General features: G+C 45.2%; 4 protein-coding genes across 6 annotated transcripts; all 4 read right to left on the minus strand.

Moving 5' to 3' along the window:
• Positions 1 to 26,071: 26,071 nt before the first annotated feature.
• LOC138771863 (polycystin-1-like) lies at positions 26,072 to 151,340 on the minus strand. Its single transcript, XM_069951866.1, has 49 exons — positions 151,046 to 151,340; positions 121,841 to 121,949; positions 118,327 to 118,611; positions 91,176 to 91,247; positions 90,996 to 91,067; positions 90,078 to 90,217; positions 84,445 to 84,710; positions 82,013 to 82,388; positions 81,057 to 81,237; positions 80,406 to 80,572; positions 78,331 to 78,443; positions 74,993 to 75,140; positions 69,764 to 70,014; positions 66,733 to 67,488; positions 66,252 to 66,380; positions 63,907 to 64,082; positions 61,668 to 61,792; positions 57,973 to 61,583; positions 57,586 to 57,726; positions 57,356 to 57,493; positions 56,877 to 57,159; positions 55,310 to 55,517; positions 54,782 to 54,938; positions 54,552 to 54,686; positions 54,139 to 54,280; positions 52,362 to 52,922; positions 50,906 to 51,065; positions 50,108 to 50,360; positions 49,519 to 49,708; positions 49,046 to 49,213; positions 47,954 to 48,097; positions 46,649 to 46,859; positions 46,325 to 46,448; positions 46,107 to 46,232; positions 45,936 to 46,000; positions 44,524 to 44,729; positions 42,139 to 42,241; positions 40,577 to 40,776; positions 39,774 to 39,976; positions 38,798 to 38,989; positions 37,648 to 37,802; positions 37,461 to 37,567; positions 37,216 to 37,345; positions 34,611 to 34,706; positions 34,081 to 34,249; positions 29,517 to 29,804; positions 29,292 to 29,426; positions 28,857 to 29,120; positions 26,072 to 27,196 (listed from the first exon to the last, which is right to left on the minus strand). The coding sequence occupies exons 1-49, from the start codon at positions 151,338 to 151,340 to the stop codon at positions 26,561 to 26,563; spliced, it is 13,362 nt and encodes a 4,453-aa protein (XP_069807967.1). The 3' UTR covers positions 26,072 to 26,560.
• Positions 151,341 to 155,958: 4,618 nt separating this feature from the next.
• LOC138771864 (paraneoplastic antigen Ma2 homolog) lies at positions 155,959 to 156,672 on the minus strand. The gene has a single exon (XM_069951867.1). The coding sequence runs from the start codon at positions 156,670 to 156,672 to the stop codon at positions 155,959 to 155,961; it is 714 nt and encodes a 237-aa protein (XP_069807968.1).
• Positions 156,673 to 166,295: 9,623 nt separating this feature from the next.
• Positions 166,296 to 178,755, minus strand: NHERF1 (NHERF family PDZ scaffold protein 1). The gene is made up of 7 exons (XM_069952261.1): positions 178,436 to 178,755; positions 173,378 to 173,413; positions 170,656 to 170,817; positions 168,620 to 168,773; positions 167,884 to 167,924; positions 167,706 to 167,807; positions 166,296 to 167,194 (listed from the first exon to the last, which is right to left on the minus strand). The coding sequence occupies exons 1-7, from the start codon at positions 178,712 to 178,714 to the stop codon at positions 167,021 to 167,023; spliced, it is 948 nt and encodes a 315-aa protein (XP_069808362.1). The 5' UTR covers positions 178,715 to 178,755; the 3' UTR covers positions 166,296 to 167,020.
• Positions 178,756 to 200,270: 21,515 nt separating this feature from the next.
• On the minus strand, positions 200,271 to 231,317 carry RAB37 (RAB37, member RAS oncogene family). 3 transcript variants are annotated; one of them, XM_069953695.1, is made up of 9 exons: positions 231,151 to 231,315; positions 222,400 to 222,510; positions 213,539 to 213,580; positions 212,211 to 212,277; positions 212,083 to 212,135; positions 208,615 to 208,680; positions 203,179 to 203,235; positions 202,429 to 202,505; positions 200,271 to 201,027 (listed from the first exon to the last, which is right to left on the minus strand). In XM_069953695.1, the coding sequence occupies exons 1-9, from the start codon at positions 231,241 to 231,243 to the stop codon at positions 200,925 to 200,927; spliced, it is 669 nt and encodes a 222-aa protein (XP_069809796.1). In that variant the 5' UTR covers positions 231,244 to 231,315; the 3' UTR covers positions 200,271 to 200,924. The 3 variants fall into 3 exon arrangements, with proteins under 3 accessions (XP_069809796.1, XP_069809798.1, XP_069809797.1); XM_069953697.1 differs by lacking the exon at positions 222,400 to 222,510 and having other exon boundaries at positions 231,151 to 231,317; XM_069953696.1 differs by lacking the exon at positions 208,615 to 208,680.
• Positions 231,318 to 288,358: the final 57,041 nt, after the last annotated feature.

Below are 288,358 nucleotides of genomic sequence, written 5' to 3' on the forward strand. Positions count from 1 at the left end.
ATACAGATGGTAAAAATGTGATGTGAACTGGATTATTAGCCCGGACAAATTGGCTGTAATATGAGCACAAAGAAGGTACCTAGATTAACCATATAGGGCAACAATTTTATACTGTATATATTCAGTGATATATGAGCGCAAATACGCAATTATATATGTGTATAGTAATTGTTTTATATGGCGTCCTCTGGTCTGAGGCTGGCATTTTACCATAAAGCTTAAATAGCACGCATGCACTTTTCAATATTAAAACTGGAGCGCTTTGTTTATATGTGTCTGGTTTATTGGGTAAGCCTGCTTCATGAGAGCTGACATTCCCATTCATACAGGCACTTTAAAGGGGAACTACCAACAGGTTAGATTCGTCTAACCTGCTCATAGCCCCCTTTAGCGCAGGGAATGCTGAGGACGAAGATATGCGCATTACCTTTCTCCTCGGCGCCAGTCCTGTGCTGTTAGTCGGGGTAAACTCAGCTCCAGAGCGACGTTAGGAGCACTGCTGCGTCATCCACCCCACCCCTTCCATTGATTATAATTAGAAGTGACAGGACGGATGATGGCAGTGCTTCTTTCGGTGCTCCAGAGCGAAGATTACTCCAACTAACACAGCAGGACCGGCGCTTAGGGGGAAGGTAACACACAAACCTTCCTCCTCAGTGTCCCCAGCCCTATAGGGGGCTATGAGCAGGTTAGAGTCATCTAACCTGCTGAAAGTTCCCCTTTAATAAAGCACTGATATTTTATACACATACTTGTTGGAAATGTCTATTCAGTACATATGAAATTGCAAACACAAAAGTGGCCAGCAATGCTTGCACAATACTGCACCTTTTTTCCAGCCTCCCACACCCAGTCACCTCCACAAGCATCCACCCATAAGGGAGAAGACAGAGCTGGAACAAAAGTTATAGCACAATACACAGTGGATGGGAAAAGCAATTGTTCTATTGAATTATTTCTTGTGGGTAAACCTGAACACCCAGACCTGCTCACATGAAGTCACAAAGTAAAATGAACTAGATCTTCTACCGGATTTTTTGAGTTTCAGGTATATGTGCATATTAGGGGACATCCAATCATGTGGTTATTTTATTCCATTTAAGATACTCCTCGCAAAATACAGAATGGGAACTATGTATATATAAAGCTAAGTGCAAAGAGGAGAAGGTACTTAAAAGGAATTTGTTAGCACCCGGGCCCTACCTGGGGTGCTGACAGTGAGCTGTAGCTGGCAGTCCCCTAGTGAGGATGTTGCCTTTTGGTAATTTGTCCTTGGAGTGGACTAGATGCAATCTTACTGTAATGAAGAGTGATGGATGAGTTGTGGCTCCTCCTTTTTCTTTATGAATAATCTCTCCTGCCCAGCCTCCTGTTCTCTTACACTGTCAGCCAGTGTCCCTGATTGCAGATCGGTCCTCTGTATATAGTCGGTCCTCAGATATAGTTGAATCTCCCAGCCTTAATGTGTTGGAGCTGTAGTCTAGGGGTAAATTGGTTTAGAGACTAACAACAGCTTTTGTTTTTCCTTGGTTCGATTCCTTTGATGGAAAATAAATATAGTTATATATTTTTTATTACTTATTTATCGTATCATTTTTAAAAGTGCAAAGAATTCCCAATCAGATTCAAATTAGTTTTAAAATTCAGTTTTTTATAGAATAATTAAAAAAAATAAATAGCTTTATTTAATTTCCATCAGAGAAATTGAACCAAGGGAAAGAAAACTGTTGTTGGCCTCTACAAAGGTCATTTACCACTAGACAACAGCTCCAATATTAGGAGATTCAACTATATCTGAGTGATTATTTCAGACATAAACTGTCTACAGGAGACTGATCTGCAATCAGAGACACAAACTGACAGAGTGAGTGAGAAGGAGGCTGGGCAGCAGAGAATATTCATGAGGAAGAGAGAGGAGAAGAAAGCAGTGGTGAGGTGTGCCAGAGTGCAGCTCAAATGCTGAACCACAACTACTCTTTGACTCTTCATTATAGTAGGAGACCCAAGATTGAACATAATCCACTCCATGGGCAAATTATCAAAAGGTAACATGCTCACTAAGAGCTGCCAACTACAGCACACTATCAGCACCTTAGGTAGGGCCCGGGTGCTGACAAATTCCCTTTATACAGTCTAGAGCAGGAATGGGGAACCTTCGGCCCTCCAGCTGTTGCAAAACTACAATTCCCATCACTCCTGGACAGGACTGTTCAAGCATGATGGGAATTGTAGTTTTGCAACAGCTGGGGGGCCGAAGGTTCCCCATTCCTGGTCTAGAGCAAAAGAGTTGAAAAGGCTAAAGATTAGCATGCATTGATCCTTTGAGAGAAGAGGAGCCAGCCACACTCCCTATAAAGTAAAGGATGCTCCAGCGGAAAGAGAATTATGGTAGAGAGGAGGCTGGTGCGGAGGACCATGGAATCAAAGAGATCCCTACTAGAGGAAACAAGTAAAATGGCTACAGGGCAGTAAAACCACAGCACCTACCAAATTATTATTTGCAGGGGCGTGGCAAAAGGCTGATGGGCCCTGATGCAAAATTTTAGCTTGGCCCCCCCCCCCCCCCATCCTAACTGATCAGGCGCACTCAGAGGCCAAAGACATTATATCCAATTGCTCTAAGGTGACGCCCCCTTATGTGCCAATGTGTCCTAATGAACTGTCATTGTGTTCCCTCGTGTACCGTGTTACTGCCTCCACCTCTTGTACTGTGCCACTGTCGGTGGTGATAGGACGGTAACCTTCATAATTTCTCCAGCTACTTCTGTGTCTCAACGCACAGGATCTGTCATCTCTTCTCTCAGCACTGACAATTCTACTGGGCAGCTGGCAGCCTCATTTATAGGATCCTAAACTCTCAGACTGCAGCCACTTACTACTACTATGGTCACATCCCAAAGATGTCCCCAGCTTTCCCAATAATATTTTATTACAATATTACAGTATTACTGATGTACAGTAGAACTGTGGAGAGAGGACATGACAGATTGCCAGAGAAGCTGTGAAGTCTGATACTATTTTAATGATGTTTGACAACAACTGTATTGCTTCCCAGTTCAACACTGCTCCCCCTGTGACTGGGGCAGACTGGGGGTGACTGAGGGGGAGCTGGAGGTGACTGAGAGGGACTGGGGCAGCTGAGGGTGACTGAGGGGGAGCTGGGGGTGATTGAGAGGGACTGGGGAAGCTGGAGGTAACTGAGCGGGAGCTGGGGGTGACTGAGGGTGAGTGAGAGGGACTGGGGCAGCTGAGGGTGACTGGGGGGGGCTGGGGGTGACTGAGGGGGACTGAGAGGGACTGGGTCAGCTGGGGGTGACTGAGGGGGAGCTGGAGGTGACTGAGGGGGACTGAGAGGGACTGGGGCAGCTGGGGGTGACTGAGGGGGAGCTGCAGGTGACTGAGAGGGACTGGGGCAGCTGGGGGTTACTGAGGGGGAGCTGGGGGTGACTGAGGGGCACTGAGAGGGACTGGGACAGCTGGGGGTGACTGAGGGGGAGCTGGGGGTGACTGAGGGGGACTGAGAGGGACTGGGGCAGCTGGGGTGACTGAGAGGGACTGGGGGAGCTGGGGGTGACTGAGGGGGAGCTGGGGGTGACTGAGATGTAATGGGGCAGCTGGGGGTGACTGAGGGGGACTGAGAGGGACTGAGAGGTACTGGGGCAGCTGGGGTGACTAAGGGGGAGCTGGGGGGACTGAGAGGGACTGAGGCATGCTGGGAGCAGTAGTTATACACATACAGGCTGGTGGTAGTAGTTATACACATACAGGCTGTCAGGGCATGCTGGGAGTAGTAGTTCTACACAGGCTGTCAGGGCATGCTGGGAGCTTTAGTTCTACACAGGCTGTCAGGGCATGCTGGGAGCTTTAGTTCTACACAGGCTGTCATATAGACAGATATATACCCATACAGACAGACAGACAGACAGTACACAGAAGCACTACCATAGCCCTCCTCTCCTGCCGGGCAGTCTGTGGGCGGAGCTTCCTCCTGCAGGGGGACATGTTGTCCTCTCTCACCGATCTGCGTCCTAGGACCAGTGCAGCAGACTTCCTGTTCCTCCTCTTCCTAGAGCCATGTAATGGGGTTCCGGCTCTTAGCAGATGCTCAGGTAGTTCCGGGAGGAGGAGCGGGCTTCGGGCAGGAAGTAAGGGCTGTCCCCTGCGCTGCCTGATACTTTTTTTTATGCATCAGGCGGCCTCACAGGAACTGACAATCTGGTTAGCACACTTGTCTGCCAGATTGTCAGTCTGGGCAGAGGGGGCTTAGTGCATTTCTCCCAAACTGGCTGTCATTTTCACAGCCCGTTCGAGAGAACTGCATAGTGACAGGCAGTGGTGAGGGGGGGGCAGCGGGCCCCCCTAGCGTAGGGACCCGGTCGCCATGGCGTCCGCTGCGACCCCTATAGCTACGCCACTGATTATTTGTTATAGTGCTTAAAAAAGAGTGTAAACCTTTGCAAGTATTTGATGGCAGTATTTTTGAGCACTGTATGTCAGTATTATATTAACTCTATATGTCAGTTTATATAAGGACTTTATGGTTACATTATTTGTGCAATTATAGTTAATTCATGCATAATTCATGCAAGGATAGCTTGATCATTCCTTACATCAGCCTACAGAGATATGCCTCATTCCCATTTCAACTATTAAAAATTCAATACACATTTATAAATAGTATAAGCACCCATGCCTTAAAACTGCATATCTCTATAGTAAAATTATGACAAAATGTCGGGACCTAATGGCTAACATTTATAATAATACTTACAGAAAATGATCAAAGACTTCTGTTTATAGAGCAAGTAACATGTACCTGTCATTATAATAAAGTCTAAGGTTTGATAGCTTGGGTTCTTGATGTTTACACTTTTACCAATCATTAGAGCTGGGAGAAGGATGCAGCTGAGCGCAAGACAAAGCGACCTGGGGAAAGAGGCACCCAGACACGTACTTCTCCTGCCTATATCTAGAGAATGAAGAGGGTCTGACCAGTTGCATGATCAAATATAACTTTATGACAGAGACACTTGAACCTGTATTATTATGGCTTATAAAATACGTCTGACTGGTTGGGCCACTTATATTAGACTATAATTTAGAAGAAGAAGAAATATAGTTTATGGACATGTAGCACATATGAAGAAATTGTCACATCTATTGTGAGCAATAGTGACACCACCTGGTTACAGAGGGAAATGTAGTTGCAGTCAGCCAAAAACTAGCACTACAGTTTGTCTTCCAATATATTTCATTGAGAAAGGATATGCAGAATAGCTCTCACACCTCTTGAGCTATGAGCTGTCCCTTTAAGTCAAGTCTCACTCAGTCAAGAAGCTTTAGAACATTGACTGGGGATTTTATGCCAAGCCAAACAATCTCTCCAAAAAGAAAGATGTACCATCTGCATACAGCTGTTTTGGGGTTTTGCAGAGCAGCTGGCTAGTGAGAGATCTATCGTCATGGGTCAAAGGGGTAGTGACTCTCCTTAAGGAGAGACCCTCATAAAGACGTGTGGAGACTAACAGACCACTGCTGCTCCACTGAGAATTCTGGGAAGAAAGGATATGCAAAATATCTCTCACACCTCATCAAGGGGTCCATATGCTCGCTGAAACCCTTGTCATATTCCTTGAGGGGTGTAGTTTCCAGAATGGGGTCAGTTTTGGGGGTTTCAACTGTCTTGGCAACCCAGGGGCTTTGTAAATGCAACATGGCATTCACCATCCATTCTAGCCAAATGTCGCTCCTTCCCTTTGGAGGCTTATTCTGCTCCTGCATGGCACTTTATGTCCACATGTGGGGTATTTCCGTACTTGGGGGAAATTACTCTACACATTTTGTTGTTTTTTTTTTATCTTTTAATCTCTTGTTAACCCCTTAATGACTGAGCTAAAAAGGTCTGTATGTCACTTAAAGGGGTAGTGCGGCAGTAAAAAATTATTCACAGAATAACACACATTACAAAGTTATACAACTTTGTAATGTATGTTATGTCTGTGAATGGCCCCCTTCCCCGTGTCCCACCCCCCCACCCGTGTACCCGGAAGCGTAGTGCTTTATACATACCTGATCCGTGCCGACACGCGTCCGCCATCTTGTGCCAAACGTCATTTTCGGCCGGCCCGAACACTTTCGATCTTCCAGAGACGCGTGTTGGCACGGATCAGGTATGTATAATGCACTACGCTTCCGGGTACACGGGTGGGGGTGGTGGGACACGGGGAAGGGGGCCATTCACAGACATAACATACATTACAAAGTTGTATAACTTTGTAATGTGTGTTATTCTGTGAATATTTTTTTACCGCCGAACCACCCCTTTAATGACCGAGGCCCATTTTTCAAACTTGACCTGTGCTAATTTATGTGCCTATAGCTCTGTGATGCTTTAACTTATCCAAGTGATTTTAAGACTGTTTTTTTGTGACACATTGTACTTTAAGTAAGTGGTAAATTTTAGTCAATACATTCAGCATTTTTTGTGAAAAACTTTTTTAAGACATTAGAGGACTTAGAAGTTTAGCAGCAAATTTTTAAATTTTCATGAAATTTACCAAATTGATGTTTTAAAGGGACTAGTTCATATCCAAAGCAAATTTGAGAGGCCTATATGCTACAAACATGAAAAAATTACCCCATTTTAAAAACAGCACCCCTCAAAAAATTCACAACAGGTGTCATGAACTTTGTTAACCCTTTAAATGGTTCACAGTAATTAAGGCAAAGTGGAGGTGAAATTAAAAAAAAAAAAAACTTTTTTGCAAATTTTCAATTTTAATAATTTATTTTATGTAACAAAGTAGGTTTTAACAGAAAAATTCAACTAAATATCTATTACCCCAAATCTGTAGTGTATAGAAATATCCCACACAAGGGCCTGGTGTGCTGCTGGGTATGCACACAGGCCTCAGAAATAAAGGACCACCCTTGGCTTTTGTGGCCTTTTTTAAATTGAGATATTTTGCAGGCACCCTATTGGGTTTGCAAATGGTTAAAACTGCCAGAGTGATATCCCACCCCCATAAGTTATGCCATTATGAAAACTGCACCCCCTAAAGTAATCATTTAAGCCACCAATGTGCAATTTGAGTCCTTACTGTGAAACTGGGATTATTCCAAAGTCAGATAAAAAAATTAAAATCTGCTCTTTTTTTCACAAATGCATCATTTGCGAGACATATTTTCCACTAAACACTTGTAAAATAAAGGAAAAGCACCACAAGTTTTATTATGCTTTTTGTCCTTTATCAGACGGTATCATCACTAATGCCCCTATTCCACGAGTCGTTTGTAGGAGCAAACGAGCGCTATTAGCGCTCGTTTGCTCCTCGTTCCCCGCTCGCTGCCGCCGCTATTCAACGCGGCGTCAGCGAGCGGGTGAGTGCGGGAGGGGTGGCGGGGAGCTGCTGGGGGGGCTGCCCGGGGGATCGCTGATCGTCCGGGCAGCCCATAGGATATAGCAGCATCTGCTGCCGACGGTCCTATTCAACGGAGCGACGGCAGCAGATCGCTGCTATATCAGTCGCTTGTTTTTCAACATGTTGAAAAACAAGTGACTGCAACGATCAGCCGACATGAACGATGTCGGCTGATCGTTGCACTCTATTCCACGGGACGAATATCGTTCGTAGCGGCCGTTATCGGCCGAATACGAACGATATTGCTCCTCTAAACGACCCGTGGAATAGGGCCTTTAGGCTATATCTGGTTGGATGACCTCAAGGCAGGAATCAGAAAGAAAAGAGCATTCACTGGCTTTCACACATCATTTTAGACTACATGACACATTACATTTTTGCAAACGATTGGTGCTGCCCGAATGATACCCCACCCCCAAGTGACCCCATTTTGAGAACTGCACCCCCTGCAGTAATCATTTAGGCCACCAGTAAGCAATCTGAGCCCTTACTGTGAGTTTGGGATTATTCCAAAGTCAGATAAAAAAATTTAAATTAGCTTTTTTATTTTTTTACAAATGAATGATTTGTGGGACATATTTTCCACTGATCACTTGTGAAATGAAGGAAAAGCACCCCAACTTTTATCACACTGTTTGTCCCGTATCAGGAAGTATCCCCACTGAAGCTGGGTTCACACACAGTATATTTCAGGCTGTATTTGGTCCTCAAGTCAGGTCCTCATAGCAACCAAAACCAGGAGTGGATTAAAAACACAGAAAGGATCTGTTCACACAATGTTGAAATTGAGTGGATGGCCGCCATATAACGGTAAATAACTGCCATTATTTCAATATAACAGCCGTTGTTTTAAAATAACAGCAAATATTTGCCATTAAATGACGGCCATCCACTCAATTACAACATTATGTGAACATAGCCTTTCTGTGTTTTCAATCCACTCCTTGTTTTGGTTGCTATACAGCCTCACAAATACAGCCTCAAATATACATAGTGTGAACCCAGCCTATAGGCTGTATCTGATTGCTTGACCTCAAGGCAGGACCCATAAGGAAAGGAGCACCCACTGGCTTTCACACATCTTTTTTGGCTTCGTTACCTGTAGGTACCCTTCTTACAAATGATTGGAGCTGCCAAAACGATACCCCACCGCCACTATGAAAACTAAAGTAATCATTAAGGCCACCAGTGAGCCTGCTAGCCCTAAAATATAATGCTAAGCGGAATACGCAAAAGTTTTAGCGCAGATTCTGCTTGAAATTCCATGCCTATTCCTCAGTGTGAACAAACCCTAGCACTGAAAGGCTTTTTCTAACGCTAAACCTAACTAGGTATTCCTAACTAACTTTCCTCCTAGCTAACAACGTACACCTAACACTGTGTGTTTGGAGGCACAGTCACAGTAAAGTCTTTACAGAGTTAAAGTGTCACTGTCACTTTGAAAAACTTTTGACAGGTCATAGAGACAATTTTGATCTGTCCGGGTCTTGAGTACTCAGACCCGTACCGATCAGAAGAACAAGTGGAAAGAGTGCTGCACTGCAGTGCGTCTGCTCCCCGCTCTGAGTTAGAAAAAAAGAGTTGGGCTCCATAGAGCTCCATTATAAACATTATAAAAAAAAATTCTAACAGAGTGGGGAGATGACACGCTGCAGTGCGGCACTCTCTCCACTTGTTCTCCTGATCAGTACGGGTCTTAACACTTGGACCCGGACTGATTAAAACTTTTGACATGTTGCTATTACATGTCAAAAGTTTTTCAAACTGACAGTGACATTTTTGTGTAAAAACTGTGAGCTCATCAGACTCAGTCTCTATAAGATTGCTTGCTGTGATTGTCAGTGACATCACAATGACTGACACCATCACTGACCAATCACAGCAGTCAATGTTATAATGGCTGAGTCTGATGTGTCTGATGAGCTGTCACAGTGACACAGCTCATCAGATACATCAGACCACTGACTATGACAGATCGGACAGTGACAGTGTTGGTCATTCTGACCTCACTGACCAATCACATCATTCAGGGGCAGGTCTGCGCTTCAACCCTCCTGCCCCACCCCCCCATTTGCTCCCCCTTCAGTGCTCCCGCTGCGCTGTCAAAGCTCACCCCCATCATCTCCCCTTCCCGCCCCCCTGCGGTGCTGGGAAAGCCCTCCCCCCCCCCCCACACACACACAACGATTGGCTCCCCTTCCAGCACCCCCCTCTGCAGCACTGTGAAAGCCTCTCCCAGCGATCGGCTCCACTTCCAGACCCCCCCCCCTGCAGCATTGTGAAAGCCTCTCCCAGCGATCATCTCCCCTTCCAGCCGCTCCCCCCGCACCGCTGTCAAGGTCGTTGTCCCCCCGATCTGCCCCTCAACTTTTCTGCCGCGCTTGCCCCCAGTCTGCTCTGATGCTGTTCCCCATCCCACTCCAGGGTCAGCGGTGACCGCATAGTAATGATCGCTACAGCGATCATTACACCGCTTTGGCCCGTGGATCGCTGACATGGAGACAGAGGTGGGAGGCGGAGCAGCATCAGAGGAGACCTGTGACAACTCCGCTCTCATTGATCCCCGGGTGATGATCAGCAATCACCCCCCGGGGATCAGTATACCCGTCATCAGTTGTTAAGACGTTAAAATAAAAAAATAAAGACAAGATCAATAATTTAGTGTAAAAAATTATTATTTTTTTACATTAACTGTTGGTCTAGCCTAGATTTTTTTCATTTCCACAAGGGGTTAATCTAACAAGGGGTCCAGTGAGCAAATGGATCCCACTGGTGACAGGCACATATGTAGAACATGTGCTGTGGAAATGAAAAATACAATTTTGATCATTTTCATGGCACAAATATGCCCATCACCAAGGCTCCATATCCCCGCTGCCCCCCTTGTTAGATTCCTTAAGGAGTGTAGTTTCCAGGGTCACTTGTGGGGGGTTTCACTGTCTTAGCAGCACAGAATTTGTAACTGCAACATGGCAAGCCTCTAATGGGAATGAACCATGCCTATTTAGCTGGGGAAAAGGGACGATTTTAATTTATTTGGGGGTATTATGCCAATTATTAGTTTATAAGGTTGAAAAGGACAGGTGTCCATCAAATTCAACCTGTGTTGATCAAGAGGTAGGCTAAAAACCCTGATGAGGCAGACGACAGTAGCTTCATCACAGGGAAAAAAAATAGTTCCCGACTCAAAAATGGCAATCAGAATAATCCCTGTGACCCCTGAGATAGGAAAAAGGGAAAGAATTTTGAAAATTTAGAACTCCAATGACGTGTGGCACGCCTTAAAGTGATCCTTTATGCAGAGGCCAGGGTGATCAGGACAGATGTCACACTGGTAAATGGTGTCCTACTTGATCCCCCTTTTGTGGCACACTCTGCACTTCTTCTGGGGTCTCCTGTTTTCAAGTGTGGAGGACTTCACCTGGAAAATGTTGCCCTGATACGACATGGGGTCCTTCATATCCAGAAACGCTGGGGCCTGCTCCGTGGCTGCCAAATATTAAGGCTTTAATTACTGCTTCCTGGAATTCAAGGTATTTCCCCGGGTGGCCGGCAAATCGGTACAGCACAAATGCATTTGCTGTTTGGACCAGATGCACGGCCACCTTTTTGTACCACATTCTGTTTTTTCTTCTGGCGTTATATGGTTTGAGGACTTGATCTGAGAGAACAACTCTTTCCATATAGTAATTGTAATCTAGAACACAATCAGGTTTGTTCACCACGATTCTGGTACCACGGACAGGGAAAGGGATGGTGCTGATGAATTGTGGTAAAAAAAGAACATCATATTTGTCCTTATACTTGACCAACAACATATTTTTACTGGAAAGGCCCCTGCTCTCACCCCTTGGCATCGGTTGTCTTACCGGATGACTTGGGAGGCCTCGTTGATTTTTCCGAATCGTGTCGCAAGCTACAGTAGCTCAGGCAGCAAAGGACGGGAAGAGGGGGTGCTGGTGTAAAACTTATCCACGTACAGGTGATAACCTTTATCCAGCGGTGGGTAGATCAGTTCCCAAACAATCTTCCCACTAACTTCTAGGTTTAGGGGACACTCTGGGGGTTGAATTTGGGTGTCCCTTCCTTCATACAGTCTAAGGCTATGTTCACACAACGTAAGTTCCGATGGAACCCCAGCTGTTGTTACAACGGCCGTGATTCCCACAGAACTCACGTAGTGCTGCCTTCCTAGGGAATCCCAACATTTTCTAATTTCCGCTGCATCAACAGGGGTCCATGCCATGGGCCAAGCAAAAGAAAAGGAGGGGTTCTGGGCTATAAATTGGTGCTCGTGCAAGTTTGTTTGCGCCACCATCGAATTTATAAGGTCATCAAAGAAATAGAGATTGAAAAAGTCTATATCACTGAGGCCTGTGGGGTTAATTTGGATTCCTGCTCGTGCTACAAAGCCAGGAATCTGGGGCTCATAATTTTGGGGGGCTGGGGTCCAGATGAGGTCACCTGTCTGGGGGGTGGGGGGCAGGATGGGGTCGCCTGTCTGGGGAGGCCGGGGGGCGAGATAGGATGACGTGTCTGAGGGGCAGCCCGAGGCATCCTCTTTGGACAACTATGTGGATATTCATCATCACTAAATGGTGATGATGATGATGATGATGAATTGAGGAAAGAAAAATTCCCCCATTCATCCTCACTGGCTGTTTCCGTGTCTGAGGCAATAAGAGCGTATGCGTCCGACACCGAAAACACCCTATGGGCCATTTTTATATGGGGATTAGTATTTGGGGCATGTAAATGTGTATTGTAGTGTAGTGGTGTAGTGTAAAACTTTATTTCAAGTAGTTTAGTGTAATGTAGTCTAGTGTAGTGTCAGGGCTGGTTCCAGGTTTTTGTGAGCCCTTGGGCGACAGAGCCTCAACAGGCCCCTTTGTAGAGAGAATCACGTGTCAGGTATTGGGTGTCAGGAGGAGTAAGACCCAGTGCAATCAGAAACATTTGACATGTTCTATGTCATGTCAAAAGTTTTATTTGGGGTTTTATTTTTTTAACTAAAATTTAAAATTATATATATATATATATATATATATATATATATATATATATATATATTCTATATATATATATCTATATATCTATATATATATACATATATATATATATATATATATATACATGGTGTCCCACTGTGGGTGTTCCTACTTACATACTTACACCCTTCGTAAAAGTCTGCTATAGCTGTTGTGTTCCTAAAGATGACCACTGGATGTCGCTATAGTGTGCAACTAAGGTCTAGAAACTGCCTGGCTGAAGTAAACTAAGGGGTTATTGTTTGTGTATGTACCAGATTCTGTTGTCCAGTAGGATTTCTCCTTTCTTCTGCCCTATTCTCTCTTTTCTATCCTGTTCTCTTATTGCACTCTTTCCACCCAACAACAGCACAGCACACGCGCTGGTTAGGACGTTAGTCGCTTGGTTGAGGGGGAGTCTTAGCTGAGCTTTGGAGGAGAAAGGACGCATAGCTCTGATAGCTCTTCTCAAGTTCTACCTGGGCCCTGGCCCTCTGCCAGGTCCCCTCTGGCAAGTTGGTTCTTAGTCAGTGCCCCGCATGGGTAGGACGCAGAACAGACAGCTCACACAACCTTTCTATAAAAGCACCAAAAACGCTGTATGATGCGCTGCTAAGCCCTTCAGGAGAGAACTAGCCTACAGATAACCTCAACCCACGCTGAGGACTAGGAGTCAGTAAAGTGCAGGACAGTCTCTGCAGAAAAGCCAAAGAGCTAGACACTGATCCGATTAGAGCAAAGTTACTAGAAAGTCGATGAACTCCATCTCGCAACGAGGGTGTACTTAGGAACTCTAACCATTCTGCTCATCCCAGGTAACAAGGTCTGGGGCCTGTGTCACCCATCAGTACGGTTCGGCCAAAGCTAGTGGGCAGAAGGCGGTGTGAAGACTATAGGAAAGGTCAAAACGCAGGCACAGGTTATTTCTTCTTCTTATTCTACAAGTATTCTTCTAAGCACTCTAACCTCCCGGCAGAGCACATTATTAATTGGGTTGAGACTCTCACGGCATCCTCCTCTCTACTACCTCAGTACAACCTTATCAACTTTACTATATCCTACTCCACAACAATCCTAATCCCACAACATTGTCCAGGGGCTCACCCCCCCCCCCACACACACACATATATATATATATATATATATATATATATATATATATATATATATATATATATTAGGGGTGCTTATCCTGCAGCCCTCCAGCTGTTGCACAGAACTTTGATGGATTTTTAGTCACAGGTTGCACTTTGCCAGTGACTTGTGACCACAAATCTGTTAAGGTTAAGATTCTAAGTGACTATTGTGTCACTGTTGCATCATGTGTTATGATGTGTGGTACTATGATGGGGTTAGTAGTCACCATACCTTTGCACACCCCACTTCGTAATCAGTAATGGAGTCCCCGTTGAGTGGGAGACAGATGACACAGTGCATCCCCGGGCCGCAGGCTCGGTTCAGCCTGTACATTGCCCTGCAGCTCTTTCTTCTCCCACACATTAAGCAGCAGCCCCAGATGCCCAGCACAATACTCCCCGGGCAGTTATTGGGTGCAGAAGTTGGCAGCAATAGGTGCCAGAGATGCAGCAACTTCCCACCCGCCAGGTGCCTCTTTTCTCCTTGCCGCCACTGACTGTCACACACAAGAGCCACTCTCCATGTCTCCATGCACTCCTGTTGTCCTGATCGGGGGTGGGTGATGCTACCGGGACCCTGTGCAGTCCCCCTAATGGTGCTGAAAACAGCCCTGATACAGCCACTGCCTGCAGCAACCGAATAAAAATTTTTTGTACCAGACAGGACTGGGCCCGTCGGCACTGTGGACCCCAGCACTTGCCCTGGTAAGCCGGATGCTGGCATAGCCCTGTGTAGTGTAGTGTAATGTAGTGGTTTTAACATGTTTTTTTAACAGTTAAAAAAAAACCTACAACAAAAAAGGAGTTGCTGATAAATGCTGCACTTATGGGCGGTTCATATCAGCAGACAGTGGTGGAAGGATATAGAAAAAAAAAAGGGGAGGAAAAGGGGGAAAAACCCACGCCAAAAAGGAGGAGTTACTGATTAGCAGCGCACTTATCTGTGACGCTGATCAGCACTCAGAGGCGGTAGGGCAGTATATACACTAATTGTGGTCGGTATATAAACTAATTGTGGTATGCCCCCGCGGTGTTATCGGTGTTATGGCAGAGGTACGGCGGGTCACTTGGCAGATGGTGAAGTGTGACGCCAGTTCTAAGGTGGTTGGCCAAGATATAGCCAGGCCCAGTGATGTTATGTTGTGACGCCAGTGCCGATTGGGCACACAGGTATGGTGGCACACTTACTTTTAGGATGAGGGCCGGTTATACCTTGTTCCCCTGTGGTCTGTGACCTGCCGGGCTGTTGGAGTGGAATGATGACCCTCCCGGACTATGGGCACTGCCACCCACAGACAGGGGAGATGACCCAAGGAATGTTCGTGTACTGTGTTGGTGCGGGGTGAGACATCACAGAGTCTCTTTATCATAAATAAGTCTGCTTTACTTGGAGAATGCGTATGTACAGCAGGTCATACAGCTTTACCTCAAACGACACTTTATACTTGATAAGACACTTAATATGTTAGGATCCAGATCTGCAGTGGGCGGAGGAAAAGTAGTACAGTCGTGTGGACTGAGTTGCGTGCTGAGAGTCAGAGGAGTAGAGAGGAGGATGTTGTGAGAGTCCCAACCCAATTAGTACTGTGCACTGCCAGGATGTTAGAGGATGAGGTAGAAATAGAAGAACACTTAGGAGAGAATACTTGTGCCCGTGCATCGACTCTTGTCATAATGAGCCACCTTATGCCCTACTAGTGTCGAGGGACCCGTCCTAGTGGGTGACACAAGCCTCAGTCCTTGTTAATATTGGAGGAGAAGAAGGGAAAATCAGCTCACCCTCAAGCAAGTAGCGATAAATATCTGGCACAGTTCTCAGGAAGAATGGAGCACGTGGATCATGGTGCGGGCCGTCACCCGTGTAGGTAATTCCAAACGATACAAGGTTCCACAGCTCCTTATGGTAGTATGAAAACTTTATTGGTACATACAAAAATAATAAAAACTTTAAAACCACGCCGACGCGTTGCGGAGGAAACCCTCCTTAATCATGGCTAAGGAGGGTTTCCTCCGCAACGCGACGGCGCGGTTTTAAAGTTTTTATTATTTTTGTATGTACCAATAAAGTTTTTCATACTACCATAAGGAGCTGTGGAACCTTGTATCGTTTGGGCTCAGACCTTGTTACCTGGGATAAGCGGAATGCTGAGTGTTCCCTGCTGACACCCGCGCTGCGATGATAGAGTTCATAGGCTTCTAGCAACTTTACTCTTTCCAGATCAGTTCCTAGCCTTCTGCTTTTGTGGACACTGTCCTGTTCTGTGACTCTCCTAGTCCACGGCGTTACTTGTAGGCTTGATCGAACATCGGGAAAAGCTAGGTTTGATCGAACTCGAACCTAGCCGGACCTTCCGCATTTGATTGCTGATGTCTTCACCGTCCGTGCGGAAGGAGGAGACATCCCAGGAACCGCCTAGAATTCCGGGATTCAGCCTAGGTAATATGTTTGTATCCCGGAATTCCAGGCGGTCCCTGGGATGTCTCCTCCTTCCGCACGGACCGTGAAGGCATTAGCAGTTAAATGTGGAAGGTCCGGCTAGGTTCGAGTTCGATTGAACGTTGCTTTTCCCGATGTTCGATCAAGCCTAGTTACTAGAGGAGAAGAGGTTAACTGCATCTTGACTCTACGGAGTCTAGTTACAAAAGACCTCTCTGGGTTGGTTCTCCTGTTCCTGACAGGGGACCTTGCAGAGGGCCAGGGCCCAACTAGCCTTCTATAGAGAGTGTTGTGGCTTGTGTCCTTCTTCTACAGGGACAAGTGACAATAGACCCCTACACTTCCTCTACCCATGTGACTTCCTATCTACAGCTCCCTATAAGGTGTGCTGTGAATGGGTGAAGAGTGCATACAAAAGAAGTAAAGAGAGAAGTGATAGGAATGAGAACACGCTCATTGGTCTAAAGATCCATGTGACATACTGTACCAATAAACAATAACCCTTACAGTTCTACAGCTGTGCATCAACTAAGTATATACATTTTCAACAGCAACATCTTGTGGCAAATCTTTAACACTACTTCATCACCACTTACTTACAATTGGTACAGGCTTTTGCGAAGGATATAACTACGAGCAACACTCATGGTGGGACACCACATAATCAGCCGCTAGGGGGAAGTAGCAAGAACCTTTACAAAGATAGCCGAAGATGGACAGAAACAGCCAAAGTTAGATGATGTGGGACAGCTGAATTTGCTCTCCGGACACCTGGATCAGGTGAGTATGGTGCACCTACACCACACACACACCTGTTCTCCACACCTCAGTTACTTAGCTGAGGTGTGCAGAGCCAGCAATAATATTTATTTTATCATAGCATAGTCCAAAGAGACCCGAATGTCAAGGCACTCACCACAGCTTCTTAATCAAGTTCGCTTGCTTTATTCACATATAACACAGATACATAGATGCAGACAGGTGAACGGGCGACAGCCTGTTTCACGTGCTTCACTCGCACGCTTCCTCATCTATTTTATCATAGATCGCCGCCATTGTCCAGCCAATAACAGCAATTGGGGCAGTGGCACCATGGCCACTTTTACAAAACACATTGGTGCTGTCTCGGACAGCAGAAATCGCCATTGATTTCCGGGTCACCAATGACATGTAATGTTATGGCTGAATGTTGAAATTCTGATAACATTTATTCAATATCCAACCTAAAAAAAAAACTACAGGGAAGATAATTTTATGTTAAAGGTTTGCCAATGTGTTCCGTACCATGGCTGCCACTTCTAAGAAAAGGATAGGGATCCTTTGGCTGTTCAGCTATTGCAAAATTACAATTCCCATCATGCCTGCTATAGCTTTGGCTGTCTAGGCATGATTGGAATTGTAGTTTTGCAACAGCTGGAAGGCCGCAGGTTTGTGTTCTTAAATCCGTGTTAAACAGTGTTTACTAGATAGTGGAAGTGGACTTTATGCCGTACAATACCGTACAATAAGTCTGTTCCACCATTGTTGCTGCCCAGCTGCCAGGGCAGTTTCTAGGTCATTTTGGCAACAGGGCGAATTTTGATAAAAGCGCCCCCCCCCCCCCCCCCACCTCACTCAGTTCCGCTGTGGGGAAGAAAGGGGGGCTTTTATCAAGATTCGGGTTACTAGGAAGAAGCAGTGTGTGTATTGCAGCATAGAGCAGTGCAGCGCTCCTAACAGATAATGTTCTACTCAATACAAATTCATCATACAGTGACTCACAGGTGACGTCTTCTTTGATCTGAGGCGTCACTTTCCCTTTTTCTCTCCATCCGGCTCCGGCCTCCATGACGGTTTCTTGCAGCTACAATTCATCTCTTCTGAACCTGCCAGACAAACATCTCAGGATCCGCACTTCCAGAAACTTCCTTCTCCTTTCCCACCTATAAGGTCCCAAACTGTATGCTGGGAGAGCTGGATGACCTCCATTACACTGACATACAGGATGCTGGGAGAGCTGGATGACCTCCATTACACTGACATACAGGATGCTGGGAGAGCTGGATGACCTCCATTACACTGACATACAGGATAATGGGAAAGCTGGGTGACCTCCATTATACACTGACATACAGGATGCTGGGAGAGCTGGATGACATCCATTACACTGACATAAAGGATGCTGGGAGAGCTGGGTGACCTCCATTATACACTGATATAGTGACATACAGGATTAGGGGTGAGCTGGGTGACTTCCATTATACACTGACATACAGGATTAGGGGAGAGCTGGGTGATCTCCATTATACTGACATACAGGATTAGGGGAGAGCTGGGTGACCTCCATTATACACTGATATACAGGAATAGGGGAGAGCTGGGTGACCTCCATTATACACTGACATACAGGATTAGGGGAGAGCTGGGTGATCTCCATTATACACTGACATACAGGATTAGGGGAGAGCTGGGTGACCTCCATTATACACTGACATACAGGATTAGGGGAGAGCTGGTGACCTCCATTATACTAACATACAGGATTAGGGGAGAGCTGGGTGGCCTCCATTATACACTGACATACAGGATTAGGGGAGAGCTGGGTGACCTTCATTATACACTGACATACAGGATTAGGGGAGAGCTGGGTGACCTCCATTATACACTGACATTCAGGATTAGGGGAGAGCTGGGTGATCTCCATTATACACTGACATACAGGATTAGGGGAGAGCTGGGTGACCTTCATTATACACTGACATACAGGATTAGGGGAGAGCTGGGTGACCTCCATTATACACTGACATTCAGGATTAGGGGAGAGCTGGGTGATCTCCATTATACACTGACATACAGGATTAGGGGAGAGCTGGGTGACCTTCATTATACACTGACATACAGGATTAGGGGAGAGCTGGGTGACCTCCATTATACACTGACATTCAGGATTAGGGGAGAGCTGGGTGATCTCCATTATACACTGACATACAGGATTAGGGGAGAGCTGGGTGACCTCCATTATACTGACATACAGTATTAGGGGAGAGCTGGGTGACCTCCATTATACACTGACATACAGGATTAGGGGAGAGCTGGGTGACCTCCATTATACACTGACATACAGGATTAGGGGAGAGCTGGGTGACCTCCATTATACTGACATACAGGATTAGGGGAGAGCTGGGTGACCTCCATTATACACTGACATACAGGATTAGGGAAGAGCTGGGTGATCTCCATTATACACTGACATACAGGATTAGGGGAGAGCTGGGTGACCTCCATTATACTGACAAACAGGATTAGGGGAGAGCTGGGTGATCTCCATTATACACTGACATACAGGATTAGGGGAGAGCTGGGTGACCTCCATTATACACTGACATACAGGATTAGGGGAGAGCTGGGAGACCTCCATTATACTGACATTCAGGATTAGGGGAGAGCTGGGTGACCTGTCAGCTCTCGCACCGGGGGCAGGGCTTATCGTCGGGGGCGGGGCTTATGGGGGCGTCGGGCTTATCGGGACATATCGGGGCTCCCTCTGTGCAGGATCCCCCACCAGATACTCACCTGTGACCCTGCAGCCTCCAGCTCCTCTTCTTGGTGAGTCCGTCCTCTTCAGACTTCCGGTGCAGGCAGCCACCTGTCATACATAGCCGCCTGCACAGGAAGCTGCTGTCTCTGCCCCGGCTGCTGTTCCCTTTAGCTGTGCGTGCTGTATGCACAGCTAAAGGTCTCTCTGGCCAGGGGATCTGGAACTTAGATTTCAGATCCTCGGGCCAGTCCTAATGATGCGGGCGCTGCAGGCTGGGTACTGTCGGGCGCCGCCTGGCGCCCCCTAGCTTTGGGCGCCCCGTGCAGTGGCCCTGCCAGCTGCTCAGTCTACTGTATAGAAACAGGGACTCCTGCTTTTAAAAGATGTCCCTCCTCCTGTCCATATTTTATTGGTGTTAGAAAACTTGGCTATATTACGTTCCGTATACCAGTGGAGATAGAGAACTGGTTTCAAGAAGTGGATTACTTATCAGCTGCTGTATGCTCTGCAGGAAGTGGTGTATTCTTTCCAGTCTTAGGCTATGTTCACACTTTGTAAGAGACCGGCCGTTCCGTGACCCGGCCGGGTCTTGGAACGGCAGGTCTCTGCTTAGATCATCCCGGACGGTACTTAAGTACCGGCTGGATGATCTTTATGACCGTAGTGTTCTGATGCGGGCACATTAGCGTGCGCCCACATCCAAACTCCCCATAGGACACAATGAAGCAAGCAGTCAGAGCAGCTCGCTTCATTGTGTGAACTGACAGGGTTTCCTACAGCCGCAGTTCACTGAATTGCGGCTGCAGAAAACTGACATGTCAGTCCTTTGCGGCCTGGCATGGGATCCCGGCGGAGCGTATACGATGTGTCTATGCTCCCGCCGGGATCCCGTGGAGGAAAAGGCAATGTTCCACGCTGCATAAAGTACAGCCGTTGTTGCAGATGGCAACAACGGCTGTACTTTTACGTAGTGTGAACAAAGCCTTACACAGTGCTGTCTGCTGCCACCTCTTTCTGTGTCAGGAACTGTCCAGAGCAGCAGAGGTTTTCTGTGGGGATTTGCTACTGCTCTGGATAGTTCCTGAAATGGACAGAGGTGGCAGCAGAGAGCACTGTGTCAGACTGGAGAGAATACACCACTTCCTGCAGGACATACAGCAGCTGATAAGTACTGGAACACTTGAGAATATTTTTTTTAATAGAAGTAATTTAAAAATCTTTTTAATGTTCTGATATAAGTTGCCTTAAAAAAAAAATCTCTGGACTACCCCTTTAGGGTTTCTATGACAAGCACTATCCTAAAAAACATGGTATTTTTCCCTATGGGATGCATGCTTGTTATTGACTGCAACAGAAGGTTTTCTTCAGATGTTTTTCTGCATTCTGCATTATTTTCTTGGATTCATAACCTTCCACATACAGAATGTCCCTAAGTCAAGTTCTAGCTTCAGTCTATTCTATCAGAGATATATCTATATTTTATATATGGGACTAATCAGGGCCGGATTAAGATTGGTGGAGGCCCTGGGCGACAATTTTGTTTGGGGCCTCTCATACCCCCCCCCCCCCCCCCCTCCAAAAAAAAACTATACAGTCATCCATACAATTGGTTGCCTTACTGTAGGGGATTTATAATGTTCATGAACATTATACATGGCTGTGACACCGAGCTCTTCATGTATTGTAGTGAAAATGTTTGTAGATGTAGATTTCTTTCAAATTCAGTGTTGAAAACTGTCAGTTTTCATTTAATTTCATGCGGGGCCCCTCTCTGTGTAGTATCAGTATGATGTGGGATCCCCCCTCTCTGTCTATTATCAGCGTGATGCGGGGTCCCCCCTCTCTGTCTATTATCAAGGTGATGCGGGGTCCCCCCCTCTCTGTCTATTATCAGTGTAATGTGGGGTCCCCACTCTCTGTGTAGTATCAATGTGATGGGGGGCCCCTCCTCTCTGTCTATTATCAGTGTGATGTGGACAGTGCACTGTGCCACTGAAGGGGTAGTGGGTCTCGCCACAAAATGTGGGCAATGTTGTGGAAACTGGGGGGGGGGGGCAAGTGTGTGTGTGTGTGTGTGTAACAGGCAGGTGTGTGTGTAACAGGCAGTGCTGTGTGTGTGTGTGTGTGTGTGTGTGTGTGCGTAACAGGCAGTGCTGTGTGTGTGTGTGTGTGTGTGTGTGTGTGTGAGTGTGTAACAGGCAGTGCTGTGTGTGTGTGTGTGTGTGTGTGTGTGTACATTGAAGGGCTGGTTACCTGCTCATATGGGCATGACCTCCTCTCCATACACATCCCCTCCAACAGCTTGCAGAGTCTGGCTTCTCCTTCATCACATGGGCCTGACATCACCACAGGTCCTTTAGCTCACACTGAGCAGGATATACCGTCCTGCAGCTGCCCTGCTGTAGCCATGGTTAGCAGCAAACAGTGAGGATACACAACACTCTGTGTGAGGTTGTGTATCCTCTACTGTTTGCTTTTTTTTCACAAACCCTACTGTAACACCTGGAGTAGTGGATCCACTGGACCGTCACCAGCGATGGCACTAACCTCACCAGGGAGCGGAGTCTAAGGGGCCGCTGGTTTTCACCAGACTTGCTGCGGCAGGCGACCCCCAGGTCGCTACCCCTGGCTTGGTTGCTAGTGACGGCAGGCGAGGCGTGGCGGGAGCAGTAGGCAGGAGATGGTGCTGGCAGAGGTCTGTAGGCGTAACCGCAGGTGACAGGCTGAACACAGGAGCAATGGTGTAACAGGAGAGCAGGAACCAGGGACAAGGACTAGGGACCAGGTAGCGGATAGGAATCAGGAACAGGGACTAGGGACCAGGTAGCGGATAGGAATCAGGAACAACAGGGAGCTGGGCCAAACGCTATGGGAAGCATGTAGAGGCTCCAACACCTGGAAGGGGGCAGGGCTGGAACTTATAGGGAGTGATTGTGTGCAACACCAATTAGGGGCAGACTGGCCATTTAAATCTGAGACAGCCGGCGCGCGCGCACCCTAGGAGGCGGGGACGCGCGCGCCGGCCGGCACAGACGGAGACAGGAGCGGAGGAGAGGTGAGGCGCCCCCAGGGGCCGAACTAGCAGCAGCGCCGGGTCCCTGCACAAGGACCCTGGCGGCTGCATGGGGCAGGAGGAGGTCGCGGCGGCGGCCCGGAACACGGGACGCCGCCGCGGCCGTGACAGTACCCCCCCCCCTTTGGCCTCCCCCTCTTTCTTGCCTGCAGATGGAGGCATCAGGCAAGTCTTGGTATTCCGCCGGTAGGCCGGACAAAGGCTTGGCGGGCTCGGGTGACAACATAGAGTACTTGGGCTGAGGTGACCTCAGACACTGGTTGGAACAGTCCTGACCCCAACTAAGAATCTTCCCGGTTCTCCAGTCCAGCTTAGGGGCATGTAATTGCAGCCAAGGGAGTCCCAGGAGGATGGTGGAAGAAGAATGGGGCAGGACGTAGAAGGAGATCTTTTCCAGATGTGAAGTGCCCACCTGGAGGACTAGAGGTGCGGTCTGGTAGTGCACATGGTCGGTAAGAATCTCGCCCGTGACCGAGGAGATAGTCAGGGGTCTGGCTAGTGGGGTCACGGGTAGCCGCCATCTCTGGACCAATGTAGCTGCAATAAAATTGCCTGCTGACCCAGAATCGAGAAAGGCAGTAGTCTGGTGAGTTTGTCCTGAGGGTGTCTGGATGGAGACTGGCACAGACAACTTTGGAGAGGTGGCATTCACAGTTAGGGAGACCTCTCCCACCGGACCTAGGTGCTGGCGTTTCCCGGACGCTTGAGGACGTTGGGGACATCTCAGCCGAAAGTGATCCGAACCACCGCAGTAGAGGCAGAGATTCAGCTCCAGACGACGAATTCTTTCATCAGGCGTCAGGTGAGCCCGTTCCACCTGCATAGGAATCTCAGGAGTCGGCTGGGACACCGGAACGTCAGGATTCTGGAAGACCGGCGCCAGCTTGTGATGGCGACGGGACAGGCTTAGTCGCCGTTCATGCCAGACCTCCTCCTCTCTCTCAGAAAAACGAGTATCGACCCTGGTGGCCAGTAGGATGAGTTCGTTCAGGGAGGTAGGTAGGTCTCGTGCGCAAATCACGTCTCTCACCCGACTGGACAGGCCCCTCTTAAAGGTGGCTATTAGAGCGGCCTCATTCCAGTCTAATTCTGCCGCCAGGGTGCGGAACTGGATGGCGTAGTCACCAACAGAAGAGCTCCCTTGAGAGAGGTTGAGGAGAGCAGTTTCAGCTGAAGAGGCACGGGCAGGTTCCTCAAAGACGGAGCGAAACTCGACTAGGAAGGTTCGGAGATTGGCAGCAACAGGATCATCTTGGTCCCACAGCGGCGTGGCCCAGGCCAGAGCTCTACCCTCCAATAGGCTGATGATGAAAGCCACTTTAGAGCGCTCGTTGGAAAACTGACTACTTAAAAGTTCAATATGCATGGTGCACTGAGTCAGGAATCCTCTGCACAACTTGGAGTCACCAGAGTATTTGCTTGGGAGAGCCAGTCAAAGTGTAGAAAAAACAGCAGGAGGTGGTGTGCTCTGGGCTGTAGTATGCTGCTGTAAGGCGGCAGTGAGTTGCTGGATCTGCTGCGACTGTTTCTGGATTTGTTGCGCCTGTAGGGCGACCACTCGGGCTACTTCGTGGATATCAGGCACCTCGCCGGGATCCATGGTTGGAGCCTACTGTAACGCCTGGAGTAGTGGATCCACTGGACCGTCACCAGCGATGGCACTAACCTCACCAGGGTGCGGAGTCTAAGGGGCCGCTGGTTTTCACCAGAGCCCGCCGCAAGGCGGAATGGACTTGCTGCGGCAGGCGACCCCCAAGTCGCTACCCCTGGCTTGGTTGCTAGTGACGGCAGGCGAGGCGTGGCGGGAGCAGTAGGCAGGAGATGGTGCTGGCAGAGGTCTGTAGGCGTAACCGCAGGTGACAGGCTGAACACAGGAGCAATGGTGTAACAGGAGAGCAGGAACCAGGGACAAGGACTAGGGACCAGGTAGCGGATAGGAATCAGGAACAGGGACTAGGGACCAGGTAGCGGATAGGAATCAGGAACAACAGGGAGCTGGGCCAAACGCTATGGAAAGCATGTAGAGGCTCCAACACCTGGAAGGAGGCAGGGCTGGAACTTATAGGGAGTGATTGTGTGCAACACCAATTAGGGGCGGACTGGCCCTTTAAATCTGAGACAGCCGGCGCACGCGCGCCCTAGGAGGCGGGGACGCGCGCGCCGGCCGGCACAGACGGAGACAGGAGCGGAGGAGAGGTGAGGCGCCCCCAGGGGCCGAACTAGCAGCAGCGCCGGGTCCCTGCACAAGGACCCTGGCGGCTGCATGGGGCAGGAGGAGGTCGCGGCGGCGGCCCGGAACACGGGACGCCGCCGCGGCCGTGACACCTACTTCCAGGTTGTGAGCTGGTGGAGGCTCCCTAGTGGTGGAGGCCCTGGGGCATGTGCCCCTGGTGCCCTCCCTTTAATCCGGCCCTGGGACTAATACATGCCTACATATACGAAAGGGCAAAAACATGCAATATTCTGCTATTTCTGATGGAAGATAACTGTGGAGATCTTGCTGAATATATCTGCATGAAATATGGAATAACCGTAAATGTCAGATTTTTCATGAAACAACAAGCTTTATATATATTATGCCATAAAATAGTAATTGCCTTGATTTCTTCTCTATTGGCTCATTCCTCACATTTACATGTTTTAGATCAGGGATGGGAAACCTGTGACCCTCCAGCTGTTGCTCTAGGCATGATGGGAATTGTAGTTTTGCAAAGCTGGAGGGCCACAGGTTACCCTTCCCAGGGCTATCTTAAAGTGAATGTACCATCAGGTACATTCGCTTTAACATGACTCACGGATAGATTGGCGCTGGCGCAGAGAAACCAGTGGGACGCTGGCAAGCCACCACTCGGCTCCAGCGCCTGGTCAGGACGGGTAAGACGTGGGCGGGGCCCAAGCGGTGACCGGGGAGAACAGGCAGGACACTGGCTGGGCCCCCACCTTGCTCCGGCACCTGTGGTGACAGGCCAGAATGTAAGAGCGGAGAACGGGTGGGACACAGGCAGGTCCCCACTTGGCTCCAGCACTGTGGTGACCCATGAGGATGGACGGGACGTGGGCGGGGCCCCAGCGGTGATCGGGGAGAACAGGAACAACGCCAGCGCGGGGGAGGGTTGTTTTTTTAAAAATGCCTTAAAAAAAAAAATCACCAAACACAAAAACATCACGTGGGTATTTCCTAACTGACTCCCGTGTTATGCAGGGCACTGAAGGGACACCGAGCATCCCTCTGCCATAATCCTCCCCAGCAGCCACGGCCTGGGAGTCGGGTCGTGACATCACCACTTTATCCAGGAAGTGAAGCCTTGATGCAGTAGTAAGTGCACAGAAAAAACACTTTATAAGCATTTCCCTTAATAAGTGTATATTGGTGATTTGTATAACTTTTGCTAGTTGCTAGTAAGAATGGAAATTAGGAAAAACACAATAATTACACTTTTCTACTAGTCTTTATTGCTGCCAATGGGATTAAATGTTGTACATTTTCATATACTTTGTTGGAGAAAATTCTGAAATAAATCCCAAACAACAACGAAGGAAAAAGGTCTCTTTTATAAATCTAATATTTTTCAATACGCCAAAAGATTACCTAAAATAAAAAAAAAACTGCATTGTATAAAACACAGAGAGAAGCAGCAGTAGTTTGAGCCTCTGGATTTTTAGACTACCTGATATTCGCTGTGGACACAAAGCTGAAACTAAACAATATAAGAAAGATCACCCTAAGGGACCAACAACCAATAATTTCTTTTCACAGAGGATATATGACTCTCATGCCTACTCCCTTCCAGGAAGTTAACAGGGCTTGTGCCCTCGCTGCTGGTTAAGGTTAGTCACAGTTGGTTAAGGCAGGGAGCAGACTTGTCCTTTGCTTGTGACAGGCAGATCATGGTGGTGGTGATGGTGGCAGCAGGCTGTGTGACTAGTCAGCAGTAGTGTTACTTGTGTGTCACACGCTATCTTCTGGCCTTTCCGAGTCCCAGGCTCTACGTTTCTGCGGCATGGGTCGAATCACAACTTCATGTTTTTTCCGAACACCTGATCTTTCTTCACTGTGAGGTCTTCTCATGGAGAGGAGGGCTTTGTTAAGCAAACCAGCAGACGCAGGGTATACTAGCATACCGGCACTTTCTGGAGTTCCTCTTTGGAACATGAAGTAGTTATCTGCAATAGGTCCCTTGCATTTAAGACGAGTGAGAGCAGACTCTGAAAAAGTACTGTACGTGCGTGGCAGTGGAAGTTGTCTAGTATTATCTTGGGATGACACTACTTCTTTAAGAGGAACTCTATAAGACTGTTGTATTGTTTGCCAGAGTTTCAACTTTTTCTCCAATGTGCACACTTCTCTGAGCACCTTGTTTACTTTATCCATCCTGTCTACTAAGTCAGTGACTGCTGTGGGAAGGCGCTCCACAGCTAGACCAGGCGAATATAAAGGACGGGGGCTAGTTAAGGATAGCACTTCTTCATGCTGGAAATCTGGGATGTCATTTGACAGGGAAGTAGTGGACCTATTACAGAATGGTTCAGTGGAAGATCTTGTTGAACGAGAATCCAAACCTTCAAATTTTACTGAATGGCGATACTAGAAAGGTAAAAAAAATAAAAAATAAAATAGCTGAAACACAAGTAAAAAAAATAACTATTTTGAGACATCTAACTTATTAAATTAAAGGAGAAGTCCAGCGGGGTGACATAGATAATTTTGCTTTGGTTATTCTGTCCCAGAAAGCATATGTGAGAAAAGGTAAAAAGAATTCAAAATTTATGCAACCCCCCTCTAACAGCTACAGACCACAATGGTTAACCATCACCTCTGCTTGCCACTTCTTATGCAAGGAACTTTGTATATATTAACTATGTCTTCTTGTCTACCCTGTTTCCCTGAAAATAAGACATCCCCAGCAAATAAGACCTAGTAGAGGTTTTGCTGAATTGCTAAATATAACTCCTCCCCCGAAAGTAAGACCTAGTGAAGTTTTTGTTTGAAAGCATTCCTGCCGCACAGAACACCAGAGCATGCAGCTGTGATTCTTTTTAGCCTGCTGCCATTGTCCCCTACCTTTACCTTCTGTTGCAGAGCAGCTGCATGCAGGACATGAAGATCGTCACCTGCTGCCAACCCTGATGTTCCCTTCAATGCCTGTCACTTGTAAATGTGCAGGAGAGGCATCAATGGCCCACCGCCATCCCCATTGTCCCCAGGTGTAAAGCTGCACAGTCTTCTGTTATCCTGTCGCCTATGTCCATACTGTGGTCTGTCCCTGCTGTGCTGTACAAGTGTGCCGTGGGGAGCTCCCCCTGGTGGCCGGAAGTCGCCATATTGTGAGCCTTGTCCCTACTGCCCATGTGACGTGAATTTTTCTTCATGGAAAAATGAGAAATCCCCTGAAAATAAGACCTAGCGCATCTTTGGGAGCAAAAATTAATATAAGACACTGTGTCTTTTCCTCGTAGAAACACAGTAAGTACAAATGTACTTAGATTGTCACACAGCCTGCTGTGCAAGATGCACTGCAAACTGTAGACAGTTTTAGTTCCATTTTTGTAGACAGAATGAAGTGCAATATTATAAGATATAATTAGGGATGGTCCGAACCCTCCGAGGTTCGGGTTCGTATGAACCCGAACGCTCGGCATCAGATTATCGCTGTCTGCCCGCTCCGTGGAGTGGGTGGATACAGCGGGAGGACCGCCTGGAAAACTGGGATACAGCCTATGGCTATGGCTGTATCCCAGTTTTCCAGGCGGTCCTCCCGCTGTATCCGCCCGCTCCACGGAGCGGGCAGACAGCGGGAATCATTACGCAGAGTTTGGACCATCCCTAGATATAATACAATGTGCAAAAGATTTGAGGCTGCATTTGAAGCTCTGTCACTAAGGCCATTTGGTCTTTAGTAACGGCTAAAAAGAGACCAAATGCAGGAAGTGATGTCAGTTGGCCCAGTGACTATGAATGCTGATTGGCCAGCAGCCATGTACTGCTGCAGCGGAGTAAAAAACTAACTGATCTCAGGCCCTGCCCATTGGTTTAGAGGAAAATGCGGAAGCAGAAGCAGCACAATGGGGCACTTAACAGACTGATGGAGCTGCCAAATTAAAGTATATATAATGCAAGCATTAACTATATATCTGCTGAGGGGTTATTTTTTATATTACATGACAGACATGAATAGAAAGAAGAAATAAGGATAGAGAGAATATGTGCATAGGTTATGGAAACCATATACTGTATAGTTCCTTACCTCTTTTACTTTGCTTACTCCCAACCATAATTTCAACCTTTTGACAAGAAAATCAATCATCTCATGATCTTGAGGTTCCAAGGTTGGGCAGTAGTTTTCAGCACGAATACTGCGGTGAACACTAAGTATTAAACCACATAAAACCCCTCTACACATCACAAACAGGACTGATCCAAAACATAATCCGACAAAGGGAAAACTCTTTAGTCCAAAACCATGCTGTGTGGTATGAAGAAAGACCGGAAGTCCACCCACATAGGATATCTGAATGAAGATAATAAAGGCAAAAGCAGCATTATGAAAAGTAAAAAAGCATGTAAGCAAAGTGCAGGGAAAATAGCAAACCATATAATAAATAGATGTCCGCCAAAGCATAGCTTATAGAATGACTGCTCATACAGGGGGAATGACTGGAGCAGAAAAACTATTACTTACCACACTTACGCAATGAGTGAGTGCAAGGAATACAATTGTGATAAAAAGAACACATCCCAATAGATCCCGTTTTAACTTTTGAAATGCCTTTCCAAAAATTGACCATCTCCGTACAAAGCGCAGTTGTTGAGAAACCTTGAAAAAAAAATGCTGTTACCTTTACAACCATTTGTATAGTTTTGCTATGACCTAAAATCTCTGTTGCTACAGTATAGAGAGTCTCACCTTTAGCATAATGAGAAAAAGCAGAGAGGCAGACAGTGCTACTTGTATCCTTGACAGCATTGCTATGTTGTACAGGCTGATAAAAGCCCAAGGTTGTGCATGATATTGGGCCATCACATACTTTGCTAGCCAAATCCTTCCGAAATGCACAAATCCAGTGGCTGCGGATGTCAGCCCTATAATAACCTGCGTCCAATCCGGACGGTAAGATGAATTTGCGGTGCAGAGATCTTTTATGGTAGCTAATTCCAGGTATAGGAAACAAATGGCAGCAAGCAGAAAAGATAACTGGTAGAAGATGGAAAGAGACTGGTTAATAACACAGTGACACAGAAGCAATCAGTAAGGCTATGTTCACACATGTTGAAGTTTCATTGCATTACTGTTGCAGTACTGCAGGGTCTTCACAGAAACTGTGCAGAACTGCAATTAAATGAGGCAGTAGCTGAGAAGCTAAGGGTCCAGTTACATGGAGCTAATATCGGCAGAATAGACAAATATCTCCCTGTGTAACAGCAAATGCTCAGGCTGTGTTCACACATTGCATTTTTATTGCGGTACTGCATAATTTAAATGCCGTAATGTGTTATTTCTGTAAAGACACTGCAGTACCGTAGAAGTACTGCAATGAAACTCTAATATTTGAGAATGCAGTCTTATGGTCCTTTTACACGGAATGATTTATCGTTTGAATTTGCACGATAACGATCTAATTCTAACGATAATCGTACGTGTAATCACAGTGAACAATCAAGCGACGAGCGAGAAATTGTTCATTTTGATCTTTCAACATGTTCTCAAATCATCGTTGATCGTTTGCAAAAAATTCGCAGATCGTTCAGTGTAAACATTCTTTCAACGATTTTACATATGTGCGAGATAGGCTTAAGCGATCGCAAATCAATTGCAAAACGATTTTTCCGTACGATGTATCGTTCCGTCTAAACACTGATCGTTATAAAAAAAACATAGTTCATTCAAAATCGTTAATCGTGCGATCGGGCAAATTATCGCTCCGTGTAAAAGTACCATTATTCATCAGCCTGTTTTACCCTGCCTATAAATCATGTGATGAATGTGGCTGATAAACAAATTAAACAAAGGGCTGCACAAACAAATCAGAGACTGTCAAGCTGTGTAATAGAGCCCTAAGTTAAAGGGAATCTGTCAGAACCCAGGCCCTACCTGAAGTGCTGACAGTGTGCTTTAGTTTGCAGTCCCCTAGTGAGCATGTTACCAGGGAGTGTATTATGCGCAATCTCAGGTCTCCTATTGTAATGAAGAGTCAAAGAGGAGTTATGTCTCAGCGTTTGTGCTGCACTCTAGCACACCTTACCACTCCTTTTATCCTCCCTCCTCATCATAATTAATCTTTCCTGCTCAATCATGCTGTCAGCCAGTGCCTATGAGTGTTTATTTCAGACATAACTGGACTGATTAGCAATCAGATATAGTTGAATCTCCAAGCTTGACTGTATTTGGCTGTGGTCTAGGGATAAATCACTTTCCTGGAGACCACTAACAGTTTTTTTTTTACTGGGTTCAATTCCCCTGATGGAAATTAAAGGGGTATTCCCCCCAAGAGCTAAAAAAATGAAATGCTCCCAAACCTAGCTGGCCTTACTCACCAAGTCCCTCTGAGTATTTTGAGACGTCTCCCATCTTTCTAGCTGCTGCCATTCCTGAGTTACAAGTTTTCTAAAAGCCAATCTATATCCAAGATAGGAAACTACATTTCCCATCATGCAATGCTTCTGCCTGATGATGGTGAAGTAGCAGAGCTTAGACAATGAAGGAGATGATGACAGTGTAGCAGAGCTGAGATGGTGGTGTCGGTGTAGCAGAGCTGAGTTGGAAGAGACGTTGTAGCAGAGCTGAGTTGGAAGTGACGTTGTAGCAGAGCTGAGTTGGGGATGACAATGTAGCAGAGCTGAGTTGGGGGGGACGGTGTAGCCGAGCTGAGTTGGGGATGACAGTGTAGCAGAGCTGAGTTGGGGATGACGGTGTAGCAGAGCTGAGTTGGAAGTGACGTTATAGCAGAGCTGAGTTGGGGATGACATTGTAGCAGAGCTGAGTTGGGGGGACGGTGCAGCAGAGCTGAGTTGGGGGGGACGGTGTAGCAGAGCTGAGATGGGGGGACGGTGTAGCAGAGCTGAGTTGGGGGGACGGTGTAGCAGAGCTGAGTTGGGGGGGATGGTGTAGCAGAGCTGAGATGGGGGGACGGTGTAGCAGAGCTGAGTTGGGGGGACGGTGTAGCAGAGCTGAGTTGGGGGGGATGGTGTAGCAGAGCTGAGTTGGGGGGGAAGGTGTAGCAGAGCTGAGTTGGGAAGGGACGGTGTAGCAGAGCTGAGTTGGGGGGACGGTGTAGCAGAGCTGAGTTGGGGGGGATGGTGTAGCAGAGCTGAGATGGGGGGACGGTGTAGCAGAGCTGAGTTGGGGGGACGGTGTAGCAGAGCTGAGTTGGGGGGGATGGTGTAGCAGAGCTGAGTTGGGGGGGAAGGTGTAGCAGAGCTGAGTTGGGAAGGGACGGTGTAGCAGAGCTGAGTTGGGGACGGTGTAGCAGAGCTGAGTTGGGGGGACGGTGTAGCAGAGCTGAGTTGGGGGGGACGGTGTAGCAGAGCTGAGTTGGGGGGACGGTGTAGCAGAGAATGAGTTGGGGGGACGGTGTAGCAGAGCTGAGTTGGGGGGGACAGTGTAGCAGAGCTGAGTTGGGGGGACGGTGTAGCAGAGCTTAGTTGGGGGGGACGGTGTAGCAGATCTGAGTTGGGGGGGACGGTGTAGCAGAGCTGAGTTGGGGGGACGGTGTAGCAGAGCTGAGTTGGGGGGGGGCGGTGTAGCAGAGCTGAGTTGGGGGGGACGGTGTAGCAGAGCTAAGTTGGGGAGACGGTGTAGCAGAGCTGAGTTGGGGGGGACGGTGTAGCAGAGCTGAGTTGGGGGGACGGTGTAGCAGAGCCGCGGACGATTGGGGGGGCAGAGTAATGACATGTCCTATTTTTTAACGGAACGGATCACGGATCCGTGAAATCACGGAACATCTGAATAGCCCAATAGAAAGCAATGGGCTGTAAAATTGTCCGTGCGCACGGATCCGTGAGCTTGGACAACTTCCCGGAACGTGTGAATGCAGCCTAACAGCAGCCATCCCATCAGTGTTCTCAGTCACTTCACTGTGCTGGGACTGAGGACATGTGATGCCGACACGGAGGGTGGGGGCCAGGAGCAGGGAGCGTGTCGGTGTGGACTGAGGTCTGATGATTCTCTGCAATCCATGGAGGTGAATGCATCTAGATAACAACAAAACTGTGCAGAATCCGTAATAACTTTATATTGGAAAGATGGAAAGCTACGGGTGGGCAGCGTATTAATGCAAAAATAATTTTGGGGGGAATACCCCTTTAAATATATACACAAAAAAATTGGATATGCTTTGTACTCTATTCATATGATTATACCATTTGTATCGTGTTTGCAACTGAAGTGTGTAATCAATTACCCCAATTGTGAGATACATATTTATACTAGTGACATTGTAGCTTGCACTTGCACTGACTCATGGTCTTAATGTTAGACCGAAACATCGCATTTTGGGTGAATAAACACAGAGGGGAACATTTATTAAGTTCAGCGATTTTTGTGCTGGGCTTAAAAATGTCCCTGCAGTGCTGAAGCTAGAAATATTGATGTAGAGGTGCAATCCCTCTACATAAATCCTGTGGACAGCCCACCCATGCGGAAAAAAAATAAAATCTACACCATCTAAAGCTGGCATAGGTTTCAATTACATTTTTCCTATGGAAAAATGATAAATGCAGTGCATGCTGAGGCCACGCCCCCTCTGCATGCTAATGCCCCCCCCCCCCCTCGTTATGCCCCCTGACGGCCCCTCTGGCGCAAGAGGCGCAGATGGGCCTGTTGCAAACACAATATTCACAAAAACCCCATTTGAAAATATTTTTAGCTTGCTCAGGCCCATCTGCGCCTAAAAAGGCCTTATAGTCTTTTAATAAATGTCCCCCCGAGGTTGTTTTTTATTTCATCTGTTGTAATGCTGCTGTGTTGTTCTTGGAAATTAAATATAGTTATTTACTTTTTTCATTATTGCATAAAAAACATAATTTTAAAATTAATTTGAACCTGATTGGGAATTCTTTGCCATTTTAAAAATGATACAATGGTGAGGAAAAAAAGGGGAATCAAAGCAAATTAAAAATAAAAACAACTGTTGCTGGTCTCTAGACAGGTGTGTTACCCTGAGACCACAGCTTATCTGATTGCAGATCAGTCCTCTGTTGGCAAATACTGACTGACACTGAGCAAGCAGGGGGCTGGTCAGCATTGATTATTCATGAAGAATAGGGACAAGGGAGGAGTGTTGAGGCGTGTTATAGTGCAGCACAAACACTGAGCCACAACTGCTATTTGACTTTTCATTAGATTGTGCATAATCCACTCCACTGACAAATTACCAAAAGGTACCATGCCCACAAGCGGACTATAACTACAGAAGACTGTCAGCACCTCAGGTAGGGCCTGGCTGCTGACAGATTCCTTTTAAGATACTCACCGCCAGTGCCGTGGGTAAGTTCAGACTATATCTGACCACTGGAAGGTGGAATGGAAGGATGGTCAGTCTAGAAGTCTTGGTGCTATGAGGTGAGAAATTGAGCTGGAGAACAGTGGAGATGTGAAGGCGGACATCCTTATGATACTGGGTTATCTCTACCTCCAGAGAACTAGGGATTGCAAGAAAATTTTTTACAGTCTCAAAAACTTAAGTCAACACAAATAATTTTACAGATTTTTTTAAAGGCCAAGATATCACAATACCACATTTAACTGCAAGCGCCTATGAGGAGGAAACAATATCAACAAGGCTGCTGCCTAGCAATAGACTCCATGTAAGATGATATGGTATAGCAGGAATATTTCTGCTATCTTTAACAGCTGCACCTGCTGTTGAAATGAGTGGACAGTCAGAATACCCCTATTCACCTGCATTGTCAGACGAATTACGGGAATCTTTAACATCATCCTTCCATTAATAATTCTGGAAACATATGGATGGCTCCCAGCAACATTAGTGTCAGCACATACCTTTTAGTAATCCAGCTATTCCTTTTCAGGGTTTGGATGATTTGTTTTGTATTTTGTATTGTGTTGCCAAGTAACTTACATTGTTCCTCCATGCACCTAAAAGGTGGGCAGACATAGTATTAGACGCCTACTTATATATCAAAACAGAAATTTATTTAAATTCTATTTCAGACAGTAAAATCATGTTATATAATATATTATCATGTCTATAATCATACAATTTTAACACCCTGTGAACTAAACATTATCCATTTTGTTAATTACTTGCATATTGCCACAGGATAGCAGTATATAACACAGTACAAATGGCTAGAGCCACAGGGTATGTTGATAATTGCAGCAGTAAATATTCATTGTGCTCTTTATTTACTGTTGTTATTATTAAAAGATGGTCTTATTTTTGCCTTGTAAAAACTTACACAGTGGCGCAGCAGTAGGGATAGGGGTCGCAACAGCATCCGGGCCCCTACCCTCCACCACATGCTGTCACTCTGCAATTCTCCTTGCAGGCTGCTCTCCTCTTATTCAATTGTGTCAGCCTTCTTTACATCACTGATACAGTTAAATAGCCGATTGCTATTAAGAGCAAGGAGGGAGGGCTCTGCTCGCTGTCCTGCCACTTGGCACTTCCTGTGTGATACCAGCAGTGCGATTAACTCTCCCTGCATTACACACCATCCAGACCTGACCAGAAGAGATCAGAGCACCAGAGCAAAGCAGTAGCAAGGACAGGTGAGTATTTCCAAGATGGAAGAATAATATGGGCTGTGGCACCATTCATAAAGTCATGGTGGCACATTAGGGGACGGTAGGTGGACAGTAGCATCATTAAATGATTTGAGGGGGCACGGTGGCACAATTCGTTTCTTCAGTTCACTATCCTCACCTGTTTTATCCCTGCCATGTCCAGTGCTCCCGCCCTCATCCTCCATGCCACCTTTGTTTACTTCCCTGCAAATATTAAATAGCCAGTCACTGGCTTCAGGGATCTTGTGGCATCTACTACTGAGGCCATTGATTGACTGCAGGGTATATAGGCTCATCATCTCTGCAGGGAAGTGAACAAAGGTTATGGTGAGGAGCAAAACAGTAGCACTGGACATGGTGAAGGTAAAATAGGTGAGTATATCATATTTTTTTCTCCTGACTATAACAGACTGAATTTTTTTTTTTCAGACAATCCCTTTAAGGAGTCATGGTGGCATAATTAGTCGGTTCACACGTGTGGCTTTGTGTCGCAACAGTAGGAGATAATATACAGAGTAAGGATCTAAAGACATCTGGGCAATATGGACCGATTGAGGTATTCTTGATGGTCTGTTGTAAACCTGCACCGGGACGGCACCAGGAGGGTTCAGATGTATGAGATAAATAAAGGATATATTTAGCCTCAGACAGTAATTCCAAACTGTTCTCTCTTTTTTTTTGGGGGGGGGGGGGGGGGGGGGGGGTTGGAGGCAATGAGATGTGTAGAGGTGCCTTCGTTCTTGGATTGGTTGGGCAGAGGGAGGGGGGGGGACGCTGGGCATGGGTGCTGTGGGGTGGAGAGCTGGGGGCGTGTCCTGGGGTCGCTCTGGGGGGTGCTTAACCAAGACATATGGTTATTATTTAATAGGAAGAGGTAAGGGTCTTATATGATCTCAATCTTATGTTAAATTTATTATGTTTAGGGAGACATGCCCTCTTTTTCTTTATTGTTTTGTCTTTGTTTGCCTTGACCTGCTCCATCTGTATATTCGAATGCAAGAGTATCTGTAGCTCTGTAGATTTCTTCTGAATGTAGAATGATTCTGTTTTTATTGTTATTATGAAGAGTAAAAATAAAAAAAAGAACTTAAAAAAGACATCTGGGCAGCAACTAGATGAGATGTGACCTGAAGTCATGTTCATGGCAGCCTGGGCCACGAAGTGAAGATTTTAAAATCCATTATCCTCCATCCTTGTTAAAATCCACTAGTGACAAATTGGGTCCATATTTCTGTCCTATGTAAAATGACTGTGCCTTTGTGGTGGCTTATATTAGAGCATTACATTACCTATTACTTTGTGTAAACTATTGGCTGGTCCACTGCAAATTGGATTTAGTATACATAGGTAGAGGTTCTCAGAGATAAAGAGCACAATAGGGAAGTAGTAGTATATGAAACATTAAAGGGGCTGTCCAGCATCACAGAACTTTTTTGCTTTGCTTCTGTATAAGTACACTAGTGTGAACTTTCAAACAGTAATAGAGATCACGACATCATAATTAATCATGATGCTGGGAGCTCCGAGGTCCACTCTGCAGGGGACCGTCCATGCACAGACGTGTGCATTAGCTCTTACCTGTACGATTCCCTGCCCCTGCCATCCAAATGTCAGGTCCCCACTTAGCAGCATGTCCTGGTGATGTCTCGACATGCACAAAGCCAATCACTGCCTGTAAAAGTGACTCACCTTAGGCACTGATTGGCTGAATGGACATTTCCTGTGTGCCAAGACAAAAGCAAGGACTGGACACCATCTGAACAGCAGTGACGAGGAATCAGGCTGATTATATATCACTTCTGTAATTTTTCATGACAAAAACAATTATAGGGCCTTACAGCCCCTTTATCTTGCATACCTTGAAGAACTATGTGAGCCATTTGGTTCTAAAGTAAGATTGCTGCACAGTTCTGCATATTCCCAGCTGGTAGTAGGATATTTTTTTGGAACAACCTTTACAAACTGAGGTGGTAAAGTGGGAAATAACCCTGAAAGATATTATGAAAAGTAAAATGAGAATTAATATTAAAAATAGATATTCATATAACATGATATTTGTATTGATAGATTAAGCAGTGCTTATTCACTGGCAAAAGATCTCACCAGAATTATACTGGCATAGACACGGAGATCCCACCAAGGTCATTCGCGGGTCATTGTAAAGGTGAGCAGGAAATGTACTTTCAAGCCAATACCATAGATCGGAAACACTGCAAATACAATTCATACAGTAAGATTCTTCCTGCTCCTTATGAAACCCTCCTTTATAGTTTATTATAAGTGGTCCTACCTTTGTATTGTAGTAAAGCTGCCTTCAGCACCGTTAGTCCTTCCAATAGATCTATTAAGAGCTGAGTGGAGTAGTCGAATGTTGTTATCATGAAAAGTAGTTTGAAAATTCATCATTAGCACCAGAAGTAGGAAGATGACATAACCTGTACAACTCTGAAGATGAAAGAAACCCTTTATTACTTACAGCCTGTAGACCATATTGGTTAAAATAAACAGGAAGTCAAAAGATGATACTTCTTACACTTCGGGATCCCAAACATATTAGATATGTGTTGGCTGAACCTCACAATTTTTAGGGAAACTGGCTCACTATCTAGCCTACATGGGGGTAGCACTTATTTATTTACTGTAGATAAGCGATTGCAGTTTGGCAATGGTAACAACCCCAAATCAGAAAACATTAACACTTGGCCGATTAATTATAGTTAATTAATTATAGTTAAATTATAATTATGTATTATTATTATTATTATTATTATTATTATTATTATTATATTATATATTATTATTATTATATATTATTTATAATATATATTATAATTAAATATAGTCTTCTATGTTTCTTCTATTTAGTCACAATCTAATGTTTACAGGCAAAAAAACTGAGTAAGCATGTGCCCCCCATGGTGTCGCTTCAATAGTTAAATTTACCAAAAACTTACATTTTCCAGGTCAATTTAAATGGGTCGTTCACCCATTTAAAAAGTGCCAGAGATTTGTAATTTACTTCTATTTAAAAAATCTTACTGTACCTATCAGCTGCTGTATGTCCTGCAGGAAGTGGTTTATTCTTTCCAGTCAGACACATTGCTCTCTGCTGCCATCTCTGTCCATGTTAAAAATTGTTCAGAGAAGGAAAGGTTTTCTGTGGGGATTTGCTACTGAGCTGGAAAGTTCCTGATAAGAACAGAGATGGCAGCAGAGAGCACTGTGTCAGACTGGAAAGAATACACCACTTTTTGCAGGACATACAGCAGCTAATAAGTACTGGAAGACTGGAGATTTTTTTAATAGAAGGACATTACAAATCTGTATATCTTCCTGGCACCAGTTAATTTAAAAGAAAATTGTTTTTGGTGAACTAACCCTTAAAGCACATTTTTTCCTATTTAGCTAGAACTTTCTATATTAGGCTCTGTGATTCTCACCCTGATCATGGTCTTAAGTGCACGCACTCTCCTTGCTTCCTCTTTTGCCTGGAGAAGGCTGAAACCCCCTGGGGCTCGAACTTTATCAAACTGATCCGCTATCTTCTTCACAAGTGGCTCTTCCACCAACCCCAGCCCTTCACTGAGAACAGGGGGGCAATATAGTGCATAGTAAAGTGACAGCAGCACAACCTGTCAATGCAAATATATACAATTATAGAACAAATGCAATCAAACACAAAAAATAGGCCATGGTTGAACAGCAAATTTGGGCTTATAATCCTGATCAGTGCAGAGATGACAGAGCTGCAGACCCAGGGGAAGGCCTCCGAGGACACCGGAGAAGGCCCAAGCACACTAGGGAACATGGTAAGGTGAGTAAATCCTTTATTATTTTATACTACAATCATCAGCCGTCACCCGCACATCACTATTTCGTGTATCGATGTGTGCCCGATGCCGAATGCATTTAGGTCAGGACCTAAAGAAATGATCAGCCGATGATCGTTTCATCGGCTAATTGTTCTCTCTATCACATGGAGCAATAATCGGCCAGATTGTCCTGTTTGGAATGTGAATTGCAGTTGACAGTTCATTTTAACTAAGCAAGCTAATATTTTTTTTAAGAATGCAAAACATTAATTATTCAATCATAGCATAGTTACAAAGCACATAGAAATTATACAGGTAAATACATTAAAAAACTGTGTGGGGTTATAAGCTGGGATTTTTTATTTTTTGCTTACATAGTGCAGCATAGGCTATAGGTTTTGGCTAATGTGGCAGGGATAAGATTTCGGCCATCTTGCTTTGTATTTGCCCTTTGAAGTGATTTTCTTATGCTGCCTACAACTTTTTTTATTTTTTTATTTATGGAAATACAGTAAGTACTAATTTTTCCAGTATGGTCTACATGAGACAAGAGAAAACATTTAACATCTAAACCTATTTTAGAAATTAGAATTTGTCTACTTACTCTAAGAGGCTCCAGAAATATTGCAGATGTAAGCATTGCACATGTGCAAGAAATAAGCCATAGTAAGAATCCATGCTCAGGAAGTGATGCCATGTATAGAACTGTGACCACAGCACACCCAGCTATTATCATGAATGAGACAGAATAAACCACCCAAAGCATCCCAGAAGGGAAGAGCCAACCAAGAGGCTTCCAGCGAATACCTATGTACACAGAGATTCAAAGTAATACATCAAGCAATGGAAATAACAAAAATCTGAATACCACCTTATAGGGGTATTCCACTTAAACATAACTTTTGCTATGTAGCTGCCCATGGTGAGACTAAGAATTCATTCCATACTTGTTATTATCTATTCAGTCTCCTTCACCCAGTTTTATCTGCTCCTTTCTGCTGAAGACACAAACATCTGTGAGCTTTTCTATCTATCTGTCTCCTCCTCCTCCCACCTCCCTTCTGAGACATCTGATGTAAACAAGTCCCTGACTGGCTTTATCTGCAACATTGTAGCTTCCTTGTAATGTTGGGAGGGTTAATCACAGTGAGTTCATCAGCAACCTGACCTCAGAATAACCCTCCCAGCATTACAAAGAAGCTAAAATGTTTCAGATAAAGCCAGCCAGGGACTTGTTTATATGAGCTGTTTCAGAAGGGAAGACCAGGGAGTGAGGACTTTCTGCAGCTTCAGGGTTTGACGACTCTGGATAGAGGTGGCAGCAGAGAGTACCATTTTAGCTTGGAAAGAACACACCACTTCCCTCAAGGCATACAGCAGCTGATACGTACTAATCATTACACTTACCAATGCGTGTATTAAAGGGGGAGGGGGATGCAGATGAGATTTTCCAGCAGTGTTGAAGCTCAGAGTCATTACTGCTATCATTAGAAATGGAGGAGGAAGAAAATGAACCCCTCATGGGTACATACTGGTCATTCACATCCCAGCATCTGGTTAAGTAGCTATGTGTATTCTCAGACATGTGGCTATAACCACTTTCAGTACTGCAGAGACAAAAACTATGATTACAAAAACTCTTGTAATGTAATACAGGAATGACAGTGGCAACAAATGCTTGAAAGTAGCAAATTTCATATATAATGCACAGGAGCTTGTGGAATGCAGTCCACTTTGGGTAGCACCAAAATTCAGTTATTCACAGGATAGGGGTAAGAGATTGCAAGGGTCTGACCTCTGTAATCCACGCTGATCTCTGTACTGGGCCCCGGCTTCTTTGTTATGAATACAGCCGTGGGCACGGCATGTGATTTGGGGCGATGTTCATTCCTATAGAGGTGCCAGAAAGAGCCAAATAAGCACTTCCTGGCTTACTCGGCTCTTTCTGTCGGCTCCATAGGAATGAATAGAGCCACAGGTCATGTGCCGTACCTGTGTCTGTATTCATAACAAAGAGGCCGGGAGCCCGATACAGAAATCGACAGGGGGTACGGAGGTCGGACCCCTGACAATCTTTTACATGTCCCCTATCCTGTGGGCAACCTCTTTGGGATATTTATTATTTTCTATATAGTTGCCAGCATATAAACAGACTTTTTGCCAACCACATAACCCCTTTAAGGTCCCTGGTGCCTTAAGAGGGACCTCAGACTAATGTTAATTTCAAACAGCCCTCCAGAGGGTAACATCCTCACACACCATTCCAGCTAAACAACAGTTGACAGCTCATCTCTATAACATAACTCGTTGGACACAGGCTGAAGGAGGGCCACTACTATTTCTGTCCCTACGTATAGGGGGCTCTTTTCACCCAATCCTTCCTAGCACATTCTAGTTTGAGGCTAAAGTTTCAAATGCATTTTTTATTCCTGATTTGTAGTTATTATGGCTAAAGTTGACGTTTGATCTGGTTATGAATCAGCTTAAGTTAGGTCAAGGGAGAAAAAACTGATAAGAAACCAAGCAGAGAATAGTTTCTCTGATAGTGGGCATTGTAGAAGACAAAGTAAACATTTTTTTTTTAAATAAACACCTCTTTAGAAAGTGTTTTTGTACCAAATAAATTAATGCTTCTCAAACATGACTATAGCCTTTAACTGTCTTGGCTCTATTTGGTGGTGACGTCTCTCACGGCCCCAGAAGACATCCGAGAATTAACCCATCCGCAGATTGACAATGTACTCAGCCTACAACACTTTGGTGACAGCCAGTAAATAACTCTGACAGCTATTATCTTTTATCAGCGGGATGCCAACAGCCAGCACTCACACCAGTCAGCACCCACACTACACAGTGAACAGAGTTTGTCTCCGTTTATGGTGTAGCAGTAGTGACCTGTAACTCCCTTTACTATTTCGACATTAACCAGAAAAACCCCTTTAATTTTTAATAGATGTATATTATATTACCTAGGTGATCTTAGATTTGGACGGGATGAAAATCTGCCACTGTCTGAGTTGCTTGTTTTATTGTCAAGAGTTTCACCAACAATAGACTGAAGCAAATTCTCTTCTGGAAAAAAAAAAAAAAAAAAAAAAGAATTGACAGAAAGACATTACTTCTTCACACAAAGTGGAGACCCTTTCTTTTTGGTTTTATTTTTACAGTATAGGAATAACTTGTATAATAACATAGACCTGCAAGTGACTAGGTCCTAAGGCTGTGGTATGGCGGAGTAGTTCGGGACCACCTATGGCTTCTGGAATAGTAGTACCAGTTAAAGATTAGCTCTGCATAGAAGATCACCTTTACTCGGGCCCTAAAAATAAGTGTTGTGGTCCTCAGTGGGGACCGAGCACTTACCCCTCCCTTCTTATGTTAATGTTTTCAGCTGTACTGCAGCCTCCAGTGACCATTACATGATCACTAGAGGCTGCAGTGCAGAGGAGAACTCAGCAGAGCAGGAGTGATTAGTGGGAATCTGATTGTGAAAGGAAGAAGCTATGTAACAATCAGTATGGCAGGGAGCTCTATTGGGCAGGTTTACTATAGCTTGATATAGCAGTATAATGCCCTAATTAGACAGAACGAGCCAAAACAGATTATTAACGCTTTTAAAGCTTCAAAAGATAAAGAAACTGCAAAATCTAGCTAAAACCTTCAGATATATATTAAAGCGACTCTGTACCCACAATCTGTCTCCCCCAAACCACTTGTACCTTTGGATAGCTGCTTTTAATCCAAGATCTGTCCTGGGGTCCGTTCTGCAGGGGATGCAGTAATTGTCCTAAAAACAACTTTTAATCCTACAGCGCTGTGTCTAACGGCTTGCATTTGTATATGCATTAGGCTGGCACCACCTCTCCATCCTTCCTCCCCACCCTCCTCATCATTAGGAATGATCCAGGAACATTTACTGCTGTTTCAGCTTTGCACAGGTGTATTAACGATCCAGCCCATGTTCATTATACACACAGGTGGGGAATAGGAAGCAATCTGTCTGGAGCATTCCTAATGATGAGGAGGGTGGGGAGGAAGGACAGAGAGGGTGTGCCAGCCTAATGCATATACAAATGTAAGCCCTGGCCGTTAGACACAGCGCTGAAGGATTAAAAGTTGTTTTTATGACAATAACTGCATCCCCTGCCGAATAGACCCCAGAACAGATCTTGGATTAAAAGCAGATATCTGAAGGTACACGTGGTTTGGGGGGGTCAGATTGTGGGTACAGAGTCGCTTTAACAAATATATTTACAAAAATTAGGACTAGGGAAAATGCTTTTTTTTTAAGAAAGTAGCTTTCAAAATAATGATATTTTGGGCATGCTATTAAATCTAGTTTTATTGTTTTTCGAGGGACGATGTTTTAAGGGAACTTGCCTTGAACTTTTTTGTATACATGGGATGATTTGATTTTTTAATTTTAAGTTTTTAAAAAAAAATTCTCCACTTAACTTTCCTTTGGGGACTTCGATTGGCCACTTACTATAGGAACAGGCTGCATACCTGCTGGAGTTTTGAAAGAGTATACTGCCTCAAGGGTGGAATGATACTTACCTTATGACAACAACAGGGGCATAGCTAGGATTCATGGGGCCCCATAGTAAAAAAAACTGTATAGGGCCCCATGAATCCTGTACAGGCCCCATCCCTATACTCACATGACCTGGTGCAGTCCCACGGTGTTGTGTTTTTTCAGATCCCCGGTGCATGAGTTATGTCACTGGCATGGCGGGGAGCTGGGAGAACGGAATGCAGAGGGGCTGCGCTGGATCATGTGAGTATGTTGTGGCAGGGGGGGCTGTTGTGGCAGGAGGTGCAAAGCAAAAAAGAGACTGGCAGGACAGGGAGCCCCCTGCTAGTGGATGCTGTGAGCTGTAGCTATCATGGAGGCAGACCACCCTGCCACATGGGCCCTGCCTCCATGGTAGCTGTGCCACTGAACAACAATCCTCGGATATCTAACCTTCTGATGAACACAAATACACTGAACTATCCAGCGATTAAGTCAAATTAACACTAACTTCTCTTTCAGCTCTTTATGGGCAACTGTATGAGAGGTTTTGCTGAAGTTCAGATAGATGATATCCACGGCATCTTCATTCAGCACTTATTTGACAAAGTCAAAGAAAGCAGTGAGATTATTCTGGCATGATCTGTCCTCAATAAATCCATTCTGGATTGGGTCCATAAGGTTTTCAACAGCTATGTTAATCCATAGATATAATTTAAGACCAAAAATTTTTGGGACATTTTAGGCTGGGGCCATACAGTAACTGCTGTGGGTACATGACAATAAAATTCTTTTAAATTTCCCTTTTCCTTGTAGCAGTGATGGATACATATATAGTTACCTGAAAGTGTGAAATGTGGACTGCAGTTGGACCCCTCTGACAGGGATATAGGATCATCACCAAAGCTACAGGCAGACTGTAAGCCAGACTGATTATTCCGCTTTTTTTCAAACAAGGGTTGTGTGAAGCTAAATCCTGACTCTAATGGAATATCATCCCGAACATCATACAGACTATCACAAGAGGACATCCAGAAGGGCACTGAACTAGTAGGAGAGAAAACACAAATGTTTTTAACTATTTAAAATAAAGGGGTTGGCCACTTTATAGTCAAATAGTTCAGTGTACAGTAATAGTAATTGTACTCGCTGCATATACTTACAGCAGCTCCCTGTGTACCTCATAGAGCTAAAATCAGACTCCCCACCTCCAGGCTGTGCTGCTTACTAGGTGGTGATTCTATCCATAAGATGGCAGACATGGAGGAGCATGTGACCATGCCCTGCCCCCTGTGTCCTCCATAAGCATATACAGGCTCAGGGGTGGATATTGGGGGCGGGGCATGGTCACATGCTCCTCCAGATTGGGTGGGGTTTCAAAGGCCTTACACGGTCACTTATTGGGTAATTTTTTTTTTTTTATGTTTTTTTTTTTTTGGGGGGGGGGGGGGGGGTAGGGGAGGGGGGGTATTGTGCTATTCTACATCCTGCTCTTGAAAAATTAAAGCTAAACTCTGCGCAATAAAAAAGGGTACATTCACATATAATGTATTTGCTGAACATTTGATTCTTAAAGGATCAAATCTGCAGCAAATACAGAGGGGGACATTTATGAAGACTCATACGCGTACGTAGGTCTCTAATAAAGTGATTGGCTGAGCAGCCTGTCACTGAAGAGACGGGCCCTAAGTGCCAGAGGCAGCGGGGAGCAGGAAACGCAAGGTAAATGCTGCAGTACACCAGGGGACCTTGGACACATAAGTATAAATTTTATTGTTTTCTATGTAAAAGCAAGGGCTTCACAGACATCGCTAATGCTATATATATACAGCCCTAGCTCCACAATTGTCAAGTTGTGTAATAGGCTCAGTAAGGGAGCGCCTATCTAGCAGATCGGCGCATGTTTATTTGGCAAATCGGGCCTTGTAATATGACCTTAAATCTTTGTCCCTTATCAGGCAAATTCCTAGCAACACTCTTTGCCAATAATTAGCACATGTATAAGGGCCTAAACTGTTGGCAGTGGTATACTACAGTGGGGCCGTTCACCCATAACACTTTTGAGTACTGTTGATTATAAGAAAGCTAGCTGAATGATTTTAGAGCATATTAATCTAGGACCTATTCACATATACATACAGGATCTGCAGCAGATATGATGACGTTTTAGAAAAGAATGGATTACTGTTAATACATTGACTTTGTTGACAACAGCAACTAACCAGTATTCTACTAAAACAAACCAAAGCTCACCTCTCTAAATGCCAGAATTCATCCATACCAAGGTCAAAGGTAAATTTGCTGCTTGTTACAGACCTCTAAATGGAAAGGTTTATTAAATTAATTATATGAATTTGTACATTATATATACAGCTACATTGTATGTATTAAATATGTGGTCTCTTGTAGTTATGTGTTACTTACGCAGCTTAGAGAACTGATGTCTGCCAAAGAATCTGCTCTTCCAGGAATAGATAATATTGATGATGAATCCATCTGCGCCTCCTCTTCTGTAGCTGAAGAAGAGGTAACTGAATCTTCTACAAATACCTAAAATAAAAGGTTATTTACATATATAATTTACATACAAATCCTGAGAAAACATAAAATCAGGCTATATTATATCTTTATTTCAGGCTTACCAGGCTACGTGTTTCTCTGAAAAAGAATGAGAACAGAAGCTGCGCTGGAAGAACCATCATAGACGTAAGGATCCCAATACAAACACTTTGCCATGTAACCAGAGACTGGAATCCTAGAGGCAAGCTGAAATGTAGGCAAATAATACAAGTTCTATAAATTAAAATTTAGAGGGGTTGTACAAAAGGAAATATTTTTTCAGAAGAAGGACCATTGTGTCTCTATTCGAATGGAAGAGTGGCAATATTTCTCTAGTCATATACATATGTCCTCTCCATAATCACAGTACAATTATATGAATATGTGGTAAATGGTTTAGAACAGACCTTTCTCCATGAACACCAGTAGCGCCATACCACAGGGAGCAGGTTGCCATGTAAAGATGAAAGGTCAGCGCACAGCAAGTTACTCTCTGGGTACGAGTAAAGCGGCTGCGTGCCGGTCTCCACCACACAGACAACCAGAGATGCCAGTCAGTTAAGCCAAGAGCGAGTTGTGCCGGAAAGACTTGGGAAAAACTGGAGAGCTCCTGAGGACCTGAGAAAAAGTAGTAGTTCAACTTTTACGTACAGTATGTTCGTATAGACTGAGCAAGATCTGTTATTGATGAAATGGTTGGAATTATGGGAATACTGAAATCCATCTGTGGGATTAACACAATATTTCCAAAAAAGAAGAATAGTGTAAAGGCATGTTCATACAAGCAGGGTCATAACTAGCAATGTAGCAGCCATAGCGCCTGCTATGGGGCCCATTGCATCAGGCATGCTCCTGTATTACAGTGGGCCCCCTGAGCTGTCATCATTTGGAGCACCAGGTCAGTTATGCAGTTATGACAACACTTGACAGCTTAGTGGTCAGTCAGAAAGAGTTGGGCAATCAAACGTTTGCTATGGGGCCCAACCAAGCATTTAAATGACACTTCAGGTAAAAGCTGAACTTCCCACCCACAAAGTTTGATTGTGGATAGGGCTATGTGATGATTTCCTGCCCCGCTACCAAAAACCACTATGTTGCAATAAAAAAAAAAAAAAAACGACATGGCCTTTTTGTGAGGAAAAAACCAGGGCCAGGTGTTAGCTGTGAGTCAATGGAATTTTCTGAAATGCCATACGTTCTTGGCGTTTTTTTTTTTTTTGTGGGGCATTTTTCTCTCCTCTCTTCTCTCCTCCTTTTTGGCTCTGTGGCAGTTTTTCCAAAACACTGCATAGTAAAGGTTTGGTGTTTTTCTGCAAACTGTGGTATTTGTCTTCCATAGAGTTCTATTTAATTTTTTCTGTTCTTCTCAAAAAACACCAAAGGCAAAAAAAGCCATGCACACCTTATTTCAAAACCGCCAGAAAAAAAAGCCGAAATAATCTTTGGTCTGGGGGCATTCTTACTGGTTTTCATGGTTATTATTACAACCACTTCCCAGGACCTGAATGAGCTCATAGGCCTGAAGGAAGGATGAATATTTCCAAGATGTACTCAGTGCCGATGCAAAACATTCACATTACATTCTACAACTGCTGGGTTGTGCCTCTAAACCATTTATTTCAATGGCCTTAACTTTTAGGATTTTAAAAGAACCAATGAGAAAAGGTAACCACCAGAAGAAGTGAATAATATGACCCCATAGTGGAACTTACATGTGGCTAAAACCTCTTTTTCCACCCTTCCCCCATTCCGTTCATTGTCTACTGAAAGCCAATCATTCACCACGAAGAAATAAAGGAAATCTGTCTGCTTATCCCAAACAGCCACATACTGTAGGAACCAGGAAGGATCCAAGCCTAAAAAGACAACAGTATCATTGAGAGTATATCATGTACATGAAGCTTCCTGTTGCACTTGGCAGATTTATATATTAAGGGGTAACCCTATAGTGGCTATACCGATTTATCAATTCCCTGCAGGAGTTTCTGCTTATTTTCCTTCCTCTTGGTAAGTTTGTCAAAGAGGCTGGAAACCCCGAAACCTGAACGCTTGGCATTTAGCTCTCACTGACTTCAGAAGTTGGATGGAGCCCTAGGCAGTCATGAAAGAGATGGATATAGCCAGAGGCTGTATACATGTTTTCCTGACAGCCCTAGGACTGAATCCCACTTTTCCAGTCAACAGGAGTCAAATGGCATCTGAACCCAAACGTTTGGCACGTTTGCTTATCACTACTGTTGATCCATATTTGCGGCAGATATCTCCTTTCTAATTCACTAATAGAAATTTGTTACTAATATCTGTCAGGTTACAGAAACTCTGGAGCTGTGATACGGCCATGTCTAAAAGCCTGCTAACTTACATTGAAAAGGATATTGTTACTTCCTTGTTGTCCTGCATTTATGTCATGTTAAATCCCCTAGGTAGTAAAGTGTATAATAACATTGCATTAAAGGGGCACTCTGGTGAGATTTTTTTTTCTTTTAATCAGCTGATGTCAGAAAGTTATAAAGATTTGTGATTTACATTTATTTAAAAATCTTGTCTTCCAGTACTAATCAGCTGCTGTATGTCCTGCAGGAAGGAGTCTGACACATTGCTCTCTGCTGCCACCTGTCCGTGGAACTGTCCAGAGCAGTAGCAAACCCCAGTTGATTTGAAAGAATTTTTTTTCTGCTGGAGTTCCCTTTTAAGAAGTTGTAATTATTCCAATCCTCTAATCTATTTTACAATACCACCATTAGACCAATAGAGGAAACATGTAAAGGAAACATATAAAGAACATATTCCCATCAAGGTCTTACCAGTATTATCATGCCACACACGTATTTTCCAAATTTCTCCCAAGTTATAATCAGTTTCAACCTGGAACATGTCCAGACCCCCAGTAGTCAAGCTTCCCCTGCTGTGAAGGTGGCGAGCGCCACTCTTGTTTACTCCATATAGACATATACCCACATGTGCTGTGGTCCCTGGGCAGAAAGTAAATAAAACAAGTTAACAGGACTATTAGTGCTCTAGATGGCGATCATTTTATTCACATCAGCAGTCTTCAACCTATGAAGGATGCCGAAAGAGACTGCAAATCATAAGATACACTATAAGATACACATCAGCTTAATTTTGTTGTTCTACATTATCACACTAGCAGAATAGAGACCAAACAGCGTGCTTCATGAACTATCCCACATCCACTGTACACTATAAAAAAACAAATGCCGTTTACTCAACACCATTGTTTCTATAGAATTATAACCATAATGACTGAAGTACTTACCTGCTCCTCGTCTCCAGCCGGTCTTCACCAGCACCCAGTATCTGTACTGACCTGCTGGACCACACAGTGGAATGGTTCCTACTTGTGATACATCCATATGGTCCAGTTTATGAGAAATAATGGCCAGCAGCAGATAAAGAGAAAAGAGTCCCAAACAACACACCAGGGCAAGAGTCCACTGCCGAGGCGCCTAGGAGGGGAAGCAAACAGCGGGATAATATAAGGAATTGCAAGGGAATTTATCTAATTATTTGCAGGAAACTTGTTTTCAGCACAGAACTACAATAGATATATATGTTTTTTATGGCATACATTTGACTGGTATATTTTAGTCTACTTTTTCTGTACTGAAAAGCATAATACTAGCATAGCTCACTCTGTTTTCTTTTTGTTTGTTTTGTTTTTTCTTGTAAGTCACATACTCTTCTTCAGACCCTTCTCAATCATTGGGGAAGCTAAATACTAAACACCATTTGTTTTAATGACCGAACTGTGTCTTCTCTGCATTCATTAATAAGATATTGTGTGTAAATAGCTGTAGAATATCAAGATAAAAATAAATAATAGAAGAATAAAGAAATATACTTACAGGCGAAAGCAAAATAAGCTGATGTGGTGGCACAAACATACTGGCTCCGAATAGTGTAAGGTGGTTAGTTTGGCAAACAGCCTCATGCGGTAAGCTAGAATTGCTAGATGTCACCCCTTCCGTCCTCCATGTCTGGCTTGGCATATGGAAGTATTGACAGAGGCTTGAAAAGAGGCTTACCGACACTGTGACTGGGCTGATAGAAAGCAGGCTAGTGATATTTACTTGGTACTCAGAATGTGATGTTGGCCAGCTGGAATACAAGATAAGATGGGTGCATGTATTAATATTGGGGAAAGGACATGTTTCTGCCCTAGTCATATCTCTAATAAGCCAATCTAAATGAGCAGATTGGCTTGACCACTTTCTGGCATACAGCACCAGGGGCACAAACCCTACTAGCCCTCCTGACTACACCATTGGATGAATCCTGAATATGAAAGGAAATAGACAATAATTCTATAAAAAAAAAAAAATGATGGATTTGTAGAGAAAGAACACACTGTAAGTACTGATAAAGCTTGTACATATACCTCCATACACTCAGAATACACACTGTAAGTACTGATAAAGCTTGTACATATACCTCCATACACTCAGAATACACACTCTAAGTACTGATAAAGCTTGTACATATACCTCCATACACTCAGAATACACACTCTAAGTGCTGATAAAGCTTGTAGATATACCTCTATACACTCGGAATACACTCTGTAAGTACTGATAAAGCTTGTACATATACCTCCATACACTCAGAATACACTCTGTAAGTACTGATAAAGCTTGTACATATACCTCCATACACTCGGAAGCATAAGACTTAGACTTTGTTCTAATTCGTGTCCAAGGGTTAATGTAAAGTTGTGACTCTTCTGTGTGTCAGATTCATTAGAAGGATAAACAGGTCCGTATGAAATAAGCAACTCCGGAGACTCTTCATGAGACCAATCTGACCCTAAGCAATAAACAATGTCATCTATTAAAGCAATATTATACATGATGCCAAGTAGTTATGGGCCTCTTTACTTCCCGCTGAGACTATAAACGCAGAAGTAACAGCCTGGATTGGCACTTTCTTATTTACAATACCTGTATAGTTTGTGCAGATGATTTACAGGTATTATAGCCATGCTTCTCAAATCTTATCGGCTTAAAGGGAATTTTGCCACAATGAAAGTGCTATCTTATAATAATATTATAGAGCACAAAAAGTTGAACAGATTGATGTGCAGCTTGGTGGGAAAAGATTAAGTATAACTTGATTGTAATTCCTGCTCGTTCTGTTCTAGTAAATTATAGGATCACTCACTGGACTCCTTAGCATGGAAAGATCAGAGATTTTAATCAATAAATGAAAGTTTACAGTGAATCTTTTACCGCAAAGATATATGTCAACCTGCTCAGCACCTTCTGCTCTATAACACTATGTCAATAGATCAGATAGCATTTTAATGGTGACAGGTTCCCTTTAAAGAGGACCTGTCACTTTACTGTTTTTGACACCACAGCCAAAACTGCAAGGTAAAAATGTCAGTATTTTTACATTTAAAAGTAAGTATTGCACAGACTAGGTCCACTTCTGCTCTCTAAACATTCCTACAAGACTTGGCAAATAGGTCTCAGCCATATTATGTCACTCCTCTGTCGTTACTGAACTGTAATATGAAAAAAAAACTGGTGATTGTTTATGACTGTAGCAGTAGCAGAAACTAATGGCACCACTATTAGGGGTGTATGCCTTAGAACAGTCTAATCTTATATGCAGTGTCAGACTGGCCACCAGAGGACGGGAGAATCCTCCAGTGGGCCTCCAGCTTTAGAATCTGCACAAACACTGACTGACCTTTTGTTTCTCACTGGTTCTTTATTGGTGGGCCCCCAGCCCAGTCCGACACTGCTTATATGTCTCAGTAAGGCAATATCATTAAGTAGCGGGTATCCTCAGTTTGGGACATATTTTATTTTTAGCCAAAATGAGTCATATAAAGTCTTAACATTACTGTAGATGCAATCAACACTAACTGGGGTCTGTTCAATGTGGACAGAGTGATGGTGACCTAATATTTCACGACATTCACAGTGTATGAGACAAAGATGTCAGTCATACCATGATACAAAGAAGTTTAGCTTCATAACACTACATAGGCTTGTCATGTAAATAACCTCAATTGTAAGCATGTAAGTGCAAACATATAATCCAGAATTTCAGCTTCTACATTATGAGTTAAGTACCTATGTCTATTTCACTCACCGCTGTTCATTATGGAGACCATAATATACAGATGCACTCCTGCCGAACTATGTGTCCTTTCTTGTAAGGTTACTGCAAGGTTGGCTGAACTTCTTGGCAATAAGAAGACTGATACAGGACTCAGAACAACTTCTTTCTTTACAGCCATTCTCAACTTAATTGTAGCTTCTGCTGGTAGGTCTTTTACTGGTACAGAGTCACCTCTTGGTGATGTGAACTCTAAAGCCACCAATTGGGAAGTTATAGACTTATTTGGAAAAAGTTCACCAGATAAAGGATTACTGTCCAGTTCAATGAACACTTGTACAAGTTCCGGGTGGTCTAGCAAAGTATTTGGTGCTGGAGATTGGAGCTTAGCTATATGACACAAGGACGGTGAAGAAGAGCAAAGAAGTTGCTGGGGGTGAACCATTGTTGCTTGTATTTTAACTCCAGGGACAGTCACTGATAAAGGTTCTCTGTTAGCCATGAGTGATTTACCAAGAGTTATTGCAAAATATCGAGTCAGGTTAAATGCATAAAGAGAAAGAACATCAGAATATGAGGAAGTCATAACACCACCTGAAACACAATCATGAAAAACTAATATTAGAAGAAAGACACAGCTCTTTCAGGTTATCATATGCATCTACAGTAGGTGAATTATTATACGTTCAATCTAATATCTAAGAATTTAACACACAATAAGGATGTTGGAACCAATATACATTTGTCATGCCAAGAGTCAAGACGAGCCAGCTTTATGGACTATGGGGCGGGGGGGGGGGGTAGCATTAGAGACTATTTCACACTTTTTTGTAAAGAGTATTTATCATGAAAAAAAAACTTTTGACATGTCAGTCAAAATGTTTGATTGGTTGTGGTCTGAGTATTCAGACTGTGAACGATCAGGAAAACGAGCTGGCAGGTGACCGTATACCAGACAGCCACAGAATGTAAGGGCCGTATTACACAGCCCAATATTCCGGATAAGTGAATGCCGATTTGCTAGATCAGTGCTCGCTTACATAGCCTATTACATGGTTCCACTATTGTTCAGCAAGGGCTGTATATACTGTATATATAGTTAGCGATGTCAGTGCATCCCTTGCTGTATATAGGAAATACAAAGGTTTCTTACTTACCTCCCCACACTCCCTGGTGACTTTCTAGCTGTCACGAGCCACCGTGGAAGCATCTACACCTATTTTTGCAGTGATAGGCCACTTAGCCAATCACTGACCAAGATGGGAGAGCATTGCGGCCAATGATTGATTGAGCGGCCTGTCACTTCAGAGACCATGTCTGAAGTTCCTGCTGTGGCTGCGGGGAGTGGGCAGAAGCTAGAAAAACACTGGAGAGCATGGACAGGTATGTATAAGGTTTTTTGGGGGGGGTTTTACACATTCATCAGCCATTGCTCTGTGCTGCTCCTCCTCAGGTGTCGAGAAAAGCTTGATCCAGCAATGGGAAACTGAGAGAAATTTCCCAGGACTGGATCCAGCTTTTTCCAACACCTGGGGAGGAGCGGCATGGAGCTGCATTCAGTTAAAGGCAGCAGACTGATGAGCGGATTGCAGAGATAAAAAAGCGCTTTGCTTTATTACTTTAAATTCGCTCATCTCTACATGCAATATATCATATTAACAATACATGTGTATACCTAATGTCTGCTGTGAAATACATGCTCACACGTAACATTATATCTGCTATCTTTTTTTTCTATCATTTTCCAATATAGAGTTTCATTCATTTATATCTTATGACATCATAATGATTACTTAACTATTGCTCCTACCTAGTACATCAAGAATATTTTTCTGAATGTCATTCTCAAATCTTTGGCCTTTGTCACGTTCCAAATTCAGCACATTGATCATTTTCTCAGTAAAGTTCAGGACCTTGAAAAGCACCACTGCATCCAGCTCAGGTAGCGGGTCCTATGGGTGATATCCTTAATTAGCTATATACATATTTAGTGATCTGAGTAATTATTTATATAGGGATTTAGTGATCTGAGTAATTAGTTACATATGTATTTAGTGATGTGCATAATTAGTGATAATTAGTACAAGTAAAACCTATTGTTCTGCAATGCAGTCAGACTAAACCCGTGAATCAACATCCCATCTCTTATTACCACAGTTTATGGGGACAGTGGATACATGAACACAAGATGTCATATTAAGGATCCTCCAGCTATACACATACCAGGCACTGCGTCACAGCTGCACTGAAAGCTGCTACTTCCCATAGGCTGGAGACATTACACGAGGACAAAGTGTCTATAACTTTGTTATATATATGGACACGATACTTGTTCTCCTCTTTTGTCCTATTATTGTTCTGTGTAGAGGTGCAAGGAACATTAGTGAAAAAAAACACATCATAGGTTTCACCTTGTTGTAGTATTTCCATCCAGTGCAGCCATTGTTTCCTACCAGTTTCATTGCTGAGATTATTTGCAGGGCAAGCGGGAGCAATAATGCATTGTCCCCTACAACATGCATGCGCTGTAACATGGATTCACTGTGATCCTTCAACCATTCTGTTTTTGAGGCTCCTTGCGACAAGAGGGGTACTACCACAGACAATGAGCTATATGGATAGGAAAAATAAAATATGTAAGCCAAAATATTAGTAGTGCATTTAGACTGAAACATTATGAAAAGCTGTAGCTGTATGACCAGGATACAGTAAGGGTGGTTTCCTTCACACAAACAATAAAGCTACCATTTAGTGACAGAGAAAAGGCAGCTTTAAAATGGCAAGAAATAGAAAAATATTGCTGATGTACGCCCTGTGCGCCTTATGTGCAGAAAGGCATAAATATAAAATATTTAGATTATTCTTTTTTTTAAATAAAAGGGCAGATTTTCGTCAAACTTTTAATATCATCTTCATTTGACCCATGTTTAATCAGAACAGAGTACAAGTTATGAGAGTGAAAACTGTGCTGCCAATCTTACCGGTTTAACGCCAGTGTCCATGCACCCTGCATGTCTTCCACTTCTATATATATGTGAATATCTTTGCCCTCAACAGTGACAGGAACCCATACACTGTGCGCACTCTTCAAACCTCGATATAAGTAATGTTTCCGACAAGTTGTGATTGAGCAGATGTCTACTGACAAGACGTAAAATAACTGAGCCCCTGTGTCTGGATCTTTCCATCCTGTCAAAAAAAGTATTTATAATTGCATAATCAGGTGAAAATATCCTTGTTGTAGGGATGTGTTATGAAAGTTAGCATATAAATACATAGTTATGTCTTAGGAAGGCCTTGCTTCGTTGCAAAGTGCTCAAGTAAGTGATTGTCCTGGTTCCTTATAGACCTTTTCACTCGACCATAGTACTTAAAGCAACTCTGTACCCAAAATCTGACCCCCAAACTGCTTGCACCTTCAGATAGCTACTTTTAATCCAAGATCTGTCCCGGGGTCCGTTCGGCAGGTGATGCAGTTTTTGTCCTAAAAAACAACTTTTAAACTGGCAGCCTTGTGCCAAGCGGCCTTGGCCTAGATTGTGTATGCATTAGGCTGGCACAACCTCTCTGTCCCTCCTCCCTGCCCTCCTCATCATTAGGAATGCTTCAGGCAGATTGTCTCCTGTTCATCACCTGTGTCAGCACGGCACATGGGCTGCATCATTAAGGCACCTGTGCAATGTTCAGACAGGAGAAAATGTTCCAGTGGCATTCCTAATGATGAAGAGGGTGGGGAGGAGGGACGGAGGGGTGGTGCAAAGTGAGAGCACAGATACTTCAAGCTATGGCTGTTTGACACAGGGCTGCCAGTTTAAAAGTTGTTTTTTTAGGACAATAACTGCATCACCTGCCGAAGGACAGACCCTAGGACAGATCTTGAATTAAAAGCAGCTATCTGAAGGTACAAGTGGTGGTGGGGGACAGATTGTGGGTACAGAGTCTCTTTAATTCGGTAAACAGATCACTGATCTGGAGAGCGCTCAACACAATTAAATCCTAGGTGCATTGGGCCACTTAATATGGTGGTGTTGGTGATCTCCTTACAGGTGCAATCCCTTTGCTAGGTCCATCCCTGAAGGGATATCTAGCTAGTCCCATGTTTGGAAACTCGCAACTGCGGCTCTGCTGACTTTTTTTGCATATTCACGTTTTCCAGGGGGCAATGTATTGAGGATTTCAATGTTCTCAGCGTTTTAACCGGCAGCGTGACAGTGTCTTCTTTAGCTGGTCTGCCTGAGATCAGTGATCTGTTTGCTGTAGTAGTAGCTGCTCCACACTGATGAGGGGCAAAACCTCGAAACAGCTGTCTGTAGATGGATACCTGGCTTTAGTATTTCCCTTGTCATATCATCACACTCGTAATTGAGTTAGATATTGACTGAAAGGGCCACTGAAGATGGTGGTTTTGGTGGTCTCCTTACAGGAGCAATCCCTTTGCTAGTTCTTTCCCTGGAGGGATATCTGGCAAGTCATGTGTTTCAGACTCATAACTGAGGCTCCACTGACTTTTTTTTACATGTACATGTTCTGGAGACAGAGGCAACTGACCTGTGCAATTATATTCCAGATGGGTCTCCTGCCACACTATAGTAGTATGAGGAAGTAGTGAGCATTGGCCTCCAGTAGGTGGATGATTTGGGGTTAGCATAATGGTGGCTTCACCCCATCCTGTTCCCATCTGCTGAATAATGCGAAGACTGAATATATATTCTTGATCATCTCGTAAAGACCCTTTACGAATTATAAGTTCACGCTGTAAGGAGCCAATGGTAGTTGTGTGCTCATCCAGGGCAACAGGATTCTCATTAGAGTCTACAGCATTCCACCTAAACTGTATGGAATATACAATTATACATCAAAGTGTGATTTCATTCGAGTGCTGGATTTCCTCTTCTTTTATATTGTAAGAAATTGTGGATCATTGTAGACTGTGAGCATATAAGCTATGGCTGTTCTATACACTATAGTTTGTAAACTTGTCATTTGAAGATAAAATTGTAGAAAGGATAATAATAGGAATTTCTCACCAGTGTGTCATTTCGACAGCCAACACACTCTCCATGCAGAATCACAGGAAACCTATTGCTGATATAGGTTGAAGATGATAAATCACAGGAGATGCACCGGATATAGACCGGGAACACAGAACCACTGTGGATGAAAACCTTTGTAGGGAGAAGAGGGGATAAATACAGCTGTACAGTACTGTGAGTAGAATAAAGAATAAGGTTGGGTTGGCTTGGGTTGAGTTACTCACTGTCTGCCTGACTGTAGCCGGGGTTCTTCCAGGTTTCCAAACAGTCAGTGTAAAGAGATATGAGATATTGCCACATAGTTCAGACCAAGGAATTGTAATTGTTGGAAGACTGGGCAAAGCGTTTAGAAAGCAGGATTGGTCCTGGTGGGTAAGTGACAGAAAAGAGAAAGCTATAAATATTAGATTCTGTACCATTAAGTTGTGGTGTACTCAGGTTTACTATTTCTATGTGTTTTTAATCCACCTTAACCCACCATAAAATACTGCAGTTCTTTTATACAAGATTTTATATTGGTCACTATATAATTTTACTATATAATTTTATAAAAACATTTACTGTGTCTTTTTTCCTTTTATTCGCCTATTAGATAAACTTGTCCATCTTACCTCAGTGTCCACAGGATGTGAGCTCCATTGGTACTCCATATCAGATTCATCTTGATCAGGATCATAAGATTTTGAGCCATCGAGAGTCAGCTCAGTTTTCGCTGGCCAGATCAGTTTTGATCCTCCATGTATTTGGGCTGCTAAAGAACTATGAATTACTTTAAATATATGTGTGATGGTATTGGATAATGGGGTCCCTTGAAGAGTCACTGTAAAATGTAGACAGTACGTTCCAGTGTCTAGTAAATATCCAGGGATGGTCAGCATAGAGTTGGACATGTCTATCTGCGGAAGGGTTATTGTCTGGTTGTCTAGTTTCCTATACAATTGCCACTGGTATCTCACGTTATATTTGTAGCAGCCTTTTAAATTCACACCAGCCTCAAAATGACAACCATCAGACCGGTGTATAGCTGGTGGGGATTCCACCAACCAGGCAAGTGGCTGCTGACAATCTACCAATCTTACATTTACTCTTTTATGTGCATGAACCATGCTCACTAGGTTAAACACCGTCACATTAGTCACAAATTCTCCTGTGTCATTGTAGCAATATTCTACCGAGCTCTCTACACCTGTGATACACTTATCTGAGATTGTCCAGTGGAAATGTAAGTCCGAGCCATCAGGTACAAGTGCTTTAAATATCACACATTGATGCAAGAAAACCTCTTCACTATTCATCTCTAGTAAAACCCTAGTCACTGGTGCCTGAACTTGAACCAGAGAGCTCACCGAAGAGAAGCAAACGTGGTTGCTGACATTAAGGATAATATGTAGTGCCCCCAGTTCCATCGGAGTGAATTCTATCCTTTGCCTAGTCTTTGTAAGTGTAGGTCTGTCTTCTTGTTGGAAATTCCATTGAAAACTAGAGAGAAAACCAGATTCTACCTCTGCCACTAAATACATTGTCTCCTTAACTGGCCAGGCAGTGGGAAGACCAAGGACCTTGAGACCAGTGATATTCTCCAAGACCTTTATATGTAGGGTATAATGCGCAAGGCTGACCTGGTTAAAAGCATATGACAACACTTCATATATGCCAGGAACAGAGAAACTAAATTGACCACATGTTTTAAAAAGAACTTGAGATAAATTGAGCTTGGGAAAGGTGAGCGTAAAAGTCACATTAGTGCCATACTGAATACTTGGACAAAAAGTAACCTCTTCCCCAGTGCATACACTATTCCTTTCTGTATTGACCTTGAAAGCAGCTACGGCATCCTGCACAAGGAGCATATGGACAACGGAGGCATCGCTAACTGAGTTGTAAACTTTAAGAGACACCATATACTCACCCGGTTGTTTAAAGGTGTGTGATATATTCTGTGTGCTATATGTGACATTTTCATTTAGTCCTGACAACCTCCATTCCCACATTAGCTCTGTGCCACTCCCCACCGAGCCACACAATAAAACAATTTTACCAGAGGGTACTGCTGTAGCATTATATAGCCCATTGACACTGATACTAATATGTGAAATGAATTCTTGTACTATCAACTTTGTTGACGCAGTGGCAGAACTCAAAGCATTGGACACTGTAACAATAATGACCTTCCAACCTGATGTCTGGTAACTTAAAGTCATTGACTTATTTTGGCCAGTATGCAAATAAGCACCCTCCCCAAAATCCCATGTATATTTCATCTCAGTGCCAGACTGCACATAGACAGTTACATTCAAAGGTGACCCAATGGCCACAATGTCAATAGATTTTTGTATGGATACACCACTTATTCTCTCTATGACCTGCACCTGAGTGCATGCATATACTCTTCCTAATGCATTCTCTACCCACACCTCTGCAAACAAGTTCCCCAATTCTGATGGAAGGAAAGTGATAGAGGAGTTTTCACTCTCCAATGGTCCAGGAATCAGTTTCCAATGAAAGGTGAGGTTTGAACCTTCCATCACATGAGCTGTAAGAGTTAACCATTCACTAATACCAGCATACCCATCAGCCTGGGCATTCTTTTGCCATATGCTTGCTCCTTGCACTTGATCTTGAACAGCTATTGTAACAAATGTTTCAGCAGAGCTTACTGTATTTTCAGCCCGAACTCTAACCATGTAGCTACCAGGTAAGAAAAATGTGTGTGACATGTTCCATGTTCCATTTATGTATGGACATGAATCACACATTGACCAGAAGAATTGCACATCATCACCGCTAGACAAAGTTGTGTAGAAGTTGACTGTTTGTCTAGACTTTGCCAACGTGACATTAGGAATCAGTGAAAGGTCTTTGACAGGGGCTTGCACATACACAGAATAAGTGACTTCACGATGGCTTACATCATTTTTTGCATAGACACTAATTGTTAGGTTACCAGACTTCTGGAAAATATGTGTAATATTTTGTCCAAAGCATGCAGGGGAGAAATCCCCAAAATTCCAGGTAAACTGAGCCATCACATCTGGTCTAACCCTAGCAGTGAACATCTTCTCAACACCTTGTGGGACTATAGCTCCACCATCATGTTCCATTGTCAAGGAAACAATTGGTTGCTGCACAGTCACAAAACACCATGCTCGACGTTGGCTCACTTGGTTCCAGACTGTGACTGTTACATTGTAGTGACCTTCAAACATATATGACCAGGTGACCTCCGATGATGAAGTATTTATAGGCAACGTACCCAAACCAAAATCCCATTGATACCAATAATAATGCTGATGGTCTGGACGAGGTTGCACCAGTGCATTAAAAAAGACAAGCTGGGATACATTCACAGCTTTTTGAGATAAATTAATGGTTATATTGATGATTTTATCCTCAACTGTTATCATTTTGCTGTAAAAGTCGCTCTCAGTATCTCCAGACAACATCAACCTAATAGTGTAATTTCCAGCGGAATGATATGTGTGCCACACATCAGCTTTTTGTTCAATGCGGATGGGTGGGCTGCCATCTCCAAAGTCCCAGTGAAATATCTGTAATTTGGATGCCATAGTGAGGTATGCAGTCAGCTGTGTAGATATGAGGCTTGTGGTAATTTCTGGAAGAACATTGGTGACTTGTATTCTGTATATATGAAGATTGAGTGATTCACGGGCAGAGCTCACGGCATTTCTAGCAATGATCGTAACAGTAAAATTACCACTGTGACTGTATTTATGGTTTACCGATGCCTCGGTCTGGTTAAAGGATGTACCATCCCCCATATCAAATGTATAAATAATACTGGCGCCCTGTCTTACAGAGCAGGAGACAGTGATTTCTGTACCCAGCTCAGTAGGGCTATTGCTCCATACTTGGAAGCCATCGATCAGTTGTTCAATTGCAACCATAAGTGTTTCATTAATATGGCTCAGTCCATTACTTGCAGTGACTGTGACCTTGTAGTTACCAGCCAATGTGTAGATGTGTTTTATGTGTTCATAGTGGCTTTGTACAACCCCAGATCCGTCACCGAAATCCCAAGTGAAGGTCACTGCAAATGATGAGGGCAGACATAATGCAGAAAACAGTGCAGCTGTATGCAGTCCTAGAGATGAATGGTCTACATCAAGGGTCAAGGATGCCAGTGGGGAGACAACCTGTAACTGTGCTGTACGTGTGACTTCAGATCCATTCTGACATATTGTCACTTTAAGTTCATAATCCCCTGTAAGAATTAAACACAAGCATTTCTTGAACATATCTAATGACTACATTTAGACACTACTGACCATTTGCCTTTTCCTCTTACCTGGCTGGGTATACATATGCTTTTCTGTTCTGTTCACAGTGGCCAAAGGCTCTTTAAAATTCTGAAGATCATATGGAGGAGAAAAGCTTTGGTTTAGCAGTGGGCTGCCATCTCCAAAGTCCCATCTGTTATTAAAAAAAAATGGATACAACGATTAGTGGAAAGTCTACATAGAAGTGGAAGCATCATAGTGCCATTCAAATGCATTAAATCTGCACCAGTTCCATAGTATGGCTAACTATCACTTCCATATGTGTCTGTTCATAGCATTAGGGTCCTACTACACAGCATAACGCTGTACACCCTACTCTGCAGTGAAGCGCTGATCTCGTATATCTGCACAAAGTTACAGAGCTTTTACATAGCTTGAGTATCTGACGGGGAGGGACACACTAAGGGTCCTATTACACGATGATAAACTGTAAATTTGCTAGATCGGCACTTGTTTACTGAGCAATTACAGTGGCCAAATAATGAGCAGTAAGGGTTGCAGATTATTTAGTGTGAAATAAAATATTAACTCACTATACCACATTCCCTTGTGTCCTCGGGCCTTCCCCATTGTCCTCTGATGCCTTCCCTGGTGTCTGCAGCTCTGCCTACTATTCTGGTCTCTGCACTGACAGGCAGCCGTCCGCTCAGCCAATCACTGTCCGAGACAGGCCCACTGGCCACTCAGCCAAGGTCTGTCTTAGCCAGTGATCATCTGACCAGTCAGCGGTCTGTCTCAGCCAGTGATTGGCTGAGTGGCCGTGGCCTGTGAGTACAAAGAACGGAAAAGAAGGCAGAGCTGTAGACATTGAGGAAAGCCTCCGAGGACACTAGGAAACGTGGTAAGGTGAGTTGATACTTTATTACTTTATACTACAATCACCAGCCGTCGGCCATGCATCACTATTTCATTTATTGATGCGCGCCCAACGCCTAATAATTTTAGGTCAGCCAATGATCGTTTTATCGGCTGATCATTCTCTCTATAACACGGAGTGATAATCGGGCAAATCGACCTGATTTGGCTGATTATTGCTCTGTGTAATAGAGCTCTAACAATCGCTATCTAGTCCTTAGCTGCAGTCAGCCATTGGTCGCACATCCACTATTCCATGGGGAAAATGGTCAAAGCGACCCAATCAGCTGATAAACAAGCTTTTGCTCATTTGTTGGTCTATTTGGCCTGGTGCAATAGGGCCTTTAATCTAGAGAAAGGACCATATTACACAGCCTGAGTTCACAGGTGCTTGTTTAGAGTTTAGAGTCTTTACACGGGTGATTGCTGGATTGTTTGTGAAGCCCTTAGCTACAATCAGAAACAAAGAACAAAAAAAAAGGCAGAGCGCCTCATAGAGTAGTACCTCTGGATTGAAATAATGGTCTAACACATGTAAAAAAATCACTGCTCACCTTTTGGGGTTGTGGAATCAGAGCCACAACACCCAACAGCACATGTAATGGTGTGTCCAACACACCTCCCTGGGATTGGGGGGCAGCAGTCTTCACAACAGGTCTGGACCGGGCTCCTTGTGCAAGGACCCGTGGAGTCAGGTAAAACCAAAAGGTGCCAAAAATGACCTGGAGATTGCGCTCACCACCAAACAACGTAGTAGAAACCGATGTTCACATAAAACACGATTTATTCAGTCCAACAATAACGCGTTTCAGGGCTATGGCGCCCCTTCGTCAGATTTAGGACAAAATCTTGAATCTGTCCTGAATCTGACGAAGGGGCGCCATAGCCCTGAAACGCGTTATTGTTGGACTGAATAAATCGTGTTTTATGTGAACATCGGTCTCTACTACGTTGTTTGGTGGTGAGCGCAATCTCCAGGTCATTTTTTTGTCATTTTTGGCACCTTTTGGTTTTACCTTAGCTACAATCAGTCACCGGCCCCTATTACAAAGAGAAACATGTAGCCATCAGCTAATGATTGTTTTGGGTCAAAACGACCCAATCAGCTCATGAACTAGTGTTTTCTCATTCATTGGCTGATCGCTGGCAATACTACACAGGGTGGTATTAGCCTAATAAATCAGCTAATAATCGTCCCATGTAATAAAGTCTTAAGACTTCAAAACCAAAGCAGCTCTTATGATTTGGTGAATAACTATAGTGCCTAGATAGATAGATAGATAGATAGATAGATAGATAGATAGATAGATAGATAGAAGTCAGAAGTCAAAAGTAGATCTATAAAAAGTAAAGCATTAAGTATTAAAACTCAAACTATTAAAAAGTCAGCACCTTATAGTCACATTAAATGTCTTTTCTAATTGCATCTTTAATAATATTTTGTGAGTCTTAGCCACAGACAGCAAAGTAGAAAACACAAAAAGTTCAGCAGAGATTGGAGGAACAGCCCCATCCACATGAAGCATCATGGACGCCTCCTGAGAACTCACTGGGTTCTCAGCAACAACCTGTAAAAGAGAAAAAAAAGAAAATGTAATACAAACCAGAGAATAAAAAATTATAATATAATACATAAAATAAAAGGAAGAGGCTAGCTAAAGTTGGTGTTTGAATATCCATTATGTAGTGTCCCAGTACAGGTGGTTCCACTAAAGGCCCTATTCCACCAACAGATCTGATGACAGATTATCTTCCAAAGACTTGAAGCAAAACCCAGGAGTGGATTTGAAAAGAGGAGAAATCCAGTCTTTCCTTTATGACCTGTTCTCTGTTTATAGTCTGTTCCTGGGTTTGGCTTCAAATCTTTGGCAGATCTGTCGTCAGATCTGTTGGTGGAATAGGGCCTTAAGTTTTATTCCACCTGAGCAAAGGCTATTGCACAAATGGGATGAAGGAGATGTTAGTTCCTGGTGGGAGGGTCTTTGTTAAGCTTATGAGGAGACAGATCCAGAGAGAGATAGAGACCCTGTTGTAGTGAAGCGGGGCCAGGCCCAGGCCAGGACTCTTGTCAGGGACCACAACAACTTAGAAAATTCATTTATACAAGTAGCCTGCTCCAGTATGCAGTGCTAAACCCTTGGGATGGGTAGCTGTCCTCTGAAGACCTTGTCCATGCCTGGAATCTCTTTTAAACTAAGGGCAGTAACCACCACAGATACAGTAAGTACTGACCCCAGTAGGATGAATAGCGGAAAGCTGACATATCCTATTTTCTGAACGGCTCTTCTGGGAAGTCTTGGAAAGTCTGCTATGCCCTGTTGTAAAGACCTGGGGCTTGTACTACCCAATCTGGCACTCGGTAAACTGGTTAGGGCAGAAGACGTTCAGATAGCACACTATTTAAGGTTACAAACCCACTTGGTGGGTCTGCAGCGAGTCTCCATGCTGCGTTTTTGCAGCGAGACTCGCTGCAGATCCCGGCCCTGTACTTTTAGGTTACAAACCCACTTGGCGGGTCTGCAGCGAGTCTCCATGCTGCGTTTTTGCAGCGAGACTCGCTGCAGATCCCGGCCCTATACTTTTAATGGCAGACAAACACGCAGCAGGGATGTACATCCCTGCTGCGTGTTTGTCTGCAGCCCACCCCATTAACCCCCCGGCCGCCGGAGCTGATACTTCAACTGATCCCGGCTCCGGCGGTTCCCGATGTCTTCAGCAAGCCGGAGCGGGGACCAGGTGAAGTATATGCTCCAGCCAGCCCCCCGCAGCCCCGGCCGCCCGATCGCCCCCCCGCAGCACCGATCGCATGCCCCCCCCCCCCCCCCGCAGCACCGATCGCACGCCCCCCCGATCGAGCGGCCGGGGCTGCAGGGGGGCGTGTAAGCGATCGGTGCTGCGGGGGGGGGGCGTGCGATCGGTGCTGCGGGGGGGCGATCGGGCGGCCGGGGCTGCGGGGGGGGGGCGATCGAGCGGCCGGGGCTGCAGGGGGCGATCGGGCGGCCGGGGCTGCGGGGGGGCGATCGGGCGGCCGGGGCTGCGGGCGGCTGGCTGGAGCATATACTTCACCTGGTCCCCGCTCCGGCTTGCTGAAGACATCGGGAACCGCCGGAGCCGGGATCAGGTGAAGTATCAGCTCCGGCGGCCGGGGGGTTAATGGGGCGGGCTGCAGACAAACTCGCAGCAGGGATGTACATCCCTGCTGCGTGTTTGTCTGCCATTAAAAGTATAGGGCCGGGATCTGCAGCGAGTCTCGCTGCAAAAACGCAGCATGGAGACTCGCTGCAGACCCGCCAAATGGGTTTGTAACCTAAAAGTGAGTACAAATATTCGAGTACACCACTACTTGGACAGGGCTTCCAAGGCACATCCCTACTCTCTTCTCTGTACAACTACTACTAACTGCCTAATACCTACACCTGCTCTTAAAGTTATATTACAACTGTATTGTATTGCACTGAAGATTTAAAGTAAACTGTTAATCTGGTTAAGTGCTGGACTCTGTCCTATTTTTGTTGCACCTACACCTACACTTAGGCTATCCTGTCCTTCAACTGCAGTGTTTGTTTGTCCAGAGGTGGGCACCAACACCACTCCTGGCCACCGTGACAAGTGCCCAAGTGACTCAACACCCACCTAGCTGCCACGACACCTCATAGCTACCTCGGCAAACAGCAATTATACTAATCTTTGTATGTACAGTATATATATTCTGCTGCAACATATATGAAGAAATTTACCTTCAAGTTATAAACCCCCGGTGTTCGGAATGTCACAGTGCAGTATGGACCCTTATATGAAAACTCCTTAATATCCATTGTCCATGTGAATGTAACAGATGAACCATGCAACAGGTCAGCTGTAAACATCTGTAGAGGCAGAAAAGATTGTGCAAAAACTCATTATATTGTTCGAATTTAAGCAATAATCTTTCCGTGTGTATGAAACAGTCGAAAATTTGTTCCTATGTTGTTGATATTTTGAGCTCACCATAAAATCATTGTTAATCGTTCACACATCTTTTTGTGTATGTACTCATCATTCGTAATTATGATAATTTCTATACCAAGTTATACGAACGATCAGATTTGCAATCAAATTACAAAATCACTAATTTGCAGTTGTTTATTGTAATTGGTGAATGGAAATATTGCTTTGTCTAATAGGATCCTAAGTGAAAGGCACACACATAGTAGATGTAGGTACTGTATGCTCTCTTACCTGAGTTTGGTTTAGCTGAATGTGATTTGATCCATCAGTCTGAATCTGAAGCCCCTGGATGGCGTCATGAGCTTGGACTTGCATGGTGACACTTTTAATGCTGACCTCATTTGTCAGCTGGATGGAAAGTAGGGTAATTTGTGGATTGTTAAAGTGTAACAATGTCCAAGAAAATCTCACATCTGCAGAATGTGCAGTGCACATCTGCAAGGTTGATACAATGTCTGAGGGACATTCTGGCTGCATTACGGACTCTGTACTCAGAAGACTTGTTAACCAATGAACATGAACAACACTTGTACTGCGGGCAGTGATGACAACCAGGTTATCCTGATGAGTTAGCAGATGCAGAGTGTCATTCCAAGATGTAGGGTGGACAATCTGCACATCGGTGATAGGATTTACAATATTCACTTCACACATAGCTGTAGCTGAACTAACTTCATTGGTCAGGGCAGCAGTTATAGTATATCTTCCAGCTTCTTGAAAACCCCATAGCAATGGAGAGATCACAAGGCTATGTGATTCTGAGCCATACATTACATGGAAGTCACAAACCACATCATCAACCCAAGTTACGGAATCTATGAGAACAGATTCTTTCATCCATCCTTGATGCATCATCGTAATATAACTTTGCCGCCAGAGTGACTCAGAACTAGAGGTACAATGCAGGAAAGACCCCTTGACACCTGTGTGCTGTACAGAAATGATGTCATCAGGGTGCACGGAGTAAGAAAGGGAAGAAAGAAAGACCTGCAAAAGAGATAGGTCTACGGTTTATTTAATTATACATTATTGCACCAAATAAAACTTACATTCTATATATTCTCATGTAAAAATAATGCACCAAGAATGAGTTGTTGGAATCGAATGAAACTTAATATGTGTGAGTTTAATAGTGTTACATGTAAGTGATTACAATAATGAATGTTAAAAGGAGGATCTAGTACCCTCTAGTCTGGATAGAAGAAGAGACAGTTAGGCATGGAGGACACAGTACATTTGCCCACAGATCTTGCAGCTGGGCCTATAGATCCTGCACACTCATAGATTCCCAAGCTGAAATCCCACTTAGTCTTAGAAATGCTTGATTGCCAATAAATCTGGAGACCAGGCAGGTGACAAAGTGCTGCAATCTGGTGGAGAAATTCCTATGAAACCTATGCTATATGTGGGTGAGCATCATCCTGCTGAAAAATACCAGTTGTAAGCCACAACACGTGGCCGGAGGATGTCCTGTTCATATTACTGAGCTGTTAGTTTCCATCGTATCACTAATGTCAACTGTCATATGCAATGGCTCCCACGCAAAGGTAGGATTGAAGCACTCAACCTGAGTCCTCCATACTAAAATATGACCATCATCAGACCTCAAACAGAAACTGGATATGTTGCTAAAGGTGATGCAGTCCTGGTTCATAGTAGTCCAGGTGTCTCTTTTACCACACCATTGCACCATTCTGCTAAGCGCCTGGAAAGACCAGGTTATGTAATGCTAAGACCAGGTTGTGTAATGAAGGTGCCACCTGTGGGTGGGTGGTGTACAAGGAAACTGTGCATTATTATTGTATGGGGGTATACTGCAGGGGGCATTATTATTGTATAGGGGTATACTGCAGGCGGCATTATTATTGTATAGGGGTATACTGCAGGGGGCATTATTATTGTATAGGGGTATACTGCAGGGGGCATATTATTGTATGGGGGTATACTGCAGGGGACATTATTACTGTATGAGGACAAAGCAGGAGGGTACACAATAGGGGACAATACTACTATGTGGAGGCACAGCAGGGGGCATTATTATTGTATCAGGGGACACAGCAGGAGGCATTATTAGTATATGGGAGCACAGCAGGGGATCCTACATACAGGGGGCAACCCACATTTCTACTTGCTTTACTGCATATAACACCAAACAGCGCAGTTACCACTGTATGGGAGCCTATAGGAGGGAGAAAGGAAAGGAAGTTGCTAGAAATGTGCGGAGCCTGAGATGTTTGTCTCGCAGGTTCTGAAGTGATGAAACGTAGCTGGAAGAAATCATCATGAAGGCCTGGGCCAGATAGAGAGGAAAAGGGAAGGTGACACCTCAGATCAAAGAAGACGTCACCCGTGAGTTACTGTATGACGGTTTTCGTATTTTGTAGAACATTATCTAATAGGGGTGCCCAGAGCTAATTTTTTTTCCAAGGGGTTCCCCCGAGGTTGAAAAGGTTGGGAAGCACTGGTCTAGATGATGGTCAATTCAATGACATGACCGTCCTGCTTTTTTCATGGGTTCAATAAATAAAAAAATAATAATGTTACACTAAATATAATGTTAAGATACATGCATGCTGAACTCCCAAAAGGTGATCTAATCATAATATACTCAAGGCGAATGTACCATCAGGTACATCGCCTTAAGTTTTTTATATGAATAGACTGGGGCTGGGGCCGGGTTTGCTGATGCTGGGGTCCTTTTTTTGAACCGCCCCCAGTTCCTGCACACGGCGCTGGTCTATTCCTGGGCACTAGCCTGGCATGAAGCACTGGAGGCAGGCGCGCTGGCCCCCAGTGTGACAAATCCCCCTCCCCTGTGTGATGCAGCTCCATTACAATCAACTAGAACTGGGCGGCAGTTTAAATAATTGACAACGGAACTGGCATCTCCGCACCAGCATTGGCCTATTCATATAAAAAACTTAAAGCAATGTACCCGATGATACATTCGCTTTAATGTATTTAAGAAAATTCTCATTAAATTCACATAAGCACTGTTTTACATTTTATTAGAAATATAATTTGAAGCTTCTGGTTCTACTCTATTCTACTCTATTTGCTATCAGACCAGAATTGCCTAATAGAGTTCTTGAAAATAAATCTACTAGAAAATAGTTAAAAAGGCAAAAATATCAATTAAAATAGAAAATTTCAAATGTCTATTACATGTCTAATACATTTAAAGTTTAGCTTATCTTTCTGTGCTAGGTGGGACATAAGTTCTTTATGCATATAAAATAAGTAACAGATTATCTATTCTTACTTGGAAATTTTGCCTCTTCGTGCTAGGCGAAAAAAGCAGAGGGATGTCAGCAACAGGTGAGTATAGTGGTGGCTTTCCAACATATCGAGGTGGGTACATGTAGCTCTCAGAGGTATATATACTGCAGGGAGTACCAAGATCCAAACAGGTTTCAGTAAGTGAGCACCATTGTTTGCCACTAGGACAGACTCCAGTAGTGTTACATAGAGAATGATGATGGCAAGTAGCAAAAGGAGACTGAAATGCACAACCTTTAAAAACATGCAAAAAAAACAAAACAAATTACACTACAAAGTTGTGTCAAATAACTTTGAGGATGCTCTTACACTAGTCGTTTTTCCTCCCCTTCCCTGCCCGCCCATCGGGTGAGCAGGGGATACGGGCCAGGGAGAAGGGGCGAATCTGCACCTTCACCCTGGCGTACGCCAGGGGTGCAACATTGATAAATGTCCCCTCCTGTCTATATGCATATTGGTGTTTTTTCTGTAATTTTTTTCCAATTCTTCAATAGAAATCAATCAATCATATAATTTAAGAATAATATGACTTGTAATAAAAAAAAAAATGCCAGGAATAAAATGCCAGAAAAAGGCTGGTGATACACAATGCAGCTCTTTAGAAAATCATCAATGCTCTTTTCGACCAAAATCCATAAGCATATTCAGAAGTAATAGGAAATATATAGAAAAACCTTATACTTCTCCGGCTGGATCCACTTCTGGCTTTGGCTCAAATCAGCTGTTATTGACATTACGCTTAAAAATATACAGGGACTATACACTACTGTTCAAAAGTTTGGGGTCACCCAAACAATTTTGTGTTTTCCATGAAAAGTCACACTTCTTCACCACCATACATTGTGAAATGAATAGAAAATAGAATCTTGACAATAATGATTTGTATTTGAAATAACATTGTTTTTACATCAAACTTTGCTTTCGTCAAAGAATCCTCCTTTTGCAGCAATTACAGCATTGCACACCTTTGGCATTCTAGCTGTTAATCTGTTGAGGTAAGCTGGAGAAATTGCACCCCACGCTTCTAGAAGCAGCGCCCACAAGTTGGATTGGTTGGATGGGCACTTCTGGCGTACCATACGGTCAAGCTGCTCCCACAACAGCTCAATGGGGTTCAGATCTGGTGACTGCGCTGGCCACTCCATTACCGATAGAATACCAGCTGCCTGCTTCTGCTGTAAATAGTTCTTGCACAATTCGGAGGTGTGTTTAGGGTCATTGTCCTGTTGTAGGATGAAATTGGCTCCAATCAAGCGCTGTCCACTGGGTATGGCATGGCGTTGCAAAATTGAGTGATAGCCTTCCTTATTCAGACTCCCTTTTACCCTGTACAAATCTCCCACCTTACCAGCACCAAAGCAACCCCAGACCATCACATTACCTCCACCATGCTTAACAGATGGCGTCAGGCATTCTTCCAGCATCTTTTCATTTGTTCTGCGTCTCACAAACGTTCTTCTTTGTGATCCAAACACCTCAAACTTGGATTCATCCGTCCACAACACTTTTTTCCAGTCTTCTTCTGTCCAATGTCTGTGTTCTTTTGCCCATCTTAATCTTTTTCTTTTATTGTCCAGTCTCAGATATGGCTTTTTCTTTGCCACTCTGCCCTGAAGCCCAAAATCCTGCAGCTGCCTCTTCACTGTAGATGTTGACACTGGTGTTTTGCGGGTACTATATAATGAAGATGCCAGTTGAGGACCTGTGAGGCATCTGTTTCTCAAACTAGAGACTCTAATGTGCTTATCTTCTTGCTTAGTTGTGCAACGCGGCCTCCCACTTCTTTTTCTACTCTGGTTAGAGCCTGTTTGTGCTGTCCTCTAAAGGGAGTAGTACACACCATTGTAGGAAATCTTCAATTTCTTGCCAGAAAAAGGCTGGTGATACACAATGCAGCTCTTTAGAAAATCATCAATGCTCTTTTCGACCAAAATCCATAAGCATATTCAGAAGTAATAGGAAATATATAGAAAAACCTTATACTTCTCCGGCTGGATCCACTTCTGGCTTTGGCTCAAATCAGCTGTTATTGACATTACGCTTAAAAATATACAGGGACTATACACTACTGTTCAAAAGTTTGGGGTCACCCAAACAATTTTGTGTTTTCCATGAAAAGTCACACTTCTTCACCACCATACATTGTGAAATGAATAGAAAATAGAATCTTGACATTGACAAGGTTAGAAATAATGATTTGTATTTGAAATAACATTGTTTTTACATCAAACTTTGCTTTCGTCAAAGAATCCTCCGTTTGCAGCAATTACAGCATTGCACACCTTTGGCATTCTAGCTGTTAATCTGTTGAGGTAAGCTGGAGAAATTGCACCCCACGCTTCTAGAAGCAGCGCCCACAAGTTGGATTGGTTGGATGGGCACTTCTGGCGTACCATACGGTCAAGCTGCTCCCACAACAGCTCAATGGGGTTCAGATCTGGTGACTGCGCTGGCCACTCCATTACCGATAGAATACCAGCTGCCTGCTTCTGCTGTAAATAGTTCTTGCACAATTCGGAGGTGTGTTTAGGGTCATTGTCCTGTTGTAGGATGAAATTGGCTCCAATCAAGCGCTGTCCACTGGGTATGGCATGGCGTTGCAAAATTGAGTGATAGCCTTCCTTATTCAGACTCCCTTTTACCCTGTACAAATCTCCCACCTTACCAGCACCAAAGCAACCCCAAACCATCACATTACCTCCACCATGCTTAACAGATGGCGTCAGGCATTCTTCAAGCATATTTTCATTTGTTCTGCGTCTCACAAACGTTCTTCTTTGTGATCCAAACACCTCAAACTTGGATTCATCCGTCCGCAAAACTTTTTTCCAGTCTTCTTCTGTCCAATGTCTGTGTTCTTTTGCCCATCTTAATCTTTTTCTTTTATTGTCCAGTCTCAGATATGGCTTTTTCTTTGCCACTCTGCCCTGAAGCCCAAAATCCTGCAGCCGCCTCTTCACTGTAGATGTTGACACTGGTGTTTTGCGGGTACTATTTAATGAAGATGCCAGTTGAGGACCTGTGAGGCATCTGTTTCTCAAACTAGAGACTCTAATGTGCTTATCTTCTTGCTTAGTTGTGCAACGCGGCCTCCCACTTCTTTTTCTACTCTGGTTAGAGCCTGTTTGTGCTGTCCTCTAAAGGGAGTAGTACACACCATTGTAGGAAATCTTCAATTTCTTAGCAATTTCTTGCATGGAATAGCCTTCATTTCTAAGAACAAGAATAGACTGTCGAGTTTCAGATGAAAGTTCTCTTTTTCTGGCCATTTTGAGCATTTAATTATCCCCACAAATGTGATGCTCTAGAAACTCAATCTGCTCAAAGGAAGGTCAGTTTTGTAGCTTCTGTAACGAGCTAGACTGTTTTCAGATGTGTGAACATAATTGCACAAGGGTTTTCTAATCATCAATTATCCTTCTGAGCCAATGAGCAAACACATTGTACCATTAGAACACTGGAGTGATAGTTGCTGGAAATAGGCCTCTATACACCTATGTAGATATGGCACCAAAAACCAGACATTTGCAGCTAGAATAGTCATTTACCACATTAGCAATGTATAGAGTGTATTTCTTTAAAGTTAGGACTAGTTTAAAGTTATCTTCATTGAAAAGTACAGTGCTTTTCCTTAAAAAATAAGGACATTTCAATGTGACCCCAAACTTTTGAACGGTAGTGTAGATTCAGAGGGCGAGAGGGGTGATTATAGTGCTCTACAGCCCCAGGACAGTTCGGCCACAGGGACCGCCCCTAGTTCAGCTTGATTTACATACATCATAGGAAACATACACATAGTATACACTCCGGTCGGGATCCCCAGCAGCGGCACATAAAACTGACAAGTCAGTTTTGTGCGGACACTATTCATTGAATAGTGGCCGCACAAGCCTGACAGGTCACACAACGAAAAGTGCAGCTCCGGCTGCACTCTCCATTGTCTGCTATGGTGAATTGGGATGCGGGCGCACACGGATGTGCCCGCATCCCAATTCAGCACAAATGAAGATCATCCGGACGGATAATCTTCACTGACACTAGCCATTGTGTGGCCCGGCTGGGTCACAGAACGACTGGTGTTTCACGTAGTGTTAAGCCGGCCTTATAATGTAAGTTGTTAAAGGGCCACACACTATGTCATACATAATATGCAAGGAACAATGGGAAATATTTTCCTCATAGAAAAATATTTCACTCCTAAATATCATTTGCACATTGCTTTTTATGCATTCTTCACTACCATACTCCACAAATGACCAAGTATTTTAAGTGTTTTGTGAGTATTTTGCTCAGTATTTTTAATCCAAAATCAGGAATGGGCACAACACAAAGAAAAATTTCTACAAGATGTGTATGCTGGCACTGTCCCCAGTTTTAGGAAACCAAGCTTGGACCTCACCGTGACTCTCCCTTGGTTTGTGTAACTCTACCGTAGGTGGTGATCAGCTTGAGAAAACAGTCCAGTAAAGTCTTTGCACAAAAGGATAAGATGAAGTGCGGCAGCTCACCAAGATCGGTTAAAAGATGCTTTATTTGGACATAGAAGGCATCAATAGCAGGTACTATCCGCAAATAAACAGAGCGACGGCCGTTTCACGTATAAAACGCTTCTTCTCGCCTCTCGGTGAGCTGAAAAGAAGCGTTTTGTGAAACGTGAAACGGCCGTCGCTCTGTTTATTTGTGGATAGTACCTGCTATTGATGCCTTCTATGTCCAAATAAAGCATCTTTTAACCGATTTTGGTGAACTGCCGCACTTAATCTTATCCTTTTGTGAAAAGAAAAATTTCCACCTTTTTCTATGATGTGAATCCAGCCCTAGTGTCAGCTAAAAGTACAGACCCAAATACTACATCCAGCCTGATACAGAACATAAGCCAATTCCAGTTATGATAAATAATTAGAGATGAGCGAACCTTGAGCAGGCTCGAGTCCATCCGAACCCGATCGTTCGGCATTTGATTAACGTTGGCTGCTCAAGTTGGATAAAACCCTAAGGTTGTCTGGAAAACATGGATCCAGCCAATGACTATATCCATGTTTTCCACATAGCCTTAGGGCTTTATCCAATTTCAGCAGACACCGCTAATCAAATGCCGAATGATCGGGTTCGGATGGACTCGAGCCTGCTCAAGGTTCAATCATCTCTATTAATAATGCATTTTGTCATTTCAGTTTGCAATTCACCAATACTCCAATTTTGCTAAACCTACCAGGTGGAAGCAAATGTTCTTCTGGACTACAAAATGGCCGCAGGATCTGGACTCGAGCCTGGTATTCATGCTGAAGAGGCTGGATTCCCAATTCAAGAGACAAAAGATTCCCAGAGTGACTAAACCAAAGACCAGGAAATATTATCACCTGCAGAAAATGTGGACAAAAACTACATGTTCAATATATGAGCTACTTATATAGCGACATATATATATGTACACAGTGTGAGGTTTGTACCTTAAAGGGGTCAGTACAAAGTATTAGTAAGTGTGCTCACTGTATATACTGACAGCAGCTTCCTGTGTACCTCATAGAGCTAAAATCAGACTCCCCTCCTCCAGGCTGTGGTGCCCTGCTCTGTTTTGTTTCAGTCCATAAAATGGCCCACATGTGACCATGCCCCGCCCCCCAGTGTCCACCATAGACATATACAGGCTTAGTGGTGGACACTGGGGGGCGGGGCATGGCCACATGCTCCTCCATGTAAGCAATCTTATGGACCAAAACACCACAGAGCAGGGCAGCCCAGCCTGGAGGAGAGGAGTCTGATATTAGCTCTATGAGGTACACAGGGCCCTATTGTCAGTAAGTGCAGTGAGTACACTTACTAATACTGTACACTGAGCAATTTTACTATAAAGTGGCCAACCCCTTTAAAGAAATTCTGACCCCCCTCCCTTACTTGGAAATTGGTATATTTGATTATCACATCATGCCAAGTAGGGAACCTGTTAAATAACATGTATTGTGTGTACTGTAAAACAAGTTTTGCTTAGTTAACCCTCTGTATCATAGCTACATCAGTAAACTATTAAAGGGGTATACAGACATACACAACGGTATATCGAAGGGCCTAACTAGAAATGGCTGGACCCCACAGCAAACTTTTGATTGACCCCCCCCATCCACATACATAAGCCAATTTTTAATGCATAAAAACAATTTATAATTAAATACATTAGTCATTCAGCTACCAAATAAACAGTATATAAAGATCAAATTTTGTGACCATACATGTTGCCGCCATACTGTTACTGACCAAAAGCTGTATACTGAGACCAATAACACCAGAATACAAGGAGCAGATATTACCACCACACAATGACCACTACTATTACCATTATACTGTTATTGACCAAATCCAGCATACTGAGACCAATAATACCAACAGAGAGACAAAAAGACAAATATTACCACAAGATAATTACTAATACTACCACATACTGACTACTACATAATGAACACTACTGAATAAAATCCACTGTACAAAGACCAATATCACCTCATACAATGCAGTTACATCCAGTAACTTATAGGGGATGCTTTCTCTGAGTGACTTACGCCCCCATCTTTTGTGAGTGAATCACAGGGGTCTTCTTCTCTAATTAGAGTCACTCACATTTCCTTTTCTTCTCCATCATGAGGTCTTCTCCCAGTCATGACATTTTAGGCTCCTTACTTATGCACCATCATGATCCTCCACATTTGTATTGCCCCCTCTGTGCCCCCATATAGTGGTTAGGTTCATTTGTCTCCATAGAGTAGCTAGACTCTTCTGTGTTCCCTGAATAGTAGTTAAGCCACTCTGTCTCTCCATATACTAGTTAGGCCTCTCTCTGCCCCCATATAGTAGTTAATCCTCTCTGTGCATAAATAGTACAGTTATGTCTTATGTACAAGTAGGCCCCCATATACAGAAATACCCCACCCCACCCCAGCTATCTCTCTGGTAGATAGCTGTAGGTAACCCCCCAGTATGTAGTACTCCCCATTTGAGAATCTCCCTGATAGTTTGGACTCCCCCACCTCCAGTAGGCCAGTAGGCATCCCGCGTAGTCAAATTCCCTGGTAGTAAGTGCCCTCCCAGGATGTACTATCCCCCAATGCAACAAGCATCCCACTGTAGGAAATTCCCTGTAAGTTAACCCTACTCCCAGTAAATAGCATCTATTAGGCATCTGCCCTAGTACCCTTCCACCAGTAGATAGAATCTCTCGGCCGCTAGGTGCTACAAGTGATTGAGGTTCAGGGGGACCCATCTATTGAAGGAAAAGGCCACTGGGCCCCTGATGCGCTGGGCCTCATAGCAGTGGCGTGGTCTGCCTCCCTTGGCAACTACACCACCATTTTTTTTTTTACAAAGCAAGCATACTAAGGGTATGACGTTTACCCTGCAAACTGTGGCGTTTCTCTCCAATGAAATCCTTCTGTAAGTCTCAAAAACGCAATGCCAAAGGCCAATCACACCTAAAGTCAAAAACGCCCCCCCAATAAAAAAAAACAAAAAACACAGGGGTCTATACTACCTATACTACCATTGGGGCTTCCAAGAGGGTCCTATATTATATTGGGACCTTACTACTATACTGGGGCACAGAGTATACCAAATAATTAAGTGCGGGCACAGGGACACCTTAAAACTATGGGGGCACAGAGGGGTGTAACAGCTATATACGGGTACAGGGGACCTAACTACTGTATGTGCTGGAACCTAAAATGTTTCTCTGTAGAGAAGATTCACAGCCAGGGGAGACTTCAAGGTGGCCCACGCTGGATGGAGAGAGAAAGAAAAGGTGAAGACTCTGATCAGAGAAGACGCCCCCTGTGAGTCACTGGATGTAACTGCACAGTTATAGGGTTGTAGTGATAGGGGTCATGGTGTGGCGGTATTATGTAATGGTATCATTGGTGGTATCTTTCTGTTTTGTTCAGTGCAGTTGTCATGTAATATGTAATCACCTTATGGTGGAAATAGTGTTATAAAAGTGTATGTATTGGGGCCCTTAATACAGTATGGGGGCACTTTCAGGACATTATACTGTGTTTGGAGCACCGATTCTGATAAAGTGGTGGGAGAGCAGGGTGCCGAAAGAGAAGAGGGGGGACCCACTTTTGAGGGCTTTGCACATGGCCCACCAGTATATTAAAATGGGCCTGGACAAAGAGAGCAAATCACTAAACATATGTCAGTACCTTGAGCATCAGTTTGGGTGCTCATCCACTACGAATCTGGCATAGTCACATCCACACTGATCAAACACTGATGACTTGCCTACTCTGATACATTGTAGCAAACCTGTATAGCAGTATAAACCTTTTCTAATTTGCAAGCATTCTCGTTGTTTCCTTTAAAAAGCATTAGTTACCTAGGTTGGGGGCACATTCAGACTCACTCACCCCCTAGGCTAGACCCCTAGCTAGGCCTCTGCTAGAAACCAAAAGTCACATATTATTGAGCAATGAAGCAATTTTGCGAGGAAGATTTGCAACCTTTTAACACGAAAACCCAGGATATACATTGGTATATTTTCCCTTCAGCCATTATTTATAGACTTACTTCAACATTACTTTCAAAGTCTTCATGCAAAGAGGATAGTGTAGCATTTTCAGTGTTAGCCTCATCGAAAACAGGAACTCCAACCAGGTACACTGGGGCATCTGGGAAGTGGACTGAAAATAAATTGCCAAGACAATTTAAAGCGAATGTACCATCAGGAAGAGTGAGATTTTTTTCTTTCACTACTCTGTTGGCACCAACGCAGGGATCCCCGTGGATCGTCGTGGTCCTCTTTTCAACACACCACCCGATTCTCACGAACGGCACTGTTTTTTCTTGCGCACTGGCCCGGGTTTATGCCAGTGTAACGATATCCCCTTACCTTGGTGACGCGCCACCATAGCCTCCAACCTATCAAGATCTGTGTGTAAGGCTGCATTCACACATTCTGTGAAGTTGTCCTTATGCACGGATCCTTGCGCACTGACAAATTTATAGCTCTTTGCTTTGTATTGGGCTATTCACATGTTCAGTGTTTTCCCGGATCTCCAATCCCATTTAAAAGTAGGACATGTCATAACTTGGAACGGAAGCACAGCATGCAGGGCTGTATTAACAGCTGCTGCCGCCCTAGGCACTGAACCTGAAGACGCCCCATCTACCCGCACCTATTGGCGAGACCAGACCTGACCAATACCACCATACCCCCCACCCCCCTGGAAAAGACACCAGATTTACTGGCAAGTCTGAACGGGAGGAGGGAAACTAAAAAAATAACATTTTCTGTCCCTCTGCTCCCTGGTGCTGCCCCCTGCAAGGTGCTGCCCTAGGCACCGGACCACGGGTGCCTAGTGGTAAATACGGCCCTGACAGCATGGATTCCCGATAGAAATCAGTGAGATCTGTGTTTTTCACAGATGTGTCATCCGTGTTCATCCGTAAAAAACATGAATGTGATATAATTTAAAATGCTTGAAACAGATCCGTGAAAAATATGGACAAGGATGCAAAACAGATGTAAACACAGATGGTTTTGCACGGATCACGGAGGATGCTAGCGGACTTCATTCACGGACCAGGGAAAACACTGAACGTTTGAATGCAGCCTAAGGGTTCACACAGTGTATGAAACAGGCCGTTCTGTTAGGGTGCGTTCACACGCACAGAATCTGCAGCAGATTTGATGGCGCAGATTTGAAGCTACAGATTTGCTTTAAATCTGTAACTTCAAATCAGCGCCATCAAATCAGCTGCAGATCCTGTACATGTAAACGCACCCTTATATCGCCGTCTCACAGAACAGCCGGTGTCAGTGAAGTTAATCTCGGCAGCCAGGTACATCATTTCTTTTGATTTAAAATCACCATAGCCAACAATGTAAAGTGCGGCCGGAGACGTACTCTACATTGTCTGCTCTGTCAGTCTTCTGCGGCCGCTATTCAATGAAATTTTTTCTGCAGACGAAAGGAATACCGTGTATACACTTCGGCCAGGATTCCTTTACAATCAATGCAATGTATTTTTTCATTTAATAACGGCCGGTGTTACAACGGCTGTTATTAAATGAAAGAAAATCCTTTGTGTGAACTTAGCCTAACACTGCATTGGCCTTTTTTTGTATTTACTGTTTTACACAATTTTGTATCATCCCTCAGTAAGATCATTAATAAATATATTAAAGAGAGTAGACCCCTGTGGTATCTAACTACTAACAGTAACTCTTTAAATTATGCCCCAGTGGTACCCCTCTGGTAATGGTCAGCCCCTTTTTGTACTGTTAATAATTACTTTCAGTTACTCACCCACTTATTCTCATGCCATGTACAAACATTTTATGTGGCAAATGCTTTGGAAACATCAAGATTTATGACATTCAGCGAGTCCCACCAGTGCAGTCCTGAGCTCACCACCTCATAAAAGCCAATAAGGTTAGTATGATAGGGTCGATCCCTCATAAACCTTTACTGGTATGGACTTTCTGGGATCACTTTTTGACCTTTTGTCACCAGATGCACCAGACCAGAGACATAGCTTCCAATAGGGGGCTATCAGCTGGTTAGATACTTCCCCTTTAAATAACAATGCCCATATAACAACTGTATCCCTATGACTAGTGTGTCCCTGTGGATACGGACCTCCAGCTCTACGTTGACACAAAGATGGGGCCTTCTCCATGCATGAGCTTCTCTGATAGACTTCCCCAGGTATTAATGGCAAACGTATGCACTCATCCTGTATATTCTGCTCATCTGAAGTAGCTGTTCTTACAGACTGTGTCATATTTACCCAAACTGGAGAGTGCCTACAAGACAGACATGTTATCCTGTGTATATAAGATGCAGACAGCAGCTTGGTAATATATATACTTTAAACATTATAGGAAATATATATATATATATATATATATATATATATATATATATATAATATTTTTTTTTTTTTTTTTTGGGGGGGGGGGGGGGGGGGTACTATTGCCCTGGTGGCTATTTCACCCAACACACAGGGGAGGTTTTCTATGAGGATTTGCTTCCATTCTGTACAGTTCCTGTCACAAACAGAGGTGGCAGCAGAGAGCACTGTGTCAGATTGGAAAGCATACACCACTTCCTGCAGGACATACAGTAGCTGTTAAGTACCAAAAGGCTTGAAGGGTTTTTTTTATTTTATTTAATTTTTTTTATAGAAATATTTAAAAATCTGTATAACTCTCAATTAAAAAAATTCCCTCTGGAGTACCCCTTTAATGGCAATCAGTTGCATCTATGACCATTTCCTTTGCTTCTTACCCAGAAAAAGATTCTTGTATAAAAGTTAGTTGATCCAGTGAGCTTATGTATGCAAGACTACCTCCAGGAACTGAAGAACAACGACTTTGGCCAGAAACCAGTGGCTCTCTCATCTGACTTAACCAATAGCAGTTTAGATCATCCAGAAAAATCTTCCCTCCGCGGGGGCACGATGATTCATCTGAAAGAGTACACAGGAAATGGAAAATAGATTTACTCAGTATGAATCACCAAAAAGACCAAACACAGAAACTTCAGCAAATTCAAAAATTACTCTTTGTTGCATATTTAATATAATATAATCGTATTCACATTTATAAGATCCAGAGTAAAACACACAGATGTAATGTACACCCGGGAGGCCGAGTGCTGGTCCATCACTGTATAGTGCAAATTAATTCTGCCTTCCTGAGAAATAGCACAATATTAAACAGCTGTTGTAGCTGAATGGTGCCATCTATTGGAGAAAGAAAAACGTGTAACATAAAAACTTGGTTTAAACAATAAGCTGAGTTTTCAGAACGCATTCCCTTTTACCCTATGTTCACACAACGTCAAAAAAGCTGGGGACCTCCTGACAATTGTAAGGCAGTACAATTACATCACACTCCTCTATCTCCACTGACAGCATTTGTCGGTGGAGATAGAGGTGTCTGATGGAATTGTACTGCCTTACTACTTTGTTCTTAAACATATAAGCCGCAGTCAAAGCAGTCTACCCATAGAGAACACAGGAACTTTTGGCCATGCTCATGCAGATGGATACCCCAGTGATCCCATTGACTTCATTGGAGTCTGTAAGGTCTCCAACTGGCACCCGTTTATTTTGCCAGATTTGAGCAGGAAAATTAAAGCATATCACTTGTTTCTGGTGCAAATATATGTATGTCATTGAATGTTACAGGGATAACCTTGTACTAATCTGTTTCAAAGTGCGTGAACATAATGTTACTTACCAGTCAGATGTTGCCTATCTAGTTGCTGAACCCCATAGACAACTCGCAGATGTGTCCCCTGCCTGACCTGCATCCACACCTCCAGGCTTTGTCCTGTGGGGGTAATGACTGGACACTGCAGATCTACCATGTCTATTGGTATTGTCATAGTGACTAGGAGTTCTTCTGAAGATTCCTGTCCTTCTGCTTTTACCGTCACTTTATATTGCCCAGGAAGACTGTACTTGTGACTGACAACTCCAGAAGCAGTAGTTACAGGTTTACTTCCATCTTTGAATTCCCAGACAAATCGCTGGACAGGGGCAGAAGCCTCTACATGAAAGCCACAAGGTTGAAATACAGAACAGTGAGAAAAGGCAGAAGCGAAGACTGCCACCTGCAGAAAAAAAACAGCAATATTTAGTTATAGTCACAGATAAAAAAAATAATGAAAATTTATATCATGTGACAAGTGGTACATTTTGTATATTTGAGATTAATGTGATCCTGCCATTGTTTTCAAGAGTAATGGCTATTTCAAACAACTCCACTCCATTTAATGGCCTCTGTTAATTCTAACATAGTTCTATCACCTAATTTCCCAAAATGATTTCTCACCCCAAAGAAAAAATGGTAGAGTCTTGGCCACCAGGTGTCTAACTTATCTGAAAACTGCTGTGCATTGCCTGTTGTTAGGGGACCTCCATGCAAGCTGGTCCAACAATGTACCTGAAGGGCTAATCAAGGTTTTTGTCTTATCTTTTACCACCCATAAAGTTTCATGTGGTCTGGATTCTTACTATGTACATGGTGCTGGCTCCTGAATGTAATCTTCTGTCTTTTACCCTTCACCAACAAAAGTTGACTGCAAAGACCAGAGCTAAATGTCTAATTTAACCCCCTTTCTTGCTGTGATTCTCTCTCTTGCTGTTCTTTAGTTCATTATCAGCAGTTAAAGGGGTATTCCACTGAAACATAACTTTTGATATGTTGCTGCACATGGTGAGACTAACAAATCATTCCATACTTCCTTCCCCGGTTCTCAGCTACTGCTTTCTGCTGAAAACACAAAAATCTGTGTGTGAGTCTTTTACTCTGTCTCAACCTCCCCCACCCCCCTCCTTTTTGAGACAGTCGATGTAAACAAGTCCCTGACTGGCTTTATCTACAACATGGTAGCTTCTTATCAAGATTTATCAAGAACAATGTGTCATGCCAGGAAACACCATGGAATAATATCACATAATACCATGGAAAGTCACATAATGCATGCATGTTGGACACTCAGCAGACAATAGTAAACACGTGCCAGTAGGTATAAAAAGTCTACACACCCCTGTTAAATGGTCAGGTTTTGTCATGTGAAAAAAAATCTAGATGTGCCATACTGACTCCTACCCAAAAAAACTAAATGATGTCATGAATTCAAAGAGTACTTCAACACAGTGTGAGGCTATGTTCACACTGTGTAAAAAAAAATGAATGTTGTTTGCACGGACATCAAATTAATGTTCATGACAATTATTTGCAGACATTATTTTTAGTTGTTCACACACTTTTTTTTACCGTCCTTTCGCCGTCTTTACTTCTCAATTCAGTGAACCTTGGAAAAAGAACCACACCCAAAAAGGCCTGAGCTAGAATTACACACAGCCGTCATTGTCATGATGGGCGCTCAAAAAGCGAAATGACGGACGTCATTTTAAGCTAAAGAAAACAGACCGAAAAAACACCACGTGAACATAGCCTATAAGTGTGCTTACTAGAGATGAGCGAACCTCGAGTATGCTTGAGTCCTTCCAAACCCGATCGTTCGGCATTTGATTAGCGGTGGCTGCTGAAGTTGCATAAAGCCCTAAGGCTATCTGAAAAACATGGATGTAGTCATTGTCTGTATCCATGTTTTCCATACAACCTTGGAGCTTTATCCAACTTCAGCAGCCACCGCTAATCAAATGCCGAACGATTGTGCTTGGATGGACTCAAGCATGCTTGAGGTTCACTCATCTCTACTGCTTGCTAATGAAACCAAGTTATTTTACTTCTTTATTTTGATTTTCCACCCTAAAAAATTAGTTTGTTTTTTCACTTGAATTGTACAGATTTAGGTTATGTTTACACAATGTAAAAATGACGGCAAATTTTATTGGGCGGCCGTATTTAACAGCAAAAAATGGCCTTCATTTATACGTAGTGTGAACAAAGCCTCGTAGATGGCCCTGGCAACCAATTTGATTCCACCTTTTATTCCTCACAGATTCTTTGAAAAATTAAAGGTGGAATCTGATTGGTTGCTAGGGGCACTTAAGACAATTCTACTGTACACCAGTTTGATAAATCTCCCCCCTAGTCTCTTAACAGGGGTGTTTAGACATTTGATATCCACTGTACATGGCAGGAAGGCCGGTTAGTCCCCTATTGAGAACTGAGACTTAAAAAAAATCCTTCTTTACCTGGATGGAGTGCAGCTCTTGTATGATAGTTTTATTACACGTGTTGCTATCCCCACTTCTTGAACATAATCCAGCACAGGAACCATTGATTTCTAATACGACAGAGCCACAAAGGCATCGCTGGCTAGCATCTCTACTATAATAGGAGTAACCATGACGAAAGCAAAGAGCAAGGCAGGCCTCGCTGGACAAAGAGGTTGGGGTCACAAGAGAATAATGCAGAGCAGAGTCATGGGAACCGCTCAGACACGACACATATTCATCTGCTGGAAGAAAGAAGCAAAGTCTCACAGAGAAGGAAGTAAAATACAGTGAAACAAGAAACTTCATTTTTTTACTTTAGTCCTTTTTAACTTGGGGTTTACCAGCCTAGAAAATACTAATGGCTGCTCCTAATCCATGGTAAAAAAAACTACTTCAGTTTAACTTATACTGTAATATGCTTTCTAAGGCCGCAGTCACACACAGAAGGTTTCTGCCACTGAAGATTTTGAGGCAAAACTAGAAGTGGATTCAAAAGTAATGAGAACTAAGGAAGTAAGGAAAGCCTTATACTCCTGCTGGATCCACTTCGCAATTTGGCTCAAAAACTGCAGTGACAGTTTTCTATAAAACCACTGTGTGTGACTGCAGCCTAAAGACTATAGGGGAATTTATCAAACATGGTGTAAATATATCAGGCTCATTTGCCCCTAGCAACCAATCAGATTCCACCTTTCATTCCTCACAGACTCTTTGGAAAATGAAAGGTGAGATCTGATTGGTTGCTAGGGGCAACTGAGCCAGTTTCACTTTACAACCAAAACCAGGAGTGGATTGAAAACACAGAAAGGCCATGTTCACACACTGTTAAAATTTAGTGGATGGCGCCGTCATTTAACAGCAAATAACGGCTGTAATTTTAAAGTAATGGTGGTTGTTTTAAAATAACGACAATTATTTGCCCTTAAATGGTGGCCATCCGCTCAATTTCAACAACAGTGTGCGAACATAGCCTTTCTGTGTTTTCAATCCACTTCTGGTTCTGGTTGCAGGGTTTGTTTGTCTTTTTTTTGGGGGGGGGAGGTGGGGCTAAAAAAGGTTAGATGGGAGTCAATAGGGAAATACGTCAACAAAACTCAAAAGAAAATCACATGAAAATATAGACTGCACATAGAAAGATTACTTACTATCTATATAAAAGCCATTGTAAGGATAGGCAGAGAATATTACAAACCATGACACAAACAATATAATCATTATATATAATACAAGCAAGGATACCTTATAACCTTGACCTCCTAGCCACAATATATCTGCAGTGTCCCAGAACAGAGTAGTTATTTGTCACTTTATCTCTGCACCTTTATTATGGCCAGTTCTGTTCTGGAAAGCTATGGTCCACTGCAAACTGTGTGCATTGTGTCACCCCTCTCAGTATTCAGGTCTGCTATTCCATTCATTTTTTGTATGCATATTCAGTTATCAGTGTCTAAGGGTATTATGTCGCCCCCCCCCCCCCCCCAGTGTTCAAGTATGGTACATCTCATGTATATTTAGTCCTATATGCCTAATGGTGTGATGATGCAATGGCTGAATGTTACGTGACTGCCCCTGCTTCCATGGTAACTCCAATGGCCATCAATCTTTGGCTGGGGAATACCATGTGACTTCCTCTCTGCCTGGGCTCTTGTCTCCCACCTTCAGGGGGATAGGTTGTGTGTTGCTGCTGTCCTGTGTCACAAGGCCGCAACCCTGCGGTATCTGCTGCAGCATTACCAGAAGTGTTCTTGGCTGTGTTCTGTTCTCAAGTTCTCAAGATTCTCATCTATTCTTAAGATCTGGGTGCTGTTCTTCAGTCATTCCTCTCATCATCTTCTCTAATCATCAACAGCAAGTATTCATCTCAGTTCCATTCCGCCCAGCATCTTATCCTCAGTATCACTACTACTCCCATCATTCAGTACGCTACCATCACAGCCTATTGCAGCATCACCCATTACTCTGCCTTATTCAAGTTTGCCTTATACCCGGTTGTATCCGGAGAGACTGTTGCTATTGGTTACCACTGTTACAATAAATATACAACTACAGTTGTTTCTGAACCTTGGCATTGGTGTAATTATTGGTGCCCTGACTAAGGACAATGAAGAATCGCATGCCTAGTCTCCGCTCGGTCAGGAGCCCGGTTTCCAGCTGTGATCCCTTGTGCCTAAACCGTGACAACCCTCTAGCTAGCAGCTGCCCCGGTTCCTGCCCGCAACAACATCCTCTCAGCGCAGTGGCCCCTAGGGGCCCGGGCATCGCATATCCACAATAGAATCAAAATCGAACAAAGATAGAAGCATACAAAAGAATACAATAATGCAGAGTCAAAAAACTACGAGGACTATGTAAATAAGTGACCGACCCACACATAAAGTCACTGATAATGGTAAAATACATACTAATGGTCATAGTCAGACCTGGTCAGTGTATGACATATACCTGCTTAAACAATATAATTATAACTTGTATGCCTTAGACCTGTGGTGTTAACTATCTTGTTTACAATTTTATGTAATCTAACATTTTCAAATTGAGATCATTTCAGATTTATTTATATTTTTTACATACATTATCATTAATTTTGGGCACATATTAAAATGTTAATATTATCCTGGGTATTAAATGTTATATTTCTTGAGACAATAGTGACATCTAGTGGGTGTTTCAGATATAGCTGGAACCTTTTTTTTATTGGTTTGTTTTTGACTGTAATTGCACCCTGGAGACACCTAGTGGCCACTTATGGTTATGTATGGGTACACTTTTGTGATAAGGTGATATTATATAAGGTAATATTATATTTCCATATTATTAAGGTTCTTTTAGAATGGCTTTCGTTACATTCACTGAGTATGGTTATTCCCCTGGAGATTACCTGGGGGTTGAGCGCAAGTGCTTAATTATTGGTGGCCATATGTGTAGGAGGGGGATTTATTGATTTATTTTTGGATAATTCTTGCTTTCATACCTGTACTATGTTATGCAGCCAGAAATGGTAAATTAAACAACCGTCCTGGTTCATTTTTATCTGTATCGAACAGCTGCAACTTTTTGCAGTCCGCAATTGGTTATGAACTTTGATTATTACGAATTTATGTTGGCCATTCTTTTGTGTATTATCTGCGCATTTGGAGTAGGCATACTATTATGTATTTCACAATTCAGTTTGAATTTACTCATGCAAATTTATAACATGATAAAGATAGATTGGTATGTCTTTATACTTTCTACATACATTGAATATTAAAGTTGCCAATTAGAGAGAAGCAACTTTACAGTAATAGCGAAGCGAATCCGCTCATCAGCCTGATTCCATTTAACTTATTGCCACTTAGTGCAGCTCCTCCCTGGGTGATAGTGAAAGCTGGATCCAGTTCTGGGAAACTAAGAGAAGTTTTCCAGGACTGGATCCAGCTTTTCCCAGCACCCGGGAAGAAGTGGCACAGAGCTGCAGTCCGTTAAATGGAAGCAGGCTGATGAGCGGATTTCACAGATAATGATAATAATTTGCTTTATTACTGTAAATTCACTCCTCTCTATTGCCAATCTTTAATCATATTGATTAATGTTTTGCAGCATTTGGAAAATTTAAACTAGATATTCATATTTTGTGTAATTTTCCATTTTTAAATAGTCCTCTATCCCTTCACTGTACTCAGATGTCCTCGTTTGATATGAAATATGCATTATGTTAAGCAGCCTGGAATTATGCACTTTATGATAGCCTACATTATAATTATTCTATAGCTGAATCCTATGGCAGCCATACTTGTGGAGCCTGCAATTAGGGATTTTATCTGAGAGATCATGAATTATAGAGCGGCCACTTTTCTTTGGAACATCTGTTGCACACACATAATACATTCCGGTGATAAAGGGGCACTCTGGTGAAAAATGTTCCTTTTTTAAATCACCTGGTATCAGAAAGTTATATAGATTTGTAAATTACTTCTATTTAAAAATCTCAAGTTTCCAGTACTTATCAGCTGCTGTATCACAGTGCTCTCTGGTGCCGCCTCTGTCCATGTCAGGAACTGTCCAGAGCATTAGCAAATCCCACCTCTCCAGCTCTGGACAGTTCCTGTCTCAGACAGAGGTGGCAGCAGAGAGCACTGTGTCAGACTGGAAAGAATACACCACTTTCGGCAGGACATACAGCAGCTGATAAGTACTGGAAAACATGAGACTTTTAAATAGAAGTAATTTACATATCGGTATAAGACCAGCTGATTTGAAAAAGATCATTTGAAAAAGTATCCCTTTAAGGAACATCTATTCATTATAGGTATCTGATAATATAACTTATCTGTGCATCTTTTGCTTATTACACATAGCTTGTAATATTCTATGCCTAATATTATTACATGTGTATTCTTTACTAAAGTAATCTTTTGATGTGCAGCCTATGACTAAGTACACACTACGGAATTTTTCGACGGCCTTCAAAAAGACGCCCAGTATTTGCTATCATGATCATTATAGACATACGTCATTAACAAATATTAGACGCCTTTTTGGCGGCCATCGGCAATGTCTGCCAAAAGATCCTGTTGTATGAACATAGCCTATATTTGCATGTGGTTTCTTTTGTGTTTTGTGGTCATGGTGTTTTCATGCAAGGAATTTTGCACTCAAAATTTACTAGGCCCCGTACACACAGAGCAAGAGCGGTGGAATTATGATACGGTGACTGGCGGAATTCCACGGCAGTATTGTCCGCCACAGAATGCCGCCAGCCTCCGTGTCATAATGACACTGTATGGGAGGCATGTGCGCTGCATCTCTCGGCGCTGAAGAATGAACATGTTGATTCTTCAGCGCGAGGAGAGGAGCTGCGGGAGCCTCCCATAGACTGTCATTATGACACGGAGGCTGGCAGCATTCTGTGGCGGACAATACTGCAGTGGAATTCCGCCGCTCTTGCCCTGTGTGCACGGGACCTTAGTGGTGCTTTCCTCTACTGAAACACCAACATGGCATTTTGTTTTTAGTTTTCTTCACACTTTATTGGCAGGTTTCAGCATAGGGTTTTTTTCCTTTTTTTTTCTCAAAAAATAATGGTGTTTTTCTTCCCATAGACTCCTAAAAGTGTGGGGGGGAGGGATGCCCAAAAAAATTAGAAATTCTTCAATACAGTTTAGTAGAAATCCTTAAAATGATGCTGTCAGCCCTCCCCCCTTACTCTCGCTTTATTTAATTGGTAGGCAGTGTCACCTAGGCGGGGCTATCATGGAGCCCCGCCTTGCTGACACTGTCCACAGATGAAATTAAGGAATTTTAGGGCAGAAAGAAGACACAGACAAGTGTTATACAGGCATATCAGGAATGTACAGCATCCAAGCATGTGGAAGGTGTGGAGAACTGCACATAGAATAAGGGCTGTGACAATATCACTTTAGGCCATATAATAAAAGAATAAAAGAATCACACAACTTCTAATGAAAAAAAAACACCAAATAGAAACCACCTATACTAATACACAGTAAATTGTCTATATGAAGCTTAATATAGACTGTCCCACAGCATTCATAGCGCTTTCCTGGTTATGCTTTTTTTAAAACTGGTACATAGATTAGCACCTTAATGGTACTTTACATGTATCTTACCACAGGGAAGCAAATGTAAACTGGTGTCCTGGATGCAACTTTCTGTCTCTGGGTCCATAAGTAATTTCACTCCTGCTGCTAAATGGGAAATGAAACGGTGTAGGGGACAACCACATGGTATACGGTTGCCAGATAGGTCTCTGCAACAGAGCAAAGAAAGCTGTAAACTCTGAGACAGAAGTGACAAGTGACTTTAAGTAGCCTATATGTCATTATTCTGGCTTCCTACCATTGGACACCCATTGGCCTGGGTGGGACTTCTATCATTTTTTATGTATTTGAAGAGATTTTTCACACTGTTTTGTCGGTCGAGATTTTGTCTGGATACATTTCTGGAGTGTAATTATATGACATGTTGTAGTCACTAGATTCTGGAGAAGATCCAGGGATTTCATTGATCCAGGGATTTATTCTTCTTGCTAGATTCGAAGTCAGTGAGGATTCCTTTGACTGATTCTATTGACGTATTTCTTATTGCGATGGATTGCAATTGGATTTCAGGGTATAACTTTTAAATGGTGCAATGCACCACAATAGCAAATACACCTATGGAATCAGCATTAAAGGGGTTATTGAATGATACCAGCAGGTTGGTGTGACTGGACCTGCTAACAGACTCCCTTTAGGTAGGTCCAAATTTCTTCATAATATATTTATTTTATAATATATCTTCATGGTGAATAGACCTCTACTTCTCTAATAGAAAGCTCTAACCCCTCGCTTTCTTTCAAGCAGCTATATAATTCTAGGAGAAAATAGCAGATGCCTACAGTGAACACTAGGCGGCGCTCACAACTAACAGATTAGGACATGTCAGGGCTGGAAAGCATCCAGGCTCACCTTATCTGCAACTGCAACCATAATAATGTTCGATAAATAGGGAGGGATGATCAATGATTTATATGCGGTAATACTCACATTGTCTGTAGCTCAGGCAGGAATACCTTCCATAATTCATCAATTAACCAAATTTGGTTGTGACTTAGATTTCTGCACAGAAGTAAGAGATAAATAGAAGAGATACACATGTGATAAATTCACAGGACCAGTTTCATCTACCAGCCTGACATTTCTCCCAACAATCAATTGCATACTCACAAGTTTCTTATGTTGTTGAGTCCAATGAAGTCTTTTGAGTGAAACAAAGTCAGTTTGTTTTCCGATAGGTCCCTGGATCAATATAAGATGTTTGGGTTTAAGTACTAGATCCTAATAGATACAGATCAACTGATTTAGTTTTCACTCATGATACAGAAATTCATTGAATAGTTATCTGACCCTTTCAAGCACAAGTCTCAATGAAAATTGAGTTAAAATGTTCTGTCAACCGGGCTGTACTGTTTTCAACTATACGTAGAATCTACTGCATATACCTCTAGCTATGCAGCCATTCACTTAGCTTTCCCTACAACCTAGTTGCATAGGAATCATTACCTTTAAATCCTTCTCTTCTGAAGCCTTCTCTAACACAAAACTGCCGATGTGGATTATTTTATATTCAGAAACTTTAAACTGCAGTTTCCATTGTTTTGACCACTAATTCAGTAGAGCTAGAACATTTTCCATCTAGGAATTTGTTAACCCCATTGCACACTATTGTGTAATCAGCAAACAAGGAAACTTTCTCTACCAAATCTTCTTTTGCAGTATGTCACTTACAAACACATTGAAGATTGAAGATGAGACACAGAATTCTCAAAATACAGGGCATTAAACCTCCACAAAAACATGGCCACTTTTCTCTAGGGTCAGCACCACTCTTGTCTTCAGTTTGGGTGGGCTTTTGTAACCCTGTTCCATTAAGGTTAGTGGAGCTTAATTGCAGATCACACCTGAGAGGTGCTGTCTCTGGAGAAAAGTGGCCATCTTTCTGTAGCGCTGGATAACCTCTTTAAAGGGGAAATATCAGCGGGTTAGACAAACCTGCTGATAGCTCCCTATTGGGCATGAGGCGCTGTTCCCGTGCTGTTAGCAGTTTAATCATTGGTCTGGAGCACCATTAGGAGCACTGACCAGCAGCCATAGCAGCATTATTTTCAGTGGGTTTTCATTGTGCTCCGTTTACCAGAGTTGCGCTCAGTTTTCATCATATCTGTCAGTGTTCCATTGTTCTGTGGAGATGAATCGTGGTTGGGAGATAAGGGCCCAGGCCAGTTACTGGCTGTAGCTGCACTGTAATCACTTATATGGTGTGCAGAGCATGTGTACCGCTGGATCTACCTCTATATGGTCAGTGTGTGAGGTGATATTGATCGATCATCTACCATCTGCCATTACATGTACTGTTTTTGGAACTGTTTAAGCTATGTTCTGAAAACCATTAACCCCTTGCCTCTAAAGCCTGTTTTGGCCTTAATGACAAGGCTCATTTTTCAAAATCTGACCTGTCTCACTTTATGCGCTTATATCTCAGTGATGCTTTAACGTATGCTAGCGATTCTGAGATAGTTTTTTCGTCACATATGGCACTTTATATTAGTGGCAAAATTTGGTCACTACTTTGTGTGTTTTTTGTGAAAAACATCAAAATATCATGAAAAATTTGAAAATTTAGCATTTTATGAACTTCTGAAATTCTCTGATTTTAAAAGAGGAAATCATAGCACATAAATTAGTTACTAAATCACATTACCAATATGTCTTCTTTATTCTGGCATAATTTGGTAAACATATTTTACTTTTTTTTAGGGTGTTATGGGGCTTAGAAATGTATCAGCAAATTATCAAATTTTCATGAAATTTCCCAAACTACTTTTTTTTAGGGACCAGTTCTTTTTTTAAATGGATTCAGAAGGCTTGTATCTTGGAAACCCCCATAAGTGACCCCATTTTGGAAACTACACACCTTAAAGAATTAATCTAGGGGTATATTGAGCATTTTAACCCTACAGGGGCTGGAGGAAAGTATTCACAATTAGGCTGTAAAAAAAATTTTAATTTTCCAATAATATATACGTTTAGATTAAAATTTCTCATTTTCAAAAGGAACATGAGAGAAAAAGCACCCCAAAATTTGTAACGCAGGTTCTCTTGAGTACAACGGTACCCCATATGTGGGCGTAAACCACTGTATGGGCACACGGCCGGGCTCAGAAGGAAGGGAGCGCAAATTAGCTTTTTTAATGCAGATTTTGCTGAAGAAGTTTCTGAGCACCAGGTGCGTTTGCAGAGCCCCTGTAGTGTCAGCAGAGAGAATATCCCCCATAAGTCACCCCATTTTGGAAAGTGCACCCCTCAGAGAATTCATCTTGGGCTGAGGTGAGCATTTTGACCCCACATGCATTAGAGGAAAGTATTCAAAAGAAGACAGTAAAAATGAAAAACCTGAATTTTTCCAATAATATGTTTGTTTAGTTTGAAATTTCTCAATTTCACGAGGAACAAGAGAAAAAGAGTACAGCAAAATTTGTAACGCAGGTTCTCCTGAATACAACTGTACCCCATATGTGGGCATTAACCACTATATGGGCACACAGCCGGGCTAAGAAGGGAAGGAGCGCCAATTAGAAACTTCTTCAGCAAAATCTGCATTAAAAAAGCTAATTGGCACTCCTTCCCTTCTGAGCCCGGATGTGTGCCCATATAGTGGTTAATGCCCACATATGGGGTACAGTTGTATTCAGGAGAACCTGCGTTACAAATTTTGCTGTACTTTTTTTCTCTTGTTCCTCGTGAAATTGAGAAATTTCAAACTAAACAAACATATTATTGGAAAAATTCGAGTTTTTCATTTTTACTGTCTTCTTTTGAATACTTTCCTCTAATGCATGTGGGGTCAAAATGCTCACCTCAGCCCAAGATGAATTCTCTGAGGGGTGCACTTTCCAAAATGGGGTGACTTTTGGGGGGATTCTCTTCTGCGGACACTACAGGGGCACTGCAAACGCACCTGGCACTCAGAAACTTCTTCAGCAAAATCTGCATTAAAAAAGCTGAGCGCCAGGTGCGTTTGCAGTGCCCCTGTAGTGTCCGCAGAAGAGAATCCCCCCAAAAGTCACCCCATTTTGGAAAGTACACCCCTCAAAGAATTCATCTTGGGGTGTGGTGACCATTTTGACCCCACAGGTATTAGAGGAAAGTATTTAAAATTAGACAGTAAAAATGAAAAACTCGAATTTTTCCAATAATATGTTCGTTTAGTTTGAAATTTCTCAATTTCATGAGGAACATGAGAGAATCCACACCCCAAAATATGTAGCGCAGGTTCTTCTGAGTAGAACGGTACCCCATATGTGGGCATAAACCACTGTATGGGCACACAGCCGGGCTCAGAAAGGAAGGGAGCGCCAATTAGCATTTTCAGTGCAGATTTTTCTGAAGAAGTTTCTGAGCGCCAGGTGCGTTTGCAGCGCCCCTGTAGTGTCCGCAGAAGTAAACTCCCCCAAAAGTCACCCCATTTTTGAAAGTACACCCCTCAAAGAATTCATCTTGGGGTGCGGTGAACATTTTGACCCCACAGGTATTAGAGGAAAGTATTCAAAATAAGACAGTAAAATTGAAAAACTAGAATTTTTCCAATAATATGTTCGTTTAGTTTAAAATTTCTCAATTTGACTAGGAACAGGGGAGAAGCTGCATGCCAAAATCTGTAACGCAGGTTCTCCTGAGTAGAACGGTACCCCATATGTGGGCATAATTCACTGTATGGGCACACAGCGGGGCTCAGAAGGGAAGGAGCGCCAATTAGCATTTTCAGTGCAGATTTTTCAAAAGAAGTTTCTGAGCAGCAGGTGCGTTTGCAGTGCCCCTGCAGTGTCCGCAGAAGAGAACCCCCCCAAAAGTCACCCCATTTAGGAAAGTTCACCCCTCAAAGAATTCATCTTGCGGTGTGGTAAGCATTTTGACCCCACAGATATTGGAGGAAAGTATTCAAAAGAAGACAGTAAAATTGAAAAATTTTTCCAATAATATGTTCGTTTAGTTTAAAATTTCTAAATATTACAAGGAACAGGAGAAAAAATGTACCCTAAAATCTGTAACGCAGGTTCTCCTGAGTAGAACGGTACCCCATATGTGGGCATAAACCACTGTATGGGCACACAGCAGAGCTCAGAAGGGAAGGAGCGCCAATTTGCTTGAGCAAAACCGCAGCTAGTAATAGTTATTAGAATAGCGCAGTTACTAAAATACAATAAAAAAATGAGATTACAGGTAATGTGGGGGGGGGTTACGGACAGTCTGGGGTGGTTACGGGCAACCTGGGGTGGTTACGGGCAACCTGGGGTGGTTACAGACAATCTGGGGTGGTAACAGGCATCGTGGGGTGGTAACAGGCAACGTGGGGTGGTAAAGGGCAACGTGGGGTGGTAACGGGCAACGTGGGGTGGTAACGGGCAACGTGGGGTGGTAACGGATAAACTGAAGTGCTTATAGGTAATCTGGGATGGGTACATGTAATTTAAGGTGGTTACAGCCAATCTGGAGAGGGTCACTGGCAATTTGGGGTGGTTACAGACAATCTGGGGTGGTAACAGGCAATGTGGGGTGGTAACAGGCAACGTGGGGTGGTAAAGGGCAACGTGGGGTGGTAACGGGCAACGTGGGGTGGTAACGGGCAACGTGGGGTGGTAACGGATAAACTGAAGTGCTTATAGGTAATCTGGGATGGGTACATGTAATTTGGGGTGGTTACAGCCAATCTGGAGAGGGTCACTGGCAATTTGGGGTGGTTACGGGCAACGTGCGGTGGTCAGAGGCAACGTGCGGTGGTCAGAGGCAACGAGCGGTGGTCAGAGGCAACGTGCGGTGGTCAGAGGCAACCTGCGGTGGTCAGAGGCAACCTGCGGTGGTCAGAGGCAACGTGCGGTGGTTAGAGGCAACGTGCGGGGGTTAGAGACAACGTGCGGTGGTTACAGGCAACGTGCGGTGGTCAGAGGCGACGTGCGGTGGTTACAGGCGACGTGCGGTGGTCAAAGGCGACGTGCGGTGGTCAGAGGCAACCTGCGGTGGTCAGAGGCAACCTGCGGTGGTCAGAGGCAACCTGCGGTGGTCAGAGGTAACGAGCGGTGGTCAGAGGCAACGTGCGGTGGTCAGAGGCAACTTACGGTGGTTACAGGCAACGTGCAGTGGTCAGAGGCAACGTGCGGTGGTTAGAGGCAACGTGCGGGGGTTAGAGGCAACGTGCAGTGATTACAGGCAACGTGCGGTGGTCACAGGCGACGTGCGGTGGTCAAAGGCGACGTGCGGTGGTTACAGGCGATGTGCGGTGGTCAAAGGCGACGTGCGGTACAGAGGCAACGTGCGGTGGTCAGAGGCGACGTACGGTGGTCAGAGGCGACGTACGGTGGTCAGAGGCGACGTACGGTGGTCAGAGGCGACGTGCGGTGGTCAGAGGCGACGTGCGGTGGTCAGAGGCGACGTGCGGTGGTCAGAGGCAGCGCGCGGTGGTCAGAGGCAGCGCGCAGTAGTTACGGACAATCTGGAGGGGGTCATTGGCAATTTGGGGTGGTTATGGTCAAGGTGCGTTGGTTATAGGCAACGTGCGGTGGTTACATGTAATCTGGCGTGATTACGGGCAACCTGCGGCGGTTACGGGCAAACTGGGGTGATTACGGACAATCTGCAGGGGGTCACTGGAAATTTGGGGTGGTTACGGTCAACGTGCGGTGGTTACGTGCAACCTGGGGCGAATACGGGGAACCTGCGGGGGTTACGGGTAATCTGGGAGTTTTTTCACTTTTTCACATTTACACTTTTTCACTTTTTCACATATTTCACATATTTTCACATATTTTCTATCACAGTAATCATAGTGTAATGACAGAGACCAAATTGGTCTCTGTCACTTTAAATTTTCAGAGCTAACTGCTTCTGACGCGCATGCGCACATCAGAAGCAGTCAGGACGTTGAGGAGGACGGAGCTCCAGGATCAGGTAACGTATATGGGGAAGGGCGGGTGACTGGGGGACGGGAGTGACAGGGGGGGTGGGGGGGCGACTTGGGGGGGGGGGGGGACACTGAGACTTTTTATCCCCTGTCACCAATGATTTATGGTGACAGGGGATAAAAAGTGCCAGGCAGCACTGGGAACAGGCGATCAGCGGTATATAGTATATACCGCCGATCGCCTGCTCTGGGACCCCCCAGGGGGGTCCCCGATAACTGCCCCATGCTCTCCGCTACCTCCGGTGGTGGAGAGCATGGGGTTTTCATTCATTTTTTTATTTCCATCGCTGCGAACAAACATCGTTTGTTCGCAGCGATGGGGGCGGCCATCTTGGATGTGATGGCCGCCCGGGGAGGGAGGTTAGTGATCGGCCACTAGAGGGGGGGCTGATCTGGGGTCTGATTTACACTTATTTCATCTCCCCCCACCGTGGATTCACGGTAGGGGGAGATGAAATGCAGCGGCGGCGGCGGTAATGGCCGGTACCGGCGGATCGCCGCTATAACGGTAATAGCGGCAATCCGCCGGCACCGGAGGGGGCACGGAAGGGCCAGGGGGGGGATCAGCAGTGGCGGCGGGAGGAGGCAACATGCCACAGCCTCCCCCCGCCGCCCGATCGACGACCTTCTTTTAAAACTCCCCATAGACGCTGCGGTCGCATTGACCGCGGCGTTTATGGGGTTAACTGCCCGCTGGGAGCGCGGCTCCCCTCCGGGCAGAGGCAGCAGGAGGATGCTGTGTGACACAGCTTCCTCCTGCTGCCCGATCTCACTTAGGGACAGTGGGGGGAGGCAGGGAAACCATGACGTTTGGGAAACGTCATGTTGCGGGAACTACCTGCTTTACATGACGTTTCCCAAACGTCATTTTGCGGCAAGGGGTTAAAGTTACCCATTCTGCTGCAACACGCTTGAGTGTCAGTTTTCTGGATCCTTCTGTATTACTACCTCCATCTACCACCAGCCAGGATATCATTAACCAGAAAATGCCTCGAAGATAAACAATAATAAATAAATAAATAATAATAAACAATCTAATATGCATACCCTCTACTTTACACTTGGGGCGAAACTGTGTACCCCAGCCACTATGACATGTCATCTAATGAATGGGGAAGATTTCACATGTCAGTCAACACCACCTTACCAGCGTGTCCACCACAGAGCACTATATATATATATATATATATATATATATATATATATATATATATATCCTCCTATTGTTTAAAAAGACATATTATACAGTTCTGGACCCTTCTGCAGTCTCTTGTTATTCTGTAGAGCTTTTGTGCCTATCAGGCTGCACCCTCCATTGAAATGCATGAAACTGATTTTGCATTGTTGGCTCCTGTGCAGTTCTCTATTCTGCATTGATAGATTTACTGTAGATTACAACTTGTACAACACAAAGGGCAAAATCCTCTGTAAACCATTATGAAATCTGTATACAAAGCTCTGTTTACAAGTGAGTGGTTTCTGTTTATAATGAAACAGGGGTGGGACAATGGGTTAATAATGAAATAAACCAGTCTCCATAATCAAACCATAGCTGGCTATAAAAATTTGTACTGCTGTATGTGACACTAAAGATTTCAGTGTAATGGCCCTATTCCACGGGCCGTCTAGAGGAGCAAACGAGCGCTCTCAGCGCTCGTTTGCTCCTCGTTCCCTGCTCGCTGCCGCCGCTATTCAACTAGGCAGCAGCGAACGGGTGAGTGCGGGAGGGGCGGCGGGAAGGTGCGGGGGGGCTGCCCGGGTGATCGCTGATCGTCCGGGCAGCCCATAGGATACAGCAGTGTCTGCTGCTGATGCTCCTATTCAACGGAGTGACGGCAGCAGATCGTTGCTTTATCACATGTAAACAAGCGACTGCAACGATCAGCCGACATGAAAGATGTCGGCTGATCCTTGCACTCTATTCCACGGGACGATTATCGTCCGTAGCAGCCGATATCGGCCGAATACGAACAATAATCGTTCCGTGGAATAGGGCCTTAACCTGGACAATGGTAAGCCTATTTGGTGGGCTATTGTTTTCTGAATTAGAATAGTTGCAGGCATCAGATAAGATGCCTTTAGAGGCAGAATGAACATTTAGGGACAAACGTTTCATTCTTTTTGTGCCATTATTTTGTTTTTGTATGTTTTGTATGTTTTTGCACACAGCATACTTTTTTTTTTTTTGCAGCATTTATCTAGCTACTTGCGATATTTTTGAGCAGTTTTTCACGTTTACGCAATATCTATCAAGGCTGTACTTGTAATGATCATTTTTGCGCATTGACTGCACGTGAAAAGTGTGCTAATGATACATCCCTCCCTCCCTTAACCTGAGTAATGCGAAAGTATTAACTGCTTCTTTTTACTGCTTCTTTTACTTCTTCATTCAGTCTAGGCTATATTGTTCTGATTGCTTTCACATAGGCTGTCATGAAGACATCCTACAACAAGGATGGGGAACCTTCGGCTCTCCAGCTGTTGCAAGACTACAATCCCCATCATGATGTAAATTGTACTTTTTCAACAGCTGGAGGGCCGAAGGTTCCTCCATCGATGTCCTACAACTACATCTTGACTATGCAGTGTGTGCTGCCTAATTGTTTTTGGCTCCTCACTTTTCTAGCTCATCCTCAGTAGCAGGTGAGAATGTTGCACTAGAGATGAGTGAATCACGAGAACACTCCGGATCGTCTGAGCCCGATTCAATCATCTTTAGTGACAACACTTTGAGCAAGTACTAAGAATGAGGATAAGCCATATCCATGTCTTCAAGAACTCCCTAGGGCTGCATCCAACTGTCAGCCACCGGTTCTCAAATGCAGAGCAATCCAACTCGAACATGCGCGAGTCGTGCTCTTCTCTAGTAATGAATAATTTATCACTCCCTCCTTAAGAGTCAGGGCCATATAGGGCTAAGTAAGAGGGCCAACTACGGGATAAGGGCGGCCAAACCGCTGTGTAAGACAGAGTTCATTCGAATAGCGCCATATAAGGGCTAGATATTTACCCGCCACTGAGAATCAACACATATTTGTCCTCTTATTTTAGACACATATAGAGTGCCATATTGTATTCCATGCAATTTTAGGCCATGTTCACATGCTGTAAGAGACTGGCTGGTCTCTGAATAGATCATCAAAGATAATCTTTTCGGCCGCAGTGTTCTGATGCGGGCACATCCGTGCGTGCCCGCATCAGAACTCCCCACAGCACATTATGGAGCGAGCGGCAGCAAAAAATGACATGTCAGTTGTTTGCGGCGCCGCGAGAGATCCCGGCCGGAGCATATTCCATGTGTATACGCTCCGGCCGAGATTCCTAGGCAGCATGTATGTATACATGGATGGCACGGATGTATATTTCCGTATAAATCGGCCGTGGTTTTACAAAAATATAGTGTGTGAACATAGCCTTAGTGTGTACACCTGGGTGCTAATTCTTAATATTTCATTAAAGGTTATATTTTAATTGTACTTTTGTTAACATTATTATTTTCCTATTGGAAAATCTTGCTCTTGATCCAATATGGTCACTTTTTAAGATGACATCTATTCTCCAGACATAGCCTAAAAGATATGCCTCCTCACCATTATTTGCTGGGTATACAGATATGTAATTTGTCCTTTTGTTACTGAAATAAAAGGGTGTCCTGAGACTTTTGAAGTTAAAGGAGAAGTCCTGTGAAATCAAAAGAAGGCAGGGGGGTGCGGGAACATAATAAAGAAAGTATATTTACCATTTGCCGTGCCCCCATAGCGTCGCTTTTGGGTCTTTTTGAGAGCCGCCAGATGTCATTTTTATCTAGCATCAAGGTATGTCACGTACTCAGCTCCTCCAGCTGCAGCGTCACAGCCCGGCTGATGCATTGCCCACTCAGCCAGTCAGTGATTGCAGCAGTGTCCCGCCCCAGTCACTGATTGGCTGAGCAGGCAAGGCAGGAGGCCACCGGCTGATGGATATCTTAAGGCAGCACTCAAAGGGGGGGTTGGGCAGTGGCGTAGCGACCGCGGTCGCAGGGGTCGCCGCCGCGACCGGGCCGCTACCAAGGGGGGGCCCACGAGGCCCCCCCTTACCACTGCACTGCCCGCCTCCCACTCCCTCTTGTGACCGCAAGCAATGTTTTGCTTGCGATCACAAGAGGCAGGGGCCCCCGCTGTCTTGCGGCCTCCAGGGAGCTGTGTGTGCGGCGGGGGGGGGGAAGTACTTCCAGCGCAGGGAGCATCGCGTTAAGAAAAAAACAGATCCCGCGAAGCTCCGCCCCCTCTGCGCTAAGCCCCGCCTCCCGCCGGGGGAAGCCCGCCAGCGCGTGTGACCTGGGGGCTACAGAAATCATGCAGGTGAGTATAGATTTTTTTGTTTTTAAGGGGATGATGGGGGTGTAGTGGTATGATGATGGAACAAGAGGATGATGGGGTGTGTAGTGGTATGATGATGGAACAAGAGGATGATGGGGGTGTAGTGGTATGATGATGATGGAACAAGAGGATGATGGGGGTTTAGTGGTATGATGATGGAACAAGAGGATGATGAGGGGTGTAGTGGTATGATGATGATGGAACAAGAGGATGATGGGGGTGTAGTGGTATGATGATTATGGAACAAGAGGATGATGGGGGTGTAGTGGTATGATGATGATGGAACAAGAGGATGATGGGGGGGTGTAGTGGTATGATGATGATGGAACAAGAGGATGATGGGGGTGTAGTGGTATGATGATTATGGAACAAGAGGATGATGGGAATGTAGTGGTATGATGATGATGGAACAAGAGGAGAATGAGGGGTGTAGTGGTATGATGATGGAACAAGAGGATGATGGGGGTGTAGTGGTATGATGATGATGGAACGAGGATGATGGGGATGTAGTGGTATGATGATGAAGGAACAAGAGGATGATGGGGGTGTAGTAGTATGATGATGATGATGGAACAAGAGGAAGATGAGGGGTGTAGTGGTATGATGATGATGATGGAACAAGAGGAAGATGAGGGGTGTAGTGGTATGATGATGATGATGATGATGATGATGATGATGAAGGAACAAGAGGATGATGGGGTGTAGTGGTATGATGATGATGATGATGATGGAACAAGAGGATGATGAGGGGTGTAGTGGTATGATGATGATGATGGAACAAGAGGATGATGAGGGGTGTAGTGGTATGATGATGGAACAAGAGGATGATGGGGGTGTAGTGGTATGATGATGGAACAAGAGGATGATGAGGGGTGTAGTGGTATGATGATGATGGAACTAGGATGATGGGGATGTAGTGGTATGATGATGATGGAACAAGAGGATGATGAGGGGTGTAGTGGTATGATGATGATGGAACAAGAGGATGATGGGGGTGTAGTGGTATGATGATGGAACAAGAGGATGATGAGGGGTGTAGTGGTATGATGATGATGGAACAAGAGGATGATGGGGGTGTAGTGGTATGATGATGAAGGAACAAGAGGATGATGGGGGTGTAGTAGTATGATGATGATGATGATGGAACAAGAGGAAGATGAGGGGTGTAGTGGTATGATGATGATGATGGAACAAGAGGAAGATGAGGGGTGTAGTGGTATGATGATGATTATGATGATGAAGAAGGAACAAGAGGATGATGGGGTGTAGTGGTATGATGATGATGATGATGGAACAAGAGGATGATGAGGGGTGTAGTGGTATGATGATGATGATGATGATGATGGAACAAGAGGATGATGAGGGGTGTAGTGGTATGATGATGGAACAAGAGGATGATGGGGGTGTAGTGGTATGATGATGGAACAAGAGGATGATGAGGGGTGTAGTGGTATGATGATGATGGAATGAGGATGATGGGGATGTAGTGGTATGATGATGGAACAAGAGGATGATGAGGGGTGTAGTGGTATGATGATGATGGAACAAGAGGATGATGGGAATGTAGTGGTATGATGATGATGGAACAAGAGGATGATGGGGGTGTAGTGGTATGATGATTATGGAACAAGAGGATGATGGGGGTGTAGTGGTATGATGATGGAACAAGAGGATGATGGGGGGGTGTAGTGGTATGATGATGATGGAACAAGAGGATGATGGGGGTGTAGTGGTATGATGATTATGGAACAAGAGGATGATGGGAATGTAGTGGTATGATGATGATGGAACAAGAGGAGAATGAGGGGTGTAGTGGTATGATCAGGCCCGCTCCTGCCATGAGGCAGACTGAGGCTTCTGCCTCAGGCGGCAGCTCCTGTGTTCCTCCAGGGGGCGGCAGAATCTCCCCTGACACTGTCATTTTAGTGAAGTGTAACTTCACTAAAATGACAGCAGCCCCCCGATCTCCTAACACTGCTCAGTCCCTGGCCGCCCCCTGCCGCCCTCCCCAGGAACTGCCGGGCTACGTCTCTGTTACGTGTGACGTCACCCGGCAGTCTTCCTGAGGATTGGGTACATGCCTGGACGGACGGCCACAGCGGCTCCACATTTAGTCCCTCCTCTGCTCCACTGCTAGTGAGTATTGTAAACAGGGCTGAGGGGGAGGCTGGTGGCTGAGGCTGCTGATTGTCTGTAGGTCAGGGCTGGGGGGTGGGTTGACTGTCGGGAGGGAGGGGGATCAGGTCTCAGAGCCGGGGAGGGAGCCAGCCAGGTATTAGCCAGAGTTGTGCTTCATGTGGGTGAGGGAGCTCAGTCAGAGCCCGTACAGACAGGGCAGTGTGCAGATAGGAGTGTGTGCACACCGGAGAGAGGACACATCATCCGTCTTTGTGACAGCTCCTGACCCCAGCTGATGTGCAGACTGATAACAGCAGCAGAGGCTCCTCCAGCACCAGAGCAGCCTTGTATCCTATCAGTGTGCTGCTGCTCCTCCTCCTCCTGCCTGTGCTGGACTCCAGTCTTTTCCTCCTCTACTATGCTCAGTGTATACCCCAGTCTGAGGCATAGTGGTGGGGGTGGTATATATGGCAGCACATGTGGATATATATGTACACTAGGGCATAGTGGTGGGGGTGGTATATATGGCAGCACATGTGGATATATATGTACACTGGGGCATAGTGGTGGGGGTGGTATATATGGCAGCACATGTGGATATATATGTACACTGGGGCATAGTGGTGGGGGTGGTATATATGGCAGCACATGTGGATATATATGTACACTGGGGCATAGTGGTGGGGGTGGTATATATGGCAGCACATGTGGATATATATGTACACTGGGGCATAGTGGTGGGGGTGGTATATATGGCAGCACATGTGGATATATATGTACACTAGGGCATAGTGGTGGGGGTGGTATATATGGCAGCACATGTGGATATATATGTACACTAGGGCATAGTGGTGGGGGTGGTATATAGCAGCAAATGTGGATATATATGTACACTGGGGCCCCCAGTGTACATATATATCCACATGTGCTACTATATACCACCCCCTCCACTAATATACTACAGCGTACATATGCATCCACATGTACTGCCATATATACCACCCCAACCACTATGCCCCAGTGTACATATATATCCACATGTGCTGCCATATATACCCTATACTGCCATATACCACACTATACTGTTAAATAGCGTGGAGCAGCAGGCTGCCATTCTGTGCAGACTAGTTATTAGTGAAGCACACAGCTTGTCTGGATTCAGCCCTCAGCCTCTCTGCGATGGAACTTGTAGTACAACAATTTCAGGTTACATATTATGCCTGGTTTTTTATAAAGTAAGAGTCTTATGAGGTTCTGCAGCAGCTGAGGTGTAGTATGAGGTTCTGCAGCAGCTGAGGTGTAGGATGAGGTTCTGCAGCAGCTGAGGTGTATGATGAGGTTCTGCAGCAGCTGAGGTGTATTATGAGGTTCTGCAGCAGCTGAGGTGTAGGATGAGGTTCTGCAGCAGCTGAGGTGTATGATGAGGTTCTGCAGCAGCTGAGGTGTATGATGAGGTTCTGCAGCAGCTGAGGTGTAGTATGAGGTTCTGCAGCAGCTGAGGTGTATGATGAGGTTCTGCAGCAGCTGAGGTGTAGTATGAGGTTCTAGCATCATAGCAGCATAGCATCATAATACACATGAAAAAATAATACGTTTACTGATAGCTGCGGTATTCACATGGGGATAGTTGATAAACAATTGATTCTAGGATTGGGGGGTGGGGGGCGCCATTTAAATTTTTGCCTCAGGCAGCACAAAAGCTAGAATCGGCCCTGGGTATGATGATGGAACAAGAGGATGATGGGGGTGTAGTGGTATGATGATGGAACAAGAGGAGAATGAGGGGTGTAGTGGTATGATGATGGAACAAGAGGAGAATGAGGGGTGTAGTGGTATGATGATGGAACAAGAGGATGATGGGGGTGTAGTGGTATGATGATGATGGAACGAGGATGATGGGGATGTAGTGGTATGATGATGAAGGAACAAGAGGATGATGGGGGTGTAGTAGTATGATGATGATGATGGAACAAGAGGAAGATGAGGGGTGTAGTGGTATGATGATGATGATGGAACAAGAGGAAGATGAGGGGTGTAGTGGTATGATGATGATGATGATGATGAAGGAACAAGAGGATGATGGGGTGTAGTGGTATGATGATGATGATGATGATGGAACAAGAGGATGATGAGGGGTGTAGTGGTATGATGATGATGATGGAACAAGAGGATGATGAGGGGTGTAGTGGTATGATGATGGAACAAGAGGATGATGGGGGTGTAGTGGTATGATGATGGAACAAGAGGATGATGAGGGGTGTAGTGGTATGATGATGATGGAACTAGGATGATGGGGATGTAGTGGTATGATGATGATGGAACAAGAGGATGATGAGGGGTGTAGTGGTATGATGATGATGGAACAAGAGGATGATGGGGGTGTAGTGGTATGATGATGGAACAAGAGGATGATGAGGGGTGTAGTGGTATGATGATGATGGAACAAGAGGATGATGGGGGTGTAGTGGTATGATGATGAAGGAACAAGAGGATGATGGGGGTGTAGTAGTATGATGATGATGATGGAACAAGAGGAAGATGAGGGGTGTAGTGGTATGATGATGATGATGGAACAAGAGGAAGATGAGGGGTGTAGTGGTATGATGATGATTATGATGATGAAGAAGGAACAAGAGGATGATGGGGTGTAGTGGTATGATGATGATGGAACAAGAGGATGATGAGGGATGTAGTGGTATGATGATGATGATGATGATGATGGAACAAGAGGATGATGAGGGGTGTAGTGGTATGATGATGGAACAAGAGGATGATGGGGGTGTAGTGGTATGATGATGGAACAAGAGGATGATGAGGGGTGTAGTGGTATGATGATGATGGAATGAGGATGATGGGGATGTAGTGGTATGATGATGGAACAAGAGGATGATGAGGGGTGTAGTGGTATGATGATGATGGAACAAGAGGATGATGGGAATGTAGTGGTATGATGATGATGGAACAAGAGGAGGATGAGGGGTGTAGTGGTATTATGATGGAACAAGAGGATGATGGGGGTGTAGTGGTATGATGATGATGGAACAAGAGGATGATGAGACGTGTAGTGGTATGATGGAACAAGAAGATGATGAGGGGTGTAGTGGTATGATGATGGAACAAGAAGATGATGAGGATGTAGTGGTATGATGATGATGGAACAAGAGGATGATGGGGGGTGTAGTGGCATGATGATGGAACAAGAGGATGATGAGGGGTGTAGTGGTATGATGATGAAGGAACAAGAGGATGATGAGGATGTAGTGGTATGATGATGATGGAACAAGAGGATGATGGGGGGTGTAGTGGTATGATGATGAAGGAACAAGAGGATTATGAAGGAACAAGAGGATGATGAGGATGTAGTGGTATGATGATGATGGAACAAGAGGATGATGAGGATGTAGTGGTATGATGATGATGGAACAAGAGGATGATGAGGGGTGAAGTGGTATGATGATGAAAGGGCAGGAGGATGAAGGGTTAGTAGTATTATGGTGGAGGTGGTTGTAGTATGATGATGGAGGGGCAGGAGGATGAAAGGGGTAGTAGTATGATGATGGAGGGGAAGGAGGAGGGGACAACATGGGGGGCATCTGTAAGGGGGATAAAATGGGGGGCATCTATATGGTTGATAACATGGGGGCAATCTATATGGGGGATAACATGGGGGGCATCTATAATAGGGACAACACAGGGGGCCATCTATAAGGGGGAAACATTGGGGGGCCATCTATAAGGTGGACTACACAGGGGGTGTATACAATAGGGGGATATGTACTATAAGGGAGTCATATAGAGTCAGGCTACCCACTAAATGAGGGTGTAAAAGGGCCAATACAGATGTGCAGTTTGTAGAGAGATGAGGATGGTGTCAGTGTGAGGAGCCTAATATGTTTGACTGGCAGATTCTGTGGATTCGTGGCTCCAAAAAGTTCTCATAATGGCCCTGGGCAGATGGAGAAGATGAAAAGGGAAGAACTCCGATCAGAGAAGACGTCCCCTGTGAGTCACCTGATATATTTGCACTGTAATGTATATGGTGTATAGAGCCTGTGTAGAGCTGGGGCCACCTCTATATGACTGGATGAGGTGATATTGGTCTATGTACAGAGGATTTTATTCAGTAGCAGCGGTTGTGTTAGTCAGTATGTGGTAAGGGGGGGGGGCAAGTTGACCTCTTGCACCAGGGCCCAAGAGACATTAGCTACGCCCCTGGGGTTGGGGGTTGGTAGGTAAGTATACTTTCTTTAATATGTTTACCCACCATCTGCCTGCGATTTTTTTTTTATTATTTTCACCCACCCCCCCTGCTTGCTTGTGATTTTTTTTTTTATTTGTAAATGGGTTTAACTCCTTGATACCATCTGCCAGTTATGAGAAATCTTCAGGTTAAGAATATAATGCTTACAAAACCTTTATCTAGTAAGGATGTTAATTGATTGCTCCATCTGAACAACAAAATACCAGTGGTGGGGCAGTGTCTTCACACACACTGAGCAAACACAATTCTTCTCTGTAATGTTTAGATCGTGATTATAAAGGCACAATGGAAGGGGAGAAGCTCATTACTGGATAGAAATTGTTACTACGACACATATTGTAAACGTGTCCACACATGACGTGTAACAAATTTTCCTCCATGATGTAGACAATAGTCTGCCTTCTGCCTAGTAACTACTGTATATGGGTATTTTGCAGCTATTGCTCACCAAATTACTAACTGGATTTTATAAAGCTTTAGTATGGATTCTTTTCAGCCAACTTCCTACCACACTGTGTTGCATTTCTAGTAGGGATGAGCGAACCGAACCGTTACGAACCAGATTCGTTACGAACTTTCAAAAAATTTGTTACGAAGTTTGTTAAAATCGCAACGGCGTCGCAAAACTGTATTGTTTTCACAGAATGGAAGAGGATATAAGGAATTATTACTCCTATAATCCTTTTTATTTTGTTTTTATTTGAATATCAAGGTGTGTGACGTCACTACAGGAACAGGAAGTGCCTGAGCGTCCATGCTCTTTCTCATTGTGTGTCTAGACTGCAGAGAGAGAGGAGCTCTGTGCTAGTTAGGGAGGGAAAGCACATAGATAGATAGGCAAACAAGTAGATAGCTACAGGGAGGTAGACAGAGGGAGAGATAGGCAGAGATAGGAAGTAAAAAACTTGTGATATCCAGGCAGAGATAGGGAGAAAAAAAAAAGACAGGGAAAAGTGAGAATAGTCAGAAACAGCTACCGTTCTGTGACTGAGAGGAGACGCTAGTTGTTGCTGCTGTGGTGGGTACCATCAACCCCGTATAGCTGCAACCAAAAAAGTTCATTAAAAAAAACAAAACTTAAAATAAAAACCTAAAAAAAAAAACAACAAAAAAAGTTTGTTTGCTTGTGATACCCTGTACATTGCTGCTTTGCTGGGTGCTGTCAACCCCGTATAGCTGCAACCCACAAAGTTAGTTGTTAAAAAAAAAACTAAAAAAGTAAAAAAAAAGTATTTTTGTTTGTTCGTTTGTGATAACCTGTACATTGCTTCTTTGCTGGGTGCTGTCAACCCCGTATAGCTGCAACCCAAAAAGTTGTAAAAAAAAAAAAAAACCTAAAAAACTTTAAAAAAAAGGTTGTTTGTTTGTTCGTTTGTGATAACCTGTACATTGCTGCTTTGCTGGGTGCTGTCAACCGCCTATAGCTGCAACCCAAAAAGTTGTTAAAAAAACCCTAAAAAAGTTAAAAAAAAAAAAAGGTTGTTTGTTCGTTTATGATAACCTGTACATTGCTGCTTTGCTGGGTGCTGTCAACCCCGGGTTTTTTTTTTTAACGTTGACTGTCCTGTGCTGAACTCTACATCAGCATGTTGTCATGTTTAAAGAATGATTTTTACAAACGTGCATATCCTTAGCTTCAAAATTCAGTTGTCTGTACTAGGTCCTTCTGGGTCCAAAAGAATACTACTCCTACTAATTCCCCCACCGTCAATTGTCTATTTGGAAACATACTGAGTGGAATCAAGAGCTGCGGAAGCTGCAAACTCAAATTGTCTGTTTTTAACAATACTGGCCTGAGAGCCATCAACTGCTGCCTTCTTCTGCTCCTCAACTGGTCTGTTTTTAATAATACTGACATTGAATCAATCAACTGCTGCCTTCTCCTTCTCCTCAAGTAGCCTCTCCTCGTTAATACTGGCCTGGAATCGATCAACTGCTGCCTCCTCCTCTTCAAGTAGCCTCTCCTCGATAATACTGGCCTGGAAGCAATCAATTGCTGCCTCCTCCTGCTCTTCAAGTAGTCTATTTTTAATTATACTGGCCTGGAATCGATCCACTGCTGCCTCATCCTCCTCAATTAGCCTCTCCTCCATAATACTGGCCTGGAATCGATCAACTGCTGCCTCCTCCTCAAGTAGCCTCTCCTCAATAATACTGGCCTGGAATCAATCAACTGCTGCCTCCTCCTCAAGTCGAATCTCCTCAATAATACTGGCCTGGAATCGATCAACTGCTGCCTCCTCCTGCTCCTCAAGTAGTCTATTTTTAATAATACTGGCCTAGAATCAATCAACTGCTCTGCTGGCAGAGAAACTGGAGATTTGGCCTCAACTGACAGAGTTTTCCTTGGCTCTGCTGTCCTGCCCAGCTAGTAGTGTGGCGTCAGAGAGGGTAATCAGTGCAGCGGGTAACATTGTAACACCGCACAGTGTTGAGATGCTGAATCGTGCCTGAATTAATAATACTGGCCTGGAATCAATCAACTGCTGCCTCCTCCTCCTCCTCCCCCTCAAGTAGCCTCTCCTCAATAATACTGGCCTGGAATCGATAAACTGCTGCCTCCTCCTCCTCAAATAGCCTCTCCTCTATAATACTGGCCTGGAATCGATCAACTGCTGCCTCCTCCTCCTCAAGTAGCTTCTCCTCGATAATACTGGCATAGAATCGATCAACTGCTGCCTCTTCCTGCTCTTCAAGTAGTCTGTTTTTAATTATACTGGCCTGGAATCTATCAACTGCTGCAGCTTCCGCCTTCTCCTCAAGTAGCCTCTCCTCAATAATACTGGCCTGGAATCGATCAACTGCTGCCTCCTCCTTCTCCTCAAGTAGCCTCTCCTCAATAATACTGGCCTGGAATCAATCAATTGCTGCTGCCTCCTCCTCCTCCTCAATAATTCTGGCCTGGAATTGATCAACTGCTGCCTCCTCCTGCTCTTCAAGTAGGCTGTTTTTAATTATACTGGCCTGGAATCAATCAACTGCTACCTCCTCCTACTGCTGCTTAAGTAGTCTGTTTTTAATTATACTGGCCTGGAATCAATCAACTGCTGCCTCCTCCTCAAGTAGCCTCTCCTCAATAATACTGGCCTGGAATCGATCCAATGCTGCCTCCTCCTCCTCAAGTAGCCTCTCCTCGATAATACTAGCCTGGAATCGATCAACTGCTGCCTCCTCCTCAAGTAGCCTCTCCTCAATAATACTGGATTGGAATCAATCAACTGCTGCCTCCTCCTGCAGATCAACTTGTCTCTTCTCAACAATACTGGCCTGAGAGGCGAGCAATCTTTTCGCTAGGTGATATCTCAGAGCGGTGATGGCTTTGTCATGTGGAATGCAGGTATACAATGCGGTCACATCCAGAGAGAGCCAGGAGCTGGAAAGATCACAAGGTAGGTTATTTATCTCAGCAAGTACCACTCTGAGATATCACCTAGCGAAATATAGCAACTATGGTGAGTCCCTGAAAGAATACATCATCCTCATTACAGAGTTTTTATTATCACACAATTTTTCAAGTTTGGGGACAGGTTTTATTTACAGCTAGTCGGTTGTCCTATGGGTGCCAAGTTCTCCCCTTCACTAGCAAATCTCTACATGGCATATTGGGAGGAGATCATCATGTACAACTCTTCTAACCCCTACCAGAACCACATTTTATGGTATGGGAGGTACATTGATGATCTCCTCCTAATATGGACGGGGGGTCCGGACCTGGCCAGAGAGTTTGTAGACTATGTGAATAATAATAGCCTCAACATTAAGTTTACATACCAATTCGAACCGTCACAAATTTCTTTTTTGGATATCTCTTTATGTTTCCAACATGACAGAATTGAGACTGGTCTATATAGGAAACTGTCCGCTGGTAATGGACTGCTACATGCACGTAGTCACCATCCGTCACACGTCATTCGCAATCTCCCTATTGGTGAGTTCATTAGAGTTAGAAGGGCCTGCTCAAATGCAACCACATATGAACTCGCATGCACTGACCTAATCGCACGTTTATCCTCTAGGGGTTACCCCATGCACACCATCCAAAGGGCAAAAAGGATAGCGGAAAGCAAGAACAGAACCTATCATCTCAGAGACCGAAATACCTCAAGTACGTCTCCATCACCGGTAACCCCTGCTACCCTAACCTTTTCCACACCCTATAGCTCACAGTTCAGACAAATAGAGCATACACTACGTAAATACATTCCCCTATTATTTCAGGATGGAAAAAGTGAAGCCATTCTATCTGCAGGGGTTCGATGTGTGGCCAGGAGGGGCAGGACAATAGGGAACATTCTTTCACCCACAGTTGTCCATGAACACGAAGTACGAAAGGAAAACTGGTTGACTGTTCGAGGATCCCATAAGTGCTCCATGCCCAAATGCAGATTGTGCGGTCATATCCAGAAAAGTCTCACGTTCCAGTCGGTAAGCACAGGCCAAGTTTTCAACATATCTTCTTTTCTCAACTGCAACACCTTTTATGTTGTTTATCTTGCCTGGTGCTCTGATTGCAACATACAATATGTTGGCAGCACAAAAAGGAAACTAAAACAAAGGATTGCTGAACATATTTCTGATGCATCAGCCGCATCACGTTCTAACTCCCGCAAAGCCATGTCAGGGTTAACTTGACACTTTTTTGATGTCCACCAGGGGGAGTGCTGCTCTCTTCGAGTCATCCCTATAGAACGAGTGTTTAAACCAAAACGAGGAGGAGATTAGGTCCGTCTCCTACGCAAGCGAGAGGCTTTTTGAATTCTCCGCTTAGAAACCAGGACACCCAAAGGTTTAAACTTTAAAACGGACCTATCATATCTATACTGATGATTTTTTTTTTTTTAAACGTGTTTTTTTTTTTGTTTGTTTTTTCATGTTTCTCTCATCTGTCTGATATGCATTGTGCACATTAGTAGTCATGTGTTATGTCCAGCATTTAGCAATTGTGTCTAATCACATACGTAACCACACCCACCCACGGGGCATTCCCTTCCCCACTGCATCTAAATGTTTGGCATATATACCTGTGATTCTGTGAAAGTCTGTACTGCCGTGATCAAGGGGGGGTGTTTCCCCGAAACATGTAGGCCTACGTTTTTATCTTTTGTAACTTTTTATATGCCTCACAATAAAGACAACAAAACTTTTTTTGGACGCTGTGGATCTTCTGCTCCTTCTTCTCAACAATACTGGCCTGAGAGGCGAGCAATCAACTGCTGCCTCCTTCTGCTGCTCAACTTGTCTCTTCTCAACAATACTGGCCTGAGAGGCAAGCAATCTACTGCTGCCTCCTCCTGTTCCTCGACTTGTCTCTTCTCAACAATACTGGCCTGAGAGGCGAGCAATCAACTGCTGCATCCTCCTGCTGCTCAACTTGTCTCTTCTCAACAATACTGGCCTGGGTGCAATCAAGTGCTGCCGCATCCTCCTTGTAAACTTTTTTTTTCCAATATTTTTTGTCACTATTTTGGCACTTTTATTCACTATATTTTATTAATATTATTCCTATTATTATTATTTTTTTTTCATTATTTTTGCACTTTTTTCATTGTAATATTAACTGCAACTAAACAAAACTATACCCTATCACACTCCCACTATTGTAGCTGCAATTATTCAGCCGTTAGAGCAAGGTTAGTTTTCGGTTCGGACCACTCCGAACTTCACGAAAGTTCGCCAGATCGAACCGAACCGAACTTTTCAAAAGTTCGCTCATCCCTAATTTCTAGCATGTATTTTGGGGGGGGGGGGGGGGGGGGACTTGGGAGGCATGGGAGTTGATCGAAAAACACACAACAGACATATACCCTGCCCTACTAAGTTGTGGTCATCTACTACAGCTGGATTGCATTTTTTTGATTGCATAAAATATAAATAGACTTGCAACACTGACACAATAACTGGAATGGTCTGTAAATTTTCTGAAACGATAACAAATTTTGTCATATTGTTAGAATATGATTAGTGGCTAATTGCTTCGTGCTATTCTAGACACAGACTGCAGAGGGCCCTTGTACAAAGAATATACCTGAACCTCCTATAACCTAAACATGCCTCACCTCTTCTCCCATATAAGCGATCACAGTGCAGTTACATCCAGTGACTTACTTAAGTCTTACTTTTTCTCAGAGTTATTTACTTATTATTTTCTCCTCTAACTGGCCTCAGCCACCATAAAGATATCTCCCAGCAATGGATCCTTCTTACTGAGTTTGCGAGACAAACATTTTATGCTCCTCACTCCAGTACCCTCCTCACCTCTATACAAACTCTGTATTACACCACACAGTAATAGTGCCCACTTTGTGCCCCCATACAATAAATCCAATCTGTGTCCAATATTGTGTTAGACCCCCTCTGTACGCTCATATAATATTAGCCCCCCCCTGTACCCCTAAATAATATACAGGCCCTCTCTGTGCCCCCATATAACAGAACACACCCCACTGTTCCCCCAGATGCTCTTCACTATTCTATCCACAACATAGGGGCCTCCACAAGCCTGAACCCGGTAGCAGGGTTTGTGGTAGAAAAGCAAACAGTAGAAGATGCACAACATCACTTACACTGTGTGATGTGCACCCTCCACTGTCTGCTGCTGTCCCTGAGGTTGCCCTGGCTGTTGGGTCCGGGGGATGGGGAGGAGAGGACACGCAGCACAAGCCATAAGGAAGGCCCCTGCAGAGCTGCCTCCACTGCCTGACTACGGCTGTCCTTATCATGGGGTCCTGACCCTACACAGCCAGGATGTCTGCCATTGAGACCAGTACCAAGAAGGTTAGTGTATAACTGAGCATGTGTATGCACATGTGTGTGTGAGTGAGTATTTATCTATGTATGTATGAGTGAGTAAATGAGGGTGCATGTATGTATGTACGTGTGAGTGAGTGAGGGTGCATGTGTGTATATATGTGTGTATGTATATGTAATGTATGTATGAGTGAGGGTGCATGTATGTATGAGTGAGGGTGCATGTATGTATGTATGCTTGAGTGAGGGTGCATGTATGTATGTGTGTATGAGTAAGTGAGGGTGTGTGTGTGTGTGTGTATGTATATACAGATGTAGCCTCTAATTGTCTTAACACAGCTGCCTGACACAATTGTTGCGTCAGGGATCATGTTAACCCTGGCTACATCTGTATGTATGTGTGAGTGAAGGTGCAAGTATGTGTGTGTGTGTGTGTGTGTGTGTGTGTGTGAGGGTGCATGTATGTATGCGTGAGTGAGGCTGCATGTATGTATATATGTATGTATGAGTAAGTGAGAGTGTATGTATGTATGTGTGAGTGAGGGTGCATGTATGTATGTGTGAGTAAGGGTGCATGTATGTATGTGTGTGTATGAGTAAGTGAGGGTGAATGTATGTATGTGTAAGGGTGCATGTATGTATGTATGTATGTATGTGTGAGTAAGGGGGGCATGTATGTGTGTAAGGGTGCATGCATGTATGTATGAATGTATGTATGTATGTATGTATGAGTGAGGGAGGGAGCATGTATGCATGTGTGATTGAGGGTGCATGTATGTATGTATTTATGTGTGTGTGAGGGTGCATGTACGTATGTAGGAGTGAGTGAGAGTGTATGTATGTATGTATGTATGTATGTATGTGTGTGAGGGTGCAACTTAAGTAAAGTTTAATTTTTTTCCTCCATACTCAATCTTCTGCCACTGGTCTTACAGCTCTTCTGTGTTGGAAACGTATCCTGAATTATTAGACCTTCTGGATTATCAAATGACATACTAAGGAAACTCCAGTATAGTTATGATGTTATGTTATGACTCCTGTACTGGACATCTGATGCACACTTGCCTAGTTGCCTGGTTCCACAGGACTACAGATTTGTGTATTTTACTGTCTTGCTAAAAGGGTTGTTAGTGAAATAAGGTTTTATGATGGATACTAGAGTCAAAGGGACATTGACCACAGCGCTGAACACTTTGTCTACAATCCAAAAACATTGCCATGGAGATAGACTGAGTAATATAAGGCAGGACATTCTTGTTCTTTCTCAAGAGCTGCCCAGATACCCATAGCTATGTATTCCTTATGGGTAACTCACGGATAGTGAACAAATAGTGTCTGAGAGAATCTCATACAGCATGTGGACAATATGTACTGTAAGAAGGGATTACCCATGGTGGATCTGGTGCAGATTGTTAGAATGCATTATCCTTGCACAGTTCCCGCCACAGCCAAATCTGCGAATAATTTTTATCTTGTGTTTTATCATCTCAGCTGTACAAGCCTACAATTTACTAACCCATAATGAATAAAATACAATACAAAATGTAAAACAAAGGAATTGACATTATGCGTGGGTCTGAAATTATTATTATTATTATTATTATTATTATGCAATATTCTTGTGTCACCCTTGAAGAAAAGCAATGTTGACAGATAGACAGATATTTAAAGGGATTATGTCGCCAGGCAGATTCCTTTGTCCTAGCTTGTGTGTACACATAACCTGGCATTATATTGTATTTCTGCAGTTTTCCAAAACGCAGGCGAGAAAAACAGGCTTTTGGGACTGATGAGCTTTTTACGCTTCATACTCCTGCTCAGCTGCAGCAAAAAGGTGTTTGTCATGGTCCAACTGTATCAAAACACATTACACAGTACAGCCAACAGCTGATTCAATATACGCTACAATTATCAACACAAACACAATTACCATAAAACTTTACTGTATAAAAGCAGGAGCAACTTAGAATCCACTGCTGGTGTGGAACAGTTTCTAAAAGAAGTGTTATTACTCTTATCACTCATAAAACACAATAGTCGGAACTTTCCCCACCTGATATGCCTTATACTGACAGCTTAACCCACTGGTGGGTTAAAGGGTATACCAGCAAAAAAAAAAAAAAAAAAAACTATTTTAGATCAGCTGGTGCCAGAGAATTGTAATTTACTTCTATTAAAAAATCTTCAGGCTTCCAGTACTTATCAGCTGTATGTTTTGTAGGAACCTGCTCTCTGAATACAACACTTCCTGCAGGACATACAGCAGCTCACAGGTACTCGAAGGCAGTAGATTCTTTAAGTAAATTACAAGTCTCTGGCACTTTCTGACACCAGTTGATTTAAAAGAAAAAAAATCACTGGAGTGTAAGGGGTGTGGGCAGATTTAGCCAACTGGTGCAATAAGATAGTGGGCTGGTGTGTCTTATCAAGTGGTAGATGAACGCACTCAACTTAAACGATATGAACTCTCCTGCAGGCGTATGATGTCACTGGGACAGAAACCGCAGATGTCCCTCAGGTTGTGACCACCAGCAGTGTATGTAGATATGCAGTAGTGTGTCCCAAGAAGGGTCACAGGAACCAAAGGAACCCCCTTGGGAGGGCCAGCACATTGATCTGACTCAATGTTCTGTTTATTATGCAATGTGTTTTGGTCCGTCTATTAGGTCACAAACCTTTATCAAGCCTAAGGGAGTGTACACATCAATGGCTTTTTAAAGGTAATGCCAGATTATAAGAAGGTGCAAATGACAAACAACTCATTTGCACCTTCCTATAATCCGGCATTACCTTTAAAAGGTCATTGATGTGTGCACTCCCTTAGGCTTGATAAAGGTTTGTGACCTAATAGACGGACCAAAACGCATTGCATAATAAACAGAACATTGAGTCACATCACTGTGCGATGCTCGAATCCTAATTGTGCCAATTCCCTGGACGTTTACCTGCGCTGACCCTCCCACTGGGTTTTCTTTGGTTCCTGTGACCCTTCTTGGGACACACCACTCCTGCAAAAGTTTTTCATTATGACAGGTACACTTTAAAGCGAATGTACCATCAGGTACATTGTTTGTTTGTTTTTTTGTGTTTTTTTTTACAATATCCAATCGGCACCAGTGTGTGGATCCTGGGGGTTCAAAAAAAGGACCACGCCACCAGGATCCCTGGTGCAGGTGCTGATCGTCTATTCTGAAAAAAAATTAGTACATTCGCTTTAACTATGTCATCTACATCCCTTTATGTAATTGTAGGTATAAGTGCTTAACATACATCCCGCTGTAAATGATAAGAATATCATAAGCCAATGAAGAGCTCTATGGCCATACAAGGGAAATGCACTGTATGGCCTTCAAGAAAACAGTATTGTGTAAACCAAGCCCTACTTTATAGGCCCTAACTGCTGTAGAAATGCTGTTAGAAAAAATAAAATAAAATAAAATGTGCTTCATTTCCGTCAGTGATTCATTGGCATAAAGTTTTCAGTTCTATATTGAGAGCTATTGTGAGGTTCTGCAAAACCCCAGTGTCAGACACATTTACACATACAGAAAACACTAATGAGAACTGATAGGTTGGTAACACAGTTTCTGAAGCTCTCAGAGGTTTTCCACAAAGCTTGGCACCCTTACTGGCAGCATTGCAGAATGGCATTCTTGAATTCGGTCTGTGCTGCTAGTTCCCACACAGTGTGAGGGAGGGAAGGGAGGTGGTACGGCCAAAAAGGGAGAGACTTACAAAGGATGAATGGAAACAAATTCAGCTTACCACGGTTTATCCTATATCCATAAAATACAGCTCAAACAGTACAATATACAAATAATGTAACTGAGGTTAAAGTAGCCATCAATAACTATAGGCAAGCATTAAGCTATTACTTACATGGAGATAGTCTCCGGTGGAAAGTCCTTGACCAAAGGAATGGTCCATAGTTCTGCACCAGAACAATCGACATAAGTTGCTGTACATCTGCACTGTAGAGGACATTGTATCGGTGTCTGTAGACTTGATCTCTGCTCTTGGTCGGGGGAACAGTCATCTTCGTTTTCAACACCAATGGTGTCTAAAGGGGTTTCTTCACTTTCAGTACTCACCGGGTATGATAACCTACATCCCAAACTGCTCTCTGTTTTTGGAGATGACTTTTCCTCCAATGATAACTCTGTACTTAGCAGAGATGCATAGAGAAGGGTAGTATACAAACAATACATCAGTACTGACTGTCCACCTATCCAGCCCCTGAACATTATAGATGACCATGGAAGGTGCCTTGAGGCAGGTCAATGGAACCCACATAGAAATATATATTATCAAGTGTAAAGAGATGAGACCTGGTTATTATTTCCTGCCATCAATGCTGTCTATTAGACCAGACTAGTTTTCCAGCAGAATGACCTTTGGCGTAATCCCAATCTGAATAATTCCCCCTGTGGCCATTCTCTCTTCTGTCCCTGCTATATATATTGCAGAGCTCCAATGTTGCTCATGTTATTGTGGACAGTGGTACCCCCTGTACATTCAGCCCTGCTCCTCTCCTTTCCTCAGTAGTCTGTGTCCCTCAGAGGGTTGAATCTCTCGTAACAAGGTCTCAGCCACCCCCATAAATTCTCACTAGAGCATTCTTAACCTGCAGCTCTTGGGAACTATGTTGTGTATCTCAGTGGGTGGGTTTTAAAGAGGGGCATTCACTAAACTCTGCAAAGCACCTGCCATAGCCTTTCATTCTGAAGAGGCAGTAAAACCTCAATGATGCCCATATAAATGCAAATGGTACTGGACAATTTTCGAGAACTGTCCATGCAATATGAGCTATATAAAATGTATTAAACGATGACCCTAATGACATACGAAGAGGCATTAAGTAACAGATGTCACCATACTTGAGGGGCATGCCAACTATTTGGACTATTTTTGACATTTCTAATACATTTTACATAAAGCACATTGTTGTGTCATACTATTCTGATTTTTGCTTCTGAAGCACGGCTTTTAGTGGTAGTAGACATTTTGAGGACTTCAGCTGTAAAAAGTTGTCAACTGTATACTATAGCACAAAAGGTCCATTGTTGGATAGAATCATTCAGTTATACAATGGAAAGCCTAAAAAGGGCAATGGGGATCATTCATCACTGCTCCTGGGAGTTGTACTACAAATGCAAATGTATGTAATAAATACTGCACCCTAGGACCTATTGATATAGACAGTTCTATTCATTTGGATCATACGAGGTATCACAGTTTGCTGTGCAGTTTCTGGCCTGGTAAAATGTAACAGTCAATTCATGTTACAGGTTCTTTGATTCTTATGGAATGTCAGATAAATGGCACTGTATAGTTTACAAAAAAATACAAGGAAAATTAAGGATATTTATTTTATGATGCAGGCTACTGTTAGTTAACAATCACTAGTTAACAATCACTAGCAGTTAGCAGAAAAATGAGTCTCCAAATAACTATATACAAATATACAAAGAGACAGTACCTGTTGTCGGTTATCTGTTTGTGTCTCAGTCAACCAGTCTGTATGAATACAGTTCGTCTCTGTTATAAAGTCCCCAATAAACTGTCATTAGAGATGAGCGAACCGGGTTCGGGTTCGAGTCCATCCGAACCCGAACGGTCGGCATTTGATTAGCGGGGGCTGCTGAACTTGGATAAAGCTCTAAGGTTGTCTGGGAAACATGGATACAGCCAATGACTTTATCCATGTTTTCCACATAGCCTTAGGGCTTTTTCCAAGTTCAGCAGCCACCGCTAATCAAATGTCGAAAGTTCGGGTTCGGATCGACTCAAGCATGCTCGAGGTTCGCTCATCTTTAACTGTCATGTAACTGATACCAAGTGATCTTTGTTAGAAAATGACAACAATAGTCACAAGTCCAAGGTAAGCAAATTTTGACCCCTGTCGGTCACAAAAACCTGTGCAGCTAAGATCACATACAAGCACTGGAGGCGGGCCGACCCACCTCCAGTGGGAAGAAACCCTAGCCCCTCCATGACGTGACTCCATTAGAATCAATGGAACCCTATGATAGAGGGGCTAGGGTTTCCTCCCACTAAGGGTGGGTCGGCCCGCCTCCAGTGCTTCAGCCTGGGCCTGGTGGTACAATCACTTTAAACTGACATGTTATCTATGTTCCTCAAGTCAGTACATTTACAACGATAACAGTTTATATAGCTTTTATTTTATTTAACTACTTTCAGAAAATTTTAACTTAAAAAAAAATGTGTTTAAAATTGCTCTATTGTGATCCTTTGGAGCTGAATTTTTGGAGATCACAAGATGGCAGCACTGATTATAAAACAAAACTATATAAAATACACAGACAGAGTCTAATTAAACACAATAGTGGTTCTATGGAACCATTGCTATTATCTTGCTCATGTGACTATATTATACAGCACTGCACAGTTCCAGACCACGTTACATATTCAATTACCATGTTTTCTTAGTATGCTGTGTTAGATTTCCTTTTCTGTGCTTTCCTCTCTACTATAACATTAGTGAGCTGTCCTCCAAGATTCCTCTCACCTGTGTCTACTGTTTGAGCTGGTGTAACTATGCTATCTCTAACAATAAAAAAGGAGAAAATCCATTTACAGTGGTACCTTGGTTCTCGAACTTAATTGGTTCCAGAAGGCAGTTTGAGAACCGAGCAGTTTGAGAACCGAGCAGTGTCTTCCCATAGGAAATAATGTAAGTGTGTTTAACTGGTTACAGCACCCACCAATAATTACCTACAGTACCCATATATTACATTGAAAAGTGCCCAGTTTAGACTCTACAGTACATTAAAGAACAGCTCTATATACTGTAAGTACCAAAAAATATTCAACAAAACCAGCAATTATAGTACAGTAGTCACCAACTCCTTACTCATCCTTTACTGTATAGAGTCCCCCCCCCATCCCAGCACTGTAACGGATGGGAGATGGTGGTGCACTGACTGTACTACTACTATACTGTATATGCACTCTAGCAATCTTATACAGCACTGTACTGTATGTGAAGCCTCACCAGTGCTAAACTCACCAGGTACAACCCACCATCCACGCTCGCAAAAACAATCAGATACCGAGTACCCGGTGCACAAAAGTGTTTGAGAACCTAGCAAGAGTTTGAGAACCAAAGCAAACTTTCCTTAAAAATACAGTTTGAGTTCCAAGCAGTTTGAGAACAGAGGTACCACTGTAATAGATTTAAGTTGCAGCTAAATGGAAGGAAATTTCTAATGAAATCTATTAAGAAAGTTGTTTCATTTAGCATTCATAAAACAAGCCAGTCAGGCAAAGGCGTCCATAGCCTTTAATTCCTGTCAACATTTGGTTAGGGTACATAGAGGAGAAACTCTTGCCCAAAGCCCTCTTTTATGAGCCAGAATAGAGAGTTACTAACAATACGCCAGAAGTAGATCTACATTCTCCATGTAGTTGCAGCTGTAGGGAAAATGAGCTACCGATGGCTTTCTCCAGCAATATCGGCTGTTGACTGAGGATCTCAGAAACTGGTGATGCAACAACATATTTACCAGTCTATAAAAATCTAACAATTATAACCCAATTGATCCTGGGGATATATGATATTTGGAGGTTTTCTGTACTAAAACATCCCTCCTGTCCACAGCCATAAAGCATTCAGTACCTATATCATGTCTTCAAAATGTTTAAAAAATCTTGGCTACGAAAATTATGGCTGACCGGCTTGCTTTATTTCTCCCTAAGTTGATTAGTAGCCACCAAGTTGGCTTTATAAAGGGCCGCTCAGCGATAACTCATATTAGGACAGTTCTAACTGTACAGGAAGTAGTACGACGAAGGGAAAATCCAAACCATTCACCAGGACTGCTTGCCTTAGACGCTGAAAAGGCATTTGATAATCTTAACTGGGAATGGATGGATATGACCCTCTCTCGTTATGGCATTACAGGACCTTTTAAAGATCTTATCTCTACCATATACAATAACCCAATAGCTCGCATTCATACACCTGGATTCTTGTCTGACACTTTCCCAATCCTTAAAGGAACCAGATAAGGTTGCCCAATGTCCCCCCCTTCTTTTTGATTTAGCATTAGAGCCCTTAATTAGATTTATTCTCCTCACACCTGAATTTAAAGGCATTCAAGTAGGCAATGAAGAAGTGCGTATAGCTTGCTTCGCTGATGACACCGTATTATTCCTAGAAAATCCCACATCACACATCCCTGGTGTTTTAAAAATCTTGAAAAACTTCGGCTCATTTTCTGGTTTTAATAGTAATATTACTAAAAGCCAGTTGTTACCCTTAATACCACACTTGGCTCCCCATATTTACCCTGAAGGTATAGGTATAGCAAAACAACACCTTTTATATTTAGGAATTAAAATTGGACATACCCCTTCTTCTCTCTACTCATTAAATTATATCCCAATCTTCCAAAAAATAGAACAAGAACTTGATAGGTGGAAAAATTTACCCCTTTCAATCTTAGGCCGTATTCATCTTATTAAGATGATGTCATTTGCTAAATTATTGTATCCCTTACAAATGATCCCCTTACTACTAAAACATAAGGATATTTCTCGACTCAGATCAGCCTTTACCAAATTTATTTGGAGGTCAAAACGACCAAGAATAGCATATGATACTCTCAGCCTCCCCAAACATAAAGGTGGTGCTCAATTACCTAATATCAGATTCTATAATTTGGCCTCTATTTTCAGACACATCAAAAACTGGATTAACGGTACTTCTTTCTTTTCTAATTATTCCTTGGAGTCTGCTCCTTCTTCTCCTTGGCCTTTGGCTTCGCTTCTTCACTTCTCTATTTCAGAACTACCCTCACATTTAAAACACAATGTTATTATTGCTGATACCGTGGCCACATGGAAAGCTTTAAGAAAATTTTATTTAGTCTTTCTAAGTTTTTCCCATTATGGGACAATCCCCTCTTTCTACATGGTAACATCAATCCTGACTATATGGTATGAAAACAAAAACAAATCACTCACTTAAGTAACTTATTGGACTCAGATAAGGGAGAGTTGTTATATTGGGAAAAATTTAGAGACATGTATGATATCCCTCCCCATCACCAGGTTTTATTTGAACAACTGTGTTCTTTTGCTATTAATAGAGTTAAATCTTGTGCAACGGCAGAAAAAATGATTTTGATTTTCTATGCTCCAATTCTTCTCCCACCTTATCCCTTTCACAAATATACCATAGGATATGTGTTGATTCCTTACACAAATCTCCTCCCCCTTTTCTTCGGAAATGGGCTGCAGAAATACAAACAGATAATTTGGAACAAAAATTGCTAAATAGCATCCGATATGTTACTGCAGCCACTCCCAGTGTGAAATTGAGGGAAATCCACTTCCGGCTACTCCATAAGGCAATTTACGCTTTTAACTTTTCTTACTCCACCATGCCAGATGATTTCTTGACATATTGTCCAAAATGTAAAGAACCTAGCGCAGATTTATTACACTGTGTTTGGTCTTGTTCTCAAATTCAGACATACTGGCAATTAGTACAAACCTTTATTCAGAATACATGGAATGAATTCATACCTCTAACTCTACTCAGTTATGTTTTTCATGTTGTGGTGGCCGAGGATGGAGATCCCTCTGAAAAACCTATAGCCTTAAAATGTATTCATCTTACTCTGTTATTAGCCTTAAAAGGCTTACTAAAGCACTGGATCTCTGACACATTTCCCACTATTTCTGAGCTAATAACCTCGCTTAAAGAAACTCTTCTTTGGGAAATGCTGGATGCAATCCGCAACAAAGATGTTTCCACAAAAAATGTCATTAAAAAATGGAAATTTTTTCTCATAAAGGTTATGTCGCAGGAGGAGAGGGAAGCTGTTATGAAACACTTTTATAATACTGTTTGGTATCAGACGGCGGAGGCAAGGGGCACCCTAGGAGTACTCAGAGTTCCTTAATTATATTAAAGATAGAGATTCTTTATCTACATTTCTTTCGATCCTGTAGAGCATTAATTTTTGTTCTTTAGATTCTATTGTTTTTTTATAGCAAAATTTTTTCAAACTTACTATATTGTATACTATTTATGTCTTCCTTTGATATGTAACCGTATTGTTATAGATAAAATTTGAAAAATCTAATAAAAATATTTGGAAAAAAAAAAAAATCTTGGCAAGCAAAGCAATAAACACAGAAGAATAGTAAATAATGGGCCACATACAATTGCAGTGACCTGTTTTGTAGGAGGTTATCACATCTCCATCCATATGGCTATTATCCAGATTACCTCAACTATTTGTTGGCTTACAGTTGAACAGTCAGGGAGGGTTGTTTATTTCATTAACCCTTCTGCATCAAGAAGATCCTTAGGAGCTCCAGTCTTTAACCTCAAGTGTTGCTCTATTTAAAAGAAGATAGATAGACGAATGTAATGCAAACACGTTTCTTGGTGGTTGAAATTCACAACTTTTATCCTGGGTGGCACTTTTTCATGACCATTACAAAATTATACATTAATGGTAATAAGATTCTTGTCCTCTTCATAGGAGTATCTTAAAAGTCTGAGTTACTTTAGAACCACACCTACTTCTAAAAAGCCACCTGTTATTTGGCAACTGTTCCTTTTTATCAGACCCTGGCTTCAAAGGCACTGACCCAGATGTAGTTTCCCGGCAGCTCGTATTTGCCCAGTAAGCTATCTCCCTCTACTGGTACCACTAGCCCTCACCAAGGCTCAGTGCCGATTCTCATCTAGGAACAGCTGAACCTCATTTTATCACCCCTTTTACTTTCTACAAGACCTATTTTACTGTTTCCAGGACTGCCCTATGAGGCTTACTACCCAGGTACCACAACCACGTCAATAGATCTTATAGGCCTGCAGGGTAATGAACCCCATGTCAGGAATTGACATGCTCAAGCCCAAAAGGGATTCCCGCTATGGATTTAACTATTACCTTCCCCGATTTGAGCACTTAACTGCTGACCCCCAACAGGTTACCCATAATAAGTTTACTTTGTCCAAAACACTATGCAAAGTTTCCAGAACTAGCTACTTATAGAGTAATAATGCACTCCACCACTGCACCACTTCAGGGGCTGCTCATACAGTATACATTTTCACACAAGATATTTTATTTTCATGGCTAGTCTGTTAACCCCTAAATAGTATAAGTGCTTACTTCCACATTGCTTTAGTCATTTCCAAGCACTGCTTACCGAAGCCACATTTCTGCTTCTCCCACCAAGATTCACCATCAATGTACAGGCAACCCTCCCAATCAACTCTGCAAAGCCCTATACTACATCTCCTGGCCTGTACATAGGCCAACAGCACTTCCCAATGCATCTGTTTCCTCACTCTACTCACAGGGCTGTATTTGTTGAGGGGGAAAGCACTTCAGTCGGTAAAAAGAAAAGTGAACCTCCTTGTAACATAGATTTCAATAGGTGCTAAAACCTAAAAAATATTGGTCAATATAGATAGAACTTGCTAGAGATGCTTTATTTGTCGAATCTACATTGATCAGAAATGATGCCCATTATGCTCCTGATGCTGTGACTTTGTGATTGATTGCAATGCAATCTGCATATAACACATACGGTTTTCATTGTGTATTTGTGGCAGATCTGCATAGTAAACTGGATTTGCCCTAATGGGATGTATTCAGTCCAAGTGTCTAGGACAGCACAGCTGTAAATATGATCCAAAAGCCCATCCAGTTATTAGAGTTACGCTATACTTGCCTAGAGGAAGGAACTCGGGTGAGAAAAAAACCTGCACTGACCAGCAGCACTGTTGCCACTCTGGTGCCCCCTGCTGCAAGTTCTAAAAAGACATCTAGTACATTGTGCATGTGACGCCACAGCAAATGACTGGCCTCACTAGTCTCTTTCTGCAAGTACCGGGACTACTGATGCCAGTGATTGGTGCAATGTACAAGATGTCATTGCAGCACTTTTGCTGAGGGGTTTCTCATCTCTTCTTCTAAGCAAGTACCAGAAAATCCCCTTTAGCTGTTTTTTAAGGGTAAATTAGCCCCTTATTTTAGGCAGTTTCTTTTGCCAAAACTAGGGGTGGGTACAAAAACACTGAGAAAGGTGCAAATCATTCCATTATAGATTTTGCCTGTTTCGGTTTGATCTCTGGTTTTGGTAGAAATCATGGCCAAAATTAGACTCAAAAATCAGAATGGGGACATAATGCCACCCTTTAAAGGGTCCTCCCACTCTGCTCTGATATAAGTTTTACGTTCGTGGCCGCATTGAAATCCACGGCCGTTGTTGCAGTATTACTGGCCAGAAATAATTGACATGGTCATTTTTCACGGGGATGTATAAACAACGGCCGTTATCTGATACGTAGTGTGAATTCAATGGCCGTAGTTACATTGCATTACAGTCATTATAGGTAACCTCAAAACAACGGCCGTAGTTTTGCGGCGCAGGCCGTTATTTTACGTAGTGTGAACATAGCCTTAATGTAAAATGACCATTTAAAAGTCATTAAGAAATTATATAATCCTACAAGGAAGAGTGATTTGACAATTCAGTCCACATACAAACAGACATGTATCCATATTTTCATTGTCCACAAGTTACTAATATTAAACATTATGAAAATTTGTATGTCAAGGTCTTGAAGAACTCCACCCTGGTTGCTCACAAGAAAATTCCAGAAGGCAAGATCAGGGAGTGTTTTATCTCTGGATGACTCACTGTTTGATTTTATGACATTGACTGTTCGCAATTATCAGTCACTTAGTAACTGGTCAATCGTTTATTGCTTCAGACTGTGTATACTAGAGGTGTATTTAGCAACCGTGCCAGGCAAAGAAAAGCTGCACCAGCTTGTAAAAAGCAAACACTTTCCATGCTGTAACCAGGACATGGGAGAATTTGGAACACTGGCAGAGAGCTGCTAATAATTTGTGGATTACTATTGTTTAATGACAGGTCAAGTATTTGTTCTCAGCAAGTGTCCTAACCCTGCACATAGCACACCCTTCTTCCTGGCTATATAAAGAGTCAGCCATCAAGTTTCAACTTTTCGTTTTCAGATATTAAAACATCAGCAAATTGACCAAAAAATAAATATATATATATATATATATATATATATATATATATATATATATATATATTTATATATATATATATACATACATATATACAGTATATAAAGGATGCAAATAACAAGTGTAAGAGGTGCCTAGTAATATCAGGGACTTGAAGAAGATTTGGAGAAGCTGGAGGCTTGGGAAGATAAATGGAACTCATTTTTAGTGATCAGTGGCAGGCAGCAGCTGCCAAGGCTAATAAAATAATAGGATGCATCAATAGAGGCCGAAATGTTAAAAATTAGAACATAGTTTTGCCTCTTTATAAATCACTGGTCAGACCACACATGGAATACTGTGTACAGTTTTCGGCACCGGTATATAAGAAGGACACAGCTCAACTGGAGCAGGTGCAGAGTAGGGCGACCAAGGTAATTATTGGAAAAGGTGGGTTACAGTACCAAGACAGGTTATCAAGCTTGGGGTTATTTAGTGTAGTAAAAAGACGTCTTTGGGGCGATCTGATCACAATGTACAAATATATGAATGGACAGTACAGAGATCTTTCTAGTGGTCTTTTTATTCCTAGGCCTGTAACCATGACAAGGGGGCATCCTCTACGTCTAGAAGCAAGAAGGTTTCACCATCAGCACCAATGCGAATTCTTTACTGTAAGAGCAGTGAAACAAAGGAACTCTCTGCCACATGATGTTTTCGTGGCTCATTTATTAAATAAGTTCAAGGGAGGCCTGGATGCTTTTCTTGAAAAATATAATATTACAGGTTATAGGCATTAGATTTCCCGTGATACGTTTATCCAGGGATTATTCTGGTCGCCTTTGGAGTCAGGAAGGAATTTTCTCCCTGCGATGGGGCAATTGTCATCTGCTTCATAGGGTTTTTTGCCTTCTCCTGGATTAACACAGTAGGGTTTCCCTAGGTTGAACCTGATGGACTTTTGTCTTCTTTGAACCTTATTAACTATTTTACTATGTTACTTGGTAAAGGTTTCCATATACCTTATACTGCTGTAGGCCAAACATGCCTCTAGCTAGAGGCTTGCCCATCAATATAAAGTGTATAGGGGTCTCCTCAGACAGGGACCGTTGCCCAGTTATAGGCATTCCCTAAAGTGGATAATCCAAGTAGGTATGGATATTAGTGTGTATTTCAGGGTATATATTGCAATTCAACGTAATTGCAGCAGTGCCACATTGAGTTAGCACAGTGGGCCAGCGGCAATGAGGTAAGCTGCAATGCACACAGTATTAGATGCATCACTGCTCACAACATATACTGGGTATTGCACCTAGAGCAGTGAATGTATTGTAGTGAGTGCTGATACAGACAGTACTGTATGCATTGCTGCTCACTATATTTGTCAGCCTGGCAAATGTACAATACTAGAGTATTGTAAATACTAGAGCAGTGCTTCTCAATTCCAGGCCAAAAAGACAGAAATGGCTGCACATCGCACCCATGGCTGACACGAAAGCTTATTGAGCTGCATTTAAAACCAACATCAGAAGTTAGTATATAATTTAACTTCTGATACACATGAGTCCCTAACCAAAAAACATCACTGTGCCGGTCAGCGACCACAATCCCTGCAAAACGTGCGCAAGCAGAGAAGGGGGGGCACGGAATGGCCCTGCAACCCCATTGTCACAGGACCAGACCCTAAAGGGCCCCCCGGACCCCGCAGGCGCCACCGGCGGAAAAAGTGGACGCCAAGCAGCACAAGTGTGAACAAGCTCTTACCTCTCTCCATTCCTCTGCAGGTAGAATGGGAGAATACTAGGAGATCCTCCCCTTATGCTGGCAGGGCCTGTGTGGGGCATTTTGGGTTTGGTCCTGTGACAGTGGGGTTGCAGGGCCATTCCATGGCCTCACTTCCCAGCATGTGCACGCCTTGCGGGGGAGGCAGTCACTGACTGACACGGTACAGAGTTAGCGTAGGGACCCGTGTGAACCAGGATACCTGCACGGGGTACACGGGGCAGTATGGTTTGATCAAATTGTATACCAAATTCCTGGTGTTTGTTATTAAAGTAGCTTAGCGGCTTTAGTATCAGCCATGGGTGTGAGGTGCAGCTGCACTCTTCTCTCCATTTCACACTTCTCAATTCCAGTCCCCGGGCCTCACCAACAGGTCATGTTTTGAGTAGAGATGAGCAAACCCGAGCATTCGGCATAGCGAGGGCTGCTGAAGTTGGATAAAGCTCTTAAGCTGTCTGGAAAACATTTATACATGGATAAGTTTTCCACATAGCCTTAGGGCCCTATTCCACCAGACGATTATCGTTTGCATAATCATTAACAATCTCAAACGACCGCTATTGCGAAAGACCTGAAAACGTTCACTCATTTGCATGGAACGATAATCGTTACTTATGATCGTATTTGCATTTTTCCTTCGCTATTTCTTCACTATTGCGTTCGTATCTACTGCAAATGACCGACCGATGTCTTATTCAATGCAAACGTTTTGCGAACGAGCAACGATAAAAATAGGTTCAGGTCTTATAAAGCGATCATAGATTTCTCGTTCGGTCATTAATCGTTAACTGCATTTCAACCGAACGATTAACGTTTAACGATTTAACGATAATCTGAACGATAATCGTCCGGTGGAAATAGGGCCCTTAGGGCTTTATCCAAGTTTAGCAGCCCCCGCTATGCCGAATGCTCGGGTTCGGATAGACTCGAGCATGCTCATCTCTAGTTTTGAGGATCTCCTGTACAAAGAACACATGTTGTAATACCTGATGCACTGAGTATAATGATATCACCTGTGAAATACTAAGGAAATCCTCAAAACATGACCTGCTGGTGAGGCCTGAGGACTGGAATTGAGAAGCACTGTACTAGAGTATTAGAGTAGGAATGCATACAGTACTCAATGCACTTCCATTCAAGGCACAGGAGAAGTGAGTCCAGGGATAGACAGGAATCCCTGGTCCTGTATATACATACATTCTGTAACACACTACAGCAATAGCACAGCATGCCATGGAAACAGAGCACACTGCAGACTATGCAGAGTATGGCTGAGAGGAAGTGGTGTGGAAGACGGCACTCCTGGACGTAGATACTAAAATTTAACTTTTATTCGTGCATATTAAAATATTTTGGTGAGCATAGCAGGACCTACGCGTTTCGCGCTACTGCGCTTAATCATGGTCTAGTTACAAATGAATCTTGTGGCGAATAAAAACAGGTGACCAACCGCAGAGTATGCCACTACATCTGTAAATCCTGTCTCTTTCTATAGTTAAAGTACATACAATAAGTAAATATAACCTCTTAAAGAAGCACTGTACTGTACTATGGGCACTCGTCTTCCTTTTCTTTTTATGCTTAGACATCAAACTGGCAATCCTATTGATTGACTGAGTGATTGACAGCCTCTTTATGACAGCAATATCTTTTCAATTACTATATAGGATTGCCCACTGGACACCTAGGCACAAAAAGAGCAGGTATTTAAAGGCGTTATCCAGCAAAAATCTTTTTCTTTCAAATCAACTGGTTTCAAAAAGTTGTATAGATTTGTAGTTTACTTCTATTTAAAAAATTCAAGTCTTCCTTTACCTATCAGCTGCTGTATGTCTTGCAGGAAATGTTTTCTTTTCAGTCTAACACAGTGCTCTCTACTGCCACCTCTGTCTGAGACAACTGTCCAGAGTAGTAGAGGTTTTCTATGGGGATTTGCTGCTATCCTGTACAGTACCTGTCTCGAACAGAGATGTCAGCAGAGAGCACTGTGTCAGACTGAAAAGAAAACACCACTTCCTGCAGGACATACAGCAGCGGATAAGTATGGGAAGACATGATATTTTTAAATAGAAGTAAATTACAAATCTATATAACTTTTTGAAGCCATTTGATTTGAAAGAAAAAGATTTTTGCTGGATAACCCCTGTAAATGAATAAAATATTTTTAGTGCAAAACTTTGGCTCAAACTGTTCAGCTTCTCCTGTTGCCTACATATAGGACTGTAGTTACAACCTGAGAGTTTCCCTTTAACATATTAAATCCTTTTTTTTCCACTGGGCAATGAGGATCATTATATTCTCTGGTAGCCTTTTATGCCCCTCTAATGTCTGCCATGCATGCACAATGGAGTTGTCCAGTTGACAGCTATCTAAACTTGTTTACAGGATTATAGTAAAGCTTCTACCACAACTCTACTGCCTCCTAAAATCAACAAGCAATATAAGTAGCACAAAGGATGACAACTAACACCCGTATCCGTGTGTCATCTGTACACAAAAGCTGCAATAGATTATCTGCAGCAGATTGCTCTGACATAAGTATATAATTGCCCGAACTGGAACTGACACATACAATTCCCATCACTTTGCTGTGCTCTGATAATATTTGCCAAAGTTTAGTTTAATCCATTGGCCCTGATTTACTAAGATTAAGATTCAGTTTTAGGGTGCGTTCACACCTACAGGATCTGCAGCAGATCTGCAGCAGATTTGATGCTGTGTTCAGTTATTTAAATGAAATCTGCTGCAGAAAATCAGCTGCAGATCCTGTAGGTGTGAACGCACTATTAAAGTATAAAATGAGGGGTGTGTTGTTGGGGGGGGGGGGGGGGAGAGATTTTTTGGAGCACAGCGTTAGAAAATATGGTAAAACAACAAAACAACAAAGGAAAAAATTTTTAAAAACTATACATTTGTTGACAGAAACATGTTTGTATATCAGCCCCATTGAGTATCTGATGTGTGTGTTAAATAAGAAAAGAATCAACAGATACTAGAATCCGTGATGTCACTGAATGAATACCATGACAAGCCTAATACAAAGAAGCTTATGTGGTCTTAGTAGATAAGTATAGTAGTAGAAAAACACCACAATGTAAATACACAGAGGAATCTGGGAGGTAATTCTTCCTTAGGCTATGTTCCTACACAGTATTTTTGCTCAGTGTTTTCCAACCAAAACTAGAAGTGGATTAAAAACATAGAAAGGCTATGTTCACATACTGTTGAAATTTAGTGGATGGCTGCCATTTAACGGCAAATAATTGCTGTTATTTCAAAACAATGGACATTATTTGCAAGTAAATGGCGGCCATCCACTCGATTTCAGCAGTGACTGAATATAGCCTTTTCAATCCACTCCTGCTTTTGGTTGGAAAATACTGGCAAAAATACTGTGTGGGAACATAGCCTTAAAATGGTCTGTGGAACTATGAAAAAGTGTGTGATCACTGGAGCTGAATGAGTTTTTCTCTCTCTGTTTAGCTGCTGGCATTAGTCTCAGTTATATGTTTTCCATTTTGCTGAACCAACAATACGGGCTTTATTAGAGTGGAAAATTGCACTTGTTTAACTCATCAGTGTAATAAGGATGACTAAAGAAATCATAAAAATATAATCAGGTTAGTTTGGAGTAGAAGCTATACATTCCTTCACAGTGATAAAGATCCCGTCTGCACCCTGTGCGTCTGAATCCCTTAAAGGGGTTGTCCGGCGATAAAAAATTATTCACAGAATAACACACATTACAAAGTTATACAACTTTGTAAAGTATGTTATGTCTGTGAATGGCCCCCTTCCCCGTGTTTCCCCCCACCCACGCTAGACCCGGAAGTGTGGTGCATTATACTCACCGCATCTCGTGTCGTCCACGGTCTCCGATCGTCAGCAGTGACGTCTTCTTCGGGAGGCCGGCGGATCTTCCCGAGTGCCGGCCGCCCTCTGCAGCGTCATCCGAAGCTTAGCCGCGATTGGCTGAGCATAACTGTGCTCAGCCAATCGCGGCTGAACAGCTGATGACGTGGCCGCGTCATCAGCTGCTCAGCCGCGATTGGCTGAGCACAGTTATGCTCAGCCAATCGCGGCTGAGCTTCGGATGACGCTGCAGAGGGCGGCCGGCACTCGGGAAGATCCGCCGGACTCACGAAGAAGACGTCACTGCTGACGATCGGAGACCGTGGTCGGCACGTGACAGGTAATGTATAGCGCACCACACTTCCGGGTACACGGGTGGGGGTGGTGGGACACGGGGAAGGGGGCCATTCACAGACATAACATACCTTACAAAGTTGTATAACTTTGTAATGTGTGTTATTCTGTGAATAATTTTTTATCGCCGGACAACCCCTTTAACTAATGTAAAATAATGTGCATTATTAGTATTTTAATACATTTATAATTTGGGCACAATTAATGCAATAATTATTTGGGCACAGGCTGAGTTTTAAAGGGCACCTGTCATTATAACTTTCAAAATCTAAATTAACCAGATGAGATATAAGTATGTTGCATAAAAATATCATAAATATCAGAGGATGACTTCCCACTGTTGTCCTGACTTTTAAGTAACATGCACTCCCAATGAGTTTCAAGTGCGTAAACTGATAATAACATGTTCCCTGCTTTGGCGGTCTGGTGCATGATGGAATCGTTGACCACTTTATGCTGCTTGTACATAAAATGCGAGTGGGATGGAATGTCACAGATCAAGTGGTACAAATGCAGAACATTCTGCCAATTGGAGTGTTGTTAGCCATATAAAAGTGTCTAAAATGCACATTACATCCTGGTATTTTTTAACACTTTCTGCAACTCGCAACACATTTTGAAAACATACCATTTAAGTGCAGTGAAATGTTCTTTAGCACCATCACTGGATGCATTGCCCAGATGTAGTTGGCAGGAAAACATCCACAGGGAATTTGGCTGCTCTATGCAAAACAGCAACAGACCTGCTGTGGCTTTTCTTGTCCCGGCTTTACATACAGTACCTAAGACAGCATGGCAATTCTTCAGCTTGCATATGTGTAAGGATGGAGAAAGAAAAAGACAGAGGTATAACTGTTTTATATAAAGACTTGACAAAGAAAATTTGATTTTTCATGGCATAAAGATGGCATGGCATGTAAAATTAAAGAAGTCCGGTGAAATTGAAACGTTTCCTGCAGGCAGAGAGGAAAATAATATAAAAAAGTGCTACTTACTGGTCCCTGTGTCTCCGCAACGTTTACATTCTCACTTGGATGAGTACCTGAAGTATAACAGCGTTGTATACACACACTGAAGAATATGACCATTTGTTTTACTAGTGCTTAACAATTTCAAGAATTGCTGTTGGTAACAGTCTTTCCATTGTCATTTGGAAAAAGACAAAAGTATAACAGTGCTGCTGTATAAATACTTGTTTGATACCGAAGAATATAACAACTGACGATTTCAAGGAAAACTAGTTCATGTATGCCTGGAGTATGGCAATGCTTGACAAAGAAGAAATCATTAAATTTTTTGGGCACGGTCAGATTTCATGGAAAAGCAACAGGATTTTTTTAATGTCACTTAAAAAAAGACTTAAAGCGACTCTATACCCACAATCTGACCCCCCCCCCCCCCCCCCGGCTCCCCAAACCACTTGTACCTTTGGATAGCTGCTGCTTTTAATTCAAATCTGTCCTGGGGTCCGTTCGGCAGGTGATGCAGTTATTGTCCTAAAAAACAACTTTTAAACTTGCAGACTTGTGCCCAACGGCCATGGCTTGGAGTATTTGTGCCCTAACTTTGCACCACCCCTCCGTCCCTCCTTCCCGCCCTCTTCACCATTTTTCCTATTCCTCTGCAGTGAAAACTACATAGGTGCCTTAATGATCCAGCCCATGTGCCGTGCTGACACAGGTGATGAATGGGAGACAATCTGCCTGAGGCATTCCTAATGATGAGAGTGTGGGGAGGAGGGACAGAGAGGTTGTGCCAGCCTAATGCATACACAATTTAGGCCACGGCTGTTAGGCACAGGCCTGCAAGTTTAAAAGTTGTTTTTAAGGACAATAACTGCTTCACCTGCCGAACGGACCCCGGGACAGATCTTGGATTAAAAGCAGCTATCTGACTGTACAAGCGGTTTGGGGAGGCAGATTGTGGGTACAGTATAACAACACAATTTAAAGGAAAAAAATGAGTTCATGTTGCTATCCACCAGAATTCTGGTTCCTCTTACCCAGACTCATCAAGGCCTAAGACAGCATGGTGATGCTTCAGCCTACACTTAGGTCTATTGAGGAGGGTGTGCGGGCAGTGGCGGAACTACCACCGTAGCAGCCGCTACAGGGCCCCGCCGTATCGGTCACATAGCCTGTAGCACCCGGCGGCCGAGCAGGCCTCTCGGGTGCTACAGCTGTTTCGGGTCCAGGGGTGTCCTGGGGATTCCTGGGCATCACAGGTGACAGGCTCGGAGCGGCTTGGCGTCCGTCGGGGGCCGGGGCAAGTACTTCCGGCGCAGGGACTTCCAGCACTCTAACAAGCGCTCCTGTGTACAGGCTATGGGCGGACGCTGAGCTCACTGGTACCTGTGTCCGACGGGGGAGTTAGGTGAGTTGTGTTTTTTTCATTTTCTATCTGCTTTGCAAAGGGTGATAATACAGGGTGGGGCAATCTATGGGGGATATACAGGGGGGCCATCTATGGGGGATATACAGGGGGGACATCTATGGGGGATATACAGGGAGCCATCTATGGGGGCTATACAGGGGGCCATCTATGGGGGATAATACAGGGGGCCATCTATGGGGGATAATACAGGGTGCCATCTATGGAGGATATACAGGGGGCCATATATGGGGGATATACAGAGGGGGACATCTATGGGGGATATACAGGGGACCATCTATGGGGATATATAGGGGGGCCATTTATGGGGGATAATACAGGGGGCCATCTATGGGGGATAATACAGGGGGCCATCTATGGGGGATATACAGGGGGGCCATCTATGGGGGATAATACAGGGGACCATCTATGGGGGATATACAGGGGACCATCTATGGGGATATATAGGGGGGCCATCTATGGGGGATAATACAGGGGGCCATCTATGGGGGATATACAGGGGGGCCATCTATGGGGGATAATACAGGGGGGCATCTATAGAGGATATACAGGAGGCCATCTATGGGGGATATACAGGGGGCCATCTATGGGGGATATACAGGGGACCATCTATGGGGGATAATACAGGGGGCCATCTATGGGGGATAATACAGGGGACCATCTATGGGGGATATACAGGGGACCATCTATGGGGATATATAGGGGGGCCATCTATGGGGGATAATACAGGGGGCCATCTATGGGGGATATACAGGGGGGCCATCTATGGGGGATAATACAGGGGGGCATCTATAGAGGATATACAGGAGGCCATCTATGGGGGATATACAGGGGGCCATCTATGGGGGATATACAGGGGACCATCTATGGGGGATATACAGGAGGGCAATCTATGGGGGATATACAGGGGGCCATCTATGGGGGATATACAGGGGGCATCTATGTGGGATAATACAGAGGGCCATCTATGGGGATATACAGGGGGCCATCTATGGGGGATAATACAGGGGGGGCCAATCTATGGTGGATTATACAGGGAGGTATATATAGGGGGATAATACAGGGGGCCATCTATAGGGGGACACCATAAGGGGGCATTTATAAGGGGACCAAATGAGAGGGCATCTATGGGGGATAATACAGGGGGCCATCTATGGAGGATAATACAGGGGGCCATCTATAGAGGATATACAGGGGGCCATCTATGGGGGATATACAGGGGGGGCATCTATGGGGGATATACAGGGGACCATCTATGGGGAATAATACAGGGGGCCACCTATGGGGGATATACAGGGGGGCCATCTATGGGGGATAATACAGGGGGCCATCTATAGACGATATACAGGGGGCCATCTATGGGGGATATACAGGGGGGCCATTTATGGGGGATATACAGGGGACCATCTATGGGGGATATACAGGGGGCCATCTATGGGGGATATACAGGGGGGGCATCTATGGGGGATATACAGGGGGGCAATCTATGGGGGATATACAGGGGGCCATCTATGGGAGATATACAGGGGGCATCTATGTGGGATAATACAGGGGGCCATCTATGGGGGATATACAGGGGGCCATCTATGGGGGATAATACAGGAGGGCCAATCTATGGTGGATTATACAGGGAGGTATATATAGGAGGATAATACAGGGGGCCATCTATAGGGGGACACCATAAGGGGGCATTTATAAGGGGACCAAATGAGAGGGCATCTATAGGGGGACAACATGGGGAACCAACTATAAGGGGGATGGACAACACGGGGGGTAATTTATAAGGGGCCAACAAGGGTGGCATCAGTAAGGGGAAATACACAGAGGGGCATAAACTATAAGGGGATCACACTAAACAAGGGTGTAAAGGGGCCAATACAGATGTGCAGTGTGTATAGAGATGAGGATGGTGCCAGAGTGAAGAGCCTAATATGTTTCTCTGGCAGATTCTGTGGATTCGTGGCTCGGAGAAGTTCTAATGGCCCAGGAAGGATGAAGAAGAAAAGGAAATGGAAACAACTCCGATCAGAGAAGACATCCCCTGTGAGTCACTTAATATAACTGTACTGTAATTTATATGGTGTACAGAACCTGTGTAGAGCTGAGTGTGTTGATGGCGTAGTGGTTGATTGAGGGCGTGGGGGCCCCAATCAAAAGTTTGCTATGGGGCCCAGCCATTTCTAGTTACGCCCCTGTGTGCAGGAGAGGTAGCATGTCTTTACATCCTGCTGTGATACTCTGTTTGTGAATGCTACAATAAACATCTTTTTAATGCTGAGTGCCGCTAATAATCCTTTTTTTGTTTTTTTAACTACATTATTTGTAATTAATATGCTTAAAATTTCTCTACTTTTTATTTTTTGTGCCATGAACCATAGTTTGTATTAGTGCCATTTTGGTTTAGATGAGGCTTTTTGATCTATTTTTATGATTTTTTTCTGTTATAAAATACAACCAAAAATCAGCAATTTTGCCATTTAGAGTTTTTTTTTGTCATTTACTGTACGGGAGGAAGGACGGAAGGAAAGAATGGACCTCCAGCTAGTGATGTGACCATCAGCATCCCGCAATCACATTGAGGGGGTGCCGATCGGACACATGGCAGGTGCAGCACCTGTAATTTAGCCCATGGCAATCACGGTACATCACAACATTAAAAGGGTTAAATGACTGCACCAGTGGGGATTCCCCCCCCTCCGCTGTCTATGGAATGGGCTCAGATTAATTTAACCCTTCACATCAGACTGACGTATATAGATGCATGGCTGACATAAAGGGGTTGATAAACCTATTAAGGTAAAGATAAATTATTATTAGAGATGAGCGAACCTCGAGCATGCTCGAGTCGATCCGAACCCGAACTTTCGCCATTTTATTAGCGGTGGCTGCTGAACTTGGATAAAGCCCTAAGGCTATGTGGAAATCATAAATATAGTCATTGGCTCTATCCATGTTTTCCAGACAACCTTAGAGCTTTATCCAACTTCAGCAGCCCCAGCTAATCAAATACCGAACGTTCGGGTTCGGATCGACTCGAACCCGATTCGCTCATCTCTAATTATTATCTTTATAATTACAATAAAGTATTTTACAGCTCCATTTTGTTTTTCTATTAATCTTTAAACTCAGGTAACATTATTACTAGCTGTAGAAGCCAAATATATTCCAATGCCAAAGGTTGTTTTAATTTCACACTGGGGCGTTATGGTTTAAAGGACAATAACAAATAAAATGTAACCTCATTGAACTAATTATTTTCTGCACTCATGGTTAGTTCTACTTTAATTAAAAGGTTAAAGGGGTTATCTGGGTAACAAAAACAATATTCTAAATGATTCCCCTTCCCAATACCACCTTATGTCTAATATACATGTATAACCTATCTTGCACCCTTTGGCTATGTTCACACTATGTATGTGTGCGGCTGTATTTTTTATGCGGCTGTAAATGTGCGGCTGAAACTACGGCCGTGGGAAAAAATAGCGGCTGAAAACATACGGTCATTTACTTGGAAATCTGGTTCAACTAAAAATAACAAATAAAATCTTAAGAAAGTGATGCAAACACCTCTGGATGCATCTGGGAAAGCAGGGAAACAGTTTACATGAATTGCTATTACCGGGGTTTGCGATCCTCTGCAGTATGCCGATGCCGATGCCTCTCATGGTTAATATATTGAATTAATAAAACACATTTTCGTTTTAATAAAGTCCCTTTCATTGTTCAATAATTAAATTTAAACGATTCCATCATTTTGCAATTAAATATACTGTTAAAATAAATATATATATAAATAAATGTATATTTATATATATATATATATTTATTTTTTGACAGTATATTTAATTGCACAATGATGGATTCGTTTAAATTAAATTATTGAACAACGAAACTGATTTTATTTCAACGAAAATGTGTTTTATTAATTAAATATTAATTAGTACAGGAAGCTCCAGTAAGCCGTTAATTCATATTCCCGAGAAATAGAGCATTCTGTACTAATCATCACTTTACTTTAATTAAAACATCAAATGTTTCTTCTAATTATGTTATCACAATAGCATTATTAGAAGAAACACTTAGAATTATATGTGCGCTCAGCTGATTGGCTGATCGGCTGAGCGCACATATAATTAGCGAGTCCGCAGCACAGTGACTTCATTGTGCTGCGGACCAGCGAAGAGGACACATCGGGGTGAGTATACAGATCTCCCCACCCCCTCCCCTGCACTGCACCCCTCCCAGCAAGGAAGGGGGGTCACTTAACCCCTTCCTTGCTGGGATGGGTACAGTCTGACATCAGTCTGGCCCCCAAGGGGTTAAGGGGGATGCAATACATCCTCCCTTAACCCCTTGGGGGCCAGACTGTAAGCAGCGATCTGTAAAGATGCTGCATACTGTAAGGTGCACAAAACCGCTCACAATGATGGGCGTTGTGCTCCTGTTTGTGTGTTTTTTGTGTGTTTCTCCCTTTTTGTTTTTCAGATATCGGTATCCTGTGGATTACATCGGATTTCGTGGACTACATCGATGACCAGCGGTTGTTTGTTGTTTTTTTTTAATAAAATCGTCAATGAGGGGTGTGGGGGTGTTTTTATTTGAATAAAAACTTTTTTCACTTGTGTGTTGTCTTTATTTCTTTACTTTATAGACTTAGTAGTGGAAGCCGTCTAATAGACGGAATCCATTACAAAGTCGGGGCCTAGTGTTAGCCGGTATAAAATGGCTAACACTAACCCCCCATTATTACCCCAGTACCCAATGTCACCAGGAGTACTGGGAAGAGCCGGGTGCCAGTGGTCCCGGAGCGTCAAAATTGCAAAACTGCTGCCGCCCGGTCCAGGAGCGCCAATTTTGACGCTTTGGGACCACTGGCACCCGGCTCTTCCCAGTACCCCTGGTGGCATTGGGTACTGGGGTAATAATGGGGGGGTTAGTGTTAGCCATTTTATACCGGCTAACACTAGGCCCCGACTTAGTAATGGATTCCGTCTATTAGACGGCTTCCACTACTAAGTCTATAAAGTAAAGAAATAAAGACAAGACACAAGTTAAAAAAAATTTTTATTCAAATAAAAACACCCCCACACCCCTCATTGACCATTTTATAAAAAAAAAAAACAACCGCTGGTCATCAACGTAGTCCACGGAATCCGACGTAATCCACAGGATACCGATATCTGAAAAACAAAAAGGGAGAAACACACAAAAAACACACAAACAGGAGCACAACGCCCATCATTGTGAGCGGTTTTGTGCACCTTACAGTATGCAGCATCTTTACAGATCGCTGCTTACAGTCTGGCCCCCAATGGGTTAAGGGAGGATGTATTGCATCCCCCTTAACCCCTTGGGGGCCAGACTGATGTCAGACTGCACCCATCCCAGCAAGGAAGGGGTTAAGTGACCCCCCTTCCTTGCAGGGAGGGGTGCAGTGCAGGGGAGGGGGTGGGGAGATCTGTATACTCACCCCGATGTGTCCTCTTCGCTGGTCCGCAGCACAATGAAGTCACTGTGCTGCGGACCCGCTAATTATATGTACGTTCAGCCGATCAGCCAATCAGCTGAGCGCACATATAATTCTAAATGTTTCTTCTAATAATGCTATTGTGATAACATAATTAGAAGAAACATTTGATGTTTTAATTAAAGTGAAGTGATGATTAGTACAGAATGCTCTATTGCCGGCAATATGAATTAACGGCTTACTGGAGCTTCCTGTACTAATTAATATTTAATTAATAAAACACATTTTCGTTGAAATAAAATCAGTTTCATTGTTCAATAATTTAATTTAAACGAATCCATCATTGTGCAATTAAATATACTGTCAAAAAATAAATATATATATATATATAAATATACATTTATTTATATATATATTTATTTTAACAGTATATTTAATTGCACAATGATGGATTCGTTAGAATTAAATTATTGAACAACGAAAGGGACTTTATTACAAAGAAAATGTGTTTTATTAATTTAATATATTAACTATTAGAGGCATCGGCATCGACGGCTATTTTTATCGCCTGTCAATCCACGGCCGCATTTCCAGCCGCAAACAATGGTCTTGTTCATTTTTTACGGGTCCGTTTACGATCAGGCCGTAGATTCATACATAGTGTGCACTGTGCAGCCGTACATCGTATACTTCCCAGCGTACGCATGAACTGGAAAAATCCGGCCGATGATTTACCGCCCGCAATACAGCCGCACAGATACAGAGTGTGAACCTAGCCTTTCTCTGTTGTTTTCTCATACTTAAACGCTCTGGATGTCTAAATTCATCTCCTCTGTGCCCACTCTGACAACATACTGCTCCCTCTTCCCTCCTCCCTTTGTAGACACAAGACATGTAATCTCCTCTCTGGGGGCTGGGTTAGCTTCCTATTTACTTGGTAACCCGACCCCAGGAGACATCATCTACATCATCTCCATGAACCTGTTTACTAGTGAAAGTGCTCTGAGCCTAGGTTTTTGAAATATGAAAAGTTATAGCTCTATCTCTGCTTGCTGTAAGTGAACGCAGGCATATGTACCTGCCTTTGTGTCACAGCTCTGTATATTGTAAGTTTTATGGATGTTCTTAGAGTCTGGATGCAACTAGAATGTTTTTATTCACAATCAGCAAGCAGATATCTAAACCTACACTACAACCCCCAGCAAACAGATGTCTGTTATGCAGCACATAGCTACACCATGCGCGTTTCAGCTCTGCTACATCATCAGCTATTATGGAATACATACTGGGGTGATGTGATTCAAAATCAGTGAAAAAAACTGTCCTATGTTTATTGTGCAATAGTAATGACAGCAGTGGGTAGTAATGAAAGCAAGGGGGGAGAACACAAATGGACCGATCAGGGAGATGCATGATGGGAAATGTCGTTTCCTGGCTGGTGCCATCTTGGATGTAGATCGGCTTTCAGAAAAAATGTTTAACCCAGGAATGGCAGCAGCTAGAAAGACAGGAGAGGGCTCAAAATACTCAGGGGGACTTGGTAAGTAAGTATATAATTTTTTAGCTCTTAGGTGGATAAAATAGCTACACATTCATTTTTCAGAGGCCTGCTTATACACACAGGGATGGACACAGACTGCAGAGGGTCCTTGTGCAAAGAATGTACCTGAGTTCGGCCATAACTTAACCACTCGCCACTCTACTCCCCCATATAGCTAATTATAGTGCAGGTGCACCCAGTGCTTCATAGACGGCCTCTCTTCTGAGTAAATGACGGGGCGTTTTTTCACTTTTCTTTTTCTTTTTTCACTGTTTTTCTTAAGTCCTTTCTAAAACCCCATATATCATTAGGTTCCTTCCATGCCCCCATATAGTATTAGCCCCACATTTGTGCTCCCATATAGTACTAGGCCCCCTTTGTTCCCCACATAGTATTGGGGCTTCTGTGTCACTACATAGTATTATGCCCCCTTTGTGCCTTATATAGTATTGTTCCTCCTCTGTGCCTATGTATAGTGTTAGGCCCCACCTCTGAGCTCCCTTATAGTATTAGACCCCTCTGTATATTCATACAGTATTAGGCTCCTTCTATGATCCCATTTGGTGTTAGGCCACCCAAAAAAACTCATAGCCCAAAATAAATAAGTTAAAAACTCACCTGTCACAATGTTCCCAGCAGCACTGTCACTGTCAGGTCTTCTTCTCTCTCACCTTCTGGTGTAGGCAGTTCCCGACTGCCTCTGTTTCAAGTAGTTCATATTTAAAAAGCGAACACAGTTAAAAATTATGCTGCCTTCCCTTCAAAACATCATCTCCCCTACACACTGCTTTTCATTGGATGTTTCAGAAGATTACACTTCCTATCTCATGCGTCTTCTCTCAGAAACACATCTGTTCGGCTAAACAGACTGGTTGTTTCAGGGGGCAAGTAGATAAATTGTATTCCCTCACAGGAAAACAAAAAATATAATAACTCAATGCCCAGATTTTGCTTTAGGGCACTATTACAAGGACCAATTATCAGCCATACCAGGCCGATAGTGCCCTATGTAGTAGTGTTAGTGATCAGACGACAACATTCATTTGTCAGTTGATCGGGCAGTTCTTATCTGCTGAAAAACCATTGACTGTTGGGTGCAAACCTGCTGATTGCAGGAAAAAGCAATCCAGCAATTGTTTGAGGGCCTTGTCCAAATGGTTGACCTTTGTGAAGTCTTTGTAAATGAGTGTGGGCTCCCTCTGTCACCTGGTTGCCCCCAGCCCCCTCCCCCTGAAAGCAAGTTCTATTAGGAGACCAGTACAATACAATACAAGCAGTCCCTTATATATATATACACTAGAAAATGTACCCGGCGCTGCCCGGGTATAAAGTGTCAGTGTGTTAATTAGATTTGTTCTAAGGTGCCCAGGAGGCCAAGCTAAAGGTATTGTTTCATCTAAGTTAATTAGTGGAATTAGTGTATACCTATAGTGTATACTTGGGGGGGGTCCTGTATACCTGTAGTGTGTAGTTGGGGGGGGGGCTGTATACCTGTACTGTATAGTTCGGGGGTCCTGTATACCTGTAGTATATAGTTGGTGCTGTATACCTGTAATGTATAGTTGGTGGAGGTCTTGTATACCTGTAGTATATAGTTTGTGGGTCCTGTATACCTGTAGTGCACAGTTTGAGGGTCCTGTATAACTGTAGTATAGAGTTGGTGGAGGTCCTGTATACCTGTAGTGTTAAGTTGGGGTCCTATAAACCTGTAGTATATAGTGGGTGGAGTTCCTGTATACCTGTAGTATATAGCTTTGGGGTCCTGTATACCTGTAGTGTATAGTTTGGGGTCCTGTATACCTGTAGTATATAGTTGGTGGAGTTCCTGTATACCTGTAGTATATAGCTAAGGGGTCCTGTATACCTGTAGTAAAGAGTTGGTGAAGGTGCTGTATACCTGTAGTATAGAGTTGGTGTAGGTCCTGTATACCTGTAGTGTATAGTTTTGAGGTCCTGTATACCTGTAGTGTATAGTTTGGGGTCCTATATACCTGTAGTATATAGTTGGTGGAGTTCCTGTATACCTGTAGTGTAGTTTGGGGTCCTGTATACCTGTAGTGTATAGTTTGGGGTCCTGTATACCTGTAGTATATAGTTGGTGGGGGTCCTGTATACCTGAAGTATATAGTTGGTGGAGGTCCTGTATACCTGTAGTGTATAGTTTTGGGGTCCTGTATACCTGTAGTGTAAAGTTTGGGGTCCTGTATACCTGTAGTATATAGTTGGTGGAGGTCCAATGCACTTGTAGTGTAAAGTTTTGGGGTCCTGTATACCTGTAGTGTCCTGTATACCTGCAGGGTCGTATTTACCATTAGGCACCCATGGTCTGGTGCGTAGGGTAGCACCTTTCAGAGGGGCAGTACCCTCCCGTTCAGACTTGCCAGAAAATCTTTGGTCAGGTCTTGTATAGCGGTGTTATCCAGTCACAGTATGGCGGTATTGGTCAGGTCTGGTGTGGCGGTGTTCTTCATTCACAGTGTGGTGGTATTGGTCAGGTCTGGTATAGTGGTGTTATCCAGTCACAGCATGGCGGTATTGGTCAGGTGTGGTATGGCAGTGTTATCCAGTCACAGTATGGCGGTATTGGTCAGGTCTGGTATGGCAGTGTTATCCAGTCACAGTATGGCGGTATTGGTCAGGTGTGGTATGACAGTGTTATCCAGTTACAGTATGGCGGTATTGGTCAGGTCTGGTATAGCAGATTTTTCCAGTCATAGTATGGTGGTATTGGTCAGGTGTGTTATGACAGTGTTATCCCCTCACAGTATGGTGGTATTGGTCAGGTCTGGTATAGCTGTGTTATCCAGTCACAGTATGGCGGTATTGGTCAGGTCTGATATGATGGTGTTATCCAGTCATGGTATGGTGGTATTGGTCAGGTGTGTTATGACAGTGTTATCCAGCACAGTATGGCGGTATTGGTCAGGTCTGGTGTGGCAGTGTTACCCAGTCACAGTTTGGTGGTATTGGTCAGGTCTGGTATGGCAGTGTTGAACAGTCACAGTATAGCGGTATTGGTCAGGTCTGGTATGGCAGTGTTATCCAGTCACAGTATGGTGGTATTGGTCAGGTCTGGTATAACAGTGGTATCCAGCACAGTATGGCGGTATTGGTCAGGTCTGGTGTGGCAGTGTTATCCAGTCACAGTATATGGCAGTATTGATCAGGTCTGGTGTGGCAGTGTTATCCAGTCACAGTATGGCGGTATTAGTCAGGTCTGGTATGGCAGTGTTATCCAGTCACAGTATGGCGGTATTGGTCAGGTCTGGTGTGGCAGTGTCATCCAGTCACAGTATGGTGGTATTGGTCAGGTCTGGTATGACAGTGTTATCCAGCACAGTATGGCGGTATTGGTCAGGTCTGGTATGACAGTGTTATCCAGCACAGTATGGCGGTATCGGTCAGGTCTGGTGTGGCAGTGTTACCCAGTCACAGTTTGGTATACCTGTAGTGCCCTGTATATACATGTACTGTATAGATGGAGTAGGGGGTCCTGTATATACATGTACTGTATAGATGGAGTAGGGGGTCCTGTATATACATGTACTGTATAGATGGAGTAGGGGGTCTACCAGTTATTACTGTGGATGTTGTGAGGCAGCTTCCCTAGCAACCATTGCTCCCTGTGAAAATGAAAGCAGTAATCCTATTGGTTGCTAAGGCTCCAACTGCCGTGTCTGCTGCAGCTAATTATATCACCTGTGTTTGCAGTGAGGAGATTTTCCAATTCATCTCTATGGGGCGCCGCTCTTCCCCCTCCTCTCCTGTACATCTGGCGGGGACGGGACCTTCGCTAAAACCTTCCCGGGCACCCAATGTATCTGTGTGCCAAATTTGGGGTCAAACGGTTCAGGCGTTTGGAAGTCTATTTGGGACAGACAGACAGACAGACTTTCATTTTTATTATATATATATATATATATATATATATATATATATATATATATATATATATATAATTTTAATATATATATTAAAAGTGCGTTCAGGAAGATCCAAACTGTTAGTAATGTCATTTGCAATCTACCCCTTAAAAAATGGGCTTCATATGTTGATGGGAAAATAATAATGTTATGGCTCTTAGGTGTGGTTGGTGGAAAATGCTGATGCCAAAAATAGATGTGGCTAGAAGTGGTTAATATTTTAATGCTTGGATTACACAGATACGTAGGACTAGCCTGCCTGTGTGCCGTAATGAGCTGCCGGGTAGCAGATGTACTTTGTTCAGATTTGCTATTTACTTCTACATTGAGCATGTGACACTGGACAAACGCAAACACTCTAGGCTCGGACAGCATACAGCATTCTATAATGCTTCCATTACTGTGTGCAACACATATATCAATAAGGACTTCTCACTACTTCTGGCTTATGTTCAATAAAGTCAATGAAAAACTGCCACAAAGCTGTTTGTGAAACTTTGGCTGCTGTCGAACACAGCAAATTTTTTAGAAAACTGCTACAGCAGTTTTTGAGTGAAGGTCTCAAAGGTGGATCAAGCGGGAAGGAGATGTAAAAGTCCTTCCCTTATTTTTTCATTCCTTTTGAATCCACTTTCAGCTTTGGTTCAAAAACTGCATTGGCAGATTCCCTGGTAAAGTCTGTCCATTCTCACCCCTCCCTTGCTTTGCCCCCCCCCCCCCTTTTTCTTTTCTCTTCTTCCCTTTATTCATGGGGCCCCATAGCAAAGAAAACTGTATGCGGCCCCCATCCCCTACACACTATACTATATATACACAGTGATGTGGCCAAAAAATAAATCTCTTGTGACCAGAGGCAGAATCCTGCGTGCAGCCACAACAGTGACTGGCAGAGCAGAAAGCCAATGTCTGCTTGTTCTGTCCATCCACTGTATTTAACTATAACAGCCTATTAAGAGCCTCATAGTTATATACATAGGTGCAGGAGCAGACTACCTTCTGCTTAACCCCTTATGTACTGCAGTGTGTAAGTGACCCAGTGTTATCTTACATGCTGCAACACAAAAAAGGGTTAATAGGCAGGAGACAAGTAGCTCTATGCTTCACTACTCCTGCACTGATAACCCCTAACCTCTGCAGGATCCCAGAGAACAGAGGTTATCAGAGCAGTGAAGCAGAGAGCTATGTCTTTATCTTATTAACCTTTTTTTGTGTTGCAGCATGTAAGAGAACGCTGGGTCACTTACACACTGCAGTACATAAGGGGTTAAGCAGAAGGACACAGGAGGCTCTTATCTTCCATGGGCTCCCCTCCCCCCACTGGCCCCATAGCAACTGCTTTCCCTGCCTTTATGGTAGCTATGCCACTGGAGACAACCCTGACGGGCATTGTGAGCGCAATACATGTTTCCCCTAGAGGGATTCCCTTAGGCCTGTTTGCCTTTCCACAGTGGACTGTAAGACCTAATGGACTTTCTGCTGAATCTTTGTTACCTATGTGATGGAATATTACCGATTTAAGCTTGCACTATTTCTCTTTTCTGTTCTGCTTGAAAGCGAATCTTTCAATAAAAATCCAGATTTACAAAAAAATTAAAAAACACTGCATTGGCAGATTTCCAGTGTATGTTTTACAGCAGCCTTCGGGGGCATTCACACATTCCACGATTACGGTCCACACAGGACCATGTGCTCCCGGGTTCATGAATTTGGAACTCCCGGCATCAAGCTCTGAAACAGTTTATATCTTTGCGCTCCTGTACTGACAAGCTGCGCAGCTGTGTCAGTACAGTAGCACAATGCTTTTGTTTCAAAGCTCCCAGCATTATTATGAACGATGATGTGCAGAGTCTTGAAGTCCACTCTGTTGCACATCATCTGCAATTGCAGAATGTGCACGAAATGTGTGAATGACCCCTTAGAACGTGTAGCACACCCGTAGGTGGAGCTTTATTATACTAATTGGATGGGACCCCTGCCTGAAACCTTGGTGACACCCCAAATATTCCCCAACTCTCTGACACAGTTTTCTTTGACAGCAGGAAAACACATTTATTAGGACAGGTTAGTTGAATTGTCCTTAGAGCAGTTAACACAATAGACAATTAGCATACAGCAACAAAAGAAAATGATTTGCTAATTAACCAGCAATAATGAACTTAAGATAATGTTATTAATTACACATGCATATACATTAAATCACACAATAAACTGTAATTTTATGATCTAACTGGTTCAAAAATGCCCTCAGAGGTTCTTGTCTGAGGTAAGAGAAAAAGAACAGGTTTAAAGGGAACCAATCACTGGAAAAAAGCATATAGAGCTTTTGAAATGTGCTGTTAGAGCACACAGCACACTTGCCACACGTGTTTCCATAGCCTCCGTGCCTTCCCCGTGTAAGCCGCAAAGTAACTTTATAAAACTGGCGCCCTGTATGCTAATTACCTGAGGTAGTCACCTGGGCAGTGTTCGTCTAGCAGGTAGTCACGGTCCCCTGGGCGTTCTTCCGCTGTAATCACGCCCCTCTGGGCGTGATTCAAATGGCAGAGTAGCTGTGGCGTCACTCGGGAGCGCGCCGTGCCCAACGTCGGCGCGCTTACGTACTGATGCCGGACGCCGCCGCACATGCGCAGTGCAGCCGCTTTCATTCCGGTTGGACTGCGCCTGTGCAGAATAGCCTCGAACTCCGGCTAACAGGCTATTCGAGGCTATTCTGCACAGGCGCAGTACCGCCGGAATGGAAGCGGCTGCACTGCGCATGTGCGGCGGCGTCCGGCATCAGAATGTCACAGCTACTCGGCCATTTGAATCACGCCCAGAGGGGCGTGATTACAGCGGTAGAACGCCCAGGAGACCGTGACTACCTGCTAGCCGAACACCGCCCAGGTGACTACCTCAGGTAATTAGCATACAGGGCGCCAGTTTTATAAAGTTACTTTGTGGCTTACACGGGGAAGGCACGGAGGCTATGGAAACACGTGTGGCAAGTGTGCTGTATGCTCTAACAGCACATTTCAAAAGCTCTATATGCGTTTTTCCGGTGATTGGTTCCCTTTAAGGAGGAAAAATGTGTCCATAGTCCTCTAGTACAAAAAAAACCCCCCAGAGAAGTCCAGCATGTGCACAGCTGTAAATCCAGTAGCTCCCACAGATAGCAGTGCAGGGGACTGATAGGCTTTAGCTGTAGTCTCTCTCTCTTTACATGCAGGTGGGGAAACCTCAGGCTGCAGGCTGTCACTTATTCCCCTCACTGTCACACATACACCTCACAGCACTTGTATTTATTCTCTGTATTTTCACTTCAGTCTGCAGGATTCTATGTAGAACACTGGGGCTGCATGTGATGCGGCTCCTGTAAGTATGTGGTACTGTTATCTCCTGCTTAGAAATGGCTGACTGCATTACACATCCACCATGTGTCCTTCCTGAAATGGTGGCCGCCTCACACCAACACTGTAACTTGTGGCACACTGTAACTGGTTGTACTCACAGCCCGGGCATATGTGTCTGTTAACAGGCAGGTTCTTTGCAGGTGCTTTATGGGGTGATAAAAGTCTTTTAGTAGAGAAAACACAGGGGTCTCTTCACTTGCTTCCAGCAGCATCCCAACACACTGTCTTTGCATCCCCAGCATCCTCTTCCTCCTCTCCTCCCAGCTCCTGCCACACTGACCCTGGGGGATCATGGGTCTTGTAGTTTAAGTATCCATCACTGCACTGAAAAGCTCTGAGAATAATCCCACCCCAGCGCACAGTCTGAGCAGCATTAACTCTTTATTTGCTGAAGAATTCCACTAGCAGAGGAGCTCTACATTCTCCCCCCACTTAAAGTCTTGAGTCCTCTCAAGATGAGCAAGAGAAAATATGGGTTATTATAAAACTGTAAAATTATTAATACACCATCAAATGAGCAGTAGCATTATATGCAAGAGGAACATCCCACCAAGGCACATCACCACATTTAGTCTGGGGCAGGGTGTCACCAAGTGAACTAACATTCAGGGGAGAATGGGCGAAGGTCAGTCTATGAGCAGTCTTAATAGGCTCTTGAGTACTATGACCCAGGGAATCATAGGTAGGTCTTTGTGGAGGTCTTATGGTTCTTGAAGGTCTTGATTCAGTGTTTATAACAGAGAAGCTTGGCTCACAACCTGGTTCAGACTTTTCCTGTTACTTTTCTTGAGATGTGTCTTGCCCAGCTCCATTTCCCTTATCCTCATGATTAAGAAAAGTTGCTTCAGCAGAATGTGCAGGGCATTCACCAGGGGTGTCGGTGCCATCTCTATTGTCCCTTGGCAGGGAATCGTCTGCATCCAGGGAAGACTGATCATCCAGCTCTTGTTGGATATGTTGGGGAACGAATTCTGGAGCATTGATATTCAAATTAATGTCTGATGGAAGATCCACATTCCAGTCATGGAAAAACTTATCTAGCTCCCACTCATCTTCGCTTGGATTTGTCTCTTCCCTTGGGTTAGTTTCCTCCTGATTTAGGAGTAAAGGTTCCCTTCGCCTCAGTCTCCTAGACCGCCTAGAGTTGGGTTTGCGCTGAGCCATTTTAGGTTCTGAAGTTATAATCCTTGCAGATTCTGTCAAAAGCATAAGATTGTTTCGATGCCATGTCTTGATGGGTCCATTCTTCCCTTCTGGGCAAATTTAATACACCGGGATGTCAGGCAACTGTGAGCAAATGATGTAGATTTGTGAACCCCAACGATTGGCCAGTTTCTTTTTTCCATGAAGACCCAGATTTCTTAGAAGAACCCTGTCTCCTGGTTGTAAGTCATGGACCTTCACCTTTTTGTCATAACGAGCTTTATTTTGATGGTGACGTTGGCCAGCAGTAGCTTCAGCCTGTTCATAGGCCTGTTTCAAGTTTTCCTTTAATCTTTTCACATAGCTTGCATGTGATTGTACAGATGTGTCATCAGCAGTAACACCGAAAACCAAATCAACTGGAAGTCGAGCCTCTCTTCCAAACATGAGGAGGTATGGAGAGAATCCTGTAGCATCACTTCTAGTAGTGTTGTATGCATGGACGACAGTAGCTACATGCCGGCTCCAATGGACTTTCTTCTCAGCCGACAGTGTACCTAACATGTCCAACAAGGTTCTGTTAAAACGCTCCGGCTGAGGATCTCCTTGTGGGTGATATGGGGTTGTACGACTTTTGTGAGTAGCTCATGAATCAACTTACTTTCAAAATCTCTCCCTTGGTCGGAATGGATCCTCCTTGGAAGGCCATAGTGCACAAAGAACTTTTCTACAAGAATCTTCGCCACTGTAATGGCTTTTTGGTCATGGGTAGGGAAAGCCTGAGCGTATCTTGTGTAATGGTCAGTCACCACTAATACATTGCTGACTCCACCTTCATCTGGTTCAATGCAAAGGAAATCAATACAAACAAGATCCAGCGGCCCTTGACTTTCCATTTTTCCCAGAGGAGCGGCTCTAGCAGGCAGAGTTTTCCTCTGAATGCAGCGAAGGCAAGAACGGCAATAATCTTCTACATCCTGCTTCATGCATGGCCAGTAGAATTTGTCCCTGACAAGGCCTAAAGTTCGGTCAAAACCCAGATGACAATGATCGTCGTGTAGTGATTGAAGTATTACGTCCTTGTACTTTTGAGGGAGTAGTAGCTGCCACTTTTCACCATTTAGATGACTTGGAGCTCTTCGGTAGACCAGCCCATTGCGGATTTTCAAACGATCCCATTCTTTGGCAAGGAGTCTAGCCAACGGATGATCATCTGTGTGCAGTATATCAGCTTATTGTTTTTGTAGAGCCTCTACAGCTAGCCGACAGAGTGAATCTTCTCTTTGATCTTTCTTCAAATCACCTTGCGTAATAGCAGGAAGAGGTGAAGCTTGCAAAGTGACCAGATTACAGTAGACTTCAGGCACACTCTCCTCGTGAAGCCCCAGCTTTTGTGCCCAACATCTATTTTCAGAACAACAGCTAACATATTGACACATGGTCTTCACCCCAGGTGCGGGAATTTCCACCCACTCATCTTCAGGGTGCATATCGCCATGAGGTCTTCGGGACAGTCCGTCTGCATCCCCATTTTCCTTCCCAGGGCGGTACTTAAGGCTAAAATTGTAATTTGAAAGTGCAGCCATCCACCGATGTCCGGTAGCATCCAGCTTGGCAGTGGTCAGTATGTAAGTCAAGGGGTTATTGTCAGTTTGAACTTCAAATTCAGCCCCATACAAGTAGTCATGTAATTTGTCAACCACAGCCCATTTGAGAGCTAAGAATTCCGGTTTATGGGCTGGATAGTTCTTCTCAGTGGGAGACAAACTTCTGCTCACAAAAGCCACCGGTCTTAGTTTCTTATCATGTTCTTGATATAACACTCCTCCAAGACCTTCTCGGCTTGCGTCCACGTGCAGCACATACGATTTGGCAGGGTCAGCATAGGCTAGCACAGGAGCATGGGTAAGGCAGTGCTTCAACTGTTCGAATGCCTGCTCGCATTCTGGACTCCAGCGGTCTTCAATGCACTCCTTGGATTTTCTAGGTCCCTTTGGTTTCTGGAGAGCACTCACTTCATCAGCGTCACCGGGTTCCACCTCATTCTGCAGCAGCTGATTGAGAGGTCTTGCTACTTTGGAGAACCCCTTGACAAATCTCCTGTAGTAGCTGCAGAACCCCAGGAAAGAACGTACTTCCGTGATTGTCCGTGGCTTGGGCCATGATGTTACAGCTTCCAGTTTTGCTGGGTCAGTGGCTATTCCCTCAGCAGAAACCACATGCCCTACATACGTCACAGAAGGCTGAAAAAACTTGCACTTTTCAAGAGACAGCTTCAATCCTTCCTGCTCAAGCCGATCCAAGACTCGCATCAGCCGGTCAGTATGTTCTTCCAATGTCTTTCCGAACACTATTATATCATCCAGATATACGATCACTTCCAGCAGATGCAAGTCACCGACTGTTTTCTCCATGAGTCTCTGAAACGTAGCTGGAGCCCCCATGAGACCTTGTGGCATTTTGTCAAATTCAAAGAATCCACCTGGATAGATGAAAGCCGTCAACTCCTTGTCTTCAGGGCTCATTGGAATCTGATAGTATCCGCTCCTCAGATCCAGGACGCTAAAACACTTACTCCCTACCAATTAATTTAAAGCATCTTCAATTCGAGGGGTGGCGTACTGATCAGGAATGGTTCGCTGATTTAGAGTCCGGTAATCAACACACATGCGAATGGTGCCATTCTTCTTGCGCACCACAACTATAGGTGAAGCATAAGGATTTCGGGACTCTCTGATTATTCCAGCCACTTTAAGTTCTTCCAGATGCTTACGTAGATCCTCCAAATCACCAAGAGCTACTCTTCTAGGGCGTTCTCGGAAAGGTCTATCATCTTTCAATCGGATCTGGTGTTGCGCACTCTTTGCACATCCCATATCCAGCTCGTGTGCAGAGAAGCAGTTTTTCCGAGCTTTCAACAACTTTCGAACTCTGTCTACCCACTGTGGTGACAATCGACCTCCTCCTATATCCACTTCATCTATCAGGGCCTCAACAGTTTCTGGCCTTGCTCCAAGGAGGGCTGCAGAGGGTAAAGGGGTAGCATTGTATACCTTCCCGAGGCGTATAGAAGGCCTTAACACTACTGGAGCACCCCCAGTATTCTTCAACCCCACTAGAAGGGAGTCCTGTGGATGCTTTAATTTGTTCGATGGCCAGACTTCTGGCACTAATTCTACTCCAGGAGGTAAATCTGCTTCAGGATCCATCTCCATCATAAGGTGAGAACTGGTGCTGTCACAGTACATTTTAATTTTGGCCCTCATGCAGGTAACTTTACCAGGTAAAACAGTATATTCTTTATTGGCTTGAGTCCACACATGACCAATATCTTCCTTCTGATATCTTTCCTGGGACTTTAGCAGAGCAAACATGGGCCTCAACACAGGATGCACTGCCTCCTGCTTATTCACCAATTAAGGTTTCAACGTTCTTCGTACAAAGTCAGTGTTGGTGCCTACCAGCATGGCTGCTTCCCCACCTTCTTTAAGTCTGGGGCAGACAACAGCCAAAGTTTCAAAAACTTCCGTTGATCCCACCACAGAAGAAGGAAATTCCACCTTGAGAGATTCATAGCCATCATAAGGGAACTTCGTGTCACTGAGGCCCCAGATTTCCAGATTCTCCAACTTGTGAAGAGGGAGATGCTTTAGATGCTTCTGGTAGAAATCCCTAAAAAGTACTGTTATCTGAGCTCCCGTATCCAACAGGACTTTGCTGTACACTCCTTCAATCCGGACTGAGACTACTGGGGAAGGCCCAATTAACTCAGGAGGTGTTCTTGATTTTGTGTCTGTTGTAGCATCAGGCACAACCTTCTGATATCTGGTATTGGGCCGACTCGTGGTACTTTGAGAATAGTCATACATAGTGGAGTCTTCTATCCGCTTCTGTCGTGTTATGGCTTTAGTTTTGTCTCTCACCCACTTGAGTGGTAAAGGTTGAACCTCAGTTTTGGTTTTAGCTTGAGGGATAAAGTTGAAATGGTCCAACCTATGTGTTGCTTGATTGGAGTTTCTTTCTCTGGGGCACCCAGCTGACTCCTTCACTGGGGCCCTCTGAAGTTTCCCGGCTGCTTTCTTGTCTGTACTTCCTTGAAGGTATCAAGGCTTGGGCATTGCCTCCTAACATGCCCTCTTCCTCCACACTGGTAGCAGATTATAGCATCTTTTCTTTTCCTCTCCTTCTGGGGGGCAGTACCCGAGGGCACAGTCTCAGCCCTTTCATCAGGCTGTAACTGAGTACCAGCTACTAAAGTCACCAGCTCAGTTAGGTTTGACACTTGTTCCCTCAGCTGAGCTAACTCCTCCCCAGCACAACAAGCTTGTACTGTCTGCACTTTAGTACTGAAGGTTCCTGGGACCTTGACACTGACCCCTTTTTCCTCCAACATGGCTTCCTCTTCTCGGACCAACTTGACCAATTGGTTATATCTAAGAGTGCCACAGTCCCCTTGGGACCTCAACTTGAGCATAACTGGGTCTAAGGGTAGGGCTCCTCGAAGCAGCTGTCTTACTCTGACACTGTCCACTGAGTCGGCATCCATCCCTCTCTTCAGTCTTATCTGATGCAATATTTTATCCAGCCGCTGTATATAAAGGGACAGCTTCTCTCCCTTTTCTTGGTAAGTGTGCTCAAACTAGTACAAGAGTTCAGAGACTCCCTCTGTCCTACATAACACATCCTGCAGTGCCTCCAGGTAGTCGTGTGCAGTGCAGTCTTTCTTACTCAACTTAAGATTCCTAATAGTATCAGCCGCTACCCCTTTCAAACTTTCCACTATCCTTTGCCTTTTGAGAGCTTCAGAAACTTCCCATTCATCCAGGCCTTGCAGAGCCTGTTCCATCCAGGCCTCAAAGCTTTCTTCTTCAGATGGGGGAGGCTGAGTCCCTGAGAACATTGGCAAGTGTTTATATCTAGCCGTTGAATGACCTGACTTGGCACACTTTTCCACTAATTCACCAAAAGCATTCAGAAACTCTGGGCCAATTGTGGCGGTAGTGGTTCTTTGAGCCGAAGGATGACTTGCAAGCTGTATCGGCTGTTCTTCAGCTGGTACGACTATTTCCACTTTGTATTTTTCATTTCCTACTTCCAGATTGCTAGGCACCACTACATTAGCAACAGGGCAGTCTAATTCCAATAGAACTCTCATGGTATTACCACTCTGGTCTTGCTTTAGACCTCTAATGAAACAACGACTGTCAGACAGAGTCTCGTCCATTATCTGGTAAATCTGTCGATGAGTAAGGATGGTGGTGGAAATGGACAGGCCTAGACAGTGACTCTGGTCCAGTTGGAGGGTTCTGCACCATTCAGCAATGGCTTGTGGGTCTAGGGTTGGTTCTGCCATTATTTTGCTGTTGCTGACTGGGTCTGAGACACTTTGGGGGGGGGGGGGGAGGGAAAGGGGCGGAGTCACTCACAAGTAGGCGGTCCACAGAGAATCCCGGACGAGCCCCCAAATGTAGCACCCCCCCCCCCCCCCCCCCCCCAGAGAAGTCCAGCATTTGCACAGCTGTAAATCCAGTAGCTCCCGCAGATAACAGTGCAGGGGACTGATAGGCTTTAGCTGTAATCTCTCTCTCTTTACATGCAGGTGGGGAAACCTCAGGCTGCAGGCTGTCACTTATTCTCCTCACTGTCACACATACACCTCAAAGCACTTGTATTTATTCTCTGTATTTTCACTTCAGTCTGCGGGATTCTATGTAGAACACTGGGGCTGCATGTGATGTGGCTCCTGTAAGTATGTGGTACTGTTATCTCCTGCTTAGAAATGGCTGACTGCATTACACATCCACCATGCAGGGGCGTTGCTAGGGTCCTAAAACATACGGGGCCCGGGCCCTCTGAGTTTCTCTCCCCCATTTCTCTCCCCTGTTTCTCTCCCCCATGCTTTTCTCCCATTTCTCTCCCTCATGCTTTTCTCCCCTGTTTCTCTCCACCATTTTTCTCTCCCTCATGCTTATCTCCCCTGTTTCTCTCCCCCATTTTTCTCTCCCCCATGCTTTTCTCCCCTCTTTCTCTCCCCCATGCTTTTCTCCCCTCTTTCTCTCCCCCATGCTTTTCTCCCCTCTTTCTCTCCCCCATGCTTTTCTCCCCTCTTTCTCTCCCCCATGCTTTTCTCCCCTCTTTCTCTCCCCCATGCTTTTCTCCCCTCTTTCTCTCCCCCATGCTTTTCTCCCCTCTTTCTCTCCCCCATGCTTTTCTCCCCTCTTTCTCTCCCCCATGCTTTTCTCCCCTCTTTCTCTCCCCCATGCTTTTCTCCCCTCTTTCTCTCCCCCATGCTTTTCTCCCCTCTTTCTCTCCCCCATGCTTTCTCCCGTTTCTCTCCCCCATGCTTTTCTCCCGTTTCTCTCACCCATGTCTCTCTCCCCCCTTGCTTCTTTCCCCCTGTGCTTCTCGCCCGTTTCTCTCCCCCCGTGCCTGCTCACCTCCTTTTAGATCGCGGCTGCTGCTGTCCGCCTCACCTACCGTAGCGCCTGGAGGTGCTCCTACAACTCAATCAGCGGAGACCGGGAGTGTGGGGCCGCTGCGGTGGGCCGTGGTGCACGCGTTAATTGGATGCGTGCACCACGGCCCACCGCAGCGGCCCCACACTCCCGGTCTCCGCTGATTGGATGGAGGAGTGTGTCCGGGCGCTGCGGGCGGCCAGTAGGTAAGGAGGACAGCTGTCTGGGTAACCCAAAAAGAGGATAAGATATTAGTCTGGCTAAACAAACATAGCCACAGATGACTTTGTATGTTAAAGTTGTTATCCAGTGCTACAAAAACATGGCCACTTTTGCCCCACTCTTGTCTCCAGTTCAGGTGTGGTTTGCAATTAAGCTCCATTTACTTTAATGGAACCGAGTTTCAAACCCCACCCAAACTGGAGACAAGAGTGGTGCAAAAGTGGCTATGTTTTTGTAGCACTGGATAATCCCTTTAAATATTACGGTACCTCAGGAGCATTTTGCAGAAAGTAGCATGAAATCGTGATCCCCGGCACAGAGAAAGGTTGGGTGATAACCATGACTAGCTTGGAATCTCTTTCACTCACACTTTATACCTTGCAAAAAGTCACAGCTACAGAGTAGATGCTTCAATGCACCATATGACCATAACACAAGTGACAGATAAATTGAATAAAATTATCTTGTTACTGGGTGTGGGAAAATAATAAGCAAACTAAACTTGCCCTGTAGTGACAGCTGTCAGCCTCCTGCAGCTCTTCCAGCTGCAACCTCACTTAACTGGTTAAGTGATTGCCCATTCAGCTAATCCGTGACCAGTCAGTGACTGGCTGAGTGGGCAATCGCTTAGCTAGGCTGTGATGTGCAGCTGGCAGAGCCTGGTACGTGACGTACTTGGTTTCTAGCCCAAAAATTACTTATGGCAGAGATCGGCTGGACCTGGGAGCAACACAAAGGAGGCACGATGACAGGTGAGTTTCCTCCATTTTTAAATTTGGTGGGACTCCTTTAATAACATGCACGGTCTAAACCATTTAGTCCACATACCGCAAATTGCAGCTACATTCCAGCAGGTAAACAGCATAGATACTACCACATGCGAACAGACATATTACTTGAAATTCCTCATGGCTCTGATTAGTCCTAAAGCTTTTACAACCATGGGCAATCATATTACAGCACTTTGCTTGCTTCATACCTTACCAGACCCACACCCAGTGGCATACCTATAGCAGTGACAAGGCCCATAGATCAAGGGGACCCGTTGACCTTTACCACATTAAAGTTGACCTGCTAAAACTCAGTTCCAATGCTCAAACTTTGACAGGAACAGAGGTGTCACATAGATTAAAAGTCAGAAAATTAAAGTCATAAAACAAGTTGCTGCACTGACAGAAGCAAAAAAGAACTGTAAATGCAATCCTCTGGATACTGATATCTGAAAAGCAAAAGGGAAAAACACAAAATAAGGCAGAAGCATAAAAGCCATCATTTTGAGAGGTGTTCTGCACCTTACAGTATGCAGCATCTTTACAGATGCTGACTACAGTACAGTGCACAAGGGGTAAAGTGAGGATGCATAGCATCAACACTTAACTCCTTGGGGGCCAGACTGATCTCACACTGTTGTCCCCCCCCCCCCTTCTGTGCTGGGATGGATGATGTGTGGAAGGGGGGAAAAGGGTTAAAGGGGTTATCCAGTGCTACAAAAACATGGCCACTTTCTTCCAGAGACAGCTCCTCTCTTGTCTCCAGTTTGGGTGGGGTTTTGTAACTCATTTTCATTGAAGTGAATGGAGCTTAATTGCAAACCGCACCTGAACTGGAGACAAGAGTCGTGTTGTCTCTGGAAGAAAGTGTCCATGTTTTTGTAGCGCTACATAACCCCTTTAATACTCTCACTGACGTCTTTACTTTCACTCTTCACCAGAGCTAGAAGTGTGCCGGGCTCTGGTTCTTCAAATCTGTCCTCAGCCAATCAGTGACTGCAGTGATGTCCCTGCACAAGTGTCATCTCATCTCAGCCAATTAGGGGCTGGAGCCGGTTGTTAGGTCAGCCACTTATTGAAAGAAGATGGGGAGAAGACCAGTGGATTAAGTTAACCCCCTGGGAACCAGACCCCCCCCCCTCTTCCCAGCACACAGAAAGATGCCAAAAGATCAAAACAATCATTCACACATAAAGTCAAAAACGCCAGAAAAAAACACCAAAAAAACCTACAGCCGCATGGAAATTAAAAACAGTTTTTTGTGGCTTGTGTGTGTGTGTGTGTGTGGGGGGGGGGGGGGGGGGTGAGTGAAAAATGTCAAACAAAAGGATGTGTAAGGGCACCCTTATGTAGATTGGTTTAACTAATCACAGCTGCAGCCAGGGCCAGATTAGCATTAAAGCTCCTGCATGTCAAAATGTAGGTCCAGCTCTCATTCTGCCCAGGTGTGAAATGGATTTAGTATTTTAATACAGAAAACGGTGAGAAAAGAAGTGAGGGTGCTTAACTTAACCTTTTCCATGAATCTTTAGCTATGGCTCTGCCCACACCCATTGATAACATAGGTGGGATGGCAGCCATCTGGATCTCATCCACTGTTTCTAAGCAGCTTGGAGCGAGCAGATTCCTAGATTTCATGAGCATCCTAAGGTGATGCCTGACAGATTAAGTATAATACCCCTAATTGGCTAATGTTTAAATAATATATTCCTTACCTCCTAAGATGCACAGTTGAGATGAACCTATGCTTAAAATTTATCTAAGCATGAAAAGGGTATTACTATCTCAACTAATATATATTTCACCTAAGGCTCATCAAGTTAAAGGGGTTGGCCACTTTATAGTAAAATTGTTCAGTGTACAGTATTAGTAAGTGTACTCACTGCACTTACTGACAATAGGGCCCTGTGTATCTCATACAGCTAATATCAGACTCCTCTCCTCCAGGCTGTGCTGCCCTGCTCTGTGGTGTTTTGGTCCATAAGATTGCTGACATGGAGGAGCATGTGACCAGGCCCCACCCCCCAGTGTCCACCACTGAGCCTGTATATGTCTATGCAGGACACTGGGGGGGGGGCATGGTCATATGCTCCTCCCTGTCGGCCATTTTATGTACTGAAACAAAACAGAGCAGGGCAGCCCAGCCTGGTGAAGGGGAGTCTGATATTAGCTCTATGAGGTACACAGGAAGCTGCTGTCAGTATATACAGTGAGCACACTTACTAATACTTTGTACTGACCTATTTTACTATAAAGTGGCCAACCCCTTTAAAGAGATAGTCCATTGTTTAAAAATCTTCTAGGCAACCCTGCCTTACCTAAAGTTAAAAAGCTTCCCAATGGTTTGTCTGACAGATTTTTGAAGCCAAAGCCAGGAATGTATTTGAGAAGAGGAGAAGTCTCAGTCTTTCCTTTATGACCTGTTCTGTTTATAGTCTGTTCCTGGCTTAGGCTTCAAAAATCTTTCAGATATATATTTCTCTGTAAACACACCATAATAGCATTGTGCTTTGTATTCCTTCCCCCCCTTTTTGACCAATATACTCAGCGTAGTTTTGTGTCAAGGCGTCATTGACACACGTCATCAGATTGGAAACGGCCTGGTCTTGGGATGGAGGTGGTCTGGGAACCACTTACATGGTCGTTTGGGAACAGTGATCCAGGACAGAACTAGGAGGACACTAGCCATGCAAGGAGAGGTGGGAGATGACTTCTTTCCATAAATAGAGCAATTTGCGGAGTGGACAATCAGATGGAGTGCAAAAATGGGAGAGATAGAGGCTGCAAACTGCTGAACACCAATGGTATGTGGAGATATTAACATTATGTGATTCTCATTTTTTTTTTTTTTTTTGTAGGGAACGCTGGATAACCCTTGTAAATACGTTTGCAAATGCAATAATTTACTAAAGTTGTCTCTTTCTCCGGATATGCTACTCTTGGTCTTCCATTGTTGACAGATTGTTGTCTAGGTCACGAACCAGGTCACTAGGTCACTCTGCTCTTTGCTCAGACTGGTGTATATATATATATACACATGTTTATATATTATAAAGTATATACACACAATGGGGGAGTACATTATAGGGTAATTTATCATACCTCATACCATTTGCACAGAACCTTTTCTCCAAATGGTGGGTGTGCAGGGGGTACGGCAAGGTGGGGAGTCACGACCTCCTCCCATGGTTGATTAATCATGATTTATGTTTGCTAGTGAGATACAGCCAGAACCCATCGCATGTACAGCAAAGTTGGCCCTCAGCACTCATGTATGGCTTGATAGCTACATGTCTATGTCTTATTTTATGTCTATGTATGTATCCCCCAGAATTGTTAGGTGCTGCCAAATCCGCTGGCCCTTAATAAATAAAAATTATACTTCCCAACCATCCCAGATCCTACAGTATTGTCCCAAATGTGGGCGAGTGTCCTGCCATCCCAATACTAAGCTTGTTCCTGCCCTGTCAGTAATAGATGTCCAGTTGGCTCTTGCGGGCTCTGAGCTGTACTTTCTGTGGTGCTCACATAATGACCGAGATAGGTCTGCGCAAAGAAGGCTGAAGGTAGATGCGGCTACTGAAGCCGTCCTTATTCACTGTCTAAAAGATCTTTACACACAGCACTGAATCTGCCTGCAGCATGCTTCTGTGTGTAAGCACAAAAAATACATACACAGTAGTTTCTCAAGTTACAATATTAAAATTGTTGTCCTGGAACAATTTATGTTGAAAATATTGTAGCTTGAGGGAAAACTGGTAATTTGTGGTAAAGACCCCATATTATCATCCCCAAATGAGGGGGAACTAATTTAGATAAATCAAGTCCTTACATACAACAGTCAGAAAGTACTACTGGAAGTGGTGAATTACTTTCTACGTAAAAGAATTGAGCATTTTCAGGGTTCTGTACAGATCACACAGGGTCCCAAGGGGGAATGAAGCCACCCCCACCTGGTGCCCAAAGAAGGAAAATACCATGACACAAGTAAAGAGCAGTACAGGACATAGTATCACACTGTACTGTAGACCACTGTGTGTGACATTATACATTGATGAAAATAGACAGGACACGTTCCCTTGAGATGAATGTAAAACATTACTGCACGTACTCTGTAACCTGTGAAGAGGTCATTCCACAGGGAGCTGCTATTGGCTTATACTGATGCCATCTACTAGTGGCACCTGTCACTGTGATAATGTACAGACCACTTTACAGCAGCCTCCTCTGGGCAGAGGATTTTATAACAAACAGTATGGGAACAGGGCTGAAGATGAAGGTAAGAGACAAACCTTCCTCTTTAGCACCCTGTGCACACTAGGCAGCTATCAGCAGGTTAGATGCATCTAACCTGTTGATAGTTCCCCTTAGAAAATGAAAAAGATAAAAACTAATTTAAATAATCAGTCCCTTTTCGTGAACTGTCTCATGATACATTCCCCTTACGGACAGTTGAAGCTCTGGCTCAGTCTGTAAGAGAAAATGAATGCAGGTCCTTCTTTTGATGGTGGATTAAGAAAACTAAAGAGTAAGCATGTTCAAATGGATGAATGGGGTAGCTAGGAGGTAAGATAGTGTACCATCACATACCATGTCATCTTTATTATCAGGAAGCACACATGAAGGCCTACTCCTTCCATCTTTTTGTGTCCGAGGACAAATTTCAAATGTATCCCAAGTTTAGGTCTATTCAGGTAAATCCATTTTATGAAACATACACTGGGCATGATTCTTCCACACTGGGCATGATTCTTCCACCCCGAATACAAATACATGCAGTAGTAACAACTGTAAATAGGTACCAGATACAGGCTACGGCCACCTTGTGTACACACGTATATTAAGAAAATCTCCCGGTAACTCATGTTAGTCATCATTCATAAAGGGAATGTGTCATGAGAAAATGACCTATTGTTTAACCCAAGTTTATAGTTTAAAGATTTTAACAGCATTTTTGCTAGTGTTTTATCTAACTTTCCATTTTACCATCTAGAAAATTTAAATAATTCTAGAAGCTTGCAGTTTTCATTATGGCCACTATGCTTAATACTAAGCCGAGACTTCCTGTTTTGTCTGTGACAAGGATGGGGCTGCTGGAAAGTGATTTGTACAAAACCAGTTTAGTTCTGGGATTTTATACCAAGGCATGCTTTAGGGGCAAAATAAATAATATACTATTTACCAGTTGTACTGACTTATGTATCTGGCTATCACTTTAAGTACCTTCTGTCTGATAATATACATCTATTAAAGGGGTAGTGCGGCGCTAAGAAATTATTCACGAAATAACACACATTACAAAGTTATACAACTTTGTAATGTATGGGAATGGCCCCCTTCCAGTGTACCGGGAAGCGTAGTGCAGTATACATACCTGATCTGTGTCGACCGACCCAGTCTTCCGGGTACACGGGCAGGGGTCATTCCCATACATAACACAGTTGTATAACTTTGTAATGTGTGTTATTTTGTGAATAATTTGTTAGCGCCACACTACCCCTTTAATAGATGTATATTATCAGACAGAAGGTATTTAAAGGGGTAGTGCGGCGCTAAGAAATTATTCACAAAATAACACACATTACAAAGTTATACAACTTTGTAATGTATGTTATGTATGGGAATGGCCCCCTTCCCGTGTTCCCCGCCAGTGTACCCAGAAGACGCGGTCGGTCGACACGGATCAGGTGTGTATACTGCACTACACTTCCGGGTACGCGGGCGGGGGTCGGGCAACACGGGAAGGGGGCCATTCACATACATTACAAAGTTGTATAACTTTGTAATGTGTGTTATTTTGTGAATAATTTCTTTGCGCCGCATTACCCCTTTAAGGCTTCTCCCTACACTGCTGGCCATGACTAATGGTGCGTTTACACAGATTTATCTGACAGATCTTTGAAGCCAAAGCCAGGAACAGGCTATAAATAAAGAGCAAGTCAAAGGAAAGACTGGGATTTATCCCCTTTTCAAATCCATTCCTGGCTTTGGCTTAAAAAAATCTGTCAGATAAATCTCTGTGTAAACGTACCATTAGACCTCTTGCTGTACCCAAACAGGAAGTAATCAATTAAGGTTGGCACAGCAAGAAGACAACCTCATGCTACTCAGACTGGGACACCATTATAACGACAGCTCTTCTCTTCCTCTGAAAATCCCTGGCTACAGAGAGACTGGGACCATTATAACGACAGCTCTTCTCTTGCTCTGAAAATCCCTGGCTACAGAGAGACTGGGACACCATTATAACGACAGCTCTACTCTTCCTCTGAAAATCCCTGGCTACAGAGAGACTGGGACACCATTATAACGACAGCTCTACTCTTCCTCTGAAAATCCCTGGCTACAGAGAGACTGGGACACCATTATAACGACAGCTCTTCTCTTCCTCTGAAAATCCCTGGCTACAGAGAGACTGGGACACCATTATAACGACAGCTCTTCTCTTCCTCTGAAAATCCCTGGCTACAGAGAGACTGGGACACCATTATAACGACAGCTCTACTCTTCCTCTGAAAATCCCTGGCTACAGAGAGTACTATAGAAAAAGGGCACATTTACCTAGGTCTGCACTTGGAACAAAGTTGGGGTAGGGGGGGGAATTTGCGCTTGGACTGCCCCATGCACCTATTGATTCCAGCGGAGAGAAAAAAAAAAACTAACAATAAATGCCTAGCAGTTCAGCTACTGATAATGATAAAAATGGGAAAACAGAGGAAAATAAATTAAGATAAAGTGGTTTCTTAGTGCCTATTTTCTATTTACAGTATTACCCTATAGGGGTTTCCTGTTCAGTGCGCCCTTTTACCCCCTTGCCATTCATTCTTCTGTCAAAAGAGGGTACTTCTATGGCAACATATGGCAAAAAGGAACAAGCAGGACACTGCCAGACTCAAAGTAGACAAACTATGTTTTTGTGGTTCCTATGGTCTGTAGATCCCAATTCGACGCGCAAGCATTTTTATGTAAGTACTAGAGATGAGCGAACCGGGTTCGGGTTCGAGTCCATCCGAACGATCGGCATTTGATTAGTGGGGGCTGCTGAAGTTGGATAAAGCCCTAGGGTTATCTGGAAACCATGGATACAGCCAATGACTATATCCATGTTTTCCACATAGCCTTAGGGCTTTATCCAACTTCAGCAGCCTCCGCTAATCAAATGCCGAAAGTTCGGGTTCGGATGGACTCGCTAATCTCTAGTAAGTACTAATTTTTATTTGTGTACAGTTTGTTTGATATTGTGACTTAATTTTAAAAGTGATCAAAACGACTGATGTTGTACACATGGACAGCACTTTCTTTTTAATTTTCCCAGCATGTGAAAGTTGGCCTCTTATCCATATGCATGTCCTGCGTAAGTATCAAACACCCCCTCTTCCCAAATCAACCAGAGCACCACTGGTGAGATGTTCCTATTTCTAAGGGACATGGAAGTGAACCAATGTTCTGGCATATATCTCATGTTGTAAAGGATGTATTCATTAATATGTATTTTTACACCAAGGTAACGCAATAATTCAGCACAACTGTTAAAAGTAAAGATATCTGTATTCGGCTACATAGCAAAATATCTGGTTACACAGTCGAACAAACCATTAGAAAAACTTTAACAGACAAAAATCAGTGAATATTGGAAATTCAGCAGGACCTTAAAAAGTCTCTGAAACTAGACTTTCTATCAGAAAGGAGCAGCTTGGAGGCTGCTGACCACAGAAAAACCTTGCTCCAGCCACAAAATGAAAGGCTTGTTCTAATGAGCACTCCGATGCCTAAAAAGACACCAAGGCAGAGTTACCAGCCCAACTTGCCAGTGATGCGACTATGGGGTGGGGAAGAGTCATTGAGCCAAATGGTTTTACCACTGTAGTTTGGGACCAGTGATTGCACGTTGTTTTTGTGTAAACAGAAGAGACATGTGGCCATTTTGATCAATGACTCCAATAGCTGAAATATCAAAACCACCACATTAACCTGTTGCCTGTAGATGCATTTGAAATATAAAACTCAACACTTGCTCCTACATTAGCAAGGATTGTTTCTTCTGCATTCCAACACGGAATCTTGAATTCCAGAAATAAGTGGACGGATTCAAAGGTTAACAAGCATTTTCCTTCACTGACCGACCCCAGAACAGGGGTAATAACCAATCTCTGCAGAAAACAGGAACAGGACGTGTAGAACGTCTAGGATAACTGTTGATTCATATCACAGGAATAGTGCTGGGTGCAGACAAGGGCCAAAGGGTTACTTTGTCTTACAGGCTGCTGAAAACTTCTTTTCTTTTACTCCAGTCCATAGTTGGTGCCTTCTTTTGGGAACGCTTTTGATGGGCTCGCTCCTTAGCTAAAGCCAGTGACATGTTAAGATCAAGGGCTTCAGCATCAGGCACAGGATCAGAGTTGGGTGGTGGACCAGAGTCTGGAATATCCTACAAGAATAATAAATCCAATCTTATATTCACGGATGTTGTTTTTATTTAAAACAAATTCGAGAAAAGCTAACCTAGTTATAGAGAGAAGTAAATTCCTCAAGGGGAAAAAACCTACAGATCATTACAAGGCTAAAGATATGAGACCATACCAGCTTCTGTTGTCTGTATAGGGCTGCAGCAAGATGCAGCTGGTCAAGCTTAGGAGCTCATGTACAGAGAGACATATGGGAGGAGATCAAACATGGTGTAAAGTAAAACTGGCTCAGTTGCCCCTAGCAACCAATCAGATGCCACCTTTCATTTTCCAAAGAGTCTGTAAGGAATAAAAAGCTCATAGTCCTCATGTGTGGCTGTCCCAATATACTGTCCATATGGTGTACACACTAAAGCCTTCCTTTAGGCATACATTTGGAGAGAACACTTGGGGATCCAGCAAGCCAACTGTAGATTACAGTCAACTCTGAACATAAAAATTTGGTCTTAGCAATGATTTAATATCTTACATTACCTTTTGACTCTCATCTGGTGACATATCTATTGGCAAAAGGTCTGGAGAAGACGCAGAGTCTCTAGGAGCATCATTCTCCAAATGTGCATCTGCCATCTCCTCCTGCAAGACAAGACCAATAAAGGGTTAATAATCATACTAGTTAGGGAGATGGAAAATTGAGGACATTGAGCATTACCTTTTCAATGCCTCCATTGGCAACTTTTTCTGGCAAAGGACCTGAAAAAGAAAAAGTTATATTTGCATTAATGCTGCAACTTTTTTTTTTTTTTTTATAATAAACCTTACAGTTTTACACAAACAGTAACAAAAAGATGGAATAAACACAGGGAAAGTGTGACAGGGAAATCATATTGTAGACGGGGGCCGAGTTGTTTAGGAGTTAAAAAAAAATTAATAGAAATTGACAGCATTCCTATGACTCTGCATGTGGCTTAAAATACAGCTGTGTTTAGGTGTTAGTCTCTGTATAGTGATGGGGAAAAGGTGGCACCACGTAAGCAATGGCAAATTAAATCCAAGTAGTTATGGATGATCAGCATGCTTGTACAGCCGCATTTATTCTTCTTGGGATCTGTACAAACATGTAGGGGGATTATTCTGAAGATCCCCATAGTAACCCAAGAGGGAGAAAAGCAATAAAGAGCAAAACAAATCCCTTTCCAGACAACTGAAAAAAAAAGAGCCTGTATTGTGGCAATTATGTCACAGGCTCAAAGATCAGGAAGGGCTCAGATCAAAAGCTCAAAACAAACTGCTACATAAGCAAATTGCTGGACTCCTTCATACAGCCCCCTCATGTAACAGAACATCCAGCTCTGATTCATTCCCTATAATCTGGTTAAGCAGATTGTAGACCGAGGATATTGGGGGGGGGAGCGAGCAGCAATCCCTTACAATCCCATCTCACTCACCTGTCAAGTGTTCCCGTCCAGGTGTCACATGACATTCCTGGAAGTATTTATCCGTCTCTGGATCCACCACAAGCAGAGTTGTTTCATCCCCACCAGCTTTGATGGCATTCACCACATCAGCGTGTTGTTTTCCCAACATGTTTTCTCCATTCACCTGAAAAAAAAAAAAATAAATAAAAAAAAAAACACACACACACGACAACATATTATTACAGTAAGATAGCTGCTTCTTTATCTGTATGTAAAGGAACAGAAAGCGGAAATACATTGCGACATAATGATCTTTCCTGGGTCCAGGAATGCCCAAGACCTGTTTTATAATAAACATGTGCTACTCTGTAAGGCCCCGTTCCCACTGAGCAAAGCTAGCGGAATTCCGCAACGGACTTGTCCGCCGCGGAATGCCGTTAGCCTCCCGCTCATAATGGGAGTCTATGGGAGGCGCGCGCTGCTGCTCTGTACGCGCTGAAGAATGAACATGTTCATTCTTCAGCGCGGACAGGGCAGGAGCGCGCGCCTCCCATAGACTCCCATTATGAGTGGGAGGCTAACGGCATTCCGCGGCGGACAATTCAGTCGCGGAATTCCGCTAGCTTTGCTCAGTGGGAACGGGGCCTAATAATCCATGTTGTATTTGCAACTTGCCAGGGGGTCCAGGCCTCCTGCTGCACAGTAGATTTAACAACAACGGTTTCCAAGATTTCCACAGTTTTACTTCCTGACTGTGAAAAATGTCTTTCGACACACAAATAAACTGTGCAAATTGATCACCACCATTGCTTATTGATAACCACCATTCTGTGCCGCTTCTGTTCCACCCATTATATAACAATCTTCCTCTGATCTTACGTGGAAATGATTTAGAATCCTTTACCACGTAAGCTGATGCCCAAGGTTCTTAACACTTTGAGCACATCCACAGAAGGTTTGTTGGCAGAAGACCACTTGGTCCATCTAGTCTGCCCTTAGATTATTTCCATTCTTATTATATTAGGATAGATATATGCTTATCCCAGGCATGTTTACAATCAGTAGTAGATTCACCAACCACATCTGCTGGAAGTTTGTTCTAAGCATCTACTACTGTTTTGGTAAAGTAATATTTCCTTGTGTCATTTCTAAACTTTCCCCCAACTAACCTCTGATTGTGTCCAATTCAGTTTTTTTTTAATTAAAGACTTTCCTCATGAACCTTACTTAGTCCTGTAACATAAAGGTTTCCCCTTTCCCTTCTTTCCTTCAGACTAGACAGATTTAGATCCTTAAGTCTTTCCTGATCTGTTTTATACCGCCCCCCCCCCCACCACCACCACCCGCTTGCCCTTAACCACCCCATTTATTTGTTTATAAAAGAGGTTATCCTAAATTGGACAAAAAAATAGCAGGTTTTTTTTTTACCTCAAAACAGCATTTCTCTAGTCCTTGCCTCATGTGTGATATTACATACCATTCAATTGAATGAGATGAAGCTGCAAGGCCACATACAAACTGAGAACAAGAGTGGCACTGTTTTTGGAAGAAAGTTTCCAGCCCTGGAAAACCACAAGCATTAAAAATGTCGTCTGCACTAACTTTGACCATTTGAGGTACTGTCACAGAATGGAAGGGCTGCATATTCTCAGCAGTGGACGAGTCACAACATTTGCACAGATATAAAATTAGTGGCAAATCTGTACCAAACCATGTGGACTCTGATGTCAAACTGTAGCTGCAGATTATTAAACCTTGCAAGAAACTCATCAACAATATGGATTTATTGTACGTTAGAGTTCCCTATTGAAGCAAGTGGGGAAAATCTGCACACTATAAAATCCACATTGTGCATCAGTTTCCGCACGGATGTCATGTGGTTTATTTTTTCCACTGCTGATAAATTTTTTAATTTGCCATTCTGCTACATGTAAATCTGCCGCAGAAATTCCACAGCATACCCCTCAGACATGAAAGCTCCCCATTAGTAATATTCAAAAAACGTTATTTTATTGGCTCTTAGAGTGATGGAGGAGATCACACAAGATCATAGAAATTGTCCATACCTCCAATATTCGATCTTTGGGAAGGAGTCCAGACCGTTCAGCAGGGGAGTCAGGATCGACTGCTCGGACATACTGCCCTGGATGACTCTTGTCACTGTGCAGATTGAATCCATACCCACCAGAGTGTTTCTTCATTGTACACAGCCTGGGACGTCTTTCACTCTGAAAAGAGAAACTTATATCCAATACCATCCACACTAGTGCTTATTTGTCAAGGTTGTCACCTAACATTCTGGAAAGTCTTACGCACCTCCCAAGCAAACAAGATTACGAAGGTACAGTCCTTTAAAAGGCACACCCTCAATGCTATACTTGGATCACTTCCATTATACACGGTATGGAGACTCAAACTACACCATCCATAACCCTCTCTGCCAGATAAATCAATTCTCTCCTCACACTAGTGGCCAATGATAGTTACAGGAGGGCACTAGATTTCTAATGAAAGGACACTGGTCCAGGGGTTTATTCTGATTGCCATATTTGTAGTCAGGAAGCAAAAGGTTTTTTTTACCATCTGGCTTGGACTGGGTTCACACTACTTTTTTGCATTCCTTTAACTGTTTTGTGCAAAAAAAAAAAAAAACACGACTGGAAAAAACGGAAGTGTGTGCACCCGGTTTGATCCGTTTTTCCATTGAATTCCATTATAAAAAAATTATTATGTTTTTTTAACGGACACAAAAATGAGATTGACTACATACGTTTTTGTGTAAGTTAAAAAGCAGAACAGAAGCATTATTTTGCCTCCAACCTACACAGCAAACAAATAGGATGCAGGAGGAGGACTGGGTTTAGCAGTTACTTGGCAGTGCAACAAGAGGAAGTGCTGAAGCCACCAAGACGGCGACAGGCTGCTGAGAGGGTGGAAAATGTGAAGCCGCAGCACATGCACAGTAAAGCATTAACTGTGCATGCACAAGTCGAATGCAGAAAACCCTCAACAGTTCTAGTATAACGCCTTTGTATTAGATAAAAGTAAAGGGATTCATGTGCCCATTTACTGCAATGGATCTTCCAAATGTATTTATTCAGTTCAATGAGACTGTAGTTGCAGACTAATCCTACAGCTGTAAAGAGAACAGTAAAGTACAGTACATTTTCTTTCAAATCAACTGTCCACAGTGCCAGAGATTTACTTCTATTAAGTACTGGAAGTTTTTTTTTTTTTTTTTTTTTTAATCAGCTGCTGTGTGTCCTGCTGGAAGTGGTGTATTCTCTCTAGTCTGACAGTGCTCACTGCTGCCACCTCTGTCCATGTCAGGAACTGTCCAGGGCAGCAGCAAATCCTCATAGAAAACTTCTCCTGCTCTCTAGATTGGAAAGAATACCACTTCCTGCAGGACATACAGCAGCTGATAAAAAAAAAACAGTGTCAAGGGTTTCAGTACTTAATAGAAGTAAATTACAAATCTCTGACATCAGCTGACTTGAAAGAAAATCTTTAGTGAACAACCCCTTTAAAGTGTACCTGTCATTTCAAAAAAATACTTTTGACATGTATGGGTCTGAACACTAAGACCTGGATCAGAAGACTGTACTACAGAGCGTCCTCTTCCCACTCTGTCTCTGACGTGTCAAAAGTTTCTTTGATCTCACAGTGACACTTAAGGGGTACTCCGGGCTGGGGGGCTTTTTTGCCTATGGCCAGGGAGAAGGTGGATGAGGGCAATGACATCCCCTTACCTCGCCGGTTCTATCGCCGTGTCCCGGATCGAACCGCTCCAGTCCGCGCTGCCCAACCACTTACTGGTCTCTGCAGGGGCTTCAGCTGTGACGTTTCAAGTCCGCTCAGCCACTCAGTGCCAGAGGCAGCACCCCACCCCTGCCACCAACTGGCTGAGCGGACTTGAAATGTCATGTCTGAAGCCCGTGTCAGAGACCAGGAAGCGGCCGGGCAGCGTGGACTGGAGAAGCGCGATGCAGGACACAACGCTGGAACCGGGAGGTAAGGGGACGTCATTGCCCTAATCCACCTCCTCCCCAGCCATAGGCAAAAAAGCCCCCCAGCCCGGAGTACCCCTTTAAGGGTCATCACAGCCTATTAAATCCTTGCCCTTACAAACACCTGCTATATCAGGGCGTCACAGGTCCCATAGTGAAGGTGCTTTCTGCATCTGCTTTGTTTCAGTTTGCTCCCTTCTACTTTGGTTGCCTATCTTGCTTCTGACCCTGGGCTGACTCCCTAAAGTGCCCGTCTTAACCAGTTTCAAGCCACACACATACACAGGCATTCCAAAACATCAATCAGCATCCAGATAAATCTCTTGCTCATGGTTGCCATGCAATAGTGTTTCTTCTTCTGGAGGGGCCAGCCGCCATCCACACTGGGACAACTCCCAAAGGTAGCAGTCCCCTGCAGCAAAGACCATCACAGAAGAGGATTAAAGGGCGAAAAGCAGGGGGGCACCAAGACAAGACCCTTGTGGATGACACAGCAGGTCCACACCCTTTGCTTGTTACCCTAACCACCAACCTATTGTAAGGTTTTCTTACATATGAACTTTGATCCTAGTCTGTCTATAGAAGGTCAATAAATGTAACTAGCAGTATACAACATGTCTGAACTCTTAACCCTTTAGCACACTTCTCATTTTGCTGCAAGAACTATCACTTGTGGATAGTAATAGTCCACAATATACATCCTTACTCAAGCTCCTTCATATACCCAAGACAGTCAGTAATAGCAGAACACTATTATACTATATTATATCATACTCACCATCTCGGGGACAGATGCTGTTGGCTGTTCCACAACCTAGAAACAGAAAACAGTATTTAAAGCTATTGTGAGCAAAACTCCATGAGCTCTATGCATTCTGCCTTCATTAAAGCAACTTATTATATTTTGCCATCAGGTGCAGTGGCCCCTAAAAAAAAAAAAAAAAAAAAAATCCCAAAAGCCCTCATTGTGCATTGTGAGGCAGGCCGAGCGTTTATTGTAACAAAGCAGCAGCCCTGCTCCATACTCAGACAGATCAGCCAGACTCATTTACACATTCCTCCATCTCTGATACAAGACCTTACAGAGACTGTTTAAGCAGATGCAAATGCTCCAATGACTATGGCTAAAATACTGTATTCATGTATTCAAGAAGTTATCCCGAGAATGTTCTGTGAGCAAGACCGGAAGAAGAGATCCCATCTTCCCCTGCATAGTGCATTACTGTGTATATATACAGTACGGCACCATAAAAGATCCATCTTCCCCTGCATAGTGCGTTACTGTGTGTATATACAGTACGGCACCATAAGAGATCCATCTTCCCCTGCATAGTGCATTACTGTGTGTATATACACAATACTGCACCATAAGAGAGCCCATCCTCCCCTGTATAGTGCATCACTGTGTGTATATACACAATACTGCACCATAAGAGAGCCCATCCTCCCCTGTATAGTGCATCACTGTGTATATACAGTACGGCACCATAAGAGATCCCATCTTCTCCTGTACAGTGCATTACTGTGTGTATATACAGTACAGCACCATAAGAGATCCCATATTCCTCTGTATAGTGCATCAGTATGTAGATCTGTACAGTATCAAACATGTGAGAACTAAGGTCAGAAGGTCAATGTCTCCAAAAATATCTAAAAAGTGCCACAATGTGTTGTGTCTACTTTCACAAGCAGATCAGCCTTAGTGCCTATTTTACCCACATATACCAGCTTTCTCCTGATGGTCCCACCCACAAAACACTTTTTTTCTACATACAGCACATCCATAGAATTGAAAGGGAAACTGCAACAACATTCTACTTCTACCCATCCGAAGTCAAGTGAATTCCAGATCTCATGACTTCCTGGTGGAAGCTCAGAGGATGTGGGAAACCTCTTCTACAGGAAGAAAATGCACAGTCTACAATCTACAGGGCTAGAAATTCTCTCAGTGACCACAGATCATTCATGGAGATCCGCTGTGTTGTGACTAGTGGCTCTCAATGGGCGCAGCTAGAAGCCAAATTTATTTATACCGTTTTCTATAGCGTCCAATGTGCCGAATGATTTGGTTCAAAATAAACATGGTGACAAATGAACAATCTGCTAAGACTACATGATTTCTTGTTGGGAAGTAACGTCTCATTACAACATTTAGAACCTGTATTTCACCACCTTTAGACTCCTTTATTCCTTCCTAATTTCAGTACATACAACCATGAATTAGTAAATGACTTTTTTTGGACTCTACCATTGTATATACGCCGGTCTAAGTTGTGACACTTTCACATTAAACATCCCTAGACGCAGTGGTCGTGCAGCTTCTAGGGATGCACCGTTAACTTTGATGTTCTGCCCGATCCCTGTTGAAGTGAACAGAATGTAGAAGCAGGAACTGTCATCATACTGCTCCTACATTAAATTTCATAGGCTGCCAGAACTTCATGCCTGCAGCCTATAGGACGTGATCTCTCCAGCAGACACAATGATGTGACGTCATCATGTCTGTCCAGCATGGTGCACAGCAGGTGGGGCGCTTAATAGTATGAGTGGCACAGCATGGAGGAAATTATTACTATAGAGGCCACAGCAGAGGGGCATTATTACTATGAGGGGCACAGCATGGGGACATTATTACTATTAAGACAACAGCAGGGGGGGGGCGGAGTCATTTTTATTATGAGGGGCATAATAGGGCCACTATTACTATGCGGTTCAGGGAAGAAACAGAGTGCTGCACCTCACACCTATGGCTGATACTAGTGCCGCTAGGCTAAATAAAAAACACATCAGAATTTTGTGTATGAATTGATCAAGCCATACTGCCCCATGTACCTCGTGCCGGTATCTGATACACATGGGTCCCTACACTAAGTCCACACCGTGCCAGTCAGTGGCCACCAACCCCGCAGGCGTGCACAGTCAGGGAACGGGGGCCATGGGACGGCCCTGCGACCCCCATGCCACAGGACCAGACCCAAAAACACCACACCAGAACCCGGCCAGCACCGCCGGCGGAGAAGGTCGCCCCCAAACAGCACAAGTCTGGATGAGGTATTGCACTCACCATAGCTGCTACAGACAGAATGGGAAAAAACAGGAGGGATTAAAACCATGTGCACTCAGGTGTCTCCTGCTAATTGCGGTCATGTGGGTCTCACCAGGAGGAGTGCAAAACACGGATGAAAAGAGAGAAACAAAATGCAGTTCAGGGAAGAAACAGAGTGCTGCACCTCACACCTATGGCTGATACTAGTGCCTCTAGGCTAAATAAAAAACACATCAGAATTTTGTGTATGAATTGATCAAGCCATACTGCCCCATGTACCTCGTGCCGGTATCTGATACACATGGGTCCCTACACTAAGGCCACTATTACTATATTGAGGGCACATTAGGGGGCATTATTACTATGGAATGCATAGCAGAGGCCATTATTTCTATATTGATGGCACACCAGAGGGCACTATTATTATATAGGTGCACATCAGGAGGCATTATTTCTATACTGAGGGCAAGCAGGAGGTATTATTGTATGAGGGGCCCAGCAGGGGACATTATTAGTATATGGGGCACAGCAGGGGATCCTACATACAGGGGGCAACCCACATACCTACTCGCTTTACTGCAGATAACAATAAACAGTGCAGTTACTACAGTTTGGGAGCCTATAAGAGGGAGAAATGAAAGAAGGTTGCTAGAAATGTGCGGAGCCTAAGATGTTTGTCTGGCAGGTTCTGAAGAGAGGAATTGTAGCTGGAAGAAATCATCATGGGGATCTGGGCCAGATGGAGAGGAAAAGGGAAAGTGATGCCTTAGATGAAAGACGTCACCTGTGAGTCACTGAATGCTGTTTTTGTAGAACATTATTTCATAGGAGTGTCGCGAGCTAAATTTTTTATCCGAAGGGTGCCCCAAGTTGTAAAAAGGTTGGGAAGGCCTTCAAGGATGCATTGAAGACTTCCAGACTGTGGGCCAGACATCTTCCAGACATCTGGTCACATGGGCACCAGGTGGATTTGAATGGTGGAGCACCAGAACAAAAAAAAAAAAAAAAAAAAAAAAAAAAGGACTATAAGGAGTTTTCCAGTTAAATACTATTAATTGCCTATCTGCAGGATGGGTTATCTAAAGTTGATTGTTGGGGTGCCACTACACAACAGAACAGCATGGGGCAGAAGCAGTACATTTTGTACCCCATATACTGACAATGCAATGTTACTTCATTTTCATCTCCAATTCCCTTCAACAGGTTGTGCCACCCAATACAGTACGGTAGTGTGGGTACTGAACAGCTTACTGGCAATGGTAGTGCGTTTCAGCACTCCGACAGTCATTCACTGAGAGCCTATCCTGCTGATAGACCATTAAAAGGGGTATTCTCATCTCAACTAAGATAGTTAATCTCGTGTGTGTGTGTGTGTGTGTATATATATATATATATATATATATATATATATATATATATATATATATATATATATATATATATATATATATATACACACACACACACACACATACACATACACACACATACACACACACACACACACTATATTTTTATGAATCTACACTATATCTAGCTATACACCAGCCTAACCACTGCTTTTAGAGCAGAGTAATGGCTGGTAACCTAGACAACAAACTGCCAACACTGGGAGGGAAAGAGCAGCACATAAGGAGAAGGGGGTATTTAAAGGGGTTATCCAGCGCTACAAAAACATGGCCACTTTTCCTCCTACTGTTATCTCCAGTTCAGGTGCGGTTTGCAGTTAAGCTCCATTTATTTCAATGGAACTGAGTTTCAAAACCCCACCCAAACTGGAGACAACAGTAGGGGGAAAGTGGCCATGTTTTTGTAGCGCTGGATAACCCCTTTAACCTACAAGGATAACTATATTAGCTGAGATAAGAATACACTTTAATATCACTGGGAACCTAAACACGACTTCATGGATATCTTCCTCCCGAACATAAGATACAATATGTCTTTATGATTTCTGTGCTGGCACTTCAGTCTATACAATACAGAGTAAATGGGGCGTTCATTGTGTAACGGTGGCACCAAGCAACTACACGAACTGTCGCTACTACACAATGACTGCCAAATGGCTTCCACTGCAGTTCATGGTGTTGTGCAGGTCAACACACAGCCGACTGGCACAGAGCGCTGGGTCCTGGCACCCTGTCGATCAGCAGTCGATGACCTATTCGGTGGGTAGGCCATCAGTCATACAAGCCCGAAAAAAACCTTTAAGCCGTTATTTACCTAGAGTCTTGTAATCTCATTCCACATCACGAGATCCACCCTGACTGGGATGACGTACGTATTCCCGGTGTACTGCTTTCTTATCTTTTGGCGCTGCTGTAACTGTTTGATCCATTGTATAAACTTGCTACGTTATCTGTGCACTGGGGCGGTAATATACCATATACTGTCACACAGCTACAGGGAAGGTGGCGGACAGTCCTAGCTCTCATCTCTTATATTGCAGAGGTCAGTGCAATATGTCGCACTTCCTGCAAGGACAAAAAACACGCCCCCTTTCACAAATACTAATAAAACATTATTTGTATAAGAAAAAGTGGCGGAGACCGTCTTACATCCAGGGTTAGAGCGACTTTTACAAATTACACAATATGACCTCAAAACCTGCAAGACCTAAGGATTTATACACAGTACTAAGTACCTTCAGACAACTTTAACACTGCCTAGATAAGGAGAGAGGTTGCAAAGTTGCAGGGGGTGCCTGATGTAGAGCAGCATTAGACATCTGGCAGTGCAGGTGTGACGTCACTGTGAGGTAAGCAGACCCCAGTATACATATATACACACCTGAGGCGTCTCCTGACCCTTCTCGGCTCCTTCCACCTCCAGGATCAGCTTATCGGTGGCCGCCCGGATTTTGCCGACCACCTGCTGGTGGCTGAGTTCTCTCACATCCTCCCCACACACCCGGATCAGCCGATCCCCCGCCCGGAGCCCTGACTTCTCGGCAGCCGAGCCCGGCTCCACAAGTCTTACGAACTGCCCCGGCCGGCTCTTCTCACTGTGCAGATGGAAGCCGAAGCCCGAGGGAGTCTTCTCCAGAACGCACGTCCGTTCCGGGGCCATTCTCCTCCCGTTACCTTACGTTCTAATGTCCCGAAACTCTCGGAGAACGTCACTTATAACAGCGGCGAGACAACTGCCCTGACTGACAGCGAGCCGCACCAATCATCGGGCGGCCTGAACTCATGGCGCCTTCTTATTGGATGAGAAAGTCAAAAGTAAAGCGATCATGCAAATGAAGGAAAGTGTGAGCCGCACCCACTTCTTGTTTAATCGCAGAAAATCACTCACATGACCCTGATTATAACACGGGACCACGTGACCGCAGAGCGCAAACGGTTCTGTGGCTGACCCTGTCCTCGCCCGCTGCACGACCGCCCTGTGGTGACCGGGAGGAATGTGGCCAGTGCTCCCTGATAGCATCCTCCTCAGACAAGCAACAAGCTATACAGCTTCAACATTATGTAGTGAGAAACTAAAGAAAAGTCTGGCAACCTCCCATAATACCTCCTACTGTCTGCATTATAATCATACCAAGGAATAGTTCTGTCATATGTATACATTATACAGGTACCACACAGTGCACAAGGAATAGTGCTGTCATATGTATACATTATACAGGTACCACACAGTGCACAAGGAATAGTGCCATCATATGTATACATTATACTGGTACCCTACAATACACAAGGAATAGTGCTGTCATATGTATACATTATACAGGTACCATACAGTGCACAAGGAATAGTGCCGTCATATGTATACATTATACTGGTACCCTACAATACACAAGGAATAGTGCCGTCATATGTATACATTATACTGGTACCCTACAATACACAAGGAATAGTGCTGTCATATGTATACATTATACAGGTACCACACAGTGCACAAGGAATAGTGCTGTCATATGTATACATTATACAGGTACCACACAGTGCACAAGGAATAGTGCTGTCATATGTATACATTATACTGGTACCATACAATGCACAAGGAATAGTGCCGTCATATGTATACATTATACAGGTACCATACAGTGCACAAGGAATAGTGCCGTCATATGTATACATTATACAGGTATCACACAGTGCACAAGGAATAGTGCCGTCATATGTGTACATTATACAGGTACCATACAGTGCACAAGGAATAGTGCCGTCATATGTATACATTATACTGGTACCATACAATGCACAAGGAATAGTGCCGTCATATGTATACATTATACAGGTACCACACAGTGCACAAGGAATAGTGCTGTCATATGTGTACATTATACAGGTACCACACAGTGCACAAGGAATAGTGCCGTCATATGTATACATTATACTGGTACCATACAATGCACAAGGAATAGTGCCGTCATATGTATACATTATACAGGTACCATACAGTGCACAAGAAATAGTGCAGTCATATGTATACATTATACAGGTATCACACAGTGCACAAGGAATAGTGCCGTCATATGTATACATTATACAGGTACCATACAGTGCACAAGGAATAGTGCCGTCATATGTATACATTATACAGGTACCACACAGTGCACAAGGAATAGTGCCGTCATACATGTACATTTTACAGGTACCATACAGTGCACAGGGAATAGTGCCGTCATATGTGTACGTTATACAGGTACCATACAGTGCACAAGGAATAGTGCCGTCATATGTATACATTATACAGGTACCACACAGTGCACATGGAATAGTGCGGTCATATGTATACATTATACAGGTACCACACAGTGCACAAGGAATAGTGCCGTCATATGTGTACATTATACAGGTACCACACAGTGCACAAGGAATAGTGCCGTCATATGTATACATTATACAGGTACCACACAGTGCACAAGGAATAGTGCCGTCATACATGTACATTTTACAGGTACCATACAGTGCACAGGGAATAGTGCCGTCATATGTGTACATTATACAGGTACCATACAGTGCACAAGGAATAGTGCCGTCATATGTATACATTATACAGGTACCATACAGTGCACAAGGAATAGTGCCATCATATGTATACATTATACAGGTACCATACAGTGCACAAGGAATAGTGCCGTCATATGTGTACGTTATACAGGTACCACACAGTGCACACGGAATAGTGCCGTCATGTGTATACATTATACAGGTACCATACAGTGCACAAGGAATAGTGCCGTCATATGTGTACGTTATACAGGTACCACACAGTGCACAAGGAATAGTGTGGTCATATATATACATTTTACAGGTACCACACAGTGCACATGGAATAGTTCCGTCATATGTGTGCATTATACAGGTACCACACAATGCACAAGGAATAGTTCCGTCATATGTATACATTATGCAAGTGCACAAGGAATAGTGCCTTCATACATGTACATTATACAGGTACCATACAGTGCACAGGGAATAGTGCCGTCATATGTGTACGTTATACAGGTACCACACAATGCACAAGGAATAGTGCTGTCATATGTATACATTATACAGGTACCATACAGTGCACAAGGAATAGTGCCGTCATATGTGTACATTATACAGGTACCACACAGTGCACAAGGAATAGTGCCGCCATATGTATACATTATACAGGTACCACACAGTGCACAAGAAATAGTGCCGTCATATGTGTGTATTATACAGGTACCACACAAAGCACAAAGAATAGTGCCGTCATATGTATACATTATGCAAGTACCATACAGTGCACGAGGAATAGTGCCGTCATATGTATACATTATGCAAGTACCATACAGTGCATGAGGAATAGTGGCGTCATATGTGTGCATTATACAGGTACCACATAGTTCACAAGGAATAGTGCCGTCATTTGTGTACATTATACAGGTACCATACACTGCACATTGAATAGTGCCGTCATATGTCTACATTATACACATTCCATACACTGCACAAGGGATAGTGCCCTCATATGTCTATATCATACAGGTTCCATACAATGCACAAGAAATAGTGCTGTCATATGTCTACATTATACAGGTACCATACACTGCACAAGTAATAGTGCTGCCATATGTCTACATTATACAGGTACCCTACAATGCACAAGTAATAGTGCTGCCATATGTCTACAATATACAGGTACCCTACAGTGCACAAGTAATAGTGCTGCCATATGTCTATATTATACAGGTACCACACAGTGCACAAGGAATAGTGCTGTCATATGTCTAGATGATACAGGTACCACACAAGGAATAGTGCTATTGAAAGTGTTGTCTGGGTTTTTCCCAGTGGATCACGTGCATCCTGTAATAGTGATGCACAGCTGATGACTGATAAACTGTATATATTACATATTTTACCTCTCCACAGCCCCCGGTGTTCTTCTGCCATCTGCTCACTTCCTGGAGCCGCCAGTGTAGCTTCAGAGCTGTCTCTGAACTGACAGGGCGCTCAGCCAATCACTGGCCACAGTAATGTATACAGTTTAAAGGCAAGGACTGCACAGACATTACCACCTATGTCTGTGCAGCCCTTGCTAAATGATTATTGAGCCATGTAATAGGCTCAGTAAGCCAGTGCCGAATTAGTAGACTAGCACTCACAGAAGGCATGAGGCTGTCTTATACGGCCCCTACTGTAAGACTGTGCGCTAAGTTTCCCCCAATGTCCTTACGTGCTACTCATCCCTGTAGTAGGGGACACTCTTTACAACAATTGAATACAAAGAAAGTTGAAGTAGCAACTTTGCCTTTATCTGTACACTAATAACACATACACTGTGCTGGAGGTGATTATTAGGGTTCTATACAAAACTGTGCTGGGGCAGTTCACCTGTTTTTGTCTTTACACCACCTTACTGCGCACCGCATCTAAATCACTGTCATAAAGGCTGAAGTAGCTTTCAAAGCTACTATGGCCCCAACCAGGCCTCGTATCTATCCTGCTACCCCTAGTACCACTCTACCTACAATACCTTTAAGGATCACTGTCAAGTCCAGTAACCCTGAATTACAATAAGCAAAATCCAAAGGAAAAAGAGAATGGAGAGGGCACTCACCATAAAATTCTTCTTTATTCAGTCCAAAAACATAAAAACAGGCAGAGTGTGTAGCAGTCGGCGGGGACGCCTGACAATCACAGGAGGGGTGTGACAGTTTCACGCGGGTTTGGCGGGTTGTTTCAGGACTAGAAAATATTACTGAACGTGTGAATAAGGCCTCAGGCATTAGGCAAGAAGTCAGTGTCAGCAGTCAAAAAGTCTAATGTCCCAACACTACCCTGAGAAAGCACATATGTGAAACACGCATGGTGGCTGTAATCTGCAGACATGGGTAAGACCACTGTATTACTTATATTACTGTGATGCCTGAATAGTGAACCTTTAGAGTGCTAGAGGTAGCAACATAGATTTACAGAGAAAGATATCCAGTTGAAGAACATATACCAGAAACCTATTTTTGATCGATGCTCTAGTCTAAGCCAACAAACTATCCTGAAGCACTTTACAATACAGAGGGGGAATGCAAAGACAAAAATAAAGGGAAACTGAGAGCACGGATATGCATATATCTATCTGCCAGTTTCCCATTGCCGATCACAAGAGCAGTGCACACGTACCTTCCGCGCTGCTCTGTGATTCGGCATGTTCCTTAAAAATGATCCTTATCATATGTTGACAATGATTGACAGATGAAAGAGAAGGGTGGTGGCCTGAACATACAGAAAAGAGAGCGGAGTGGGCAGAAGCTGTGCAGGGCAGGCACAGACAGAGTCATAGACACACCACTGATAGGACCCACCAGTAGTGGATTACAATAGGGGCGTTTCGGGCGGTAGCCCGGGGCCCTGAGCTCCTGGGGGGCCCATGACCCCCCAAAAAGACTTTTATTTTCAGTGGTGTACTGTCTCCTGGCTACACTTCCGCCATAATTTACAAAAATCACAGTTTTTTTATGGCGATTTTGCACAAATCAGGACATCATGACATTATCTGTCCTGTACTATGAACGCCAGGTTAGTGCTGCCATAGTTACAGTGGGGTGGGGGGGGCAGGCTTGGGGAACAGCCCGGGGCCTATGGTAAAGTTAATCCGCCCCTGGGACCCACGCACACAGAGCGAAAGAAGAGGAAATTCCGAGCAGAGCCCGCACTGTGGATTCTGCTTGAAACTGTCCCTATGCTTTAATAGGATATCGCGTGCGCCTCCGCTCAAAGAATTGACATGTCAATTCTTTGGGCAGAGAGTGGCAGCGCACAAGAAATCCCATTGAAGCAATGAGACAGGCGCGACGCAAACTCCATTAGGAATTTCCTCTTTTGCTAGGTGCACAGGCTCCTAGGATAAAGGTGAGTAAGCAGCGCAGAAGGTACGTGTGCACTGCTCTTGTGATTGGCAATGGGAAACTAGCAGCACAGATATATGCATATCCATGCTCTCAGTTTACCTTTAAATGTCATTTCAAGCAGTGAGGTCCCCACTCCTTAGATTTTGTAATCTATGATGAAAAGGGGTGAGACAAAGAGAGGAGAGGGCTTTATTTGTACACAGGTGAAGCTATCTTTTATATATCAGGTTGTGCACACAAAGTCTGCCACCAGCCAGTCTCTGGGTTTCTATATATTCCGCCCACCCACCCCTTGTAACCATCTGCACATATTTACATAAATAAAGAGCCTCACCAGCTGCTATACTAATACAAAATTATGTTACAAAATTACCAGTTTTACTAACACTTAGTAAATTGACCTCATGTATACATTTTTTGGGGCAAATTAATATTTGGTCGCCATGTAAATAAGAGAGCACAAAGTAGGCAGCAACAATATAAGGGAACTGACTTCAGTTTGTTATAAGATCAGTTAAAGGGAACCAATCACCCCGAAAATCAATGTAAAGACAAGGATATGTGCTGATAGATCACCCAGCACACTTCCCAAATATGCCCCTGTAACCTCTGTGCCCCCCTCAATGAGACAGTAATCTTACTTTCTTCTTGTCACGCGCTGTATGTAAATTTTTGCTAACTAGTCCGGGTGGGCGTATGTAGTCCTGGTGGGCGTATGTAGTCACGGTCCGTGGGCGTATCTACTCACGGTCCGGGGGCGTATGTAGTCGCGGTCTTCGGCTGTAATCACGCCCAGAGGGGCGTGATTCGGCGGCTTGCGGTCCAGTGACGTCATCCGGCGGCTTGCGTTCCGCGTCGCGGCCGCGCCGACGTGTTCGGGAACCCGCGCATGCGCAGTACGTCAGCGTCGTCTCCCGCCGTACTGCGCATGCGCGGGTTCCCGAACACGTCGGCGCGGCCGCGACGCGGAACGCAAGCCGCCGGATGACGTCACTGGACCGCAAGCCGCCGAATCACACCCCTCTGGGCGTGATTACAGCCGAAGACCGCGACTACATACGCCCCCGGACCGTGAGTAGATACGCCCACGGACCGTGACTACATACGCCCACCAGGACTACATACGCCCACCCGGACTAGTTAGCAAAAATTTACATACAGCGCGTGACAAGAACAAAGTAAGATTACTGTCTCATTGAGGGGGGCACAGAGGTTACAGGGGCATATTTGGGAAGTGTGCTGGGTGATCTATCAGCACATATCCTTGTCTTTACATTGATTTTCGGGGTGATTGGTTCCCTTTAAAGGGAATCTAGCAGTAAGTTAGACAGATATAAACTGCTCATAGATTGTAATAGAGCAAGGGACAGGGAGTACATTGGCGATACCTTTATTTAGGATCCGCTGCACCATTATTGATAAATCTTTCTCTATCTCAGTATGTAAATGAGGCAGTTCAGTGCACTGGGGTTGGACCTGTAGACCTCAGTGCACTGATCCGTCTGCCGGCTTCTGCAGTAAGGAAACACAGAAAGACCCAGCAGAGGCCATCTGGGACAGGGATACCCTTTAGGTGAGCCAGGCACAGGTGTAGACATCAGGGGTAGAAGTGCTATAATAGCACTGCTACACCTGATGTCTATGTGTTGTACGCTCGACCGGCCACTTGCTAGGTGGTAATGTGTGACGCCACTTCTATGGTGGTTGTTCGGAATACAGCTCGACCAGATGTTGGGTTGTTGTGACGCCAGTACCGGTTGGGCACACAGGTATGCTGGCACGCCCGCTTCTGTTTTAAAGGGGCTGGCTATATCCTTTCCCCTGTGGTCAGTGACCTGCCGGGATGTGAGGGGGTCCCTTGGGTGCCTATCACGGTGGTCCTGAGTGGAGTTATGACCCACCCGGACTATTGGTACTGCCACCCACAGAAAGGGAAGATGACCCAAGGGGAAGCAATGGCTGTGTAGGTGCTTAGAGAATAACCACTGAGTCCAGTTAAAATAAATAAACTCTTCTTTACTGTAGGAAGACTCAATACAGTAATATATATTAAGATCTTGACTTGATAATATCTTTAGTAACTTGAACTGAGCTGAGAAGTTGAGACAGAAAGATACAGTCGTGCCAACTGAGTTGCATGCTGAGAGGTAGTAGAAGTTCTAAAAAGTAGAGAGGAGAATGTGGAGAGAGTCCCAACCCAGGGTAGAACTGTGCTCTGCCGGAACTTTAGAAGGAGGATAAGTAGAATACTTGAGAGTAGAGAGAATACTGGTGCCCATGTTTTGACTCTTTGGTCTTTGCACCACCTGTTGCCCACCAGTGTCGGGCAATTTGTCCTAGAGGGTGACACAAGCCCCAGTCCTTGTTACCTAGGATGAGCAGAGTGGTCAGAATTTTCCGATTACACCCGGGCTGCGAGATATATGTAGGCTTCTAGCAACTTTGCTCTACCTGGATCAGTTCCTTTCTTCTGCTGGATACTGTCCTGCTCTTTTAGACTGGTTCTCAGCGTGGGTTGGGGTGATCCCTGACTTGTCCTCTCTAAGAGTGCGTTCAACATAGTGTGTGGAAGTGCTGCTTTCAAGAAAAAGTGCTAAGGTGTCTCTAAGGTGTGCATCTGTTCACTACAGAGACCTAAGTAAGACTCTCCACAAGAGCCTGGGCCCTTCTTGGCTACTACAGGGACTAATCTGGCTTGCGTCCTTCCTTTACAAAAGCCAGAGTAAGACTCACTAAGGTTTGGCTACACTTCCTCTCCCCATGTGACTTCCTTCTACAGCAATTATAAGGTGTGCTGTGAGTGGGTGAGAAGAGAGTGCAAAAGAAAGAGAAGGATAAGGATAGGAGGAAAAGAGAAAGAACTCCCATTGGTGCACAGATCCTAAAACAATAACCCTTTAGTTACGTCCAGCCATACAATACCTAGGTACATATTACACATAACAGCCATATCTAGTAGCAAAACGTGGGTACTACTTCATTACCACTTCTACTTTAGAGTATAGGCTTTTGCGAAGGGTGTAAACACTAGAAACACCCGTGGTGGGACACCACATCTATACCTGTGCCTGGCTTACTTGAAGGGTATCCCTGTCCCAGATGGCCTCTGCTGGCTCTTTTTGTGTTTCCTAATTGCTTCATTCCTTGGTGTGGCAGTGAATGACCCGAAGCTGGCAGCAGTGTTATTGGAGCGATTGATAGAGTTGTGCCTACCGTTTGCACAACTCATCCAGGTGAGCATACACTTGTTCACCTTATCCTCACTCCCTTTGCTTTACACGTATTACTCCACTAGAAGGTGCCCCTTCTCTCCTTTCTCTTTCCTGGCTGCTGCAGTACACGACCCTTTTGAATATACAGAACGGCTTTCTGCAGTGATCTCACTTTCTGCTACTGCTTAGTGGCAACACCTAGAAAAAAGCCCAAACTTTTGAAAACACATTATCAATATCTTCTCATAGTACCAGAGACTGAATTCCTCAAGAAACTGACACCAGCTGGAAAAGCCCTTTTTTAGGCACATTTATCATGCTGCCTGGGTGACAGCAAAAAGTCAAAACAATTTGTGCAAACATCTGTTCTATGCAAAGAGTTTGTGACTTTACACCAAGGAGGCTGAGAGGATGTGGAAAGGAGGGCACAGCAACACACGAAAGGGACGTGACCTCCGCATGTGATACATTTATCATAATTTATGCTTGCATTCAGGTGTTAATTGTTGCTGAAATCTATACCAGCTCCAGGCTGACACGCTCTGTCAATACAGTAGTGCAAAGATTTAAATAGTTTCAGAGCTCCTGGCATCATAACGAATGATGATGCCAGGGACTCCAAATTCCGTAGCAAATCGTCTGTTTTAACAGACCGTGCATGGAATGTGTGAATGTCCCCTTAGGCTGCCTGGAATGAAAAACATCATCCAACTTCTTCAGCCACCAATAATCCAGTGCAGTCCGTTCAGGTTCAGTTGAACCCGAGCATGCTCGATATTCACTCACCTCTATTAACTTCTTAAGAGATAGTGTGGGGCGTGGATTAGAAAAACCTCATTGTACAGAAGAAAAAAATCTTTATGTCAAAGTGGGTAAATATTTGTCCTAGTTGATGTCAGGGACTAGTAAACACTAAGAGAAAGGATTGTCCGAAATGTTTCTTCTAAAGGGGCAAAAACAGCTAAGAGCCACAAAAGAGACTTAAAGGGGTTATCCAGGTAACAAAAACAATAATCTAAACAATTCCCCTTCCCAATTCCACCATATGACTAATATACATATATAACCTATCTTGCACCCTTTGGGTATATTCACACGGACGGGCTCGCAGCGATATTCTCGCTGCGAGCCCGGCAGGTCCTGGCAGTTCCCATACACTACATACTTGCTGCGGTCTAAACGACCGCAGCGAGTATGTAATTATACCGCCCTTAACCCCTTCTGCTCCCGTCCGGCTCCCCCGCTGTAAGCATACATTACCTGTCCTTGCTGCACGGGTCCGGCGTCCTGCTCTCCCGTCCGGCCAATCAGTGGCTGCGGCTGGGCAACACACTAATTGGCCGGACAGGAGAGCAGGACGCCGGACTCGTGCAGCAAGGACAGGTAATGTATGCTTACAGCGGGGGAGCCGGGCGGGAGCAGAAGGGGTTAAGGGCGGTATAATTACATACTCGCTGCGGTCGTTAAGACCGCAGCAAGTATGTAGTGTATGGGAACTGCCAGGACCTGCTGGGCTTGCAGCGAAAATCTCGCTGCGAGCCCGTCTGTGTGAATATACCCTTTCCCAGTTTTTTTTCTAATTTTTATGCACTCTGGATGTCTAAAATCCTCTACTCTGGGTCCACTGTGACCTCGCTCAGCCCCCTCTCCCCATCCCATTGTAGTCACAGTGATCTCCTCTCTGGGGGGATGGGTAAGCTGTCTATTGACTTGGTAACCCGGCCCCCAGAAGACATTATCTGCATCATCTCCATGCACCTGTGCTACTTCTATAGACTTACATGGGTCCCTAAGCCTAGGTTTCAGTCCTATGAAAAGTTAAAGTTCTATCTCTGCTTGCTGTCAGTGAATGCAGGCATATGTACCTATCTGTGTCACAGCTATGAATATTGTAAATGTTAAAGATGTTCTTAGAGTGTGGATGGAACTAGAATGTTTTCATTCCCAGTCAGCAAGCAGAGATCTAAACCTACACTACACTGCAGCACATAGCTACACCATGCGCGCGTCAGCTCTGCTACATCATCAGCTAGTATGGAATACATATTGGGGTGATTTGATGCTAAATCAGTGTAAAAAAGTCTTACTGTGCAATAGTAATGACAGCAGTGGGCAGGAAATAAAGGTAAGTGGGCGAGTACATAAATGGACCAATCAGGGAAATGCATGATGGGAAATGTAGTTTCCTGGCTGGCATCATCTTGGATATAGATCGGCTTTTAGAAAAACTTGTAACTCAGTAATTGCAGCAGTTAGAAAAACAGGAGACAGCACAAAATACTCAGGGCACTTGGTGAGTAAGACCAGTTAGCATAACATTTTTTTCCTCTAAGGGTAAGTTCAAACTGAGTAAATCCGGTGGCAATGACATGTCAATTCTTTGATCAGAGAGAATTGGCAGCAGAGGCGCACGAGCTCTCCCATAGGCAGGGTATGGCACACTGAGGCAGGCGGGGTTCCTACATTCAAAACTGCTGATATTTCCTGGTAGCTGCTGAAGTGCCACAGTTTTTTTGATATTCAATGGTAAAAAAAATTATGTGAATTCACTCATTAGGAGCACTGGGGTCATCCCCCTGCCCTCCAGATCACCCACCACCTCCGATGCTCACACCTAATTATGCATATGCATAAGCAGGCAGGCTGGAATATGCAGACGTGAGCATCGGAGGTGTTGGGTGGGCTGAAAAGTGCTCTGGAGGGCCGAGGAACACCCCCAGTGCTCCTATCGAGCAAGTTTGCATAATTATATAGCATTAAATATCACAAAAACAGTGGCACTTAAAGGTGTAATCCCCCCCCCCCAATATTTTTTTTGCAATAATATGTTGCCCACCCATAGCTTTCCATCTTTCCAATATCAATGTATTACGGATTCTGCACTGTTTTTCTGGACCCGATGTATTCACCCTCACTAAACGCATAAAATCATTAAATCTCAGTCCAACCCAACACCACTCCCTGCTCCTGGCCCCCACCCTCTGTGTCGGGATCACGTGCTTCCGTCTCTTCAATGGGCTGGGTTAACGTTTCTAACCCGGCTCACTGAAGTGAGGGAGGACAGTGAGACAGTGACAGCTGCTGCTGATCACTTTCTCCCTCCAACACTGTGTGGCCCCCAACACTGCCCCCCCTCCTGCTCACCCGTGGTGCTCCCTTCCCGCCGCCCCCCCCCCCCCCTCCCCGGTGAAGTCCACAGTGCGGCCAGATCCCCCTGCTCACCCGCGGCCCAGTGCGGCAGATACCATACCCCCCCTCACCAGCAGCGCTCCCTCCCACCGTCAAGTCCAGAGTGCGCCCCCCCCGTCCAGGGCACAGTGCAGTGACCCCCCTGCTCCCCCACGACCCCCCTCAACTCACCTCTGCTACGTTGCTGCCTCAACTCTGCTACCTCAATTCTGCTATTCTGCTGCCTCAACTCTGCTACCTCGACTCTGCTATATCTTGTGGATATCAGCTCTGGTACATCATGAAACAATCAGGCATTAGCAATGCATGATGGGAGATGTAATTTTCTGGCCGGCACCATGTTGGATATAGATTGGCTTTTAAAAAAAGTTATAACTATGGAATGGAAGCAGCTAGAAAGACAGTAGATGTCTCATAATACTCGGGGGGACTTGGTGAGTGAGACCAACTAGGCTTAGGAGCATTTTATTGGGGGGAATACCCCTTTAAGAGCGTGAGAATACCAGCAATGGTAAGAGGAGTTCAGCAGTCACTGGGAACTAAAATTGTGAATTCTAATGAACACGGAAAAGGTTTATGGAAAACCAGAATTACTTACGGTAATGATGTTTCCGTAAGCCCATGACAGCACCCCTGGAGAGGACCTCCCACCGCAGGACAGGAAACCTGTGAAGATAAAAGTCTGACACACCTCTCCACACCTCAGTTCTATAAAAGTACTCCAGCGGAGAAGAAGCAAAACATTAATTAATTAGTAATAAAAGGGGGGGGTATACCAGAGGGGTGCTGTCATGGGCTTACGGAAACATCATTACCGTAAGTAATTCTGGTTTTACCCAGTCGCCCTATGACAGCACCCCTGGAGGATTAAACTAGAAACTAAATTAGGGAGGGACCACCGTGGATAAAACTTTCCTGCCAAAGGAAAGATCAGACAGAGGATTCAGCTGAAGTCTATAGTGGCGTAGGAAGGTATGTGGTGAAGACCAGGTTGCTGCTCTACAAATCTGGTCCAGAGAAGCATCTGCTTTTTCTGCCCATGATGCTGCCATGGCTCTAGTGGAGTGAGCTGAGAAATAGGGTGGGGGATCCCTGTTTTGTGATGTGTAAGCAAGTGTTATGGCTTGTCTAATCCAACGGCTAATAGTAGGTTTTGAGGCTAACTTCCCTTTGTTAACTCCAGAAAACTGAATCAGTAAATTCTCTGAACGTCTAAAATCTTTCGTAACCTCAAGGTATCTGGAAAGGCATCTCCTAACGTCTAGATTATGGAAAATTGTTTCCTTTTCATTAGATGGATTATTATAGAAGGTAGGAAGAATGATTTCCTGACTTCTGTGGAACTCAGATACAACTTTAGGGAGAAAATATGGCAGGGTCCTCATAACCACTCTGTCTTCTAAGATTTGTGTATGAGGAGGAAAAGCTGACATGGCAAGGATCTCACCTACCCTTCTGGCTGTAGTGATAGCTAAGAGAAAGGTGAGTTTTAGAGAAAGAATATTTATAGGTAAGGTGTCAAGAGGTTCAAATGGCTGCCTAGTAAGTGCGTCTAAGACTAAATTGAGATCCCAGGGAGGAATCGTGATTCTGGATGGAGGGTGTAGTCTCATAGCTCCTGCAATAAATCTTTTAACTAAGAGGTTTTCTGCAATCTTGGCATTTAAAAAGGTACTGAGTGCTGAGATCTGTACCTTAAGAGTACTAGGTTTTAAACCTTTATCTAGACCTGCCTGCAGAAAGTTCAGTATTAAGGGTATATTAGGATCCCCCAAAGGATCTTGTTTCCCTTGCGAAAACCTCAGAAAGACCCTCCATGTCCTTAAGTAGATGGAAGAGGTAATTTCTTTCCTAGAAGCAAGCATAGTGTTAATCACAGTATCTGACAGTCCCTTACCTCTCAGGATCAGCCTCTCAGCATCCATGCCGTCAAGTGTAGGTGAGGCGAGATCGGGTGTACTATCGGACCTTGAGTTAGCAAGTTGTGAACTTCTGGTAGTATCCATGGCTGGTCTATTGAGAGTGTTCTCAGTAACGTGAACCATGGGCGTCTGGGCCAAAAGGGAGCTATCAGGATCATCCTGGCTTTGTCCTGGCCTATCTTTTTTAGGACTCTGGGAATTAGACTGAGAGGGGGAAATGCATAGCCCAACTCCTTGCTCCAGTCCTGTGCCAAGGCGTCTAACGCTGTTGGAGCATCTTTTGGGTTTAGGGAGCAGAATCTTCTCAGCTTCCTGTTGTCTCTGGAGGCAAACCAGTCCATCGTTGGAGAACCGAACCGTCTTGTTATCTTGAGAAAGATGTCCTGGTTCAACGACCATTCCGCCTGGCTGATCCTGGTCCTGCTGAGAAAATCTGCTTGTGTGTTGAGCTCCTCTTTCAGATGTACTGCTGATAGGGATAGTAGGTTGTGTTCCGCAAATTGAAAAATTATGTATGACAGCTGAAGCAGGGACTGAGAGCGGGTGCCACCCTGCTTGTTGATATATGCGACTGCCGTGGTGTTGTCCGAGTATATCTGCACATTTTTTAAGGATACTTGATGTGAGAGTCCCTTTAAGGCTTGAAAAACCGCGTAGAGTTCTTTGTAGTTTGAAGTCTGGTTGTTCAGATGAGGAGGCCACCTCCCCTGTAGAAAGGTCTGGTTGGTATGGGCCCCCCACCCCCAGGGACTGGCATCTGTTGTTATTCTGATTATCTGAGAGGGATTCCAAGTTATCCCCTTTTTTAGATTCTCTGGATCTAACCACCACTGCAGGCTTAGCCTTGCTGCAGAGCTCAGTACAAACCTCTGATCTAGAGTTGCTTGGGTTCCATTCCAGTTTCCTAAGATGTCCATCTGTAGAGGTCTTGACCTTATCTGGGCCCAGCGAACCGACTGAATGCATGAAGTGAACAGTCCTAGGAGTGACATTGCTTCTCTTAGCGTAGGCTTGTGGTTGAGAAATAGGTCCAGTGTTCTTTGTCTGATTGTCTCCTGTTTTGGGGAGGGAAGCAGAGAAATCTGGAGGGAAGAGTCTAGTAGTGTTCCAAGAAACACACATTGTCTTGAGGGTGAGAAATTTGATTTTTTCAAGTTTATGTTCCACCCTAACGTTTGTATTATCTGAGATACTATCTCTAGATGTTGCTGAAGCAGAGGAATTGTATTTGCTACTATGAGAAAGTCGTCTAGATAAGGGATGAAAATTATGTTCCGTTTCCTTATATAGGAAGCCATGTCCGCTATAATTTTCGTGAATGCCCTGGGTGCTTGTGAGACCCCAAATGGAAGAGCCCTGTACTGCAGGTGAGTCCACTTGTCTTTCAGCCAGACTGCTACCCGAAGATACCTCTGGTGTGACAAATGTATGGGTACATGGTAGTATGCATCTTCCAGATCTATTGATGCCATCACACAGTCTGGGAAGAGAAGATTTAAGGTTGACTTTAGGGTCTCCATTCGGAATTTTTTGTATTGCAGGAATTTGTTTAGGCCTTTGAGATTTATTATCACCCTGAAGGAGCCATTTGGCTTTTTCACCAGAAATAGAGGTGAATAGTATCCTTTCTGTTGTTCTTGTAGAGGGACTGGCACTAGGACATTTTTCTGAATTAGGGACATAACTTCTGTTTCTATGACTAGCTGTTTCTTTTTGTCTGATAATTTCCTGGTGGGGAGAAATCTGTCTCTGGGAAGACTTCTGAATTCCAGAAGAAGTCCCGAAGAAATTGAGTTGAGAACCCAAGGACTGGGGGAGATGTCTCCCCAAGCATGGGAAAAAAGAGACAGACGACCCCCCACCGGGAGACCGTCATTGCTGGGAAGGCTTAGGCTTGTCGTCTCTGGAATTAAAGATAAAGCCTTTACCCTTTCCTGGGACTCTAAATTTCTTGTTTCCCTGAGAGTCACGAAAGGGCCTCTTAAATTGTTTCCTCTGTTTAAAGGTCTCCTGCTGTTTAGGTTGGGACGGGAACCCTTTCTTTTTATCCGCAGCTTTTTCTAATAGTGAGTCTAAAAAGGGCCCAAACAGGAGTTTACCGTTACATGGAATCTCACACAACTTAGCCTTGGCGGTCATATCTCCCTTCCATGACTTGACCCATAATGCCCTTCTAGCAGAGTTGGAGAGTGCAGCCGCTTTGGCTGCCATCCTGATGGAATCTGCTGAGGCGTCAGAAAGAAAATCTGCCGCTTTGGCTAATACTGGTATATCTGCTAGGAGTTTTTCACCGGATGGTTCACTGGATAACTGGGATTTTAGTTTAGCAATCCAAACCCTTAGCGACCTAGCTACACAAGTGGAGGCTACGCTTGTCCTAATAACCCCTGTGGCTGCCTCCCATGTACGTTTATTCTCGCGACACCGCTTTCGCTAGCGGCGTCTGACGTCAATGCGTACGCACTAGCGCACGCACGTGCGTACGCCCGTGGAACGCACGCCAGAGCGCACACCCCGTGCACGCCCCGGACGCACGCCGCTCAGCCGGAGAGACAGGCACGGCCCGCTCTGCCCTAGCCCCCGGATCCGCACAAACCGCACGGCTCCAGGAGCTATTGGGGAGGCACTTGCTCCGTCCGGAGCTCTTACCAGGCTTGAGGCTGCTGTCTTAGGACAGGCTTCTGCCTCCAGGAAAACCCCCTCTGTTGCAACCGCCAAGCGGGGGGCCTGCAGCCGGCGTGGAGAAGGTAGATCTTCATCCCAGGAAGGGACTCTTCAGAGGCCTCCTATCCGCCGGACAGGAAACCTGAACTGAGGTGTGGAGAGGTGTGTCAGACTTTTATCTTCACAGGTTTCCTGTCCTGCGGTGGGAGGTCCTCTCCAGGGGTGCTGTCATAGGGCGACTGGTTAAACTTATGTAATACAGATGTAATACAGGCTGTATGGAGCAGAACAAGATAAAGAATGCAATGTCACCTTTTTTTTTTTTTTTTTTAATAGATTAAGTCTATACATAAACTGTACAATGTTGTGTAAAGGTAAACTTAGATTGGAACCATGAAGCTGTTAAAGAGGCAGTAGGGTGTACAAATTTAAAAACTGGACAAATGCTTTGCTGAGATTTTAAATTATACTTATAAAAACAAATTCTTATTACATAAATTGTGTCATAAAAGGTCTTCTAAAAGGGGTGATCTTTTAGCGAGGTTTCACTTAAATTCACAGTTAATGTGGAGTGTAAAACATGAATATTGTGTCGCTGACCTGAAATAACCCAACCTATTTTAATAGACTCTAGAACAGACCTGGGCATCATACGGTCTGTGGGCCACATCTGGCCAGCCAACAGACCGGCCCATGTCCCCCTTCTAGAGATGCCCCGCCACTATATTGTTTAGACCACTCACTGTAGTGCAGGGTGAGCAGGCTTAACATAAGGAACAGAATAGAGCAGCAGGAGCTGTTAGTATTCAATGTCATAGGCTGTGGGCACTTTGTGCCCGCAGCCTATTGGCAGCTGGGACCTGATCTCTCCAGCAGGCGCAATCATATGACGTTATGGTGGAGAATCCGTCCGGCGGCTCACAGACTGGAACCAGAAGATGAAGGGACCTGCTGCTTTCCAGGAATAGGTGGGGGTAAGTATGAAGAGGGGTAGGGGGCTGTACACCACAGGGGCATTATTACTATGGGTGGGGAGATTGTACACAAGGGGCATTATTACTGTGGGTGGGGGTCTGTACACGGCAGGGGATCATTATTACAATGGATGATGGGGGGTACATAGCAGGGGGCACTATAACTATGGGGCACAGCAAATGACATTATCAGTATGTGGGGGTGCCCAGTAGGAGGCATTATTTCTATGCTGGTAGAGGACACAACAGGGGACATTATTACTATATGAGAGGATCACAGAAAGTGTTATTACTACTATATGGGGGGCACAGCAGGGGACATTATTACTATACAGGTGGGGAGGAGGGTCATAGAAAGGGATATTATTACTATATGGGAAATCCTACATTCAGAGGCAACCCACATACTCACTTTACTGCACATGACAGCAAACAGCGGAAATACTACTGTATGGGATCCTATAGGTAGGAAAAAGGGAAGGAAGTTGAAGGAAAAGTGAGGAGCATAAGATGTTTGTCTGGCAGTTTCTGAAGAGATTAATTGTAGCTGGAAATAATCATTGTGGAGGCCTGGGCCTCAGATTACGTCACTGAATTTAGTTTTTTGTATTTTGTAGAACATTATTCGGTAGGAGTGCCCTCAGGTGGAAAAGGTTGGAAAACACTCCCGCCTCACCGCAGCCCCCCACCAGAGTTAAGTATATTGGTCTGGCCAATATCAATTCGTCATGTGGCCCCATGGGGAAATGAATTGCCCACCCCAGGTCTAGAACAAAAATGTATAATTGTTCTGAAAGTTCAAATAAGCGTGATTTTTAGATCAACCTATTCTTACCATATCCAGCAGAAAGATATATTCTAATTCTAAATTGAACTTAACAAAATATTCAGATGGATAAATGATGCATTCACATAGCATTTTGCATATGTGAACACAGCCTCATATCCAGATCTGTCCCACAGCCTTTGTTTCATTGTGGTCCTGATGGTGCTCATCTGTGTATAGCAGATTTCACTATATTTTCCATCCTGTAGCCTCCCATATCTCCCCATAATCTAACAAGCCATCCAGTAGTTAATAGATCTGCAGGTAGGTGGAGATAGTCGCCCCTAAATGTTGGCTATCCAGTACTACAATGAATTTTATGATACTTTGGTCATTAAGCATCTGATCTTAGGGAACAAGTGGTGAGTGTATGAAGCATCTTCACTAGCAGGTACAGCTTTGTAAGAAAAAAGGCTATCAATAGTAAAACCCTAGTAAACCCCTTAAAGTCTCCTTTACTGTCCCAAAAGTCATGTGAATGCTATTGGTCTGGCTTTTAAACCCCTGGTGAACGGTCAAATGAATAGGTGACCATGTAAAAGATGGCAAACTAGGTCTGCCAGAGCAAAAGGACGGTCCTATGCCAGAGGCCCAGTCTGTATGTAGTTGTACGACAACCCTTTTAACTCCCTTTGCATTTCTTTCCACCTTTTTTCCTGTTGTTTTTAGCTTGTAAGTCATGGAAGAGAGTCTGTATTAGTGAGCGATTAGTAGATTCAGCACAGGGACTTTGCCCCTTGGATTAATGAGCAGCTTAAAGTATCCAAGGAATGTTAGGAGGGAATGTGCACTACACGTATAGCAGCAGAGCTTCGCTCATGGTGCTAATAGTATTATAGGAGATAAAAGTCTACATTAATGCTTTTATTTCTTTGAAAAATACACCAATGTCTAAAGCAAGGCCCTGGTACTGCTATTGGTGATGTGTGGTAACAACCATATGACCATGCAGTGCTGACATTGCTGTAGGGCTGTACATGGCACTGGATTTTCAAAGTATACTGGCACTCTGCACTGCTAGGAGTACCAAGGGTCCTTTTACAAAGGCCAGGAACAGACTATAAACATAGACCAGGTAATAAAGAAAAGACTGAGATTTCTTCCCTTTTCAAATCCATTCCTGGCTTTGGCTTCACAAATCTGTCAGTTATCTGTGTGTAAAAGGACCCCTAAAGGCCCTATTCCACCAACAGATCTGACGACAGATTATCTGCCAAAGATTTGAAGCCAAACCCAGGAGTGGATTAGAAAATAGGAGAAATCCAGTCTTTCCTTTATAGTCTGTTCCTGGGTTTGGCTTCAAATCTTTGGCAGATAATCTGTCGTCAGATCTGTTGGTGGAATAGGGCCTTAAGGGTGCATTCACACTACGGAATTCGGGCAGATCACCCGCTGCGGATTCTGCCCGTGTCATAGACTCCATTCTAGGCACAGGCGGATTACGCCATCCGACCAAGGAATAAACCTGTTCATTCTTTGGGTGGATGGCGGAATCCACCTGTGCTTGGGGGCATATTTTGTTTAACCAGATGCACTAATGGGCCTATGTAGTGGCTAGCACTAAGCATCACTCTATTAATTGAAGCTGTCAATCAGACAGTGGTCTTTAATAAGGCCTTTGTGACATAGAAGAAAACCCCACAGACATTGATAATTTTTATTAAAATAAAACAACCCCAAGCAACTCTCAAAATCAACACAAAGTTGATGTAGGCCAAGAACGAGATGAGTGAACCTCAAGCACATTCGGGTTCATCCAAACCTGAGCATGTGGCATTTGATTATTGGTGGATAAAGCCCTAGAGAGTAGTGTTGAGCAAACCTGTCAAAGTGTTTGGGTTCGGCAACATTATCCGAATTCGAAAGCTCAGTTCAATTCCCAGCGGCTGGTGAAATTGGATGCCACTCTAGGGAGTCCTGGAAAACATGTATACAGCCTATGGCTGCACCCATGTTTTCCTGGCAGCATGCAACTTCTGCATCAATTCTGCATGTTTTTCACATCAAAGTAGGCACAGTTACTATTTGTGATACATTTTATAAAAAATTCATGCATTTCATAGGCTTTTCATTCCAGAGGACTGATGCCTGTATTAGTCCAAATGAAGGTCCTGAGCAGTGCCTGCTGCCTGTACTGAGCGATCCTGCAAAACGTCATTGGGAAGATTTATAAAGGGTGTAAAATATACACCGGTGTAGACTGCCCATAGCAACCAATTACAGCTCAGCTTTCAGCTCTGGTAAAATAAAGGGGAACAGTGATGGTTGCCGTGGGCATTTTACACCAGTGTATATTTTTACACCCTTTAATAAATCTGGGTCCATTAGTCGAGAGAATGATCAGCTCTTGCTGTGATTGATAGCACAGGAGTAAACAGAGCTCAGAATGACCCGTCCACACTTCCTATATTTTGTCCAATACATCCACACAGATGTATTGGCAACAGGCAAAAGGAGCAGAAAAGCCATAGAACAGGGACACCTAGTGGCCACATTTTAACTTTAAATTGCACAGATTAAAAAAAGGGAAAAGGATATGCCCAATAGCTCATAATAGCTCTCAAGCCAAAAATCTCTCCAAAAGAATAGACCATACATCTTCAGACAGTCAACATTTTAAGACTCCTAGATGGAGTGAAAGTGGTGTGAGAGCTATTTTATATATCCTTTCTTCCAAGACCTACCATTGGAGCAGGAATGGCCTTTAAGTCTTCATATATCTTTATGTTGGACTCTCCTTATGGAGAACCATATCCTTATGACCCACACAGATTTGGGAAAAAAAAAAAAAGTAATTTATAAATGTAATACATAAAAATATCTGTCAGTGTGCAAAGTTCTTCTTAATATCACATTTAAGTCTATTTCCATGTCAATTTTCTGTCCTCTTCTAAAGCAAAAACAAAAATATTTTACTGTACAATCTCTCCACAAGGTCATAAATGTTAACCCCTTGAGGATTTCGCTAAATTTCATTTTTGCCATTTAATTTTTTCCTCCTCACCTTTTAAGAGCCATAAGTTTTATTTTTCCACCAGCTGTTACAAGCATTTATTTTATGGGGACAAGTACTGTGTAATAACCAGGGCCGGCCTTTGGTGTGTGCGATTGCTTAGGTTGCATCAATCTAGAACAGGGATGGGAAAGCTGTTGCAAAATTACAATTCCCATCATGGTTGTCCAGGCAAGATGGGAATTGTAGTTTTCCAACAGGTGGAGGGCTGAGGGTTCCCCATCCCTGCTCCAGAAGAGGCACTGGATTAGCTCATTGCATTACTTTAAGCGACAAGCAACACTAAGCCACGCCCATATTGTAGAAGCCACAGACCTTCTGTCGGACAGAGGAGAAAACTGTGCCAGAATTATGGTATCTGGGTCAAAGCAAATAATCTGCTTTTCATCACACAATAAAAGAAGCCTTTTTGCCCATTTTATGTGCATGCGCCTCTCATATGTCTCAAACATGAATCTTTTTCTGTATCTACGTCAAATAAGCCCATACACCAAAAAAGTTATTTACATCAGCATATTTTATTATAAAGGCATTAAAAATTCCACAGTTTGTACTTAACGAAATATCCATATCAAGTGCTCAATGTGTAAACAGCCAACGGGTAAGACTTGTGAGCAGGTTACCTGGAAATATTGCAGTAAATGTAACAAGCACATACAGTGTCTTCTATTTTGATGAAATTCTTAGGAAACCTATTGTAATAAATATCTCTCAGACAATAAAAGCAAAGAAATTCTTTATATCTTGTAAACAAATCTAAGTTGTGCAACATATGACAGTACTTTAAAAGCCAGGAAGCTATTGAAAGATAGCATCATGACGTACCATGTATTATCGGTCATACAAAAGGCTTGGGAAGGCCTTTGCTTTTGTAAACCATTTTGGCACCGTATTTTTGCAGAGAAGGAAGGATAGTTATCGAAATGAGGTTCTATGTCATTGGCTCTCATAAAAAAAGGAATTACAACAGATTCCTTAGGTGTTTTCTAGAAGACTCATAAAAGGCAACAGGGCTCTTGTGAGTTCTGAGTAAACAATCATAGAGGAGCTTCCTCTGCAGGCATTGGGGTATCCTAAAAATCCTGAGTTTGGGGGTTTCACTGGATCAGAACCAGAACTGTACAGTCCAGTCAATTGTGAATCAAATAAACAATCAAATGAAGCCGCAGCAGCTGCTTTTCTTCTTCTGTGACTCAATGTACTGGCGGATCTGGAATTTATGTTCCTCTGGACTACTGGATCTCTGCTTCAGCTCCCTGCATAGGAAAACACAGAGCAGCACAAAAATAAGAATCGGAGGTCCTAAACACTGCGCAGTTACATGTGGGATTTTAAAAGGGTACTTACAGGATGAGTCAAGTATCTTAGGACACAACAAAAGGGAAAATTACATACTGACATCTGAATTCTGCATGAGGGGGTCTATATTTTAGACTATGCCCGGAACATGGCTGCTATCTTGAAAGCCACCATTCTGAATCAAGGGCAAATCGATTGCCGTAATGAGATTTGCAAGGTATAAGGTCAAAAGTTCATAAAGATTGGATCCAGCACCTTCAGCTCTGTATTCCGCATACAGCTAAAGGCGCTGGATCCGATTGATAACAAGCTACAATCCAGTATTCAGAGAATGGAGCTGTTGTGCGTCTGCATGACTGCAGCTCCATTCAGTCACAGAACTTAAAGGGGTATTCCCATCTTAACTTATATAGTTAATCTCATAGGACTTGTCAAGTTGATCATGGTCTAGGTTACAGACCACCACTCTATTGGCTAAGCCTTAATGAAATGTTACAGGAACCAGGAAAAGGAGCATGAATTGGGCACACATGAAACAAGAGTTGGATCGGGTGAGTATCAAGTCTTTTTTCACTGCAGTCCAAAGAAGTTAAAGTGTTTTTTTGCAGAAATCAGGCAATTTTACGAAAACTTTGTAATTGGGTTTATTAGCCCCAAAAATGAATTTTTATCATGAAAAAGCAGTTTGAAGCTCTCCCCCTGTCTTCATTGTTCTCCTATGGAGAGAGGGAAAAGAGACACCAAAACAGGACAACAAAGAGTTAATTAAAAGCTACAGTACCCTCTGTTCTCTCTCCTTTCTCCTCTGATGTCACCACTGACCTCTCTGACCTCTGAATAGCACTATGAATAGCTCCCCCACTGAGGAATCCTTTGTTCTCTGTTTTCTGCTGTGGACATTTCTCCTCCCTCTCTTTCCCCCCTCCCCTCTTCATAGAACAGACAGGACGCTTCTGGTTGAGATTTCCTGATTCTGATCAGTGGATGACAGAAAGGAGAGGAGGGGGGGACCTGGGAAAAGGTTTTTTAAATGCAGATAATGGCATATTTGCCTAATAAACCCAATTACAAAGTTTCTAAAAATCGCAAAAATTCACGACAGTGACTAAGTAAAAAACCTTCCTACCAAGGAAACCCATTTAAGGTATACAGGGATTAAGTATTATTTACATAAAATCAGAGAACCTATTTAAGGATCAGCAGGCTTTCTACTAAAGCATACTGGCCACCTTAGAGAAGGGAGAGAATTTACTGTTAGGTTTGTTCTTATGTAAAAAGGAAACTATACAGAAACTCTAATACCAGGATTTTACAAAGACTATAACAGTATCTACACCATAGCCACCTAACATACATACTTAGCTATAGCCAGAAATGCTAGTTCGACATTGACACCAGTCTTCGCGCTGGTCTCCATGAATGGAATGCCATATTCCTAAAGATTAAGAAGCAAAATATATTCAAAATAGAAACATGGTTTCTCAACATGAGTTGCGTTTACCGAATACATTCATATTTGAACAGCAAACTGTTCACATATAGAATAAACCCCCCATTTAAAACAGAGTGCAGCACCGGAATATGGGAGCAGTGAGAACACCATGTAGGTGTCAGGGTGGGGGTGGGGGTGGGGGGCGGGGCCCAGCCTCATTAAAGGGAACCTGTCACCCCCCGTGCCGGGGTGACAGGCTCCCGACCCCCCGCTACAGCCCCCTATACTCACCTAATCCCGCCGGGTCCCGCTTCTGGAGGTGGTCGGGTGATGAAGATCTCAGCCGCTGCAGCCCGGCGCGTGCGCTGAGAGATGAGTCAAACGCTCATAGAGAATGACGGAGCGCTGGACTCTCCTGTCATTCTCTCTGGGTGTTGGACTCATCTCTCAGGGCGCGCGCCGGGCTGCAGCGGCTGAGATCTTCATCACCCGACCACCTCCAGAAGCGGGACCCGGCGGGATTAGGTGAGTATAGGGGGCTCTAACGGGGGTCGGGAGCCTGTCACCCCGGCACGGGGGGTGACAGGTTCCCTTTAACGTGCCTTGTGTGCATATCGCTGTCAATGGATGTATTGGAAATAGTGTTAGGAAGCTTACATACACTTTAAATTCCTACCTTGGCCAAGGACTCCCCATCTTCTGTTCGAACAGCTCGTCCACTAGTTACATCACACTGCAATCCAGAAGGAAATAACAAATCAATATTGTACTGTAAACCATCATTAAATATGATGACCCTGTATAACTTATTTAATGGGTTATCTGGGGAAATAAATAACCTAAAATAACCTAAACTTATCTTCCAGATTTCCCATCTGTAATGAAACCCTGATCATGATGCACTTCTGGGATCAGCAAGAAACACCACCAGCTCAAACCTATCAGCTGCTGTAACAACTGCATGGACAATGTGGACTCCGATTCTGAAAGTGTATGGGGATCAGGGGTCTGTGAAAATAAGTACAGGTTATTTTTTATTTTACCTTCTGCCGGAGCACATTTTTGGGGGTAAAAATAATCCCCAAACAACCCCTTTTAGGATGCGTTCACACGTACAGGATATGCAGCAGATTTGAAGTTGCAGATTCAAAGCAAATCAAATCTGGGCCATCAAATCTGCTGCAGATCCTGTATGTGTGAACGCACCCTTAGGGTAGATTCACAACGCATTTGCAGCAGATTTCAGACTGCTCATATTGCTGCAAAGCTGCTGCTATACCTGTTACCATTAGAGTGTATAGTCCTGCATTTCCACTGCAAGAATCTAGTGGCAGCTTTCTTTATCTACTTCCATGCAGTGCCAGTAAAAATATTAAGACACCATGCTTACCCGCTCCCATCTGCTTCTTTGGGTCCCAGCTTAGCCAATCACTGGCTGTGGCAGGACAGTGCAGGTATTGGGTGAGCAGGCTGTCAGGACTAGAGAAGCAGACAGGAGGAGCATGGTATATTTATTATTTTTATCGGCACAGCATGGTAAGTAATTAGAGAAGGCTGCCACTAGATTCTCGCAGCGTATTTGCTGCAATATGCACAGCATGAAATCCGCTGCAAACTTGTTATGTGTGAACATACCCTAAGGGAGTTATCCTATCTGGATAAACCATTCTTGGAAAGCCACCCCAGCTGTAAATCCGGTTTATCTAACCCTCCAATGAATGTGTGACTACGTTTACAAATGGGAATTCATTGGGAATCTGTCAATCACATAGTATGGGCATCATCCAGTAGTTAAAGGCATGTTTACCTCAGTCACGTGAGACTTTGTTGTTAGCCGTATTTTTGGCAAACAGGTAATGCACACTGTGAACTCTATGTACTTGGAATATACCATATATTGGAGCAGTGATCCACCTGCTGATGATTAGTATTCTAAATAGGGAGAAAGCAGATAACCGGGGGCCAGTGGGTAAAGAGGGTGCTTAGCATAGCAACACACTGAATTAAAAGTAATGCTGCATTTACACGGAGCGATAATTCGCCCAATCGAACAATTAACGATTTCGAAGTAACAATGTTTTTTTTAATAATGATCAGCGTTTAGACGGAAATGGTATATCGTTTGGAAAAGTAGTTATTGCAATAGTTTTAAGATCACTTAAGCCTATCTCACACATAGGGTGAATTGGTTAAAGACTGTTTACACGAAGCAATCCAAGAATTTTTGGCAAACGACCAACATCGATTTGAAAACATGTTGAAAGATCACAATGAACGATTTCTTGCTCGTCGCTTGATCGTTTGCTGTGTTTACATGAGCAGAATATCGCTTAAATGCGATTGTTATTACAAAATTTTTAACAATAATCGTTCCGTTTCAATGCAGCATAATGGGGCAGAATTCCGCAGCGGAACTCTCCACCTGCTTCAGTGTCAGACTGCATCTCTATGGGTAGGATTGCGCGCCTCCGCTCTCTGCTCAAAGAATTGACATGTCCATAGAGATGTGGTCCGACACTGAAGCAGACGGAATTCGGCCCCATTTGCTCAGTGTAAACATACCCTTAGGGCTAATGCGCACGTCTGCAAAAAAACTATTCGTGCATGGAGGGTGTCCTGCGAAGTGGACCTTAGAGCTCCCAGCATCATGATTAATTATGATGTCAAAAGCTTCGATACTGTTTGAAAGTTTGCGCTACTGTACTGATGCGGCTGGATGGGTTTCTGCGGATGTGTGCATTAGCCCTTAATAGTAGTACAAGGAAGGAAACAATAGACCAGGACCAATTGTTATCAATAGAGTAAATGTAAATTTAGCATCTAATTGAAGTATAAAATACAAACACTATTTCAACAATTAAAAACACAAAAAAAGGCTTGAGAAAAAAAAAAAGTTTTTAGGAACAGTCCACAAATGCGTTTCAAACTGGTTCACCAGTTCTTAAGATGGGCATATATACTCAATAACCGTTCCCTCTCCCAATTTCACTATACACGTGAACATTTGGCTCGATCAAGCGTTCATGTGTTCTCTATGGGGTAGTGAGGGGTAGGTACAGCCAGTCTGCTCTGGCAGCATATTGTTCCAAAGCCAGGCAAAAATACAACACCCCCAACCCAATCTCTCCACCAACACCTTCTGTCGGTGGAGAGTCAGAAGGCTGCCATACACGGTGGCAGCATCAGCCGACTTTAGTACAAGGTGTATAGGCATCTTTACTCCTAGGATAGCATGCTAAAGTCTATTCTTCTTTTAAAAGAGGAGAAATACACATCATAGCCAATCACTTGAAATTGAAGGGAACCTGTCAGTTGCAATTCATGTTCCAAACTAGTGACACTTAGGTCAGTAAGATACATGGTACCATTCATATATCCAGCTGTGTTTCCAGGATGCAGAAAAAATGTTTTTATTTTATAGTACAAAGGGTCAAAGAAGTGCAGTAAGCTGTATTGCCTTCTTACTCCACCCTTACCTGACCCTGCTTGGGATTCCAGGTGTCAATCAAGCAGGAAAGGGGGGGGGGGGGGAGGTATTCCAGGCGATCAGGAGCTTGGAAAAGCCTCCGACTCTTTGGCATTTTTATGTGTTTTCTTGTCCTAACCACTATCTAGCAGTGTCAGCTGACTGATTCCCTTCAACCCAGAAATATCTGAACAAAATTAGAAGCATAAAAAAATGATACAATGCAATGATAATGAATTACATGTGTGAAACACATGGATATAGATCATTGCATCAGCAAATATAATTCTCTTGCTTGGGAATCTAGCACCAAGAGTGAGAATATAAAAGTGCTGTTGTGTCTGCCAGAGCACAATCTCTTTGCCTAATAGGATTCCTTACTGTAAGGGCCCTATTCCACCGGACGATTATCGTTCAGATTATCGTTAAATCGTTCGAATCTAAACGATAATCGTTCGGTTGAAATGCAGTAACGATTAACGACCGAACGAGAAATCGTTGATCGCTTTATAAGACCTGGACCTATTTTTATCGTTGCTCGTTCGCAAAACGTTCGCAAATCGTTCGCATTGAATAAGACATCGTTCGGTCGTTCGCAATAGATACGAACGCAATAGCGAAGAAATACAGAAGAAGAAACGATCGCAATTACGATCATAAGTAACGATTATCGTTCCATGGAAATGAGTAAACATTTTCAGGTCTTTCGCAATAGCGGTCGTTTGAGATCGTTAATCGTTAACGATTATGCTAACGATAATCGTCCGGTGGAATAGGGCCCTAAGTATCACAGGCTGCAGACTGCCATCACGCCTGCAACATGATTTTGCAGATTTTTTCCTTTGCTATAAAGGATGTGATTACAGCTGGGTTCACACTGCATTTTTGTGTTTGTTTTACTGCTTTCATTTTATTACATTTAACTTTGATGTATACACATGTATTCACAAAGAAATTGGAAAAACCCTCCCAAAAATGGCACTTTTTTATTGTGGATTTTAAATTTACTTCTTAAGTGAATACTCATTACCCGATGTGTTATGTCTGTTTTAACCCCTTAGTGACAGGACTACTTTTAGCTTTGAAAAAGGGGGAAAAAAATGTATTCCCTCAGTTATACCTTTTTTTCGATGCGTGGCGGTAAGAGGCCTTTTGTCTCTATGTGGGACAAGTTGTACTTTTTATAAATACCATTCTTTTTATAGTTTGCCGTTTCTCCCCCCCGCCCCCTCCCCAGTATTTTTAGGAGAAAAATATGTTTATTTTTACACTAATGTCTACGTTTTACAATTACATAGATGTTTTATACTGGGTATACCAAAGCATTATTATTGTTACACTTACATGCAATACACTTCTTATCCCTTTAAGAGTATAACCTTTATATGTTAAATGTAAACGGAGGTGCAGTGTGAACATAGCCATGTACTGATCTCCACCAGGAGGTTCACACATATGAACCTGCTGGTATGCTCCTCTAGTCTTTTTCATGGCAATTCAAACAAACAATCTCTTTTGCTACACAATCCATTCCTTAATTTTTGTATTATTCGGCAAAATCCAAATATGTAAATTAGGTAGTTTGGTGCACTGGGGGCATTCAAGGCCGAATATCCCATGTGCTGTTACTGGATATGTGTGGGATCTTTGTCCAGGAAAATGATACGTCACTGCATTATGCATACATAAATATACCAACACGTGCACAGTAAGAACGTAGGGTTCGGGCTCGGGAATCCCACTGCATGTGCAGCGTCAGAATTGGAGCTCGAAGAGTAGTCTGTTCTTGCATTCATTGCGGCACAAGAAAAGTGAGTATACAGCACAAGGTTTTTGAAGGCTTGTCGCAGGTGTGTGAGCACCCGAGTGAATATGATGTGTATTCCTCCAACAGGAAATAGACCTTAGTACACTATTCTATGAGTGTTTGTTGTGTGTGTTAGGAAACGCAGCAGCTAGACTGTTCCTAGGAACCCTACACTTTCTCCACAGGCCTTTTTAACACTTTGTTAAAAAGTATATTTTTCTACTTCAGGCAAGTGTTAGATTTACATATACTCTATAAACTACAGGGAACCTGCCATCACTTTCATGCTACCTAAACCAATGAGTAGTCTGGGGTGGTCTCTGGTGGCTTCTTCCTGCCCTTGGACCCGATGGACGGACCCCTATATCTAAAACAGAGAGAAATCTGTTACTGAAAGCAGGTGGGACAGGGAAAAACCATAGGGCACCACCCTAATGACTCCTCGTTCAGGCAGCATGAAAGTACCTTTTAAATGAATTTTAAAGACATTTTCCAGAGAAAAGAAAAAGAAACGCAGGCTAAGCACCCTGATCAGCTTACTCCTAAGGGGCCCATCTACTAAAGGATAAAATCATAATCTCCTCCTTATCCTATGTAGTTGTGCATTGTAGGCTACCAGACAACATTGTAGGCTACCAGACAACTGAACAGCAGATGCACGCCCTTAGAAATTTGGTGCTGTGTATAACATCAGCATTCTTCCACTAGATCAATGAGCAGTATATTAGAGAAATTCTGTGTGGCCGTCGATATGTATATTTAAAACAGACAAATAACCTGACCAACAGAGTGGGTGTCACAATTCATAGGTCTACGGCATAGCAGGAAGTTACAAATACCTTGTTACCAAGCAGCATAATGACCACATCCTTGTGAGCAAATTCATGAACCTCTGTAAGCCAGGCCTGAAAGAAGTACAAGTCACAAAGAAACCTCTGACAAAGAACAGAATAGCAGACACCACCAAAAAGAGGACGATACACAAAACCCCTGAGGGCATGACAAGTATTGCACGGTACCTCTAGTTTTCCAAATTTGTTCCCCCCCTCAAATAAAGTCAATCTGCAACACATCTGTGATGTATCCATAACATAAACTGATGATATATCCTGATGGATATAGATCCTGGAGCATTAAGAGGTTAAGAGTATGTTCACACATTGTAAGCAGCTTTTTTCACGCAGATGATATTTTTGCATGAAATCAGCTATAGATTTGCGCCATAATGACTTCAATGAGCCGCAAATCCACCACTAACATGTGGCATCCGTGAAGACAAACTTATTTTATTGAAGGCAGGCTCCACTATCAAGCAAAAACCCCATGTGTGCCATGTTTTAACCCATTAATAGACAATTTTTTCAGGTCCTCGGTCTGCAGCAACAACTTTTGCTTGAGCTGTTACTAGGGCTGGGAGATTAATTTGCCCAGAATTTGAGAATCAATTAGATTTTTTTGAGAAAATTGTGTATTCGATTTTCACCAAAAATCATTGCGGTGCGGTGTGGTGCAGCTAGGTACGGGGTGGGCGCTGAGGTGCAAGTCAGCAGTGTAGTGCAGCGGGGTACGGAATGGGTGCTGAGGTGCGGGGCAGGCAGTGTGGTGCAGCGAGGTACGGGATGGGTGCTGAAGTGAGGTGCGGGGCAGGCAATGTGGTGCGGGGCAGGCAAAGTGGTGCGGCGTGGTACGGGATGGCTGGTGAGGTGAGGTGCGGGGCAGGCAGTGTGGTGCAGCGTGGTATGGGATGGCTGCTGAGGTGAGGTACGGGGCAGGCAGTGTGGTGCAGTGAGGTACGGGACGGGCGCTGAGGTGAGTGGCAGCGGTGAGGTGCGGGGCAGGCAGTGTAGTGCAGCGAGGTACGGGACGGGCGCTGAGGTGCGGGGCAGGCAGTGTGGTTTTAACCCATTAATAGACAATTTTTTCAGGTCCCCGGTCTGCAGCAACAACTTTTGCTTGAGCTGTTACTAGGGCTGGGAGATTAATTTGCCCAGAATTTGAGAATCTATTTGAATTTTTTGTGAAAATCGTATATTTGATTTTGACAAAAAATCATTGTGGCCGGTGTGGTGCAGCGGGGTACGGGATGGGCGCTGAGGTGCGGGGCAGGCAGTGTGGTGCAGAGAGGTACGGGATGGGTGCTGAGGTGAGGTGCGGGGCAGGGCAGGCAGTGTGGTGCAGAGAGTTACAGGATGGGTGCTGAGGTGAGGTGTGGGGCAGGCAGTGTGGTGCAGAGGTACGGAATGGGCGCTAAGGTGCGGGGCAGGCAGTGTGGTGCTGCAAGGTACGGGATGAGTGCTGAGGGGCAGCGGTGAGGTGCGGCAGGCAGTGTGGTGCAGCGAGGTACGGGATGGCGCTGAGGTGCGGGGCAGCAGTGAGGTGAGGGGCAGGCAGTGTGGTGCAGCAAGGTACAGGATGGGCGTTGAGGTGCAGGGCAGGTGGCAGTGTGGTGCTGGACGAGGTGTGGGGCAGGCAGTGTGGTGCAGCAAGGTACGGGATGGGCGCAGAAGTGCGGGGCAGGCAGTGTGGTGCAGCGAGGTACAAGATGGGCGCTGGGGGGCAGTGGTGAGGTGCGGGCAGGCAGTGTGGTGCAGCGAGGTACTGGATGGTGCTGAGGTGCGGGGCAGGCAGTGTGGTGCTGGACGAGCTCCCCTCCTAGCTGCACATGGAGGTTACTGTACTACTACAACCCTTATTCACTATGCCTCCACTACTACACCCCACCTAGATGAAGGCACAAAAAAAGATCTTCTATACTACACGGGGAGCACTGTTACAGTGGGAAGCAATACAGTTGTTGTCTCAAATGTTATTAAAATAGTATTTGATGCTGCAAGGAGAAAAAATGTTCTGTTTAGCAAAAAAGAATCATCCAAAATTGGGGGGGGGGGGGGGGGGGGGAGAAATAAAAAAAAAAGATTTTATTTTTTGGCCATATCATCCAGCCCTAGCTGTTACTAACTAACTCCCGTTCTTAGCTAAGCCTATGGGCCTATGACCAGGGCTAGAAGTTGTCTAGGCAGGGGGTGGGGGAAACATAATAAAAAACCTCCCGTACCCTGCTGGAGTTCATTTGTTCCCGGCTTCAGGGTACGTGACAGGGTGGGATATAGTCTGCTGAACCAATCAGCAACTGCAGTGGTGTCCAGCCCCAGTCACTGACTGACTGAGTGGGGCATACATAGCAGGAGAGGAGAAATAAAGAATGCCAACGGGTGCCCTGGAGCAGGACGCGTGGCATGGGGAACAGTAAATATATGTTCTTTACTATGTCACACACACACACACACACCTTCTGCCCAAACTTTTTTTTTCTCCCCACCGGACTTTTCCTTAAACGTTTTGATTGCTGCTGCCCATGAATAAAGCAGACCTCCAGTGATCTGACTGGGGGACGCCTAGGCAGTCATCCCTGAGACCCTAGAAAGGACCTGTCTGCCAGTAGGTCTGCTGTTAGGGCACACTGAGGAAGGCAGCAAGATTCTATTACTATTAAACTGACCCAAAATCCTTCATGTTAAGGTCTAGGTGTTTAGATTGATTGCCACATAGAGCTTGGAGAAGCACACAGATGAGCACTTCACTCCCCAACTCACTGCTCTATCCTAGATTAGTAATTGTTATAATCGTACTTACTAACCTCATGAATAGATACCATATCAGTTTTACCACAGGGCAAACAGCGGAAAAATAAACCCTCACCCCCAAACTTGATACATTAGATCTTTTCCAAATATTTTGTTCAGTTTTGCAGCATAAAGAAAAACAAGACTGTAGGTGGAGAAACAAAAAAAAGTTGGGCCTTTTAAAAAGAGAAGAGGAAGCAAAAACAAAAATTGGCTATGTGATGAAACGGTTAAAGATAAAATTCTGGTTGCCTCATCTACCACTAGACAGGGCTTACTGTATACTGTTTAATGAGGTGAATGTAGCTTATACATCCCCTTGCATATACATACATTTATAAAATAGCATGCTGGCTGTTTGCAGAACGAAATGGGGACACCTGGGAGCTTACAACATACTGCTTAAACATAACTCAATGGTGCCTACACTCCCTCTAGTGGGGGTAACTATAACACAAGCCCTAAATACAACATTATGATTTATAGGGACCAATTTACATTGACTTTGGTGTCTGTATAAATTTAATGAGAGAGATCTGCAAGAGAAGACTTCAGTATCACTAGATAATACTATTATGCTTACACTTCACATATGGGGAAGTGCTGACTTAACAAAAGCTTTAAAGATATAGGACAGGGACAGAGCAGAGACAGGATTAATTTTTGGATAATTTTGTTACATACACGGATGTTGTCAAATGATGTCTTGCTTGTGATGTCATACAACAGGAGCAGAGCTGGAGGTAGGAGAGAAAAGTTACCAGCACCAGTCAATGTCTCCATCCTTTCATACCATCAGTCAGTTCACATACCCTGTGCATCCCTGTAATAAGCATGTGTGACACTTCGAAAGCGCTCCTGACCGGCAGTGTCCCAGATCTGCAGGATGGAAACATAAAATATTAAATGCTCATTTAATTTTGTATGATCCTCACAGACATATCAGTCAACCAAGGACTTTAGTTCAGCCAATAAAAAGTACAGTTCAGTTGTAGGATATTTATAGCTTACTTGCCAGGCAACAAAATACATAAAATTTAACATTTAACTTTACGTTACTTTTTAAACTTGGGCTAGAACTGCAATAGGCAGTCACTTCAAATGAAGCTGCCATGATCTATCTAGTAGGGGCAACAATCAGTGAAACCACCTCGGATCTGGCTGGACATTCCCGATTTTGGGGTGAGGTCCCGCTGTCCCAGGCCGCCCCCCTGGTCCTTCTCCCCATGCCGTGTAGGCATTTCCCCTGGTAGCTAGCTCCCTCTCCATGTTCCCAAGGTAATAAAAAAAAAAATCCTTACCCACCTGACTGCAGCTGACCTCTGCAGTCCTCCAGCGACTCCTCACCAGCTCTTTGAGCATACGAGTTACAGCACTTGTGCACCGGAGTGTATGAGAAGAGAGCGGCCTCTAGTGCCCCATGATAGCAACAATAGATACATGTGCAGACAGCCCACACACACTTTACACACCCACCAAGTCAGACCACCACACGTGACTTTCTTCATGAGCTACCAACGGTGATTTTTTTTTGTTGTTTTTTGGGCAAACCGTGGCATTTTTCTCCCATAGACTTCAATGGGAATGTTCTGATCATCTCAAAAACACCATAGCTGTGTGTACGGTGTTTTGCACCCTTTTGGTCCAGCAACTATGTCACATGATGGCAGAGGCAAAGGAAGTTCAGCCATCTAGGTGCACACAAAAACGTCTAAGGGTGCCTTCACACCTAGCGACTCGCAGAGTAAATTACGCTGTGAGTCGGGTAGGTCCTGGCAGATCACTGCCGGCCCCCTTAACCCCTTCAGCTGCCGCCAGACTGCTGCTCCGCTCCTGCTCTGTATACATTACCTCTCCTCCTGCACGGGTCCTGGCGTACTGATCTCCCGCCCGGCCAATCAGTGTGTTGCCCTGCCACAGCCACTGATTGGCCGGGCGGGAGAGCAGTACGCCGGGACCCGTGCAGCGAGGAGAGGTAATGTATACAGCGGAGTGGGAGCGGGAGCCGGGCAGGCTGCAAGTTGCTAGGTTTGAAGGCACCCTAAATGAAAGATTGTTCACACAAAGTCACAATGTGCCATGATGGCATTTTTCAAGGCTGTTTTTGGAGGCCAAAAAAAAAAAAAGATTATTCACTTACTTGTAACTTTACCTTTACTCCGTCCACAGTAACCATTTTGTTCTGCAGAGAATAGAGATGCAGAGAGTGAAAACTGATCATCAGATCTATACATATAGTTCACATGCATGTAATCAGCTAAAAAAAAATGTAGATTTCATGCAGATCAATGGGCTCAAAAATCTTCTTGTACACGTAGCGGCCATGGGTAGCACTTACAATTTATTGCTGACATCCAGAACTTACAACCTGAGCAATGGGTAGTCCAGATGTCATGTGGTAAGTACCAAGCACTACCTGTGGCTGCCAATGCTATGTGTGAGTGCCCTACAGGCCAGGTATACCTGCTAGGCTGCATCTTATTACTTTATTACCGATTAATTTTATACACAGGTTATGTTAGGGATAAACCAAGATTTTTTTATTTTTTTTTATAAGAGATGAGCAAATTTACATGTACAGGATCCACAGCAGATTTGCTCAGTTCAGTCATTTAATTACATTGATATTTGCAGTATCAAATCTTCTGCGGATTTGCACAATCAAATCTGCTGTGAATCGTGTACGTGTTGAACAGACCTTAAAAATAGTTTTGTTGCGCTCGGTTGTCAGCTTGTCAGACTGCTGCACTTGAACTCCACTAGGACAGGAAAATGCCCAGCAAGCCAGATACACTCCATTGTATGCCACTGTAAAAAAATGTAGAACAATATGGCGGCTTTGACCAAAGACTCATTGTGTTTGCACTGCAGCTAATATAAATAAACGTAGCTGGGCTGCAAGGCACAAGTTGCTGTTAACAGTTCCCATCTGTAGGTGCTTACCGCATGCCGGAACATGACACTATTCACAATTCAATAGCTGCCATGCAGTGTGATGGAGGCAATAAGTGTAATGGCCAAAGTCGCCATGTAGCTAAAGTCTTAATCCCATAAATAAGTTTATTTTTTATTCCTTCAACAGAACCAGTGTGAACAGAGCCCCAAATTTTTTTGTTTTGATTGATGCCATTTTTCACCATAATCTCTATGCAAATGGTCATTAGCAGTAATAACCAAGAAATGTAAATGGGAAAAATGTTTTGTTTGGCCACTATAAAACTCACTGCAGCAACAAAAACACGATTTTTGGATACCCGACGTCTGTCGTAGCCACAAATTGCCCTAGAGCCACTCCCTTAAGGCCCTATTACACTAAGTGATTATCGGCCGTATTCAACCGACATCGGCAATCAGGATCACAAGCCACGCACAATTTTCGATTTTAACCTCAATTGTCTGCTAAATAAGCTTAAAGGATACCTTTTTATTTTTTACACAAGGGAGGCATAGTCATTCATCAGACTGATCATGAAAATTATAAGTGGCAATTCGGATAATCATTATATTGTATAAAGGAGTGGTACCACAGGATTGGGTAGGAATGTAATATTACTAGGGGGGTCCAAAAACTGGCACCGCTGTTTGTCTTGCAACCGGTTGTGGAAGTGAGCAGCAATGATGGAGGACAGGACCCCATTATCAGAATTATGGCAGTGCCAATGGTAAGGGCCCTAGCAGTTTCACAACATTACATTGGTGGGGCTAAAGTAGAATTCACAATTCTGATGAAAAACACAATCGTGAATGACTTAATGAATTCTTTCGATTAAATCAGGCATGTCCAAACTTTTTTCGAAGAGTGCCAAATTTGATGAAGTGAACATGTGCGGGGGCCGACCATTTTGCTTGACATTCTTTGGACCATTAACCCCTTAAGGACAGAGCCTGAAATGGCCTTAATGACAGAGACAAATTTTATGAATATGACCAGTGTCACTTTATTCATTAATAACTTCGGGATGCTTTTACCTATCCGGCTGATTCTGAGATTGTTTTCTCGTGACATATTGTACTTTACATTTCTGGTAAATTGGAGTCGATACTCATAACAAATCTTTATGAAAAAAACCCAAATAATGTGAAAAAATGTGAAAAAATGCATTTTTCCAACTTTGAAACTTTTTTGCGTATACAGAAAGTGGTTATACCACATAAATTATATATTAAATAGCATTAGCAACATGTCTACTTTATGTTGGCGGCATTTATTAAACTATCTTTCATTTTTTTTTAGACGATAGGAAGCTTAAAACATTAGCAGCAAATTTCCAAATTTTCAGTAAAATTTCAAAATCAGATATTTTTAGGGACCTGTTCAGGTTTAAAGTGTATTTGAGGGGCCTGTATGTTAGAAAGCCCCACAAAGCACCCCATTTCAGAAACTGCACCCCCCAAACTCTGCAAAAGCACATCCAGAAAGTGTTTTAACCCTTTAGGGGAGTCACAGAAATAAAAGCTAAGTGTGTAAGAAATTTGAAAATTTTAATTTTCTGTGCAGAGATTTTATTGTAATCCAATATTTTTTCATAATTATAAACCTATTACCAGAGAAATGCACCCCAATAATTATTGCCCCGTTTCTGCAGTTTATAGAAATACCCCATATGTGGCCCTATTGCGCTATTTGACGCAACCACAAGCCTCAGATATAAGGGAGCGCCTAGTGAATTTCAACGCCTCCGTTATATTTGGTCATTTTTGACTGTACCACTTCAGGTTGGCAGAGGCTCTGGGGTGTCAAAACCTAAAAAACACCCCTAAAGGGACACCATTTAGAAAACTACACCCCTCAAGGAATGTAACAAGGGGTGCGGTGAGCATCTGGACCCCACAGGTGCTTCACAGATTTTCCGAACAATATGGCGTGAAAAAAGAAAAATTTATTTTTTACACTAAAACGTTGTTCTAGCCTTCAATTTTTCATTTTCTTAAAGGGATAAGAGGCAAAAAAAGACAAAAAATGTGTAGCGCAGTTTCTCCCGAGTACAGAAATACCCCACATGTGGCGATAGAGTGCCAAGGGGGCGCAGGACGAGCCTCCAAAGGGAAGGAGCGCCAATTGGCTTTTGGAAGCTAAATTTCACTGAAAAGGATTTCAAGGGCCATGTCGCATTTACAGAGCCCTCGTGCTGCCAAGACACTGGAAACCCCCCACAAGTGATTCCATTCTGGAAACTACACCCCTCAAGGAATCTAACAAGGGGTGCAGTGAGCATATGGACCCCACTGGTGACGGGCACAAATGTGGAACAATGTGACGTGAAAGGGAAAAATTTCATTTTTTCACTTTCATGGCACAAATGTGCCCGTCATCAAGGGGTCCATATCCTCACTGCACCCCTTGTTAGATTCCTTGAGGGGTGCAGTTTCCAGAATGGGGTCACTTGTGGGGGGTTTCCAGTGTTTTGGCAGCACGAAGGCTCTGTAAATGCGACATGGCGTTCATCATCCATTCTAGCCAAATCCAACCTCCAAAATCCAAATGGCGCTCCTTCCCTTCGGAGGCTTGCCCTGCGCCCACATGGCGCTTTATGTCCACATGTGGGGTATTTACGGACTCGGGGAAATTGCTCTACACATATTGTGTGTTTTTTTCTCTTTTAACCCCTTGTGAAAATGATAAATTCAAGGCTAAACCAACATTATAGTGTAAAAAATGTAATATTTCATTTTCACGCCACATTGTTCCACATTTGTGCCCGTCACCAGTGGGGTCCATATGCTCACTACACCCCTTGTTACATTCCTTGAGGGGTGTAGTTTCCATAATTGGGTCACTTGTGGGGGGTTTCAACTGTCTTGGCAACACAGAGGCCTTTTGAATGCAACATGGCCCCTCAAAATCCATTCCATCCAAATCCAGCCTTCAAAAACGAAATGGTGCTCCTTCCCTTCGGAGGCTTACCCTGCACCCGCATGGTGCTTTATGTCCACATGTGGGGTATTTACGGACTCGGGGGAAATTGCGCTACACATTGTTTTTTTTCCCTTTTAACCCCTTGTGAAAATGATATATTCAAGGCTAAACCAACATTATAGTGTAAAAAATGTAATATTTCATTTTTACGCCACATTGTTCCACATGTGTCCGTCACCAGTGGGGTCCATATGCTCACTACACCCCTTGTTACATTCCTTGAGGGGTGCAGTTTCCATAATGGGGTCACTTGTGGGGGGTTTCAACTGTTTAGGCAACACAGGGGCCTTTTGAATGCAACATGGCCCCTCGAAATCCATTCCATCCAAATCCAGCCTTCAAAAACCAAATGGCGCTTCTTCCCTTCGGAGGCTTACCCTGCACCCGCATGGCGCTTTATGTCCACATGTGGGGTATTTCCGTACTCAGGGGAAATTGCTCTACACATTAAATGTTTTTTTTATCTTTTAACCCCTTGTGAAAATGAAAAAACATGACAAGATTAATGATTTAGAGTAAAAAATTTTACAAAAATTACACTAAATGTTGGTCTAGCCTTGATTTTTTTCCATTTCCACAAGGGGTTAAAAAAGAAAATGAACACAAAACGTGTAGGGTAGTGTCCCCTGAGTACGAAAATACCCCACATGTGGGCATAATGTGCCATATGGGCACAGGGCAAGCCACCAAAGGGACAGAGCGCCATTTAGAGGCTGGAATGGAGGATGGAGGCCATGTCGCAATTACAAAGCTCCTGTGCTGCCAGGACAGTAGAAACCCCCGACAAGTGACCCCATTCTGGAAACTACACCCCATAAGGAATCTAACAAGGGGTGCAGTGAGCATATGGACCCCACTGGTGACGGGCACTTACGTAGAACATGTGCCGAGAAAATAAAAAATACAATTTTTTTTCATTTTCACGTCCCAAATGTGGCCGTCACCAGGGGGCCATATCCCCGCTGCCCCACTTGTTAGATTCCTTATGGGGTGTCGTTTCCAGAATGGGGTCACTTGTGGGGGGTTTCTACTGTCCTGGCCGCACAGAGGCTTTGTAATTGCATCATGGCATCCTCTAATGGGAATGGCGGCCATACCTACTCAGCTGGGGAAAAGGGACAATTATTAATTTATTTGGGGGTATTAGGCCAATTATTAGTTTATAAGGTTGGAAATGACAGGTGTCCATCAAATTCAACCTGTGTTGATCCAGAGGAAGGCAAAAAACCCTCGTGAGGCAGACGACAGTAGCCTCATCACAGGAAAAATTCCTTCCCGACTCCATAATGGCGATCAGAATAATCCCTGGATCAACGTGACCCCTGAAATAGGAATAAGGGACAGAATTTAGATAATGTAGAACTCCAGTGACGTGTGGTGCGCCTTGGAGCGATCCAGTATGCAGAGGCTGGGGTGATCAGGACAGGTGTCACACGGGAAAATGGTGTCCTTCCTGATCCCCCTGTTACGCCACACTCTGCACTTCTTCTGGGGTCTCCTGTTTTCCAGTGTGGGGGATGTCACCTGGAAAATGTTGCCCTGGTGCGATACGGGGTCCCTCATATCCAGAGGCGCTGGGTCCGCTCCATGGCTGCTAAATATTAGGGCGCTATTACTGCTTCTGATATTTTCGGATCGTGCCGCAAGCTACAGTAGCTCGGGCAGCGAGAGACCAGAGGAGGGGGTGCTGGTATAAATGTTATCCCCGTACAGGTGGTGGTGACCTTTATCCAGCAGTGGGAAGATCAGTTCCCGGACAATCTTCCCACTAACTCCGAGGATGGGGGGGGGGGGGGCATCTGGGGGCTGCATTCGGGTGTCCCTTCCTACATACACTCTAAGGGTACATGCACACTGCGGAATCGCGACAGATAACCCTTCGTGCATTCCACAGCTGGCACCCACCGGCGGACTGATGCAGGCGCACGTCTCCACACGTGTCATAGACTCCATTCTATGCACGGGCGGATTCCGCTCTCCGTCCAACGTGTTCATTCTTTGGATGGACGACGGATTCCGCCCGTGCATAGAATGGAGTCTATGACACGGGTAGAGACATGCGCCTCCATCAGTCCACCGGCGGGTGCCAGCTGCGGAATGCACAAAGGGTGATCCTTCTCCATTCCGCAGTGTGCATGTACCCTAAATCTGTAAGAGTACCCTGAGGTACGCTTACAGAGTGTGTAGAATTTCACGCCATACCGTCATCTCTTATTGGGACGGTACTGGCGGAAAAGACGTGTCTGGGGGGCAGCGTACGCTACGCTACGCTACCCCCAGACACGTCACTGGATGATGAGGATGATGAGGATGAATGGAGGAAAGAAGGATCCCCCCATTCATCCTCACTGGCTGTTTCGGTGTCGGAGGCAATAACGTATCCCTCTGACGCCGAAAACACTCTGTGGGCCATCTTTATACGGGGACTAGTATATGGGGTATATAGTGGTGTAGTGTCAAACTTTATTCAATGTAGTGTGGTGTAATGTAGTGTTTTTTACGTGTTTTTTTACAGTAAGTATAAAAAAAAAACCTACGCCAACAAAGGAGTTGCTGATAAATGCCGCACTTATGTGCGGCACTTATTAGCAGACTGTGGCAGTAGAATATAGAAAAAAAACACCCTACGCCAAAAAGGAGGAGTTGCTGATTAGCAGCGCACTTTCGTGTGATGCTGATCAACACTCAGCGGCGATAGGGTGCGGAAAATAGAAAAAAAAAAACAAAAACAAAAACTTTTTCTACATTCTGAACATCCCTGTAGCTGCTGATAAGTGTATTACACATATCAGCCGCTAGAGGGCAGCAGAGCGCAAAATACGGAAAGAGCCGACGCTGGAGCCGAAAATAGCCGAGAGAAGCCGAACGTGACGTCACGGAAGAAGCTGAAGACCCGAACGAAGACGCCGCGAACCCGGAAGACGCCGATCAGGAGCCCGGGACAGGTGAGTAATGTACAAATACCTGTTCTGGACCCCTCCGCTACCTAGCAGAGGGGTCCAGGGCAGGTATTTACTATTTTGTGGGACTCTGATCGCCGTGCCGCCGGCAGTTCACGGCGATCGGGCCGGTGGCACGGCGATCACCATTACTTTTTACAGTAATGGCGGTCGGTGCCGTCCTCGGACAGCACCGACCGCCATTTTTTTCCGGGTCATCGGGTCGCCGATGACCCGGAAAGGTTCCGATCGCCGCTATTGGCTGATCTGAATTGATCAGCCTATAGCGGCGATCGTAAGCACGGGGGGTGTTAACCACCCCCCGTGCCGTGAAGCTAAGATGGCCTGCTATGATTTATAGCAGGCCATCTTCCCCGACCGCTGTGTGTGAACACGCAGCGATCGGGGAAACATCGGGCGTAAATTTACGCCCTGATGCACCAAGTACCAGGGCGCGAGGGCGTAAGTTTACGCCCGATGTCGTTAAGGGGTTAAAATGAATGCAAATAAACTTTTTTTTACAAAGGTTATTGAAAACGGCATACTTTTCATACTTAAAAAATCCCGGGGCACACCACCAACCAAAATGGCACAAAATGACACTAAAACAGTACATATTATACATATAGTTAATAATATAGATACTAAATGTATTTATACTCACTCAGTGTGAAACCTGGGCCTGTTTCGATAAACACAAAAGGGATATCCCTGTTTCTCTCCCCCATCCCCATGTTTTTCTCCCCCCTGCTTCTCCCTCATCCCCATGTTTCTCTCCCCCCTGCTTCTCCCCATCCCCATGTTTCTCCCCCCCTGCTTCTCCCCATCCCCATGTTTCTCCCCCCCTGCTTCTCCCCATCCCCATGTTTCTCTCCCCCCCTGCTTCTCCCCCATCCCCATGTTTCTCTCCCCCCCCCCTGCTTCTCCCCCATCCCCATGTTTCTCTCCCCCCCCCTGCTTCTCCCCCATCCCCATGTTTCTCTCCCCCCCCCTGCTTCTCCCCCATCCCCATGTTTCTCTCCCCCCCCCTGCTTCTCCCCCATCCCCATGTTTCTCTCCCCCCCCTGATTCTCCCCCATCCCCATGTTTCTCTCCCCCCTGCTTCTCCCCCATCCCCATGTTTCTCTCCCCCCTGCTTCTCCCCCATCCCCATGTTTCTCTCCCCCCTGCTTCTCCCCCATCCCCATGTTTCTCTACCCCTGCTTCTCCCCCCTCCCCATGTTTCTCTACCCCCTGCTTCTCCCCCCTCCCCATGTTTCTCTACCCCCTGCTTCTCCCCCATCCCCATGTTTCTCTCCCCCTGCTTCTCCCCATCCCCATGTTTCTCTCCCCCCTGCTTCTCCCCCATCCCCATGTTTCTCTCCCCCCTGCTTCTCCCCCATCCCCATGTTTCTCTCCCCCCTGCTTCTCCCCCATCCCCATGTTTCTCTCCCCCCTGCTTCTCCCCCATCCCCATGTTTCTCTCCCCCCTGCTTCTCTCCTGTTTCTCCCCCATCCCTGCTCACCTTCCTTGAGATGCTCGCCGCGGGCGCCGTCCCCCTCACCTACTGGCCCGGACGTGCTCCTCCAATCAGGGGAGACCGGGAGCGTGGTGCGTGGCGCACCACGCTCCTGGTCTCCCCTGATTGGAGGAGCACGTCCGGGCCAGTAGGTGAGGGGGACGGCGCCCGCGGCACACTGGTTGGAAAACACTGCTCTAGTGCACGGGAAAGGAAAGCCGAAATCTCGGACATCGCAAGATTTCGGCTTTCCTTTTCTGTGCACTAGAGTGGCGTGTTGCTGCCGGATACCTGGGAGGCCGTAAAAGTTCGGAACGCGGGCCGCAAATGGCCCGCGGGCCGGACTTTGGACATGCCTGGATTAAATGGTTGACCCGAGTGCCAGGAAGGTACAATAGTAAACACAAGAAAGCGTAGCTCAAAGAAAAGGAGGCTACGTCCATAAACACACGGGAAATAACGCACAGATAGGCAAGTTTCACATAAGCTTAATATGTTATGATGCAGCCAGAATACAGGTACAGAAAGCCACCCATATTACACTTGTATGAACTTAGCTATGGTGTCCCACTGAATATACCTAAAAATAATACTTATAGATTCTGCAAGTAGCCAAAAGAAGAGACACCTAAGAGGGAACTCTCACCCGAAAATCAATGCCCACAGTTGCCAGGAAGGCGCCTGAGAGAAATGCCCCATCTTTAAACTGGATGAGAAAACACGTCTTTCCAACACCAGAATCTCCTAGCAGCATAACCTACAAGATAAGTAAATACCTGTTACTATGCCATGCCACTAATGGTGTTACATCAATGTAATGCATTAAACTATACCTACCATTCAGGGTCAGCTTCACGTTAGTCACCTACACAGTATACATGTAGCCATTCTATAGCATTCAATGCCCCATTATAAACGCTACGCAGTTCTGTTGCAGATTTCACCCAAAGAACCCAAGGAAAAGAATTTGCTCTACAGTGCTATGTACTGGAGGAAGCTTCCCTTCAAATTAAAAATTTGACCCTTATGGGACAAGTCCAGCCTCAAAGCTTTTTTTTTGGAAATGGCAGTGCATGGGAAGAGGGGGGCACTTGCCTCTCCCCGTGCTGGTGATAGGCCATGTGACTGGCCCAGTACCCCCACCAGGCTACAGGATGTCCTCTGCTGCTAATGTCAAAACCCAGCTTATTGACAGCCCGGTCAGCCAGTCAAAGACTAGGGCAGGACGCCGCTGCAGTCACTGATTGGCTGAGTGGGCTAAATCCCACTAGTCTGTGGCGTTGAACCTGGGTCGTAACATACCCGGGAGAAGATGACAGCCAGCGGGGTCTATGTGATGCGGCGCAGCACAGGCTCGGGGAGTGATAAGCACATTGGCTGTTTTATCCCCCCCCCCCTTCCCCAGACGTCTCCTTTAAAGCCATCTGGTAATTTCTGCCTTTATAGATTACTCAGTGGCTAAATATCTGTATAGATAAAAACATAGAAAACCTCTCCTGCTCTGGACAGTTCCTGGCTCGGCCAGATATGTCAGACTGAAAATTAAACAGGACATATAGCAGCTGATAAGTATGGGAAGACTTGAGGTTTTTTTTTTTTTCAAATCTTTTTAATCATTATGTAAGTATATTGGACAGAATGAGGCTTCAGATAAAAAATGATCACCCTTTGTACAATAAGACCGCTTTATGCAATGTTTTTACAGTTTTTAACATATTTCTGTCTTCAATTTACTTAAAATCTTGCCCACACCCAGTGTTGGCCACCTGCACAGCTTGTCCTGAGTTGTACCTACAGTAACCTGAAAATCACACAAACCCCTCCCTGATGCAAAACATGTACCTGAAACTGTACACCTCACACCTGCCACGTCCCCACACAGCGCAACATAGGACACAGCTGAATACTGGATACTATGTGTGTGTTTGCTTACTGTAATAGACAGGATGCTGTAACTCAGTCCTTACTACTGGACACATGTGAAACGTTTCCCATGAGACAGCGCCATCCACTGGGAGCATAATACTATATAACTACAACAACATATAAACAGCAGTATATGTCAGCTAGCACACTTGGCATACCCATCTTGTTTATGAGGAGCAGTATGTCATATTCTAATAGTATACATTTAATGTAACAACCTCTTCTGTATCGCATCGTGTTTAATACAAGTGAAAGCAGCATTGGTCAATGCCATAGCAGTTGCATTTTTTCACCTAGAGACCCACTTGAGCCCTTATATTTTGCACCACTAATTGTACTTAAAGTATGCTACGAAACCTGAAAAAAATTAAATGTGTGGTGAAATTGAAAAAAAACAAAAAAAAAACAAAAACGTGTTTACGCCATTAGCCCTAGAGTAAAACTGACTTGTTATACATGTTCCTCAAGTTGTTACTATTACAACGATATGTAACTTGTGTAACTTTAAATAAATTAAATAAAAATAATTAAAAAATATTTAAATAAAAAACTTTTTTTTTTTTAAAAATGTTCCTTAAAAACACTATTCCAAAGCTTATAGCGCCTTTATCCTTTGTTCTATGGGGCTGTGTGAGGTGTCATTTTTTGCCACATGATCTGTACTTTCTATCGGTACCTTTTTGATCGCTTTTTATTACAATTTTTCTGGATTTGATGAAACAAAAAAATGCACAATTTTACACTTTAGAATTTTTTGCCGCTTACCGTGAGAGATTAGGGTTGAAAAAAATAATAGTTTGGGCAATAACACACGCAGCGATACCGATTCTATTTAAAATTCTCAAGTCTTTCCGTACTTAGCTGCTGTATGTCCTGCAAGAAGTGGGGTATTTGTTCCAGTCTGACACAGTGCTCACAATTTTGACAGGTTACAGATTTATAGATGCAATGGTGAACCAAATCGTAATGTAAACCTTCCCTTAAGGGTCAGTTCACACGTACAGACTTGCAGTGTAAATCTCGCTGCGAGTCTCTCACGTCCTGGCAGTTCCCTGTCACTACATACTCGCAGCGGTCTGAACGACGGCTGCGAGTATGTAATTCTGCCGGCCCCTTAACCCCCCGCCCCGCTGTGTCTGTATATACGTTACCTGTCCTCTCTGCATGGGGTCCCGCTGTCCTGCTCTCCCGCCCAGCCAATCAGTGGCTGTGGCTGGGCAACACACTTATTGGCCGGGCGGGCGAGCAGGACACCGGGACCCTGTGCAGGAGACAGGTAATGTATATACAGACACAACAGAGCGGGAGCAGGGGGGGTTAAGGGGTCGGCAGAATTACATACTGGCAGCGGTCGTTAAGACTGCTGCGAGTATGTAGTGACAGGGAACTGCCAGGACCTGACAGACTCGCAGCAAGATTTACGCTGCGAGTCTGTGAGTGTGGACTGACCTTAAAGGGGAATTCCAGTTAAGAAAGATTTAACCCTGTTCAATCCCCACCCATAATCTAAGCTTGTTTGTAATAAATTTCTATTACATGAATTGGTCTGTTTGTCTCTAGCACATCCTGACTTACACCCCCGATTCATAAAAAGGATGTTCTAGAGCTGGAGAGGGTACAAAGACGGGCAACTAAACTAATAAGGGGAATGGAGCATCTTAGTTATGAGGAGAGATTAAAAGAATTACATTTGTTTAGTCTGGAGAAGAGACGTTTAAGGGGAGATATGATTAACTTATTTAAATATATAAATGGCCCCTACAAGAGATATGGGGAAAAGATGTTCCAGGTAAAACTCCCTCAAAGGACAAGGGGGCACTGCCTCCGCCTGGAGAAAAAAAGGTTCAATCTCCGGAGGCGACAAGCCTTCTTTACCATGAGAACTGTGAATCTGTGGAACAGTCTACCACAGGATCTGGTCACAGCAAAAACAGTAGAGGGCTTCAAAACAGGGCTAGACAAGTTCTTAGAGCAAAATAATATAGATGCATATGTATAGAACCTATCACCCCTCCCCCTTCCCTGTATCCATCCCCTCCTTGGTTGAACTTGATGGACATGTGTCTTTTTTCAACCGTATTAACTATGTAACTATGTAACTATGTAACCCCGAAGCTACTGAAAATCCTTGCTCACTTGTGCACTCTGTCTCCACTCCTCTGCCCCCTCCCTTTGAGACAGAGGTCACATGATCTGTCTCTACTGTTGTCAGGCAAGCTGTAACTAATCTATAACCCCATCCACCACTGACATCACACAGTGATCACCTGGCCAAGGGCAGGGAAACAGCCTCTCCTGAGTAATATAGGGGAAAGGAGACACTATTGTTTCATCTCTCTCCCTTTCTCTAATCTATCTAAGTAGATGAATAGATAGACAGATACATACTGTGTAAACAGAAGCAGATCAAGCCAATAATGGGCAGATACTACAAGACCGGGTGGGTACCCGGCAGTTGGATCTGAGGTGCAATGCATGCTGGGAGATAGTTTCCCATCTGGGTGCCATGATGTAAACTGGGATCAGTTTGAATCTGGGGATAGGAGCAGCGTACACAAGTAGGAAAGGTGTCAAATAGGGATGGTCCGAACCTGCCAAGGTTCGGGTTCGTACGAACCTGAACTCTCGGCAATGATTCCCGCTGTCTTCCACCTCCGTGGAGAGGGTGGATACAGCCAAAGGACAGTCTGGAAAACTGGGATACAGCCTATGGCTAAATCCCAGTTTTCCAGGCGGTCCTCAGGCTGTATCCACCCGCTGCACGGAGGTGGAAGACAGCGGGAATCATTGCAAAGAGTTCAGGTTCGTACAAACCCGAACCTCGGCAGGTTCGGACCATCCCTAGTGTCAAACAATCAGTAAGGGATCAGTAAGTGCACCTGTATAATTTTTGTGCATTTTCTTATGGGATCACTGGAATTCACCTTTAATATACAGGACCATATAAAACAGGTCCTACAGAGCAGGAGCAGTCATCTTTCCATTATGAATTATAGAGATCCCCCCACTCTTATGCTCGGATGCTTTAATAGTGGTTGTGCCAACAGGTCAATTCATATAACCCTTTCAGCTTATAGAAGAGGGGGGCCTATAAAAAGGAGACACATGACTGCCGGAACAGTCTACATGGACTCTAGAAGGAATTTATATAAAAAAATAAAAAATAAACTAAATTGGTCTTTGTTGCCCAGTGTAACCAATCACAGCAGCAGTTACCTTTTACCAGAGCAAATCCAGAAATGAAAGTAGGGATCCTCCTGCCGCTACTTCTAAAACGGACTGGTCTCAGTGTCTGGACACTCAGCCAATCACTGACTGAAGCGGGACATCACTGCGACCAGTGATTGGCTGTGTGGGCTATGCATTATGGAAGTAGTGCTGGCAGTGTTCAGCAGGGGATCTGAAGACACTGCAGGAGGACCTAGTGGGAGTGTTGTTAGGCAAGAATAAGATGTTTCTTATTTTTGATGCAAAACATAAAAAGGCTAGAGTACCCCTTTTAAGCACCATTAACCCCTTAGGTGACAAGCCGTAGATGGCATTCAAGGTGGTCACTAAAGGGACTTGGGCTACGCTGCTATTTACAACAGGTAGGTTACTGTGTCTCCCATGCCAGTGATGGAGGAAGCTGAGCTGTCTTTGTTCACTGGAGAATCCCCAATTCTAGTAGTTTAACCCCTTATGTGCAGTGATCAAATTGTGACTGAAGCATGTAAGCCTCTGGGGCTCCATCACCCTATTCACAGCCCAACAACACAGTCACATGATGTAGACAGGTATAACGCACTGCACTACGTGAGCGATCAGGAGGTCACATGTTAAAGAATAAAAAATACATGTTTTATCTAAAACATAAATAATATAAAAAAACTAAAACTACATGTTATTCATCCCACAGGATGAAAGATGGAGCGAGCAGGTGTGAAGACGCTGTGGGGGTGGGGCAGTGCTCCTAGCTAAAGATTATGCCAACAGAGTGGGACAGTCTCTGAGGAGGAAGGTTAGACACATACCTTCCTCCTCAACGTCCTGGGCACTATAGGGGGCTATCGGGAGGTTAGATTTTTTTCCAAACTGCTGATAGTTCCCCTTTAATCACAGCCCCTTCCTGGTCCATAGCCCGCTGACACCTGTCAGGCCTCTGATGTTGCCGTGGCCCCGGCACCCAGCAGCATCTAATCTGTGTCCCCCAGTCCGATGCCACCCTCTGGGTCGGTGGGGGAGGTTTGTTCTGTGTCCAGCTGGTTGTCGAGCTGCTTCTGGCTATGCGTTCTGTAGGAGGAAGCCACTGATCGCTGGCTTCTCCTGCAGGCAGAATTTTTTTTATTTTAATTTTTAAAAATTATTTTTTATTTTAGAATTTAAAAACACAAAAACAAAAAAAAACAAAAACAAATTGTGAGCACCCTCAGGGCTAATTAATCTGAGTAATAGCCCAGTCCTATTTCAAAGTTATGTAGACTACAGAATTTTTTTTCTTCTCTAATTCTTTAAAGCGGTTATCCAGTGCTACAAAAACATGGCCACCTTTCCCCCTACTGTTGTCTCCAGTTCAGGTGTGGTTTGCAATTAAGCTCTATTTAGTTCAATGTAACTGAGTTTCAAAACCTGCACCCAAACTGGAGACAACAGTAGGGGGAAAGTGGCCATGTTTCTGTAGCACTGGATAACCCTATTAATACAGACCCCAGAGATACTCACCTCTCCCTATTGCTTCACCCCTCCTCACTACAGGCACATGGCTTCCAGAAGACTTACCATCTTTAGGGTTCAAACACACACGGCATATACACTGCGTATTTACTGCTGCGATACGCAGCAAATATGCAGCAGATTAGATCTAAATAACTGAACACAGCATCAAATCTGCTGCGTATACACTATGTGTGTTTGTACCCTTAAGGTAGATTCACACGTAGCAGAATCGCAGCAGATTTCACGCTGTGAGTTTGCAGCAAAATCTGCTGCGATTCCCGTACTGTCAGTTTGAATAGGATAACATACCAGCATCAGAATTTTCATCCTGCTGCAAGTACGTAAAGGTTGTCCCCCTTAACCCGTGGCACCACAGTGAATACATTACTGGCCTGCTTCTGTGGCTCCTGGCATCCTGCTCAGCCAATCAGTGCGCTGTCCCACCGCACCCACTGATTGGCTGAGCAGGACATCAGAAGCCACAGAATCAGTCCGGTAATGTACTCACTGGGCTGCCATGGGTTAAAGGGGGCAACATTTACATACTTGCAGCAGGATGAAAACCTACTCAAACTGACAGTACGGGAATCGCAGTGGATTTCGCTGCAAACGTGCAGCGTGATTCCGTTACATGTGAACCTACCCTAAAGGGTTACTCTGCTCAATAACAACTTTTGATTTGTTGAGTATAAGAAACTATGTATTCTTAAACTATGTATTCTTAATGCTCCCCTGATGTGCTCCAAGTGATTTTCGGTCCCTGGCAGGCCCGCCAGTGGTGAGTGGTCTGTTACCCCCAGATGAGTTTGTCATAGAAGTAGAGGGAGGATCGCTCAGCAGGGGACCAAAAACGATGTAGGACGACTCTGGGGGAGCGCAGAAAGGTAAGGAAATGCTGTTTATTATACCAAGTCACCTTTGAGCAGAATGCCGTTATAGGGAGCCTTCACACCTACCGGATCCACAGCGGATTTCACACTGCGAGTTTGCAACAAAAACCGCCACAGATCCTGGTAGAGTGAAGTTGAATGGGTCACATACCCGAAGCAGAATTTTCATTCCGCTGCCAGTATGTGACCCGGCCCCTTTAACACCCCATCGCCCACAGCCCGGAGCATACATTACCTGCTCGGCACCGGCGCTGTGTGTGAGGCTCCCCTCGCTCCCTATCAGCCAATCAGTGCACAGCAGCACTGATTGGCTGATGGGGACCGGGGGGAACCAGGAGCCTCACACAGCCACGGCACTGAGCAGGTAATGTATGGTCCAGGGGGTTAAAGGGGCCGGCTTACATAGCCGGCGTGGAATGAAAATTCGCTGCAAACTCGCAGCGTGAAATCCACTGTGGATCCGGTACGTGTTAAGGCACCCATAAGGTGGGTTCACAAATACCATAACCACAGAGTTCGGAGCAAAATCCACTGTGGATATCTTCGCTGTCACTTCAGTGTCATCCATCTGTGAGTATGTAAGAGTCAGCCCCCTTACCCTGCCATGGCCTGGTACATACATTACCGGGTCCATGCTCCGGCTTGCTTCGGGAGCTCCTGGTGCTCAGCCAATCAGTATAATGCGGCAGGGCAGCACACTGATTGGCTGAGCACCGGGAGACCACAAAGGTATCCACAGCAGATTTTACTGTGAACTTGCAGTGTGACATCCACTGTGGGTATATTAACTGTCAACCCACCCTTAGGCTGGGTTCACACTTCGTATATTTCAGCCAGAATTGCGGTCCTCATATTGCAACCAAAACCAGGGGTGGATTGAAAACACAATAAGGCTCTCTTCACACAATGTTGAAATTGAGTGGATGGCCGCCATGTAACGGTAAAGAACTGCCATTATTTCAATATAACAGCCGTTGTTTTTAAATAACAGCAAATATTTGCCATTAAATGACGGCCATCCACTCAATTTCAATATTGTGTGAACATAGCCTTCCTGTGTTTTCAATCCACTCCTGGTTTTGGTTGCAATATGAGGACCACAATACTGACTGAAATATACTGTGTGTGAATTCGGCCTTAGGGTACGTTCACACCTACAGGATCTGCAGCAGATTTCATGCGGTGTTCAGTTATTTAGTTACATTAACATCTGTGCAATCCAATCTGCTGCAGATCCTGTAGGTGTGAATGTACCCTTAGGGTACAAACACCGTATACGCAGTGTATTCACTGCTGCAATACGCGGCAGATTAGATCTAAATAACTGAACACAGCATTAAATCTGCACCATCAAATCTGCGGCAGATCTGCTGTGTATACGATGTGTGTGTTTGTACCCTTAAGAACTTTCCTGGTCACTGAAAAAAAATCAGGAGACCATAGAGTTATATCCATCTGTGTGACACCAACAAATAAAGTATGTTGCTAGTTTCCTCTGAATCCCCACTTACCTGTGCTGTACGGTCACGTGTTGCTGCCCCTCAGTGGGGAATATGGTCCAAAGCATATACAACAAAACCGCAGAGTGTGAGCGTCGCCCTATGAACTCCATACCTAATGACAGGACACCCGGGGGTGACATCTGACCGGCGGCGGCACCGCATCACGTGACCCCTGTGGAGCCGTTGTTTGATAATAAGTGTCCGGACCGCACCATCCGCCCCGCACCATCCCCGGTCGCTCCTCCGGCCTCGCTCTATCCCCCGACCGCACATTGGTGACCGAGCAACTTGTGAGTGTTCAGTCCCCGGTGACACCGGGGGGTCTGCAGCCGCGGAGCCTGCACGCTGCCACTACCTGTCACCACATCTCCCCGTATACAGCACCTTGTACGTCAGGTCGTAGATGCAGCTCAGTGACCGGCTGAGTTTCTGGCACTTGTGCGGAGCCGACGCGTCTCCATTCCGGAGCACGGACATCTCACTGGGTCACAAGCAAACCCGAACCAGGAACTGGGCGGAGAGTATGCCACGTTCCCCAACCAGGTGGGCGTGGCGTCAACAAACTGCGACCACGCCCCCTGTCTATATAGTCCGCATCGTTACCGGACCACGCCCATGGTAAGCTACTGTGTGAGCGGCGCCGCCCACCTGTAGTGCTAATGATAAGGCGGCACGCCTGAGGGTGATACCAGTATACAGGCCCCGGGGCTGTCAGACACCTGCACCACCACATGGGGAGCGTCTACACAGCGCTAGGACTCAAAAAACCTGAGTGGAAAACTGACATAAAAAAGAGGATTAAGAGATTTATACAAGACAACACGGATCAGCTGATCAATGAGCCTTTGTTCATTGTAGTAGTATTAGCCTGCTTTATCCATAACAGCCCCATGTCATAGGCCAAACCATGCTCACCTCAATGGAAACCAAGCACCGTGGATACATTACCCCTCTAACCCTCTCAGTACAGATACCCCTATACATAGCCAAGCCATGGGGCCCACCATAACCAGCTATAGCAGCCATGTCTATTGGGTGATATACAAGATGCAGTTCTCCTAGGCACTCTGCAATGCTCAAGCAAAGAGGAACAAGTGCAGCAGCTTTAAACGGATGCAGGAGGAACCGCACAGGTGGAAGATTAAGAATGAGGGGCACACTGGCCCTTTAAATCTAATGGTGGTTTTACACGGAACGATAATTCGCCCAATCGCACGATTAACGATTTTGAATGAACTATTTTTTTACATCGTACGGAACATTCGATTTGCGATCGTTTTGCGATCACTTAAGCCTATCTCACACATAGGGGAAATCGTTGAAAGACTGTTTACACTGAACGATCTGCAAATTTTTTGCGAACGATCAATGACGATTTGAGAACTTGTTGAAAGATCAAAATGAACGATTTTTCGCTCGTCGCTTGATCGTTTGCTGCGTTTACACGTACGATTATTGTTCCAATTCGACCGTTATCGCGCAAATTCGAACGATACATCGTTCCATGTAAAACCACCATAAGAAAGCTGGCGCATAATCGCTCACAGCTGCTGACAAGGACTAAATAGGAAGTGTGGCGGAGGAGCAGGTTGGACTGGGATCATACGGTAAGGGTCCTATTCCACAAATCGATTCTTGGTTGATAAACGACCGATATGGCGAACGACCTGAAATCCTTCAATCAACTAGACGGAACGATGATCAATACGTTATGATCATTCTTGCAGTCATCCTGTGGTCGCTACTGTGAACAACGTCTTATTACACCGAACGATGCGGAACTATTTGCTAACAATGATAAAAATGGGTCCAAATTCTATTAAACAACCAACGATTTCTGCTATTACACAAAACGATTATCGTTTAATTACAAACAATCTAACTATTTTTCAAACAATAATTGTCCTATGCAATAGGTTCCTAAGAAGTAAGCATAGGAACAGTACTTCCCCCTCCATGCTCCTTTTTTTGGGGACCTGAATTTCTTGAGGACAGGTGCATGCATATTCTGTTCAGGTTACCAAGATATTTCTTCGACCCCAAAATTCTTAGTCGACCAATAAATATCAGTTTCATCCAATCTGTTTTCCAAACACAAGGCAGAAAGGAGAAGATCCAGAAGACGCCCCAAAATGGTTATTGTAAGGCAGAATGCACGTCTGTGTCAGTTTTAACTATCAGGAAATCAACAATATTTCCTGGCAGTAAAAATGGAAAAGAAAAAGTCATACTTACCTGCTGCATGGTTGCAGCACGGCTCTCTAGCTTCTCCTCTTCCTTCCTGCTCTGTTAGCACACAAGTCATATCATTTGTATGCCGCAGTGCTGGGCAGAGAGTGGTCCCTTGTGGCGTCTAGCACAGCACAATTCGGTGGACAACTATCCCCACCATACATCCATCTAATCTACTCTAACTGCGATCCTAGTACGACTCTGCTGGGAGTCTTTCTACGTCCAAGACAACCAATCATATCACGTGCGGATATCACGTGCTGTGGCCACGGCACGGCGTCCGAAAGATCACACGCTGAGGATTACACCATCTGGTTGCTCCATTCTCATGGACTAGACTCTGTGAACATTAGCTGTTTATCCGGCCGGATAGCATAATGAACTGTGAGTAAGATCGGCATTCACAATACCAGCCTATGATCGCAGCTATTCACCTTGGGACATTTATGTTCTTCTTTTTTTAGAAAGTTTGTATTATATATTTATTGCTTGTGATTTTATTGTTTATAAATTGTTTATCTAGTACCTACAATCATCGTAGTCTTCTCCATGCTCTTTTTCTTTTTTCTATTCCCCTAAGTGTAAACAGGTGTACACTCTGGAGTACAGACTCTGATAGTAGGCAGTTACAAGTTGGTGGGACGTTTTCTTTTCTTTTGTCGTTCTGTTTTAAAACCTTCCTGTGTGCTGATGGCTGTCCGGGGGGCTTAGGAACATCCAAGATGTCTGGAATTCCAGATGCTCCCATAGGCTTGAATGGGGTCATCCATGCAGGAATTCAGGAGAGGCTCTATAATTTCCTGGCCTATTTTCCAGAAAGGACACTCTTCAGGGAAAAAAAAAAGCTGAGGGGTTTCTGTGCCTAATAGAAGCGTATGTGTCCATAAATTAATCCAGATTTCTTATCAGAAAATCCAGATAAATTTACAGACCCACATGCTTCTATTATGCACAGGCAGTTTTTTTTTCCAGAAGGGTGTCCATTCTGGAAAATAAGCCAGGAAATTATAGAGCGTGTTTCATGGTTCAAGTTTCATGGACTTGTGCATGTGGCCTAACAGAACAGGAGTAAGCAAGTCTTCACTCGCTATACTTGATCATTGGTCTGAGGATGGTAACCTGAAGGACTAATCTAACTCTATTTTTCAGTAGTGATTACAATGGTGAGACCGTGCAGGCGGAAGATGTTCCATGACGGGCCATATGGGTGGCAGATGGCAGTCAAAAGAAAGGAACTAAACAAGCCTCTCTCCAATGTACTACAGATACAGATTTGGAGGTAGAGCCAGCAGAGAGAATAAGATTGGAGATGAAATTAATGGCAATATGTTGTCAGAGAGAATCTGAAATTGGTAAAGGTTGCAGGAAATTGGCCCATTTGTTTGTAGAGACCTTATTTCATGCACAACTGGTACACACATAGAAGCATAAACCTGGACATTCTAAGTGCTTGGCTGTCTGTAAACAACTCCCTCCGACAGAGAGTGCCACTCCTCCAAGGCGAGCTTAAAGTGACTCTGTACCCAAAATCTGTCCCCCCCCCCCCGTGCCGGGGTGACAGGCTCCCGACCCCCCCGCTACAGCCCCCTATACTCACCTGATCCCGCCGGGTCCCGCTTCTGGATTCGGTCGGGTCACGGAGATCTCAGCCGCTGCAGCCCGGCGTGCGCGCTGAGAGATGAGACCAACGCTCATAGAGAATGACAGGCTAGTCCAGCGCTCCATCATTCTCTATGAGCGTTGGACTCATCTCTCAGCGCGCCTGGCTGCAGCGGCTAATATCGCCGTGACCCGACCGGATCCAGAAGCGGGACCCGGCGGGATCAGGTGAGTATAGAGGGCTGTAGTGGGGGGTGACAGATTCCCTTTAATTAACATATTATATACCGTAGCATGCTTAATCGTCCGATCTATTAAAATAAAACAATACTATTCCTGCACGGTGAATGGCGTGAACAAAAAGCGGTAAAAAACCGCAGAGATTGCTTTTTTTAATGACACTTTATGTATAAAAAAATGTATAAAAAGCGATCAATACGTTTGATGTAGAAAAATTTTTTACTATTAAAAACTAGAGATCATGATGCAAAAAATGACACCCCATACGACCCCGTAAGTGAAAAAATAAGTGCGCTATAGGAGTCACAATAGGGCCATTTTAAATATGCCTATTTGCAAAAAAAAAAAGTTTTACTGCTAATAAAAATAGTAAAACGTAAGAAAACCTAGTAACCATGCATATCGCTGTGTTCAGACCGACCTATAGAATAAAGGAAAAATGCCCATGGTCTGCTAACCTTTGTGTAAGGAGAACAGGGCAAATGCAGAAGAGGATGTAAGGCATGTGTCTCCAAGAACCATACAGAACATGGGCAGAAAAACATGCAGGCTTCTGGTCTGTGAACACTCGCATTCCCAAGGTTGATTTGCCCATGCTGAGACCCATACAAAAAAATGCAAAAAGACAAAAAAAAAAACTTGGTCAGCTCTCCTACAACACCATTCGCCAACACTGGAGAGCCAAGGATCCCTACCCCTGCTCTACAGGATTTGGGGTCTCCATGATAATGTGGAGGCATAGGGACCCTGCAGCAGCACCTTGGTTTGGCCACGAGGAGATTGGAACTGCAGGAGTATAGGAATGTTATACCATATTGCTTAGGCAGGTTAGAAAATTTTAAATTTTCAATACCACATTTATGTGCTATTGTCAGGAGAGGTATCTCTGCTGGTCAACTGTTTTGCAGACCCACCGTCTACACTGTAAACAGGGGGTTAAGGCTTCATTCAATTTTTAGTTGCTGTGCCAGGTTACTACAGCTCAGCTACCATTGAAGTAAAAGGGAACTGAGCTGCACTAACCCATCAAGGCCACTACACCCTCCTAATGAGATATAGATGGCCTGTCTTGAGAATAGTCTATCAGTGAGTGGGAGTGGAAAACCTATTTACCTTTTTAAAGTGTTCCTGTCACTCCAACGTGGGGGCACTTTTGCGCTAGGACCGGGAACAAGGTGGCCGAGGGAAAAGACGTTCACTCACCTCCCCGGTTCCAGCAGCGGGTCCCGCAGCGCGGCGCTCCGGTGCCCGGTTCCCAGCCGCATCCGGGTGCCTGACGAGGGCCTGAGACGTGACATCTCAGGTCCGCTCAGCCACTCAGTGAAGGAGGCGGGATCCCGGGCATCGGAGTGTCTCGATGCGGGACCCGCCGCTGGAACCGGGGAGGTGAGTCTTTTCCCTCGGCCACCTCGTGCCCCCACGCTGGAGTACCCCTTTAAAGCCCTATTACACGGAACGATTATCGGGCGTTACATGTTGAAAGATAAATTATATATATATATCAATGATTTGCTGCCACCGCTCCGTGAAATCGGAGCAGTGGCAGCACACCGCAAACAGCTGCTATGCTCTATTGGCTGCCCAGACGATCTAGCGATCACCCGGGCAGCCCCCCCCCAGCTCTCAGCGTCTCGCTTGCATAAGCAGCAAGCGGGGAAGGGAGGAGCAAAAAAGGCTTTTCCAAGCTCTCTCTAGTGAACACCCAGACCCTAAACAATCTCTATGACATGTCAAAATAAGTTGTGACAGTGACTGAATAATCAGTGGTTTTCTAAGGGCACTTTCTATTTAAAGGGGGGACTCTCTCTGATTTAAAGAACCATGCCCTATTATTTTTATTTCTCCTCTTGCTGCAGGCTGGCATGTTTACTTACCATTGATGATTGGTATCCAATGGCGCTGCTTCATTCCAGTTCTACGCTCTCATAGAGATGCATTGAAGACCGTGACTTCCGGCCTTCAAACACGCTATAGAAAGAAGAGGGGCAGAAGAATCATGATTGCCAGCGGGGTACGAATGGCGCTGTAGGACCGGAATGAAGCCACGCTGTGGGACGCCTTCACTGATACGTGCCAGCTAGCAGCGGAGGAAGAATAAAGAAAAAATGGAATGTGTCGGTAAATTCAGCACTTTCTATGCACTCTGCTGCTCTAATGGTGTGTTTACACAGAGATTTATCTGATACCAGCTAAAACCAGGAATGGATTTGAAAAGAGGAGAAATCTCAGTCTTTCCTTTATGACCTGTTCTGTTTAGAGTCTGTTCCTGGCTTTGGCTTCACAATTCTGTCAGATATCTGTGTGTGTAAATAAGCCACACATATAACTGCACACAGCTTTTCCTAAGTGGTACATGGTGTGGTATATACAGGTACATAATGCTAAACCGGACCCTGGGATCTCTGCTAGGGAAATTATTTGCTAAATTATTTCATGTTTACACATTCACACAAAGAATATTGATGAAAACAATTCTTTTAAAATTAGGGCTTCACAGAAACATTTCTTACAGATGTCTGGTAAGTTGTTGTTGTTGGAGCTGGTGATTCATCTCCTATGGCCTGACTGAATGATACACATCTGACAAACGCAAAATAGAATTATCAGATTGTGACATACATATCTGCTGTCTAACGTCTGTGTAGCTTATGTGATTGTAAAGATAGTGTCACGGATGAAGAGAATACAATATCTGAAAGACCACAAGGTTAAAGAGAATCTGTCAGCTTTTCTTAGAACTTTAAAAATGTATATCATAAAAAACTTTTGACATGTAGCAATGAAAAGAAGTGCAATGGCATCTGTAGTGAACAATTAGTGCCCTTGTATTATGGATGGCTGCTAATAATGATTGTGATATATTATAAGATTGCTGCCTTTCTTCTCGCTATGTTCCCAAAATAGGAACAGAGCCTAAAAGACATTCAAGATCCTAAGAAAAAACATGCCTAAAATTCTTAATATTATGATCATATAAAATAAAGCTATATTCAGTGCTGGACTGGCTGGATCCTCCGGTGGGCCCCCAGATTTAGAACCTGCGATAACACTGACTGACATGCCTGTTCTCACTGGTTCTTTATTGGTGGGCCCCCAGGATCATCTCCTCTGGTGGGCCCCAGATACCCAAGTCCGACACTGGCTGCATTCTTTTAGAAACAGCACCACTTTTGTCTTCAGGTTGTGTGTGGTATTGCAGCTCAGTTGTTATACCACACACAACCTGAGCATAGGGGCAGCACTTTTTTTTTTTTTTTTTTTGAAGGAAGCAACTATGTATTTTTCTGATCCTGGTTACCTGGGAGTATACCCATGGTGGTGTGTGTGTGTGTAATATAGATAGTCCAGACACATATGTGTCTAAAAAGAGTAAACTTTGCAAAGAGATATCCAGACAAGAAATGTAGAGTCTGCTATGGCTCTTAGGGTACTATTACACGGAACGATAATCGGCCGAATTGGCCCGATTCGGCCGATTATCGCTCCGTGTAATAAATGCAATGATCAGCCGATGACAACGATCATCGGCTGATCGTTGATATAGTTTAGACCCTATTTTTGTCGGGCGCCGACCGCGCACCGCTGCGTGTAATAGCGGTGCGTGGCCGGCGACTAACGATATACATTACCCATCCACGTTCCAGGGCTGCTGCTGCCGTCCGCTTCTCCCGGGGTCCCGCGCGCGCTCTAGCTTCACAGAGGCCTGTCAGCTGATAGGCCGCTCAGCCAATCACAGGCCGCGGCGGTCCCGGCCTGTGATTGGCTGAGCGGCCTACCAGCTGACAGGCCGCTGTGAAGCTAGAGAGCGCGCGGGACCCCGGGAGAAGCGGACAGCAGGAGCAGCCCTGGAACATGGATGGGTAATGTATGCCAGTTTAGCAAGGGCTGCAAGGACATCGGTAACGATGTCCTTGCAGCTCTTGTCAAACGATTATCGGGCCGTGTAATAGGCCCAGTAAACGAGCAACGATCTAGCAGATCGCTGCTCGTTTACAGGTATTATCGGGCCCTGCTCGGCCCGTGTAATACCACCCTAAAGTCCAGTATGTCTACATAGAAAACCTCATCCAAACATATTGTACAGTAAAGTGCAGGATATATGTAGTGAGAAAAGCTTGCTAAAAATCTGAAGCTATTTCATTATGTCAAGATTCTCCTAAGGCTACAATAGCCGAATAACAGGTAGTTCTTGAAAGGGTTACCCAGCAAACAACATGTACTCTCTATATACAGGACAAAAGAGAAATATATTATTACATTCGTGTCTGTCTGGTTTTATGCTCATTGGTTTAGTTCCAATAGTGCCCAGGAGGCCAATCCATCCTCTTATTTTACTATGGGCATTTCTAGGTCGGTCCAACCTCTTTCTTCAGTACATTAATGTAGTGTAAGAAAACCCAGTGTGCCATTGTTTTTTTGTATGTATGTCAGTTGGCACTGAGTGTTATGTTTTACAGGGTTTACAAGTATCCCTTTATAATTTCCATGCCATTTGAATCCACTTCTGGTTTTGGCACAAACTGCAGTGGCATTTAAAAAAACAACAAAAAAACTGCCAGGTGTAAAACCAGCATAAGTGCATAAGAGGAAGATTGCCAGCAACCTCCCTATTCCTGGGCCTATTAGGTACCAAGATACTCCAGGCTGTTCTCCACCAATAGGAGACAGTTCCCAGCCCTAGCGTATAAGTAGGAGTGGGGAGTGTAGCTTAGTAGCTGGAGTAGTGAGGAGTAAATCCTACAAAGCTGTGTCTTGATTATTCTACAGTTTCCTGTCAGCCAGACTATAGCCTGCTAGACCACTAAAGGGGTTACTACCACAAGAGAGGGGATCCAACCTGTTCATGCTGTAGGGGATTGTCACTATTCAAGTTTCTTTATCAAGTTTGAACAAGGACTACAAAGCGGTTTGGAGAAGTGCAATTAACCGATGAGCCCCGCTGACTACTGCTCTGTTTTCTCAAATTATTTTGAGGGGCTAGCTCCACCCAGTCATGCAACCCCAGGTCCTATACTACAGGATCTGGCACTCAGTGTGTAATATGAAATAAAGGTGTTTTCTATGGTGAGTTCTGCAACCAAAAAAAGAGAACAAATGCTGATTTTTCTGATTTATCTTTATTAAATATATATATTAAAACAATTCATAAAAAAGAGAGACAAACCAAACATTAAAAGAACGGTGGCTATCCTGGAGATGTTTCTATTGTTACCAAATCACATATGCTAGGATCCCTGACCAACAACCTTCATCACAACACAGGGGGATATATACTAGGTATCGTACAGTAGGACACTATATAGATTTAGTAAAAATAAAGTGCTAGTGCATTCAATTCATAAAGTTGACCTACACCCAGTTAATAAATCTCCTATCCACCCTTCATCAACTATTATTGCCCCACCACATCTAAAGATCCAGCCAGTCAAATACCTTTTACGGTAAATTGTATCCTCCAGGACGCCACCACCCCGACACGCGTTTCTTTGCCTTCGTCCGGAAGTAATGACGTCCCATCCGATAAGGGTATATATAGTATCATCCCACCAATCACTCTCCATTATTACTTACTCAACACCTGTGGCTGATTTGGCGCATGTTCCGTCACAGGTGTTGAGTAAGTAATAATGGAGAGTGATTGGTGGGATGATACTATTTATACCCTTATCGGATGGGACGTCATTACCCCCGGACGAAGGCAACGAAACGCGCGTTGGGTGGTGGCGTCCTGGAGGATACACATTGTAATTCAACGTAAAAGGTATTTGGCTGGATCTCTAGATGTGGTGGGGTAATAATAGTTGATGAAGGGTGGATAGGAGATTTATTAACTGGGTGTAGGTCAACTTTATGAATTGAATGCACTAGCACTTTATTTATTTATTTATTTTTTCCAAACAAGTTTTATTAAACAGAAAATTATACACTGTGACACAGAGCATGACAACAAAATAAAGGACACGCAGGACCTTGCAATTTCAAGTAACTAAACATAATGCTCTCAAGAAGCTTGTAATTTTTTATGAAATTTTGTGCAGAAGACTGCTGAAAAGACCTAATGCACAGAGTGATACTTTATTTTTACTATATCTACAGTATATAGTGTCCTACTGTACGATACCTAGTATAGATCCCCCTGTGTTGTGATGTAGGTGTCATGAATGTGCCTGGGATGAACTCCATGCGCCCCTCAGCTCGTGCTGCGCGGCTGAGATGGCGTTGATATTCAGTGTTTTGTATGTCTTGTGCAGTAACCTGAACCCTGTCTGAACACTGGCCTATTTCTAGTATTGTGTTCAGCCCCACCCGTCTGCTGTGTGCTCTGGATATTAAGGAGTTACACTGCTGCCAGTTCTGATCCGCAGGTGATTCTGTTTGGTACCAGGAGCCTTGTCCAATAAGGGCTGAAACTGTCTCCTTGTTCCCTATAAGTATTTGGCTGAGGCTCATTCTAGTGCCGGATATTGAGCTTGTCTCTGCCTGGTTCTGTTTCTCTTGCTCTGTTAATTCTGACTCTTTTGCTTTGTATTTCTGACCATCCCTGCTAGCTGCCTGCCCTGACCATATTACCTGTTTATTGACCTTGCTTCTTGGATTGTGATTTTGTACTTTTCTGCCCGATTGTTGTTACCCGGACTGTTGACTATTCTTTATTGTGTTTTGTCTGTCTGTCTTGTCTTTGTGTCCCACCAAGCCAGTACAGGGACCGCCGCCCAGTTGCTGCCCTAGGGTTTAGCCTAGGGGGGCAAGTAGGTAGAGTCAGTGGGCGGGGCTGAGCTTAGGGTGCACTGTCTGTGTCCGCCATTTTGTCTCTCTTAGCGACTAGCCCTGACAGTACGGTTGTTGTCAGGGATCCTAGCATATGTGATTTGGTAACAATAGAAACACCTCCAGGATAGCCACTGTTCTTTTAATGTTTGGTTTGTCTCTCTTTTTTATGAATTGTTTTAATATATATATATTTAATAAAGATATAAAAGTTTTTGCTACGAAAAATCAGCATTTGTTCTCTTTTTTTGGTTGAAGTTTGTAATAGCTGTAGTAGCAGCATAACGGCTGTTTGCAATAGACCCAAGCTAATTAGTGCTTACATTTCACAGGAAAGCAGGTATTGCATATAGACAAAACCGTGAACTTAATATGGTGAGTGCTGCTGTAGATTTCTGTTTTCTAACATTATAGTATGGACCATGCATGATGGCTGAGCACCATCTACACCATAAGCTGAATGTGTGCTACTCTCTATTGGACTAAAAGTTCCATGCATATTGGTAGCCCCCTAGCCTCAAGTCTAAAATGTTATTCAAAACATTATAAGAGACTTTGCAAAGCTAAGTACTATTCCTCTTCAGTCTAAACTGCTAAATAGTATTCTCACCAGAAACCTATTCAAAGGGAAACCCTGGCATAACTTCCTCGCAAACATGCAAACTGTTTTTTTTTTTTAACTTGTTGTTGAAAAACTATTTGTGACTGTAAGAAAGCTACAAGTAAATGTGTTTCACTGTTTAAGTTACTCCAGAATCTATTGCACTGGTACTCTACACAGGGAATACACTACCTTTTTACCGGGCGTGTGCCACACCAATAATATACATAAAATTCATTTTCTTTTTTGTGTAATGAAAATTGTGATAAAAAGCTGGTTACATCTACAGATCTATGCTATTATTATCCTATTATTTATCAAAAAAATCTCCAAAGCAAGCAAATGGATGACCAATCCAGAATAAGGTAAAAAACAATGTAAAAAATAAGTCAGAAGACATACCTTAAGGCGACTCTGTGTACCCACAATCTGCCCCCCCCCCCCAACCACTTGTACCTTTGGATAGCTGCTTTTAATCCAAGATCCAGATTGTGGGTACAGAGTCACTTTAAGTGTCTGAATTAAACTTACAAAAGCCAGGTCCTGTTCTTTATGGTCTTTCTGCTAGGTTGTTTATGGAGTGCCCTGATTTTATCAGATATATTACTTATTTTAAATATTTTGTAGATGATATATTCTTTATATGGCAGGTACAAAAAAATCTATGGTGCAGAAATCTATACCTGCTCTGAAGCTGGTGTAGATTTTTGACATGATTTACTCCCGCTAGCAGGCGTAAATCATGGTAAATAAGAAGCAGGAGGAAGCCACACCACCTCCCTGCCCACCCATCAATCAGGCAGGCAAGGTGTACATCATGGGAATAGTCGCAGATGATTGCACAAACCCATTTCTTCCTGGCTACTCCAGGCGCATCTCTGATAAATCACTATGCTTATAATAGTTCAGTTCATTTTACCCATGATCAGTCCATATTACACTACTGTAAAATCTTTTACTTTTCCCAGTGTATCATCCAAAATTTCAACATGTCCGTCAAATGAACTGAATACTATTCCATGAAACCTTCCTACTGTGCATTTTGCCTCCAGTAAATAATAAAGGATGGTGCAGTATTTTAATACTATAGTGCAATCTGCCATTGTATGGCTCATTTACATCAGAGTGTCCTGGTTCAGAAAGTACATTTACAAGCTGTGGGTCCCCCACTGAGGTGTCCTTATACCATCAGAGGCCACGTGGATTGGGGTCCTCTTCAAGAATATCTCCCTGTGACGCAGCAGGCCCTGGCCATGTCTGCACAACATAGTGTGGAGTTGGAGCTGTGGCACACTGTTGTTAACACGACATATTTCCTGGGAGGAGCAGCCAAAAAATTAAGAGCTGAGATAGTGAGTATGTAAAAACAGTCAGCGCCTATAATTATATACATTATAATTACCTACCTACAGGGGGCACATACCTAATAGATGGAATTGCCTGCTGGGGGCATCTACCTAATGGGTGGGGGCTACTACTTACCAACCCCCAACCAACTTATTTTTTAGGATCACAGCCGTGATAAAGTGGTAGAAGGGTCTTGCTATTATTTAACCAGTTCCAAAAGGACATATTAGTCTTTTACTGTATGCAATAGGCAACCATGCAGCTAATGAGTTTGACATTTCTGCTTTATGCAGTTCAGTGCTGCCACCTGCTGTCTGCTTTTCCAGGTTCACTATGATCACAGATGCTCAGCTGTCCTGACATTACCAAGGGAGATTTTAATTCCCCACAGCTCACTAACCTGTTACTTAAATTCACAAATCGATCTTATATGCATATATAAGGAACTGAATGCAGCTCAGGGAAGTAACAATTTAAAGGGGTGGTACCATGGCCCAGGGTGCTGTGTGGTGGTGGTATACAGCAGGTGGGCTGGGTTCACTTGGGTACTTGTTACAGTGGCCAGGAGTGGTATGACCCACCCCTGGACACACAGGCACTGTGCTTGAAAAAGGAGTAGCCCAAGTGTGGGCAGTAGTGGATTATAATAGGGGCATTTCGGGCGGCAGCCCGGGGCCCTGAGCTCCTGGGGGGCCCATGACCACCCAAACAGACTTATACTTTCAGTAGTGTATTGTCTCTTGGCTACACTTCTGCCATGATTTGCCAAAAAATCACTGTTTTTTATGGCAATTTTGCACAAATCAGGACATCATGACATTATCTGTCCTGTACTATGAACGCCAGGCTAGTGCTGCCATAGATACAGTAGGGTGGGGGGCCCAGGCTTGGTGAACAGCCCAGGGCCTATGGTAAAGTTAATATGCCCCTGAGTGTGGGTGTAGGTGCGGCGACACAAAAATAGGACAAAGTCCAGCACTTAACCAGAGTGACTTTTACTTGAGAAGCTTCAGTGCAATACAAAGATAACAGTAGTAAACTCAGCAGGTACAGGTGACAGAGGTGAAGAGTAGAAAGGAAGGTAGAGGTAACTAAGTGCAGGTGTAGGGCCAGTCTTGGGGGCCTTTTTAGCACCGTACTCTTCCAGGAATTGTAGTCTAGAAGAATGCTCATACTCATGTTTAGATACTTCACTATCTTTGTCTCCTACCACCATCTATCAACTGAAGACCTTCCACCAGGAACTAACTACCCATTTATAGGGCTGACTGGAGCTTACTCTCATTGGTAGGGCTGTGCGGGCAAAGGAGAGGGAAGAAGCATAGTTGGCTGAGAGCACCTGCACCTGTAATTGGATAGAACAGTGAACAAACAAGTGTTCCGTTAACCCATTCCCTTCAGCTGTGCTCATAGAGGCAATATAAAGAACAGTGAGACACCTAGTGGAGAAATACACTAATAACATCTCCATCCCCATTTTGCGATACCTGACAGAGGTACTTTACCCACCGGGACACTACAGTTGTGTCATAAAAAAAAAAAATAGGTCGAAACAGATGCATTATGTGAATTTTTTTTTTTAACTGTACAAGCATTTTTTGAAGCTGTATTGTGTACCGAGAGCTAAAAGATTACTAATCCCCCATGTGCCTGTATTCTTTTGATAAATTGTTGGCCTTGCTTATGACCCATTGAGGTGGGCAGGCATGCTCAGTTGGGCCTGATATTAGCTCATAGTCAATAGAGAAGTGTAAAATGCTATAACTACTATACTTTTTTCTTTGTGTGTTCGTTTTTCCTCACTTGTGTGACCGTAGCATTTTTCTCCCATTAGGATCTGTTCACACTGATTAAAACAGGAGGAATTCCGTGCAGAGTGTCCACCGTGGACTCCGCTTAGAATCCCGTCTGCCTTGTGGTTTGTGGCATTTTTCCCACAATGTAACGTAAACAGACTTGTCAGAAAAGTCTTTTTTTGTTGTTGGTTTTTTTTTGAGAAATTACCTACAATCCTGCCATGGTATTAACAGCAAAGTAATAGTGCTAACCACTAAAAATCACTATGTAAACTCAGGTATTCGAACTGACCTACAAAATAAACATAAAGACCCAGACTTATAAAAGGGTGTAAAATATAGACTGGTGTAAACTGCCTACAGAAACCAATCCTCCTCCTCTTTCATTTTATCAGAGCTGAAAGCTGAGATGTAATTGGCTTCTATGGACAGTTTTCACCTGTGTATATTTTACACCCTTAATTACTGTAAAGTGCAATACGTAAAGACGGAACGCCTTCCCCCTTATATATCAACTGGTGTATGCTTACCGTGAACCCGATGCCCACTGTTGATGTAAAAGATCCTGGGATAAATTTTCCCTGGTCAAACTGCACAAGAAGGGAGGTCTTTCCCACAGAGCTGTCTCCTACCAGAATAGTCTAAGCAGAAGCAGAATGGAAACATTTAGGTAAGATAACAACCATAATTAACACAAACCATGTTCCTAAATGCATGCTTTTTAAAGGGATTTCTAGACTTATATGTAGTCATGGGAATTGTTCCCAGTGGAATTGATAGACCTATGCCTATTTGCATATAGGAAGAGAAGTCAGTCAAGACCTTCGTTACACTGCCCGATGATAAGAAGCCCCATTCACGGATGAAGATATAACAATGGTTATACTGAAATGGTACAACTATTCAGAGTGAATCATACATTGTTGTGGTAAGAGAGCCTGTCACTGTTTTATGCTTTCTGTCGTTTGAGCAGCATTAAACTAGTAGATAATTGTATTGCCAAGGCAATTGATTACCTGTTTTCCCAATGGGATAAAACTTAACTTTTACTATTATCTCTTTAAACAGTAACAAAAAAGTGATAGTGTATATACAGTGTAAAGTTTAAAAAAAGTCACGCACAAGGGTAGGTTCCTGTAGGTAAGTTGCTGTGTAGTACACCAATGGCTAGTATTGAGGCAGATCGAGATATTTGTACTTCGATACGGCAGCCCCAGTAGCAAAGGGTTAATTTGAACCTCAACTTGGGCTACTTGTAGTTAAGCCTTGATGTAAATGTAGTATGTATAATATCACAAGTGTCGATGTGGGTATCTAATAGCCTCTTTTGTTACGCAGGAAAAGTGCGCTAACAGAGGATGCAATGATTGCCGGCTAATCATGCAATCCAAATATTGTTGCAGTTGTACGCTGTGTTTAGCTGGTTGTTGGTTGGTTTTAGGAGTTGGTTGTAGGAGTTATTGCCAACTGCTAAAGTCGACAACTGTACTTATGTGGTCAGATAGATCCGTATTGCTTCAATAACAGTAACTCATTGTATGCCACCCACCGGTGGACATGTATTAGAGAGAAGCTCGGATGACCTACAGTAGCTTAATTAATAGTTGTCATAAAAATACACATCGCTACATAGAGTATGCTTTCGATGCAAGTAACTCGACATCCACTGGCAGCGTGTAGCATGCCCAGCGAGACGTGGAGCGCATCAGCAAAATCATTAGCGGGGGGTCCCACCTAACTGAACCACGAGCTGTGCCCTGTGGCCGTGAGGTGCGGACTCCGATACGGCTACACTCAAATACAACTATGTCCGTTTGTAAGTACTATAATTGCAAACAGGCTAATTCCTAGTGCGTGGACTATATTAAAACGTCTTATGCCATTAAGACCTGACTAGTTTCGCCAGTATCACTGGCTTTCTCAAAGGTGGCATTGCCTGAAATACTGTGTGTGAACCCAGCCTCATACATGTCCACCGGTGGGTGGCATACAATGAGTTACTGTTATTGAAGCAATACGGATCTATCTGACCACATAAGTACAGTTGTCGACTTTAGTGCAGTTGGCAATAACTCCTACAACCAACTGACCTAATAGCCACATCAGTAAATCACTGTGTATACTTGCAGCTAAGCACAGCGTACTATTGCAACAATATTTGGATTGCATGATTAGCCGGCAATCATTGCATCCTCTGTAAGCGCACTTTTCCTGCGTAACAAAAGAGGCTATTAGATACCCACATCGACACTTGTGATATCATACATACTACATTTACATCAAGGCTTAACTACAAGTAGCCCAAGTTGAGGTTCAAATTGACCCTTTGCTACTGGGGCTGCCGTATCGAAGTACAAATATCTTGATCTGCCTCAATACTAGCCATTGGTATACTACACAGCAACTTACCTATAGGAACCTACCCTTGTGCGTGACTATTTTTAAACTTTACACTGTATATACACTATCACTTTTTTGTTACTGTTTAAAGAGATAATAATAAAAGTTAAGTTTTATCCCATTGGGAAAACAGGTAATCAATTGCCTTGGCAATACAATTATCCATTTGATCATTACCCCCCAATAGGTGAAGGATCACTATCCTCAGCATTAAACTAGTAACGCTTTCCCGTTTAACAATTGTTTTCTTCTTTGCTTTGCCTTTTTTTTGCTGTAGTAGATTTCTCTATACACAGCATGCTCTAGGTATCCTGTTGTTTTTTTTTTTTTTCAGAAAATTTGGGGAGTTTTCTATCTATAGACCTCCGTTGGGTTTTTACTGCTTTAGGCCATGTTCAAAATAATGGCCATTATTTTCCATCTTCAGGGATTTCCATTGAAGTCTATGGAAACAACAGACGTTGAATCACACATTGCATAGAATAACAGCCTTTGTTTACAGCGGCCATCAATGTAATGTTCAGGACATTTATTGGCAGCCATTATTTTAAATTGTTCACACACAGATTTTTGTTGGGGGGACTGTTCTTTAAACTTTTCATCTTTTCAACAATGTTCAATGGATCTTTAAAGCGACTCTATACCCACAATCTGTTCCCCCCAAACTGCTTGTACCTTCAGATAGCTGCTTTTAATCCAAGATCTGTCTTGGGGTCCGTTCGGCAGGTGATGCAGTTATTGTCCTAAAAAACAACTTTTAAACTTGTAGCCCTGTGTCAAATTGGCGTGGCCTACAGTGTATGTGCATTAGGCTTGCACCACCTCTCCGTCTGTCCTCCCTGCCCTCTTCATCATTAGGAATGCTCCAGGCAGGGTTTCTCCTATTCACATGTTGCTGGATCATTAAGACACCTGTGCAGTTTTCAGACAAGTGAGGAATTGAAGAAATTCTGCCAGGGTCATTCCTAATAATGAAGAGGGTGGGGAGGAGGGACAAAGAGGTGGTGCAATATTAGGGCATAGATACTCTAGGCCACGCCAATTTGGCACAGACCTGCAAGTTTAAAAGTTGGCGTTTTTTGGACAATAACTGCATTACCTGCTGAACTGACCCCAGGACAGATCTTGGATTAAAAGCAGCTATAGGGAAGGTAAAAGTGGTTTGGGGAGGCAGATTGTGGGTATAGAGTCGCTTTAAAAACAGCCACACCCAAAAGGATGTTGTACGTGGCCTTCATTCAACCTAAGCTTAAATAATGTACCGGCGGCCGTCATTCAGGGCCGTCTTACCCATTGGGCAGGGTAGGCGGCTGCCCGGGGGCCCTTGCGTCCTAGGGGCCCCCTGCCCTCTGGGACACACTTGTATTTTTTTGCTTTATAAGACGCACTTATAAAACTAAGTGCGTCTTATAAAGCGAAGACGGCTTCCAAGCAGTGCTGAGCACCGCAAGGAAGCCGTCCTGCCCGCCCCCTGTATTGCCGCTCACTAAGCATATGCATAGTGAGCGGCCCTGAGCGACCCCCTCCGCCCGCCCCTTCTATCGCTTCTCAGCTGAGCCGATCAGAAGCCCAGGAAAGTGCAATGAGCAGCACTTTCCTGGGCTTCTGATCGGCTCAGCTAAGTGGCGATAGAAGGGGCGGTCGGTCCAGGAACTCACCTGTCCGGCGGCCCCAGCAGCTCCTTTCCCGGCAGCGCGCACTCCCGTCATCCTCCGGGCACAGGCAGCGGGGTACAGAGACGCTGCCTGTGTCCTGGATGTGTCGTGCAGCAGGTCACTTCCGGCACAGGCAGTCTCTCTGTACCCCACTGCCTGTGCCGGAGGATGACGGGAGTGCGCGCTGCCGGGAGACATCAGCTGCTGGGGCTGCCGGACGGGTGAGTAACTGGATTGTTGTTTTGGGGGTCACTGGCTACTATGGGGGGCACTGGCTACTATGGGGAGCACTGGCTACTATGGGGGGCACTGGCTACTATAGGGGTGCTGGCTACTATAAGGGTGCTGGCTACTATGGGGGGCACTGGCTACTATGGGGGCACTGGCTACTATGGGGGCACTGGCTACTATGGGGGCACTGGCTACTATGGGGGCACTGGCTACTATGGGGGGCACTGGCTACTATGGGGGCACTGGCTACTATAGGGGTACTGGCTACTATGGGGGGCACTGGCTACTATGGGGGGTACTGGCTACTATGGGGGGCACTGGCTACTATGGGGGGTACTGGCTACTATGGGGGTACTGGCTACTATGGGGGGCACTGGCTACTATGGGGGGCACTGGCTACTATGGGGGCACTGGCTACTATGGGGGGTACTGGCTACTATGGGGGGTACTGGCTACTATGGGGGTACTGGCTACTATGGGGGGTAATGGCTACTATGGGGGGCACTGGCTACTATGGGGGGTACTGGCTACTATGGGGGGCACTGGCTACTATGGGGGCACTGGCTACTATGGGGGGTACTGGCTACTATGGGGGGCACTGGCTACTATGGGGGTACTGGCTACTATGGGGGGCACTGGCTACTATGGGGGGCACTATATGGGGGAATTGGCTACTATGGGGGGCACTATATGCAATGATGTGGGGGATTTGATGGCGGCGGTTGGGGGGGGGGGGCAATTCGCACCTCTGCCCAGGGGCCCATAATGCTGTTAAGACGGCCCTGCCGTCATTGCAATGATGGCCGCCAAGTATGTTAAATAATGGCTGCTGTTTTGAGTATCAAAAACTGGCCGTTAAATATTGTTGTGTGAAAATAGCCTTAAAATCCTTCCTGGGTATTCTTCTGGCATATACTGTACGTGGTGGAAAGAGGTCCTTGTTTTTGGTTTGTTGTTGTTATGAAAATCCTCTAACAAATATAATTTAAAAAATGCTGTGTAAATGTCCTTTGTGTTCTTTTGTGATATCTATGCGTGATCTATAAATGTCATGATTTGTTTTGAAAAAATACTGCAAGTAGCAAATACATGAAAAAAAAAAAACGCATACAGTGCAGTGAAAATACCACAAGGATGTTTTATAAAAGAAGTAGATTTTTTTTTATCAATTACAAAATGCAAATTGAAGTGAATAAACTGAGGATAATCTAATGCTGCGTTTACATGTAACGATTATCGTGTGAATTTGCGCAATAACGATTGAATTAGAACAATAATTGTATGTGTAAACGCAGCGAACGATCAAAGGACGAACGAGAAATCGTTCATTTTGATCTTTCAACATGTTCTCAAATCGTCGTTCGTCAAAAAACTTGCAGATCGTTCCGTGTAAACAGCCGTTCGCCAATTTAACCAATGTGTGAGATAGGCTTAAGCGATCGCAAAACGAATTTTCCGTACGATATAGCGTACCGTTTAAACGCTGATCGTTATGAAAAAAGAACCGTTACTCCGACATCGTTAATCGTTTTGTGTAAACGCAGCATAAGTTAATTCAATATTTGGTGTGGCCACCCTTTGCCTTCAAAATAGCATCAATTCCTTTAGTTACTTGCACACAGTTTTTGGCTACGTTCACACTCAAAGTATTTTTGATCAGTATTTTGCAACCGAAACCAGGAGTGCATTGAAAACACAGACAGGCTATGTTCACACACTGTTGAAATAAGTGACTGGCCGCCATTTAACAGCAAGTAATGGCCATTGTTTTAAAAAAATGGTGGCCAGCCACTAAATGTGAACAGTGTGGGAACATAGCCTTTCTGTGTTTTCAGTCCACTCCTGGATTTGGTTGCAAAATGCTGAGCCAAAATACTGTTTGCGAACATAGCCTTTACATTTATCGTGTCAGGCTGCATTTCTATATCTTCAAACCTTTCCCATCTATGATCTAATGGCTATGTTCACACAACGTCAAAAAAAAGAGGAAAGTTGTCCGCTTTTTCTATTTAAAAAGACTCCTGTTATTGTCGCAATTTAATTGACTTCAATGCAATGCCTTGAAGTCAATAGGACTTTAATTAGTCCACCTAAACTAGAATTATGTACCAACAGCTGTCATTGCACTGACGGGGGGCCAGACAGCTAAATGATGTCCGTCATTTTAAAACATAGCTGATGCCTGCTCTAGGGTCTACGACAAGGGTGGGGAACCTCCAGTCTGTGGGCCACATCTGGCCCCTGAGACCTCGTGATGTGGCCCGCGGCTCTCCTGTGATCAAGCGCCATGTGCGATGATGTCATTTCAAAGCACGCCGCCTGCAGGAGAAGACTGGGACAGACTGCAGGCCACAGCAATCTATTGTCGAGCCGGGATCAGCGTCATTGCGACGCTGAGGCCCGGCACGGGCAGAAGAACGGATCTCCACTAGACACCAGGGATGTGAGGTGTAAAGCACTTCAATGCAGCTGTCAGGTTTGACAGCTGCATTAAAGTGCTTAATTAGCCGACGCGGCAACGGGACCCGCGCTGGCTAATAGAGGCACTGCCCGCCTGCAGATTGCAGCCGAGAGTGGTGGCGTTCAGAGCGGGGTCCCGGTGGGACCCCTCTCTGAACACCCCCCGCGGCTCCATGACGTACCAGGTACGTCATGGGTCGCTAAGGGGTTAAACATCATACTTTACCTATCCAGGCTGCCGGTCTTTTACTGAGCTTCTTCTCCCTGGGCCCCCGTGCGCAGCAGCAGCTTCGCAGCGGCGGTCCTGGTCAGTAATTGGCTGAGTGGTCTGTCAGCTCAGACAGGCCGCTCCGAAGCTGCTGCTGCGCGCGAGACTCGGGGAGAAAGAGCGCAGGGGAAGACCGGCAGCCTGGTTAGGTAAAGTATGATGTTTTTAAATCATCAGGCACGTAAATCATCTATTCCACGTAGCAATGCGCGGTCGGTGCCAAATAATTTTAGGTTTGCACCTAAATAAACGATCAGCCGATGACACGATCGTCGGCGGATCGTTTTTTCTATTCCACGGAGTGATAATCGGCCGATTATCGCTCTGTGGAATAGGCCACGAAGCATAAGGAGGAACTTTCTTGAACAACTGTGTGGAACATGCATGTTGGATATCTATCCAGTGGAGGACATCTGTATTCTTGACTCCTTGTATCATGTTGCTTTATCTTTATAATTAGCTTTATCTTTGGCTTTCTTACTGTCAGTGTCGGACTGGGCCACCAGGCTTTCTTACCTATCAGCGTCGGACTGGGCCACCGGAGGATCCTCTGGTGGGCCCCTCTCCCACTCCCAGTGACCGTCCAGCAGCTGGGGCCCTCAGATAGCCATAGTGATGCTGCCTGTCCTCAGTGAGCCCCAGCGTAGGATGCTGCGGTAGCTGTAATGTCTTCAGCAACCCTGGGAGGATACCTGGACTCAAGCCCCGGCAAAACCATGTCCCGGATTTACCCGGGAAACTCCACCCCTGCCATGGGAAGCCCTGCCCCCTGTCGGCGTGACTGATCTTTCTCATGCAGAGCGGAGAGAGGAGTCACTGGGGGACTGGAGGAAGCATACAGGTGAGGTAAGTATAGCTGTTTTTTTCGTTTTAAATACAGATGGAGGGGCAGGAGAATGATGAATAAGGCTGTAGTATGGTGATGAGGGGCAAAAGGATGAGAGGGGTACTACTATGATGATGGAAGGGCAGGAGGATGAAGGGGGTAGTAGTATGATGATAAAGGGGGTGGTAGTATTATGATGAAGGGGTAGTAGTATGATCTTGGAGGTGCAGGAGGATAAAGGGGGGAGTAGTATGATGATGGCAGGGCAGGAGGATGAAGGGGGAGTAGTATGATGATGGAGGGGCAGGAGGATGATGAAGCGGTAGTACTGTGATGATGGAAGGGCAGGAGGATGAAGGGGGTAGTAGTATGATGATGGCAGGGCAGGAGGATGAAGGGGGGAGTAGTATGATGATGGAGGGGCAGGAAGATGATAAAAGGGTAGTACTATGATGATGGAAGGGCAGGAGGATGAAGGGGGTAGTAGTAGTATGATGATGGAGGGGCAGGAAGATGAAGGGGTAGTAGTATGATGATGGAGGGCAGGAGGATGAAGGGGGAGTAGTATGATGGCAGGTCAGGGGGATGATGAAGGGGTAATAGTATGATGATGGAGGGCAGGATGATGAAGGGGGGAGTAGTATGATGGCAGGGCAGGAGGATGAAGGGGTAGTAGTATTATGATGGAGGGCAGGATGATGAAGGGGTAAAAGTATGATGATGGAGGGCAGGAGGATGAAGGGGAGAGAAGTATGATGATGGAGGGCAGCAGCATGAAGGGCTAGTGGTATGATGATGAAGGGGGGAGTAGTATGATGATAGAGGGGCAAGAGGATGAGGGGTAGTAGTATGATGATGAGTGGCAGGAGAATGAAGGGGTAATAAAATGAATATATGGGGTGCAGCTGCATCATATGGGCACAAACTACCAGTATAATCAGTCAGTCATTGGAGTGCTATCTCTATAGCCTGCTCTGACTTGGGGACAAGGGAGTTGTTGCAGATCCAGATGAATCCAGAATAGGGCCGGGTCAGTATGTCGCTTTTTACTGACTCTTCTTTGGTGGGCCCCAAGGATCATTTCCTCTGGTGGGCCCCAGGTATCCCAGTCCGACACTGCTTACTGTACTCTTCTTCTCTTTATCTTTGTATTTGCATTAATTACTACAGTAAACTATGTCTTTTCACTTAGATATTGTGTTGGTATCTACTTATGTTTACATCTTGGAATCCAGTAAAACAATTTGTGTGAGAAGTGGGATGTGTTTGAATATGCTGTTCACTCTTGTTAAGCCTGTGACACAGAGATGGCCGTTAATAATTCTCAAAAGTGACCCTGCTTAGGGTGGGGGCATGACATTTGTGTATAAGGATTAATGGGATTACTGAGGGTGCCCCCATGACAACCTGTGTTAGGTAGTGGAGTGATGATGGAGGGTCGAGCCCATCAGCAAACTGGGCTAATCAGGGGTGATGCCTGCCACCTCTCTACTTGCAACTATCTAGCTGCTACATTATTGGTCTCTGAACTGCGGCCCTCCAGCTGTTGCAAAACCACTACTCCCATCATGCACGGACAGCTAAAGCTTTGGATTTGGCTGTCCAAGCATGATGGGAAATGTAGTATTGTAACAGCTGGAGGGCCACAGTTTGGAGGCCAATGCCCTACGTCCTCTCCTAAAAAATTTGCTGGGTGGAATCACCTGCTACAGACCAGCGCCGCCTACTGGATCTGCTTGCAGCCTTACTACATTGGACCGTTCTGTGTCTCCTGTTACCGCGTGTTTCTATGAAAATAAGACCTAACCTGAATCTAAGACCTAGCTTCATTTTGCTGGCTTTTTTGAGTAGACTTGAATTATAAGCCCTGCCCAAAAAATAAACCCCAGTAAGAGTCAGCTAACCAGATTCCTGACCCGGGGTGGCTAAGCATCAGCCAATCAGTGCCAGACCTGTTATGCTCCACCCCCACCTGCTCAACACAAGCCGCAGGGGAGGCAGGAGCGGTAAGAAGATGCACAGTGAGGTACATTGATTATGGGGGACGGAGGGTACCTGGGCCTACTACAAAGGGGGGGGGGGGGGGAGGATTACAGTATGGGGACTACCTGCAGGGGGGGGGGGGGATTACAGTATGGGGACTACCTGCAAGGGGGGGTGTATACAGTATGGGGGAAGAACTACAGAGGAGGGATGTATACAGTATGAGGAAAGAACTACAGAAGGTAGTATATAGCATAATATATGTAGTGTATCTTGGGACCTTACTGCAGCAGGGATGTATAGTAGAACAACTACAGAGGGGGGAGGGAAGTATACAGTATGGGGACCACCTGCAGAGGGGGGGATGTATACAGTACGGGGGAAGAACTACAGAGGGGGATGTATACAGTATGAGAGAAGAACTACAGAGGGGGATGTATACAGTATGGGGGAAGAACTACACTGGGTGTCAGAGATATACAGTATGGGGGGGGGGGGGGGTTACTGCAGAGGAGGGACCTGCACCCATACAAGATTACAGGACAACCCCCCGCTGTGATGCTGCAAGTGCTGACATTGTAATGACACCCAGAGAGGCGTGATTACAGCCGAATTCTCCTTCCTGCCGGGACTACGTAGCCGAAGAGGACCACCCAGATAACTTGATAAATGTAATTAGCCTACAGCTTTTCGTGGGGGTAGAGTACAGCTATTAGTGATTAGTTATATGCTCAGAATCAGTGCTGGGGGCTTTAAAGCACTGTATGTAACGCTGCAGGGCCATATTGGTGGTGATTGCTTCCCTTTGTGATTGTTTGTTAATACATAGCTTTAATAAAGTTATATTACTTTGTAATATAACTTCATTAAAACAAATGCATATTTTTTTTATTTATATATCAACTTCCATTGAGTGGCATCAGTAAGGGGTGACACAGCCCCTCTGTTGCCACCAACATTTTTTGTAAGGAACTGCAGTTCCTGGTCCCCTGCTCTGATCAAGCGCTGCCGCACATCGCTATGGATACAGACCAGGGTTTCTCTGTAATTTTGCAGCAATTTCCCTGCCAATTTGCTGCAAAATCACACAACTGTAGTCAAATAGCCCCATTTGTGTAGCAATTTTGGCTCTAACTATGGCTGGAAGAAATCTTCATGGTCGTCTGGGCTGGATGGAGAAGAAGAGGGAAAGTGAACGACTCTATTTAAAGAATGTCACTGACTATGACAGTACTGTAATCTGCACAGCTAATAGAACTATATAAGTATTGTGCATTGTGTCTGTTTTTGGTAGATCATTATTTGGTAGTGGTGACCCATGGTGAACATCCTGGCAATCCTGCATGCACTGGATGTGTACAATGGCAAACAATCCTTCTGGGTATGTACTGTATAATGACACTGATCAATAGGGGCAGGAATGCTTGAATATGGTTTCCGGTACCTGTACACATTACTAATCCATGGACCTTAAGAAAGTAGCGCTTCCCTAATCCCGCCCTGTGTATTATCTACAAATGTATTTCATTTATAATAATAATCATAAGACAGAATGCAGCTATTATATAGAATATTCATGTATGTGTATCTGTATGTCTGATATCATATCTTTTATAAACAGAATAAGAACCTTTCATTATACACACCTTATGCTGGAGGTCCTCATTGTAGGTGGAGGGATTCGTTACGTCAGTCTGTTCCTCCATTGTGTTTCTTCTCCACTCCAGGTATCTTGTAATCACAACTTCTAGCTGATCTGCTTCTTCTCTAAGCCGGCAGCTTTCCACAGACAGATCACACTCACATCCTCTGTGCATCTAAGTGAGCAGCAGCGCCTTTCTGGTAGACGTAGGTGGTGGATGTGATAGGGAGGGGCATCACTCCCATCTGACTGTTACATAACCTGAGCCAAGGACCAGAGAAAAGCAGAAAGAAACCATAATCACTGGATGATTATAATCACATATTGTATGATATTGTACTGTAATCTACAGTGTATAACATGCCAATGTCTTATATATGAAGTTTTATCAATGTGACATAATTGGCGTCATTCCTTGCTGGCATGTTTAAGCCATCCTCTTCTTCCTTTCTCTCTCTCCGCTTACGAGTGATTGCATCTTAATGCCATTTAACTCCTGATATACTGAATGTCCAAACAGAATACATTATAAATGTTTGCCATAGGGTTTTTTTTGTACCACCCTTAAGTCTTTAGACATTGTGGTCTTTTTTCAGATTCCAGATTGCAATAGCAAAAGACACAAATGCTTGATGCATTATGATTTTCTGCCTAATGGACTAATGCATTTCTTCTGTGTATTCTGCTGGTACAGACAAAAGGGCTGGAGGCAAAGCTAGCAGAGGGAAAATAAGGACAGGCTCTCATAACAACAGCACTGTGCTTGTTTACTGTGTTCAAGGCACACCTAGAATTCATAGGGCCCAATAGCAAAATGAGATGCCCCCATCACCTAACGACAGGTGCACTATTTCATAGTAGTACTGGATGGATAGATAGATAGATAGATAGATATTTTTAAAGTAGATACAATGGCACTCCAAAGTAGATGCAAAGTTCAGTGTTTATTCCAGTGTCCAAAATAAGTTGTCACAGCACAGCAATAGGCAACGTTTCTGTGGCCTCACGCCACCATTTTCAAGCCAGTATAAGTGAGCACATCACACATTTAAATACAGGTGGGAAGCACCCTATTGGTGCAATCCACTGTCAATCATAGTGATTAAAAAATACATTCAGGTGTCCAGAGTGAAAGAGTAGTGTTACGTACAAAAAAGGCAAAATACAGAGGTGATTCTATATGCATCTATATACATTATTTAATCCCAAAATAACCGCATAGTGCATTTGCTATTGTGTTAAAGTGTACTATATACATCTATTGAAATGCAGGTGAAAGCAAATGCATTTAAAATTATAAACATCTTGTATTATCCAAATATTCCAAAAAGAAAAGTCCATTTCCAATATGGCATATAGTCCATAAAAATCGCCTGAAAAGAAAGATAGTATGTTGCATAATTGTAAAGGAACCACTTCGGAACTGCACTGGCCGCTAGAGCTTCCATGGTTACCAAAAAAGCGTCCCGGTCTCCAAAGGTCAGCTGACATCAGAGGTTAACCCCTTTCATCCAGACAGGTATACAGTTAGCGTCCGTTTTTTGGGATCTAAAAACAAGATTGAACCAGCATCGGTATACTATTAGAAAAAAGAGAATGGATCTCCCCGTATCCAAGCATTTCACTGAGAAAGGGCACACGGAATGGGATATAAGGTATATGGTTGTTGACAGAGTTGAGATGCCGAACAGAGGTGGAGACAGACAGCTACTTCTGAAACGCAGGGAACTGGAATGGATTTTCAAAACCGATGCTCTTGGGACACATGGTTTAAATATAGAGTATAAAACAACCAAACATATGTCAAGATAAACTTCCCTCCCCTGTCTCTGATTAGGGATCCGTGTGAATAGTGAGCAATCACACTTTGTTTATATTAGTATCAATATTCATTTTGCAACATTATTAATACTTATTCTGTATTCTTTTAGATTTTACTGGAACACAGATGGAACTGACGCCTGGACCGCATGACATGAGCTGCAGGTTGCTTCTTACCTGTCTCCTGGAAAGCTACAGTCCGGACGTAGCGGTATTAGTTATTGCGTTTTTTATCTTTGTAGCGGCCTGTCAGGCCCTTGTTGCGGACCAGCATGCTCCGGCGGGATGGGTTCCATTCCGCTGTAGAGCGGTTGCGAAGCGACTTAATCCTGTAAATCATGCTATCTGCTAGGGTAGCTAATTATTGTGGACGCTAACTGTATACCTGTCTGGATGAAAGGGGTTAACCTCTGATGTCAGCTGACCTTTGGAGACCGGGACGCTTTTTTGGTAACCATGGAAGCTCTAGCGGCCAGTGCAGTTCCGAAGTGGTTCCTTTACAATTATGCAACATACTATCTTTCTTTTCAGGCGATTTTTATGGACTATATGCCATATTGGAAATGGACTTTTCTTTTTGGAATATTTGGATAATACAAGATGTTTATAATTTTAAATGCATTTGCTTTCACCTGCATTTCAATAGATGTATATAGTACACTTTAACACAATAGCAAATGCACTATGCGGTTATTTTGGGATTAAATAATGTATATAGATGCATATAGAATCACCTCTGTATTTTGCCTTTTTTGTACGTAACACTACTCTTTCACTCTGGACACCTGAATGTATTTTTTAATCACTATGATTGACAGTGGATTGCACCAATAGGGTGCTTCCCACCTGTATTTAAATGTGTGATGTGCTCACTTATACTGGCTTGAAAATGGTGGCGTGAGGCCACAGAAACGTTGCCTATTGCTGTGCTGTGACAACTTATTTTGGACACTGGAATAAACACTGAACTTTGCATCTACTTTGGAGTGCCATTGTATCTACTTTAAATATATTAGGAAGTCCGTGGTTGGGACTACAAAAGGCACCCGTTCACATCACTGATAGTGCTGCTGAAATAACGTACATAGATAGATAGATAGATAGATAACCAGAGGTGTAGCTAGGCTCTCCTGCACCCGGGGCAAAGATTCAATTTGCCCCCCCCCCCCTGTATTCGCAGCAAGCACAGGGGGGCCCATGTATGTGTGTATATATATATATATATTTTTTTTTTTTAAATTAAGTTTAGATGAGCGATTTGGTCATCTCTACTGGCAGCACTAGTGTGGTATTCACAATATGGGATACATAATGTCATATTTACTGTGTACCTGGAATGTTCCCATTTAAAATTTGGCCCCTAAGTACCTTAACGGAGGCGCCGTTGTCTCCGCTCCCTGCTGTCTGTACCTGTGGAGGGGACGTTGTCTACGCTTCCTGCTGTCTGTACCTGAGGAGACGCCATTGTCTCTGCTCCCTGCTGTCTGTACCTGTGAATTAGGAGGCAGCGTTGTCTCCCCTCCCTGCTGTCTGTACCTGAGGAGGCGCCGTTGTCTCTGCTCCCTGCTGTCTGTACCTGAGGAGGCGCCGTTGTCTCTTCTCCCTGCTGTCTGTATGTGTGGAGGCGCAGTTGTCTCCGCTCCCTGCTGTCTGTACCTGTGAATTAGGAGGCGAAGCTTCCTGATCTATCTCCAGTGTTACACCCAGTGTAATGAGATTCTAGCTGTAGACCATGCTATGCAATGCACTGCGATGCATGTTGCCGGCTGTACCGGGTTTAAGCCGGTAAGCCCCGCCCTCATAGCGGTAAGCCCCGCCCCCTGCGCCGACCCACTCCTATGCAATGAACTGCGATTCATGTGACCAACTGTACCGGGCTTACGCCGGTAAGCCCCGCCCCCCGGCGCTGACCCAATGCCGACTGTATTGGGCTTAAGCCGGTAAGCCCTGCCCCCATCGCGGTAAGCCCCGCCCCCATAGCCGAGCCAATGCTATGCAATTCACTCTAATGCAATTTGAATGGGGGCATGGTAAAAAAAATAATGGCGGTGCTGTACATGAGAAGTAACAGCCGCCCAAGCACCAAAGGAAATAAAGTGTTGTATCTGCTGAAGAAGTGGCAGTAAGCATTGCATGTTACAAACTGTACCGGGATTATGCCGGTAAAGCCCCAACCCCATCTCGGTAAGCCCCGCCCCCCACGCAATTCGTTGCAATGCATTTTTTTTTACTATTTAATGTTTGTTTTTGGGTGTGGAAGGAAACCGGAGTACCCAGAGGGAAGCCACGCAAACACGGAGAGAACATACACACTCTTTGCAGATGTTGTCCTTGGTGGGATTTGTACCCAGGACCCCAGCGCTGCAAGGCTACTGTGCTAACCACTGCGCCACCGTGCTGCCTCTACTGCAATGCAATTTTAATGGGGGCACGTGTAAAAAAAATGGCGATGCTATGCCATGAGAAGCAAGGGCCGACCCAGCGCCAAAGCAAATAAAGTGTTGCGTCTGCTCAAGAGGTGGCAGTAAGCATTGCATGTTGCCATAGTTGCACACTATACCGGGCATGACGCGGTTAGCCCCGCCCCCATCGCGGTAAGCCCCGCCCCCCGGCGCTGACCCAATGCTATGCAATGCACTGCGATGCATGTTGCCGGCTGTACCGGGCTTAAGCCGGTAAGCCCCGCCATCCCCGGCGCCGACCCACTCCTATGCAATGAACTGCGATTCATGTGACCAACTGTACCGGGCTTACGCCGGTAAGCCCCGCCCCCCGGCGCTGACCCAATGCCGACTGTATTGGGCCTAACCCCTTAAGGACAGAGCCTGAAATGGCCTTAATGACAGAGACAAATTTTATGAATATGACCAGTGTCACTTTATTCATTAATAACTTCGGGATGCTTTTACCTATCCGGCTGATTCTGAGATTGTTTTCTCGTGACATATTGTACTTTACATTTCTGGTAAATTGGAGTCGATAATCATAACAAATCTTTATGAAAAAAACACAAATAATGTGAAAAAATGTGAAAAACTGCATTTTTCCAACTTTGAAACTTTTTTGCGTATACAGAAAGTGGTTATACCACATAAATTATATATTAAATAGCATTAGCAACATGTCTACTTTATGTTGGCGGCATTTATTAAACGATCTTTAATTTTTTTTAGACAATAGGAAGCTTAAAACATTAGCAGCAAATTTCCAAATTTTCAGTAAAATTTCAAAATCAGATATTTTTAGGGACCTGTTCAGGTTTAAAGTGTATTTGAGGGGACTGTATGTTAGAAAGCCCCACAAAGCACCCCATTTCAGAAACTGCACCCCCCACACTCTGCAAAAGCATATGCAGAAAGTGTTTTAACCCTTTAGGGGAGTCACAGAAATAAAAGCTAAGTGTGTAAGAAATTTGAAAATTTTAATTTTCTGTGCAGAGATTTTATTGTAATCCAATATTTTTCATAATTATAAACCTATTACCAGAGAAATGCACCCCAATAATTATTGCCCCGTTTCTGCAGTTTATAGAAATACCCCATATGTGGCCCTACTGTGCTATTTGACGCAACCACAAGCCTCAGATACAAAGGAGCGCCTAGTGAATTTCAACGCCTCTGTTATACTTGGTCATTTCTGACTGTACCACTTCAGGTTGGCAGAGGCTCTGGGGTGCCAAAACCTAAAAAACACCCCTAAAGGGACACCATTTAGAAAACTACACCCCTCAAGGAATGTAACAAGGGGTGTGGTGAGCATTTGGACCCCACAGGTGCTTCACAGATTTTCCGAACAATATGACGTGAAAAAAGAAAAATTTATTTTTTACACTAAAACGTTGTTCTAGCCTTCAATTTTTCATTTTCTTAAAGGGATAAGAGGAAAAAAAAAGACACAAAATGTGTAGCGCAGTTTCTCCCGAGTACGGAAATACCCCACATGTGGCGATAAAGTGCCAAGCGGGCGCAGGACGAGCCTCTAAAGGGAAGGAGCGCCAATAGGCTTTTGGAAGCTGAATTTCACTGGAAAGGATTTCAAGGGCCATGTCGCATTTACAGAGCCCTCGTGCTGCCAAGACACTGGAAACCCCCCACAAGTGACCCCATTCTGGAAACTACACCCCTCAAGGAATCTAACAAGGGGTTCAGTAAACATATGGACCCCACTGGTGATGGGCACAAATGTGGAACAATGTGACGTAAAAGTAAAAAATTTCATTTTTTCACTTTCATGGCACAAATGTGCCCGTCATCAAGGGGTCCATATCCTCACTGCACCCCTTGTTAGATTCCCTGAGGGGTGTAGTTTCCAGAATGGGGTCACTTGTGGGGGGTTTCCAGTGTTTTGGCAGCACGAGGGCTCTGTAAATGCGACATGGCGTTCATCATCCATTCTAGCCAAATCCAACCTCCAAAATCCAAATGGCGCTCGTTCCCTTCCAAGGTATGCCCTGCGCCCACATGGCGCTTTATGTCCACATGTGGGGTATTTTCGGACTCGGGGGAAATTGCTCTACACATATTGTGTGTTTTTTTTCTCTTTTAACCCCTTGTGAAAATGATAAATTCAAGGCTAAACCAACATTATAGTGTAAAAAATGTAATATTTCATTTTTACGCCACATTGTTCCACATTTGTGCCCGTCACCAGTGGGGTCCATATGCTCACTACACCCATTGTTACATTCCTTGAGGGGTGTAGTTTCCATAATGGGGTCACTTGTGGGGGGTTTCAACTGTCTTGGCAACACAGAGGCCTTTTGAATGCAACATGGCCCCTTAAAATCCATTCCATCCAAATCCAGCCTTCAAAAATGAAATGGCGCTCCTTCCCTTCGGAGGCTTACCCTGCACCCGCATGGCGCTTTATGTCCACATGTGGGGTATTTCCGTACTCAGGGGAGATTGCGCTACATATTTAGTGTTTTTTTTTACCTTTTAGCCCCTTGTGAAAATGAAAAAATCATGACAAGATTAATGATTTAGAGTAAAAATTTTACAAAAATTACACTAAATGTTGGTCTAGCCTTGATTTTTTCCATTTCCACAAGGGGTTAAAAAAGAAAATGAACACAAAACGTGTAGAGTAGTGTCCCCTGAGTACGAAAATACCCCACATGTGGGCATAATGTGCCATATGGGCACAGGGCAAGCCACCAAAGGGACAGAGCGCCATTTAGAGGCTGGAATGGAGGATGGAGGCCATTTCGCAATTACAAAGCTCCTGTGCTGCCAGGTCAGTAGAAACCCCCGACAAGTGACCCCATTCTGGAAACTACACCCCATAAGGAATCTAACAAGGGGTGCAGTGAGGATATGGACCCCACTGGTGAGGGGCACTTATGTAGAACATGTGGTGTGAAAATAAAAAATACAATTTTTTTCATTTTCACGTCCCAAATGTGGCCGTCACCAGGGGGCCATATCCCCGCTGCCCCCTTTGTTAGATTCCTTATGGGGTGTAGTTTCCAGAATGGGGTCACTTGTGGGGGGTTTCTACTGTCCTGGCCGCACAGAGGCTTTGTAATTGCATCATGGCATCCTCTAATGGGAATGGCGGCCATACCTACTTAGCTGGGGAAAAGGGACAATTCTAATTTATTTGGGGGTATTAGGCCAATTATTAGTTTATAAGGTTGGAAATGACAGGTGTCCATCAAATTCAACCTGTGTTGATCCAGAGGAAGGCAAAAAACCCTCGTGAGGCAGACGACAGTAGCCTCATCACTTGGAAAAATTCCTTCCCGACTCCATAATGGCGATCAGAATAATCCCCGGATCAACGTGACCCCTGAAATAGGAATAAGGGACAGAATTTAGATAATGTAGAACCCCAGTGACGTGTGGTGCGCCTTGGAGCGATCCAGTATGCAGAGGCCGGGGGGATCAGGACAGGTGTCACACTGGAAAATGGTGTCCTTCCTGATCCCCCTGTTACGCCACACTCTGCACTTCTTCTGGGGTCTCCCGTTCTCCAGTGTGGGGGACGTCACCTGGAAAATGTTGTCCTGGTGCGATCCGGGGTCCTTCATATCCAGAAGCGCTGGGTCCGCTCCATGGCTGCTAAATATTAGGGCGCTATTACTACTTCTGATATGTTTGGATCGTGGCGCAAGCTACAGTAGCTTGGACAGCGAGGGACCAGAAGAGGGGGTGCTGGTATAAAAGTTATCCCCGTACAGGTGGTGACCTTTATCCAGCAGTTGGAAGATCAGTTCCCGGACGATCTTTCCACTTGTTCTGAGGATGGGGGGGAGGGGGCATCTGGGGGCTGGATTCGGGTGTCCCTTCCTACATACACTCTAAGGGTACGTGCACACTGCGGAATCGCGACAGATAACCCTTCGTGCATTCCACAGTTGGCACCCGCCGGCGGAGTGATGCAGGCGCACGTCTCCGTCCGTGTCATAGACTCCATTCTATGCACGGGCGGATTCCGCTCTCCGTCCAACGTGTTCATTCTTTGGACGGATGATGGAATCCGCCTGTGCATGGAATGGAGTCTATGACACGGGTAGAGATATGCGCCTCCATCAGTCCGCCGGCGGGTGCCAGCTGCGGAATGCACAAAGGGTTATCTTTCGCCATTCCGCAGTGTGCACGTACCCTAAATCTGTAAGTGTACCCAGAGGTACGCTCACACAGTTTGTAGAATTTCACGCCATACCGTCATCTCTTATTGGGACGGTACTGGCGGAAAAGACGTGTCTGGGGGGCAGCGTACGCTACGCTACCCCCAGACACGTCACTGGATGATGAGGATGATGAGGATGAATGGAGGAAAGAAGGATCCCCTCATTCATCCTCACTGGCTGCTTCGGTGTCGGAGGCAATAATAATGTATCCCTCTGACGCCGAAAACACCCTGGGGGCCATCTTTATACGGGGACTAGTATATGGGGTATGTAGTGGTGTAGTGTCAAACTTTATTCAATGTAGTGTGGTGTAATGTAGTGTTTTTTACGTGTTTTTTTTACAGTAAGTATAAAAAAAAGACCTACGCCAACAAAGGAGTTGCTGATAAATGCCGCACTTATACGCGGCACTTATCAGCAGACCGTGGCAGTAGAATATAGAAAAAAAACACCCTACGCCAAAAAGGAGGAGTTGCTGATTAGCAGCGCACTTTCGTGCGATGCTGATCAACACTCAGCGGCGATAGGGTGCGGAAAATAGAAAAAAAAAACAAAACTTTTTTTACATTCTGAATATCCCTGTAGCTGCTGAGACATTGGAATGCATTTTTTTTTACTATTTAATGTTTGTTTTTGGGTGTGGAAGGAAACTGGTGTACCCAGACGGAAGCCACGCAAACACGGAGAGAACATACACACTCTTTGCAGATGTTGTCCTTGGTGGGATTTGTACCCAGGACCCCAGCGCTGCAAGGCTACTGTGCTAACCACTGCGCCACCGTGCTGCCTCTACTGCAATGCAATTTTAATGGGGGCACGTGTAAAAAAAAATGGCGTTGCTATGCCATGAGAAGCAAGGGCCGACCCAGCGCCAAAGCAAATAAAGTGTTGCGTCTGCTCAAGAGGTGGCAGTAAGCATTGCATGTTGCCATAGTTGCACACTGTACCAGGCATGACGCGGTTAGCCCCGCCCCATCGCGGTAAGCCCCGCCCCCCGGCGCTGACCCAATGCTATGCAATGCACTGCGATGCATGTTGCCGGCTGTACCGGGCTTAAGCCGGTAAGCTCCGCCCCCCGGCGCCGACCCAATGCTATGCAATGCACTGCGATGCATGTTGCCGGCTGTACCGGGCTTAAGCCGGTAAGCCCCGCCCCCATCGCGGTAAGCCCCGCCCCCTGCGCCGACCCAATGCTATGCAATGCACTGCGATGCATGTTGCCGGCTGTACCGGGCTTAAGCCAATAAGCCCCGCCCCCCGGCGCTGACCCAATCCTATGCAATGAACTGCGATTCATGTGACCAACTGTACCGGGCTGAAGCCGGTAAGCCCCGCCCCCCGGCGCCGACCTAATGCTATGCAATGCAATGCGATGCATGTTGCCGGCTGTACCGGGTTTAAACCGGTAAGCCCCGCCCCCCCCCCCCCCGGCGCCGACCCAATCCTATGCAATGAACTGCGATTCATGTGACCAACTGTACCGGGCTGAAGCCGGTAAGCCCCGCCCCCCGGCGCCGACCCACTCCTATGCAATGAACTGCGATTCATGTGACCAACTGTACCGGGCTTACGCCGGTAAGCCCCGCCCCCCGGCGCTGACCCAATGGATTTGGATATGTATTGGATTTAAGCCGGTAAGCCCCGCCACCATCGCGGTATGCCCTGCCCCCATAGACATCCCAATGCTATGCAATTCACTCTAATGCAATTTGAATGGGGGCATGGTAAAAAAAATAATGGCGGTGCTGTACATGAGAAGTAACAGCCGCCCAAGCACCAAAGGAAATGAATTGTTGTATCTGCTGAAGAAGTGGCAGTAAGCATTGCATGTTGCAAACTGTACCGGGATTATGCCGGTAAAGCCCCAACCCCATCTCGGTAAGCCCCGCCCCCCACCCAATGCCATGTGATTCGTTGCAATGCATTTTTTTTTTTACTATTTAATGTTTGTTTTTGGGTGTGGAAGGAAACCGGAGTACCCAGACGGAAGCCACGCAAACACGGAGAGAACATACACACTCTTTGCAGATGTTGTCCTTGGTGGGATTTGTACCCAGGACCCCAGCGCTGCAAGGCTACTGTGCTAACCACTGCGCCACCGTGCTGCCTCTACTGCAATGCAATTTTAATGGGGGCACGTGTAAAAAAAATGGCGATGCTATGCCATGAGAAGCAAGGGCCGACCCAGCGCCAAAGGAAATGAAGTGTTGCGTCTGCTCAAGAGGTGGCAGTAAGCATTGCATGTTGCCATAGTTGCACACTGTACCGGGCATGACGCGGTTAGCCCCTCCCCCATCGCGGTAAGCCCCGCCCCCCTTCGCTGACCCAATGCTATGCAATGCACTGCGATGCATGTTGCCAGCTGCACCGGGCTTAAGCCGGTAAGCCGCCCCCCCGGCGCCGACCCAATCCTATGCAATGAATTGCGATTCATGTGACCAACTGTACCGGGCTGAAGCCGGTAAGCCCCGCCCCCCGGCGCCGACCTAATGCTATGCAATGCCCTGCGATGCATGTTGCCGGCTGTACCGGGTTTAAGCCGGTAAGCCCCGCCCCCCCCCGGCGCCGACCCAATCCTATGCAATGAACTGCGATTCATGTGACCAACTGTACCGGGCTGAAGCCGGTAAGCCCCGCCCCCCGGCGCCGACCCACTCCTATGCAATGAACTGCGATTCATGTGACCAACTGTACCGGGCTTACGCCGGTAAGCCCCGCCCCCCGGCGCTGACCCAATGCCGACTGTATTGGGCTTAAGCTGGTAAGCCCCGCCCCCATCGCGGTATGCCCCGCCCCCATAGCCATCCCAATGCTATGCAATTCACTCTAATGTAATTTGAATGGGGGCATGGTAAAAAAATAATGGCGGTGCTGTACATGAGAAGTAACAGCCGCCCAAGCACCAAAGGAAATGAAGTGTTGTATCTGCTGAAGAAGTGGCAGTAAGCATTGCATGTTGCAAACTGTACCGGGATTATGCCGGTAAAGCCCCAACCCCATCTCGGTAAGCCCCGCCCCCCACCCAATGCCATGTAACTCGTTGCAATGCATTTTTTTTTTTACTATTTAATGTTTGTTTTTGGGTGTGGAAGGAAACCGGAGTACCCAGACGGAAGCCACGCAAACACGGATAGAACATACACACTCTTTGCAGATGTTGTCCTTGGTGGGATTTGTACCCAGGACCCCAGCGCTGCAAGGCTACTGTGCTAACCACTGCGCCACCATGCTGCCTCTACTGCAATGCAATTTTAATGGGGGCACGTGTAAAAAAAATGGCGATGCTATGCAGGGGCGTAGCTAGGATTCACGGGGCCCCATAGCAAAATTTTTTAAGGCCCCCCCCCCCCATATTTTTCGCTTTATAGGACGCGCCTTTTGATAAGACGCACCCCTGATTTTAGGGGGGGAAATAGAAAAAAAATATTTTGCTTATTGTCACAGTTTGGAGATAGCAGCAGTGTAATTGGTGCCAATCCCCCCATATAGTGTCCCACATAGTAGCCAATGCCCCCATAATATAGTGCTCCCCATATAGTAGCCAATGCCCCCACATAGTGCCCCTACATAGTAGCCAATGCCCCCATATAGTAGCCAATACCCCCACATAGTAGCCAATGCCCCCATATAGTGCCCCCCATATAGTAGCCAATGCCCCCATATAGTGCCCCCCATATAGTAGCCAATGCCCCCATATAGTAGCCAATACCCCCATATAGTAGCCAATACCCCCACATAGTAGCCAATGCCCACATACAGTAGCCAATGCCCCCATACAGTGCCCCCATAGAAGACAGTGCCCCCCATAGTAGCCAATGCCCCCATACAGTGCCCCCATAGAAGACAGTGCCCCCATAGTAGCCAATGCCCCCATATAGTGCCCCCCATATAGTAGCCAATGCCCCCATACTGTAGCCAATGCCCCCATACAGTGCCCCCATAGAAGACAGTGCCCCCATAGTAGCCAATGCCCCCATAGTAGCCAATGCCCCCAGACAGTAGCCAGTGCCCCCATAGTAGCCCCCCTGCGACCAGAAAAACAACAAACCGGCTACTCACCTGTCCGCCGGCCCCAGCAGCTCCTCTCCCGACACTCCGGTCTCCCGTCATCCTCATCTGCCGCTGCAGAACACTTCCGGGACACAGGCAGCGTCTCTGTACCCCGCTGCCTGTGCCGGAGGATGACGGGAGAGCGGAGTGTCAGGAGAGGAGCTGCTGGGGCCGGCGGACAGGTGAGTAGGACAGCGATCCCCTCCGCCTGCCCAGCCCGCCCCCTCCATCGCCGCTTAGCCGATCAGGAGCCCAGGAAAGTGCTGCTCATTGCACTTTCCCGGGCTTCTGATCGGCTCAGCTGAGCGGCGATAGAAGGGGCGGGCGGGGGGATGGCTCAGGGCCGCTCACTATGCATATGCATAGTGAGCGGCAATACAGGGGGCGGGGGCATGTTTTAACGCGGGGGCCCGGGCCCCCTGAACCCCCGGGCCCCATAGCGACGGCGTACCCTGCCCCCATGGTAGCTACGCCAGTGATGCTATGCCATGAGAAGCAAGGGCCGACCCAGCGCCAAAGGAAATGAAGTGTTGCGTCTGCTCAAGAGGTGGCAGTAAGCATTGCATGTTGCCATAGTTGCACACTATACCGGGCATGATGCGGTTAGCCCCGCCCCCATCGCGGTAAGCCCCGCCCCCCGGCGCTGACCCAATGCTATGCAATGCACTGCGATGCATGTTGCCGGCTGTACCGGGCTTAAGCTGGTAAGCCCCGCCCCCCGGCGCCGACCCAATCCTATGCAATGAACTGCGATGCATGTTGCCGGCTGTACCGGGTTTAAGCCGGTAAGCCCCGCCCCCCCCGGCGCCGACCCAATCCTATGCAATGAACTGCGATTCATGTGACCAACTGTACCGGGCTGAAGCCGGTAAGCCCCGCCCCCCGGCGCCGACCCACTCCTATGCAATGAACTGCGATTCATGTGACCAACTGTACCGGGCTTACGCCGGTAAGCCCCGCCCCCCGGCGCTGACCCAATGCCGACTGTATTGGATTTAAGCCGGTAAGCCCCGCCCCCATCGCGGTATGCCCTGCCCCCATAGCCATCCCAATGCTATGCAATTCACTCTAATGTAATTTGAATGGGGACATGGTAAAAAAATAATGGCGGTGCTGTACATGAGAAGTAACAGCCGCCCAAGCACCAAAGGAAATGAAGTGTTGTATCTGCTGAAGAAGTGGCAGTAAGCATTGCATGTTGCAAACTGTACCGGGATTATGCCGGTAAAGCCCCAACCCCATCTCGGTAAGCCCCGCCCCCCACCCAATGCCATGTAATTTGTTGCAATGCATTTTTTTTTTACTATTTAATGTTTGTTTTTGGGTGTGGAAGGAAACCGGAGTACCCAGACGGAAGCCACGCAAACACGGAGAGAACATACACACTCTTTGCAGATGTTGTCCTTGGTGGGATTTGTACCCAGGACCCCAGCGCTGCAAGGCTACTGTGCTAACCACTGCGCCACCGTGCTGCCTCTACTGCAATGCAATTTTAATGGGGGCACGTGTAAAAAAAATGGCGATGCTATGCCATGAGAAGCAAGGGCCGACCCAGCGCCAAAGGAAATGAAGTGTTGCGTCTGCTCAAGAGGTGGCAGTAAGCATTGCATGTTGCCATAGTTGCACACTATACCGGGCATGACGCGGTTAGCCCCGCCCCCATCGCGGTAAGCCCCGCCCCCCGGCGCTGACCCAATGCTATGCAATGCACTGCGATGCATGTTGCCGGCTGTACCGGGCTTAAGCCGGTAAGCCCCGCCCCCCGGCGCCGACCCAATCCTATGCAGTGAACTGCGATTCATGTGACCAACTGTACCGGGCTGAAGCCGGTAAGCCCCGCCCCCCGGCGCCGACCTAATGCTATGCAATGCACTGCGATGCATGTTGCCGGCTGTACCGGGTTTAAGCCGGTAAGCCCCGGCGCCGACCCAATCCTATGCAATGAACTGCGATTCATGTGACCAACTGTACCGGGCTGAAGCCGGTAAGCCCCGCCCCCCGGCGCCGACCCACTCCTATGCAATGAACTGCGATTCATGTGACCAACTGTACCGGGCTTACGCCGGTAAGCCCCGCCCCCCGGCGCTGACCCAATGCCGACTGTATTGGATTTAAGCCGGTAAGCCCCGCCCCCATCGCGGTATGCCCTGCCCCCATAGCCATCCCAATGCTATGCAATTCACTCTAATGCAATTTGAATGGGGGCATGGTAAAAAAAATAATGGCGGTGCTGTACATGAGAAGTAACAGCCGCCCAAGCACCAAAGGAAATGAAGTGTTGTATCTGCTGAAGAAATGGCAGTAAGCATTGCATGTTGCAAACTGTACCGGGATTATGCCGGTAAAGTCCCAACCCCATCTCGGTAAGCCCCGCCCCCCACCCAATGCCATGTAATTCGTTGCAATGCATTTTTTTTTTTTACTATTTAATGTTTGTTTTTGGGTGTGGAAGGAAACCGGAGTACCCAGACGGAAGCCACGCAAACACGGAGAGAACATACACACTCTTTACAGATGTTGTCCTTGGTGGGATTTGTACCCAGGACCCCAGCGCTGCAAGGCTACTGTGCTAACCACTGCGCCACCGTGCTGCCTCTACTGCAATGCAATTTTAATGGGGGCACGTGTAAAAAAAATGGCGATGCTATGCCATGAGAAGCAAGGGCCGACCCAGCGCCAAAGGAAATGAAGTGTTGCGTCTGCTCAAGAGGTGGCAGTAAGCATTGCATGTTGCCATAGTTGCACACTATACCGGGCATGACGCGGTTAGCCCCGCCCCCCGGCGCTGACCCAATGCTATGCAATGCACTGCGATGCATATTGCCGGCTGTACCGGGCTTAAGCCGGTAAGCCCCGCCCCCCGGCGCCAACCCAATCCTATGCAATGAACTGCGATTCATGTGACCAACTGTATCGGGCTGAAGCCAGTAAGCCCCGCCCCCCGGCGCCGACCTAATGCTATGCAATGCACTGCGATGCATGTTGCCGGCTGTACCGGGTTTAAGCCGGTAAGCCCCGCCACCCCCCCCCCGGCGCCGACCCAATCCTATGCAATGAACTGCGATTCATGTGACCAACTGTACCGGGCTGAAGCCGGTAAGCCCCGCCCCCCGGCGCCGACCCACTCCTATGCAATGAACTGCGATTCATGTGACCAACTGTACCGGGCTTACGCCGGTAAGCCCCGCCCCCCGGCGCTGACCCAATGCCGACTGTATTGGGCTTAAGCCGGTAAGCCCCGCCCCCATCGCGGTATGCCCCGCCCCCATAGCCATCCCAATGCTATGCAATTCACTCTAATGTAATTTGAATGGGGGCATGGTAAAAAAAATAATGGCGGTGCTGTACATGAGAAGTAACAGCCGCCCAAGCACCAAAGGAAATGAAGTGTTGTATCTGCTGAAGAAGTGGCAGTAAGCATTGCATGTTGCAAACTGTACCGGGATTATGCCGGTAAAGCCCCAACCCCCTCTCTGTAAGCCCCGCCCCCCACCCAATGCCATGTAATTCGTTGCAATGCATTTTTTTTCACTGTTTAATGTTTGTTTTTGGGTGTGGAAGGAAACCGGAGTACCCAGACAGAAGCCACGCAAACACGGAGAGAACATACACACTCTTTGCAGATGTTGTCCTTGGTGGGATTTGTACCCAGGACCCCAGCGCTGCAAGGCTACTGTGCTAACCACTGCGCCACCGTGCTGCCTCTACTGCAATGCAATTTTAATGGGGGCACGTGTAAAAAAAATGGCGATGCTATGCCATGAGAAGCAAGGGCCGACCCAGCGCCAAAGGAAATGAAGTGTTGCGTCTGCTCAAGAGGTGGCAGTAAGCATTGCATGTTGCCATAGTTGCACACTATACCGGGCATGACGCGGTTAGCCCCGCCCCCATCGCGGTAAGCCCCGCCCCCCGGCGCTGACCCAATGCTATGCAATGCACTGCGATGCATGTTGCCGGCTGTACCGGGCTTAAGCCGGTAAGCCCCGCCCCCCGGCGCCGACCCAATCCGATGCAATGAACTGCGATTCATGTGACCAACTGTACCGGGCTGAAGCCGGTAAGCCCCGCCCCCCGGCGCCGACCTAATGCTATGCAATGCACTGCGATGCATGTTGCCGGCTGTACCGGATTTAAGCCGGTAAGCCCCGCCCCCCCCCCGGCGCCGACCCAATCCTATGCAATGAACTGCGATTCATGTGACCAACAGTACCGGGCTGAAGCCGGTAAGCCCCGCCCCCCGGCGCCGACCCACTCCTATGCAATGAACTGCGATTCATGTGACCAACTGTACCGGGCTTACGCCGGTTAGCCCCCCCCCGGCGCTGACCCAATGCCGACTGTATTGGATTTAAGCCGGTAAGCCCCGCCCCCATCGCGGTATGCCCTGCCCCCATAGCCATCCCAATGCTATGCAATTCACTCTAATGCAATTTGAATGGGGGCATGGTAAAAAAAATAATGGCGGTGCTGTACATGAGAAGTAACAGCCGCCCAAGCACCAAAGGAAATGAAGTGTTGTATCTGCTGAAGAAGTGGCAGTAAGCATTGCATGTTGCAAACTGTACCGGGATTATGCCGGTAAAGCCCCAACCCCATCTCGGTAAGCCCCGCCCCCCACCCAATGCCATGTAATTTGTTACAATGCATTTTTTTTTTACTATTTAATGTTTGTTTTTGGGTGTGGAAGGAAACCGGAGTACCCAGACGGAAACCACGCAAACACGGAGAGAACATACACACTCTTTGCAGATGTTGTCCTTGGTGGGATTTGTACCCAGGACCCCAGCGCTGCAAGGCTACTGTGCTAACCACTGCGCCACCGTGCTGCCTCTACTGCAATGCAATTTTAATGGGGGCACGTGTAAAAAAAATGGCGATGCTATGCCATGAGAAGCAAGGGCCGACCCAGCGCCAAAGGAAATGAAGTGTTGCGTCTGCTCAAGAGGTGGCAGTAAGCATTGCATGTTGCCATAGTTGCACACTATACCGGGCATGACGCGGTTAGCCCCGCCCCCATCGCGGTAAGCCCCGCCCCCCGGCGCTGACCCAATGCTATGCAATGCACTGCGATGCATGTTGCCGGCTGTACCGGGCTTAAGCCGGTAAGCCCCGCCCCCCGGCGCCGACCCAATCCTATGCAATGAACTGCGATTCATGTGACCAACTGTACCGGGCTGAAGCCGGTAAGCCCCGCCCCCCGGCGCCGACCTAATGCTATGCAATGCACTGCGATGCATGTTGCCGGCTGTACCGGGTTTAAGCCGGTAAGCCCCGGCGCCGACCCAATCCTATGCAATGAACTGCGATTCATGTGACCAACTGTACCGGGCTGAAGCCGGTAAGCCCCGCCCCCCGGCGCCGACCCACTCCTATGCAATGAACTGCGATTCATGTGACCAACTGTACCGGGCTTACGCCGGTAAGCCCCGCCCCCCGGCGCTGACCCAATGCCGACTGTATTGGATTTAAGCCGGTAAGCCCCGCCCCCATCGCGGTATGCCCTGCCCCCATAGCCATCCCAATGCTATGCAATTCCCTCTAATGCAATTTGAATGGGGGCATGGTAAAAAAAATAACGGCGGTGCTGTACATGAGAAGTAACAGCCGCCCAAGCACCAAAGGAAATGAAGTGTTGTATCTGCTGAAGAAGTGGCAGTAAGCATTGCATGTTGCAAACTGTACCGGGATTATGCCGGTAAAGTCCCAACCCCATCTCGGTAAGCCCCGCCCCCCACCCAATGCCATGTAATTCGTTGCAATGCATTTTTTTTTTTACTATTTAATGTTTGTTTTTGGGTGTGGAAGGAAACCGGAGTACCCAGACGGAAGCCACGCAAACACGGAGAGAACATACACACTCTTTACAGATGTTGTCCTTGGTGGGATTTGTACCCAGGACCCCAGCGCTGCAAGGCTACTGTGCTAACCACTGCGCCACCGTGCTGCCTCTACTGCAATGCAATTTTAATGGGGGCACGTGTAAAAAAAATGGCGATGCTATGCCATGAGAAGCAAGGGCCGACCCAGCGCCAAAGGAAATGAAGTGTTGCGTCTGCTCAAGAGGTGGCAGTAAGCATTGCATGTTGCCATAGTTGCACACTATACCGGGCATGACGCGGTTAGCCCCGCCCCCCCGGCGCTGACCCAATGCTATGCAATGCACTGCGATGCATATTGCCGGCTGTACCGGGCTTAAGCCGGTAAGCCCCGCCCCCCGGCGCCAACCCAATCCTATGCAATGAACTGCGATTCATGTGACCAACTGTATCGGGCTGAAGCCAGTAAGCCCCGCCCCCCGGCGCCGACCTAATGCTATGCAATGCACTGCGATGCATGTTGCCGGCTGTACCGGGTTTAAGCCGGTAAGCCCCGCCACCCCCCCCCCGGCGCCGACCCAATCCTATGCAATGAACTGCGATTCATGTGACCAACTGTACCGGGCTGAAGCCGGTAAGCCCCGCCCCCCGTCGCCGACCCACTCCTATGCAATGAACTGCGATTCATGTGACCAACTGTACCGGGCTTACGCCGGTAAGCCCCGCCCCCCGGCGCTGACCCAATGCCGACTGTATTGGGCTTAAGCCGGTAAGCCCCGCCCCCATCGCGGTATGCCCCGCCCCCATAGCCATCCCAATGCTATGCAATTCACTCTAATGTAATTTGAATGGGGGCATGGTAAAAAAAATAATGGCGGTGCTGTACATGAGAAGTAACAGCCGCCCAAGCACCAAAGGAAATGAAGTGTTGTATCTGCTGAAGAAGTGGCAGTAAGCATTGCATGTTGCAAACTGTACCGGGATTATGCCGGTAAAGCCCCAACCCCATCTCTGTAAGCCCCGCCCCCCACCCAATGCCATGTAATTCGTTGCAATGCATTTTTTTTCACTGTTTAATGTTTGTTTTTGGGTGTGGAAGGAAACCGGAGTACCCAGACAGAAGCCACGCAAACACGGAGAGAACATACACACTCTTTGCAGATGTTGTCCTTGGTGGGATTTGTACCCAGGACCCCAGCGCTGCAAGGCTACTGTGCTAACCACTGCGCCACCGTGCTGCCTCTACTGCAATGCAATTTTAATGGGGGCACGTGTAAAAAAAATGGCGATGCTATGCCATGAGAAGCAAGGGCCGACCCAGCGCCAAAGGAAATGAAGTGTTGCTTCTGCTCAAGAGGTGGCAGTAAGCATTGCATGTTGCCATAGTTGCACACTATACCGGGCATGACGCGGTTAGCCCCGCCCCCATCGCGGTAAGCCCCGCCCCCCGGCGCTGACCCAATGCTATGCAATGCACTGCGATGCATGTTGCCGGCTGTACCGGGCTTAAGCCGGTAAGCCCCGCCCCCCGGCGCCGACCCAATCCTATGCAATGAACTGCGATTCATGTGACCAACTGTACCGGGCTGAAGCCGGTAAGCCCCGCCCCCCGGCGCCGACCTAATGCTATGCAATGCACTGCGATGCATGTTGCCGGCTGTACCGGGTTTAAGCCGGTAAGCCCCGCCCCCCCCGGCGCCGACCCAATCCTATGCAATGAACTGCGATTCATGTGACCAACTGTACCGGGCTGAAGCCGGTAAGCCCCGCCCCCCGGCGCCGACCCACTCCTATGCAATGAACTGCGATTCATGTGACCAACTGTACCGGGCTTACGCCGGTTAGCCCCCCCCCGGCGCTGACCCAATGCCGACTGTATTGGATTTAAGCCGGTAAGCCCCGCCCCCATCGCGGTATGCCCTGCCCCCATAGCCATCCCAATGCTATGCAATTCACTCTAATGCAATTTGAATGGGGGCATGGTAAAAAAAATAATGGCGGTGCTGTACATGAGAAGTAACAGCCGCCCAAGCACCAAAGGAAATGAAGTGTTGTATCTGCTGAAGAAGTGGCAGTAAGCATTGCATGTTGCAAACTGTACCGGGATAATGCCGGTAAAGCCCCAACCCCATCTCGGTAAGCCCCGCCCCCCACCCAATGCCATGTAATTCGTTGCAATGCATTTTTTTTTCACTATTTAATGTTTGTTTTTGGGTGTGGAAGGAAACCGGAGTACCCAGACGGAAGCCACGCAAACACGGAGAGAACATACACACTCTTTGCAGATGTTGTCCTTGGTGGGATTTGTACCCAGGACCCCAGCGCTGCAAGGCTACTGTGCTAACCACTGCGCCACCGTGCTGCCTCTACTGCAATGCAATTTTAATGGGGGCACGTGTAAAAAAAATGGCGATGCTATGCCATGAGAAGCAAGGGCCGACTCAGCGCCAAAGGAAATGAAGTGTTGCGTCTGCTCAAGAGGTGGCAGTAAGCATTGCATATTGCCATAGTTGCACACTATACCGGGCATGACGCGGTTAGCCCCGTCCCCATCGCGGTAAGCCCCGCCCCCCGGCGCTGACCCAATGCTATGCAATGCACTGCGATGCATGTTGCCGGCTGTACCGGGCTTAAGCCGGTAAGCCCCGCCCCCCGGCGCCGACCCAATCCTATGCAATGAACTGCGATTCATGTGACCAACTGTACCGGGCTGAAGCCGGTAAGCCCCGCCCCCCGGCGCCGACCTAATGCTATGCAATGCACTGCGATGCATGTTGCCGGCTGTACCGGGTTTAAGCCGGTAAGCCCCGCCCCCCCCCGGCGCCGACCCAATCCTATGCAATGAACTGCGATTCATGTGACCAACTGTACCGGGCTGAAGCCGGTAAGCCCCGCCCCCCGGCGCCGACCCACTCCTATGCAATGAACTGCGATTCATGTGACCAACTGTACCGGGCTTACGCCGGTAAGCCCCGCCCCCCGGCGCTGACCCAATGCCGACTGTATTGGATTTAAGCCGGTAAACCCCGCCCCCATCGCGGTATGCCCTGCCCCCATAGCCATCCCAATGCTATGCAATTCACTCTAATGCAATTTGAATGGGGGCATGGTAAAAAAAATAATGGCGGTGCTGTACATGAGAAGTAACAGCCGCCCAAGCACCAAAGGAAATGAAGTGTTGTATCTGCTGAAGAAGTGGCAGTAAGCATTGCATGTTGCAAACTGTACCGGGATTATGCCGGTAAAGCCCCAACCCCATCTCGGTAAGCCCCGCCCCCCACCCAATGCCATGTAATTCGTTGCAATGCATTTTTTTTACTATTTAATGTTTGTTTTTGGGTGTGGAAGGAAACCGGAGTACCCAGACGGAAGCCACGCAAACACGGAGAGAACATACACACTCTTTGCAGATTTGTTTTATTGAACATGCCCCCGCGATGGGGGCGTGGCTTACCGGCTTAAGCCCGGTACAGTCGGCAACTTGCAGTGCATTGCGTAGCGTCGGTGCCGGGGGCGGGGCTTACCGCGATGGGGCGGGGCTTACCGGCTTAAGCCCGGTACAGATGGAAACATGCAGTGCATTGCATAGCGTCGGTGCCGGGGGCGGGGCTTACCGCGATGGGGGCGGGGCTTACCGGCTTAAGCCCGGTACAGTCGGCAACATACAGTGCATTGCGTAGCGTCGGTGCCGGGGGCGGGGCTGACCGCGATGGGGGCGGGGCTTACCGGCTTAAGCCCGGTACAGTCGGCAACATACAGTGCATTGCGTAGCGTCGGTGCCGGGGGCGGGGCTGACCGCGTCATGCCCGGTACAGTGTGCAACTATGGCAACATGCAATGCTTACTGTCACCTTTTCAGCAGACGCAACCCATCATTTCCTTTGGCGCTGAAGCGGCTGCTACTTCTCATGACATAGCACCGCCACTTGTTTTTTAAACATGCCCCCATTTAAATTGCACTGGAGTAGAGGCAGCACGGTGGCTCAGTGGTTAGCACAGTAGCCTTGCAGCGCTGGGGTCCTGGGTTCAACTCCCACTAAGGGCAAAAAACAAATTGCATTGCAGTGAATTACATAGCATTGGGTCGGCGCAGGGGGCGTGGCTTACCGGCTTAAGCCTGGTTTGATTGGCCACGTGCATCGTCTGGGGGCGGGGCCTGCCGGCTTAAGCCTGGTACAGTTGACAACATGAAATTTTTACTGCCACCTCTTCAGCAGACGCAACACTTCGTTACCTTTTGCGCTGGGGCCGCTGTTACTTCTCATCTTCTCATGGCATAGCAGCGCCATTTGTTTTATTGAACATGCCCCCGCGATGGGGGCGTGGCTTACCGGCTTAAGCCCGGTACAGTCGGCAACTTGCAGTGCATTGCGTAGCGTCGGTGCCGGGGGCGGGGCTTACCGCGATGGGGCGGGGCTTACCGGCTTAAGCCCGGTACAGATGGAAACATGCAGTGCATTGCATAGCGTCGGTGCCGGGGGCGGGGCTTACCGCGATGGGGGCGGGGCTTACCGGCTTAAGCCCGGTACAGTCGGCAACATACAGTGCATTGCGTAGCGTCGGTGCCGGGGGCGGGGCTGACCGCGATGGGGGCGGGGCTTACCGGCTTAAGCCCGGTACAGTCGGCAACATACAGTGCATTGCGTAGCGTCGGTGCCGGGGGCGGGGCTGACCGCGATGGGGCCGGGGCTTACCGCGTCATGCCAGGTACAGTGTGCAACTATGGCAACATGCAATGCTTACTGTCACCTTTTCAGCAGACGCAACCCATCATTTCCTTTGGCGCTGAAGCGGCTGCTACTTCTCATGACATAGCACCGCCACTTGTTTTTTAAACATGCCCCCATTTAAATTGCACTGGAGTAGAGGCAGCACGGTGGCTCAGTGGTTAGCACAGTAGCCTTGCAGCGCTGGGGTCCTGGGTTCAACTCCCACTAAGGGCAAAAAACAAATTGCATTGCAGTGAATTACATAGCATTGGGGTCGGCGCAGGGGGCGTGGCTTACCGGCTTAAGCCTGGTATGATTGGCCACGTGCATTGGCTGGGGGCGGGGCCTGCCGGCTTAAGCCTGGTACAGTTGACAACATGAAATTTTTACTGCCACCTCTTCAGCAGACGCAACACTTCGTTACCTTTTGCGCTGGGGCCGCTGTTACTTCTCATCTTCTCATGGCATAGCAGCGCCATTTGTTTTATTGAACATGCCCCCGCGATGGGGGCGTGGCTTACCGGCTTAAGCCCGGTACAGTCGGCAACTTGCAGTGCATTGCGTAGCGTCGGTGCCGGGGGCGGGGCTAACCGCGATGGGGCGGAGCTTACCGGCTTAAGCCCGGTACAGATGGAAACATGCAGTGCATTGCATAGCGTCGGTGCCGGGGGCGGGGCTTACCGCGATGGGGGCGGGGCTTACCGGCTTAAGCCCGGTACAGTCGGCAACATACAGTGCATTGCGTAGCGTCGGTGCCGGGGGCGGGGCTGACCGCGATGGGGGCGGGGCTTACCGGCTTAAGCCCGGTACAGTCGGCAACATACAGTGCATTGCGTAGCGTCGGTGCCGGGGGCGGGGCTGACCGCGATGGGGGCGGGGCTTACCGCGTCATGCCAGGTACAGTGTGCAACTATGGCAACATGCAATGCTTACTGTCACCTTTTCAGCAGACGCAACCCATCATTTCCTTTGGCGCTGAAGCGGCTGCTACTTCTCATGACATAGCACCGCCACTTGTTTTTTAAACATGACCCCATTTAAATTGCACTGGAGTAGAGGCAGCACGGTGGCTCAGTGGTTAGCACAGTAGCCTTGCAGCGCTGGGGTCCTGGGTTCAACTCCCACTAAGGGCAAAAAAACAAATTGCATTGCAGTGAATTACATAGCATTGGGTCGGCGCAGGGGGCGTGGCTTACCGGCTTAAGCCTGGTATGATTGGCCACGTGCATTGGCTGGGGGCGGGGCCTGCCGGCTTAAGCCTGGTACAGTTGACAACATGAAATTTTTACTGCCACCTCTTCAGCAGACGCAACACTTCGTTACCTTTTGCGCTGGGGCCGCTGTTACTTCTCATCTTCTCATGGCATAGCACCGCCATTTGTTTTATTGAACATGCCCCCGCGATGGGGGCGTGGCTTACCGGCTTAAGCCCGGTACAGTCGGCAACTTGCAGTGCATTGCGTAGCGTCGGTGCCGGGGGCGGGGCTAACCGCGATGGGGCGGGGCTTACCGGCTTAAGCCCGGTACAGATGGAAACATGCAGTGCATTGCATAGCGTCGGTGCCGGGGGCGGGGCTTACCGCGATGGGGACGGGGCTTACCGGCTTAAGCCCGGTACAGTCGGCAACATACAGTGCATTGCGTAGCGTCGGTGCCGGGGGCGGGGCTGACCGCGATGGGGGCGGGGCTTACCGGCTTAAGCCCGGTACAGTCGGCAACATACAGTGCATTGCGTAGCGTCGGTGCCGGTGGCGGGGCTGACCGCGATGTGGCCGGGGCTTACCGCGTCATGCCAGGTACAGTGTGCAACTATGGCAACATGCAATGCTTACTGTCACCTTTTCAGCAGACGCAACCCATCATTTCCTTTGGCGCTGAAGCGGCTGCTACTTCTCATGACATAGCACCGCCACTTGTTTTTTAAACATGCCCCCATTTAAATTGCACTGGAGTAGAGGCAGCACGGTGGCTCAGTGGTTAGCACAGTAGCCTTGCAGCGCTGGGGTCCTGGGTTCAACTCCCACTAAGGGCAAAAAACAAATTGCATTGCAGTGAATTACATAGCATTGGGTCGGCGCAGGGGGCGTGGCTTACCGGCTTAAGCCTGGTATGATTGGCCACGTGCATTGGCTGGGGGCGGGGCCTGCCGGCTTAAGCCTGGTACAGTTGACAACATGAAATTTTTACTGCCACCTCTTCAGCAGACGCAACACTTCGTTACCTTTTGCGCTGGGGCCGCTGTTACTTCTCATCTTCTCATGGCATAGCACCGCCATTTGTTTTATTGAACATGCCCCCGCGATGGGGGCGTGGCTTACCGGCTTAAGCCCGGTACAGTCGGCAACTTGCAGTGCATTGCGTAGCGTCGGTGCCGGGGGCGGGGCTAACCGCGATGGGGCGGGGCTTACCGGCTTAAGCCCGGTACAGATGGAAACATGCAGTGCATTGCATAGCGTCGGTGCCGGGGGCGGGGCTTACCGCGATGGGGACGGGGCTTACCGGCTTAAGCCCGGTACAGTCGGCAACATACAGTGCATTGCGTAGCGTCGGTGCCGGGGGCGGGGCTGACCGCGATGGGGGCGGGGCTTACCGGCTTAAGCCCGGTACAGTCGGCAACATACAGTGCATTGCGTAGCGTCGGTGCCGGGGGCGGGGCTGACCGCGATGGGGGCGGGGCTTACCGCGTCATGCCAGGTACAGTGTGCAACTATGGCAACATGCAATGCTTACTGTCACCTTTTCAGCAGACGCAACCCATCATTTCCTTTGGCGCTGAAGCGGCTGCTACTTCTCATGACATAGCACCGCCACTTGTTTTTTAAACATGCCCCCATTTAAATTGCACTGGAGTAGAGGCAGCACGGTGGCTCAGTGGTTAGCACAGTAGCCTTGCAGCGCTGGGGTACGGGGTTCAACTCCCACTAAGGGCAAAAAACAAATTGCATTGCAGTGAATTACATAGCATTGGGTCGGCGCAGGGGGCGTGGCTTACCGGCTTAAGCCTGGTATGATTGGCCACGTGCATTGGCTGGGGGCGGGGCCTGCCGGCTTAAGCCTGGTACAGTTGACAACATGAAATTTTTACTGCCACCTCTTCAGCAGACGCAACACTTCGTTACCTTTTGCGCTGGGGCCGCTGTTACTTCTCATCTTCTCAAGGCATAGCACCGCCATTTGTTTTATTGAACATGCCCCCGCGATGGGGGCGTGGCTTACCGGCTTAAGCCCGGTACAGTCGGCAACTTGCAGTGCATTGCGTAGCGTCGGTGCCGGGGGCGGGGCTAACCGCGATGGGGCGGGGCTTACCGGCTTAAGCCCGGTACAGATGGAAACATGCAGTGCATTGCATAGCGTCGGTGCCGGGGGCGGGGCTTACCGCGATGGGGGCGGGGCTTACCGGCTTAAGCCCGGTACAGTCGGCAACATACAGTGCATTGCGTAGCGTCGGTGCCGGGGGCGGGGCTGACCGCGATGGGGGCGGGGCTTACCGGCTTAAGCCCGGTACAGTCGGCAACATACAGTGCATTGCGTAGCGTCGGTGCCGGGGGCGGGGCTGACCGCGATGGGGGCGGGGCTTACCGCGTCATGCCAGGTACAGTGTGCAACTATGGCAACATGCAATGCTTACTGTCACCTTTTCAGCAGACGCAACCCATCATTTCCTTTGGCGCTGAAGCGGCTGCTACTTCTCATGACATAGCACCGCCACTTGTTTTTTAAACATGACCCCATTTAAATTGCACTGGAGTAGAGGCAGCACGGTGGCTCAGTGGTTAGCACAGTAGCCTTGCAGCGCTGGGGTCCTGGGTTCAACTCCCACTAAGGGCAAAAAAAACAAATTGCATTGCAGTGAATTACATAGCATTGGGTCGGCGCAGGGGGCGTGGCTTACCGGCTTAAGCCTGGTATGATTGGCCACGTGCATTGGCTGGGGGCGGGGCCTGCCGGCTTAAGCCTGGTACAGTTGACAACATGAAATTTTTACTGCCACCTCTTCAGCAGACGCAACACTTCGTTACCTTTTGCGCTGGGGCCGCTGTTACTTCTCATCTTCTCATGGCATAGCACCGCCATTTGTTTTATTGAACATGCCCCCGCGATGGGGGCGTGGCTTACCGGCTTAAGCCCGGTACAGTCGGCAACTTGCAGTGCATTGCGTAGCGTCGGTGCCGGGGGCGGGGCTTACCGCGATGGGGCGGGGCTTACCGGCTTAAGCCCGGTACAGATGGAAACATGCAGTGCATTGCATAGCGTCGGTGCCGGGGGCGGGGCTTACCGCGATGGGGACGGGGCTTACCGGCTTAAGCCCGGTACAGTCGGCAACATACAGTGCATTGCGTAGCGTCGGTGCCGGGGGCGGGGCTGACCGCGATGGGGGCGGGGCTTACCGGCTTAAGCCCGGTACAGTCGGCAACATACAGTGCATTGCGTAGCGTCGGTGCCGGGGGCGGGGCTGACCGCGATGGGGGCGGGGCTTACCGCGTCATGCCAGGTACAGTGTGCAACTATGGCAACATGCAATGCTTACTGTCACCTTTTCAGCAGACGCAACCCATCATTTCCTTTGGCGCTGAAGCGGCTGCTACTTCTCATGACATAGCACCGCCACTTGTTTTTTAAACATGACCCCATTTAAATTGCACTGGAGTAGAGGCAGCACGGTGGCTCAGTGGTTAGCACAGTAGCCTTGCAGCGCTGGGGTCCTGGGTTCAACTCCCACTAAGGGCAAAAAAACAAATTGCATTGCAGTGAATTACATAGCATTGGGTCGGCGCAGGGGGCGTGGCTTACCGGCTTAAGCCTGGTATGATTGGCCACGTGCATTGGCTGGGGGCGGGGCCTGCCGGCTTAAGCCTGGTACAGTTGACAACATGAAATTTTTACTGCCACCTCTTCAGCAGACGCAACACTTCGTTACCTTTTGCGCTGGGGCCGCTGTTACTTCTCATCTTCTCATGGCATAGCACCGCCATTTGTTTTATTGAACATGCCCCCGCGATGGGGGCGTGGCTTACCGGCTTAAGCCCGGTACAGTCGGCAACTTGCAGTGCATTGCGTAGCGTCGGTGCCGGGGGCGGGGCTTACCGCGATGGGGCGGGGCTTACCGGCTTAAGCCCGGTACAGATGGAAACATGCAGTGCATTGCATAGCGTCGGTGCCGGGGGCGGGGCTTACCGCGATGGGGACGGGGCTTACCGGCTTAAGCCCGGTACAGTCGGCAACATACAGTGCATTGCGTAGCGTCGGTGCCGGGGGCGGGGCTGACCGCGATGGGGGCGGGGCTTACCGGCTTAAGCCCGGTACAGTCGGCAACATACAGTGCATTGCGTAGCGTCGGTGCCGGGGGCGGGGCTGACCGCGATGGGGCCGGGGCTTACCGCGTCATGCCAGGTACAGTGTGCAACTATGGCAACATGCAATGCTTACTGTCACCTTTTCAGCAGACGCAACCCATCATTTCCTTTGGCGCTGAAGCGGCTGCTACTTCTCATGACATAGCACCGCCACTTGTTTTTTAAACATGCCCCCATTTAAATTGCACTGGAGTAGAGGCAGCACGGTGGCTCAGTGGTTAGCACAGTAGCCTTGCAGCGCTGGGGTCCTGGGTTCAACTCCCACTAAGGGCAAAAAACAAATTGCATTGCAGTGAATTACATAGCATTGGGTCGGTGCAGGGGGCGTGGCTTACCGTCTTAAGCCTGGTATGATTGGCCACGTGCATTGGCTGGGGGCGGGGCCTGCCGGCTTAAGCCTGGTACAGTTGACAACATGAAATTTTTACTGCCACCTCTTCAGCAGACGCAACACTTCGTTACCTTTTGCGCTGGGGCCGCTGTTACTTCTCATCTTCTCATGGCATAGCAGCGCCATTTGTTTTATTGAACATGCCCCCGCGATGGGGGCGTGGCTTACCGGCTTAAGCCCGGTACAGTCGGCAACTTGCAGTGAATTACGTAGCGTCGGTGCCGGGGGCGGGGCTTACCGCGATGGGGCGGGGCTTACCGGCTTAAGCCCGGTACAGATGGAAAGATGCAGTGCATTGCATAGCGTCGGTGCCGGGGGCGGGGCTTACCGCGATGGGGGCGGGGCTTACCGGCTTAAGCCCGGTACAGTCGGCAACATACAGTGCATTGCGTAGCGTCGGTGCCGGGGGCGGGGCTGACCGCGATGGGGGCGGGGCTTACCGGCTTAAGCCCGGTACAGTCGGCAACATACAGTGCATTGCGTAGCGTCGGTGCCGGGGGCGGGGCTGACCGCGATGGGGGGCGGGGCTTACCGCGTCATGCCCGGTACAGTGTGCAACTATGGCAACATGCAATGCTTACTGTCACCTTTTCAGCAGACGCAACCCATCATTTCCTTTGGCGCTGAAGCGGCTGCTACTTCTCATGACATAGCACCACCACGTGTTTTTTAAACATGCCCCCATTTAAATTGCACTGGAGTAGAGGCAGCACGGTGGCTCAGTGGTTAGCACAGTAGCCTTGCAGCGCTGGGGTCCTGGGTTCAACTCCCACTAAGGGGCAAAAAACAAATTGCATTGCAGTGAATTACATAGCATTGGGTCGGCGCAGGGGGCGTGGCTTACCGGCTTAAGCCTGGTATGATTGGCCACGTGCATTGGCTGGGGGCGGGGCCTGCCGGCTTAAGCCTGGTACAGTTGACAACATGAAATTTTTACTGCCACCTCTTCAGCAGACGCAACACTTCGTTACCTTTTGCGCTGGGGCCGCTGTTACTTCTCATCTTCTCATGGCATAGCACCGCCATTTGTTTTATTGAACATGCCCCCGCGATGGGGGCGTGGCTTACCGGCTTAAGCCCGGTACAGTCGGCAACTTGCAGTGCATTGCGTAGCGTCGGTGCCGGGGGCGGGGCTTACCGCGATGGGGCGGGGCTTACCGGCTTAAGCCCGGTACAGATGGAAACATGCAGTGCATTGCATAGCGTCGGTGCCGGGGGCGGGGCTTACCGCGATGGGGACGGGGCTTACCGGCTTAAGCCCGGTACAGTCGGCAACATACAGTGCATTGCGTAGCGTCGGTGCCGGGGGCGGGGCTGACCGCGATGGGGGCGGGGCTTACCGGCTTAAGCCCGGTACAGTCGGCAACATACAGTGCATTGCGTAGCGTCGGTGCCGGGGGCGGGGCTGACCGCGATGGGGCCGGGGCTTACCGCGTCATGCCAGGTACAGTGTGCAACTATGGCAACATGCAATGCTTACTGTCACCTTTTCAGCAGACGCAACCCATCATTTCCTTTGGCGCTGAAGCGGCTGCTACTTCTCATGACATAGCACCGCCACTTGTTTTTTAAACATGCCCCCATTTAAATTGCACTGGAGTAGAGGCAGCACGGTGGCTCAGTGGTTAGCACAGTAGCCTTGCAGCGCTGGGGTCCTGGGTTCAACTCCCACTAAGGGCAAAAAACAAATTGCATTGCAGTGAATTACATAGCATTGGGTCGGTGCAGGGGGCGTGGCTTACCGGCTTAAGCCTGGTATGATTGGCCACGTGCATTGGCTGGGGGCGGGGCCTGCCGGCTTAAGCCTGGTACAGTTGACAACATGAAATTTTTACTGCCACCTCTTCAGCAGACGCAACACTTCGTTACCTTTTGCGCTGGGGCCGCTGTTACTTCTCATCTTCTCATGGCATAGCAGCGCCATTTGTTTTATTGAACATGCCCCCGCGATGGGGGCGTGGCTTACCGGCTTAAGCCCGGTACAGTCGGCAACTTGCAGTGAATTACGTAGCGTCGGTGCCGGGGGCGGGGCTTACCGCGATGGGGCGGGGCTTACCGGCTTAAGCCCGGTACAGATGGAAAGATGCAGTGCATTGCATAGCGTCGGTGCCGGGGGCGGGGCTTACCGCGATGGGGGCGGGGCTTACCGGCTTAAGCCCGGTACAGTCGGCAACATACAGTGCATTGCGTAGCGTCGGTGCCGGGGGCGGGGCTGACCGCGATGGGGGCGGGGCTTACCGGCTTAAGCCCGGTACAGTCGGCAACATACAGTGCATTGCGTAGCGTCGGTGCCGGGGGCGGGGCTGACCGCGATGGGGGCGGGGCTTACCGCGTCATGCCCGGTACAGTGTGCAACTATGGCAACATGCAATGCTTACTGTCACCTTTTCAGCAGACGCAACCCATCATTTCCTTTGGCGCTGAAGCGGCTGCTACTTCTCATGACATAGCACCGCCACGTGTTTTTTAAACATGCCCCCATTTAAATTGCACTGGAGTAGAGGCAGCACGGTGGCTCAGTGGTTAGCACAGTAGCCTTGCAGCGCTGGGGTCCTGGGTTCAACTCCCACTAAGGGGCAAAAAACAAATTGCATTGCAGTGAATTCCATAGCATTGGGTCGGTGCAGGGGGCGTGGCTTACCGGCTTAAGCCTGGTATGATTGGCCACGTGCATTGGCTGGGTGCGGGGCCTGCCGGCTTAAGCCTGGTACAGTTGACAACATGAAATTTTTACTGCCACCTCTTCAGCAGACGCAACACTTCGTTACC

The sequence above is a fragment of the Dendropsophus ebraccatus genome, chromosome 14, assembly GCF_027789765.1.
Source record: "Dendropsophus ebraccatus isolate aDenEbr1 chromosome 14, aDenEbr1.pat, whole genome shotgun sequence".
NCBI classification, from domain to species: Eukaryota; Metazoa; Chordata; class Amphibia; order Anura; family Hylidae; genus Dendropsophus; species Dendropsophus ebraccatus.

Coding starts and splice junctions, on each gene's coding strand:
- LOC138771863 (XM_069951866.1), bottom strand. CDS start 151,340: ATGGCTCAGCGCAAACCCAACTCTAGGCGGTCTAGGAGACTGAGGCGA. Junction 66,381..66,732: donor TTCAGCTAAACCAAACTCAG/GTAAGAGAGCAT, acceptor CTGCCTCTACAG/ATGTTTACAGCTGACCTGTT. Junction 61,584..61,667: donor GCATATGTATACCCAGCCAG/GTAAGAGGAAAA, acceptor TAATTCTTACAG/GGGATTATGAACTTAAAGTG.
- LOC138771864 (XM_069951867.1), bottom strand. CDS start 156,672: ATGGCAGAACCAACCCTAGACCCACAAGCCATTGCTGAATGGTGCAGA.
- NHERF1 (XM_069952261.1), bottom strand. CDS start 178,714: ATGGCCCCGGAACGGACGTGCGTTCTGGAGAAGACTCCCTCGGGCTTC. Junction 168,774..170,655: donor CCAAAGATCGAATATTGGAG/GTATGGACAATT, acceptor TTTTTTTTTCAG/GTGAATGGAGAAAACATGTT. Junction 167,195..167,705: donor CACCAGATGAGAGTCAAAAG/GTAATGTAAGAT, acceptor TTATTCTTGTAG/GATATTCCAGACTCTGGTCC.
- RAB37 (XM_069953695.1), bottom strand. CDS start 231,243: ATGTCCGTGCTCCGGAATGGAGACGCGTCGGCTCCGCACAAGTGCCAG. Junction 208,681..212,082: donor CATCATTTGACAACATCCGT/GTATGTAACAAA, acceptor TACTTCTTTCAG/GCCTGGCTTACAGAGGTTCA. Junction 202,506..203,178: donor ATGGGGAGTCCTTGGCCAAG/GTAGGAATTTAA, acceptor CTTAATCTTTAG/GAATATGGCATTCCATTCAT.